This window comes from Temnothorax longispinosus, chromosome 3 (assembly GCF_030848805.1).
Source record: "Temnothorax longispinosus isolate EJ_2023e chromosome 3, Tlon_JGU_v1, whole genome shotgun sequence".
Lineage (NCBI taxonomy): Eukaryota > Metazoa > Arthropoda > Insecta > Hymenoptera > Formicidae > Temnothorax > Temnothorax longispinosus.
In genome coordinates, this window is record NC_092360.1 from 24,716,149 (window position 1) to 24,961,170 (window position 245,022).

General features: G+C 34.2%; 2 protein-coding genes across 19 annotated transcripts; one reads left to right on the forward strand and one right to left on the reverse strand.

The window, feature by feature from the left end:
* The first annotated feature begins 8,945 nt into the window (after nucleotides 1-8,945).
* Nucleotides 8,946-73,967, forward strand: Fkbp14 (peptidyl-prolyl cis-trans isomerase Fkb14). 2 transcript variants are annotated; one of them, XM_071772663.1, is made up of 4 exons: nucleotides 8,946-9,220; nucleotides 68,880-69,043; nucleotides 71,691-71,815; nucleotides 72,208-73,967. In XM_071772663.1, exons 1-4 carry the CDS (start codon nucleotides 8,985-8,987, stop codon nucleotides 72,394-72,396), a joined length of 714 nt encoding a protein of 237 aa, XP_071628764.1. In that variant the 5' UTR covers nucleotides 8,946-8,984; the 3' UTR covers nucleotides 72,397-73,967. The 2 variants fall into 2 exon arrangements, with proteins under 2 accessions (XP_071628764.1, XP_071628765.1); XM_071772664.1 differs by having other exon boundaries at nucleotides 8,950-9,220; nucleotides 71,691-71,803.
* Nucleotides 73,968-74,248: 281 nt separating this feature from the next.
* LOC139809621 (FH1/FH2 domain-containing protein 3-like) lies at nucleotides 74,249-236,819 on the reverse strand. 17 transcript variants are annotated; one of them, XM_071772643.1, is made up of 28 exons: nucleotides 236,448-236,760; nucleotides 222,663-222,885; nucleotides 221,661-222,095; nucleotides 220,071-221,325; nucleotides 218,353-219,668; nucleotides 217,372-217,946; nucleotides 216,600-216,819; nucleotides 216,020-216,119; nucleotides 215,863-215,899; nucleotides 169,787-169,902; nucleotides 116,843-116,901; nucleotides 108,225-108,292; nucleotides 105,911-106,016; nucleotides 102,208-102,718; nucleotides 101,614-101,876; nucleotides 101,149-101,280; nucleotides 100,399-100,735; nucleotides 98,449-99,094; nucleotides 93,481-93,642; nucleotides 92,800-92,982; nucleotides 91,265-91,384; nucleotides 90,635-90,769; nucleotides 89,817-89,959; nucleotides 89,031-89,298; nucleotides 88,535-88,658; nucleotides 84,099-84,269; nucleotides 81,547-81,650; nucleotides 74,249-75,362 (listed from the first exon to the last, which is right to left on the reverse strand). In XM_071772643.1, exons 1-27 carry the CDS (start codon nucleotides 236,466-236,468, stop codon nucleotides 81,595-81,597), a joined length of 7,782 nt encoding a protein of 2,593 aa, XP_071628744.1. In that variant the 5' UTR covers nucleotides 236,469-236,760; the 3' UTR covers nucleotides 74,249-75,362; nucleotides 81,547-81,594. The 17 variants fall into 17 exon arrangements, 16 of the variants coding, with proteins under 16 accessions (XP_071628744.1, XP_071628743.1, XP_071628747.1 ...); XM_071772642.1 differs by having other exon boundaries at nucleotides 81,563-81,650; nucleotides 236,448-236,758; XM_071772646.1 differs by having other exon boundaries at nucleotides 81,563-81,650; nucleotides 84,108-84,269; nucleotides 93,481-93,639; nucleotides 236,448-236,757.
* Between the last annotated feature and the right edge of the window lie 8,203 nt (nucleotides 236,820-245,022).

Here is a 245,022-nt window from a genome sequence, read left to right on the forward strand (position 1 = left end):
GCGTGAGCGAACGTAAAGTCAAGTTCGGCGTTTCGGAGGAAGAGACGCCAGCCACGGTTCGTCTCTTTTCCCTGAAATTTCAAACGTGCTCCCGATACACAAGCAATCTCTCACATCCGGTACACAGCCGCGCCGCCGTCGACATTATCGATAACGGACGAGAAGCTTGTTCCACGCCGCAGACCCCATTACTGCTGGTTGGGCTTCCTAAAATTAACTGTCAAAATTAGCGATCGAAATAGATTAGCACCCAGAGAACCGCGCGAGCGTTTCGCAGGCTCTCCGAGCTCTCAAGATTCGCGATGAACATTGAACGTAATTTCCGTCACATAATTATGCAGTTAATATGGACACCTGAATACCGCCAAGTAAAGGCAATCCGATCAGTACGGTCCGAAATGATACAACTATGCAATTTGATCGGATATATAAGGACAGAGTTTGATAATCGATTTGGTGAGGGCACCTTTCTCAAGTTCGACTAATCCATCGTAGGAATGATATCGATAGCACGTTCGCTCGGTAGCCTGTGACGGCGTGTAGCACAGTCGTATTACAAATTCAATTTCCATGAATACCCAAGCATCTCCGCGGAATTGAAATGAGGGAATAGCAAGATAACGCTTACATGGAAGTTTCCCTTTCATGGTAATTATCTCGATTTACTTCGACGTTAAGTAATTCACATATGATTGCATGGAAAGACATTCCAACTGTATCAATTAAGACATTAATTAATGTAGATAATACTCCAATTTAGGAAAAGCATTTGATAATCTTCTCGATAAAGAAAAGCGACTGAACATTCTTATTAAGTAACTTTAATAGAACAATTTATCTTGAGCTGAAAATAAAATGCGTATATAGAACCACGGGTGTAAAATTATTTAAAAAAATCTATAAATTGATAATTTTTTGCAAGATAAAAGCAGTAACCTACAGAAAAGATTAGATTTTTGTAAAATCTAAAATAAAAACATGCTATGGAATTGAAAATCTATAAGAGTCCTTGGTTGAAAAAATACCTCTAAAGATTGAAATATTTGCATAAATCTATTTGTGCAATAAAAAGTGTTCTTAGGAGCAAGAATCCGGAGAAATGAAAATGTACCGCGCCGAAAATACATAAAAAGAATTTTTGAAAGTTACAATATAAGTGCAGCTGAAAATTATTTGTGGAATCGAAAATTAATTACTTTTGCTATGATGGACTAATGAAGAATTTCCAAGAATAATACCTCGTAAAATCTTGTTATAGATTCATAACGAAATTTTCGAGAGTTTATTTTAAATGTCGTTAAAGTCATAAAAATAAATTGTTCTAAACTAAAGTTTGGCCCGTTTTGAAACTATCGTCGACGCAAATTGCCATCTTTGAGCCGGTGTCGCGACCGCACGACGTGCGAGTTTCAGTCGCACAACGCACATCGAAACTCGTCGTGAAACTATCTCACGGGAATACCACGGTCGGCCGTGTTTCCCTTAACCCGGACCGGCCTGCGAGCCTGGGAAACAGTTTAGTTATCTCCGGCATTCGAACTGGCTGAAGCTCGCGTTACGCGCGCGCTCGCGCTTTCGAGCTTGCCTGTCGAAACTGCACGCGTTCAACCGGCTGCCGGTTTCCCGATGGAAACGAGCTGCTATTAAGCTTCGGCCTGTTTGCCGCTTAAATGCTCTGTGCCGTGAGATCCGAATTCCGCTGCTACTTCTCCGCGTCTCGAAGGCGATCCCTACACTTCTACAGTTGTAGATCAATTGTCGGAAACGTTGATGAAGAAGTCATCAGTAATATGTGAAGTATCAAAAGGAATACATTCTCGTTTCTGAGTATAAGCATTTTACAAATATCTTAATACATTTATGATTTTTTAAAAATTAATTATAAATATCTACACGTACAAAATGTACTTTTTTATTAATATTATACGTAAAGACATTTCGTGTAAACTGATCTAATATTATACTTATAAAAAGAAGAACATTATAAAGAAAGACGCATATTTATTTTTATTTGTATGTTTTTTGAAAATATATATAACTTATTTTTACAAATATTATTATATTTATTCTGAAAAAATTATGTTAAATAAAATGTATAATGGTTAATTTTTAATTTTTAATAATAATAATATTTTTTTAAATATTTACTTAAACGCATTTAATAAAAAGAAGCTAATTGGTTAATTCTAACAGAACAAAATTACGCTTTTACAAAATATTTGCTACAAAAGTACTGCGTGCATGAGAATACCACAATGTTTTATGGTATTGTTCTTTTAAAATATAAAGCGGGGGATGTTTGAGTACATATATATTCTCAAATACTTACAAGGCCAAGCAATTTTAGGAAGTTTGTAAAACAACGTGTATATAAACGATCTCAAAGAATTTTTTAATATACTCGAAGGTGTTCAAAGTAACAAAAATTTCCAAGTGTTTATTTAACAGCTATTTATTATCTATATATATATATAATATATATTCTTTAATAAGTTAAATATTCAATTTAAATGTTTTAATTATTATTTCTTATTGTAATAATATTACATACATTTCTTGTAAGTACTTATATGCATATATGTATATTAAGAATTAGATATTTCTTTATTTTTTAAAATATATATCTTTTTCTAGAATAATTTCTCTGACATGATTATTTTACATATTGCTTTATCATGTTGTTTTGTTAAAATATAAATAACATGAACTTTTTAAATAATAACATATATATGAGCATTTTAAGTAAAAATGTAATGTATGAGACAGATTGTTGAAAGATGCTATCGTGTTTTCTTGAGTATTATTTTGTCACGTTATCTCCATTTTTATATCAAAAAGTATACTTTTCGAAATATTGACGGGGAAAGAAAAAACTATTTTGCAATTCTGTCGAGAGCTTCGACAACCGATTCCAACCGAAGTAAATCGTATCGCAGAGACGCAGACTGTACTATCGCGCGGCAACATAGACGTGACACGAATACGAAGACATTGGACAGCGAATTCGTACCGTGTTACGGGTTGTTTAAACTACGTTTCGGTTCTCAAGTAACTAGGTACGACGACCTGCGAGCAATTACTATTCATCGATGACTGTCGCCGAACATCTCCGCGGAGAATAAACTGCCTAAATAGCCACGCGAGAAATTGTGCACGTACAAAAAGAAAATGCACGCAATAAATTCCGAATTGCTGTATATTAGCCCTGGGTTCCGTAAACCGCATATGAGCGCATTTATCTATAGCATACGTAACGTTTACTATAGAAAATGCGCGCATATGCGCTTTGCGGAACCCAGGGAGTTAACGCAGCATACGAATGGAACGAGATCTCTGTATCTCGACAATTTCGTTAAAGTCAATAACGTGCAACTATCTCACGAGAACATCATAAAACGCCAAAAATGTTTAATATTTAATTTAATTTATATTATTTTGGTTACAATATGTTTTATGTGCATTAGTGCGTATATTATATATTTACAATATTTTGCACGACAAAAATAAAGTTTATATTAATAATTAATTATTGTTAGAAAACTGACATTAATTATTTTCCTAAGATAATTGTTTATTAATTGCATAAATATCATAAATTTATAAATATTTATAGATAATATTTTTTGAATAAACTTTTTTAAATACATCAAAAGAGAAAAATGCGGATATAGTACAATTGTACATAGGATTTAGTAAAAGGAGATTTTTACAATTAAAGTTGATACAATAAATTTTTATTATTATTGTTAAGCACGGGTCGAAAAGAATTGTCGTTTTCTAAAACTATATTCACATTAAAGGGTCAGATTATTTTTACACGTTAAAATATTGAGAGCGTCTTCCAAGCAGCGCGTTCCAGAAGACTTTATTTCTGATTATTTCGGAGGCTAGACAGCTGCTGCGATCGTGGATTAAATGAACCGATTCTGTGTTTGTTCCTCGATCGTTCGTTCAATACGGGTTGGTGGCTGCGCGTTGCTGCATAATCCACATGGAGTTATGTAGATCCTGGGCTTATCGCTCTAGGATTTCCATTCTGTCTCATTATTAATTTCCATGCGTTAAGCAGCCAGAGCGAGGATTAGTTGGAAGCGTCGTTATACGAGCTGTTGGAACTTCCTACCACATTTGCGCTTGGGTCTATTGATTTTGAGAAATAATTGTTCTTTGTCAAGGATGTATATGTATAATATATACAGATTAAACTGAAACAAAATGTTAGGTCAATAAATTTTTAATGAAATTTTGTGAGTTTTGAATTGAGAAACTAGTTTGTTACTTATTCTATTATAAAAAAAAAACTAAATATATTTTATCTTGTTTTATGTAGAAGAATAAAGAAAATATGATTTTTAAGAAATAGGAGGTATTATTTTTAAGTAAAGGTCATATATGAATATTTTAATATAATTAATAAAAAAAATCTTATAAATGTTGAAATACTTTACATTCTAGTACAGAAATAACGATTATGCAATCAGCTTTTTCGAGATCTTATTTTGTACAAAATAAATTTGATTTGCTTTATGTACCTATATAGAGGATATAAAATACATGCATATTTGATGAAATAGAAGATAATAATATCTTTAAACTGGAGATCATATATAAATTTTTTTAAATAATTAATAAGAAAATCTCATAAAATGTTGAGATATTTTACATGCTAGTGTTACAATTGAAATAACGATTATGCAATAAATTTTTTAGATACTTTATCTCGTGCAATGTTCCAAATATCACCAAAATACCCAATAATCGGTTTTTGTACATATCATTATATAATATCATTTTTAATTTAACTTCTTGTCCAGACCGAGAAAATCAATGCTGTTACAAATCTCATAACCTGCATGAAGAGATATAATTCGAACCGTGGCGTCACGGCGAGATCGGAGTCAAAGAGTTCAGTGCGATTTTGTGAACATTCTTTAAGATGCAAACTCGGCCTGACGTGAGTGGTCTGTCGCGCTCGATGTATAACGAGTGTGTATACAGGGCGCTTGACTTTTCGCTTTTCGCTGCACATCACCACATCGTCAACGTCGCGAAATGGGGATACGGGTTTGCCTATCTTCCGTCAAAGCATTAAAAAAGTACAGGCAAATATATTTCTGCAGCTAACGTCGTCTTACCTCCAAAATATGCCGATTTCAAACTCGAGATAGAGAACTCCCGTATTTTGAAAGGCATATTTATACTCTTTATTTCTGTCAGAATTAATTTCACAATATTTTTGATGAAATTGCTATTATTATCAGAGTAAACATTTGGTTTCGCTTCTTTCTAAATTTAAGTTTGACAAAATAAGGTTACGGAGCACGTACGAAAGACGCTTGTACTCTTTCAAGCTTATAAATGTTCGTATAAGAACGTTATCCGTGTATTTTACGTATATGTAACATACCATGTATTACACGTAAGATATACTTCATAGCCACAAGAATAGGGTGAAAGCAGACAAAAGAGAAGATAGGCGTTGAAATTTTACGCTGATATCAGTAACATACAAATCGTGAATCTCATATTACTTTTTAGAAATGTGTAGGGAATGGCCACGGATGATTGAGAATGTCAGGACTGTATTTAATTTTTTGTTCGTATTAAATGTCATTTTATTCCACCGAAATGATTATAATAACGCATGGAACGATTATAATAACGCTCTTCCTCGCGAGTCGACTCCTCGGATCGCTCGGTGCGTTCGGGCGGGCGGATGGTATTCTTCTCAGACGTCCTGATTACTCCACTGACTGAGAGGACTCTGCCTCTGGTCGGCAATTAGCGTCCTTATATAATATTCGCAATGTCTCGGTTCGTTCGTCTTATTTGAATTCGTCAACAGTGACTAACAATAAGTCTAAGACTTGTCACAAACAAACACGACCGAATCAACGGTCAAGGCGTCGCCCGTTTCCGACGTCTCCGCGATATATTATATGTACAATTCTATACTTCTACATGGAATCGCTTACATATGTAATAGTTATGGAAAAACATCTATTAAAATTTTCAAGTTTGGGGACAAAGAATAAATTTTTTTGATTAAAAAATATGTACTCAAAAATCCGCGATATTAAAATATATAAGTTTAGCGAAGATCTCTGAAGAAAGAAAATTTAAAATGACTAAATACCAAATAATAAATCTATATATTTTTCAAATGGAAACAGGATTATATGATTATATCTGATTATTTTTTCTCGGGGAGCTTTAATGAAAGTTATGAAATTATTTTGACATTGTTTGAAGTACAAGACTTTGCAAAACAGAGTTTTACACTGTTTAAAACTTCTGCATGTCGATCAAAGTAGATAGAAAGCAAGTGAAGTTACTTCAATATAATACATGCCCAAATTTGCTATTGATTGATAAGTGGAGTCTTAAAACGCTATTTAATATGCTAATTAAGAGCTTGTTCATAATATCGTGCGCCATCATTTAATTACTAAACGATGCATCGTAAAACATGCATGATATACGATAAACTCAATCCGTCAACGTGGCATTCTTTCCAAGAGAATATTACTCATCTGCAAATAAGCGAATATTATACATATATGTACTATATTAAATATTTACTATATTAAACATTTTTATGACATATAGGATAAAAGTTCACCTGATATTTACTGTTATAAACGACATATGCAAATAATAATTAGAAGTAAAATAACAATTAAAGTCCAATATCTGCGAAATTCTGGTTTGTTTCATAAAAATATTAGATTAAAAATTTATATAATAGTGCGAAATAATTTTCTTAAATATTGTGTATATCCTTTGCCAGTTATACTTTATATCATATATTGTGGCATATCTTTTCACACATCTTTGTGCATAAAAAGCACGTGCTTTTTTAAAATAAATATATACTGTACATATACAATTATAATAAATTTTATAATTAATCGTAAATAACATAATTAAAAATTAATCGATTAAATAGTTTGAGATTTATAGAATACATAATTGATTCAGACTCTTTATTCTAGCTAATACAATAATAGCTTGTATAACTTGATGGTACGACAATTATTCCATCACAATTTTATTTCTATATTTATGTCTGTACCTATGTCATACACATAAATTTTATTTCGTAAAATTCTATTTTAGTCGAAACCGAACCTTAATCGATTGAGTATCGCTATTCAAATGCTATCCGGAAATTCCGCTGTAGCAGTTAGCGAATTCGATGTACATATCTCGGCCAGCCGCATTTACATACCAATACGTATAAAATATCCTATAAATAATTCATCGAGGGGTGAATTCTGTTCGCACGTAAGCGAGTAAGTTTTTCGACCGTAATCGATTAAAAACTTGTAGTTTGATGTTTCAACTTCGAGCGAGACATTTAAGCCAGAACTCGTTAAAAAAAGAAAATATAATGGCCATCCTGTTTGACCAGCCCGACATCCATACGCTTCGCGAAACGACCACGAAATCCTTCTCCGCGTAGGAAGGAAACGCATTGCAACGCTTGGATGCGCCTCGCAGCGGTGGCGCGATGACATCGGTGATAAACGACGAGATCAGGATGACATGTAACACGAGGTGTGGCGGTCGAGAGACGGCGAACGAAATTAAAGAGCGATAGATGGATACGCGGGACGATACGTGAAAGGCAAGGATTGCGTTGAAGAAGCGCAGAGAGAGAACAAACCAAAAGGAAGAGAATTGGAAAATTCGTGGATAACTCCGCTTGACGAAGTGAACAAAATCAAAATAAAATCCCGAGGGATGAAAATCAAATGTGTTTTCACGCATTTGTCCTTTATCGTTGCTGAATTGCATTCCCATTTCCAAGTATTTCTTTCACATTATTGGCATACCGTATTTCTATAAAAATGCTTGAATTTGCTACTTAAATATTGAATTCGGGATTTAATTGCCAGATGAAGTCATTCGATCAATACTATGCGACTAAATATTATATGTGATTGTATGAATAAAAAATTTTTAGTTATTATGTTGCACACTAATTTTAAAGTTTTCGAGTTGGATGTAAAAGAAATTTTTCTTTATTAGAATATCTCACATTGTATTTCGGGAAGATTCGTGAAATGATTTACCAGCGAACTTCAACAAAGTTTCCATCGTATTTCTAATAGGTTCCGTTGTGTCGGCAAAATAACATTTCTTCCTGACGAAGTTTATTCCTTAATTCGATTCACGAGAACGATACATTTTCTCATTGAACTTACATTCGCGCGATGCACCTGCGGAATCTCGTCAAAATCAGAGCGTAAGTCGACTCGTGTTCTTTATATCGGTAACCACGAGGGAAGGACGAAGGAATGAACGAGGGGAAAGAGAGAAGAAGAGAAAAAAAGGGAAAGACGCAACGATGCGAGGAGGTGCGGAAGATGGGACTAAAGGGATGAAAGGGAACACCCGACCTGATAGGCGAGTGAGAAAGGTATACAGCCGAGCGCGGAACAAGCCGCAGAGACCGCGATATGCCACCGGCACGCGGAAGAAGGACGAAGACATTGGGTACGTAAGCGCGCGGAAAGGACAAAGCGGCGCAACGTGGCGGCGAGAGAGAAAGCAGGAAGAGAATCAGGTCGGAGCAAGACGCTCGACTTCGGAATACAACCGTGAAGAAGACGGAGATGTGGAGTAGGCAGCCGAGAAGAGACAGGAGGAGAGCGCGATGCGTGATGAAACGACGAGGACGAGGAGGGACGACCGAGTAGGGCTGAGCGAGAAATCACGAGCGGCACCGAGAGGCAGCAGAGAGAGAAAAGGACTTTCCCGAGGTAGAGACCTACATATTCCGTGCGGGGCCAATGAGACGGCGCAATGTGGCGGCATGGACTCTCCGTCCTCTTCTGATCCCGTTGGCCTGGTCTCCGTTCCGACTACGGCGCCGTCGCTCTGGGACGGCGGGACGTGGGACGCGGCGGGGATCCGAAGGTGGCTCACTGGTGTAGAACGCCGCGAGAACTCAGTTGCTCACGAGCATCCGTCGACTGATGAACATGGTCTCCTATACGTCGAACAGCGCGAGTGCCGTGCTTGCGATGTGCCGTTACGCTCTCTTCCTCGTGGTGGCAGTTGTGGCTCTCAGCAGAGCTGACAATGCTGAGAGCGGTCTCAAGGTGGAGAAGCTGTACATGCCCGAGGTATGCGACGTCAGGTCGAAGAAGGGCGACCAGCTGACCATGCACTATACCGGCACGCTCCAGGACGGCAGCAAGTTCGACTCAAGGTCAGTGACAGCGCGCGAAAGACCGGACAAGCGTCAGAGAATGCGAATAGACTGAATACTGAATACAGATAAATTGGTGAGCGTGTGTAGAGGATGTGCGAGGTCGAAGAACTTTGTCGATTATGAGATTTGCCTATTAACGAAATTGTGCTGCTAGTGAAGGCTGGTACAAGAGCCACAGAATCAGTGGAGAATCGTCTGCGTTCCGAGAATACGATGACGATGATGTCATGCATTAGCAAGAACTAGTTTAACGTCTTCGACAGATATGACAGGTTTTCTCAGTGTCAGTACAGTAATTCTCTGTTGTATAATATTTTGCTTCGAGTAATATTCTCAAGTACAATACTTTGGTAAATTATTTGCATTATTTTTTTAAATAAAATAAACGTGAAACAAATTTCTAGATAAAACAATAACGCGGTACTCGCAAAAGTGAACTAAAGAAAAGATGGAAAGAAGCAACTGATGATGTCATGCGTTACTAAAAAAATGCAGATTAATTTCACTGAGAGTTATGATAAATTTATTTGATACGGTATAATATACTCTCTCCGATATTATGATCGGTATTTTAATTACTGATCTAGTATTTAATTGATGACAGTATTGATGGTCAAAAAAATCGCGAAACTCTCGAATTAAGTTACCTATCTAGCAACTATGAACAAAAATTGTAATTTCTTTATATATGTTAAAATGATTTAAAAAATTAGATTAAACAATTAAAAAATGTTATAAGTTCATTGATAACAAAAATAGTCGAACAATTACGTCAACTCTATTAACCTTGCTTAGCACTTCTAAAATATTCTGTAAAAAGTTTCTTTATTTCTTTGACCTGGTTACTCCGAAAAATTAGTTTGAAATATTTATCATATTTGATTAAAGTAGCGTTCGTGAATAAAAAAATGTTACAAAAAATGTTAGACAGGATTAAATAATAGACAAAAAAAGATTCTTTATTATTTGATTTCTTTTTAAAATATATAACTGTTATATTTTAAACAATTAATACTTATATTAATAATAATAGTTAAAATTATGAATATTTAAATAAACTGACGTAAGTCTTAAAATAGTAACAATAACAGAAATCTATTAAATAATAAGTATTGTTATTAGTTTTTAATGTAATGCGTTTATAAATAAAAAAATAAAGAATAAATTTTGGATTTATTTAAGATTAAAACAAAAAGCTTCTTTAAATTTAATTTATTTATAATATTTTGACTTTAATCGTAATAGTGTGAATAGAAAAGCATGAACACGCAGCGTAGCTTAAGATAGAAATGCGAAAATATTCAAAATTAAGATGAAAGTTTCGATTGTACAAAATAATATAGACGCGGATGACGTCAACAGTTGTACAAAGAGAAGGGAAAAGAGAGATAACGTGACTATCTCCTGTTGAAATTTCCAACGTGGACGTACGTCATTGGAGGACACGAAGATGACGAGCATACATTCCAAGTGAGACTCTCGCCGTTCGAAAGCAACTTTTTAACATATAATGGGAAGAGCGTAAACTCTGTTTTCAGAGTTTCAGCTGCTTTGAAATCCTTGCTTTCACGTAGAACCGTGTAATCGATATAATAATAGTGGCGAAGTGATACTCGCGCGGAATGCAGATGGACCAAAATGCGAAAAATTGAAAATACATCGTGTTTTATTTGCGGATCAAACGATCGATCGTCATATAAACTTATTAGGATTGAATTTCATAAAGCACGCATTTCGCAAGATTTTTATGAGAAGAAGCACATTTCGAGAGGAGGCACGTTTCAAAGAAAAACATGAGTTTAATAAAAATATTTTTGCCTTTGTAAAAGAAATATCTCCCTTTTCTTCTGTCTTGAAGATTTAACAGGCGCGTAAAAACTGGTACGATAATCTGGTTTAAAAGTGATTTGTCAATATCTGGTGCGATTACTCTCGCCGATAACCTACCTCTTGAACTTTCTTTAGCCACGTCGATTGTGCTCCAAATCGGATTTGGCACGAGAGCTGCCTGCATTCGGTACGATATATGCGTCTCGCGATCTCCTCTGCACGATTAACTGCTTGTATATCTCGGAATGACAGTTCACTCTAAACCATCGATCGATCAGAGATCGCGTTTCCGATTCTAAAGTACAATAAAGATCTGTTTTTGACGTAGATAAATAATACAATCGAAGTATGCATGAAGTAGGATTTTATTCTTTTATGAAGTTAAATTTATCTTCTTACATATGGAACGTGCTTTTTATCCAAATGACATTCTTTTAAATGAGTATTTGAGTGCGAAATATCCAATTTGGGATAGTTATTGTAATGAACCAATTATGATTTAACAAATCGATCATGTTTCACATTTTGTGCAATTATGATTCAACAAGTCGAGTATGTTTCACATTTTGTGCAATAGCTGAACGGATGAAGAGTTAATCTTATCACTTCTTATGTAACGATTATATTGTAGACGTAACATTCCTTGTGTAGTTAATTAAAGAATCTTTGATTAAAAGATGTTCGTAAGCAAATGTTTGTTAGTTGATTAGCTTTGTGCAGCATAATTTATCTCTTAAGCTATAACAGGTCATTAATTTGATGGTGTTATCGCACAAACTGATAGGAAAATCTCTAGGAATAATTGGAATAGTAATTAAGTTGGAAAAAATGATTTAAGATCTAATAAAAGATTAGCGCTAGTTTTCAATTTATTCACAATGCACTTTGAAGGAAAGATAATGTGATCGATATATCGTTAGAGACTCGCACCACTGATGTAAAATCTCAATTAAATTAAGTGCATTTTTCCAATATGTTCGGTATATTGCGATGCTTCTTGCTTTATCAACTAACCGTTTCCAAGTTACCTCATGCATATGATAGAACCTCATTCTTCTTCTTTTTTTTCCTCTTATCTTATGACGTACATTAATACTTCACCGCGTGAAACGATATTAACGATGCGCAACGGTGTATAGAACGATAATGAATAATGCACGTAGATTGATGCTTCGTTAATCGCGGTTTGCGGCATATTGTAATCTTTCTATAAACTTGTATAACATTCTCTACACTAAATTTTGTAATTATAATACAATATGTCGTAAAATATTTTCGGATATATATAGGCGATTAATATTTCGACTCATATTCTCACATGGCGTACAACTATGATATTTCGTGCCGAAAGATAATACAATGGGCATATATATACGTGTATGTTATTATAATATTCCAATTCATAATGTTTAATATGGCATAATACCGCTTAGTTCCGAACGATAAACGCAACGTAAATGTAACGTAATATCGATCTACCCGCTGACGGGATTCATTACTGATTTCGCGCAAAGTTCTCGTTAATGAAACTATCGAGTTTGCAACTCAATCAATTTAACAACGCGCAAGACTAAAAAAAACTTCTGTCGAGTATCCGTACCCTTTAATTTCTTAGATAAATGAACTCCGATATTCTTGTGTCGCATCAATATGGACATACCCTATAAAAAAAATTCATCATTTGTAGAGCAGTTCTGTCATATTTATCGCCAATCGAACGATTTGGATAATGTGGCAGACGGACACTAATGGACGTATTCACGTATTGAGCTGACCTCTTTCCAGTGACCAAATTGTTTCGTAGTCCGTTATGGATACCGTTAATCGTATGTCGGACAACTTGCACCTGGAAAACTTACTGTCGTACTGTTAAGTACACAGTACGAAAGAGAGAAAAGCGTAAAGTAAACTTAAATACCCTACTTTCTTTCTTCATATATTTTCCAAGCGTTAACTTTTATTTCCCGTTCAATACCTTGAATATTAAAATTATTATATTAATCAGTAATTATATTACATTAAAGTTGAATAATTATTGAATAATTATTACATATTAATATTATTATTTAATTTTATTGTACACATTTTCTCGGTAAAAATGATAAATCAGACTGATCAATTTATAATCCATGGCAGATTTAATATCTTTATTTAATCGTATTTATAAATCTTTTAATTTTAAATATAATAAATATAATATTGAATTAAATATAATATAAAAAATACATATTATTTTTTATTAAAACTCTAAAGATGAAAAATAGGGCATTTGTTAAACTTGGATGTGTTTTATAATTATAATACTTGCAAATAGCAATAAATTGATATGCATGAAATTACAGAATGTTCATTGATAATTATACTAAAACAAAAAAATAATAATGCAGAAAAAGTTATTGAAATATATTTGTTCAGTGTATATGTATACTGATTATTAAATTTGATTATTAAATACTAAATACTTTTCTATAAAATTATGAATATTATAACTCATTAAAAAATCAATATTTTTATTTAATTTCGATAAAGCGAATTCCCCAGCAACGAAAGATGAGAAAGGTATCGGAGTCGTGTATCAGGCGTGACGTTAATCGGGAGTCTATCGAGAATTACCTCCATTTACCGACTCTGCACGTCGATTCGACTGTTTCTTGTCGAGGAGCATCGCAATCACCTGTTTATCGCCTCGCATTCCGCTCAAGCCCCATTATCCTCTTCCATTCGTGCCGCCTCCGTACCGCGAGAAAGCGAAGCACGTTAGCGAAAACGTTGACTCCATTTGGCACGAGTCTAGAGTTTGCCCCCAAGGCGGATTCAGCGGCGCCAGAGTTTTCCATCGGATCCATCTCGAGCGGACACAAACCGAGTCCTTGCTCGAGTAAGTTTTGCACCCGGAACATCCCGACGAGACTTTAATGCACTTCACGACGTTCCCACACAAATTTTCTCTACTTCGTCTCGTATCGAATCCTTTTTTCTTTGCGATACGTGCGTCACATGGTTCAAAAGAATCTCTGTGTGGATCATTGCTATAACATTATCACACAAAGAACAGAAACATATTTATTATGAATTACATTTGGATTAATTAATTGCAAGTAAAAGATTGAGAAATGTGAAAAGATCAGAATGATAAAATAAATTCACTAATTGTAAGTACTTTATAATTTTAAGAAACTAAAACAAAAAAAACTTGTTTGTGATGATATTCTATTATTGTTTCTTTAAGAGTTAATTTTATTAATGTTATCTAATTTTATTAATTTAGCTAATAATAATAAAACGTGCTTTGCTTTCGAAAAATAAAGATAGTTCAAAATATAATATCAATTATGTATTAATATTATTCATTTAAACCGTTAAAATTGTTCCTAAATTAACAGAAGAAATTTTACAAATTAAAAATAAAACAATTAAATAATTCTGTGTATGTGGAAAAGTTTGCAGTTTTATTAACATAAATATTCAGGACATAAATAATTAGTACGGTTAACATAGTAACCTGATTACGAATCTTTTTCTGAAATATATTTTTGTGCACAGACCCAATAAAATGCTTATTTTTAAGAGATATGGAAATAATGGTAAATACATGAAGAATGCAGGTACTCTAAATCTGAATCGGTGACCATTCACTGATTCAGATTTAGAGAGTAAAAAATGATTTGCAGATATTTCGCAGGTAGAACAGAAATCTTTTTTGTCGTCGTGAATAATGCAAACGGCATGAAACGTATCGATTTTTATTTGCGGCTCGTGCAACTAGATTGACGTTAAAAGTATTGTAGCATTTTAAAAAACACGAATAAGAGGTACTTATAAGCGGGCTTCTGGGGTTACGGAAACTTTTCTTGCAATGCACGCAAATGCGAAAATTGCGCGTGCCCATTATCACAGTTGTTAATCGCTTATTATTTTAGAAAAGACAAATTATAGTTTAAACATCAAAAATTTATCAACAAATAATTTATATGAACAAGCTCTTTATGTTTTTACATTATTATTTTCAATTATTGTTTTAAATATTACAAACATTAAATATAAATATTAGTGTAAATATATATTAAAGTTATAAAAATAACTCATAATAACGATAAATTATAATCTTTGTTATATAATATTACTTTTTAAGTCCTAATTATTCTATCATCCTAATCATCTTTTTATCCTATATTCTATGCATTTTATTATAAGTTATAAAAAATAAACATTCCCTTATAGTTTATCGTTTTCCTTCTAATTTTGATTTTAACATAATGATACATTTATTTGCAGATATGTGTGTATTTCGCAGGTATGATTGCATTATTGAGATTGCAAATTTTACTCAATAAATTGTGCATCTGTGTATGTACGTTATAATAGAGAAAATATTCACTTTAGTTTTTAGTTTAAATAAAATGCTGTTTTAACGTATTTTTCATATTAAATTTTTTGTATTTATTTAAACACAGTTGTACTTAATTCGACACCTATGTTGTGTTACATTTAAGAAAACTTGTGCAAACTTACATATCTCTAAAAATGCGGATTAAACGATTTATGTGTGTCTTGTGTTTTAGTCGTGCAATAAGTACACAATATGATAACGCTATCAAGCATATTTCAGTAATCTTTGCGGTCTTCAGAATAACAACTTTGCTTTTAACATTATATCAGTACTTCATGCAATTATCGTGATAACAAGAACACACGACAAATTTAGCATGTACATACACTAAAGCACACAGTTAAGTATAACTAGCAATGTGTTTTTTAACAATATATGCTCTTATATATTATATATTTTTGCTTATAAAAGCATATAAATTCTTGAGATATATTAACATCGTGTTTGACAATAATTAAAGTGCATTACTGTTATAAGCCATTAATTTACTGTAGCTCTGTATCTGTAGATAATTTGTTAATTAATTCTTCAATGAAATTGTTACGCAAATAATACAAACACAAATTTTACGAAAAACGAGAATAAATCTTTGTTGCCAGTGAAAAATAAATTTTGTCCAGAAAATAATTCGCTTTTATATTCTATAAATGGTTATATAAAGCGTGCATTTTTATTTAACGCTAACTAAAGTCTACCTGCACAAAAACGAATATTGGACGACTGTAAACAACGGCATGGCAAATAATTTATTATTCAATACAACCACTAAAATATAATTCCAAACAAGCTCTGCGCCATTTACCTAGCTACTTGTTGTAACGATGAAATTTTAGTGAGCAATGAACGAACTTTTTGCGAAAACGAGTCCTTTAGTTCCGCAAATCGGTGGTTTCGAGTATCGATCAGTTGTGGGATCGCTGGAACGATGCGTAGGACACGTAGAGCTATGAAATACGGACATTTGCTTGCTTGCGAGTCTCGTGAAGTCAACATCGTGATCAACGTAACTGATGAATGAGGATACTCCAAATTGCCTTTACGTGCCTGACCAGTTAAATCGAAGTTATTACTGGATTTAACTTTAAAATAGAGAACAAAAGAATAAAAACAATTAAATTCTTGATGCTTGTGTTCATTTTTCTCTTTATATTAAAAATACGGAATGATTTTTTTTGCTATGTAAAGTTAAACAGAAATTTAAATTTTTCAGATTTTTAAAATAAAGAAGGCAAAATAATGTTTGCAGTAAAAGCTTTATAAAATATTTTATTATTCTTTATTACTTTAATGGGAATAAAAAAATATGCATTTAATATATTTTTTTATCTTATATGTATAATATGATAACTCTTTTCCTTTTTAAATTATATATTTAAAAATGTGTACGTTGCTACAATGTTGTACGTATTATCTATTTCTTATCTGTAAATATATAAATAAAAATTAAAGCAATTTTATAAAATGATAACACACACAGAGATTATATTTGTTTGTATTATAGTTATGATTTTTGGATTGAATGAGTGATTCATACTTATATTTCCTGATTTGGAATTTATTTATATATTTCACGGAAATTTATTTTGTAATCTTCTGTCATGTAATATTTTGGCTGCGCTTGGTCCGGCATGCTCTTAATATAGCGTACTCTTAGTATGCACATATGTGGTAGGCTGCATTTATATGCAGTTTGCATGTACGGAGTAAATTAAAGTGAGTCTCTTGCAACGCCGATGTCCGCATCCGCGAGCTGCATTTATGCGCTTTCACTAGGGCCAGCATGATTAGAAACCCGTATACGTATTGTTACGATTTCTTCCATTCTTTAACGATCCTTATTGAGAAACAATATGAAAAACATGAACGAATAGTCAGTTATACCTACAAAATTGTAAATTATTATATTGCTTAGCCACATTATTATATTACTACACTGTGCACAGTATTTGCAGTATATATACATATATGTATATTATACAGAGTATTTGGTAATTACTGTGCCGCCTCTCTTGGGTAGAGTACATTAAACTGAATAGAAAAGTCCTTTATCGTTTAGCGAATTTCTCAATATTAATGAGAAATTAATTAATAAAGATCTGCGAATAAACGTGCATCCGCGCGATTCAGTGACAAGAAACAGCCCAGCGTTACGCATTATTTGTTGCTGCTATATGCACGCTCCTCCCAATGCGTCGCCGTCGCGTGACTCCGGGCTGTCTCTTCTCGCCGATTTGCACGGAAGCACACTGATTCGCGAATGTCTATTAATTAATTTTTTATTAATTATCGAAAAATTTGCAAAACGGTAAAAGATTTTTCTATTCAGTTTAATCCGCTTTATGCCCATGAGAAGTGGCACGGTAATTACCAGACTCTGTGGTGTATGTATATATACATATATGTATATATGTATATGTATACATTATTTTATATATTATTAATATAATATTAAAATAAATATGCAAAAATTTATTATGTAAAAAAACTAAAACACAAAATATTAAATTAGAATTATCTCTAGACTTTTTAACGAAGGGTTTGGCGGATTATATAAATCATTCATTATAGATAAGTGTAAACACTGTAATTAGGATAGTCTAATTATACAACGGCGTGAGCACGACAATTCGCAGAGAGATTATCTACTTAAATGAGCAAAGTTGCAATTGCAAAATGACCATTATAATTACTCCGACCATCGGAGCAACGGCTTTCGAAGGGCTGCATAGTAGTTTGCGTGTGGAGCGAAAGCCTGCGAAGGTTGATTGCCTTAGAAGTTAGCTCGCGAGGGCAGCGCCTCCGGGACGCGATAACAACGAAGCAAGGTACGATAACGCTATCGTACCTTAACGTCGCTTACAACGTGGACAGAGCTGGCCGTCAGCCTGTCGCTCGTTATCTTCGTTCACGCGTTTCCCTAGCAAGAACCGATTGCCGAACCGCCGCGCGCCGTGGTATCGTATCATCATACGAAAGATCATTGTTCTACATTTATGTTCTACGCAACACTCTCCGAATTGTCTACAGTCATAAGTATTTGCTTTGAAAAAAATGAACAATGTTAAAGATGATCACATTTTTGTTCCAGACAAATATAAAATGCTAGTTAATTAATAGATATTTATTTGGGAAGGAAATAAAAATTAAGTAAAGTTTCTTGATGATTGTTACTTCAAACTGGGCGGAGGATAGACGACGGCAACGATAATGAAAGTTTTGTAGATTTTTCATGAAAAATATTTTTATTATAAAACTTAATATTGTGTGATCAAATTAATAATTTATTTGAAACGAAAAATTCATGTCAAACGATTCAAATGTAGGTTCTTTAATTGAATTTCAAAGAATCGATACATATTACAGAGTAGAATAAAATTATATTATTGTCTGTTTGTAGACATATATATAAATATTCAATATTACGTATTTGATATAAACATTGTATTGCAGGCGTAGCGCAGAAGATCATATTTTAATCCATGAGGAGTTTATTAAAGTGTCAATCAACTATAGCAGTACAATTATCGAATTTTATTATCAATGTATTTTATCGAGCCTGCTACGTTGAAAGAGTTACAATGATATTCGTTATTGAAACTACAATAATATAATATAATATCAGCTTTAAAAGGCAATTCATGGCCGAAAATGTAGATATGATATCATATATAATAATACATTTTCATCGTTATACGCATTTAACGTGGCGTAAATGTTAATCTACAATCTGCGATACACCTATCTGTTTTATTCTTTCTCGCATTTGACGTATCTTTGTTTCCTGTTTTCTCGTATTGTTAATCGATGTGTCACATTTTAAACTGAAGCGCTTTAATTATACCAATTAATAATTTCTGTTTTCTGTTAATTCTATTAGCTACAATATTCATATAATAGCTCAAATATCAAAAAAGTAATATTTGTGCTCCAATTGTATATGATAAACGGTACTTATTTATTTAAACTATATTATTGAGAATCAAAAATACGATGATCGAGAAATAAAGTGCAATATCTTTGAAGAAATTTTTACTTTGATGGATTAGAGAATACAGTAAAGTAATGCATAATTAATTAAAAATTAAATGTGTAATTATGTCTTATTGTTAGACCCACACAATTACACATACATGCATACAAAAATGCATATACATGTATGTCACGATGCCATTTCGTATTAAAAACGCGTTTAAGAGCATTAAGCTTCAAACTTGATGCTCCATACAATAAGATATGTACGAAATGCAGAAATCGTTTATAAATTCAATACGCGGAAAGATAGATATCTATATAGCTTTCTCTGCGGCACGAGTAACCGGGAGCTGTAAAGTGTAAATAATGCAATTCGCCGATGCCAATGTGGCCGCGGTTGAAGTACTTTTTTGTTATTAACGGTGTCAGGAAATATACCTCGGCGCAGTCTCGATAGTCAGAGTGCAGAGTGTAAACTGCAGAGCTCGTCCCATAAACAGAAAGTATCCTTCCACGATAGCGTATGTATACTTCATGCATGTATTGTACGCAATACGATATTTCACCCGGTAACCGCTATGTACCGCGTTCTTTTGTTCATCCCATTTTTTTTGGCTTTCTTTTATTTTTCTCAAGCTGCTCTGCCATACCTGCTTTCGCATTGCCGAGTCGAATTACTTTACTTCAAAAATATTTGTTATCGTTAGAAAGTTAGAACATTAGTGTCTATTCTTTCGTTTTTTTTGTTTTTCTTTCTTCTGTTAGGTTCCCTATCTTACACTGCACGCAATTATATGTACCTGATGTTCAATTATATCGACTAAACTTTAAAATATAAATTTTGATTTGCACATTATATTTTATAAACTGATTGAAATACTTAGACAGCTAAATTACATAATAAAGAAATAAAAATGTAATTAGATGATAAATAAAACGCTTCTCGTCATAAAAATGTCATTTTGACAATTTTTAGGCTTTAATCCCGCGAAAGAGACTCAGAGTGGAATTTAGATCAAGATAGAGAAACAGCATATTCTTTATTGCAAAAATATTCCACAAAAGGACATGAAGCATATTTTTTTTATGATATCAAATAATATAGAACCCCGAATTTTCTTTTTCATTCGCGAACGCCTTTCCTCTCGTCTATTTACTACGTTTCAGTCGATTTGTAGTATTCGTCGTTGAATCTTTCATTCGGACGTGTGACTCAATTTCGGTCCCGCAGGAATCGACTCGAGGCGGATCGAGATGGCTTCTGAGGCGATTGCCGAGGGGGTGTCTGCTATCCTCTCGACGGAAGCGAACGAATAGCCTTTAATAATTGATATACGCGACGGCGACTGATGTCGCCAGTCAATCGTCGGGTCTTTTGCTCAACGAAAGAAAGATTTATGGTAGGCACGAGAATACTTAAATTGACTTTATTGTATAGCATGAAGAAAAAACGTCTATTCCTTGATAGAATATAGTGAAGGAAAAATACATTGACAAAGGAATTCTACTATTCAGGGAAAACTTTTTTCATCGAATTGAGACGAAGAATTATGTAATTATTATTCTTGTACAGATTTTTAACGTAGGTTTAATTTGGGATTATACTGGAATTAGATTTTAATGTTATAAAGAAACGACAAAAATAAAATAATTATTAGAGAAATCAAAATTTCTCTCAAATATATATGAATGCAAATATTGTCTTTAATGACTGCAGTAGTTAATTTTTTATTAAAACGTAAGGCCTACCGAATAAGTGGAAAACAAGATGGAGGTATTCCGAGTTTCCTTGTGCAAGATTTAATCAATGCCCCAGCATCTTCGTTCCGAAGGACAACTTGAAAAGAGGAGGGGGGCGTAGGGAGATGGATAAGGGAAAACGCAGAAGGACACTGAGGTAATATGGTTGCCGGTAGTAAATGTTTTTCCTTGCGGGAGAACCTACCTAAAGGGGTAGCTACTTCTAGACACCGTAAAATGAGGGTGAATTGGAGCGAATTTTATTCATACTATGTTTTTCTTCTGTATATACAAAGGCCCTTGATGAAAAGCGTATAAAACGTAAATTAGTCGGCCGATTACGAGTCCGTGACGCATTGTAGTTCAGTATGTACCTAATGTCGATTGAACAAGAAAGGAATTGTTTTCTCAACAAAAATTTTCTTGTTTACTACGTTGTCTACATATCTTAAACGGCTAAATATATAGAATTAAAAATTCTTTATAAATATTATATATTTTAAATACTTCAAAAAAATATATTTCCTTATTATAATTTTTAAAATAATCTATATTGTTAATTTTACGCAAGTAAAACATCAAATATTTATGAGATTTATATTTCATTTCTTTTTTCTGCAATTTATAGATACTTATTTTTTTTATTTTGGATTACTTTATATTACAAGCTCTTATTTTTAGAACCTTAATTGACAAAGACATATAGTCCTACAGTAATTATCTTGTGAACGTGTATTGTTTGATTGGCAAGAAATTTTCCTGTTGCGCCAGATGGTTTGACGCTGTTTTCCAACTTGGTGCAGTTTCGAGTTCGATCTCGGGTGTTTGCTTTTGTATATGATAAATTAAACTCAGTCCCCGAATATATATACATAAATTAATTAATATTTGAGTTAATTGAAATTTAACGTGCAGTAGGTATACGGCTTCAAAGTGCAACGTTGATGGTTTGCGGAGTTTAGATTTTATTGTTATAAAATATTTATTTTTTAAATAAATATTAAAAATAATTACTAAATACGAATAATGCATTACAAATGTGATATTTTTTATTTTTATTTTATGTATGTTTAATATATATGTAATATATATGTATCATAGATTTGTACCCAAGAGTACAAAAAAATACAAAGAACAAAATTATCCTTTCTGTATAATATTTTAAAACTTTACCGATTAATTTTTAAAATTCTTTCGAAGGCTAGTATTATAGATATCTAAAGTACACATTATTTTATTAAATGTTTATAGTTATTAAAATACAAATTAATACAAATTAAGCTTTGTATATGTATTTTTTGCAAAGAAGATATTTTTTTTAAAATATTGAAATAACCATTGTTTATATATATCACACGTATATTACAGCAAAAACATAAATACGAAATGCCGCCCGCTTCGAATTTTATATTAAAAATTTGTCAACTTTTGGAATGATCTGTATATATCCTCTTTAGAGAGCGAGACATAATAACATTTTTAATTATTGCGACTTTATTTTCTCACGTAATATTTCTATCGCTTTATGGAATAACCGTTTACACTCTGTGGTACATGTGAGCTTATATATTTTTAGGCCGAATAAACCGTAACTCATTTGTCGCGCAAACCGCAACAGTGACTTTGATTAATTACGCGCGTTCATTAATTAACGTACACTTGACGCCGCGGCGTAAGTCAATTAATTAAGTTAACGGGAACGTAATAAACCGGCTGTACCACGTTTCGAGGGTGTTTTCGATTAGAGTGCCTTGTACTGTACGACGATCGAACGCACGATTAGCATAACGACACATCCGCTTTTGCATAGTGAAATTACAGTGAACTACAAAAAGAAATAAACGTGAGGATGAATTCTAATGAAATTAAGAATTAATTTTATGTCTGTAATTAATTAACATTATTCATATTTATATTTATATAATTTTAACTGACAAAAATTCAAGCATTGAGATTTACATGTTATTTGAAAGATAATCTAAATCCGTGTTTCTGCGTGAATAGAATTTATTAATTAGTTCTTAACAAAAAAGAAACAAAGCGAAGTAAGAAAAGTTTTGAAAAATATAACTCCGTTTAAACAAAATAAATTATTTATAATTTTTATGGAGATATTACTTTCAATAATACACTTTTGATTTATACATTCGCTAACCAACATTACGCGAAAATAAATGTTATATAGTGTGTATTTTTGCATGATAAAATACTGTTTAAAAATTGTTATATATACAGTGTTTATATTCTTATAAATCCCGCAAAATATTGACAGAATTTCTGTCAATTTTTAATGTTTTAAATTATTGACAATTTGACATTTAATACTATCTCGAAGCTGTTTCGATAATTACATTTAACAAAATGTTTTCTTTTTCACATCAGTTTATTTTACGATTAAGCTTAATTTTTTTAGTGTTGCTATTCTGCTACGATGCTTTTCCTTGTTGTTCCAGCCTATCTCGCATAATCTACTTTGATATTAATAATTCCTATGTAAACGCCTATTTTATATCCTATTTTACACACACATAGAGTTAATGCCCGAAACTCTTAACTGCACTGTTCATGCAAAACAACGGAAAAATACAGGGTAGCGCGCGCGAAATTCCTGTGGCGGAGTCGATGTAAATCCTCCAACACGCTTAAGTGACTCGTGCAATTTTAAAACACTTTTCCCGGGCCGGGACAACGGAAATAAGTCTTAATGCCTTCGCGGCGCGGCTACAGAGCTCCGAGGGCGTCTCACAAATCACTTGACCCTTCGCGTGGCCGCGCGTATATCGCACCGGCGGAATCGTATAAATTTTAAACGCTCCAAAAAAGAGATGGCAGGAAGAGATGCCACGGAAGGAACTAGTCGAAGTAGGCTGCAGGGGATACGACTTTCAATTAAGCCGCATTGTTCCCACTTTATTTGTATAAACCGAACTGTAGTTCCTACTCTTCAACAAGTTGGCTACTGTATTTCGAGACAACCGAGCATATTTTCACCCTCGCATATCTTTCGACGCCAATTTACATCCTCCTTCATCTTCTATGCTTGTCCTACAAGAATTTACGAGGATCTAGCTAGTTCGCTTGGACGAAGCGATATATTGATTTGCTAAGAGTCAACGTCTTGATTCCTCGTTCTAAACATAATTTATCCATTATGATATTTTTTGTTGCAAAAAGGTATTGATACTATTTACGCCCTTGAGTCGCGGAAGAAGGGATGATCTGTCTTCATTAGCACGCAAAATGTTCAGACCGCTTCCAAACACAATGTGACAGTAATCAAAGGAAGATCGTCTTTTGCGACGATGATTGTTAATTCGTATATCATGAAACAATTTAGTATATTATACAAAACAAAACACGATAGGTTTGATTTAAAAATATCATTGGACAATGTTTACGTGCTGCCTAAAAAATATATCTATTTCAATCAATAAATTATTTTGCAGTGAATATTAAAAATTTATTCATGATCTGTCTTGATTTATTCTGTGAGCATTGTTTTATATCATTTCGAAATTATTAGTTGTAAAACGATAGTCTTCGATTCAGAAGTACTTGCCTCAGCGATAGTAGGTACATAGTTACGATATGCGAAAGCATGCCTCGAAATTTACACCAGACACATAAAGAAACAGAGGTGTGAAAGACAGCATTTCTGCAACGCAAAGATATAGATGCTCGAGATTCTTGGTATGCAGCACGCGAACGAAACTCGAGGTACAACGTGACCTCATCACCTTGCAACCTCCTCCACTCCGCCTAGGAAGCTTTTTCAGTCACAGGGATGATTACATGAGAGATACAGCTACTCCTCTCCGCACTCTAAAAACAATCTGTTTTCTTTTCGAATTCAATGCCGTCTATTAAACCCACAGGCCTTCGCAGAATGCAGATCTATAATCAAAATTTGTTTTACATGTATTGTACCTATTCTTTACCTGTGTCGATTAATTGACGAAAAATAAAGAAAAAGAATACTTCTAAATTGTCTATGATAATTATACGTATACTAGATAAAAGTTAATAATTTCTTTCTACAAAGAAAGCGAGAAATGAAGGAAACTCTTTGATCTGATTCTATCAACAGCACGAGATAAGAGGATAATTCCTCGTTTGATCAAGTTGTTTCTCAGGACAATCCGTTCTCCTCCGCTTACTTCTCCACTTAAACCGCGGTCGCGTGAGGAATTCTTCGATAATCGATTTGAGATGAGCTGGCTGTAACAATGGAATAACTATTGAGTCGATTAGGTTATTCGGCCGTATCAGAGAAACGAGTCTCCTCCTCGACATTTGGAATATGCATTAAGCGAAGTAATTATAGAAACGGAGAGAAGCAGTCCTCTTCCTCATTGGAAATACTCACGGATTGTTAACAATTAGTTTGAAACATACATATCTATTCAAATTAATTACACTGTGTCGACTTCTCAAATGTAATGCGATTAAACTTGAAGACTTTCGTGGTCAGTTAATTAACTGAAAGAGTCCTTTGTTTCTTGAATGAAGCACTAAAATAACGCATTGCGTCATATCGCGCGAATATATTTAGGTGAATATACGTGAAAATCAAGCTAGAAGAATTGTCTCTATAGAGCGTTTCCGATTCAAAGGAAATGTTGATTAATTATTAATTTATTATATACGTTTTATTAATTTATAAAATTATTAAAGCTATTAGAGAACACTCATATATTTATATTAATCGCTACGGAATAAAATTGCATTTATAATTCATAGTATAATTACTATAATTATATATAATGAGAGATTTTAATAAAGCAAAATAAACAGAAATGCATATATTTGCAGTTTAAAATAAAGTAAAATGTTATTTCAGTGATATTCTTTGAAACAAATATTTTAGTTGTATAATACCTATATATTGCTACAAAACCAACTTAATTTAATGTTTTTTACACATTACTTAATTAATATATTGAAATTATTATTCTATGAGAATTTAAATACAGAGAAATAAATATTCGATTTTTGTGCCATATAACATTTTATTTTCTCTATTTTTATGTACGATACAACGATATCATTGATCATCTCAAATTTAATCTCTATGGATTATTACCTTTTCCTCTTTATTTTTTCCTAAGACTGCTGTTTCACCTAAGCTAAAAATGCAATTTAATCGTAGGCAATTTATTCATTTTAATTAAGATGAATCGGCTCCAACTATCTTGCTCACTATATATATGCGCCGCAAGAAAATTATACGGGCGCGTTATGAAAAACTTGGAATATTCTTTATCTCGCTGAACTTCCGCTGCAATTTTTCACGCTCACGGTGTCGAAGTGAGGAACAATGAGCGGACAAGAGGGAATTAGGAGAAAGGTTCGGGATGCAAGGGCAGCAGGTAGTAAGGGACAGAAAGTGGATATAGATCGATGCGACGGTAGGGGCAAGGAGTCGACGTCAGGATAACGGCAGACTAAGGAAGGAAAAATAGCCCGGACCCGCTGAGTTTGCCCCCATGGGATATCAGCCTTCCCCGACCTGGATAGCCTATAACGCAATTTTCTGCAACTCATCGATCCTTTCGCGTCCTGTCTAAGTATGTCTAATATATGTGTCGATGATATATGCGAAAGCTTGTAGAAAGATTTATTAATCCCCGGTGTGATGGGGTAACATTGTACCGGGTGACGGCTAAAATGAAGAATTATTCTCTCGGTAACGTTAATGTGCGATATAAAGCATTTGAAACCAAAATAGCTTTAAGTTTGTAAAAAGCAAATACAATCTCATCTCGAGCTTATATAAATATACTGATTGAAGAGTAACAACATCAGTTGAAAAGTAATATCTTTTGTAATCTTTTATCACTTTGAAAATAAACTTTTTATTTAACTTGTTGCTTTATGTATAACTTGTTCTTCAATCTTACTTTATTTCTTTTATTTAATATCTCTTTAATTTCTTTACATTACACTAAATATATATAAAAATAAAGGTATATCATGGTATATTAACTTTAAATTAACAAAAAGACTTTGTTAAAAAATTTGTTTACGTTTACTACATATCTTGCTTTAATTTAATCTTAATTTTTCTTTACTTAATGTTTTAAAATATTAATGTTGGCTAATTTAAAATTACATTTCTAACTTGTTATTATTAGGTCGTTAATTCGTTTTCAAATTTTAAAACACGAAATGAATCATTTACAAGCGCACACCGTGCTATCAAAATACTCGCTGAAATCAGCTCACTCGATCGATTTGTACAAAATAACACGAACGCAAGCGAAACGAAACGTGCGCACTAGAACGCAAGGCAGCAGAAAAATCATTGACGAGCTTCTTTGATCGCTGATGTGTCAAAAAAGTGCGCCGCAAAATTCAACTTTCTGATGCATCGCATGCATCGCCGTCGCTGTCGTGATTCGTTTATACGTAACGTGTTGATATTACTAAAATTTTTAACCGAATTTTTTTGTTGCGTCAATCGATTATTTTTGCACGGAAAAAACGATTTTGCTGAAGTATTTAAAAATTTTGACTAGCTAGATACAGATCTGAAAATAATTTTGTTGCACCATTAAAATAATTATAGTAGGTCACTGAAGTATGATGATAATGCTGTAAAAATTTTGACATTTTAGCAATTAGTTCTACATATAATTATTTTAAATCACATTGCGTGAATCTATAATTATTTTAATTATGTAGAACTGATTGCTAAAATGTCAAAATTTTTTACAGCATTATCATCATACTTCAGCGACCTACTATAATTATTTTGATGGTGCAACAAAATTATTTTCAAATCTGTATCTAGCTAAATTTTTAAATACTTCAACAAAACCGTTCTTTCCGTGTGTAGCCATTAATGTATAGCACATAAAAAAATGCATAAACAGTTAAAGTCGTTTAAGTATTTTTATTTATCACATTAACGAAAACATACAAAATTATCGTTAGTATTGCCGTAGCGCAAAATACCTGAAGTAGGAAAAATGTTTATCAAAGAACTAAAATCCATCTCAAAACTGTTGTGTCGCATTTTGTATGACTTGATAAGCATCAATATGTGAGTAGTATCCAATAGTAAATAATTTTTGTAAATTACGCATGCTATATTTTTTGTAACATTAAAATATTTTAAATCATTCCAAATACATAGTTCTTTTACACCTGCAGATGTTCCAGATAATTTTTTAATATCTTGATCATAATTACTTTTGGTCCTTCTTAACGAGGGTTCTGATGTACATAATATTTGACATTGTTCTTTGGTAGCTCGACAAAATCGCAAAAAAAAATGACTCGAGAAACTCTCTGAAAATCCTAAAATACTAGTAACACCTAAATTATCACCTAAAATTAGAGCTAATGTGATATATATTATGTATCTTTTATTATTGGATACTATTTCAATACCGTTTGTTTCCAAAAGTTTTAATTCTTCAATTAAAATATTAAATGTAGTACGATTCCCATGAATCATTCTATCAGACGCATGACAAAAGAGCTAAAAAATATGATTGGACCAGTCATTATTTATACTTAGTTTATGAATAGTGAAACCAAAATATGTTAATTTAAAAGACAAAAAATAAATAAAAATTTTAATCAGGAACAATCTTCATAATATCAATCTTTTTCTATTGAAATTGAATACAAAATAAAGTATTTTATGAAAAATGTCAGTCAGAAAACTATTTATGTAATAACTTAATCAGAGATTTAAATCTCAATTTCAATTAAGAAAAAAACATAATGATGTTAGTCTTTGTTGTGTGTGATGGTCTTTATAGAATTTAAAATAGTCAAAACTGATGAATTTTTACAATCAAACTCAGTTTCAAATCCATATACGGCGCGTTGTAAGAAATACCATATTTTTTCGCATTCTACTAGATACTTTGCATTAAAACCTGAAAACTCTTGAAGCATATATCCACTGCTTTACGCACGGTTGCAATTTCGTACTTTAAATCATCAATGATTACTTATGAAGTAATGTCATTCTCATCAGAAACCAGAAGTACAAATGGCTGAAGTTTAATTCCTTTATGTGCACAAAAATTTCTCCGTTCTTCAATAACCGTTTTGCTTCATTCCATGCGGTTTTTTTTTTCGAGTTTCGCCGACCAGAATCGATCCTAGGACTCTCCGTGCTTCCGCAATAAAATACGCGCTTTACTCACTTCGCGAAATGTACAATATGGAAAAATATTCCGTATATTTAAGTGCAATGCATACGTGCTTTAAAATTTGTTTATTTTAGAGATTATGATATATATTTTTATTATCATATGTATATATTATGTATTATGATTTATTAGTTGTAATAATTTATTTATTTTATACGTTTATCGTATTTTCGCAGTTTACTTCCTTTTAAATCGTATTTTGGGGTGTATACGCGACTTTTCTACTGCCGTCTCTGCAACCCAATCGAGACCCATCCACTGAGCCTGCTACGGAGTAGGCTTCTCTGGGTGACTTCAGAACTCGCACGAAATAATTAACGAGCCTTGCAAAGAAGCAGAGTCCGACCCTTCTCTTTAAGCCGCTCTCGAAGCCCGGCGCAGCAAGCACTTCAAATATTTACCGTCGACGATTTTCGACAGTCTTGTGTGAGCCGTCTGGCGAAGTGAAAACGTAAACGACAAGTTGATTCGGTGGCTGTTTGCAAATGCAGTTCAAATGTAGCTTGAAAGTTCTGGAGAGTTTTACTCGGGTTACGTATGATACCATTTTAGACGTGACACTCGTGTTATTCAATTTAGATTTTACATTTTACGCGCTTGTGTATTTGTTCTAAAACAATTTGCAGATATTCAGTACGAGTCAAAATACAAAATTTTATATGAAATTTAAAGAAATAAAATTCAGAGTTTAGTTATATTTGAGAAAAAAGCGTCCAAGATATTTGTATCAAAAATTCATTAATAAGGCAAGAATGCATCAAAACCAGCTTTATGCATGAAAGAAAGATAAATCAAAATATCAGTCTTATTAGTATTAAAAAGTTTCACTGTCGATATATATTGTTGTCATAAAAAGAAATAAAGATTACTATTTTTAAGAACTCTTTTAAAAAATTGTAATAAATCACGATATCACATCATAGTGATGTAAAATATTATATGTATTGTGAGTTAGTCATAGACGTCGCAGAACTGACATAATTTCCCTGAAGAGAAATTTTCTATATTTTCTCATTTGCCACAGAGACAGACAGTTTTACGTTAGCGAAATAAACATAAAAAACTGTCATGTTAAAATTAACAAAATGTGTACAGAAAAAAAATACGGTCTCCTTTTTTTACTCAAAAATAATAGAAATATTATATGCGGCGACGGTAGAACGTAAATATTATATTTTCTTTATATCATGCGTTTATATCATGCGAATCTGAGCTTTTTAATGCAGCAATGTAGATGAACGTACTACAGTGTGTTCGTTATTTGAGTTTAATATTTTTGCGATCTTCTCTCTGGCTCTAAGGTACAGATGTATATATAATAATAACAATTTTTATTTTTTTATTATATTATCTAAAACAAAAACACTTATGATTATATCGGTATATTTTCTAATTAGAAGAAAAACATTTGAAAAATTAGTAGTTAAAACAATGAAAAGATCTTGATCGTTTTCTAAGTATAAATACGTATTTTTATTATTTATTTAATAAATAAATTTCCGTGCTTTAGAACTAAATTGCAGTATATTGTTTAGTTATTTGAAAATATCACTTTTAGCACAGCGAAATTTTCATAGAATAATCTCTCGTGAAGCGGACGCATCAAAGTTCTCTTGTACATTTATTTCGCGCAGCCTTGCGCCTTCTTGTGCCTCATAATTTACGTTGATTCCATTCTCGTCGTTTCTCGTCGTCGCTCGCCGTTCTCGCACGTGCGTATGAAACGCAAACTCGTCGATGTCTACCTGCAACGCGTTACATCAACGATACCGCTTCACCTGTTATATCGTCGTGTTTACACGGTCGCTTATCCGGAAGTGCCGGAAGTCAGTCGGTTTACAGTCAGTAAACACGACCACCTCGCCTTCACCCCGTTATCTTCACCAAGGCGAGGATTTTCCCCTGGTTAGATGGTCCGGACGTGTCGACGACGACGACGACGACGACGACGACCCTTCCACTTGCAGCTCGAGCTGTAACTCTCGCGATGTTATCTGCGAGGAAACTTTGAGCTTCCGGTGGGATCGGAATTCCTGATGAATCGAGGAAGACGAAAGTGGAAACCGTGGATCGAGCGGGCTCGTTATCGCGCTCGACTGTCGCCCGACGACGTTGTTTAATTAAAAATGTGACGTCTTGGGAATTGGTGCGCGAAACGTCTCTCTTCGGTCGTGTGTCGTTTTACAACCTGAACTTTCTTCCTGAGAAAGCAAGAAAGGAAGAAACTTTCTTTCTTCTCTCGTGATAAAGGCCCCTCGGGAAACAATTAATATAACAATTTTTGTTAGAAATTATTGCACTTACTAGACTAGGTAAGAGTAAATATTCTTTGATTATTATTATTGGTTTTAATTATTTATCAATTCTTTGTATTTCTTATTACTTATTATTAACTTCCGGATGTAATATGTTGTAAGTTCGTTTCTCAAAGGTGTTTCAAAATATTCGTTTTCAAGAGAGAAAGTATATACGTTTATCTATCTGGAACGCTTCAGTAAAGATCTTCCTGATGGCTGGTTAAATGTACAGCTGCTTTCTTTGAGGCTTCACGGCTATCATCTACTTTTACGACGTCGAATTTCTATGATGAGCATATTGGATATTTCGTAGCGAGCATCCGCGTTGTACGTTACACTTTCACATTTCTTGCGTGGTTCCAGAGGTAGTTCCGGATTCGGTAATGCCATGCTATCAAGGCTAAAGTCAAACGAGGTTTGGAGGAAGACATGAACGAACTCTGCTTTCTTCAACCTTAATTTCTCTTTTTCATGTCATAATGCATGTCTCGGATGATTGATACATTCCTTTCGAAGAACACATCTCATGAGTTAATGCAGTTACCTTTCGTGATTCTAATTACAATGAAAGTTTCACTGTAATGTTCCGTTTAATATTAACCCTAGCTAGCCACACTTATTTTCAAGTCCTTAATTCGCCACACTCCGGTTCGTGAGACCGCTCGACTTCGTCGCATTGTCATTTTCATTCTAATTAATAATGTTAAGCTTGTAATGTAGAAATTGGAAATACAGAGTCTGAATAAGATGTTTATGATAATATTAAATCAAGAAAATTAATTGAGTTAAACTAAACTTATTATGCGGAAACTAGAAAATTATATTATTATGTGAAAACTAGAAAAACGTTCAGCGGTCCACCTGACCGGAATATGTGGCGAGTTAGGGTTAACATATGTATTTACAATAACGCGCAATAAATATATATTTATTTTATGACACAAAATTAGAGAGAAAAATGAGAGAGAAAGAAAGTCTTTTGATCATGCCTTTACACCTTTCCAATATATTTTGTAATACAATTTTGGTGCCTTAAATTTTCTTTCGACATAAAAAAACTGTCATAGATCCCGCTGCATGCCGCAGCATCGGTTCATCCGATTGGCGCAGCAGTGGCCATCTCGATTCGTATTCCAGACCGAAATTCGTACGGTCTCGACAGATCTATTGCTGATCGCACTCACACTCGAATACGCCGCATCTCGGCGGGCAAGCCGTGTGTGCTGGGGGCTGCATATTATATTATCTCAGTCCGGTTCGCGCGCCGATTCGCTTACTATAGTATACGACGGTACGTGAACCACCCACATGCGGCTCCATATATCTCGCCTAAGCTGCACCGAATGCACCGGCCGGCGAGCGCAGCTACGCCGCCGCCGCCGCCGCCGCACAACGATGCAGTTGGGCGAGGAGAAATGTTGTTGCCGATAAAAAGAATTGCTCCGGATTAATCTGGATTACTGGCCGTAATTCTTCACGCCAGCTACCTCGTCCATGGTTGCTGTATTATCGCAAGAACACGTCTGTCTGACAGATGCTGCAATGGCAAAATTGCCGCGATAGATTTCGATAGTTTATTCAATTTGTCAATGCTTATATGTTACACAGAAAAAATCAGGCACCAATTTAAATTAGTTTGCGAAGAAATTAACTAGAAAGTATCTTATACATAAGAAGAAATATATAAATATTATATTTGTTCTTATAATAATTAAAAAGTAAAATTGCGATATTGCTTACTTGTAATACCAAATGTTGTTTTATCTTTTCTTTAAAGATGATTTAAGATTCTTCAATTACATATTCAGTATTTTTCAATTTTCACATTTATTAAATTTTTATGAGAATTCATTACGTTATCTACACGATGTAGATATAGAACTCAAGGATACGAGTGACGTGGTTTGTGACGTTAATTATTATTTTCACGTCTCACAGACTTTTAAAATTTTTAAAGTTGAACTCGAAGTATCATTCGCTCTTGATGAATTACGTTTCACGGCGCGTTCTCTCTTCTCTTTTCTCAGCTAGATATTATCCAGAAGCGGAGAAAATAAGAGCGGAGGCGGGGAGGATCTCGCCGCGAAACGTCCCAAATCACGTTGCGAGACGGGTTAAATTGACGGGATAACAGGCGATCGTGTCTGAAAGCTTAAAGTCTGCCACGAAAGTGATTACAGGTTTCCCGTTCGGTACATCCCTACCTCCGTTAATAACTCGATCGAAGTTTAGAGCACGAGGTAAAAGGTCGCGCTAACGAAGCCGTAACACCTAACGAGTATCAGGCCGGCTAATTTAACGAACGAATTTAGGTACCCGAAATCGGAAGATTAGTTCACGATATATTCGTACGTTCAATACTACGTGATGCATCCGCGCTTTTTTTGCTTCACAGGTTTTATTTTCACGTTATCATCAGTGATTGCAATTTGATTGTTGTTCAGGATGCTAGGAGTTAAAAGGAGCTTCAACTTTTTAATGTTACTATCAACTTTATAATGAAAATTATTTCCCCAGTTTTTTAATTAAGAAAACTTTAGGTAGAAGTAGCGTTCGAAGATGTTACTTTGTGAAAAAAATGAAATAGTCTTTAAAACAATATACAATATAGTATGTACATAAACCTACAAAAAATATATAAATACATATGCAATTATATAAAAATTATAAGATTAGAAATTATTGTAATTATTATTGATTAGATCCAGTTTTTTTTAAATAAAATAGTGAAAGTAAAGTGTTGAATCTTCAAGTATTTCTATTTATAATATATGCAAAAATATAGTTATTTTCTGCGAAAACTTTGTATCATTAATTTTCTGTGTAGTTTGCTTAGTAAAATAATTAGTAACAAAACAGGAATGCAGTGGTACACGTAAACGGTTTCTATAGTGTTATCTTTTAATTAAACTGAGAACAGTATAACGTCTTATTAAATAAGAAGTCATAACATTTGTATAAGTTTCTGTGAGACTTTGTGTACGACTCTCTCTCTCTCTCTCTTTTTCTCTCCCTTTTTCTATAATCTCTAAGACTATGCAAAGAAATTTCTGGAAATCTATATTGCTTAATTTCCATAATATAAATAACAAATTGTATTTGTGCCTGAAGTCATTATGCTGACATACGAATTTATCTCCATAACAAAAATAACATTTAATAAGCAGTTATATATTTTGATTATTTTACATATACAACATGTTTTCCTACAAATAAGTTCTGCTTTATTTTAAACAATTTTAATAATGTATAGCTTTTACTCGTAATTAAATAAAGTTAAATACTAAATTAAAACTGTGTAATTACTTTATAACTAAAGTATTAAAAATATATTTTTCTATAAAGAGAAATAGTAGCTCGTCCTTTAATTTTTTTAAAGGTTTCTCATATTATTTCTCATCTTGACGTGAAGGAACTTAAAATATGTAATTGGAAAATACGTAATTACATACATATATGATTTTTACATTTCTTATCATCGACCATCCTTGTCGCATATTCTTATTATTAGCTATTATTTATTTTCTCGCACGCTAATTTACGATGTAAAGAAATACAGTTTACGAAATGGCACACCTCTGCGACCAGCCAGCCATTGCCTCCGAGAAATCCTCATCATCGATACGCTCCGCTGCGAAATGTTCTCTCACGTGTGTAGGATTAAGTGCTCCGTTGTTACCAACAACGTGATACTTCATTCGAATCATCCACCCTTCCTCGCCACGCTATATCGTGCGTATAGTAGACGCGCATGATTTAATATGTGATTTAATGCGCACTAAACTCGCACTAAGTTCGATCGTTGGTGCGGTTATTGCCGTTCGTAATATCCATATTAGGGCGCGCGTATTACGTCGGTATCGATAGCGCACGAAACAGTGGATAACCGCGGCGCCCGCGCCGCCGCCTTTTGTTCCGATCGGCGAACGACCGATTAATATTTCCCATCCGATGCGCGATGAAGAATGGCACATGGCGACTCTCATTATACTGATATTCGATATAGAAGATAATGTAATTGTTATATGCGTAGCAAGATATTATTTAAGCAATAATTCGCCAATTTAAACGCATTTGTATGATATAATTAATCCGTATTAGTTCCTGACATATTTGTAATCATTGTTTGTTTATTGTTTCAATTTACGTTTATTTTTTAATACACGTGTACCGTATATCAGAACTAGCAAAATAGCTTTTGACAGGAAAGATTAAAATTATTTATATAGAATTACGTAAACGAAAGTTTAAACGCGCACAGCCAAGTTTTTTTTATCAATGTAATAAGATTTGATTTATACCAAACAAAATGCACTTCTGACATATTTTGTATAAAAATTTTAATATTAATGAATTAAAAAATATATTTTACTAATTTTTGTTACTTTTATTTGCAGGTAAGCACATTGCAACTTTAATCGCTATTCGAGACGCAACTTCGCTGCGCTGATATATATGTATGTATGTATATATGTATGCTTAAAACGCTTATAATTTGTGTATAATTAGCCAAGTAGAAGAACTAGTGAAATTTGATAACATCGTTGTCAACAGCGGAATGTTTTGTCATTATCATATCGCGTACACTACACGTTACACTATTTTGTGATAGTGTATACTGTTCATATTATGCGCATACACTTCTACTCAGAATTCACTTAATTTAACGACATATATTTCAGCAGTTAATGTTTGCTCTTATTCCACATATTTTTCAATCGTATAAAATATAGAACATGTATTTATTTTATTCTGATTTTATGTTTTTGTTCAAAATCTATTCCCTTCTATCTTAGTCTTCACAAAACAGTTACTCTAAGATACGAGATATCTTTATTCTTTTTATATAATACTGAGAGATATAATTACTCATTTATAATTAACATATAATTATAGCTTTTTATGCAAATATTTATACTTATATAAATATTTTTAAACGTATTATTTCTAAATGTAATATTTTTACGTAAATAATGCATTTTTGACTTTTTTAATTTTGTTAAAAGATTCACATTTTAAAACATTTTACATTGTGTGTGTGTGTGTGTAGTTAATCTTTTTATTTAATCGTATTTTATGTGTCACGCTATTTTCGTACTCAATTCTTTAATTAAGTATTTCTCATGTCTGATCGTAGCGATATTTCTGTCGTGCAGAAGCGTACGCGATACATTTAGTGCTCGATGACGTTCGTATATCAATGATGGCATATACTTCATCCCGGGCTATACATAAATGCGAGATGAAACGGTACGAAGCATCGATCGATTGAAGAGTTATATATTAGACGATAAACTTCCGTAATAGCGTCTGCGCGAACGGTATTAATTCGAACTTGTTGTGTATCCTACACCATAGTCGCATCGAATCTGTAACAATCAATCAGAACGTACAGGAAATAACTCTTCAAATTCCGAAAACCAAGAATTCAGATTTATATATTTAAATCTTTCTCAATAACCATTAATTTCCGTAATCAACAAGAAGGGCTCTTAATAATAGAATATAAAATTTGAACTAAATGAGAATGAGAGCAATGAGAGTGGCACAATTATTCGTGCATAAATTATGGATATACTTTTATCCTTAATTAAGTTTATTAATCACATCTTTAATTAACGTCACATGAATCACAAAAACGAACGTTTTAGCTCAAGTCATTTTCATCGATATAATAGGAATAAAATAAAAAGCTTTATGTTCATTTTTAGACAAAGAGATGAGTACCTACAGATTCCCAATTTTGAATTAAAGGTTGTCTTACTTCACACGGAGATGATGGTCCATGAAACAAAAATTAGCTAATGCAATTAGCTTGTAAATGAATAAAATTCAATTATAAGTGTGGATGAACTATGAACTATGTATACTATAAACTAATAAAAAGAACCAAGAAAGTTATCCCAAAAGCCGAAGAGTATGCAGTCGAAACATTGGATCAAATTCGAATCACAAGTCAAAAGTTGAAACGGTAAAATTGGTCATTAAGATATTAACATAGTCAAGAAACAGTCTTTATAAGGTAGAAAGTAATATTGTCAAAAATAAAAGTAAAACTTAATTAAAGATAAAATTATTATCTATAAGTCAAGCACCAACAATCGCGCCACTCTCATTGCCCTCTCATTTAGTTTAAGTTTTATATTTTTATTTATTTTAACTTAAATTTATTTATTTGTTTAAAAATAATCCAATGGATAAACTGAAAGTTAGGTATTACATTAATTAGTAAACTTCTTCAATCTTCATTTGAAGAATATTCTGCCATCTTTGAAAGCGTTAATTATTTCCGATTATTTCAATATTCATAACAGGGGCAGATAAATTTATAGATAAAGGATAACGGGGGGGATACAGGTTAAAACAAAAATGTTATACGTGAGATAACAAGGGAAAGGACGTTTATGGTCGCAACAAAAGCCGCGATTGTGGATGACTGGAATCGCCTTCGGCAGAATTTTCAAGAGCGGCAAAAGACGTAAAACGGGATTATTATAGGATGGAGAAAAGCTGCGTGGAAAGCGAGTACTGACAAAGGGTGCATAAAAGCTTTCCGTCATAAATTTTCGCGGTGTATTAGGTATAGCATGTTGTTTCGACGGCTGTCAGTTACGAGAGCTTGTATCTGCAATGTTCAACTTTCGAATATGTGGCTTTGCTATCACGATAGTATCGAGCCAAACGATTCGGTCGATTGTGATTGAATGGATTAGCCAACTGTCAAATTGGAATAATTTTTATCTCTGTCCAATAGCGATAAGCAAACTTTTTCGAACATCCGTTTAAAAAATTTCAATTTTTCAACAGCTTTATTTTATAGACTGACGAAACTCAACGATTCGATCAATAATAATTTATAACAACACAGTTCGACGTTTAAATAGATTTTTTTTAACAAAAGCATATATTATGCAATATAGAATTATATTGTATTTTGTTATTAAAATTAAAATAATTACCTGGAAATGCGAGCCACAGAATAAACTGAAAAGTAGAATTAAAAATTGTATTTTGATAAAGACAAATTAAACAATGTCATATGAAGTTATTAGATCGCTTCTCGTAAGAACGAAATTGAATTACATTTAATACATATACTTATTTAAATGTATAACAAATTGCTCCGTGTTCCGTCGAAAAAATTACTTCACAGAAGGAAATAAAACGCTTCGATAATAAAACGTACAACTGTGAGGCGTGCCGTGCATCAGTTTTACGTTTCGCGGCAAGATGGACGACTGTACGGCGGAAGCGGCTCGTTACGCTCAGCTGGTTCCTCAGGTCGGCCTTCGGTCTCAAAGGAGGAAAGACCGATCTTCATCATCCCGCTAGTGGATGAGCTCGACCTCGACCGACGATTAATCTCGCAATGAGAAAATTCTTCTCTCAAAGAATACGCGGATGGGGAATGCGGATCGAGGAGGGTGCTTTGGAGTTTTGAGGGATGCGGGATAAAAGTTACGGGAAAGAAGTTGCGAAAATGGATGCATGCCATAGCGGCGAAAGGGCGCGCGGAAGAAAGTCTAGGGAGGAGTCAACGAGCCGTAGAAAGGCTCGCAAACTGTTTTATGAACGCGTCGACGAGCTTGGATTGCTGCCCTTAGGGTTGCGTCGGTGCAACAGCGTCGGTTATCGGACGTTGATGAGAATAAATAGAGGAAGAAAACGTTTACGTGTTTACAACCGAACTTCGCGATCGCGTGACCGTCGATAACTTTGCTTGATTGCGGCATTTCAATCAAACTTGATGTGTTTAGCATGCCAGGATATGTAGCGGTTTTGATAACGTATATCCGTTGGAAGTTTGCTGTAGCGTTATACGTTTTTCTCTTTTAGGAAATCTGTCTGTTACATATATAACGTGTTTCTCTTTAAAAAAATGTTATATATAAGACATCATGAGAGAGGAAGAATTCTTGACGGTATCTTTCATCCGCGAATTCTTTGAATAATTTGATATTGACATGTTTATAAAAGAAATTTTTCCCTTAGGAAAAATATGATTGTCAGATATAAAAGAGAATTTCTTTCATTATTCTTTAAAATTTCCTGATTTAATTTATTTATAATTTAATTTACAAAAATATCTCCTGTTCTTCTTAAATAAAACTTGTGCCCTAAATAAAATGTAATTAAATGAAAAATTAATATTTTAAAAGTTATTTCTGTATTGTACCTATACATAGAAATCACACCTGAAACGTAGATTAACAAAACAAATATTAAACACTTAGATTACAAAAAATTGTAGAAATATTCCTAATTTATTTATAACAAGCATTTTATGTCGCAAAAAATACTGTCACTTGATTCAATTCCGATCTTTCAATATCGAATATTTGCTAAACTAAACCAAAATATCGCTGCTCGTAATTAAATATTCACACACTATTCCTTGCGGATGAAACATAATTATATTACATTTGCAATTTTATTCATTGTTTATTTAGTGAATACGTCGCTGGTAATTCGTGCACTAAAAAAAGATGAATTTCATGTCAAATTAAAAAGGATCTTTTATTCCTGAGTGAAATGTAGGTTAACAAAAAATTAGCTTACACGCCACTTCTTCTTCTTCTTAACGTATATAATAACATTAATAACTATTATTGTCGTGATTTCTATCTTTTCAAAAATAGTTTAACATCTATAATCATTAGAAACATTTTCTACTAATTTATAAGAATGTGTAAATCATGGTAACTGTGACATAAAAACTGGATTACTTTAAACTATTTAATTAGATAATAATTAATTAATTTTTTATTAGCGATTTAATTACTATTATAATGTCGGCTATACTGTACACAAAAAAGAAAACTTTTAAATAAATAACAAAGGAAATGATGTTTGTATAAAATTAATACCAAAATGTCTGGATTAGACGTTCTTGTAGAGTCTCTTGTGTCATTAAGAGTGGTAGATCGGGCTTTCATGTTAAAGTATCAAAAGGTATTAAGGTTAAAGTATTAAAGGGTATTAATGTTAAAGTGATGAAAAAGTATAGGCTGATCAAGCGTTAAATTAATCTTAAAGAGAGTTTTGTGTGTCAATTTATTGTTATAAAGCAAGTGTTTTAAGTAAATATACATGATTTTAACAAAATAATTAAATAATTTAGAACAGTACTCTTGATGTTAATATTATATTAATTAATATAAATAATTTAACGATTTAGTTATACACTAACAATTGTAATAAATAAGTTTTGCTTAGAGGCAATAAATGTTTCTTTATGTCGTTATTTTAGATAAAATATAGACAAAAGACCTGGAAAAAGACTGTAGCCATAGTATTAACGATATAGTACCTTGATTCTGAGATATAAATTGACTTTAAGATATGAATTAACTCTGACAAAATATAAGATATAAATTTATTTGCTATAAAAAAATTGGCTAAGACATACATATACTATCACGAAACATGAACTCATCTCCGACGTAAAAAGTTTTCTTGCGCGTGTAATGAAAATCTCATAAATATTTTCTTTATTTAAGTTCCAATCTTGTTCTTCCACTTTTATCAATTGTTGATCGATCACAAAGTATTATTGTTAAAGGAAAAACCAATCAATGCTTAATTATAATCTTACAGAAACAGAGAAAAAGAAAACATGATAAATAAATTTATGGAATAAACGTGATAAATTTTGAGAGCTAAAACGAATTGTGCGAATCGAATCGTGTTGATAAGAAAGCGCATGAGAAAGTCATAATCTCGATATCGAAGAGCAAGTTGAATTGGACATCCTGACACTAATATCATCCAAAACATACTAAATATTACTTTGACGAGTAACATATGATATGATCTTGATTTCTATACTTATATAAAATCTAATTAATTTAAACGTCGTCATATTTATTTAAGGGTATAATTTAGTATTACATTTAGTGATTGATAAAAATATCATAATTAATATTATTGATAAAACATAAAAATCTTTCTTTCCAAGATAATGTTTATTCTAGCATATTCTAGAAACATAATAAGTCTTTCAAATATTAAAAAAATGTTAAGATTAGAATAGCGTGATATCATCGTTTAATATCATTAAGTTACATAGACAGAATATATTTTAAAATTAACCAGAAGCTTATTCTAAAATTTGTTTTAAAATGATATTGTTAATATAATATATATTTAATTGTAGAAAGAAGTATATATAAAGTGGACCCCTAAACCTCGACTCCTGTACACCGAATTATATAGTTTATATGTGTGAAGGAAAAAGAGAAGGAAGGGACAAAAAGACATGGTGGGGGCCCCACTGGGGGAGGAGAGGTACTGAAGGATAGAGAGGCGGATATAGGTCAAATAATAGAGCAGAAGGAGAGAGAGAGGGATATAGGTCAAATAATAGAGCAGAAGAGAGAGAGAGAGAGAGAGAGAGAGAGAGAGAGAGAGAGAGAGAGAGACTGGGGCAGTGGATGGATAGTAAGATAAGAAGCACGAGATACAATAGTAGATATAAGAACATAATGGCATAGGAAAGACTGAAATATTTGAGAAAAAAAGAACTCAAAGGGAGCCAAAAGTTAATTGCGAGATGGAGGTGTGGAAATGAAGAGGAAAGAAACAGATTCTGGACGGCAGTGGAAAGAAGAAACTTATCAGATATGTGAAGTAGAAGAAGGAACTATTGAGCATATACTGATACATGTAGACAGAGAGAGAGTAGGATTAGAGTGAGGGATTTTTTAGGAGAGGAAGGAAAATTAGCGAGTGTAAAACGTATAAAAGAAATCGGAGAAATGAGAGAGAATGTGAGAAAGAAAAAAAAAAAAGAATGGATGAAGGAGTGAATGTTAAGATGACGTCAATTGTAAACCAAGTCCCGGTTTTAGGCTGAATGGCCGAACTGAATAAAGTATATTATTATTATTATATTTTGAATTATAATTGTAGAACATGAAAGTATTGATATTCATATTGGTATTTATATCTAACTGATTATATTATGTTATATGTATAAATGAAAGTTCATACAGATCATTTAATATAAAAAATGCAACATTTTTATCTTTATACATATAATAAAAATAAAAATGTTGATTTAATTTTATCATTAAAAGAATGTACGTTCAAATAAAGAACATAAATTTTCAGGACAAATATAATATACCTGTGCATTTTTCATAGTACCAAATATAAAATAATCAATGTGCGCGAACGTTATACGTGACAGTAGAAGAAAGGAAATGGGACGTCTAATAAACGTATAAAATCGTATTTAAAGAAATCTTATATTTCTTTAAATACGATTTTATACGTTTATTAGACGTGCTACAAAATAAATAGGACAGCATTTATTTCTATATTTTTTGCAGTATCGACAGATTTTTATGCCTTTAAACTCATAAAAGCACATCAACGATATAGATATGTACACATATAATTGACAACATACCGGTTATATTGATCTTATCTTCATTGTGATATTTAATCCAAATGTCATTCTTATATCTTCTATACTATTTCTATTAAATTTTCTTTTTTCCATTTTTCCGTTTTACGGAATATACATTTAGTATTAATACAAACGCATTTTGCGCAATGTAACTATGCTTTAAAAATGTTGTTTTATTTATTATATAAATTTTAAACAATAACGCATAAAAGGCAGAAAAGGCTTGTAAAATTTAAACATTTTTTTGAGAAATTTATTTGTAAGTGACTTTTATTTAGTAGTATAGTATTTATAACATTTATAACATTTAAAGGTTTGACGAAGCATAGAGAAAGTTTTGCTTCTTTTGTAACTTTTGAATTTTCATCGTTAACTGTATTGTATTTGACATTTAATTTCAGTTCAGTTCTTTGCTTTGAACTTAACATTACACGTTTAATAAAATGTTTTTAACGTAATAAAGATATAATAATTTTGTAGTAATATATCGTAATTACTTTATTTGTGTATATTGACGATCTTAATATGTCGAATGATTGTTGTATAATGGCTGCCTAGAAATTAGTTCGAGGATAACGATTCTTAGCCGACACGTTTGCAAGCTCCCGGCGATATATACCAATTCCCATCGAACCGAAATTAATTGCGCGAGCAGGCAATCCGATATTCACCAGCAAATATAATCGATCTGTGAGGCCGCAGTTCTGACTTGCAGTTTATCGCACCGCAATGTCTGGGAGTTGGCATGCGGCGGCAGCCAACTATTCTGTTTAATCGCCGGCAACTCGTCGTCTCTTATGCAATTACTATACCGCCATACTGCTACGAGCCGCGCACGCAGATGCTGTTTAATTAAATACTTTAGGTTTAATAAAAGGACATTGCCGCACGGTGAATGAAAGATCGCCGGCTCGTTTGCGTGCGTAACCGCGTTCACGACACAATACGCACAATAAACCGTATCGCCGGCCCGATCTTATCGCGTATGACTATTTATTACGTTTATCGTTTAATTATCTAACGTACGTTCATCAATGACGTCGTTACTGCTACCGGTTCCCGCTGCGCGATCATATTTTGCAATAAGCTATAATGCATGATTCTCTGCAAAATATTCTATCGTGGCGTGTAATTTCTGGTTAGAGTAAAATGATATATCGATAATAATTAGCATTGTTATTTACGTTAAATTAAATATTATAAAGAAAAAAACAAGATATTTACAACAAGTTGACAAAAGAAATGACGAGTATATCTTATATAAAAAATAAGGTCATAAAGTTTTGGACAACATGTTAGATGGAAGATTTAAACTGCGAAATTATTGAAAGGTTGATTAATTAAACCTGTATTTTAACGCAATATATTGTCGATAACATCATGTTTCTGCAGAAAGGTGCATTTGACAGTCGTAAATAGTGTCGTGACGATTGCAGGTGCATAAAAGCAGCTGCAAGGACACTGGCGAACAGCGATTAAGCTACAGAGAATCGCATTAATCCCTCGTCGCAACGTTATTTTTGTTCGGGGAAAAGCTGAATAGAAAAATAATCCTCACGCTTCGGCAAAATATTTTCAATATATTTTCCTATACTCAATGTTTTACTTTGTTTTTAAACTTGAATTTTAACTAGTCACAAGACCGCGCCGGTTAACATCGAATATAAAAAAGAAAATAAAAGAGTGGAATTACTTCGGTATATAACTGCTTGTTCTTTAAAAGATGAATATTTGATGCAATGTATTGCATATATGAATGCAAGTAATCACGAAATGTATTCCTTGAATGCATCAATAGAATTCAGTTATATCCTCTTTTATTCTTTCTCTTTTCAACCTTTCGCAACAGTTATGGAACGCAATTTTCGACGGAGGAAAGAAAAGTAGGCGAAAGGCATGTCGGCCTCAATGCAACTTCTTTCTTAAACTCTTTCGAAATTGCTCGCTCCTGGGATTTGCGAAGTTTAGTCAAATTGACTAAGTAATCGAAGTTAGGTATAGTTTATGCGACGTTCTCGTGAGTACGCTGGAAACGTCTTTATTGCGAAAATTTTACTAAACTGTACTAGCTGATGTGGCAAAACAACTAATGCGAAAGCATATTTTGAAATATGTCTATAAAATTTTACTCAGAAGTGTGTAAAATTAAGTTCCGTCGTGAATTCGTGATATATTCCAGTCTATTTTCTTTGACAGGGTGATAAAATTTTACTGCTTTGCAATAACATGTTTATTATAAGAAATTTTAATTTTTAATAATAAGTTTAATCAAAAATAGTTTATGTTAACTCAATTATATTTCTTACAAATAAATTGCTCGCAGTATGTAGAAAGTTTTTTCGACAAAGTTTGCTAGTATAATTTGACAGCAGATTGGCAGTAGAAATCGAGCTAAATTTGTCAAACGCAGATTTTGCTCTATTTTTGTGGCTACTCTGCGCCAAATCATGTAACAAATATATCAATCTGTTTAATATTTGTCATTATTATGCCATTACATTTTGTTGGTAAATTTTGCTATATTTCTGCCAGCATTGTACATGCTGGATCTATAATTATACATTTGTGGCAGATGTACTTTACAACTAGCTATCTAGATTATTACAAATATTATTTTATACTAATAATTAATAATAAGTATAAGATAGGAGCCTTTTATGATAAATAGTGACAGATAAAATTTTGCTTGGAAAAGAATATGGTCTAACTGAGAAATCTAACTAAAATTTATATATTATTGACAACATGCAATAATTAATGACTTTTGAAATAATTATGAATGTATAATGTTATATTTCGTGTTACTGTAAAATCTTTAGTTTGTATCGATCGCACGTCTTATATTTGTGCATATAAAATATTTAGGTATTTATTAACACATTTAGTGCACAATATAACATTCTTTTCCTGTTTTTATTATTGTTATTAAAATTGAAATAATTTTTCTTCCATTAAATCCAATTGAATATTATTTCTCTTTTCACAATTTTTAGTACTATAAATACTTTAATAAGTAAAGCGCAAATTAAAATTTTTTAAAAATAAAATTTACTTTTAAATAAAAGGATTACTTTTATAATATTTTAGCGATCAAATTGTTTATTATCTGGTTCTTGCATTGTAAATTAATTTAATTTTTGCATTAATTTACAAAATCTTCTTTCTTAATTATGATTAGAGATATTTTTTATTAAGGAAATAATGTTTCGACACGAAGAATATCTCGCTGCTTATTAAATGTCTAATTAATAAGCTAACATGGCATGTAGATGAATTGATACTAAGAGAAATCGATTCACCTTGAGAGATTATCATCATAGATTCTACCGCGCTATATATCAGAGTGAACGATGCGTACCATTGTCTTCTCGTAGACAATCTATCTCTTCGCACCTCCTTTTGCGCGCAGGCAGCAGGTTGGTTTAATGACCGAGAAATTATTTCCTTGCTAATTAACGGAGACTCTCCTTTCTCTGTGCTCTCTCTGTTTCTTCTTCTCCTCCTCTCCTTCTCTTTCCTTCGTACTATCTTATTTCTTAGTAGATAGTAAAGCAGCAGCTATAATTAAGGCACGGTAATGCGATAATTTTCGGCTCGCCAACTTTCAGATATGATGTCGTCGCCAAGACACAAAATCGGTGACGTGGAAGATTAAATTGGATTGCGCATTAAATCGCGATATCATCGCATAATATTTTCTCCTCGATTTTCTCTTTCCTTCTATGCTACCAATTTTAGGAAGATGCAGTGATACATTTTAATTAAGTTAATTATTTTATCAAACGTTTATGTCATAAGTAATCTGTGTGTGAAACATTTCATCTTCTATTTTCTTTTTATAATTCCGTTTTCATTAATACATTGTTCTTTGATCCAAATATTGATTTCTATAAGCAGAATCTTATTCGTTTTATCGACAGAATCTTGTTTATAACTTATTGAACATTCGGGAAAGCTTAAGAGTTCTAGAATATGAAAAATATCTAATTTTATTTTTTGTAAATATTGATTTTATAAATGCATTGCCATCAGTCAACTTTTGCCGAATCCTGTTTTTATGACGTGCCGACATGACAAGTTGACAGACAGAAGAAAAGTTAAATTGAATATAGACTGGGAAGGGTAACCAACCGTTGGGAAAATATCGGGGCATCGTCTTGAAAAATATCAGCTGTGATGGAAGCAACTTCGCAACGGCGAAGTATTGGGAATGTCGCGAATACGGTTGTTGACAGGTTGCAATTCCGGTGTTTGCGGGACTTACTAAGCAAATGCTATTCCCCGGAGTGACTCATTAGCAGGCATTAACATTGTGTTCGTTTAGGAAGTGTTGGAAGCAAACAAAATCCCTCGAATATTGGATTCTCTGTTTAAGCACATGCGTTTACTGTTCACGCAATATTTTCTTCTCAGAAATTATTCCTGGAATTTAATTGTATTGTAAGCTTAGTTTATTATTTAGGTTAATTATTACCACGTTAACAGAAATTTTAAACGTATCTTTATTTTGGCTTAAAATTTACCTGTTTATAACAAAAGAAGAAATGTATTATAGCAGTAGATTTTATACAATAACATTTATATTTATAATAATATAAATAGTATACGTAATTAAATATTATTTATATTGATAATAAAATTATTAGTTATTTTATATTTGTTGATATATTTGCTGCTATATATAATTCGCCAAAGAAATAAGTCTGTTTTGTCTAAACTTATCAAGTTATGCAAAGTAATTACATTAGAAAATCATTTTTCCTCAAGTTGCACAAATTAAGTTAATATTTATAATATTTTCGACTTCTCTCTCGCAATAAAGTTAAAATAGATACCCAATAGATCAAGAAGAGAAGACTGATAATATTACATATGTGTATTCTCTGATTTAATTTAAAATATTTGTCATTTTTTGTATTTTTGAAAACAGACAAATATTTATTGTTTATTGTTTATTGTTTATTGTTCACGGGAACATTTAATTGATATCTAAATATTGCAATAAATATTTCATTTTGTAACATCAAATGTTAGTTTAATAAATATTACATAACGTGCTTGAATTTTTTTATACGTCATGATTTTCTGAAGCATAATAGCCACGCTAAAAAATAATTGAGACAATATTTTAATTACCGATAGAAAAATGTTATTCAGTTAAAAAATTATTCCATGCAAATGCCAATACGGCTCGTAGCTATCGTCGATAATTTACTGAACGTTCTATTGATTGATCTAATTTACATTTAACTTGATTAACAGAATCTCATTTAACTTAATTAACGGAAGCACATCGACTTCGACTTTTTAATTGTGAAAACTGGGACACTTATAGCAGATATTTTCAGCGGTAGAAATGTAAAACATGTTAAAAATGTATAAAAAGTGATAGTATAAAAGTGTTCTTGCGTAAAATATTTTCGATTTTATTTTAGTTTATAATACATTCATGAAAATTAAAAAGAAAGTGATACATAAAATTAAAAAAGAAATATACCTCCCAACATTATTGTCTCAATTACTTAAACTTCAAGTTTTCTTTATTAAAACATAAGTACAAACAAAATTTTAAAATATAAAACTTTAAAATATGTCATCAAATATGTCAATCAAAAGTGCAAAATATATGTTCGCGTATAAAATTTCAGGCTATATCTGTTATGATGGACTAGGAAAAAAGTCAGAATATATTTACATAAATATAGACTATATGTATATCAGCGTCAAATGACTGTTCTTTTCTTGAGTGACAATTACCTGGCACCTTAATGGCTTCGCATCTGCTAGATATGCAACAGCGAACAACTTAGTGTCGCAGAAACCCGGCTAGTAACTTAAGGGTCGTTTCTCAAAGCCTCTCGGTGTCCCAGGGGACGTATGAAATCTTAATATCCCTTATTACCCTGTTCTAATTAACGGTCCTCGCGAGCTCTTGGATAACGTATTTCTCATTTCAGCGGACGAAGATACGGTTACTGTATAATGAGGCTCCAGACCCAAGTACTTGAACTTCCATGAAGATAACCGTGAACGATATTTTGATGTCTAATGATCTGAGATAATATATGCAAGTTGTTACGCGCTTAACGTGCGTAACGCTAACTTCGATTCATTAGCGAGGGGTTAAGGGCTCTCGTTATTATACATTACCATCACACATGTGGGGCATTTTATTTAATAAAATGAGCTTCGTTATATGTTTTTAGCGAATATTGATATAAAGCACGTAGGTTTTTACTTTTTAAAGAAATTATTTGAGTTAATACATACAAAAAAATCGATGCATATATTAATTATCGATTTAATATCTCCCTCATCGCGAAATTGCACAAATTAATTTTTATCTTAATCTATATAAACGTTTGATAATTTAAGAATAAATAAGCTAATATTACTATTAATATTATTAAAATTCTAATGTGATAATACATTGATTGTTGTCTCTAATATTTGCCAGATGTTGATGCAATTAACCCGATGAGAGAAAATCAGCATGTTTGCCTTTATAGAACTAGGTAAATTCCAAAGATACGCCAGACATAGCATGCAAAATTAATCGTTTCCCGACGCACATACGGAGAGAGAGAAAGAGGAATGAATACCAACGATTTCCCTGCGATTATTGCCAACGTGGAGGCAAGCAGATGCAGCTGCGCTACGCGCCCCCGTTGTCTTACATCCACGCGTCTCATGCTCGAGCGAGACACGGGATTTCATAGGGTTGAGTCGCAACCCGCCGCCTCGCCTGCTAGCTCATGCTAGCTTCGCAGGATATTCCGCGCGAATTCACGGGAATTGCAAATGCTTCGCCATCGCTCGCTTTATCCCCTTCGAGAACGAAGCAACGCCACTTTTCCCCGGGCGTGAATATGGAAATTTCATATGCGCCAGCTGCACTGTTCTACAGACTGATGAGCAAGAAACAAGCCTTGTCCTTCTTTGTAGGATAATTCTTTTCTCGGCTGTGATATCTTACGATCGGTATCGCGGTATCCCGCGAAATGATTATTTTATTAACCTGATTCTCACAGGTTTGCGAATGAATTAATCTTCTTGATCATCGACGAATGGTTTTAAAAAGATTACTGGAAAATAACAAATACAATTATAAAACTAAAGAATTGAGCAATCTATTATTACTTTGTATTGCGATAATAATTTGCTGATTACATAAAAATAGATAACATGTACCTATAATTTTACCACGTTTATTTTATTTATATATAATATATTTAGTGCACGTAATTGTTTATTTGAAAGAAAAAATGATAAATATATGTATATATATAGTAATATATGGGTTACGGACTGCCAGTTCCTCTTTCATGATGAATTTATTATTGCTGCATGTCACAGTGAGAATCGACTGCATCGTCCGAGGATTTATATCGAAGCGTCTTTAAGGATGTGGAGATTTCGTGCGCAGATGGGCGGAGTTTCCATAAAGCGATTTACGAGCGTCGCAGATTTACCGCATGAAATTATGCCCCGCGTTCTCCATGGTTTACGTTGACTTATGACGTCTGCGGAATATCATTTTTCCCCGCTTAAATTATGCCTCGCTATTGTTCCAGACATATGTATGTGAAAAGTCATAGAGAAGCGCATTAAGCCATATTATAGAAATATCTTATAAGAGGGAGAGAGAAAGAGGAACTTTCATTTAAATTACCAGAAATGTTAAATTACCAAAAAAGATGTTTATTGATTGAGTTTGGCGATAATCTTAATTATTTTTATTTAGCAAAATAACTAAAATACAAATCACTAATAACACTTTATTTTTGCACGCTTATTATAATATATTCATTTGAGGTGCATATTTGTGATTTCCTTGATGAGTTCAATTGTTACCCCAATTAATCATTTTATTTAATTCTGAAAAAATATTTTTATTTAAATTAACGTCTACAGAATGTGTCGATTTATTCAATAATAAAATGTTATTGTTTTATTTTATAAAATACATCTTTTATAATAAATATTACAACAAACATTATACTCTCTTTTTATTCAACAATAAAAATAACGTGGAAAAAGTTATATATTTATTCATAACAAAATAGTCAGAGGAAATGATGAAAGCAACTTTTAATAAGCCACAAAATTATTATTAACATGACGTATCAATCTTGTAAAGCTCGTAGTACTTTAATATCTTCTCAACGATAAATTTTAATCCAACTATCTTTTATGATCGCCATCGTCGAATGTAATAAAAATCATCGGTTAAAGGTATTCTAAAACAAAACTTGTTTTTTTTTCATGCGACGTTATTACGAGTTATGGAGTATTCGACGTACACGCATGCATAAATTTCACTTTTCATTGGACGCGCGAGGGCGTAACGGCGTCGTTTTCCGGATTATAAATAGCGGTGTCTACTGACGGCTGGATACCGCGAGCCAGAAAAACTGCAAACGGGAAACGTGGACTTTTGTCGAATGTAATAATAATGCGTCTAATGGAAACTTTACGTGCTAGCGTTAAAAAAAAGTACCGGCCAACGATACCGAGGTTTTTTTATCTGACTTTTTCAATGGCATGTCTCGCAACAGTGCACTTTGTAATGAATGCGGTTGTACGATGCAACGTCGAAAGGAAATCCGATAGGGTTTGATGATAGCGCGCTTTCAGCCGTAGGAAACATAAAAGTTAATAGTACGTTATATATATAGATATCTAAAATAATGTACATTACTAAAGATATAATAGGTCTATACAATTAGATGCCACAGATCTAATTAATTTAGAAAACTTATTCCCTTTTCGAAAGAAATATTCCTTTCAAGCTTTTATTGATCAATTGATCATTAAGTTATTTAATATATTTAAAAATTGCAATTAAAATGCTCTCTGATTAATATTATTATTTGTATTTATGCATACACACATACACATATTAGATAATTCGCCTAATCTTTTAATTCCACTTTGCCCCACCAGTAGTCTATTACGCTAAATGCAAAAAGGAATTTAGATTACGAAGGAATTAACTTTTGCAAGCCGCACGATGTAGAAACGTGTCTTATCAAAAATTATATTTTAGTCACGAGATAGTAGAAAGCAGAGACCAAGGCATACGATGCAAATCTCTACAAAAAATTCAAGACTTTTTGTCTACTCTGTTGTATTCACGGTGAATTTTAACCACATTGCATATTTTTAATTACATATTTGAGTATATATACAATATTTTTAACATATATTTTTTAAATGTTACTTTACATATTAATTTATGTCAATTTATGTTATTCACAAGATAATATATGTATAATTTTATAAAATTTAGAATTTTATTGTAAATTGCACGATATACACGTGATAAAAAATCGAAATTAATATAAAACTTTATTTTAACCCTTTAACAACTGACTTTTTTGCAAAACACACTCGATTCATGGTGGATTGAAGTTAGCAGGTATAAAATATGTAAAAAAATTTTTTTCACAATTTTCCTACTCTCTAGACTACCCCTACATGTAAAAGCTACCCTTAAAACGTAAAAACAAATTTTTTTATATTTAAAGCGTACCTTCCTCTTTAAAATGAGACTTTAACAAAGTTGGTGTGATTTTTATGGTTGATTTTTATGGAAGATATGATTTTTTAAAGTAGGTGAGACGTATGTGTCCCACTGGCCGTTAAAGGATTAATAAAAAATTATACTTTTTTATTTTTAATTTTTTAATATAATGTAATTCGTGTAAAAGTATTTATTAACATTTATTACTTAATACTATTTAACTTTTTGCAGTTGAACGTATTTTATACTTTACTTATCCGTAAACAACACAGATTAATTAAAAATAACGATCTCCCTAAGTGTGTTTAACACATCAATGGCACGCGTCTTCCGTTAAAAAAAACCTAGTATTTCCACCGCGAGATAACGGAGGCAAGTGGGACCGCGTGATGCGAATCTCTGCGGTTTTATGCGGTCGCAGAGGGGCCCTCGAGCGAGCGAGGCGGTAATGTCCACCGCGTGAGGCAAACTGATTCCACATCGGATCGCCGTTTTACTCGCGAAAACGGCGGTCGTTTGCCATCCGTTCGTTCTTCGTCCTGGTCAACTCGGGCAAATATAAATTTAATGACGAGGGAGCGGGGAGGAGAAAATCATGGTGACCAGCGGACGTTGAAATTGCGTCGCTCCGTTAGCTTTGTAAAATTGCACCGCTGTGTCGTTGCGCGGAAAAAATCGCCGGAGTCAGCGCGATATTCGCCGAGAGTCGTGAACATTTGAAAACATATACGAATATAACATTTAAATTTGAAATGTGAAGTAGAAATGTGCAGTCATGTGCTTATATTAGTCTTATTGTAGATTTTTTTTTAAATAACGATCAAATAATTTCGAATTTTATTGCAAAAGGCACCACTACAGTAAAACAATATTTTAACGCGTTTTAAAAAGAAATATTTATTTGTTAATTGCAAAATCGGTTTAGCGTATTTCTGTTCAATTTGTAGGTTATTTAAAAGATTCCAGTAAACTGAATTTAATCGAACAGGAATGGCCAAAAGGAAAAAGTGAACTGTAAACTAAATTACACGTACAGGACACAACCGCATGCGGAGGTAATCTTACACAAACGTGCAGTGCGCGCGCCATTGTGTATACAAATTAATTTTCCGCTTCTATACCCGGATGTGTCAGACACAGCGCCGGTGGCTGTATCAATAAAAATACTCATGCTTTCAGTAATTAGTCTGTCACTAGCAGTCGCTAGCTAGAATAGACTTGACCCGTTTACTATCTAGTAAAATACCTTCCGCGACATTGTGAAATAACAATCTAGTCGATTTTTCATCCGGTCGTACAATCGCTGTCATTGTCATCCACGCGGACATTTTTCTCGTTTTACAGCAGACTCGCGTAATTTTTTTTTTTTTTAATAGACACGTGCATTTTCCATCGACAACTTTTCATCTATCTTCTCCACATCGCCCCTTTATATTTTACGAGTAGGAGTGATATATCACGAAACGCATTTATTTATAAATGATGCAATCTAAATTTTTTGCATTTTTAGCATTTTTGGCGAAACTTTTGCATATTTTTCGAAATAAAATTCATTGATATAACATTCATATTTGGAATAGCAATATTATTTACAGATTGAAATTCAAGATACAGTAGGTATGGACTAAAATGTAATTTTATATAATAGAAACTATTATCTTTTTGACAAATCTACACGTTAGTCATTTCTTATATCATAAAGTGTCAAAAAGATTAAATTATTATTTTACTCTTTTCTTTAATTATTATACACACATTTTCTAACGGGATACAAATATGATAATGATAAAGTTAAAGGGCTTTAGCGATAATAAATGGAAGTTAGACCCACAACCACATTTTACCACAATTTTGAATTTTTGTCCCGTCAGCTTGTGGCTCGCGATACGTAAAAACTTTCGGTCGGTTTCGCAAGGAGTCCTTTCCCAGGCTCTTCTTAAGTCTCGGCTGTTCGATCAAGTACAGGAAAGTTCTTTTGTTCATTAGAACAGAAAACTTTCGGTAGCCTTATGCGAGACTTTCAGCGAGACCTATTAGAGACCCGCTAATTCCGCGATTCGAAACTTCATATTCCCTGGCGGACGCAAAGTCCGCCTCGGTCCTTATCCCTAAAGGGATAAAGTTTTCAGAAATCCATTACCTTCTTCTCTTCCAACGCTGATCTGATGCCGCTTATACAACCGAATATCTCTGCTGCTACATCCGGACAATGTTTCCGATCTCGTGAAGTGGGATTGCCTTCCTGTTTTCAGGAAAATTTCACCGGAACTTAGGTTTCATTAGCACGAGAATCTCTCAAGCTAATAAGCATATAAGAACATATTCAGTTAGAAGAATTCCAAGTAAATTCAGTTAGGAGAAAGTTCTAAGACACATGTGTGACATAAATTTTAATCATTTCCTGATCATTCGATATCTATTAATTAAACTTTCAATGATGGGAATAGTAAGAAATGCAGAAATCGGGAATTATATATATTTTCCTTATCTTGAGTCGAATTCAGCAAAGTATAATTATATAGAGCTGCCTTAATTTTTTATATCTACGAAAACTCTGCACGAAAGTGCTAATTAGATTGGTGAAAATGAAAGGATGTAGACCGGAATAAAAATGCGCGGAGACTCACAAAAGCGTTCCAGTCAATTTAACAATAGTGAACTCTTCAGTTCCGCAGCAGCGAAAGAAACTTATTTTACTGTTGCTATCAAAAAGATTGTGTTTTAGATCATTTGTGTAGGAATTTAATAGTTTTTTAATAACTTTATACTCTTTAGTAACTTTATTTGGTTTACGTAGATGAATATAAGATTATTTTTATTAATATTAGATTAAGATTATATGATATAGATTTTGGCATATAAATTAGCACAGACATTTAATGCAATAATGAGATGTGATTGTGACACATGAATCTCGAATTTTTATCCGGTCTTACAAAATTATAGCAAGATGTTATTTAAATCTGGTATTTTTAATAAATTGCGGCTTAAACGATCATAATGTAACAGAATCTGCCCTGTCATCCTGACGCGGAAGAAAATGGATGAACCTAGGGTGCCAACGCACGACGAAATGAATTTGTCTCGGTTCCGTGACACCGTTTTCCATGGACGAGCTTTACTCCAGTTTGCGCGACGTAGAACTCGGACATGCGGCCCCGTTAGGATTTCCCATGCGGGACGTGCATCACGTTACATACTGTGCGGCATGAAATATGCAATGCTATCTACTGTTACCTCTACCGCGGTGCCACGACCTGTCTGCATCCTATTTTCGAGGCCACGATCACCGCCGTCTGACACTTAAATCGGGTTGTGCGATCTTATGTCTGTACTCGAATTCACTTTCATTACGAGAACGTATAATAACGTAACGTAATGAATGCCGGGAAATAATTTATTTCGACGCTATATTCAAATCCGTCGCTGTAGAACCATATGAAATCGTTGCAATCATTGATGTCGAAAATATTACAAATATAATAAAAATTTTCTTACATACAGATTAATGCATGCTTTTATTTTTTAATATTTTTATAATAAATAATGTACATATAAAAATTTTAGTTAAGTATTTTATATACTTAAATAAATTCTCATGAAAATATAAAAATGAACTTTGCGTGAGACATTCATGCTTGAGTCGTTGAAAAATTTCGCATATTCTATTTCTACCTATCGATTTTTCCGTCCCTATACAGACCTACGAGGTATAGACTAAACTCCATGAAAAACATCCGGACACACATTGCCAATTAAAAAGCCAATTTCCAACGGTGACCGTCCGTCGACTTTTCGTCGCTAACTATAATGCATTTTCTGCGACGTATAAAAGCTTTCGTGACCGCCTGCCTGAATACTCAGTTTATTCACAATTCTATTTTGCCACGTCGCCACAAAGATTTCCCGGGGAAATTTGATTGCTTCCTACTATGTACACAGTTTCGCACTCATACAACATTGACGCGCGTTGTCTCGTTTTCGCAGGCCTCGTCTCTAGCTGCGCTAGGCAAGCTGAGCGATAAACTAAATCGGTGCGTGCACGTTCACTGGCGCGATGCAATTAACAGCGTTCACAGGGTGCTCGACTGGTCTAACGAGCTCCACCACCTACGCTTCGCGACACATAGTCGGCGACAGCGTCAGCATTCTTGCACGATGACGCACCGATGCGTCGCGAATCGACGAATGACATTTTTATTATTATTTTTTTTAATTGACGATCGAGATTCGACCGACGCATTGGAGCCTGCAAAAATGTTATAACGCAAGCATAGAAAAGATACCATTTATTTTGATACTTTATATCAATAAAAAAATATTTGTTATATCAATACACGGATATTTATCCATATGTCCGTTTCATTGGCCATAACATTTTATTTTAAATAAAAAATTTTATGTTAGTTTATTTACAGCGTACTGCTACTGATATTTTGATTGCAATTAACATCTTTTAAATTAAATCGATAATTGGGAGAGAAGATATGTAAGGCGATAGATAGAAAAAATTTCTTCTCTTCTCAGCGTTTGAAGGATTATTTCTGTTTCCTGAGTATATAATATAAAGTGCTTTTTTGACGAAGTATTATTAAAATAATAAATAATAAAAATATGCGCGTATATTTCATAGTATATTTACACTTATTCGTACAAGCTTTGTTTGAGAAAAAGACAATTTTTGTCCTCCAGGCGTAGAGTTTATAGCGCGAACATCCTCGGATTGTCTCGGTAAGGATATCTGCAATTTCAAGTAAAGACGAGATGGCTGCTCAAACCGGACCGACCGCATGGAAGTCATTTGCGATTCCCAGACGCGCGAGTCTCGACTCCCTTCTCGTCTAACTTTCAGCCGAAGTCTGGTGGAAGACCGAGTGGGCGAAGAGGGAATAACGCGTTATCGCCGCGGATCTATGGTAACTGGTTTCCTTGCCGGCGCACTTAGGGCAACTCGCTAACGCCCACTAGCCCAGCAGCAGTGGCTGTATGTAGTAGGCGCCAGCAACAGATAAGGGCGCAGTCTATAAATTAATTAGCCTAAGTCTATGGGATGTGAAAGCCGCATGCGCGCGCTAGGAACCTATCTAAATCTGCATTAAGCCACCCCCGCCAGACGAGCGCGCGGAATTTACAGCAAGGTACGACATCGTCCCTGCTGCACTACTGCAGGTGCGACGACTAGAGCGTTAAGAAGACACGCCTCCTATTTAACTTGTTAATATTCCTCCCAGAGCACGCCTTTGAGATCGCGATTAGTGACCAATGGCTCCGAAGTACGCAAAGTTTCCACCGATGATAGACGACATGAGAAAAACTATGGGGAAAATATAATGATAAATTAAAACATTTGAATATTAGGCATTCATGGAGATTATCTTTCCGTAAGATTTGAAAGAAACGAGAAAAAGTAAACAGATAAAATAATATGTAACATTTTTATTTTACACGTTTTATATAGATTAACAGGTATATATAGTCTAAAACAATTTATAAATCTATTAAATTTATTAAAATAATTAAAATTTAAACACACTTAAATAATAGAAAGATTGAGAAAGAGATCGTATCATTAAGAACGCATTAAAATATTAAGATTAGGATTAACATGGACACAGAAATTATAACATAATCACGTGGTCTTAAACTTGATAAATAAATCTAAATCTTGTAAACTAAACGACGTAATAAGTATAATTTTTATATTACTGTAAAAAGAAAAAAATGTCAAGCTTATTACTTTGCAGTTAGTAGACAGTAGACTATAAAAAAGCTTTTGCAGAATTTTCTCTCGTTTCATAAGTTGCTAAGAAGCAGCGGAAGAAGAGCTGGAAGTATAATAGCATAATAAGAAGATTAACTTCGAATAATACCGCAAATCTTAACCCGGTATACGACTTTTACATTGTATGAGATACTATGCGCGCGATAATAACTTCGAGAAAGAAAACTTTGCAACAAGACGTCTCAACCGCCGAGACAATTTTACGCCATCTCGAGGGATGCCGTTGTCGTGTGACAGCGCGTCCCGAAGACACCCCTTAACGAAAACGGGGAAAAATAAATCAATTAAAAAGTCACGGCGAGAAACGAGATGAGGGGATCATCCGATATTTCGATACAAAGATTCTCCCGAAAGAAAGAAAAAAAAGTCTTCTAATGAGTATGAAACTTTATTGATAGCTTACGGAAGGCGTCACTTAATTCGATGTAACTTTGTCGTTACGCGGCCGCGCGAACGGCGAAAATAAGGAGATGGCGACGAGTCGCGATAAAAGTTCAAACGAGGCGGTTTTCCCAGCCGCGCCAACGCGCCACGCGGGGAAACGTGAGAGCGTCGTCGCGTCTTAACAATCGGAACGCTTTTCGAAAAACTTTTTCAATCTGTGCGAAAGTTTATAGTAATTTCCTGTGACGCAATTTGCGGAACTTCGGGCCGTTTTAAGAGAGAGCTTGCGAGACGGGGAACGCGAAAGCGGGAGGATCGTCGCGCCGCCGCCGTCGCCGCGCATCCATTTCTGATCTTTTATCCTCGAGGACCAGGACGGTCGTCGAGCCGCCCTTTGTCGCCCGCGAAAATTGAGGCGCCGGGGGTCTTATGAATATCTTATGAATGCATATAAGCCGCCACCACGGTATTACACGGTGTCGCCGTGTCCCGGATAAGACGCCGCCACTGAAAAATGGCCCTTTCTTACTTATCCCACGAGCCCTTGATGGGGGCCGATCCCGGCGTCGTCTCGCTGCAACGTTTTCACTTTTTCGCGCGTTACGCCCGAGCACGGCGGCTAATCTGCATTTAACATTGCGCCGCGACGGCGACGCTTTATCAGGTTGTTTATGCGAAATTCTCTTGCATTACGCGGACCAACCAGAAGCCACGTGAAAGGCTGAATAAATCTGTTACCTTCCAGTTCCTAATCCTTTAGATTTGTGATGGCTATTCATAAATATCACAAGCAGGATATTCCATCGTCCAATTTAAAAATTGAAATGATCTAATTATCGAGTTTAGACATAACTAAAATATGAGATATATATCTTTTAATTGGTAAAAATTGAAATTTTTCTTAACGCATTTGGCATAAACACAATTTGAAACAGTTAACGCAAAAAAGAAATTTCTTTGTATAAAAAATCTTGCATGCTTTAATTTATTACTAAAATAAAAATTATTACAAATTTTTTAAAGTGCAATGTATCCTTTGGAATATTTCTTGCTAACTTAATAAATTCCAGTTATTGTGGTGTTCTAATATCTCTTAATGTTATCTTTTTAATAAGATAACAATTTAGTTAACACAAAAGTGAAAGAGATTAATTTTTTAGACACGTGCGTATCTCTGCAAATGTCTTCGATAAATAACAACGAAGAAAAATATGGATACGCAAGACTTCGTTTCAGAAATGGAGAGACAGAGAAAGAGAGACAGACAACGTGGATTATCTCGATCTGTATTGTACCCACGTCGTGATAGATCGATATCGCGGATGGTTCAAATTGATAGCGGTACAATAAAAAGTTTTTACAACGTACGGACGTAAAAGAAATGCGCGCTTTGTAATAAATGGACCTGGGTATTATTCCTACGCGGATGTAAAATGCATTCTGTTATTCGCGAGAGAGACATATTTCTGTCACAAGTATCAAATGCACCGAAGCATGTTTTAATAACTTCCTTTAGTCTGCTGACTAAAATTAAAATACAATAAAAATATCGATGACTTTCTGGCTCTAAACAATTTATAAATGAATTTTCTGTGTTTCTTTAGAGGACAAATCAAGTGATAAATTAAATATGTCGTAAAAGATAGGGAGGCGATGAGTAGCAGGTGTGCGAGAACGAATTATTTTAGCTTGGTTATTGAAAGCTTAATTAAGTTGCGCATATTTTACTTACCATCCTCTGCTATGACGAAGTGTAATATGCAAATTTTGGTTTCATCTTGTTCCACTTTTTCATCGTGAAAAATAGTTCTCAACAGGAAGCGAAATTTTACGATCTCTTCTAAAATTTATACATACATGCTACATTTTTCATAAAAAATTCTGTTGTTAAAATTAAAAAAGTTATAGCCATTGTCTTGTAATTTTATTTTATTTCTATCATGCAAGTAGTATTATAAAAATTAAAATTCTCGTAGAAATTTTGTGTAACTATCAAATTCTGCAATGTTTTTTCCTGTGATTTATATCAGATCATATGATAGCAAAATTATAATTATATTTAGAGAGACTGTATATAATAAATATAAATGTGTTTTATAAATAAAACATAGCGGTTTAATGTGTTTTTTCTTTGAATAATAAATGAATAGCTTGAAACTTGATACATATTTACAATCTTTTGTAAATTGCATTTTATGATGTAAACAAGAAGCATAAAGGATGTCCGGATATCCAGGCCAAGACTCAGTCAGGGTCGACACTTAATGGTGTGATGAATTTTTACGTTGTTGCTTGTTTCTTCCAACATAACGACGACACTTTAGGCAAGTCGCATAAGTGATCGCTAAAAGTAATATAATTAATAATGGCTCATAAATAAGACATTGCACGTAATCTCTCAAGCAAAAGTTATCTGCGATTACCTTGTAATGCATCTTCCTTTACAGCTTTTTTATTTAAATGTACAAGAAGAATAAATCTAAAAATTTCTTCATTATTTTTTAAATAAGATTAAATAATAAAATCGTTCTCAGTTATATTTCTGCTCTTTAGTTGAGTATTTTTGTGATATGATACTCGCTACTAAAGCAACTAACGTTGAACATTAAAAAATTGTGAAGAAATATAATACTTTACTACATTTTTATTCAGAAAAGATCAAATTTAGATATATGTATACATATATTATATCAAGATATTTGCAATTTTAGTGTACAGTGCTGCAATTAAATATGTTATTAAGAAATAATAACTAATAAGAAATATATATACTATGGTACGATAGCGGACATATCATCTCTGCAGACGGACTGACATTTCAAAGAACAATCGGGACTCTGGCCGTCTTAAAAAGTAAACCCTCTTGGCGTGCACTTTATCAATTCGACGGACAATGGCGAAGTCGGGTATCGGTGAGAAGCACTTTGCAATTGCGGAGACAGGGATAAGAATGGATTTCACGAGCTTTCGTCCGGGCGGACCTTATGAAAAGCTCAAAGAGGATCCTCTCCTTTTCCATTTTCCGTGAATATACGTGGCCACGCGTCGCGCCAGCATATAGCGTGGTCTCGATACGTAAAACCGCGCAAAAGTGCTGCGCTACCAGGGAGGAATAAATTTAAATATCCCCGCGGCCCTTTGATATGTTAACGAGAACCGTCGCGGGGGCAAGGGGAGCGATATTCTTTGATAGCGATTCTTTTCGCCCCCGGCCCTCTTTTTCCTGAGATCTTCTCTTCCGGCCAGTCTTGTCCCTCAACGTCTATACATTATTTCTGACTTTTTGTGGTCTAGTCTATCCCTGCCTTCATCTCTCTTTTTCCTTTTCCTCTCTGCCTATCTCTATCACTTTCTCTTTCATCCCCCCGTTGGTATCTCCGTGTATAGCACGATTTATGTTTCCAGAGAACGCCTCGCTTCACCTGTGAACAAGTATATGCAAATGCCATCGGAGAAAAGCTAACTAGTTTTTCGCGCCCGCGTCTTTTCCTCTTCTTTTCGTTTCAGACAAAAAAAATTCTGTCTTCTATTTCTGTCACAGCCGTTGCTTGTGTTACCTCGTTCTTTCTCTGCTTTTTTTATTTACACTTTTTCTGTCAGTTCTTCTAGGAATCCAATTTACTTATAGTTCTTGCACCAAAATATTAATAAACAATTAATTAAAATTTAATAAAGGTTTAATAGACATATCATGTATTTTTCACGCGTAATTGTAATCTTTGATAATTACAATTAAATAATTATTTTAACGTTCGCTCGCAAAATTTTTCTGAATCAAAAACAGTCCTAATTTTTAAATTACATTTAATCCCGCTTACTGACATTTACTCTTAGTACAGTTTACATGCCTATTTCACGTAATACTTATTAACGTATGTACAAGCGACTCCCGCGGGAGTATCATTTGAATATTTAAAGATATCTTACCGCGATGCAGAACACAGTGAGAGAGTTCACGAAGCGCGTGCACAAAGATGTTGGAAGAAGGATGACAACGGGATTCGGTCCTTCGAAATTTTTTATCTCTCCGTGGCCAGAAGTCCCAGAGCAATTGTTTCGCCCGCTTCTCTTAGCGTTTTGTTCCTCTTTCCTTCCTGATCTCTTTGTTTCTCTTCTTCGCGCTCGCGAGCGTTATTCCTTGTGCGCTCGTGACATTTCACGAGAATGTCTATTCGCCGTACGTCCGGAACTCAGACGTGCTCGGCCTTTTTTCGGTTTTCTTATCCTCCGTCCTTATCTCTTATGTAATTCGTACCAGCGTAATTTGTAATTTCCTTGGCACACCAATGTGCCGCCTATCGCATCTATTTAACTACTTGTTGAGCACTTAACAGGAAGTATTCGGAAACCTGAAGATGAAATACTAATCGAATAAAAAGGAGCATCGAGCCGTAACAAGGTGTCAGTGTTAAAAATTCTAGTGTATTATAGTAAAAATAAGAAACGTTTCGGTCCTTTATCGGACCATGTGTCGCATAAAACTTAAGTCAAAGTCGGTAAAGTTAATTGAAAAAACGCATGTTTATGCCCGCGTTATCCATATACAAAAAATTATAAAAATGATCAAATTTTTAGTTTTCCAATAATTAACTCACAACTTAGCACCAATAAAGAGTATTTAGTTGTGATCGGTTTGAAGGCTTTGTATTACGAACTATTTTATTTTGTCTACGTTAATAGAATATATTACATCAATCATAAAACACCTTTTACTTCTCGAAGCTTTTTTATGGACCATCATGGAACGTACCAAACTGCATCTCGTATATGTACTCTGAATTATCCTATAAAATGCAAGAAATAGCTAATTGATCGGAAATAGCCATCTCGTCGCTAGATGTATCTATGTTGACAAGTACGATCTTGGTTTAATACTAAAATATATGGTTATAGAAGTCTCGCCAGTCAATTAACTGAGAGACACAAATATCGCGTAAAGCGATAATTTTAACTTTTTGTTAATAAAATTATTATATAAACCCAGGATGACGTGTATATTACGGTACATATTACCTTATTAGAAAATGTATATATATTGAGATGCATCGAGAATTATCACGCCTAAAATTATATATCTTACTTGCAAAATTTAGCTTTAATATTATTTTAAGGAGTTTAAATATAGAGATTTTCTAATAATTTTATATTTGATAGTTTATTAAAGTGTGCTCAAGTAAAAAGGTGCTCTCAATTATAGAAATATTTTTGCTCAAAATTAGATCTTTTATAAATTAATTTTTGAACATATATAGGGATAATTAAATTTCTTTTTTGTCGAGAGAAGTTTCATAAATGCTCGAGACTCTCGAGAGTCATTTATCGAAGAATAACACTTGTTTTTGTCAAATATGTTTTTAATTGCCTTGGCTCATTCAAATATAGTCAATATACGTAACATTCAATTTAATTGGTTGTGAAATGAAAACTGTCTCGATACGGTTAAATAAGCAATATTTCTGCCTGTTGAGAGTTATGTTTGATTTTTATGTCTATATACAATTTCAACGTTTTATCATCAATACATCGTTATATTAACAATCAGTTGGGCAAAAGACATCGAAACGCGCAGTGATCATGTCTCGTATTGGCATTTCAGTTACGCTCAATACTACATATAATATGTATAACGTGAATAATTTGACATTACTTTTAATAATACGGATGCATTAATGGTATGAACAGTAATACAATTATATAGTTATTATTTATTGATGAACTGAAAATATCTATAATTTGTGTTTTCCATGCTTTTCAGAATTTAGCGAAAAGTTTAAGAAAAAAAGGATTCTGCGCGTTAAAACTCTCTCGAGCATTTCTAGCAAAAGTGTTATACATATACTGCCGTATGTAGAAAAAAAATACAATTAGCCATAACATAATTTTATCATCGATTTTAACATGTTAGAATTATTCAGTAGTCATGAATATCGTACAATTTTTTTTTAAATAGCAACTATATAATTTTGCGGCAAATAAAGTCTGGAGCGTTTATACATACATATTGTACATACATAAATCTCAATGTTTTTTAAAGTGAGTTTTAGAATTAAGAAAATTTTACGATGTCCGCATCTTTGCTTTATTAAATATTTTAAGAGTATTTAAACTCTTTATACATTATTTTCCCTCAAAATTGATCTTTGATTATTACATATTATTATATTATAATTTGTAAATTACATCTCTCTCTCTCTCTCTCTCTCTCTCTCTCTCTCTCTCTCTCCCTCTCCCTCTCTCTCTCTCTCTCTCTCTCTCTCTCGCTCGATAAATTATTAGTGTCACAATAAAAAAATAATTAGTATTGTCTTTTCAAGAAAAATGACATTGGCTACTCTCGTGATAAAATATTGATGTTTTCTCTTGAAAATGTCGTATAACCGTCCAACAGCCGATAATGCATCAGACTTGTACCGCTTTTATACATGTTGGAAAAACTATCGTGCTGTTCTGCGATATCGCAAATCCGGGATAGGAGAACCAGAAAATATTTTTTGATACAGTCAATGTGAAACTACGTGAAATAAAAATACTAGTCATGATCGTACCCTCATGTATGTATACGAACCTATATATATATAAATATGCATGAAATATATTAATAAGAGGCTAGATCGGAATGGGATCGAGTGAGATAAATTTTGCTTTTTGTATAAATACGGGATAGCTGGTAAATCTAGATTTGCGTGTTGCAAAATAAGAATATCAATATTATTAATAAAATTATAATAAATCCGTATTACAGTAACAAATGTCATGGAAAAGGCGCGTTATTTATTAATATGGCGAATCACTGGAAAAGTAATCTGCCCTCATGATAGGGACTTCGTAGCAAGGTAGCCGAAAACCAATAACGCTGAAAATTGACTATATCATCTGCACTCAGGACGGCGGGAAAAATGATCGGCCCGATGATATTGCGCCCACGATACTCAATATCGCTTTTCCCACTCGCAGTTAACGTATATCTTGATAAAGTGAAATTGAGCCATACGGAAATCAAGTTTAAGAGTACAAGAATAAGTCTGAATAAAAAAGATCGTTCATAAATATCTCCACAGTAACTCGAGATAATGGAAATCATAATGAATATTAATATTAAAGTAATAAATCAATTGAAAACAAGGAGCATAGAGCCGCAACAAGGTGTTAGCGTTGAAAAACTTGTATTTATGATAAATTAATCTACAGACGTTTCGGTTTGTTGCTAGACCATCCTCAGTGTAGAATTACAAAACCGGTAAAAGAGTAAGATATAATACGCATAATTATAATTACAAAAAGTAAAATGCATAAATATAATTACAATAATTATGCGTATTGCGTCTTAATTACGAATTGTTTTAATTACAAATTTTTTATCTTTGACTGTCTTGTAATTATATTTATGCATATGATGGCTTAACTTCTTTGACTTTTCTGTGTAATTATAATTACGCGTATTATGTCTTAATTTTTTACCGTCTTATGTCTTAATTTTTTTGTAACTCTACACTGAGGACGGTCTATTAGTAACAGACCGAAATGTCTGTAGATTAATTTATCATAAATAAAAGTTTTTCAACGCTAAAATGCTCCTTATTTTTTTTAATTGATTTGTTAATTTTCTGAGCCTTAGACACTTAATTAAAATAATATTAATAAATAATAATAAATATAAATAATAAATATAAATAATAATATATATAAATAACAAATAATAATAAATAATTTATAAATAAATATAAATAAATCTTCTTTATTGGCTTGTCTTTCTGTAGGATTATGTGTGTGACGTATATTTTTAAGTATAATCTGCACTCCTCTTCTTGAATATTTTTAAAACACAAAAAAGAATCACAAGAAGAGAGTTACATTACATTGCAGCTACAGTTTATTCAGAAAATGTAATGCCTTTCTTCCATTCTTCATGTTTATACCGAAGCGAGAATATTACGTATAATGAAAACGAATGAAAGGAATGTTCAGTACACTTTTATTTTTCAATATAATCTCCACGCAGTTACGAGCTTATTTTACCACATGCACAAGTGGACAAAGATTATATTATATAAAAATGTGTGTAGACAGAAAATCTCCTTTAACTAAGTAAAATTTGTATATTTCCTATTAAAAATATTCCATGAAAAATATATTGCATCTCTGATGAGAAAATGAGAAATCATAAAATAATGGGGAAATCCTATCCTTTCTGAATTTCTTTACATATATCGCATTTCTCTATTAAATACTCTAGCCCTCCGAGCACACCTCTTTTTTTAATACGCCCCGGCCACACTGGGACGGTCGCCACTCCAGACGAATTCAAAGTCTCATAATTTCAATTAATGTACGTAAAAATTCATGAAACATTTTAAGGGTGTTATTAAAAAATATGCGTATGGTACAGAACCCGAAATGTGCTCGAGGAACAAAAATATTGTAATTTTTAGTCGCGATAAGAAATATACACCCATACTGGGGTGGTCTCCACCTTCATAATAATTTTCAAATGTTTACCAAACATAACTGACATGGCTTACAGCCTTTCTACTGCGCGGATCTTTGAGAGAAGGATCCAATTAGAGATCCTGGGCATTTTTGGATGGAAAGACACTGATCATAAAGCCTATCTTAAAAATATTGGGCCTTGAACTTTTGTTGGGGTGGCCGCCATCCCATGTGGCCTCGAAAAGCTATAAAATTTGAAATATAATTTATCGTATATAAATATATATATATATATATATTGTAAAAATATGGTGTATTGTATACAAAGATATATAAATAACAGAAACTTTTTATATACGCGTAGATTGTCTATATTGCATATGAAGTCACTTTAACTATCCAACTTTATATTCCTTCTTTACTTCTTGTTTTTTCCTCTGAAGTTTCATAACTTATCTATTCGCATATTTTCAATTCTTAAGTCAAATTTTATCACACTGTATTTTTACATCATTTCATTCGATTTATATTCGTGCACAAAGGCTTTCCATATGACTGCATTTGGTTGTATGTGTCGCATGTTAATTTCAGCTCGTATGTGCGCCGACCTCGTGCCTTAATCATAACCGTCTATGTCAAGATGCCTTGAACGAGACCCAGGGAATGACGCGCAGCGTCGGTTTTGCCTAAATAGTTACCGCGCGCAATATAAATAGATTAGTAAATTAAAGTATGTGAAAAAATTTTCTTTATACAATAGAAATATTTTGTTCTGTGTATGTGTTTGCATGTCATATTATGCATGCTTTAAAAAATACTATGACTTCTTCCTTTTGCAAGTACAACAGAACTACAGAACGTGCTCAGCCTTTACTTGTATTATGCATAATTCTCCTGACATAATAAGAAACCGTCAGTTTTCGCATTAAAAATTATTGCAGAATCTCTCTTTCTCTCTATTTTTTATCTCTTTATTTTTCACTCCTTCTCTCTACGTTTTCCAAACCGACAAATTGACATTTCCAGTAACGATCTAATCCTTTAGACTTAGCGCGAAATATCGAACATAGTCATGCGAACTGCATTCGCGGCGTTAGCACAATAGTGAATTCTTGGCAAAAGTTCGCGGTGCAGCGAAATGGGACTTGATTGTTCCGCGCGTTTTCCAATTAGTCGCTCCTCTCCTTACGCCACCGTGTCGCCTTTAACTCTCGACATGAATAAATCGTCGCGAAACTCGTTACAACAAACGTTTTGGTGCCTCGCTTTGAAACGAGGAAGTTTACTGTAGTTGACGCGATGTAATGCGAATAATTTAAAGACTGAGTATGTTCCGTTGTAATTGAAAAAGAAAGAATTCATAGTATTTTTTAAAGTAGGCATAATAATTTGTAACCACATACATACAGACAAAATATTTCTATTGTAGAACAAAAATTTGCTCACATATTCTATTACTATTCAATTTTCTCAAACTGTACGTTCTATGCCAATGCATCGCGATTTAAGAAAAAGTGTTATGAATAAAAGTAACACTTGTTCAAAGCTTTTCTGAAAACACACACACACAATCAATCATTTAATAAGCAATATATCTTCGTATCTCTTGTATCTTGTATCTTGAGATATAAAAGAATCCATTTAGGTACTTAAAGAAATATGTTTCAATTTGATATTTTATATAATATAATTTTAAATAAAATCGTTCTCTTTTCTTGTTGCAGTTTGGATAGAGATCAACCGTTCACCTTTCAGCTTGGTGTAGGACAAGTTATTAAAGGATGGGATCAAGGTCTTCTGGATATGTGCGTAGGCGAGAGGAGGAGACTGACGATACCACCTGAGCTTGGATACGGCGAAAAGGGTGCTGGAAATGTTATTCCTGGTGGTACGATGACATCTTTTCTCATTATTTCTAAATTTACTTCATGTTTAATATTTATATTAAACATGTTTATATTTAATAATTTGATATTTATATGTAATATATTTGCATTGAGAGGTTTGCGTATCTACAAAATTATATCGCTTAATCTTATATATAATATGCTTATCCTATATATAATTCTACATATATAGGGTATATATAAATTAATAATAGATACTATAATTTTACCACTCTTCTATACGCTCGCGAGCCAGTGTTTCTCTAATTGTTCCCAAGTTCTTCTGTCAATCGAAACACGCCCCAATAGGTGTATATTCGACAATCAACTGGACTTCAATAGTGTACGTCGCGATTAAATGGCGTCACGCTGACGTGAGCATTTTTTAAATTACACGTGAGACCATTTTTACGCGCGCGAAAGGATTAGCGTGGAGCCGGTGGAGAGAAAGGGGAAATGGACAGTACCGACAGGTCGATACAAGGGTAGTCGTTAGTAGCAGAATCGAAGTCAAAAATGCAATTGCACGGAAATCCAATAAAGCATCAACCATTAAATTGAGCATCGTTCCCTGGCTTTCGGCAACGGCGGGATCAACAAATGATAAACGATTTGCCTTTTTCGCAGGGCCCTCGCGCGCGAGTAAATCGCTTGTTACGCTCTAGCCTCTCTGTTTATTTTTTAATTATTTTTTAATTACATGATTTCTCCACGGGTTTATTTAAAATCGATGCGTACTTCAACTGATTAAATTATGATAGTCTCGCGAATCTGTAATTATGACGATTTCATTGAAAATCACTGAATAATCACTTTTTCGACTAATTTTCATCGTAGAAACATTGAAGTATATAATAATATTTAATTGATAACTAAATATATTTATTTATATATAAAAAATGTATTTGCATAAAAAGCAGAAAAAAATCAATGTACATAAGTGCTGTAATTAGCAATACAAATATACAATTGCAATTGTATAATCAATTCTACAATCACATTTGCTATGCCTCACGTTTGTTATGCAGTAGCTCATTATATACATGTATGTCAAGCACGAATTTACGCGCGTTTGGCGAATTATTGCCATCGAAATGTCCTTCCTCATAGAATACGATGATAAAGAAGACTAGAGGGAAACGCGAGGATTGGAATATTCCCATCATCCCTCTCCATTTCTCACGTTCAATTTCCACGGCGACAGTGGCCGGTTACACCGAGCGGCGCATTATTATTCGCCGTATTAATTTCACTCGTTTAAGTAGTGAATAATTAAGCGCCATATTTCATTAGGGCCAGCTTAATCGCGACGGGACCATCCATAATTAATGGCTGGACGTGCCGAGCGCGCGTATGCATTCTCTACCGCGCCGAACACTTCGTTAGCCCCTTCCCCTGCCGAATTTGCTGGTCATTGTTATTTCGGACATCTATAGACACCATTATTGGCGATCGAATTTCTGTGTGTATTATTATTAACGTTTGGCCGTGCCTAGGTGTCTGTGTGTGTAGTGTACGTATGATTAATTATACGTTTGTTCAATTCTAAATTTAACAATGTATTTTAGGTTTTTTTTTGCTACACAATTAGTATTTTTAAATACCGAAAACTTCACAGTGACAAGTTGCATTGTATCATTATTATAATTACCAGAACTTGGTAGAACTTTGGTAGAAAAATTATATAATAGAATGCTGTGTAAAAGGTATGATATACTTTTTATTATAGGCAGGAAGGAGGGGAAAATAATATTTTAAAATAAACGAACTATATTTCCACGAAAAAATTAAGTTGTCCACAATACGACAAGAAAACATTTTAAGCAATGCTAACATTAATTACATTAAAGGGCTACTTCAAAGAGAAATAACAAGATAATGCAGAGGAAGATATTTATAGTATGTAAATTTGTACAATAACCATTTAATTACAATTAAATTTTCTTTTTTATAAATTCTTAGCAATTTTTTAAATTATTTTTTTTCTTTTCTATCTCTATTGTTTTTATAATTAGACTAAACTGTGAATTAAAACTTGTATTATTACGCTTTTTTATTATGTCTTTGTGCATATAGATACACTTGTCGATTTGTCACTTTACTCTGTGTACATATATAGTCTATATATTCTTCACATACATCCGCCAAAACGCGTAAAAAGCTTTGTGCCTGACAGCAGATCGATGAGTTCTAAAAATGATTTACGAGTATTTGCCAAATCGAGATTAATAGTATTTGCAGAAAATGGATAAACCTCTCGAAATGGGAATCTTCTCGCATCCAGATTTATATCAAACATGCTTTTGTCCAGTGCGTTAAATCATCCAAGATATTAAAAAATACCTTTGTTTCACAAAATAATTTTAATTTTAACAAAGCGAATAAATAAGGTTTGAAAAAAGACATTTGAGAAGATAAATTCTTCTTCGAAATCTTGTGCTTATTTAATCTTAAGCCGTACTAAAAATCTTACAACATTTATATTAACAATATAAATTTAATACTTTAATTGATAAGATATAAAATTTAATATCTATTAATTAAAAATTATCTGTTCTAAGAAAACTCTTTATTTTTATTGTATTTACATTTCCATAATTTATGTACATTATGCAGGCTATTAACATGAAAGGTTATTGTTGATTTCAGGCGCTACTCTTACGTTTGAAGTCGAGCTCATGAATATTAGCGATTCGCCCCCAACCGCCAACGTCTTTAAGGAAATCGATGCTGACAAAGACAACCAATTGTCCCGCGAGGAGGTGAGAGCAATGGCAAGATCACTTTAAGTTTTTATTTGGGCCATTTGTGGTGCTGGTCGTAGAGAAATAGTGCTGTAAACATCTCGTTACACAAGCTATTTGTTTTTATAAGCACCGTCCAAATTACGATGTTAACGACATTTATTTTTATTTTAAACGCTTTAGATAGAGTCGTATATTATTAACAAGTCTAAAAACAAGAATAATTTACAGGGTATTAATGTGCATAATAATAATCGTAATCCACTTAAATCTTCTATTAAATTAAAAACTTAACAATAATTTTATTGACCTGTATATATAAATTTATTTATACTGTCCACTCTCTGTGGACACGCTACAGTCACGCTATTTCCTATGCATCTGTTTTAGTTAATCGGTACGGTGAATTTTTTTGTTCGCAGGTAAGCGATTACTTGCGGAAACAGGTGATAGAAGCCGAGCAGGCTAGCGCTAGTGAAAATGAAGACGTGAAAAAAATGCTGGCCGATCACGATAAGCTCGTGGAGGAGATCTTCCAGCACGAGGATAAGGACAAGAACGGCTTCATCTCCCACGACGAGTTCAGTGGGCCGAAGCATGATGAGCTCTGAAGTCTTCGTCCCTCATCATCGCGTCTCCGAGCGCCCGTTGTTGACGTCGTCGTCGCCTCAATCGTCGACGACATCGACGCGCCCCGCGCCACCACGTGTTCACCTCTGTATAAAATCACCTCTTCGAGTCCCCTCTCGGGTATTCCCGCAGGATACACTGATCGATTGTGCCGAGTACACGCGTGCTCCAGCTCGCAAGACCGAGCGAATTTACCAGCAAACTTTTCCGATACAGCACCACTGATAACAGCGTCAGCGGGATACGATCCTCGGGAATCTCCGGCTCGTCGAGTCGTACTCGTGTCCTTGATTTCAGGAAACTTACAGGAGTAGGTGGACATTTTTGATTAACAACGAAGTCTGAAAATTCGTAAAGTGAAAACTGTTTTCTGAAAAATGCGGAAAAGGGTCTCTGGGAATTTTGAGAACTATTTGATGGCCCTAAGTAGCTTCAAGAAATTTCCTAATTTTTTTAATCCGGATTTTCTAAAGGATACGATTTCACTCGTTCGGAATATGAGCCACCCCATCGTAAACGCACAACATTACTCGAGAATCTGCAGGGGGAATCTCAACTGATTTCCGGCGTAATCGCCACCTGAACCTTTCCTATCCTAGCACATCTTGCTAGGAAGATTTATACAATCTTTGTCGCTCAATAATATGTTTGTTTTACGGTATTTATCATACAATCTCTTTTTGAAAATCTTTATAACGCTACAATTATTTCTGCAGTTGTTTAATTTTTATAGTTAGTTTACGTTGAGCAGAATTATGGTTTTTTTACCAAATAAAATTTCCGATAATACACAAATTTCTTGTTGCCTGGTAAATAGTGAAAAATATATATCAAACCAATGGTCTCTATTAAGGTTCCGTTGTTCTATTTTGTCATTTTCAACCACTCTGAAAGTTTGCCGAATTTCAAAGATCCATAGCGAAATTTTCGCGGATATTCCTAAGCAGAAAACATTCCGGCGCAACGACGTCGCTGTACATTTTAATACGATATAAGTAACAAAAAAAGAAAAAGAAATTCACGGATGTCTGCTCGAATGACTGCACTGTAGTGGCATAAAGTGAGAGGCTGTGTATGTTTCGCACTATATATATTATATAAAAATATAAAGAGAGAGAAAGTGAGATTGTGATGATAGAGCGAGATGAAGGTGTGACGGAAAGAATGTTTTTTCTACATGATTATAAATGTTAGCATAACTAAAAGGCATCGACGTACGGTGCCTGAAAATCACACGCATTCTGTCCTACTCTAAAAAAAAGCTTCCACCAACCTGTCCCAGTCATAACGATCCCTTGCTCGAGAGTCTCTCGCGCGCGCGCGATATTCACGTAGGAGACAAGAAGAGGATGACGAAGAAAAGGAGAAAGAGGAAATATCCCGAGGATGCGTAGTGGAGATGAATATGGTCGCTTTTACGCGGGCATCCCCCTATCGTCGCATTATTACATTTTAACTGATACGTTTTTATTACTACATTATATTGTATGTTGTTAAAGTTGGATGATGGTTAATAATAAATCGTGTGTCTCGAGCACAGTTTGTTATATAACTACCTCTTTCAATTTCTGCATCCCTGTCTGAAAGTTTACTTTACTCGCGGCAGTTATACAAATGCAATAAAATATTTCTCTATTTTAATCATCTAATAATTAATTATTTATCCTTTATTATTTTATGTTTGATCATTGTATACAATGTACTTAATCTAAAACTTACCTTTTGTGTTGTAGAGAATGAACTTCTAAAAAATCCGGGAATTATTAAGTTTTGAAATAAGTTGCCTTCCTCTGAAAAGAAAAGATATTCTGAAAGAGGAAAAAAGAATCTATCTATTTTTATAATTGCTTCTCCTTTTATTTAAAGAATTATTTCCACAAAAAGTTACAATAATTGCGCGATTATGCGTTTCTACGAAACGCAATAATAAATGATAATTAAAATAATTAAGTTGCTAGGCAGATTTATGTCGTCCGGTATATATCAGTATATTTGCTATTCGACAGGAATCGTTCTAGGATATATTTATTTCGTATAATGCAAAATGGCTGTTTCTTCGTTGTAAAGATCGACGCGAGCAAAATTATCGATTACTCCGGTAGTCGGTCTTGAAAAATCGATCGATTATAAAAATTCGTCGAGGCACATGCTGTCACATATATGATTGTCGAGTCGACCCTGTCGTCCATGATTCGAATGAATCTTTCGAGAAGTACCGTGCACGATACGTAAAATGTATATAATATATATACGTAAATAACGCACGTAATAACTTTCAAAGAGACAAAAAAAAACGTAAATGTAGTCTTACGTAGTCGCGGCGTCTCGAGACTTTCAGAAACTTCTACATATGGAACAAGGAAAATTTTGTAAAACAAAACTGTTTACAGAAGGACCTACATAAAAAAAATCTCTCTACGAGGAAATTCCTATGTAATAATTCCTAATATGCATGCGAGATATTTTTTCTCGTACGAACATGTTACTTCACTTGATCATTCGCTTAAGCCTAAATCACCGATTAATACTTGTCTAATTCGCGACAAAATTACAGTATTCTTTTCTGTTTATTGCTCATACTTATTATTCCGTCTTAGCAAGTCGGCAGGTGCACGCACGAAGTGCACATGGGGCTTCACGCAAAAATCGAACTCGGCGAACGTCAGCGACGCGTTCCAGAGCCGATTGTCGTGCCGTCTGATCTCGGAAAATTCTGATGGGGAAGGACAGGATCCTATAGTCGAAGATCTACGACGGGGATCGCAATGTTTTCACCGAGCTTTCACCGTTCCGCCCTTTCGCAATATCGACGTCTCGCTCTTTCTTCGTCTCGTTTCGTGAGAGCATGTCGTCGCCTTCGAGTATTATCACAGTCAATAGCCCTTGATGTAGGCGGCGATGTGCTTCTTTTCCTCTTCCGAGAGACCGTTCTTTAGCGTTCGACGCACTGAAAAAGAAGCACAACATAGTAGCTTGCGTCGATAATATTCCTTACTTTGTTGTAAGCAAATGTAAAATGACGTAAGACGTGATACTTTTTAAATCAATCACATTGTCTCACGTCCCTCTCACCTTTCTTTACGCAATTATTTTTTACAATACGTTTCTATATAAAAAAAATTGTTTTGTTAATCTATTAAAACAGACCAAATTTATTTTATATTTCGCCAAGTTTTCCAAAGTAAGTGCAAAAGTTATTTGAGTATTTGAAATTACTATTGTACTTGATACAGGAACTTCTGCCGGAAATTTATTAAATTATTAAAAACTTTTTTCGATTAAAAAAATTAAGATGAGGAAACGATAAGTAAAATAAATTTGACGAGTTAGTAACACATTTATATTGTATTTCAACATAACATTTCTAATACAGTTTACACAAGATTTGTATTTAAAATACAAATTAACAAAAACACACAAAAAAACAAATATTTTCTAAGAGCGTGATTCCTATAGTAAAATATTATTTTGAATGGTATACATACATAAAAAGAAAGAGATAAGTGAGAATATTATAACCCTATTGAGGCATTCTAAGAATTCCCCCGACAGGGGACAGGCCCGGAGGAAGGGAGGCTGGCTCCCCGGCGGGGTTACGGAGAGTCAGCCATACTCCCATAACAACGGAAGGGGAGGCAGGGTGGGTGATGTCCACACTCTGCCTCATACGCGATTCAAGGCTCAAGGCCTCAGAGCTTAGGCTCATAGGTGTGGGAGTAATCCAGATCGGCAATAATCATGTTCCCGGATGCTCCCAGTTTGGCGAGGCAAAGGACATCCGTGAGGTTTTAGTGGGTAGGCTGCGCGTGTCGCCTACGGCACGCGTAGAATCCCACACTCCCCTCGCTCCTCTCCCCGGAGGGCGGGGGGGGGTCTTCTCCCTCCAAGGAGGGGGCCTCTGGGTAAACCGGGAAACCGGGATCCCAGAGGTGGAAGATTTCCTCACGTGGGAAAAAAAAAAAAAAAAAAAAGCATTCCAAGAAACATGCTGTGGAAGTAAAGGAGAAATAACTGACAATGAGTTTATAATTACAATAAAATTTCATCGATGTCGTTTGTATGTTAATCCATCATCTATAAAATGTTGAATTAATATTTTCTATGCTAACAGCTCTCTTTCATTAGTCTGATGTAAAATTGTAATAAACTCAGCAATTTTTAATTAATACACTGCAAGCATCTGTCGGAACTTTACATTTAATCGTGCATTGAAACTTCTAAATTTTAATTAATTTGCCACTAACAATTATAGCGATCGTTGTATGAAGAAAATACATCGCTAAATGGCTCCACGTTCAGCAAACAGATAAAAGAAAATTGACAATTAATAAATTAAAACAAGCCGTTCGTTGTTAGTTTTATTGTTTCATGCGTCGATAGAAATACCGGCAAAATCGGGTGTGATATTAATAGCAGTATCAATGTGCACATATCGGAATTCTGTTACACATGTCGCACTATTTCGATCACGTAAATAATTAACTGGGAGTTAATTTGCCGCTTTGTGTGGAGATTAGTCGACGTGATGGTTTGCCGATATGTCCGATAGTAAACAAACTGTTCGGAATACAGTTAGAAAGCCGACGGCTGTTGGTGGATTCAGGAAATTACTGAAATAGATTCGAAATTTCTCCCCCTTGCCCCCTCAAAATTAATACTGACAATTGCATAAAGATGTGGAGACGCATGCTTGTACAATTTTATTTTTATAAGTCAAAAGTATTAGAAGTTATGTAAAATTAAATACATTTATTTTTAAATTTTATTGATATACCTACACAAACACAAGAGTGCTATTTTATACACTATTCAATTCACATAGTGTCAAATTATATACCTACTAAATTTGAGTCATTTTTAACCATTCCTATAGGTCACTATTATTCTTACTCAGTGTTGTTAATTTAACTAAAATAAAGTTAATTTAATTAAATCAATAGAGTGGAAATAATACTGTATTGTGTTAAAATAATACATTTCAACACACATGGTAATAAAAAATAACAAAATGTTATTTAATTTAAGGTATTGGTTTAAATTTCGTCCTTTAATATTTAACAATGTATGCAATGCAGAAGTTTATTTTGGAAAAAAAACGTTTTTTTAAATATTACCGTTAAAATGAAAAAGAAGTTTAAATAAAAAAGTAGGAAAGCGATATTCCATATATTTTCGGTAAAATTTAAGTTTCTAAACTATTTTTACAAATTTTAAATCATAAGAAAAATATACTTTGTCCCTTTAATTTAATTTAATTCAAGATTAATTATAGTAAGTGATTTATTAGATACTAAAATTTTTTTGTTTAGTTCTGTGTCTTGAAGTACAGAGTACAGTAGTATACGAGAAAGGCCAACATTTTTAATTATTTCGCACTCTATGCTTACTACAATTAGTGCTGCTTATTTAAAGTCAACGAAAAATTAGCGCATTGTCTGGTAATTACAGTTTCATTACGGTTTGCAAACATAGAATCGATAACGCGAGCAACCGCACCGAACGTGCTTCGAAGTACCTACTCCGAGATAATAATGCTATCACCGAGGACCCTCGATATCGATAATATTAGCTTCTTTGATCTAGTATCGTGTAACAAAGGACTCTCAATACTATCGCAAACTACTAACATTGCGCGTGTATTTTTCTTCCTTCGATAATTACCCGCTATTCCTTTGATCCTTCTCGTTATCCTCGCAATAAACGCATTTGCGCTTGCAGAGGCGCAGAGAGCAAATGAGCAAAGGAGTAAATCCATATATAATATAATCCCTTTTCTTACAGCAAGAAATAATGACATTTTAAGTGAAGATATTTATATTCATAATAATAAAGGCTCACAAGATTAGAAATCAATCGAAGAAAAATGGAGCATTGAGCCGTAACAAGGTGTTGGTGTTTATATATTCTATACTTAAGTAAAGAAGTAACGAATTATAATGTACATACTGTACATAGTGTAAGTTTTTTACAGTTTTTTAAACAATTAAATCGCTTCGATTTAATTCCGGGGAGGGAAGGGGAATATTAATGTTCCAAGATAGCTGTGTTTCAAGTCCGACAAATATGCGACGCGCAGTCTATTAAGTTGGAATATATGTATATGTACACTATGTACATCAGTATGTACATTATAATTCGTTACTTCTTTACTTAAGTATAGAATATATGAACACCAACACCTTGTTACGGCTCAATGCTCCATTTTTCTTCGATTGATATTTATATTCGTTTGTCATAATTAGAAATTAATATTCTTATGACAATTTTAATACTAACTAAAATTTAGCAGTTTAAACGTCACGCTTGGCTCTTATTGCCCGTTTCAAGGATTTATTTTTAATACTAACATTTATAAATCATGGATAATTCTTTGCAAGATATTACGTAAAATTATAAACGGAGCGAATGTCATCATGGGAATTTACATATGTATTTATTAGCATTGCGAGCAGCAATCTCAGTATAAATTACTAAAATATTCACAGATATAACAGATTTGCCTTCTATTACGCGTTACTGTAAGTGAGCTGCTAATTTGTCGTGATTTTTTTATTTTTCCATGTATAAACGGGTAATAATTCTCTGTCTCGTATTTTCCTGTTGCTCGTCGATAGAGTTTCGTGCCGTGTGGCGTTTCAATTTAATGTTGTTCAGTTAAATCGCTCGTGCTCGGGCGACTTTACAAACATGAAGTCCGCAGGCCGATTATTTGCTGTTACACGTGGCGGGTAACACACGTGAACACAAGCAACCTACGCGTTGTGCTGTTAACGCGTTGTTAATGGAATGTAAACCGATTTCACTGCAACCAGATATCTTTCCCAGCTTTTACGTAAATTTGTAATGACAGCGAGCTCCCGTTGTACGAATAAATGCGATTATGGTCTAATATGATATTATATATTGTTATTATATTGTAAGAGATTGCCAGATGCTAGATTGTCGCGGCAATTATCATTGAAAATGATATATCGTACAAACAAGAACGAGATTGTGTAAAAATATTACAAACGTATTTAATAATTACATTGTTTTTAAAGTGTTCACAAATAAATATCGCGCGCGTAATAAATTTTCATAACAATATGTTTTATGAAAATGTTATTATTGTGGTATTTGGATTTTCAGCTTCATAGCGATATTATTATAATTTCAATATTTTCTGAATCAGCAAATATTGCCAAATATTAAATTTAATTATAGATTAAATATCGCAATATAATATAACTTTAATTAAACATTAAATGTTAAGTTTTAATAAATATGGAAATATATTTAAATTAAAAGAGAGAATATTATATACATTTTGATAAACGTTAAAAAAATAAATTTTTATAAAAAAATTATTTCAAATGTAATTCTGAAGAATATTACCTAGTTTTTGTTTCCCAATTTTAATGCTCTTTCTGGCGAAACGTCAGGCAATTACCATAATGTACGAAATATCAAGCCATAGATTGGCGGTTTATGTTCGACGTGACGTTAGCATGGCAATCAAAATCATAGTTTATGCTCAAACGATCGCACACCGATAAATCATTCGACGCCAATCCAAGCGTGGCGCATCAATAATTTCGCTACGAAACCACGGTGTCGGACGAATCGATGAGAATATCCTAGTGAAAGCAGGTACCCCTTGTAAGTCAAACGTCAAGTTTCTTTACATAATATCAAAAAGATTCAATACCTTAAAAACATCGAAAAATAAATTCATTTATATCTATCGCTTTCAATAAATTTACATTAAGCACTTTTCAGTGACGCATTCAAGAAGCACCATTTTTCTTTCAATGATTTTATTTACCTGTATTCTATCTTTACTCTTTTTCTACCAACATTCTTTAGAACATTTCAAAAATCAATTTAACTTGCCTTCTTTTCTAAAAACTTTATAATTCTAATTACAAATAACACAAAACTATTTTTTTTTAATTCTTTCCAAGTTTTAGTCTACATTTTTGACTTATTTTTCACGTAGGAACACCCTTTCTTTTGTGCCATTAGTTCTGGAACACCCTGTATAAGGTAGATCAAGATTGCAGGTGACCGATTTCCACAGAAGTTTCCATTTCGATAAGACGTAATGAACATTGCTAAGGATTACATTTATAAATATTCATGCATCCATATATGCATACGAGGGCGGCAAGAACATTCGTATCGAGCTTTAAATGCTAATAGATGCGCTCTGTGGAGTTATACCAGGCGTCAGAAGTTCACATGCGAGAGGGACACTTGCGTTGCGTAAGTCTCTATTAAGTCGAGAAACTTAGACACCCCCGGTCTCCATTTAGAAAGTAAACTTTTTACTTACCCCTCCTCCCCTCTCAAACGCGCAATTTAGCCTCACTTATGCATATTATAGGAGACTAAAATTGCATGAAGTTTAAAGCGCGCGATCCTAACGTATTCGGTTATCCAAAAGCAAAGTCTCAAAGTTTCCGAATAGCTTTTGGCTTTCCGCGAGAAGTCGTAGTATATATTCCGTAATGCTTTCATTGGAGAAACAACTATTATACGAATATCGATTTGATAATAACGTGCAAAATATATTTAAACAGTCAATTGCTTGTTAAAAGTGATAGTAATTCGTTAAAAAGGTAGTAATTCTTTTATAAATATTTTCTTATAATTGCTATTCTTTTAATTAAATCCAAGGCGTGTGATCTAAATATATTTTCATGAAAAGCGAGATATTATTTAAGTTAATATCAAGCTTTTAGTAATGATATCATAATATCATTAGTCCATTCAATTTTGATTATAGAAAAAGTTAAATATCAAATATGCAATTTTAACTGTTTTGCGCGATTTTGACTACGATGTAATTTTAATAAGATAAAAACATATGTTTTTTCAAATTAAATTTATAAATTGGATGAAATCAACTTAAGAGAAGCGAAAGAGTTAAGTACCAATCTCGTCGCGTGTTAATAATTAACAATTTTATTAATAAACGTGCCACAAAATCAATATAGATATTAGTAACTGCATGTCTTCAAATATCTTCGTATTGTCTTCAAATATGTATATTAGTAAACTAAATTAAAAGACAATTACGTGAATCAAGAGAGTTCATGCAGACAGTTCACGTCATGCTGGATAAAAGAAAAGGTCCGTAAAGAAGAAACCTGAAAAGCACCGAACCTTAATCGCAGAGATCACGAAAACCTGGCCCATCAGGGTTGATACCCCTCCGGCGTAGTGTTGTTCTCCCGGGTGCGCGATCGCTTCACTGTCGGACAGAAAGAAAAGAGACGCAAGAAGACGCTAGGCCACCCCGTTAGCAAGCGTTGCCGCTAATCTTAATTGAAATAAAGTTATTGGAGCGTGCCTAAGTCGTGTCAGAGTCTCACTATAGTCTCTGAATCCACTCCGTGGATTCAATGATCATGTTCAATGACATGAAGGTAAAGGAAGATCCCATCACCGCAGATTCCGTGGTTCGATCAGAGAGGGATAATTGAACGAAGAATGGATCGGAATAAGACGGAAGGAAAAAAGCAGGATAGATTCTCCGCTCCCGAGAAGTATTTTTGGAAAATCATTAACAGACCGAACATGCTATCGTAGCGATAAGAGAGTGTTATCCCTTTACAGTTAGTTCTTAATTTGTCTCAAATTTTGCATATGAGCTCTTGGATTTATTACATTTTATTCTGGCAGGCTATATTTTAATTTAACAAAATACAATATCCTCACTAACGTTAGGGCTTCGACCCTTTCAAACAATAATAAAGAATTTTTATTTTAAAAATACTTGTTATAACTTTAAAACTTTAAATCATATAGTAAACGACAATATTGTATAATCGTGCTGAGAAACTTGTAAATTTTAGTACAGGAAATCATTTACAGTTGCCAAAGTATAAATTGCTTGAAGCTGAATATGCCGTTTTTCCTCTCAATAATAGTGAAACAAGGGTACGTGCTAGAAGCGTTCGGACGCGTACTGAATCAGCTTATCATAAGTATCGCGAGAGAAAAGACCAACGGCTCGGCCAACGCACTCGGTGATCGGATTACGGTGAGATTTACGCGCTATCGGTCCAGTGAAGGATTATTTCAACTTCCTACTAAGATCGATCACTGGGGCTGGCAAAACAGAAATGGAAAAACGCCACAATCTACCGGCATTATCCCGCGTTACGTTATCTCGATCAGACTGCTGCATTTTCCGTTATACCAGATTCAATCATGTTCGCGCGTGAATTCTGCACTCACTAATAACTGCAATTTCCAGCAAAATTTCTTTTACGATTGGTAAGAATTACATCAAGATTTTATTCGCGCATTATCTGTATTCTACACTCTGTAGAACGTTTCGTGAGATTCATATTAAATTTTAAAGTATTTTTCTTTGAAAAATTTTTCAACAATAATTCCAGTCTTTCTCGGCAAAATTTTAACAAAACAATCAATATTAAAAATTGTAGAATTTTAGCTAATTAATTTCTAATAGTTAACAAATTTCGCTTTTTAAGTGTCCCAAATAAGATTTATTTTAAGAAGAAAATAAATTAAATTATATATTATATATTATTTGAAACAAAATAAATTATCGAAATATTTAAAGAATATAATAGTCTCATATTATGATATTCTGGACTTTATCATGAGTAAAAAATATTCTTTCAAATATCAAAATTTTTGAAAGAAGAAAGAAAACTTTTAAATAAAAAATTATACGTACCTGAAATTTTTAGATTATGAAACATTAAATATTCATTTCATGTATACATTATGTATGCATATATACATACATGTATATCTCTTCTCATTATATTTTATGTTTTATATTGTCTACAGTTACGCGTTATTATCATTTATAATTTTATGTTACATATTTCCACATTTACTTTGAAAGCACCGTCCGAGTCATCTTATGCCAAAGATTTAAATCGTATATGATACAAGATCTACGTTATTAAACTTCGATAATAACAGTAGCTGAGAGATAGATAAATTAAGCGCGGATATTAAAGTAGAGATTGCGGTGCTAATAAAGTGCATGAAAGTATAAGTAGGCCGAATCGACGACACGCATACGATCACATGTTCGATCTAGGGCGTCGACGCCGACATCTCCAAACTTCTCGTTTATCGATCGACTCTGGTGGCCTCATATAGCTCTATCTGTGGACCAACCGTTATCAATAATGTATATTGCACGCCAAATAATTCAAGGCTCTCGTGGCGTTGGAAGTTATTGGAAAATTCTGTGGTTAACGCTCAGTACCTTCTGTTACCAACAAATCTTTAACGACAAATTTTCTACTTGTCAATTTTTTCTCTCTCTCTCATCTTTTCTGTACTCTATTTCATCTCATCAAAATAATACTGAAGCGCTAAAAATGGAAACTAATGCAATTAACATATGGGAATGAACATATGTGCGCTGACATTATTTCTACAAGTAGTATTACAAGCATCTTATAATTAATGACTTACTTCTTTTAAAATTTTTAATTGTCGCGCTTTGATTTATTCCGTAAGGTATTACCTTTAAGAAATTAATGGATGTTTTGCAATAAATTTTGAAATTAAATCTATGTTGCGTCCATACAGATATGTTGTCATTTTAGAATCAGTTAGCGACTGATACATCAATTTCGCGACCAGAGACCGATCGATAAAGATAGGAGAGGAGAATCTGGGTGCATGGTGCTGGGATCACACTTACAAGACTTACGATCGGCGTGTCTAGTCCTTTTGCGTTCGCGTGGTGTGGTTCTGGTGGCTGGCGTTTTCGTCGCGGTTTTCACCAGCGATTCCAATAGTTCGTCAACACCATCAGCCAAGTTACCGTTAGTGCTTTCATCTCTGAGTACCGGGCCCAGTGGAATTATACGTCCTAAAACATAATAAGATTTCTTGCTACTCTATGAATACACTTCAAAATTTTTTTGAGATTGCTTTGTCTGCAGCATAGCGAAACTACGTATCTCTTCATTATTTCTAAAAAATATACATACGTCGCATATGTTAATAGTTTATCCATAATAAATTTAAATTTATAGTCAATTCGTTACAAGAACAAAATTTTTCTATTTATAAATTTTTTATGCATTTTCAGAAATTTATTTAAAGAAACGAGATTATCTCGATAATGATTATCATGACGATGCAAATTGTTGATTTGTTATATTATCTCTATTATTATTTTCAACTAAGCATACAATTTCGTCGGCTAAGATAGATTTTTCTATTTATTCATGCGGAAATATGCTTAAGAAGGAAAATGTTTGACCAAAGACAATCCTTTGTAGGAAATTGCGTACAAGATTCTTCTTCCACTTCGTCTCACTATTTCATTTCTTACAATCACCACATTCAGTCCGCGGGGCAGAAACTTCGAAACTGTCAAATACACAGAATTTCTTCCAGAGCTTCTTTCAAACTCGTTCCAGAAAAGCTATCGCGGAGGCAGTTCCGTACACTCTCGATACAAGGACTGTGGAAAAAGAGACGAAGTAAGAAGGAGATGAGAGGGTGGTAATAGAATTTTCATGGGCGAAACGAAAAGAGGCAGGAAGAGATCCTTAAATCTCTCTTATTACGCGTTCTTTGACGACCGTAGATCAATCTAGACAATTCATTTTCGTGGTTGCTCTACCATAAGGAATGTTAAACACTTTCAAATGGCTTCCTGCTCGCTGATCCGATCTACAGATCCTGATAATGCTATGTCCTACTTGCATTCGTTGCGTGAGCAATTGGAGTGAATTATACGATAGATTCCTAATTAAGAATAAGTTAAGAAAATGTTATGCAATTCCTTTAATATTAATTATTAAAAAAGTCGGTCAATTATTAAGAAAGTAAGATACATAAAGTTGCATTTAATAACGACTAAATAGCAGTATAAATAAAATATCACTATCTTATATTTATTACTTGTTTATAGCTTCAGTTACATTTAAATTTTAAAATATTACATAACGTGCTCTTATTTTAAAAAATAATGAAAAGTGAAAGTTATATTAGGTACCATTAAATCATTTAAAAAATTTCCTTAGAACTTTATAATTTTCGAAAAACCGAATTTACACTTTTCAATAATTATCAAAATTTTATTTAAGTATTCTATAGTATTCTAATCAGAATACTATAATAGAAATAACATAAAAACAAGACTATATAAAGTTAACAGTTATAATAATTAACGTTGTATCTCTAACGTCAGTTTGTTCATAGTATTATCATTACTATTCAGTAAATTGTGAAATAAATCATTATCCTCCACGATTCTTGTCACACAACTCGCGAGGTTTTTCCAGCTGTTGAACTGGAGAGCCGTCATATCCAGCTGGAAACGCCAACGCGACTTAGACGGGACGTTTAGATACTTTATGTCGGAGCATACACGAGAATAAAGGGGAGAAAAGTTATGACGGCCGCAGCCACGGTAATGCACGTGGTCGGGTTTACGAGCTGGATAGGAACCAACCCCTTGTTCCTTGAGTCGACCCAATCCTCCGCGTACCGCGTACCCCTCCCCCCGCCTTCCTCTGCGAGAGCAGGAATAAAAATTCCACGTTTCCTCAGGGAAGTGGTGATCCGCGGTTACAATGTAATATAGTCTTACGAGATCCAGGATGTGTCAGTCGCGCCTGTTGGATATTCTTCCCAGGATGGCTTTGCCGCGGGTTTTCATCGTACATAACAATGAATCTCCGTTACTCGGAATGGATATTCGAATCATGCTAAATCCAACATCGAATTATATTATTGTAGTATTATAATCATAACGGAACAGAAGCAATATTTCGAATATTCAATCGAAGAAGATGTGCCTAACTGCAGAAAAAGTAGAGCTTTCAGTGATCTACAATTAAAAAATATTATATATTTATAAACATACTAGTTTTTTCAATCACTTTATTTTATAATTAATTGAACGTGATGTATCTCTATCAAATACTAAATTTAATTTTCCGATTATATTATAGGTACTTATTGAATACAATTATAAAAATCTAAATTCCAACAGCAGTTAACTTTAGAAGTGGGCCAATTTGGAATATTCTTCATAAAAGAAATGCTAACTTTCTAATTCATTGAATATCTATTCATAAATAATAAATACAATACAGCAAGTTGGTGGAGACTTATCTGAAAAGAAAATTGGCAAGCGAAGATAGCGCACGGAAGATAACAAGTTCGTGAACAATATTACGATAAAACTTATAACATCGAGTCCAATAGAATTCTTTCCAACAAATTCTAGGAATAAATTTCTTAGAAGCCGTTATTTACGCGATATTTCTTCGCGCCGACTCGAATAATATCCACGTCGCTTCGAATATTCCCCCTGGAAGTTAACTACTTTTACATTCTGCCCTCTTGAGGCAAAGTTACCATATCTTATATAGCGCGCGTAAAGCGCAATAAAGAGTGAGTAAAACAAAAATTCCACTCAAGTTGAAATTTTTCTCTCATGAATACGGAATTTATGAAGCAACACACCGTCGAAGACGCGTCCTACCTTGACGCTTCTTGTAGCTGAATGATAATGCTACTTACCAGCCAAGTTACATTTACGGCTTAACGATACGGCGGCGGGTATACGCAATCTCGAACATCATCGCGAATTTCGGGCGAGAAAATTCCGAGTCGTGTAAAAGAGAAACTTTTGCCGAATAAGTCCCCCGTGCAAAGGCAATAAAGATAACGAACGGGGACTTATGCGCGCCGGTAAGTTTCACGTTCGGCTAAACACGGGGGGAGGGAGCGGGGGGGGGGAGGAGAAAAGAACAGTGTCCGCAAACGCGCGCCGTACAATCACAAAGACGGCGACGCATTTACTTCTCGTTTTCCGGTAATGTCGTCAAATGACCCGACGCTATCCTTAAATCTTGCCTGCAAGAGCCGCTGCTTAAGGGCGACATTTATCTCGCGCGCGTCGCCGCCACCGCCGAGCTGGAACATTACGGAGATGAAGAGAAATTCTCGCACTTTGTTCTTATCCGCGGTACGGAAACAGCCGACGACGCGGCCGTCGTCTTTTAGAGTGCGTTATTTTCGCGCGAGTTAAAAGCGAAGCTAAATAGGGGCTAGAAAACGGCAGTCATGTCGTGATCGTTCACGATATATGTGTGTGTGATAAAATCTCATTCCTATCGCGAAAATGAGAACATTTAACTTGTATTTCTTACTTGATTCATGAATACACATTAATACATATATGTATATTTTGTACATAATATTTGTATTATAATTTTGTACATACATATATATTTATGCATATAATGTTCCAAGAAATCATGCATTTTTTTCTAGTTGTACAGTTATGTGCAAAATAATAGCACCGGCTAAAAAAACGAAGAAAATTCTATATTTAAAATTAATCAACTAAAAATTATTTTATTTTATTTTGTAACATAAATCAATTAATAGAAACATCTCATCTCATTATTACAAAAAGGTAACAATGAAAAAATGAAATTTTGTAAAAAAGAATTTTCTTCATTTTTTTCAGCCGGTGCTATTATTTTGCACATAACTGTATATCATGCGGAATACTTTCATTGAAATATATTGCCAATAAAAATTCAAATTAAATGTACATTACAATAAAATTGGGAAACTAACTGAAAAACTATTTTTAATGGCAAAAAATTTAATAACAATATAAAGACTTTATTAAAAAAGTAAAATTTCTGCAATTTATTCCATGGAAATCAAACAATCTGTAAAGCAGGAAAATGTAATGCGTATAAATGGCACATTATTTAAATCAATTGTTGTTAAGAAAGAAATTGATGTATTATAAATCGTCCAAATTATTTGTATTTGTAATATATAGAAATAAGTCGAAATAATTTTGTCTCTATACTATTGCGTTTATTATATTATGTTGTGTAATGGAGCATAATGGATTGCTAAATATTTCAGAAAACATGAAACATTGTGCAACATTCTGCATTTCAAATAATTTTCAATTTAAATTACTTATCGTTATTAATTGTGTTATTAATTGTGTGAAATATAGAATAAAAGATATTATTTACTGCATATTTATTAGGCAAAATTCTTTACGCGAGAAATAAACTAATATAAAAATATAGTGCGCTAAAATGGGAAGAAGCAAGATCTAGGAAAAAGATTAAAACTTACCGTCTTTCTTCTGTCTTCTCCATGGTAAAGTGCCATGGATACTCTCGACGTCTGAAATGTCACTGCCAAGTAGTTGTCTGAGTTCCGCGTCCGCTCGATCCTCTTTTGTACGAAACTTGCCGACCTGTAATAAGAACAACATCAAGATTTTACAGTAAACTTGCGAAAGTTGCGCGCAAAATCTTATAAGAGTAATATACCATAAAAGCAAAAATAATTTAAATAGCTTTATCCGAATATATATATATATATATATATATATATAAAAACACAATATTAAAAAAATAATTTTTCATAGTACTTATATTTATATCACAAAATTGCAAATATAAAAACCGTAAGAGAAAAAATTTAGTTAACACTTTATTCTAATCTAATTAATATTGATACTGCTATTAATACCAATAAATGGTGACTAATATAATCCGATATAAGTATAGTTCATGAATTTTGTTATGATATTTTCAACGAAAGATACAAAACGAAAATAGTTTACCTCTGTTATCATCTTTCCTCTGGTCTTATTGCGTTCTCGATGATTGGCTTTCTTCTCGAGCTGCTGTATCACTCGTTCCCTGGTGGTCCTGTACTCCAGAGCAAATTCGGACACAATCCTACAAAACTCGTTTGGCTTTGTGTCTTGTACCCTATGCAATGGTATACCGAGCCACAGAATGAATTTGCGGAAACGGTTTATGATACGTCTGTGCACGATGTCTAAGACGATTATCCTTTCGGCGCAATCGGCAAGGAAATCAGACATTCTGCGATATAAAAACAGAACGATGTATTTTTCAAAAAAATATATTTCAGCGAGTAATTGTGGAACATGTAAAACTTTTAATAATTCTAATAAATTCCCTCAATTATAAAATAAAATATAAACTAGAAATGTGTGTGTATATGTGTGATTAAAAGATAAAAATTAATTAAAAATGATACAAAAAATAAAAAGATAGATCTATGGCAGAATGTAAGGTGCAGTGCGAATGATTGTCGGCAGAAAGAACGGATGGAAAAAGAAAGACTCGAGGGAGGAGAAAATGTCCATTCGGTAATTAATGGAAGCTCCACTTGGACGGCAGCCAGTTTCACCGGAAAAAAACTCTATCCCGAATTTATCGAAGCCACTCGGGACTTCTTAAACGCGAACACTCAGGAAGACTCGCAGAAAGGGGCAGAATGAGAGAGAGAGATAGGGGGAAGAGGGGGATAGAGAGAGAGAGAGAGAATCTCGGAAATTGGTTCGGGGGCTGAGAAACTCAGCGGGAATTATACTCACTTGACCTTCATCATCGTAGAACCATCGTGCTTCGCAATGAGCTTGAGATGGTCCCAAGACGCTTTGCACTCGTTCTCGAGTTTCGCGATGTTCGCCGCCAGCTCGTCGAAATCGATTTTCGAGGCTCTCGTTACCGCGCCAATCTGAAAGCAGAACCGCGTTGGCGGTGCCGAGGAAGCTATTCCAATTGTCTTCAAGGAAATGTACGAGGAGTTTAATAATTTATCTGAGAGAGATACAAAAGTAACTTTCTTTCTTTGCTTTATCCTTTTATATTATCTTTTTAAAAACAACTTTATTTACTTATAAAAGGTGTCGTGTGTTTATAGGATTATAATATTCATGTAAATTATGCAAAATATGCAACTGTTTGCAATTGTTTCTATTTTATTTCTATTTTCTATCTTGGAATTTTCTTTAATTAATTTTATATCTTCTGATCTATTTTTTCTTTTCAAAGCTATGTCATTAATCTTTGAGAGTTATTATCTACTAAAAAATTATCATCAATAAGTATGGAGAAAAAAATACTCATTGAAAAAACGCACACAGTACAATCAAAGGTATCATTGTCTGCATTGATAAAATAAATCAAAATCAATAGTAAAAGAATTCCAAAAATAATTTAGTCTACATAGATTCCAAATTATACTGATGTGACGTAGGCGATGGGAAAGAATAAAATTCCAATGAAAAAGTTATGGAGACACAAGCAAATAAATTTAGTTTCAATTTCACAAATACACAATAGTATTACCACGATATCATGACGAAGAGTAAAGTTTTCTCGACTTTTGATCGTATTAACTGACTCTCACCTCGGAATAGAGGTCTGTAGAATCCGGAAACTTTTCCATCACCATGTGGCAAAGATGATGAAGCAGCGAGTGCTTGTGAACCGTATCCTTCACTTCAGGTACTTTGACGAGGTATTCTAGTTGAAAGCCCTTCACCTGAAAAAGGATGAAACCTTCACATCGTGACAATATACGCATCCGTCGTGAAAATCACGCGTCTCATTTTGACGTTTGTAAATATTTAGATTTATTTATGTATTTACATTATACAAACATATATTATATATTACAATAGAAATTTCTATGAAATAACTGCGTCGCTTGGAAATTAATTTGATGCAAGTCTAGCTGCCGGAAAATACATTCGAACTTTTTTAATATAGTGGATATTCCGTCAAAACTTTCAAAAATTCCGGCGCTGTTCCGAGGATAAATAGCGGGCCGTGATTGCAGCAAAACTCCGTATTAAACCGGAGATTGTTTTCGGAAAAGTGTGTCGGCAGCCAGCCAAGTGGCATGAAAAGCATCCTGCTCAACCAGCAGTTAGAACTAAATTATCGTCAAATTTCGGACCGCTATTATACGATCTCTCGCCGTGTTGCGAGACAGACGGATTAAGTGGATATCATTTGGCTGGCATTCAATACCCACCTCATTTCCGTTGAGGAATATCCCGATCGAAAGAAGCGTGCTCAGAATCCCACGGAACGTTTTATTCATTCGCAAGGTCTCCATACCCTGTTTCAAATCCATCAAAGGATCCGCGATTTCCTGGAAATCACAAAAACCGCCCCGCATTTATTTCCTCATCTCGCGATTTCTCGTAATTGTATCGATTTTCATAACCACGCGTCTCATTGTTGCATTGCGGTTTGAAGAGATCGTTATCTCGTGGATTAATTATTATTGTATTTTAACCAGAAACGAAAAAAAAAGAAAATTATTTTTATTCAAATTTTTGCAACACGTATGTTTCATGGAAAAAAATAATAATCTATGTATTTAATCCATATAATTCATACACTGAGAGAAAAACCCAGGTCGTTCAAAAATTAATAAATGGATAATCCGATATTTTTAATCGGAATCATGAAAAGCCGATCAAGATTAGAATAATGTCCAATCAAGATAGCCGGATGTCATTGATAATTGATCGGCTTTTTAAGAAAGTGTCGGATTGTCCGTTTGTTAATTTTCAAACAACTTGGATTTTTCTCTCAGTGTAAGCATAAAAGTGAAATAGCGAAAGTATAGTTTAATTATTTCAATTTTAAATTCAACGTTTGCCATTTTCGTGATTTATCTCTGTAATAATTCTGATCCAAAAATTCTTCTTTCTTTTAACTTTTTATCAATTTTTGTATGCATTTCTGAATTAATTGATTTGATTGAAAAATAGTGTATCTCACATTCCGATCATACAAGTGGATATAAAAAGATTCGGATTTCCCGGCGCGAACTATTTCGCGCTTCAGCTACAGTCGAGCGATGCCAAGGAAGTTAGGTCGTTGGGTGACCTCTCTTAGTTCGGGGACAATATCGGAATTTGCCATTTTGTCGTCGAAGAAATGCGCCGAGAACGCTCTTCTACCTGCTGACTTCCTCTCTTACATTGCTAACATTCCTTTTCGTCGACTTGATACTCGCAATGAAATTCGCGCGCGAAGTCAAAAAGAACGAAACAGAAAAGAAATATAAGGAGCCAATTTAATATTATTATATTAGTAATATCCAACTCGCGAGACGACATTTACTTCAAATCAAAATATGTACAATACAGTTATATGTCTAGGATATTATATTCGCGCAAGTGTGTTTCTTTTAATAAATTAAGTTTTATTTGGAGAGGAAATAAAAAAAAAGAATTTATAGTCTATTCTACTCAATTTTAAAAAAAGTTAAAGTTATAAATGTTACTTCTATTGATAAGTTGATATTTCTTACCGTATTATTGTTAATTAAAATTCGATCAAATGTACGCATTTTTCTTGATCAAATAATCAATAAATAATAACATATTATTTCATTTAAGAGATGCTTGATTATGAAATTATCGACAGTGGAGTATTAAATTCTGTTATCGAAAATAATTTATGTACAAAATTGATTCAAAATTAGGATATAGAAAACTTTACTGTTAAATTGTGTATTTATTGAAAGATACATAATGTAATATTAAGACTTACTTTTTCAGAGTTTTCGAAGTCTAGTTTAAATGCCCACAGCTTCAGCCTTGCTGGTAGTTCTGAGATGGAGGTCAAAGTCAGAAGGAACTGTTCGGCCGATCCTAAAGGAAGGTCAGGATTGGCGGCCTGCGCCTCTTGTATCCTGGACTTTTCTTCTTTAGTGGGTAGCATCGTCAGAAGTTTCTGTTGGGATGATTTCGGGACAAGGAGGGAAACGAACGAAGAAAAGAAGTCAATTCGAAATTAGAGAAATTAGAATAAACTTGGAAACTAGAATATATGAGGGTTTTTCAAATAAACCTCAGGATTGACAGTCAACAGAAATTTAGAAAATTTTTATCAACCAGTAAATTAAAGCGGAATCGATATGATTTATACGAATAAAAGTTAAAAAATTGATTAAAAATATACATTAAGTAGAAAAATTTTCAAATAAACAAATAGTAAAAAATAATAATAATTAATTATTGTAATAATTTTTTATTTCCATTTTATCAAAATGGAATTATATCAAAAGTATCGAAACACACTGTATATGCTCGTATTTTTTCCCAGAATCTATATTGCGTACAAAAATATAAGAAATATTTTTTAATTTTTTATTTTTGAGCATTTTCATAAATTTTATTGAAAAATAGAAATACAAAGGTAAAAAAATGTAAAAATATGCTATATTCTCACCTCGATACCCTCTCTGTTCATAATAGTAGCATCCATTTTTAAAATCGCAGTTTTGATGGATCTCGGAGGCGGCAGTTTCGTCATACCAATGTTGATAGCGTTCGATCTTTTATGATTCAGCACGATAATCTCCTTGTTCTTGTTCATCTCCTGCTGCTTCTGCTTGCCAACAACAAACGAAAAATTTTCAGTTATATCGAAACATTTGCGCGCGATATACAACCTCGACACTCTCATCGTTATTACTTCGTAGCACTTGAAGTTATTACGGTACGATTAGTATTTTTTACCGTGCAACAAATACTCCGCTATAAAAACACACCAAAAGTTACAAAACATTCGACCATATCACACAATTTCGTGAAAACATAGTAGTAGGATATATTGAAAACGTCACTAGAATGGAATAAATGTAGCCATTCTTTTGATTGCAAGTGGAGACATATGCAGTGGATCAAAAAAGTATTTGCACACGTAGTTTTCTTACAATAACTTTATTCAAAAGAATAATACATAATTTATAATTGTGTCCATAAGTAACTTATTACATATACTGTATGTAATAAATTATATACTTATGGACACAATTCATACTTATGTATTATTCCTTCAAATAAAGTTATTGTAAGAAAACTGGGTGTGCAAATACTTTTTTAATCCACTGTACGTATATGGACGACGATTAGACGTTCTCTATCAAAATTATCTGACTGCAGATGACGGTTCACCAAACAATGTCCAATAGATGCAACAGCTATCACGCAATATATAAGATCATAAAACTATCCTTCATAAACTCAACCTACTTTCCACTTCTTTCAAAAATATTACAAAAAATATATATCCGCATAATGTCCAATACAAATCAATTTTTTATGTAAACGTTTATGTAGACTAAATGTAAATAAAAATAGCAAAAAAGTATCATAATATATAGGAGAGAATTTGAAATAATATCTCAAATAAAAGTATGCCAGAAAATAAAATGTTTTATAAAATAATTTTTAGAACATAAATTTATATTGAACGAGATAGATGTTAGACTGAGAACGTGTTACTTTAATATATGGATATTTAACTTTTTAAATTATAAATCAGTTTAATGAAAATCACGTAAGAATTGGAAGATACAGGATAAAAATCTCTTGTGCATAGGGTTTTTGAAACGGAGCAAACAACATAAAACTTGCAAGTCCACAAAATGCTTTATATGCCTTACTAAAAGTCGATATAGGTAATAGTAAAACGATGGCGAAGATTGTAGTTATCAATACGATTACACTATTGTCAGAACGTTAGAAGCAACATCTCTTACTAATAATCCCCAACAAATTAACCAATTACGGTAGAAAATAACAAACATAAATAAGATTTATAACGATTTACAATGTAGCGGTCTTTTAAAAAAAGAAATATCTTCTGCAAAGTATCTATTAATTGTGCATTATCAGCATGAGATTAATCGCACCAGCACTCGTGAGAAAATGCATCGTTCCGAATGCATGCATTCATATTAACGAACAACAAAACCACGCCGAAAGTTAAGGAATTAAGACTCACCTCCTGTAAAATTCCAGCATGCCATTTCGTTCATTTTTTTTTCGTGCGAGCACCAACAACATTGCCAAGAATATAAGAAGAAAATTAGTCGTATTGCAATAAACCATCACTACCACCACCCCTACTATTATCCGCCGCGTCGTCGTAATCGCTATTCATGATCGTTATCATAACCGTTATCCTCACGCGAAACGGTTAGCCACATTATTAAATTAGCCGACGTTATTGTACAGCGCTTATTCGATAATTACATACATTCGTGGCGGAGCACAAAGCTTGAGTGAAAGTCAATACGAATCAAAGTTTGCTTATAAGTTTCTTATTTCACATTTTTCTTTATGAAAATGTAGGGTTGATATAAATATATTTTTGAAAATATGTAATATAATAAGAAATTAATATATCGGTGCATTCATATAGACGCTAGTACAAGCAAAATTGTGGCATCGTTTTTATGCAGAAAGAAAGATAAAAATTTGAAATATTCTTTAATTCTTCTTGCTGTTCATATTTTTAAAATAATATTGGAGGCATAAAGTCATATTAAAAATAAAATTTATCTATAAGTTATGTATGAAATAAGAATTGTAGAATGACTTAATAACAAAAAGAGTCAACACTTATAACATCACTTATTTTCGTTTCTCTAACAATAAGAAAAGGCCAAGAATTAAATCAGGACATCGATTTAATTTTAAAGCAAGAGTAAAAAATAAATAACAAAAAAGCAATAGTAATTAATTCATAAGATTAAATCATAACAAGTTCAACAAAATTTTCAATATTACATCATAATTTCTTAAGTTGATATCTTGTTACTTTTTACGATGATTATTATCTTTTTGGCGCACTTTGTGCACCGATTTTTCCGACTTTTCTTCTTATTAGTTCTGAACATGTGGCATTCATCCTGATTTACGACCTTATGGAACAAGTGCAAGCAACTGTACACAACGTCACTATTTGCGTCGAAGACGAGTTTTCCTTTTATACCTCATGTTCCGTTTACATTTTTATTTCGTCGCCAACGGATTCGCGATTTTCTTGGCACGCGGCCACTTTTTCATTGCTTTTTATGAGCGTAGGTCGACTGTAATTATCGGTGTGCTAAGCGGGTTCAAAGGGCGAGAAAGAGCCGGTGTCGGAAACAACCGGAACGGAGAAATAATGCGGCAGCTTTCAGTAACGCTTGAAAAATACGCGCAACCCAGTCGCAGTCTCTCTGCCATACCTCTTGCTGCGATTTAGTTGTATACACAGACGCGAAATACAGGTGAGAGGAAACCAATATACCCGCGCCGTGTAATTACTGCGGTAATTAACGACGATATTCTCTACTCGATTGCAATGCTTCGGCACAATGCCAGTGAGAAATTTTTGTTATTTTCTAGCGCGCACGCGCGCGTACGTGTATGTGTAAAATCGTTTTGTAAATTATGTATATAATAACGTATATTAATTCTTCTATCACATATAGATATTTTATCGTTTCTCTTAAAATTGCTATAAAATGATTGAATACACTTTAGTTTTAATAAAATCCTATGTATTAAAAAGTAGTTGAAATGAAGCTATAAATTAAAAATATATTGTATAACAAGATTAAATTGCTCATTTTAATAATTATATAAATTTAATCACAAGAGAAGACAGAAAAATCTTGCGAAAATCGATATTATTACTTTATGTTTATATTAGTTTATGTAAATGTTATTATATAACGTTCCAAAAGTTGTTTACATTTCTAAAATATTTGTTCCAATTAATTTCCTTCTTTAATTTCTTACAGTTGAAAAGTATACAAAATAAATCGTGAGTGAATAAGCTAAGATGATCTCGTCTTTTTTAAAGCCCACATGATTGCGATTACTTTTATAGAAATAATAGAATAGAAATAAAACTTCAACAACTGCTGTATAATTAAAATATGTAGAGCATAATTTATAATAACAATACTATGATAAGATAGATGAAAGCTAGTGTATTATATATTCATGTACATCTCAAGCGCTATTTTCTTTGATATCTGTAGCACTTATTTGATTAACGTAATAAGTTTAAGATCCAAATCTTTGGTAATCTGATTAATATAATTATAAGCTTGAGATCCATAGAGTTTCAGTGAAAAAGGAATACTTGAACTACTATCTTTAAAATAACACCTATTTCAAAAATCTATATTTTTCAAATTTAAGACCAAAAATATTGTTTAATGCTGCTTGAACACAACAAAAAATGTAATTTAAAATAAGATCAATTCATAAAAACATTTATATAAAAGAAATAATAATAGAAAAATTGTTTATTAATACTATCAAGTTTCATCCATTATCCGTCATGGAGAAATCATTACTAAATCGTATGTCGAAACGACTATGATCCAGAACTGATCAAATAAATAGCGGTATTTGATTAGTTCGGTCACAGATTTATAAAAATAAATATTAACATATTAGAATATGAGAAATAAGCTTTACCTCTAATATTGTAAAAATAAAATAATATTTATCGTTGATTAATATTAAAAGTAATATCAAATTTTACTTTCCTAAAAAATAATTGTAATTAGAAAGTTATGTAACTAGTCTTTTTAAATCGATACGACCAATACAAAAAATAAAAATAAATTAGATTTTGTTATCACATAACTATATCAATTTACAATTTCACATTATTAATTATAAATAAACGGTAATTTCTTCTTATTTTGAACACTATTAAACCTATAAGCGTCAAACAGACGCGATAGAAAGATGTTATCCCCTTTAAACGTGTAGCAACCCCAACCTACTGGATCAACAGCAGCGTTTATGTACACAAGATTAGACGAGGTATATGCTTTGTGTATATTGGAATTTTAGTTCCGTGAAAAGGTCTTGTAACAATCTTGCATAAATCAAAATCGAATATTTGCTTTTTGTACAAAATTAACGATTTACAAAATGACTAGTACTATACAAACAAATTAATACAAAGCTAAATAAAAAATGGATTGAAAACTACAAATAATAATTTCCTAATATGTCATTAAATGTCATCAGTCTTTCTTTGAGAATTTCTTTTCAAACTAGTCTACCTAGATGGAAACGCCATTATTATCTGGACGCGATCAGTAAAGCTTGTATAAAGAGAACATAGTAAAAATAAACTTATAACGTAGCGAGATATGGCTTCTATTTTCATCTCGTTAAAAATTTTGGAGAATATCGTATTACAGAAAACTGCAAAATGTAGGTATACATTGCGAGAAGCAGCCGAGGATAGATCTCGTTTAAACGAGCATCGCTCTTTATGCCGTTTCCTTCAGCCAGCCATCCGTTCGAAACGGTGAAATTCGCGGTTCGTTGCACTCGTATAACGAAAACGACACGATCTGCGTAAAAGAAGTCGTACGTGAAGACCACTCACCTTGGTGATGAGATCCTTAGCGCGACTCTCGAAAAGATGCTCGAGCTTCTGAGTGTCAACGGCCACGGGCATCAGTTCGTCCCAGATCATCTTGTGTTTGTCGAGTCGCGCAAGAATGTTAGGATCGTCTCGTACCTCCTTCCAGAACAGTTTCACCGTCTTCTTGCTTTTCTTCGCGAGCAACGACGGCGGGCTCTTCGGAGTGTTGCTGGTCTCGTTAGCTAGCGGCAGCGGCCTCGACATCTTCAAGCTGACACCGAACGGCAGCGGCGGACCCTGAGGAAGAGGCGGTGGCAATCTCGCCCCCAGCGGCGGTGGTGGAGGTGCCAAAGCGTCTCCATTTGACGGTGCCATCGGTGGTGCCATCGGCGGTGGCGGTGGTGGCACACCATTCGTCACGTTAGCTGATCCCAACACGTCGATCTCATCCTCGGAATTCAGATCGGTGAAATCCAAGTCGCAAAGCGCCAATGGTCTCTTCAGTTTTTTTACCAGTTCCTCCCAGTGCAGCTCGTTCTCAGACTTTTTCGTTTCTTGCAATTTGGGCAGATTATCGCCGGTTGGCGACTTCAGTACATCCGCCTTTGACTTTGACTTCGCTAAACCTTCCTTTGCCTTTGAGATTAATCCGCTCATATCTCCTATCCTAAAGACATGCGTAAAAATTGCTAAAATTATACATATGCTAATATTATTATAATTGTTAATATTATTATTTTATGTAATCAACGCTGACAGTATATATTACAACATAAAATAGAAAGAAAAAGTTACATTTAGATGAGCTATTAAAATCGAATAACATTGATACATTTACCGATTTAATTGTTGTATTGTTGAGTTACTAAATTACTTTAATTACATTAATTACATGTTATATGTACGAATTAAAGCCAATATAATTATCGTGGCTTTAAATTTTAATGTTAAACAAAAACAATCTCTATATTGAATTCTGACAATTTTGACATTATAAACTTTTATGTATTTGTAAAATCCAAAAATGGAAATTATTTGGACAAATTATCACGGTGAAATTATTGAAGTTAAATGTGTGTGTGTGTGTGTGTGTGTGTGTGTGTGTATGTGTGTGTGTGTATAGTGTAGATATTGTTATATAATTCCATTTTTTCAAAAATATTCTAATTTATTTTGCCTGTAATAAATTTAATTATTAATGTCACATTATAATATGTAAAGTAGTATGCACTATGCACCTTGCAGTAATATGATTTATCAATTATTCATTTTAAGGTATTTTTAAAGACTGTTTTATGACAAAAGTCAAAACGCGTAAAGTTATTTATCAATTTGTTAAAAGTTTCGTATCCAACAAAGAAGTAACTATATTAAACGCTCTATTCTCGCAATATTCCGTATAAAATTAACTCGGTAGAATTTCCGACTAACAATAAAGTACAAAGTTCAGACTTCTTCAGCCTTCGAGTATCATTGCTATTGTCAATATCACACACTATCCTAATATGTTATTTTTCACTTTAACTTGTCATAAAATTTGAACCAATTTTTGTGTTCAAACACATTTATATTTATATAATTTATATTTCACGTTTAATAAAGAAAGTTTTTTTTTAGTAAAATACAGACAATTAAATTGTTAATAACTAAGTGTGCTAACAATTAATTATGTTTGGAATGAATGATATACCCAAATAACGATGAAGGTAATTTATATATTAATAAAAAAAACTTATACTTGTTTATACGCGTTTTATCTTTTATTAATTTCGTTCTTATTTTCTTATTAATAATTTTTTAGAATTTGATTAATTTCGAGACTTTTTTATGTCTTCTTATAATGTCGGTTAATAAAAAGTTTGCATTCTAAAGTTTCGTAAATACAGAAGCGAATATAGAAGCGAGATGCAGAGGATAAATCAATCGAGCAGCATGCATTTTAAATAAAGGCTGCGTCTTTCCCGAAATTACCTGGAAACTTTCTCTTCCACGGGACTGCTAGGTATAAGATTCTGTGCTGCCAACTTCTGAGTGAGATCCTTGACGGTTCCTTCCCTCTTAAGCTGTAGAACCACTCGACGATCTTCGTCTTCGTCGGTGTGATTACTCTCGTTGTACTCGACACCTTCGTTGGGACTTTTGCCGTACCATGGCTTCTTCTCCTCCGAGTCGAGCTTGTTCGCGGCATTCATCAAGGGCGTCAAGTCTTTTCTGCTATTCGTTCTGGACAACTTGTTCGAAGGAGAATCAGCGTTCCTCTCATAAGAGGTACCGTTCGTATATCGCAGACTGTTTGTTGCGAACTGACCTTTAATAGCAGAAGGTTAAAAGTATTTATTCTAACGATAGAATTTCTTTTCAATGCACGTCGTTTTAAAAAGAAATGCGAATAGTAAGGAAGCAAATGATCTATTAAGTCCGTCTATTTCAAGAAAGATTTAACGGCACACACATTTAGTATAACATATTTTTAGCTTATTTATTTGTGAATAGATATATCAAGTGTAAAATTATATGATAACAAGATTTATCTTAGAGAGTGTAAAACGGACTAAATACGAGCCAAGCGCTGTTGGCGGTGCACAAAAGTTAATCCCTTTATTTATCTTGTTAAGAATGTAAGTCATATTATTTTTGATAATCGGAGATTTAATTAGAAATAAAATAAATTATGTTTGTAAATAATAAAAAATATTTTAAATGATCCGTATAAGTACTCACTTTCCTGATCATCGGTGTGACCAAGCGAAGCTCTCATGTTTGCAGTAGCCTCTTGTTGCTCTCTAATGAAACTCCTCTGTCTCTCCGCGCGTTCTCTTCGCCGTCTTAGCGCTGGTGTAACACCAACATCCACTAAAACATGTGAAACCATATTTTCTTCAGTAAGTTAAATTTTGCTTCTATTAATAATCGCGTATAAAAGTCATAAAAAAAATTTTTTGTTAATATAATTTTGTACATTTAATTGATTGAGATTCAAAAAGAACACTGACAAATTAGATATGTACTTTATAACAACGTAATCAATCTATCATGTCATATTCAGTCTATATATGACATTTTTAAAGATTTGATAAAGCATTTATGCTAATCGTGCATTGTATTTTCAATGAAAAACTTAGGATGTATGCTCGTCTAAATTTGCAAGATAAAAATTTTAGATAATAAAGAAAAATAGATAATTACCTTTATTTTCCTTATAACTGCCGTTGAGCTGGACTTCACCCAGATGACCCTGGGAACTTTGAGAACTACTTGATTCGTCGTCATCATCTGGCAGGTTCGAATTTAAGGTGTTATTCAGCGCGCTCACACCCAGAGAATGATTTAGCCGTGGACTCAGCCGTGCATTCAAAGACATTGATAGGGGCGAGTTACCCGTTGAATGCCTCCGAGACTTTCGCCGTTCGTGAGAATCCACCAGAGACTTCCGATTTCGTAAAGTTTTCCTACGCAGTGAATCAGAAATATCGAATCAGAAACATTTTGATCAAATAAAATAGAATGTTTGTAAAAATATATGCATCTAATTGCAAGATCTTTCCTTTTTCTTCTATAGATCATACAACATTTCAGAAAATTATATATTAATTAATTTAAATGCGGATGAAAAAGAAGGAATCTTATTACATCAATGATCGTATTGTCGATTATAAAGATATCCAATTATATCAAATAAAAAATCTTTACTGTTACTTATTCACTGGCAAAGTAAAAATTACTTATTTGGTCTTATTACATAATATTATACGTTCCATGGCAAATTATGATATCACCTACCTTATATTGTCATCCAATTGACGTATAGGCGAACCCCTGTCGCCGTCTTCGTGATGCAACACCGCTTCGTAGATTTGAAACTGTCTGAGCAGGTCAAGATCCGTGCCCTGTTTCGACATGTACCTCTGAATAACGCCCTCCATACCCTGTTCCTCGAGGCAGTCCACTTGATCGTAGTACGTGTCTTGATCGGGGATACCATTCAAACACTTGTTGATCAAAGTCGTTGCGTATATAAGCAACTCCGTGTCAGCGGCGTCATAATCCTTCAGGAGTTTCATCACGTTAATCCACGGTACCACGCCCCTGGCCTGATCGACCGCCCTCACAGCCCTGACCAACAGCAGGCTGTTTGTTTCCACGTATTCCACAAACACGAGCAGTAGTTTCAACGCCGTCTTCACCACCAGCCGAAAACGACTAGCAATTAACGTATACAACCATTCCACCGTCTGCCCATGTTCCATCACCCCGTTCATGCCGTCGACGTACAGCATCACCTGGCCGAGTGCTGCATAAATGCAAACGAGTTGCGAGATTAAAACACGAAGGGCGAAATTGTTCCAGACAATCGGGCATAAAGAGTGAAGCCTTTAACCGTTGTCCGCGTAAATGTACCTCTCTGATAGATTTTATGGCCACACTCAAATAACATAAAGACCCAAGAGATTCTTGAAACATCGCAAAAAGAGAAGTAAAAAATTAAATATTTTTTTAAATGCCGTTTAAACATGCACTCCCTAGGAGATTAGCGGAGAAAGAAATCTATTTTTATACGAACAGCTGCCTTTTAAGATATCGTTGCCAATACTCCAATTACATTAAATATTTTCCGCATTAATCGATATTTTTCGCCTAAATTTTTAAATCTCCCTGTTGATATATAACCATTAATCTTGTCTCTTAATTCGCACCGTGGCATTTCTCGCTATTTTTACCGGAACGTAAAAATATAAGCGGAAACGTCGGAATGATGACCTCTACCGATGCAGATACGCAACGAGAAATACAACCGTCGTTGCACAAACCGATGCGATACCCATCAATCTCGGCTCGATCCAAAACGATGTTACCTATTTTTTTTACCATGCCCCGTTGTTTACGAAACTGATTTCCGTCCCGTCCTCGGGCCACGAACGCAGGCAGGCGCGATTGGAATTTAACGAGCAAATTCCACCGATCGCGGCAGGTTTACTCAAATTTTATCCGACATAATATTATGGTCGAAAATATGCTTGCGCTCACACGCTTATCGCTTGAAACACGCATATCCCGATGAAAAGCCCTCCACCCGCCCTGCCCTAAACAAATTACGGCACGCTTGGCGTGTAAAATGCACGAAAAATATAGAAGGAAGCTGCTGCGAGCATTCATGTACTGCAGGTAAAACCGCTTCAACTGAAATTAATTATAAACAATGAGAAAAAAATCGGAATCTCCCATGCTACACTTTGTCGAGTAATAATTACACGTGGGTTTACATGCAACTTGAAAATGCGCATGAAAATCCAAATCATTTATACGATATGCAAACGAAATAATTGATGTTACACTAATTGTAAGTCGCAAAGCCAATTAGTGAGTGTTTATCAAATGAAATATATGAGTTACCATCGCAACGAACTATTCCAAATCCAACTCGGAAATCGACTTTGTTTGCGAGAATGCTAACGATGTTTAATTTTCGCGAGAATTATGTTGTACACAAAATGTAAGAAATAATATTGATAGAAAATCAGCAATTTTTGAATCCCATTCGCGTGTATGTGTTATAATCAATATTTAACCTATGCAAATTTGGAGCTGGATAGTGCAATCAAGTTAACGAGGCTTTTATCTCGATAAAAATGTAACTGTTTACGTATACTGATTCTCCAATAGAATATCATCAAAATTCTGGCATTCGCGCGATCGTGTGCTTCGTATCAGCAACACAGGCTGGCAATGACAATGATCATGAAGCAATTTCGGCACGTTCCACTAATAAACGTTAATCTAGCCGTTATCGTTAGATAGGCCATAAAGTTAGGATGCAAAATCTAATTAGAATCAAGACGTATATAAATTGCGTCGCGCATAATTAAAACATCTGATATAATTATGTTGCAGTCGAGGGGCATTGTAAGTTACTTTAAATAGACTGCAAAATGTGTAATATACGCGCATGGTACCAACTTCTGTAATAAAAACAGAAAAATTGCATAAGAATTTAATAATAAGTTGCTTCAAATAGATATCAGGTAATAAACAATAGTCAAGAAAGATTGTTAAATTATATTTAAATGTAAATAAAATAAATTCAATTATTCTTATTATCTCTTAAAATATATTATACTTCTCAAAATTGCGTTTGCAATATCAAAATCTTTGCTTCTCGTATCTTTTACTGCTTTATTATGGGTTTCTCGATTCGCTTCAGTCTCCCCTCTAATACAGAGACGGATGCGACGAATGCATTACAAGATTACAACATGAAATTAGCGTGCTCATTCGCGTATAAGCCGGCGGTTTACAAAGTACTTGAACGCGGCTCCGAGATATCGCACTCAAAGGCACGATCAAAGAGCACCATTCATAATTCGCGACGCATCGCGGGTTTGACGAGTAGCTGCGAGCCACCGTGGGGCTCCCACGTGTTGACGCTTTCGTAAATGCGGCGCGTTAACACCTGGTGTCACCTTCTCTCGCTCGCCGTACTTTTAGATGGCAATATCATCGTCGCCACGTCCTTCTTGGAAAGACAAAGACTAGGGACGTTGATGCCTCGCTCGTTAAACGTTAGCTACATTACGCCGGTATTATCTTATCGTTACTTGCGGCAAAGCGGGAGCGCGCGCGCGTAGAGAGCGTCTATGTCTACCACGAAATCTCGGTGCGCATGTTATCTCGGCAAGGTCATATCGTTCTCTTAACTCAATTTGCGAATCCGTTTACGATAGGACTTTCCCGCCATCTAATTGGATGAACCGACTACTGCTGTTATTGCGGAAGTTATAGAATAATCATCTCCTGGTATTGTTATTGAATTGTTGGCGGTACGCCACAACAATAGCTATTTACAAGTTATAAAAATTAATTGGACATTTTTATAGAGATCGTGATTAATAGATAAGATATCTGCACATGAATTTAAAGGCATCAAGATAAAAGTTTTTTTTAGTCTTTATAATATATATCGATGACATAACTTCGTTATTGTATTATAATTGAGACTCATATAATTGGCAATATATCTTGATTAATTATAGAAAGACTAGATATACTATAATCATCTAATATTTATTAGAAACTATCAGAATAACCAACGAATAATTAGTAATAACTAGAAGTTTTTAATTAAGAACATTAAAGAAAAAATAATATAAATTATTTCTGTCACAGAACTGAATAGTACTTCTTAATATTTCTTTTATCTAGGAAAAAATGTACCACATTTTTTAAATGATCGTGTATATGTTTAATATATATCTAATACTTTTAGTCCTAAAAATAAAAATAATTTTTATAAGTAAACCACTTGAAAATATCATTTTGTTCTTACGCGTGTAGGAAAATCTCAATTTGTTTGAAGAAGATGAAAGTTTTATCGATAATAATAAGAGAACGGTTTAAGCGAGAAAAGGTCTAGACTTTATTGAATTGGAGATGAGCATTAGGGACGCAGTTACCCTTCAATTTTATAATAAATGAATAAAGTACTCACCTCGTAAAATGTAATTTTGGTAATTCTGGTCGGCTTCGCTGCTGACTTTGATCAAGCAGGCAAGTCCGTCATTTTGCACAAACTCGTGCACCAGATCCTTGTCCTCCTGGAAAATTCGAATTCGCGATAAGTCAATTTTATTACAACTTAACGAGGCGACAGAATTAATCTACGTTGTTCTAAATAGGAAACAGTTTGCAGAAATGTTTCCTTAAAGGCCTTTATTGCTGCTAGGTACGCTTCTTTATTATATCAGAACGGAAAGCTTTTAATGTATAAAACTTAAAAAAATATCGCATTACGTGTTAAACATTGTATTACGCGTGTAATTACTTTACATCAGAATAAATATAAAATCGATCAAAATAATCAATAGTTCTTAGCTATTACAATTATTAATTAAGTATGTTTTTATATAACAGAAAATTTCATTAAATATTTATTCAGATTTCAGAAGCAATTTTTATGTTGTTACTCGAACAATCGCAAATCTCGATTCATAACATCTTCATATGTGTTTATATATTTTTTGGGATGTACGGGCAAGCTTTCCGAGTTGGAAGAAACTTCAGAGAAAACATAGAAAAACTAACATAGCTGCTGATATCCGATCCTGACAGCGACGTCACGGCAGCGTGATTTACCTCTACATTACCACCTAAGCTCAACCCGCTCTACCGTGCAGCCGGGGTTAAATGGAATTAGTTATGCCGCTTCGGGCGCAAAGTCGCGGGCATAATGGAAAATCTACCAAGTTTGATTAAACCCCCTCGTTTCCAAGGCGCCGCGGCGCCGAGCCGGTGCCACGGCCGTTCGCGAACTAGTCGGACTTCTCTGATTCGCGTATATATACTTGGGTATTCTCCAGTGTTTCCCCTCTCCCACTTCTCCCCCGCCAACCGGGAGACGGTGGAAGTTTACACGGGACTTAGGCGCGACATAGACTCGATTAGCTCGACGGATTAAGAAGCGAAATTGAACTCGTACCGTCGCGTCGCGTCGATGCGTTTCCTCAATTTCTGCGCCGCGAAGGGAAACTTGAAACTAGCCGAAAGGGGAGAGATAAAGGGCAGGTTCGCATATCGGACGCCTCGTGGAAGTAATTATGAAATATATGGTTACACGACGTGTCCCTGCGACAAGATTAGATACGGGGGCGGACGTGCAATTGATTTGCGCCTACGGTAAATTCGATTAGCTGTACGGATTAACAACGAAGGATGTGCAAGAATATGAGGGATACATGTGATGTGAAAGGGTCGTGATGAAGATTGAAACCCGCAGTGGCAATAATCGGAAGGATTGTTAAATGCGGGCAAAGTTTAATTAACTCTCCGTCCTCTGTCGTTCACTGCAAGAACGAAATTAAAATTTAGTATTTCCAATAATCTCAATCTTTTTAAAATTATAGATAACAAAAGAAATACGCAGATAATAGCTTGAACAGAGAAAGAGAGAAAGAAAGGGAAAGTAAATGTGTTGTTCATCTCGTAAATAAATGAAATATCGAAGAAATAATGAATTTAAATACATTTCGGCAAAGAACTGATCAAAATGTGCTTTAATTTACATGCTAGTTTTTATGCCGGAGAGCCATCTTTCTCAACGAAATAAAATCAATGAAAGAAAATCGTTTACGAAGAAAGTAGAATATCGTTGCAAAATTAAAAAAGAAAGAAACTGACAAAAATAATTATTTCAGACATAATGTATTTATATTCTTGAATATTAAACATTTAATAACCGAATTATTTTCAATAGTTTTGTTAGCAAATATAAAATGTAAGATCTAAGATTTCAGGCTCCCTAATGTGATTGTTTTCTCTTTTTACGTTTTCTAGTACACACTATTTTAAGAAAATATCATGTTTTGTAATTTAGACACTGACAAATACGAATGCAATACTAAAACATTTTTTATATACATTGTTATAATTACCACATTATATATAGATTTTAATTCAATATACACATGATCGAACGCCTTGTTATTCATGGATAACTTTAAAAAACAAATATTACGAGTTTAAACCACCAGATACTTAATTAAACTCTTCATTCTTGATCAGGTCAGGTTTCTTGAAGAAAAGAGATAAAACTATGCGTCTTCGACCAAGAGTGGGGAAGATGCACTTGCTCGAATCGCCATGATAAATAATTTACTCGTCAGACAAGTAACTTCGCGCAAAAATATTCGCTCAATTTCGTCGCATACACCGCAACTGCTCATTCGTCCAGTCCCACTATACATCCACACTATACATTCTTCCCGGCCTTCTCGCTCGTTCCATCTCATCGCGAATTGCAAACCCACCTGAAAAATCTGCTTGAGGGAGAAGAGAGCCCGTCGCAGCTCGCGGCCCTCGCTGTTCAGCAATTTTTCTGCAACAGACAAGCAACACGCAACCATTTATTATAATAATACTGCATGCGCGCCGTCGTCGTCGTGGGCGCGTTCGCGCGCATTGTTGCGCGAGTCCGGGGCCCCCTTTTTGCAAAGGACCCCATTTTCAGATCACGGTACTTAAAGCGGCTGTAATGAAGAGGCCGCCGTTTACCATAGCCTCTTCCATCGCGGCAATTCCATGCGACCGCGCACGCGTGCACCGCTAATTTGATATAAATTGCCGTCAGATTATTGAATCCGGCCCTCGGGCGAGACTGGGAACCTTCATCGTCCGAGATTAATTTTAGTATCACCAAACGAAAACAACAGGATTAATGAAGTGCGGTGTCAATGCCAGCTCGGTAAGTGGAGAAATTTATCATGATGGACTAATGAAGTAACTAAGCGGATAAGTAATTGTGACAATTAATATAATTTCACAAAATTAATTTCTTTCCGCAATAGTCTTCAAACATATGTATTTCATTCAAATGTAAATGCTACATAATGAAATGTCAAATCTATATAAAACATGTTTTCAAGAAAGTTTGCTTTATTCAGTAAATTATCTCCAAGATGTTATTCCGCTATTCAGTCGAACTTCAAAATTATTGTATTTTATCTATCGTAATTTTTAATAAATTTAATTTGATATCCAAGCATCGTATCACATAGACGCTATTATTAATCACAAAGTTTCCTCAAATAACGCTTTTGATCAATGATAAACAAGGCGAATGCGCGCATATTCAACATACCGCCGCGCCGCGCCGTATTCAACAACGTATACAACGTATTCTTCGTTCTCGGGAGGATTCATGATCCCATTGAGAAGTTCACCATTTGATTCCGCTCTCCCTCGAATGGATTTATTTATCGGGTAAACAACGGAGCAAGTACCGGGGAGCAATTAAACACAGGTTCGTAATTAAGTCCCATCAATTTTGCATGTTGAATTCCCGGTCGAAAATCTCCATTCCGTCTCCGCGACCATTTTTCTCTCGCCAACCTGTACGCGATCCTCTTCCAATCATGACCCACCGATTCGCCGTATTACTAATAATTGAATTCCATTTCATCGGCGGTGCGGCAGGGCAAATTCAATTTGCCGGCCATACCGGAATTTTCTGATTCTATTGCGGAAGTTCGCGGATAGTTCGTCAGGACAACGAAAAAACGAATGAGTCTAGTGGAACGTGTTATCGTGCAAAAGCGCGGAATATGCCAATATGCTGTGAATATATATGCAATAGAAATTTTACCGGAAACAAGGTGAGAAAAGTTGGACATGTCAGTACTATGTATTATATACGAGAGGTAGTTTCAGTCTACGATCTTTGATAAGCGCAATTCGTCATTGTTCTTTCTCTCTCCCCCTTACTTCGTTCTCTTTTTCCCCTTCTCATATTTCTATACGGCTTGGTCGAAAATAAATACCTATAACCATCTAATAGCATAATATGTAAAATATCGATTATTCTTTGTTGTCTTTACTATCTACTTTTAGATCATTTTTTACCATCGATCCTATTTGTTTAAATTGATGGCAATAAAAATTTTAATTTCTATTTAAGGGCCTAACTTTTTAATATAGAATGTGTTTAATAACGGCAGCATTTAAATATAAAGTTACTTTTCGTTTATTGTGGCCACATCTTGTTTGCGATTTTTTACGTAACCACGCCTTTTCGTCTGCCCAAGTCACGGATTGCGGCATGGCAAACCCAATTCGCGATTTCTTTCGCGGAAACGAAGGCCCGGTGCGACCGCATAATCCACGGCTATCACGCGATCTCCAAATGCATAATGCATGCAGGAGAGAGATGGTCCAAGGAGAAGAGTGACGGGAAAAACGAGCGAGAAAGAGAAAGAGAGGAGATATGCAAGCAAAGGTAATTAGGAGCTCGCTGCAGGGTACGCGAAGGAGTCGGGGAGAAAGGATGACGGCGAGGAAGAGAGAACGAACGACGCGTCTTCTAAGAATAGCGGTCCCAAGGCCCTGGGGCCCTTGGTCCCTCCGTAATCAGTGACCATATAAGCAAAGGTCTCCGTCCCCCCCTTCGACCCTTTTTGCTCCGTCTCTCTGTCTCCGCGTGGTATCTTCTTTTCGCTGCTAAGCAACTTTGCCGTGACTATACACCGTAATGCGCTATTGTCGTTCATAGATCCTCTTTCGCTTAATTTTCACTACAATCAATGTTAGGTTTCAGCGTTAAATGCTTATTATCTTAGGCTACTGTAGATAATCTACCAACTTGTTTCTAGATTAGAGTCCCATTTGCGTTTGGCAGAAGAGAAATTAACATTTTATGCATTTTAAATGTGTATACTTGTACTTGCGCTAAATTTTTTCAAAGGCATGCAAATCTGTTCTTAATTACTTTACTACCTTAAATATATTCAACAACATTATTTTCATGAAAAGACAGAAATTACTAATAAATTTTGAAGCATTTGCATGCATTCTTAAAATAAATAAAAAATTTAATATTAAAAATATAAAAATCCATTTTATTGAGAAAATGTAATTTACATTTATATTAAATAATTGTCTAGAGTAGTTTTATTAAAGTCCAAGTTTTAAGAGAAAAGATCAATGGAATCAATTGGTTCAATTAAAAATAGACAACATCGGTGACATTTAATTTATGAGAAATGTAACATGATAGAGAATCATATCATAGTGTTTTATATGATGTGATTATTATCATATGTTATTTTTATCCATGATTGTTCACTTCATAGATGATGCCAATTGGCACGCAACACTGCTTTAATATGAGAATAACAAGAGGAACCAAAATTAGAGAAGCGTACTGAAAATATAGAAATATCAAGAATATTAAACAAAAAACTATATTTAATCTTTGTAGCGTATCACATTTTTTCTTGTTTTGTATCTTGAATTAAAAAATTATACACATGAAAAAATCCTTCTACATAATGATGATATGAATGTGAGTTAGCCTTCATCAAATCTAACAAAATTATAATTTTAATAAAATGTCATAAACAATAGGGTAAACTCGGGTAAGATGGCCATACAGGAAGGATGGCCAACCTATGTTCTTTCAGTCTAGCTCGCCATGAAACATCGAATGAACATGGGTTGGCCATCTTTCCTGTATGGCCATCTTACCCGAGTTTACCCTATACAACAGTAAAATGTATATTAAAAATTGTAATTTGGTTTTTAATAATTTCTATTCTGAGTTAAACATTCATGATATTTCCAAAGTAAATGCTGTGAAAATTAGAAGTCTTTATTATTTATATAATTTTAATTTAATAAATTATATAAATGGAAAATTTCGGAGAAATAAATATCACTATATTCTTAGAAAAGGGCCGAGATACATTAAAGATCAATTTATTAAAAATTTAAAATTTAAAAAAATTCTATAACATTTTACTAAAATATCTAATCCATTTCGTGAACAACCGAATACTAGTGCCAGATTTCTCGGCGTGAGCGAAATCCGAATCCGTGTGTCGCGTGATACGTGAAAACGTGCTCTCGTGGCACGCATCGCGTGATACGTAATGCGTCCGGTTAACTGGCCAGCCGCAGAATATTTGTATGATCGGTTCGCGGGTGCGCGAAATAGAATAGCGGAATCATTCATCGCGATATTTCGTTGCCGCATGAATGTCAGTGAGTACACTTTGCGCGTATTAATGCAAAAATGAAAAGGATAAATGAAGAATGAGGGGGACGCAATAACAATAATGTTTTTTAACAAAAACCTCAAATAAACAGTGTAATAATTATTATTTTAATATTTAACGCATTAGTAATATAAGTGAAATAAATTTATCACTGCATTTATTGTCTAACAAATTTCATCATTATCCAAGGGATTATATATTATAGTTAATCATATATGTTATTAGTGAATTATTGTATTAATAATGTGTGATAATACTAGTATTCTATCATATCACGTATTTTTAGATCACTAATTTATTCTTGGTTTTTTGTCATAAGTTATACATATTATAAGATATTTATTTATTGCAAAAGTATCTATTTATATTAAATGTACTAAGAAAATTAAATATGAGAAGAAATATTATGTAAAGATTAAAAGATTTTAGTTATGCAAACGTTACAAATATTATATTTCTTATTAATTTTTCTTTGTTTAGAAACTCTATTCTGTAATAGTTTTATTTATTTCCGTTTCTTGATATTTTTGTCACTTCAAATAGCTTGCACGTATTCAGGTATAAATAAAATACGCAAGACATTCTTGCAAGATAGGGTCATTTTTATTACTTTTTTTATTACTTTTCGAAGCTATGTTAAGTCGCACAGGAGGAAGAAGAGACGAAAGATCAAAACAAAGAAAGACATACGAATTTCATGAAGACCGGAGGTACACGGAGAACCGTTAAAATATGTAAAACGGCATGGTCCACTTTGGGGCTTCCGCTCCTCCCTCTGCCCTTTTGAAACTTCTTTTTTTTTCTTGCTTATTCTGTACCTTCGATTATCTCCTCCACCGCCTTCACAGAGTTCAATGAACCAGGACACAGAGCCCGCAGGTGTACTCGACACACATGATCGCAAATTTTGTTCTCTGTGATATTCAACATCTATGGAACATTTCAGCAAGATTACTAATTATTAACAAATTTAATAAATGTACATAAAAAATATTAATTGCTAGCTTTTTGTCTGGAAAAACAAAAGACGCAGAAAAAAACAAAGGTTATTTAAAAGTAATTATTTAATTACAAGAAATAAAAAGAATATGAATAATTATGTTTCAGTATATGTACAAGTAAATAAGTTTTTACATATATCTAATACACATTTTAAATAAATTTGTAAAAATTTCATTAAAGCATCATTATAAATTATCTATTACAAGAAAATTAAAAAGAAATGAGTAAGAAGTATAAGAAAAGAGTAAGAAATATGAAAAGAGAAAGATGTTTTAAAATTTATCAAAAAATTTATAATTGCATAAAAGTGTGTTAGTTTTTGAATACTTTATATAATTTCTGTAAATATTATTACGTTTAAGAATATATAACCAGACTACAATACAACATCTTTTAATTACAATTGATTCAGTTATACAAGGAAGTATAATGTTAATAACAATTATAGAAATGTCTACTGGCAGGAAACAGCGCTGACAGCTGAACCCGTAAGGAATAATTTACATGGCGAAAAGACGCAAGCAATACCTTTGCTTATTTTCAAGAAATTAATGTTAGCAAGTCAAATAAGCTTGTCTGAACATCTTATACAGAATCCTCATTTTAACAGAAATAATGTAACAATGTTAATGGAAATGAATGTAGAAGACAAGATTTTATTCAGACAAACAAAGTTTATTATACGTCGCGTAACATTTCTACGTACCTTATTATGGTTTTCAGAAAACATTGTAATAAAATTAATTAAAAAGTAAATCTTATTCAAATAATTTAAATAATAATAAACTCTAAAAATATATAAATTTTAAAAGCTTCTAAAATGCTTAAACTCTGTTCAAAACATTTCTTAAACTTTTAATGTGTTACTTTTAAAGTGATTTAATAATCTGTACAAAAGAAATAAATACGCAGGTTCGGCATAAAAACAAAAACACTGCAAACTTGTAAGTAAAAAGTAAGCTATTAAAACCCGTTTTAAAAATATAAATGAGCCCATAGACATTATTTCTCTGAGTCATTAAATGTTGGTAATTATAGTAATTCAAGCATAATAAGATTTAATCAGAAGCTTATCGAAATAATACGTTTTTTTTTACAGAAAATTATTTCCAAAACAAAACTGATAAAACAACAAATCACTGCTCATTTACTCAGAAAAGACTCGCTTGCTGATAAAAAGCGCATAAAATTCAAATGCAGTAATTCAGAAAACTGCATCACACGATTCAATTTTTTCGTAATATTCCAGTTCGTTCTATTATGCCAAGAAAAACGTTTAAGAAAATCGCCGACAAAGAGTGCACTTGTTTTTAAGAAGAAAAATCGAAGACTCCGATTGATTCATAACATTATTATAGACATTTTAGCAATATTCGTGCTACATATTTAATGTTATGTATTTACGGTACAATTATATGACTATTACAAATCTAAAAGCATTATGCGCACGCACGAATTTTGAATAACCATGCTAACTTCTTACTTCTTCTACAAGAAGGAGAGAGAGAGAGAGAGAGAGAGAGAGAGAGAGAGAGATTTCAATTAGATTTTCTATTTCAATTAGATAAAACTGTTTTAATTATATTTTTAAGAATTTCAAATTATATATTTTCACAATAAAGTCCTACAAAAAAAAAAGAATTTTTACATATTTTTGTAACATATTAAACAGTTCAGATATAAACACAAATATTTGGATGGTTTTTAATTATTAGATAGAAATCATCTGGCGATGAAAGAATCAAACAGAGATATGTGTTTGCCGCTATTTGTTGTAATTTCAATAATGATTTTTGTAACGCTACGGGTAAAAAAAATATAGAACGAAGGGAGTTTTTATTCGACATTGCGTGATTAAGTACCGTCTGTCATAGTCGGTGATGGATGGTCGCTGAGCCACGATAAAGGATTAGCTTGATTTTCGCAGGTACAGGGTTCCGCACTCAACGGCATAGTCATTACTTTGCTAATTATCAACAGGCAACAAGAGCTCATTGTTTGCGACATTGTATAATTATGGCATGGTGTATATTAAAAAAAAATAATAATATTCTTTTGCTTAAAGATATATTGTAAATTTAATTATGCATTTGTTATTCATTGTTTCTATAATCGCTCGTACAATTTAAATCATAAAAAGCTTTGTAATATTAAAGAGTTGCTAGAATTTATAAAAAAGAGATATTAAATCACATTATTTTAAAACACTAAAAAATTATCATAATAAATGCGACATAAAAATATGAAAATTCATTATTTTAATAAAACGTTATCCTATAAAAATATAGAAATGATTTATTTAAATAAATGTTATTTTTAATTTAGCTAATAAATTTTTATTACTTTTATTTTTATTGTGTAAACATTTATTCTATATGCTCCATTGTAAATTAGAAGTACTTTATGAAATACATCTTACAGTAAAAAATATAAAAATTAAAATGATAAATAATATGTATGCTGGAAGTTTAATTCGTGGATTATCTTTTTAAAAACTTTTATAATGATTTAAAAAAGATATCAATCTTAGGGGCCTATTCTGTAAACGTTAACGACATCATTACGTGCTTTGCGCAAATATAATATGCCATAGAGCATATAACGCTGCGCAAAGCACATAACGATATCGTTAACATTTACAGAAGAGTCCCCTTAGATTAGTTAAAAAATTTGTGTTTAAATTTACGATAATTCTTAGTCACGCTACATATTATTGCAAGTAATTTACATGTAAAATTTCTATTGAAAAAATATCTACGTTCCTACAAACACATTATTATGATTAACTATATACGTGTTTGTCTATCAGACGTCATCGATTGGACGTATGTCAGTATCACAATTAGTACAAGTTATTCATATTAATGATATACGGCCCTTGTACATTTGGACCTCTTGGTGCTATGATGATTAAATGTGTGTGACTATTCACCCACGATCATTGATTGGTCGCATTGTCACTATTACAGTTAGGTCGCTATTATTGGTAAACCGAAACAAGTGACCTCATAACTAGAATATCTACTAATGATTTAACTAAAATATATTTTGTAATAAAATTATTCTATATATAATTAAAAATAATATTAAAAAGTTACAAATTATAACTGCAAAGTTATTCGTATTACTTGTAGTTCACACACACAATAAAAGAAATGTATATGTATTAATTGAACAGCTTTAAAAAATTTTATTTATAGAAATTTATTATTCTGTTTATTTATAGAATTGTATATTAACGAGTCATATAAATAAATTTATTTAATCATTTCATTTATATAGATTTCTTAATTTTAGAAAGTTTATTTTTTAGCAGGAATGTATTTAAGCATAGTTTCTTTATATATCTTTTCATTTTCTAATATTAAATAATATTAAAATTTGATTTCGAAATACATCTCATATTATAAATTTCTATATAAAATTGATTTAAAATAAAATAATTAAAAAGGTATTGATTATTTATTTAATTCCATTAATTTGCAAGAGATTTTTCAATTTTGTTTACTTTTAATACACTTAATTATCAATATATTTTAGTTAAGCAAAATTAGAAATTGATAAAATAAAATTATTTGAAACATAAAACATCATTTGTAATGTCATTTAATCCCATTCTGTATACTTCTACCATTATCTAATTATCATGATCAAAATTCAATGCTTTGCAGCATCAGCGTTACAGTTAGCAGAAGGTCGTCGTTGTCGGTGAACCGAAACAAGTGACCGAGTAACTAGAACGAGGCTCGACCCGACGCTGCCTGTTAAGGGTCGAGGAATCAGCGCGCGCGCGGTCGGCACGGATGATCCATCCAAGTGGATCGTGGGAGCCCGTCGCGAGATTTAAATCAGAAATTCACGATGATGGTACTCACCTATGATGGTGTGAACCCTCACGGACAGCTGGGTCCTGAGAATGATCGCGTTCTTCCGGCTGTAACAAAAAGAATAAACAATACCGACCGATTAGTATGCGCGTCGAAATGCTGATTGCTGCGCCGGGTTACATATTAATATCTAATTAAAGATACGGAGGTGGAGGAGACGAGAAAGGCCCATTGCCCCACTGAAACGCGCTATTATTCATCCCGTCGCGGATGGATGCTAATTAGTTACAGCTGCGAATTAATCGCGTTCGGTAATTACTTAATTAGGGCTTGGCGCGTCCTCCTTAATCCGCGTGCACAATGTGCGAATTCTAAATACGTATCCTACGGTATGCTGCGTGTTTTTAAATCTAGATTTATAAATTTGCAATTATAATGCAGTCTTTGTCCTGACATAACAACACGATAACCTGGTAACGTAATTATGACCATTTGTTTCTTGAGTCAACTAAATAAATAATTAATAGCTTTACGTTATTTCGCCATATACGTATATCAACGTTAATTTCTAATCGCTTTGACGCTCAAAATAGAAATAATCTTTATTGGAATATTATTTTCTCAAAAAGTTTATGTAGGAAACAATAATTGCGTATCAACACTTAACATTATTAATTATTGTAGTGTAGATAAAAAATTGACCTAAATTAATATAACATTATTAACTAATGTGATTAGGAAAGAAAATTACGACACGTTGTAATTACAAACTTTTGCGTAACGTACAGTAGTATCGACTATGCATAAATTTTGTCCTAATTGCCCTACTACTAGACAAGCTAATTAGTTTTAGGATAGGAAACTTCTGGAGTGGGTTATTCCATGAGCGTCCCAGAAATTCCCCATGGAATAGTCAAGTAGCGACGAACTCATCATATGACAACTGTAATGAAGTTCTACGAGCGTACCAATTCGCGAGAGGAAACGCTCATCGATTTTGGTGTAAATGCAGCTTCACAACAACGTGCTCTGATACATAAATTGGGTTAGAGTGGCGCAACTCGACTTCCCCGTGCATATCACCTCACCTTGAACGGCGCGAACTTTAAGGCCCTGCGAACCTTCCCACGCCACGTCCGCGTCGCTGAGAAACCGCGACGACCGTATAGACAATGGCTTTCAGAAAAAGAGGAGGGGGAGAGGAAAAGAGGCGACGAAGAATCGTTGGCATAGCAGCGGTGGTGGCGGTGATGGTGCGCGGAGGTAAAAAAAAAAAAAAGTCGGGTATACGCTCGTTAATAATGTTTCCGCTCGTTAAATGAGGGAGTCAGAATGCGATTACGCGCCCTGAATTTCCCACGAATAATGGCGGCCGTAGCAGTATGTTAGGCGACCCCTCTCGAGTGTCGGCAAAGGGCAAGAATATAGAGTGCAATAGGACAAATTTAAAATGTGGTGTATAAGTGCGGTACTAAATGCTTTCGAAAAATTAAAACTAAAACTAGGATAAATAATTCAATTCTTTAGATTCCTAAGTGTTAGTAACAAAGAAATGAGAAAACAAAAGATTTGTTATGATAAAACATTCAATTTCGTGCATTTAAGTATAAATATATGATAAATAAAAGCAGCAGACTAAAGTATAAAATTATGAAGTATTGCGTGTTAGAAGTCATTACAAAAATAAGTAAAACGAACATAAAGTATAGATAAAAGCGTTGATTAAAACATATATAATTTAATGAATTAACATAGCCAATTTATTTAATGGATTCACTTAGAGTAAGTGTAATATAATTGAAATGTGGTAGAATCTTTTAATGTCTAATTGGAAGTTGATACATTAATAATAAAATATCCTATGTGAAGTTATTATGCTGACTTAATATCGTAAAATATATGTGAGAGGAGCTAACTCAAAATAAAAGGATTTATGTGACAATATTCCGTTATTAGTTCTCTACGGAATTAAATTATAGAAGCAGATAATAGCCATACATGAGGATTCGAGAGTATAACAGTAGCCACGTTCTCTAATAAAATGTACACATATATATATAGGAACTAAAATACTTTATTACTCGATGTTAAAATCATCTGAAATACTGCCCAGGCTAGGTCGCGAATTCTTTTTCTCCCTTTCAACTCTGAAGATTACAAAATGCTCGCTCGAGAACATTCTGCTCGATGCACCACACTGAATGATATATCACCAGGCAGCAAAACAAGCAGCCGCCGCAACGCGACGTTGCTCCAATGGCAACGACCGCAAAGGGTTAACAAACTCCAAAAGCAAAGGTTGTATCGAATAAATTAAAAAGTTTCAGACACGGGGCCAAGTTCAATGCCGTAATATCAGCCGAGTATGCGCGTTCCGTTTCCTTTTATAAACACTCAGCTGCTTTATTTTGCCTCTACCGAGTCGTGATAATTTCTCCTGCGAGAGTGCAATAGCAATTTACAACGATTATCCCACGGTAAACATACAACGAAACGCTTCGGTATCGTAAATGCCGCCTTAATCCTTTCGTGTTCTTACGAGTCAATTGTCATGTCGCAATGATTAAACGTTTGTAATTTAAAAAGAAAATTTAGTTTCGTAATTACCAGCGCAAAATGAAATAAAAAAAAGATGATTTAACAAAAAATAATAGGCAAATGTACAATATTCATGTTTAAGATATTATTTTTTTTTATTTTCTAAAGAAATTAAAATATTTCAAAATTCAAAGACTCGAGAATTTAGAACGTTATTTAATTAATTAAATTTTACATGTTCTTGATTTATTCGCTACAGACGAGGAAGTGCGCTCAGACCGTCGCGTCGATGTTTTCGCATACGAGAGAGCGCACGATTTAAAGTGCCTTCTCGAAATGGACGTCATAACTTTCTCGAGGAAACAACGAACGGTGTCATAGGGCGCGGGAGGTCGTCGAAATCTACCTGAGGAGAGCTGGAGAAACCCTCATGCAAATACGATTTACCTCCAACGTGGCTACCGCTAGTCTGCTAGCGGCAAGTGCACCCTCGGGAGAACGAAAGCGAAGCCGGGGTAACGTTCCCCGGGCAAATGGAATGCAAAATCCTGGACGGCGCAAACGCCTGTGGGAACTTTGTCGTCCGTGCCATTGGGCGACGAAAGTCTCCGGGGTCGAAAGGATTTCCAATCTCTCTTAATGGCGCATTAATCGTGATTCCCCGAACGAGAGGAGGGTGGAGGAGGCGAAATGGCCGCTGTCTTAAATGCGATAACTCTGCCGGCCGACAGTTTTCAATTGGCGAACGACGCACTGATAGCCGGCGAAGTTGTTTCCAATACCTGTTATCGATACTTCGTCTTTTACTCATGCGCTCTTTAATTCAGAAGTTTGTGCATCTAGCGTCACGAAGTTACGAAGCGAACGAGCCGAGGAATCCTGCATCTCGATCGAGTTATTAAATTAAAGACGTTCGCGTTGAGAAGTTTGCGCGAACAGAAAGAAAACGTGAGCTGACTGGTGTTAATTTTCCATTTAATATTCAAGGGATTTAATTAATATATTATACAAGATGAGAACATGCTTCTAAAAGCATAAAATCTATGCCATACAGTTTCTATATACATATATAATTCTAACGAAGATCATCTAAAAATTTTATACAAAATCTAATTTTATAAATTAAGAGAATAAGAATATATATAAAACGTATCTATCAGAGAAATTCGAAAGTGTTTGCCCTCAATAGTGAATTTCGAGAACGGAAATAATCTATTGTTCCATCTTATGAAAACGAAAATCAGGAAATATTGATTAAAAGAAGAGGCGAAGGCGAGGAGAGGGCGAACTGTCGTACCATTTCCAACGTGGAATTCGTCGATGAAGATTAATGATAGAGATCCACCTGGATCCGCCTGAGAGGAGAACGATGTGGCCAATATTAACCCGACGCGACCTCTTCGCTTCGTTACACCTCGAGATGCTCGATCCTGCGGACTAGAGGATCAAGTAACTCCGTCCTCCGTCGTCTTCTGATGACTCGCTCGGGTGATCTCGATTCCGCTCTCGGCTACAGCGATTGCAAAACGATACGATACACATGCGAGACTATCTCCGAGTAAATTTTCAAACACACCAAGTGCCTCCCTCGCTAAATTATGTAAGATGGAATAAAGAAATAAAATCGCAGCTCGCGGAGTTGCCAAGAAAGAGACGACTGTGCGACTTCAAAAACAAAAATACTCTTTAACAGCTGCAAAATGTAATCAAGAGTTGCTTCGCGAGAAAAAAGTTAAATTTCGCGACTACTAGCTGTGAGTTGATTAATGTCATTAGGTAATTCAGCGGAAAAAGATTTACCTTAAGTTTCCAATAATTTATCAAGAATTTATCTAACTTTTGGCAAAATGTCAAGATGAGAAAATAAATATGTACAGGAATATAAATATTGCATTTATATTTACCCATTACCTCACGATGTTTCTTAACTATTAGGTATATATAATTACTATTATATAATATAATATACTCAATTCTAATCATAATAAAAAAAACTATATTTTATATTATATAACTTCGTTTACATACCTATAGCTAATTTAATAAATTCGATTTCTATAATTTCGACAAAAATTAATTTTACGCAATTTCGTTTCCATTACACAATTTATTAATATAAACACAGATTAAAGTACGGTTCAAAATCTACGCTGATATTTTCCCCTCGGTAAAGCACCATCCGCTGTTAACAAGCACCCAAGCAGCTAATATATTCCGGAATATCCTCCGAGGTCATGTACGAAAAGGGTGAGCGTAAAGTGCGAGCGTGTTGGTCGATTAACGGTTGTACAAATAAAGCTCGTCGGCGATTGCGTAACGATACTAGAGACGAAGCTTAAGGTCAGGTCGCTCTCCCCCGTTTGAAGTCATAAATCACTTAGGAATTAACCCCTCTAATTGGTCCGCCAGTATTTAAATCGAACGCACACACGCGACCGCGAACGGTAACACGGATATGGAAACGCGCACACATCGCGACATACGTTCTGCGACTCATCTTACGCGTGTGAATCAAGTTGAAACCGGGCAAAGCAAGTTAAGTACCAAGCATTCGCGAGCGAGCGCGATTTTCGCAGCTTTCTGGGATCACGAAGCTAATTAGCGCCTCTGGCCATTCGAGAAAGAGAGAGAGAGAGAGAGAAAGAGAGAGAGAGAGAGAGAGAGAGAGAGAGAGAGAGAGAGAGAGAATTACCGTGTCTAATGGAAACGACGTCTAAATTAAGGTAATGCATTCCATGACATTCCCCAACACGACAGAAATCGTGAAATGCTCAGCATTTATGACAAAAAATACCGTGCAAAAATTAAATTGCACTCACAATCAGTAAAAACGGTCTTTTACATAACAATAAACGGTTATTAAATTCATTCATTAGAGAGAAGTAAGTATAAATGCAAAACTGAAATATTCTGGAGTTATAACATAAATATTTCAACTATATTCTTTTTTCAAGCAAGAATTCAATATCAATGACAATTAATTTAAGCGCCTGCATTTTTCTATTCTACAAAGTCAAACATTTTATGTTAAATGTTAAACTAAATTTCTGTAAATACAAAGCTCAGTTGAAAATTTTATAAATATTATAGATAATATCTTTATAAGTATTATTAGGACGTATTAAATTATTCGGGAATGTTATACATTTTCTAATCTTTTTTGACAATATAATTTATATATGTAATTGATTGGCAATGCCTCAATGACGATTTATTTCATTTTAAGTGGATACTTATTAAATGACTAATAATATCTATACATGAGGGACTCTTAATCGCTTCAAGTTACAAACGTGACACAATTAATTTTGGATCAGTTTCAAAAAGATATCTTTTTTAATTCACAAAAAGGCAGTTAAAGTTACAATAAAAAAAATATGTTTAATATGTATTACTCTAATTGTAAGTATCAACATTTTGTTAAATAACTATAAAAATAACATATATTTCAAATTATCTCAATACTTATATGGAGTCCGAAGATATCTAAAAAAAAATCTTCAATTCTTAAAGCCACGTAAATTCGTAGGTTTTCAACTTAAAGTTTTGCCAAATAACAAAATATATTTCAAATGCAATAAAAAACACAGATCCGAAATTCAATGCAATCGTAATACGTAGAATATCCAAAAATATATTAAAAGCATTATATTAGGTATAGTTTGATATCAGTATGATATTAAATAATATAGGTATTCCTCATAATCTTAAAAGAATTAGGAGCGAAGGGACTGCGCAACGCCAAGCTCACTCTCGGAGTTCGATCGGGGGTGATCGATGATCGATCGATTCGCGTGACGGCACGTTTCCAGGACGTTGCGCCGCGCAAGTATCGGGCAAGTTGGAGTACTCGAACGGATTCAATGAACTCGGGGGAAACGAGGCACGCTCTTCCTTTCCTGCCCTCACCTTCTATAACGGCCGAGTCACGGCTCGTGATCGTGCCTCGGACACAAACGATCAACGAAACGCGCGGGAGTGAAAGTCAAGGGGCCGACAATCGCCGCGGAATGTCATCGAATCGTGAACGAGATTCATGAGTGCGTTTCAAGGGAATCAACGCGTCACGTCGTACTGCCAACAACTTCGATTACGCCCGGCTTTTGCCGCTTACCGCATGACTCTCCTTTTTTGACAGAAGAACACTTATAATCCACAGAGATATTCTAACAATCGTATACATAGAGAAGAAGATTTAAAAGGACAAGATAATTACATTTTTTAAAAATTAAGTGCGTTGCAAATAATGCTTTATAGAAAGTTTCTACTTCGAGATTAGATAACATAAAATCTTCTATATATAATCATAGTTATAGCTCTGATCAAGTACATTAGACTGTTCACACAATACAAGAAGAATCATTCGTTTTCTGAGATTATATTTATTTTAGGACAAGCGACATTCAAATGAGAGAGAAACAGATTTAACTAATTTATGTAAAATAAAATCAGGTATCTGCTAATTTTGGTTAATGGTGGAATCGAAATTAGAAATGTAATCATGCGAAGAGCCGTTAGGAACATTAACGCGGTATAATGAATTATTAATATCGTACACGTCATAGTGGCCAAAGCGCAAGAAATACAAAGCAAGAGGAATCAAATAGTAATAACAGTCGACATCAAAGTCCGTTTATATCTCAGAGATATTTCTGTGCAAGGAGAACGTGAATTATTCACTTATCTAATGAAATCGAATCGTTTAGAATTCCAACAATTGCAAGAATTAAGGGAAAGAACTAGGGTACCTTATAATCTTACTCATGAATTATAATTTATAATTAATGGATAATCAAAAACCTTTAAACTAGCAAGATTAAATTCCATCAGCTTTCTGAAGATAGTAAACAAATGCAAGAAAAAAGCAAAAATATATTATAAATTTTATCCCATATAAAATAATAAAATTTGATAATGCAATCACAGCTTTACATTCAGATGTTGATATGATTTACAGCCGTTGAATGTATCGTGAAATAAAAAATGTCAATGTATCAAATATACGACCCGCTGCAATATTTTTAAATGATTGATTTATGTGTGAAACTTGACGAGATTATAAACAAGAGGATAAATGTCACGAATACCAAAAATTGTAAATCAATTAAATCGTACATCAAAATTCAGCTGTATCTCAATTAAAAGTTATTTCCGTTATATTCTTGAGATAAGCGGTAACGTGAGGTAATGTTTTTTTTTTAATTACTATACTTTTCGATTCGGATAACGTAATGTATGTATCAAAGCGAGAATGCGAATAAATTTTCGATAATATGTAAATCAAATATTTTAAAAAATTTAAAGATACCGCAGAAAAGTCGTTAAATAAATTTTATCATGTCTAATGAAATTTATTTAACGACCTCTGCGTTATCTTCAAAATTTTAATTAATTGTAATATAATTGTTATGTAAAATATGTCTATATAATACATTAATTGTAATAAAATTTCCATATAACAGTAGAATATATAAAATAGTCACCGACAAATTGAGCAAGTGTAATTCAGTGGTTATTTAGACTTGGGAATCGATAAGAGCATATTACATTAGGTATAAAAGAAAGATAATTTAACAGCTATATCTGTATTATTATAATCTGTAAACTATTCTTTCTTCATTTTAGAAAGATTTAGAATAAATTCTGACACAATAAATCCACTTAAAATTATCAAATTGTACTGCTAAAGTTCGTTTGATCATTCTGTGTGAATACGTAGATATGTTTAATTTAGATGTTTCTTCATAATAGAATTCTTATGATAAATATTTCGTATCCTATCCTACATATATCCCGTATCGTATATCTTTAATATTCCAAAGATTTGTGTTAGTGTGATTATATTGATTATTTATCAATTTAATAATGTGATTGTACTGTGCTAGTTTTAGTTGAAATTGCGTTTCAAGATCGTGAGTGACAACACTTGGTTTGCTAAGACGAAGAATTGTACACAAAATTAACATGAATAATATTAGTAGGCTATCAAGATCCAGTCCTGACCGAAAATAACGTTTTTCCTCTAAAAATTGATCTTATGATGAAGTTTTCATAAATTACGCGAAGAATAGCTATCGAGCTACATCAAGCATCGAGCGCGGGCATAACTAAATTCATCTTGAATCACCATGATCGATCTTGCCGAGACACCCTGACGCAATACGAGGTAGTTCTCGCGCGCTCGTACGTCCCAATTATTCAAATGCATTCCCGAACGCGTTGCACCTGTTGCATCGCGGATGCAGATGCACGTCTGAGGCGTCGAATCGTCTCAAGCATGCTCTTTGCATAACCAGCACTGACGCCCGAAGAAAAATTTCTCCCTTCAGTTATTACCTTCAAGCAATTGCCTTCGCGAGTGTCTCTTTTTTCAACATTAAAGAGAGACGAGAAATGATAGTGCTATACATTTTGAGATTAACTCACACGATTGCAAAAATCAAGTTCTCAATGCGATTATTACTGACAATAACAGCATATATCTATCTTTTTAAAATCCGTATTTGAAAACAAATAACATGTCTATAACAAAAAGAGGAAAAAAGGTACATTTTTCCTTCAAATTTTCTCAGATACTTCAGTTATTTTAAGCCACAATACAGTGAATTCACATCCTATGTCATTTCTGATAAACTTCATTCTCAAGCAATAAATAATACTCCCAATATAACATCACATATAAGTCAAAATTAATCTTATTAGTGTAAAGATGTTTTGCTGACAAAGTTTATATCAATTCTTAAACACGTTTTAATAAAAAGTATCAATAAATAAAAAAAGAGAAAATAAAGAACATGCTAATGCTCGTAATATCTATATTTGCTGTTTACTGTTTACTGTTTGCTTCTTTTGCCAGATCATATATATAAATATATCAGATAAAATAGAAATAATTTTCTGCTAAATAAACGATAAGAAATATTGCTCCTCTGAAACTTATGTTTCTTTTAGTATTTAAGATCTTACGCATGTAAAAAAAATCTGCAGATATCTAATTTAATACTCCTCGTGCATAATTAAAGTAAACTATTTTTATAACAGTTATTAATTTTATCATAAAAAGATCATTACACTGTGTTATTATATATACGATATCAGGATATCTTATTAAATTTGGACAAATGCTTTATATACTTTTTATATAGCTTGACCGAATAAATATATATTAACCGACAAATAAAAATCATTTGTTTAATCGTTATAAAAACGTGTAGAATGGATCGATATTTACCAATTTGGCGGCATCACGTTGTCGCAATGTCATATCACTAAAATAATCTAGAATCGACGATGCACGCAGCCCGATCTCACTTTCGATCTCGCGAACGCGTTAAGAAACTATCAGCTCGTGTCGAAGACGACTCGAGAAGCGCTCTCGGGGTCTAAGCAACGACTGGGATGGTACCAGGATGGCTTCTTGCTGCCTGGTCGCTGCGTTCGCCACAATAGAAACTGGTGGGAGATCAAAACGCTGAGTGGTCGCTGTGCTGGTACACATATTCGCGTATATACGCACATATACGCGTATGTTATATGTAATATTCATTTTCGACAATGCACACGCCTCGCTTGTCACAGACAGTGTAAGTGTACGTTTGTGTAAGCGCATGTGCACGCAGGATTTACCTTACAGTACCGTTCACAAGCACATTCCATGTTCATCGAAATTTCATCTGTAACGGGAATGCGTATCAATAGCTGCGGAACTAAGTGTCTTGCCACTAATCCACCTTTGTACGGATCACTGATCCATTAACGGAAACTTAAGTATTCTTTTCAGAAGAATTTCTAGATTAGTCATTTGGTACATTTTAAAGAAGACTTTTATCGTTGTTATCATTCTCTTTTTTGATTTTTATCATTAGCATTATATTTTATAAAATGCCTTTGATAAAATGCCTGTATCACGTGAGACTCGAAAATCAATGTTAGTTTCCATTTAATTTCATTTTTATTTTTGCTTTAATTTTTAGAAACAGGAATTACGTTATCGCGATATGTTTTAGCATTCATCATTTAACTAAAACTATTTAAAAAGTGCCTCGAGTTTATGAAGACTATTGTACTTCGAGAGCAAAGAATAAAGAATCGCAAAGGTACGGTGGCCGTGTTTCCCATGTAGACATGCGGGGACCGACCGGAGTCGGAGCGATTACAAAGCGCATCGCACGAGCAAACGATTCTTTTTTTTTCGCTTTTTTTGATTGTATTGTGTGTATGCACAATTGCACGCGGGAAGTACATTGCGAGAGTATCGTCTTACCGTGCACGAGAATTTCCCGATGAAGAAAAAGGAAGACAAAGAATGCAATATACGTATAATCTATACAGAATCCGTTTTATATCTCTGGTAACACGAAAATTGAATAATGCAATATTTCTAAATACTCTCAAATATTTTTAAAATATTCAAATAAAACTTCACCTTTAATAAATATAATCATATTAATTTAAATTAAATGATTTAAATTACAGATTTCTCAAGCCAAAATCTAAGGTGTAGATTTTTCGTATTTTCTTTACCCATAAAATCTCTATTTGATTAAAAATAAAAAAGTAAAGTTTTGTTATTTGTTCATATTCCTGAAATTTAGTTTGTAAATTTCATTAAATTTCAAGTTGCTTATCATAAGTGCAAAGATAACAATTTTACCAATGTCAGTTCTAAATTCATCAAAGAATGCATATGTGAAAATTTAAGATAACTTAGTATAATCTTAGTTATTTAATAATTATAATTACGAGTTTTATCTAAAAATAAATTTTATCTAAAAATAAAAATTGAATTCATTATTCAATTTCAAGTAATTTCAGTGACCAATTTGAATTAATCTATCCAGCACCGCATCATCCTTGAACGTTTCATCAATTAACACAGTCACTGAAATAGTTCATTAACATAATTCAGAATTGCGAGAAACAGATCCATTAGATCTGCCGATAGTTATAATGCGTCTGCATGGATATATGTACGAGTATGTATCCGTATGTGCTGCTTAATTCATTTAACACAAGTACATGCAACGCGCATATAATTACGTTCCGATAATTACACAATTTCACTGCACATCAAGAACGAATAATTCACTTCGGCACCTATTTTCGCTTTTTTATTCAAGATTACTGTCAATCGACCATGAAGGACCACGACTAAGACGATTCAAATTCGCGCAAGCATGATGCCGGTGTGAAATCATAGTCGACCGTAACTGCAATCGTTCGTTGGGAAACTTTGATCAGATTTGATTTGGTGCAATTTTCCGAAAATATTATATTATATTCGTAATATATCGCTTAAAGTCACAAAAGAATTTTAATAATAGTATCTATCAATATAAACTAATAAAATGTATTATGTCACAAATTATGTAATTATTCTTTTAATGACATCGGCGATCGCTGAACCTTTTTTAAATTAGAAAATCATATCACTATACGGTCGCGTCACGTAATATAGCGATGTTGCATTTTCCCCGACGAAGCTGTATTATTTTCTCGCAAGTGTGATTAACGCTGTCTGCCCGTCCCAAGAACTCCTTCCCGACTAGATGATACCATCCTCCATTCTTACCCCGCTTCGTACGGCCGCGAAAAGAATTCGTATCTCTACGGCCGCGGCGCGCAGCGGACGGGTGTACGTCGACGGATAAAGCAACTCGTTAATCTCCGGTTGTTAGCCAAGGTGGAGAGATACATATCTCGGGGTTTCTGTTGCAGACGGATGATTCGCTGAGTCTACTGCTATCGCGGTAACCACCTCGGTTACTCGTGAGAGCGAGGAAGCGCGTAGCAGAATCAGGGGCGGGGAAAGACTACGCGCGCCACGAAGTATGCGGGGTTGGAGAAGCATTATTCTAGAACGTATTCTGACTCACTAATTATCTCAACAATTTCGCGTGTAGTCCTCGGGACACCACATTTCGCCGTAGAAAATACAAAACAATTCCGTATCATCGTCGACAGAATAATTCAGATTAAATATATGATTAATTTTAGCGAAGATATTTTCTTTAAAGCAATGTTCGCGGACGCAGCCCAAGAGAGAGAAAAACGATCTCGTGAATGATCGCAGCGCTTAGGTGGAAAAGCCTCGCGGCCGCGCAGATCGCTCATTCATCGGAACTCTTAACGATTATAAATGGCTGTAGTCGTTGCTTCGTTATAGCAATACCGTCCGATTCCCGTAACTCATGCAGGAACGATGGAACACACGAATTTCGTTCGGTTTTTGCCCGTCCGTTACCAGCGATTCTCTTCTTTACGACTGTCTCGAGACCAATTCGGAATACTAAGAACCTGCCAATGCAGGTCGAGGAAATTTCGCTTCCAAAAGGTTTTAGCCAAGTACGAGTGTTTACAAACAATGAAATTCCGCGAGCAAGTTTTGTACGAGTCTGAAAGTGACTGCTTTTTACGCTTCGTGCTCGATGGATGGAAACCGCAAAATAAGGAGTGAAGACAACTGCCAATCTCTTTCGAGCATAAAAATAATTTTAAAAGATCTTATAATTTAACATGTCGAAAATTTACTAAACAGAATAATTGTTATGGAACATAAAAAAATTTATCATACATTGGAAGATTTAATATTTATCAAAAAAAAATATTTTTTAACTCTTATTACTTTAAGCAACAATATAAGACAATTGCATATAATAATTCAAATCCTTAATTTATTATTGTATACCTACAGTAAAAGGAAATAAAATTAAGTCAATATACGAAATATTAACATAATTATTTTCTTCATAATTATATCATTTACTATAATTAATGTCCATTCATATTTTCTTGTTCTACTTGTCTTTAAAATAGGCCATTAAAAGGATGTGGTAAAGACAGAATGAAGAGTCATCATGACATTGATAAGTTTTGATCGCGGATAATTCTGAAGTCATTCAAACTCCCTAAAGATTACAAATGGGTCGAATAAAGCAGAACTTCGCTATGTCCTTATCTGGGTCTCCCGTGTGCTATTCTACCGCGCCGGGAAACTTCAGTATTCCCCAAGTCCGCTCTTGATAACGTACATTAATATCAAACTTATTACTGCGGGTCGTTTACGCTCGTGCCGTTGTGACAGCCGGCGAAAACGTCCGACGTTATCGTTAAACGAATCGAACCGCGGCCACTTTTCGCAACGTCGCCCCGATGTCGATATTCATCGTTAATTAATCCGCGCTCATACGTTACCCTCCGCGGCGCGTAAAAAAGGCGCGCTTACCCGGCAGCTTATAAAGTACGGTGACGCGCGACGGCATGGTAATTAATCGAGTTCGGCCACGTCGTAACGGTAACTAATACGGCGATAATTAATCACACGCCGCCGGTAATCCATGCTCATCGATATCCTCGTTGCGCTATAAATTACTGTCTACTAATCCTCTCCTTTTTCTCCGTCTATGCATTCGTCTAATATGTTTTCAGCATGTGCAGCACACATGTTGCATATTAAAAATCATAAGCTGAACAATTTAATGATTAGAGCTGTTCTTCTCTTTTATATAAAACATTTGCGGTTAACGCAGTAATGCATTTGCTTGTTAATATCCCGATTCTTACAAAATAAATTTAAAATGTCTTACATGCTGTACTGTCACTTTATTATTTGCTGGTTGTGAAACAGAGTTACGAACCTAGCAAAACTGCGTTAGCTTTGCTTCTATTTTCTTTGCTTCTTCCCTGCATGCCTTAGATATTTACCCAGCTACTTATTCTTACATTCTGAACTAGCTATGTTAGTAAGAAACGCACGATTATTCGATAGAAACGTATCGATTCTCGACTGTTTTCCATGAACGAACGAGAGAAACGTGCTTCGCCTGTTGAGTTTCGCGTTCTCCTCGTCACCCGGCCCTCGCTTCCATACCTCCTGTCATAGGCATTGCCTCTGGACTGTCCGTTCATACTCTCACGAACGATTCCAGGCATTCCCGGGCGACACCGCCGCGTCGCGCTATTCTTGGCGGCGTGCTGGCGCATACAGCCGGCGTCTTGCACTTCGATCGCTTGCGCTTCCTTCCGGTGCATACAGACCGCTCAAACATGTGGAGAGTGTCAAAAGAGACATGCGTACGGATGGAAAGTACACATACACACGTGAGCCACGTGCGAATCATTTAATCCCTTGCATTTTAAAATAATTAGTTGCTTAGCCAATTGTTATTATAAATATATTTAATTACTATTATAAATATTATTAGAAAACCGTGTATTAAAAACAAAATGGTTTTACTGCAAAATTGTACGCTGCGAAAGAGCTCTCTGTCAGATTTCAATACATTTCATTTTAGTAACATTTCTTTTTAACAATTGAATTTCAAACAAAGCTAATTAAATTTCATTGTCCAGAACAAATTCCATAATTATATATTCTATCGACATAAAACTCACTGTTTTTAACGTTTAATTAATAATTTATATACGTATCGGCGTCGATGGATTTTACTTTGACAACAATTTTCTCATTTTATAGCTGTGCGCAATTATTTTTCCAACAGAATTTAATTGCTTGATATTATACAAGAAAAATGAAGTAAGTTCTATCAGGACAAATCTAACAAATAGCTAATATAAAGTTTATGATGTATGCTTCACCGCATAATTCTGCGAGAGACAAAATGTCTTTGATCATCCGCTTGATGATCCTTTTTACCAATTTAGTTTTCTCCAATATTAATCGTGTGATGTGGCAACAAAGAATAATTTCGAGAAGCTCATTGTGCGATCGTACGAATAAATGGTCATATACATTAAGGTCATATACAAAAGGACTTTCTATGATGATGGTTCAAGTTCTGAAAAGAAATGTGTTTCTTAAGACAAATGGAACTCCTACATCAACTCAGTCATTAATTTCACGACGAATTTAACACAAAGACCTGTATGTTGCCTAAAAGTAATTTCTTTGAAGATAATTTTCCCTCATTCGCACGATTTGCGTTAATCATTGTACGAAAAGTAGGGAGCTTAAATAAATCTAATTTAAAGTCATAAATACTTTCGTATCGTCGAAAGATTTACTTTCGACGATAAAGATAAAAAACATACTGCATAGTAAAAATATATATGTATTTTTACATATGTTCTTGGTATATATGTTTAAATTATATTTTATATTGTAAATAATAAATTCTTGAGTTTTATATGTATAAGATAAATTTTTTATACTATATAGACAATAAAAAACTAAAGAAAGCTGTTTTCTAATAACCATATATGTAAAAACAAAATTTATAAACATATGGAATAATTAAATATGTGATTTTATATAAATAATTATTAACCAATAGATTCCGAATCATACAATATTATCTCTCATAAAATATTAGAGTTAATTACATGTTACATTTACACATAAGATAATTGTGTAAATTATCATAATTATGCAGCAATACAACCTCAACGCGTGCGTATATGATAATACAGTGAATATTGTTTTTAAAATTTTTGAATTATAGATAATATTCCAAATAATTTACAGACAATATGTATATTTAAGGTAAAATTTTAATGAAATATTTTTTCTCGTGTTTCTTAAATTCAATATTTTGTGAATTAAGTTTAAAATTATAATAAAATTCTACTAATACAAAAACACATTTTCCCTTAAATTGCTAAATAATATGGTTTTATTGAGCTTCTGTATTCTTGACGTTTAATTCGTCAAAATGATTCTAATGTTAAATGCTAAATATCTTAATTGCATCTATATCTACATAACAAAAAAGAAGCTAATTAAATTTATTAACAACCTCGAGAAATTTGCAAATTGTACGAGATGCCCTCGCCGATAAAGCGTAATCGAACTCGATCACGATCAACTAACACAGATAAGCAATTCTATTATATTACATCTCAGGCTATATTATAGATAGAGAAAGGAAATGTAGATAACGGTTCAGCTTGAACTCATGATGTGTGATGCAACTGCGGAAGTATAAGAAATCGTGCCTTGGTGCAGTATAATAGGCAGAAAATCCTTAAGAAACGTTGAAGGTGCTAACAGATTCCGACTTTTCTTGCGGCTGCAACGCGGCGGCTCGTGCGGAAAGGCAGTGTTTATACGACAGTGAGAAACGACGAGCGAGTCTCCATGTAACGCGAAGTACTTTTATGGGCTCGGTGTGTAGTTCGGTTAAGACGTTCCGATGGATGTTAAGAGAGTTTTGGTGTTTCACACTTATGGGAAACGCGCAATCTTCGGCTGCGGAAGATAGAAATAGATAGATAAATAGATGGACAAATAGAAATAAGGAAAAAAAGAAGACAGAGAAAGAAGAACGGACGGTTTGCAAGGTTAATACTCGAATTAAATACTTCGCGTTGGCAAATGGCAACATCACCACCTGAGGAAACAAACATATCTGTTCTACCTCCTTTACATCACAATGGAAGTCCCGTTTTCAGTAAAGGAACATATGTATATCCGGCGGCCCGGCGCGATTCAATTGCACCCCGGTTTCGTAGGAATCGGGTTAAGGACGTGCCATTCCCATTATAGACTTTCGTAATAATGGAGTCGTTTCTTTATTTACGGAAGAAGGTTAATTCTAGTTCGCTCAAAGTTCGAAGCTTGAACTCCAGCTAATTAGTGTCAAAACGTTCCTCGATTTCTTTTTCGCCGCGTAATTTACATTGAATGTGACTGTTTGGCTCGAAGATTACATTACGTTTGAATTAAATATTGCAACACGTTATATCAATTGAACATCATGTGTTAGAAAAGACTTAAGATTTGAAAACAATTTAGATCTAAATTTAAAAATAAAAAGTATTTATATAAATACATACATTGGTGATTAACACATCCTGTGCAGCATGTGTAAATTTCCATGTACTAGTATGATTTGTAACAGTATATTTGAGATAGAAACTATAACGCGAGCCAGTAATAATAAATTTTATAAAACCAGTGTTATCTAAGAAAAATTCTTTGCTTGACTATCATAACATAATTAATTGTGGTATACTCGGTTCTTAGTAAAGTCTCTTAACGCGTATATATTAAATTTAAAAAAAAATAAATATAAATTTAAAAAAAGATATCTATCCACAATTTTTATACCAAATTTATTTCAAAAATGCTTAACGTATAAGGCAATCACGTTGTATTTTACATCGAGGGCAATTCGGAAAAAAAATGCGATTTTCTATATAGAAAACTGTGTAGTGGAAAATAACGGCCGCCCAGAAAATAGCCAACATCCGCCGATAAGTCGACGCTTGCCTCTCTTCGATGTTCAAATATTTACGATACCACGTCGAGCGTGTTTGCGAGGTAACCGTCGATGCGTGGGTGTTTTATTTGCATCGCGTTCACTGTGCGTTTCGTTCCGAAAATTTAAGGCTGCGTATCCATCCTTGCGTAGCATAACATCCATTTTCGCAACAAAAAAAAATACAACGGATTTGTCTGAAAGTCACCTCGTTCATCCTCCGAAACGTCTCGTCGCGGATACCTGCTCGGGTATCATGTTCCAAATCTTCCCCACATTCCTCTCCAACCACTTGACAAAGAAAATTTTTCCGATATTCCCGATCGATGAATCAATCCTGCAGATCATATTACCAGATGCAAAGAACACATGCTTGTTTGAATTCGGAAATAGAAAAAGGTAGGTCATTCCGTTTTCTTCCTTTTAAGAGAAAGAGATATCGAGAAAAATGATATTCGCTTCAAACAGTTCTATACGAAAATATAGCTTTAATAAAAAAAGAATATCGTTCAAAACAACTATTTTGTGAATATCAAACTAAACGGAGTAAACATGATAAGTGTGCAAATAAATATTAGTCGATTTAATAAACTATAGTAGTAACATCAAAAAATTTCCAAGTCCAAAAATTTTATTTTTCAATATAACTGCTTTTTATTTCAATTTTTTTGTTTATTTTTTTTTAGAATAATGAATTAATTTTTTTATACCATAACAAATATTCTCGACTTTTCGTCTTTAAAATAGTTCAACACTGCCGAGATCACTTCTTTGTAATTTATAAATTTTGTTCCACATAAATCGAACTTTAATTTTGAAAATAAAAAAATAATCACTAGGAGTTAAATCGGGGCTGTACGACGGTTGATGAAGAAATAATCTCCGTATAGTGTTAAATTATTTTAAGGATAAAGATTCAGAATATTTTTTTAGTGGCATGGAAAAATTCATTGTTCTGAAAAGTATATTAAAATAAAGTGTAATTATATTGAAAAAATAAAAATGGTTCTTATATTTTATCAAACATTTGGACTTTATTATACATACGAGTACATATATTTCAGGTCTAATTAATTACGAGTCTCGGTTACGATCAGTTTAATTATGTTCGGATAACCGCATTTAGCCCTAGATGTGCGGCATGGCTACGGGAGCTTGTATTTTCCATGCACATTCTTCTTACTCCTCATTACACGTCAACTTTTACTCTCACCCCTTCGACCTAGCTACCAATATACGCCCCGATGCATAGTAGCCGCAACAAGGCGAAATAAAGTGTCTAGCAGCGCGCGGCTAGTATAATTAAGAAACTTTATACGCGTGAGTAATTAATCATCCGACTAGAGCTCCTATGGGCCAAGTGGAAGCGAGGTATCGTCTCGGCTGATACGTTAGCGTGTTAACCTACATCCCTCCGCGTTCGTAGAAAACATGAATTTATTGCTGGAGCCAAGCCACGTAACGCTTATTGGTCTGTCCAATAGCTTACACAGCAAAAAAACGAGTGAGCTTTACACAACGTTATATTGTGTCCTAAAAGGCGGAAACTCAATTTTCGCGAGCTAAATGTGCGATTGTATCCAAAGACTTTATTATTGAAAACAATTTTCAGAAAATAAGGTTTTGTTGAAACACGTTGATTTTTCTTTTTTCCCGTTTAAAACATTAAAATAAGACATTTCAACATATTCATACCTGAAAGTTTCATCCATTTACATTGTCATAAAATTTTTTTTTAGAAAGCTTCAGATGCAACAAACTTTCGCTGTAACTGCTAAAAAGATAACAAAAAAATCATCCATCTCTCAATTATGCCGCGGATTGTTAAACACCTTGTATACGCATCGTCAAAACGAGATGACCGGCACTTGCCATTGAACACGCCTATGTGCGAACCGGCGGTGTATATCTATACGTGGGTCGTTCGCGAAAACCAGTTTAACTTCGTGAAAGTATGGCGGAGGCATCGTGAATGAAAACTGGTGCAGCAACCACAGTGAGCTCGCGATCCTTCAGAAAATGTATTTTCGCGCGTGTACGAGCAGGCAGGCAGGCCGGCGCGTAGACGGCAACGACGAAGAGGAAGACGGAGAGAAGGCGGACGGATGGGTCGGTTTCAGTGTCGTCTCGTTCATGTGACACGTGTATGAATATTTTCGCGAGAGAAACGCGAGAGCAGATGCTGAACGATAGCAGGCGAATTCAAAAGAGATCGTATAAAATCATAGTCCTGTCTCCATACACGTCTATACGCGCGTGCATATCATGTTTGTTCAGGAAGTATCTGGCTTTCTCATACCCTTTTTGCCATTAGTTATTCCTTTGTGTATCTAAGGTTTGAGTTCTTTTGACGTTTATGTATATATCTATTATTGTTCTAATAAAAATCGAAGATTCTCGTAATAAATTATATTTGCTCTCCCTCTCTTTATCTACCTTTTGCTCTCTCTTTCCATCTTTACTTCTATCTATAATTCTCTCGCTCTTCTCTCATCTCTGATATATCTTCTCTGCTATTTCTCTCCAGAGCTCCATGAATGCCACTACCACTAGCAGGCACTTCTTCCTGCTGCCCAGAATAGGAAGGAACAGGAACATTTATGTACTGCTCCCGTTACGTCGACCTAGTATTCGAGCAACAATATACAACGTGTCGGGGTGAACGAAAAAATCAATTCTCTAAATCTTTCACGTTTGTAAATCAATTTGCGTTTTTCTCCGCGTGAATTGGCTGGCCAACATGCCAAGAGTAATTGCCGTTATTGCCGCAAGTTAAAAGCCGCTGGGCACAAAATAGAAGATAATAATTAACATATTAATAATAACTAATAAGAGATATTAATAATGCATGATAAACTAATAAATATAAAAAGTAATCAAATAAAAAAATTAATTAAAGAAAATAGAGAAATCCGATATTTATAAAAAAGAATCGGTATTTAAATCAAGTAATACATTTAATTTAATACAATACATTTAATAATAAAATGTATAAATCAGTATTTGTTCTCAAAATATTTACAATATATATTTGTATGGTATAGTAATGTATGATAAATTTTTTAACAAAATATATCGACATTTTAGTAAGCAACCGAAGAATACGCAAACTGAGAAGACCCTCTACACTATGAAAAAGCGACTGTAAAGAGACGGAAAGTTGTAAAGGCGACTTCGTTAAAACGTTCGAAACGATTTCCGCCGAGCACGCTACAAAAGCAGTCTCGAGCTCGCTGGTTGCAAAAACCGATCGTCGCCACACGATTTATTCATCGACCGTCGCCGACGTTTCTTTCGTGCGGCGATCTGGTTTCTCGGAGACTTTGACGGCCGAAGAAGACAACCGGCAATAGACTGCCGACTAATCCACGAGTGACACGAAAAACGTCGACGATTCCGTGGTGAAGATTGAACGCGCTGTCACGTGAAACATGCCATAAGATAAAAATTCGATAAATAGTAAGTATTTTGAGCTTTGGATTAAATTAGAAAATATAGATGGAAAAAAGAGAAAAAAAGAAAATCTTATTTGAGCATGATTAATATATTATTTGATATTTAATTAACTTCTCGCGAATTAATATTTCTTAGTAAATTCAAAGAGATTTTTTTCTTATTAAGGAAACTGGTAGCGTGATTTCAGAAGGCAACAAACGCGATTACAAAATGCAATTACATGCAACACTTGATTTCAGCTTGTCTCTGCCTGTTTATAATCGAAAGAAACGGCATGAGTCGTGTTTCGATGTAAATATCTTAGCTCCTTACAGATTTACGCATGATCGTCGTCGACAGGCATGAAACGCGCGGTAGCTGGCGAGGTTGATTGATGATGCGAGATCACGGGGATAACGATTGCGGAAGCCACATGAAAACGTATTAAGTACTAATCGGGAGAGAATAATTCTCAGGTTCTCAACGAGATCTTTCCTCGCGCCGTTATTTTACGAGCTGAAACTACCCGATGTAAACCGTGCCGCTTCATGTAATACCTTTCGTCAGTATAAAGTTTTTTTACATAAATCAGATCCACGATTATGCCATCTTTTAAGCTGCGGTAATGAGAATCGGTGAGCCGGCAGAAGATTTCGTGACAGCGACTCTGTGAGTCATATCATTATATTGTCGATTGAATACAGGTTTCGCAAATTTTGCATTTAGTTTGCTTCGTAAGCAACTTCTGTTTAGCAGCTGCATCTTATGTCAGTGCGAAAAGATCGAGCACATTAGATGTTGTAAACTGTTTTATAAATTCTTGAAATTGCACAAGGAAATAAATATGCATGCAACAACAAACTCCTATTATCGAAACACGAGCCAACACATTTCTTTCTGGAAGATTAAATAGTCCTGATTCAGTGAGAGAGGAGCAATATAATTTCCATGAGAATAATTTTAATTCAATCTTATTTCCAATTTGCATAAAGTCACGAGATTTGCATTTGTCACAAGTCGTTTGACACGAGCGTGCCAATTCCAAGTTTTTCTCTTTATAACAAGCGTTTCGTGCTTGTTGGGTGAGAAGAAATAGATTCCCGACAACTGATCAGCTCATGAAAGCAACAGGGTGGCTGGCAAGACGGGCAAGGGCTTTTACCCGACTACAAATCGATCGGGTCGCTGATCCGGCGGATTCCTCCAGTCGCGCAAGCGTACCTGAGCGAGGTCGAAGACGAAGACGAAGTGTGGGAAGCCGCGGGACCTCCGCGCACCACCTCGATAAATCTTTCTCTAATGATGGGCAAACTAATTATTTCTGAGGCGTGCTCTTGACACGGTTTCGTGCGCTTCCCTCCGGACCTTTCCGTGACGCGCACGTATCATGTCCCAGGTTCCCCACTCGTTTATGGTGCACGCCACTTAGCGATCGATCATCCGACTCTTACGTCTTCTTCCCGGTTGAAACGCGCATTAAAGTGTAAGTTTAATAGCCGGTTACGTCAGTCTCGGTTACGCGACGCGCGCCCACCGAAGTTGCGAAATTTATCGGCCTAAAAGATGCCCTAAACACGCGCTGTTAGAATCATGTTACACGCTAGAATGCTAATCGATATCGGTTTGGCCAAGTGATTTTTATCGTTGTATATATTGGCACGCGATTGACAGGAATGAGTGAACCATGACTTGATATAATTTGTAATTATATCTACTAATTAATAACAATAATGAACACATGCAAAATAATGCTATAAATTGTTTAAGTTGGAGCTTGATTATATGTGAAAAGTATTTTCCAACTTAAAAGCTATATTTAAAAAACATTTATTTTAAATTAATACATTCGACAAAACCGTTGCATTAGTTGCAAGTTGCAGTAATAATTATTTTGAAGATAAAAACGAATTCATGACTAAATCTCTAATCCTGAAGAAGACTTATCTGATACAACAATAAACACAAGCACATGGTGGATAAAGAATTATTGTGATGTGAATAATAACTAAATCAATATAATTCTAAGTGTTTCACTATCAAAACACGATGGAGCGTCTAGCCGAAACAGTTACGTAAGTTACCTGCAAACGGGACAAAATTCCCTGCCACAATGCGGAGGACGAAGAGATCCCGGCCTGGTTGCCCTCAGACTAATCATCCTCGAGTAAGCTGAGCCGCGCTGAATCGCGTTGCGATTTCGATCGATCGCGAGAGCAGCCGCGAGGAAGCGCACCGTAAGCACCCTGAAGAACGACTGACCGGTGACGGACAAGGAGCAACGAGTCTTCTCCTTCTCCGTCTTCCTCTCGACTTATCTCCGTTCCTCTTCGTGCTGTCCGGTCGCTCTCCCCGTTCGCCTGCTCCTGTCGCTCCTTCCTCCGCTCTCGCGCTGTCCCATACTTCAAGAGCAAGTCTTGATTGCCACAAAGTATTCAGGTGAGTGGCCCACTTACGGGACAGCCTCTCTCGACAGCGGCGTCGGTGCTGGACACGAAACGACGAAGACGACAACGATGATCGAGAAGATGAGAATCGGTGCGCCAATTTGTATCCATCGGCTTTAAAAGTCCACGGCTATACGCGGCTTTGAAGGTTCGAGACAAAGGGGAGAGAGATAAAATAAATCAACTTACTGAATTCGTGGACCATGTCGACATGCCGCGTTGGGCTCATTGCGAAACAAAGAGCGTTTTCTTTCAGGAAATGCGTAATTTGTATCTTTATATCTTCAGGATTTATAGCGGGGAAAACATCCAATAAATAACAGTCGTTTTAAAATTCGGAGATGTAAAACGTGATATTTTGTTTATATATTATTTATCACTCAAAATTTCTGAATTTTTTAACATTGCTAATATTAACAGACAAAAACACACTTAATTTATCTCTCAGATTTGTAAGAAGTTAAATATATATCTACCACTTCTGGAGACAAGACTTGAGAAAACAGCATGGCTGACGTAATCTTTAATTTACGAAAAAGCTTCGGGAAACCGGAAAAGTTAGTTTCAATATGTAAACTTAAGAATGAGATCGATTGACGGATATACGCGGTGCGTTCCGATGTATTTCAATCTCGTTTATAAAATGTGAATTCATGAATTCCTTCTTATCTTGCTTCAGGAAGAGGTTCGAGTAACACCAGGCCGTTCTGAAAAGGTTCCAGCAACCGCTTCTTTGCAATGAAAGCCTAGATCGCTATCAAATCGAGGAGGAAACAACGCTTCGCACACGTGGGTATTATCGTGTTTAGCGACGATCGCGGGTGGTCGAATGTGCACGCATGCACGTGCAATCGGCACGTACGATTGCAGCAATGCGAAACATCGAAACAACAAAGGATCAAATGGCTAATAATAAGAACATAAAACATCCATATAGATTGTGGTCTCTCCTATTCACGTGACACTTCTTTTAGTTTATCTTAGTGTTAGTGATATCGCGAGAACGCATCTAATATAATAAAAAATGAAGTATACGCATAATCTAAATATATACTTAAAAATTACAAGATTGTTTTGAAATATTTCTAAAATTTGTATGAGTTAATTAACAATTATATCACGCATTAATAATTTTTCAGAGGTTCTTAGAGTATAATATTTATATTATAATATTCCCAAGATGTGTGTACAAAGGAAGATTTTTGCGAAAAAAAGGTTGCAATTAATCAAGATGAGTATGGATACCGCACAGATTGTAGCGACATGGAGTAGAGGAACTCAATAGGTTTACTCTCTGCTTTGACATCGGCAAACATCATACTAAGTTTGTCAAAGGCGATTAGTTGAGGTATCTCCTTTATTACATGCAGAGTTCTCATTAACGTATCCCTCTTGTACTTGAATTTACCTAAACTAGTGAATTTTATGTTTATAAGTACCGTAAATTTTCTCGTGTACATCTTACATCATACATGTTGTATACATGTATAAGCAATGCAAATGTCAATATGCAATTATAGTATTATTTGTAACGGTCAGATTTTTAGAAATATAAATATTAAAATTTATGGCAAATCGCAAGTATGTGTGTGTGTGTTTAAATTTATTCTTTTCAATTATCCTACATTTATTGTCTTGATAACTTGCTATTTTCTATGTACGAAACATCAATGTATACTTGCTATTCTAATTGCAAGAAAGTGCAGCTAAGAGGAATGAATCTTCCATCATGCTTATACAACCGCGATTGAACTGTGATTTTATGATTGCGTTTCGATATCAATAAACAATCGGTTTGTGTCATAGGTTATTGCTCGATCCCCACTGCGGCGTGTTAGTAGAGAACACGTGGCCCCGTGAATGCGTGTCAGCGTGCAAGTGAGACGCTTATGGTACTGACCTAGCCTAGAGAGCTCGGGTGAGAGCGCACGATAGCTCTTCGAGAGCGAGGGCGTAGGTATCGTAATCAACCACGGCGCTGGTGAAGACCCAGAAGACGCTGGTTCGACGTGGGAACACGCCGCGGGGAGTCACGATACGGGAGAATCGTCGACGAGGGAGGAAAAGAGGAGCGAAAAGGGAGAGGAGAGAGAGAGAGAGAGAGAGAGAGAGAGAGAGAGGAAAACACGACCGCGAAGATTCTTCCAAGTGGACTGAGACTTCGTTTCTGTGGATCCGCCACTCGTTCAACTTCAACCAAAGTTCAAGCTAGCTGCCAACATTTGAAAACAGGACGACCTTCCATTTGTTCGATTTATACCGGCGTTATTCTCTTGACTATCGCAAGATACCTCATCCCTCTGACTTTCTAAGGTATATTCTTGAAAACTTCCTGTAAATGCGGCAAGAGTCAATTTAATTAACCAGATCCTTATTTTAAGTAATTCTTCTAAAATAGATATAGATTCTTTCAAACGTCAACAAATTTTCACGAATTTAGAGTTATTTTTTTCTTATTAAAAAGAAAATTGAGTTATCTCAAAAATTTTCCAAATCTCATTAATGAATACGTTAATAACTAGATGTAATTAAGATTTTATTATCTACATTTATTAATGTGCATATAAAAAAATATAATAATTAATGATAACGCAGATTAACAATGTAGACAAACATTGAAATTAACAAATATTGAGTACATCTTTAAAAAAATTGTATACATTCTTAATTTGTGTTATTACTAATTATATGTATATATACACACATACATATATGTTTAGAGCATACACATACACATGTTTAGAACTCGTTCGTTTTAAGAATCAAACGCGTTGTCGATATCGGCATTGGCACTGCCAACTGGTTTCGCCGCAGTAATTAATTTACTCGTTTACTTCATCAAGTAGACTGGCGGGTAAGCAAGATAAGCAAGATACTCTTACACGTAACAAAATCTAAACAGGAATGTGTTCCTATTGGCGTAATTAGATTACGCATTACGATAAGGGTACTTAATAACGGCGTGTGCCTTAGTTTGTACGCCGCGATCCTTAATATCGATCTGGGAAGACCTTTGGCCAACTTTGAGAGAGCTCACTCACTCAGTTCATCTGCTCGAAAGATCTCCCCCGTAGGATAACTTTTTCGAAGAGCAGGTACCGCTGATCGCACCGTTATGTCGATGCGCTTTTCTCCGCGCCAGTATATACGCCGTATAATATAGTTATCCAGATACCGATGGTCGCTCGCGGAGATGCATACGCTCTCCCGTAAAACGCTGCCATTACGGAGTATCGTTGGTGCAGAACAACGGAGTCGATCGGCATCCAGGAAATATTACGACGCCGCCAACAATGGAGTTATTGAACCGGGGGACTGGGGCTCGAGAATTTACACGAAAAAATCTCCGATAACATCTTGATCTTTTAAAACCATTACTGTTCTCTTGCAACGCCTAAATCTATTTTATACAATTGTAGAACTGTTATCGAACTATTTCAAAAGAGTTAGACCGACTAGCCGAGAATAAGTATACATCTAGCGTTTAAGTTTCACCGAACTTGTCTGCATCATCAACCCCGTGCTTATCTTCGAACCAAAAAAATTTCTTTCAAAGTTCGAGATATCCTTTCAAGAAGCAAATGTGATGGAATTTACAGAAATAATAGAGACAGATTCCAGTTTCTAGTTTAGTCTGTGCACAGTCATGAGTTTCAAGCTATCCTCATAACGCTTAATTTGAAGATGTTATATATGATCAAATATAATCGTGTTTAAACCAATTCTATTTATGCTGAAATCCATCAATTTTCTTTTCGTTGCAGATTCCATAGTCGGAGTCGAAAATCGTCAACTTGCTTGCGACATATATCGTACTAGCTCTCGGCTTATCGCAACGTGATACACAGTCTGCACCCCGCTTCCTGTTGCGCTTTCTTACTCAGGTGTCTCCCGTGTCCAGATCCGTGTCTGGTCTCTTACCCTGGTCTCTTGTGCAATTAATCCTACGGGAGAGCCATGCACTACGATGCGGATGCACTACAGACGATACAAACGGCAATAACGTTCGGCGGCCTCGCCAGGAATTCCCGAACGCGATATCGCGGATAATGCATGCGCGTGCCTACGCACGAGGTGTGCTCGCACGCGAGCATGTCACCGTTTGATCGAGGCGCAACCAACCGCTTCGCTCGCGTGAACGCACACGACCCGATGTGAATCCAGAGACGAACTGACGTATCGAGGTGTGTGATTATAGACGGGTAATTATGTAGAAAGCTATACCATAGAGTTTATCGCGCATGGAGCACAAGTCAATGAAACCTCTCGTGACAAACGGCGTATTCAATACAGCTGCAACTTGGAGCTAATACGATTGTAGCTGTTTCGTAGACTGGGAAGTGTCTGGATCGTTGTGGTATATTCAAACATTGAGATAATCTATTTAGTTTCGAGAGATAATGATATCAATAATATTTCATCAATTACACTTTTGAAGCTGCAGGTATTTTACAGCTAAGAATAAACATAATAAGCATAAAAATTGCAATTGGGAGTATAAAATACTTACTAAAAACAGTTATACAGTTATTATGTTCTTATCATAACATAAGAAAATAATTTTCTATTAAAGAAATATACTTATTTAAAAAAAAATCTGATTACATTTCGTATTAGTTCATGATATATAGCATCAGCACTATGTAATCAACGAACTGAGTATCAAAGATAAATCTATATAACGTGATACCACATTGTGGTCAACGTATTCAGTATAATACTCAAGGGAAGAGACATGAACTGCATTATCCCACCGAAACATCTCTAAAATTATTATTAGCAATTCAGGAAACAACGCAATGTTATTGGAATAATCTGGTGAGGATCTTTTGCTAGTATTACCACATTTCCAGTAGTTATGTCCCTAAAAGCGACTCAGCCCTGTCGGCGGTCAGAGTACACTATGGGGATGATGTACCTGAACATACACGCACGTAACATGAACGCGCTTTGGCGAACCGCACGTGGGGGGCAAGAGTAGGAGGAAGTTCTACCTAAGCGAGCGAGCGAGAAAGACAGAGAGAGGGGGCGGGAGAGGGAGGAACAGAGAGAGATAGAGGATGAGTGATACGAGTGGCATTCATGAAAGGCTAATGAAGACGTGTCGTTGGTCCGTGTTCCCAGAATCCCTTGACTGTGCTGGTTAGGTCAGCCTAATGACCCATCGGCGAAGCGTATAGTCCTTTCGCGAGCTTAATTACCAATTATCTCGAAGATCTCCGATATCGATCGCGGAGATCCGGCTTGCCCGTTCGCTTCCGGCACGATCGCCAGCTCCTTTTTCCTCACTCTCTCATGGGAACAACATCGCCCGACCACTTAAATCGCCGTCCGGCAGCATTTACGTGCACGGTACTTGCGCGTAAGTTTATTCGAAGATAAACAAATCGGGTAAGATAGGGAAAGACGAAGTATTTTTTAGCGGAAACCAAACTACCTTCGCTCGGATATATAAACAGTCAAGAATGAAAATTGCGAAATGCACAGGATATTAAATTTTATTACGCGAAATTTTCATCATGTATAAAATCGTAATTTATCAAGCTTTTTCAATTATCTATTTTAAATATCCAATATTCAAGTATGAAAGAAAACTGAAATAAAATGCTCTTGAAATTGCACGGACATGGAACTTCGATTTTACTTCCATTTTATTTCCCAGTAATGTTATGACATTGGTTGATCTGTTTCAAGGTAATGGTATATTGCTGACAGAAAAGAAACAAAGTATCAGCCGGCTGCGAGATTGAGGGGGGTACACAATATAACAGTAAACTACGTCAAAACCAATAGAGTCCACGCTAAACAGGGTAAGAACACGTCAATGCAGACACGAGAATGCCAGGGAGCTGAGAAATTGCGTAGAGGATAATTAAATAAGGAGAGTGGTGAAGGGCTGAAGAGGGGCAGCGGAAAGAGGAGAGAAAAAACTGAATAAAGCATACGACAAACAGTATAAATTGATAAGAGACTAACATACAACAACAGGGAAAAGAAAAACAGGCATCGACGAAAATAGAGAGCATAGAAGGTGTGACCAAAGAACACAATGCTATATAGCCAACGGAAATCTCGACACATGAACAGAGAATGCAAAGTAGCGAGGATTTAACCAGGTATAACACACACGTATAATAAATAGAAAATCACGTAGTCGTAATCAAAAACTAATTCGAGGGTAAAGAAGGACTTACAGACCGCGCGGGGTCAACCCAGGCCAAGACACAAAGAGCGAAACCAAACAATAGACTAAGTTGCCCTGGGTGGCATGCTCGATCCAACAAAACGCAACGGGCATGAATAAACGCAATATACAATAAACAAGATACCGGCGGTAGATATAACTATAGAAAGTATAGGCTGTCATCTTAAAAGGGACTAAACACACCGAACATATAGTAGCGAATAATTATTAGTGTAAAACCAAAAATCACCTTCTTACCCGAATAATGTCGATTCATCCAATGATTACCACAACACCTAAGAAAATCCGAATCAAAAGTAAAAAAAATAAAAAAACCCCTGTGAATTACACCGATGACTGCAAGATTTAACAATAACTAATTTACACAATGGTATTGCAGAGAAACCCAGGGATGCGTATACAGACAAGAGATACCGTTACAAGTCAACATAAGTATGCAGGGAAACCTCCATAACCAAAAAACAGAAAGACGAAAAGAACAGAAAACTTGCAAAATATTGAAACGGACATAGTGTAACAAGTAGCCGAGTCAACTAGAGAGTACTAATTGTGTTTATCAATATCATAGCAAAACAAACACACGATAAAATCGGAGACGTATTTTCCCAGACAAAGAAAAGCGTCGAAGAGGGAAATCTTACTCAATCAATACAGCTATAGAAAATAACCACAAACAGAGACAAACAGATAATTATAACAGTTTCTTTAGTCAATCTGACAAAAGTAAGATCTAAAGGCGAAAATCATCAACAACAGACAAATAGTGAAACACAGAAGTAACAAAAAAAGCAGATACCAGAGACTAGTGTTGCGACAAAATAAGAGGTAAAAGGTAATCGAACAAAATAAGCTACGGTAAGCGTCTGTGTTCTAAAGAGAAAGGTACTTGTATATGCGCAGAATATAATGAGCACAAAAAAACTATGCCAGCGACAGCATTTAACTAGACCCTTCACACGTGTCCCACGAAGAAGACGGGAAGCTAACCAGCATTGCTACGATATTACACGAAAAAATAATAAGAGATGTAATACAAATTAAGATATCAGAACACAAACAGCAAAAAACACTACCCGGAAGGACGATCAAGGCAAGAAAAACTCTAACGAATGATACAGCTCGTGTCTAGAGAAGAAGAATAAGTGTAATCCCAAACAAGAAGAGAAGTAAACAACACGAAACTATTAAATAGGGAATGTATACAACAAGAATAAAATAAAACAATAAAATCACACCTGATGATTCCACAAACAACAACTGCAAAACTAAAACTCACCCAAGAAACAGCAACAAACAGAAGGAACACTAAACCAATGAACAGTAACAACAATAAAGAAGATAAACAATTTTGAAATAAACATAAGAACCAAGGCTAAGCAACAACAAGACCTTATTATAACAATGGGCAATTTGATACACAAAAGAAGGTCGACATCCATACTTGTTCAACATAGAAAAATCAGACTTGACCTTGCAGATATTAAACATGAAAATGTTTACACGAGAATAAGTCTGAAAAATTATTAAATAAAGGTACGCACAAACAAGCGACAGATACTAATGATATAACTATTAAACAAAACATTACAACATAAATAAACATTGCTAAAACATACGCCTCGAACAGAAATACAAGTCATTATAATTAGCATGTCTCAAATATAGTTCGAGAATACCTAAATACAAAAAGAGAAAAATACCAAATTATCAACGCTGAAATTAAGAGAGTAAAAAAAAAGAGTACAAAATACTCTAGAATACAATACCAAAAGATAATATGCAAACAAATAAAGTTCAACCAAAACAGAGATTTTAGATACCAAACTAAGATAGTACCAAAAAGAAAATGCAATATTAAAAGTGTATTATAAAAACAGGCAAGCCAAAAACTAAAGAGACACAAGAATATATATATTATTTGAGGGATAGACATAAATGCTCGTATCACTATACAAGAAAGCAGACAATTCGTCCGAAGAAACAACATTTATTAAGCTTATCACCGTAGAGACAGCGAACAAAAACAAGCGTTGGAATATGGAATACCCTCGCGCACGGAATAAACAAAAAAAAAGCGAGAAAGTATAGAGAAAACGAGGACGTGAGGCAAATACTGGCAGCGGAATGGATGATCAAGAAGAAAGGCCTACTACATATGCTGAATAAAATCCCAACGCTGGAAAAACGACAAATCGACTAGAAACAATGGCAAAGCGTAGGCCAGAGAAAGAGAAAAAAGAAAAAAGAAGTAAAAGAAAAGTCGGCACAAGTCCCCAGCGAACAGGAACCCAAATATTAATAAACTCAGACAACAGGGCGCAAGAAAGATATGCAGCAGATAAAACCAAGTGGCATTAAGTACGACGGGGGATAGCGTTTACAAGATAATACGGGAAGAGCGTGGTGAGCGTATCAAATGACAACTATAAATTAACGAGCAATGGAATTACTTAGCAATCGAAGGAATAATCTATAGAGCATGAGAGAATGGCGGGACAAAGATAAACGGACAGAAGCTGAAAACAGAAGAGGAGACGACACCGAAATAATTCAATAAAACAGTAATATTAACAATAAATCACAACGACAAATGAACCAAGCAAAAGTACGGGTGGACTTTAACTTAAATCTAAGTGATTAGCGGTAAGGTACAACACGGAAGATACACAATATACTATGACAGACGACGGGTGCTACCAGAAGATGCTAAAATGTAAATAATAGTAAAAAAATTGATCAACTCAACAAAAAAGTATAGTAAATGATCACTATGTCTAAACGAATACGGATGTATATGAAGAATGAAGAGGCGCGTGACGGGTTAAGGCATACAGTTTGGTTTATCCAGACGGATATAAATCGGATAACAGGAGCGACTATAAATAATAAGAAGTCTGTATACTAAAAAAAGCTAGACAGTATTAGGGTCAGGCAGAGAGAAAATGATCAGTATGACACCAACGTAATCTAACAATCTGACAACATAACATGTACAAGAAATAAAACCTAGAACAAGAGGGTAGAAATATAAGTAATAGCGTTGGGATATTGATTCATAACAAGGATACACCATTAAGGAATAATTGAGGCAATGAACAAGGGAGCCAGGAGAATTTGAGTCAGACGGCTTGTAAGAAAACAAAATCAAATTGCTAACCGTTAATCCATTGTAAAGCAATAAAGACGCACAAGACTAGCTAAAGTAAAACCATGATTAGTGTATCCAAAGTATACATGTACAGCTAAATACATCAGAGCATAAAAAACATAACCCAGATATCGGAAATGGAAATAAAAATAAGATAGATAAATGTGGCGCGATGCGTAGAATGATAGTTAAGCGTGGACAACAAAAAAAAACGCAAAAATAACAATTCATATGATGAGTGGTAATTAGATCAGAGGCACCGCAAAGAGATGCTGTCGATAAAAATCTACCAGCCAACACAATGATGAAGAGCACATGAAATCATAAATCACGAACACGATATAACAATGACAATTCAAGTCACGACCCTAAAGAGAGCAAAAAAATAACCTAAAATACAAGTATACAAAAATTCATACGTCGAGCTACTAAAGTGTCTGTAATATTGTAATCAAGGTTTGCAAAACCTGTATAGATAGTCCTAACCCTGTAAATGTATAATAATGAAATCGGAATAGCGTGCACCGCTGTTTCTTACTGGAGTGACAAAATATTAAACACCAAAACAAAAACGCAGAGATAAAAAGCGGTTTGTGTGGATATGAAACTTGCAAACGCTGAGCGAATGCTAGCATTGTTTAAGAAAAATGTAAACAAACGCACTTCGAATGCAAACATGATCAGTTTTTTATCACATGGTGACTCAGAAGTATCTAGTTCGATCAAGCACCTGTACAAAACTTTCCAGTGATCGAAGGAAATATGGATAATAGGCATGCTGAGAGGAGGGTTAGGGTGGGGGTGATCATACAAGCCGAAAGAGCCAGGGAAGTCGGTCCCGCCCCTACTTCCCAAACAACCATTTCTCTTCTGGGTGCTATTTCGACCGTTTATATCTTGACTGTATAAGCCAAAGAAGTGCCAAGACGTTAAGGGGGACAGAAAAAACCATTTGTAATTATGGAGACACTCACGAAACAGAAAGATAGACGGACGACAATAAGAGCAACAGACCTCATCTTGACAAAGGGAATTACTAAAACAGCAGTGGTGTAACTAACAGTGAAAATACCGGATTGGCACAGTGTATCTAATGATAGGGCAACCAGATTTATGAGATGTGACACCATGTAATTTAGTGTACGCCAGAATTTAAATAGAAAAAGTTTTACTCGCGAAAATTATATCTCATTAAGTAAATTATATCTTACAAGCACAAATGTGTGATATACCAGTGATGACAGCAGCAAATAGATTGTTAAGCTAAGGATAGTAACAGAAAAGAAGAGAAAGAGAAGTAAGGTACTAGTAACGATGGGTCAATTATGGAATACCAGAAGGGGGAAAGCGAAAACGAGCAGTAAAATTAAATTGCGATGTGAATTCAAGGAAATTAATAATGAAGGACTACATATATGTGTAACAAACAAAGGGAAAGAAGACAGAGAGGGAAGCAGATAATAATGAACATAATGGTAATTGTTAAAAATACACAAGAGGAAAAAGTTTCCATTGTCCCAAATAAATATATTTGTATACACGGGTGTGCAATTGAGGAAAAAACCAGTTAACACTCAGTTAAGTATGAACGCATTAGGTATGGAAACCACAATCTAGACTAAAAGTTTGAATTCCTAAGAAAATGTAGAGATTATCAGGCCACCCTTAGACACCTCTCGTTATAACTTCCAACATATAACAGGCTCTTAATTCATAGGGATAATATTTATCACTCTTCCCATTATAATACCTAAAGACTTATTTTAACTATATCTGTCAGTCACTTGAATCAACATATCTAGAGGAACACTAAGGTGTATTGCGGATGTAGACCGATTAGACGATAAAAAGAATTAAATACTGAATTTAAAAGAATACTGTAAAAGAAGAAAAGCTGAGTACAAAAATTTAACTACAGTAAATCGTCGACCAAGCGCTGACATATCGTAAATCACGGAAATCATTAAAGTAGCATATCTAATTTTAATCACTCCGAGACTAAAAAAGCAAATCCATAATTTGACTGCACACTGGACAGTCGAAAAAGCGGTATAATGAAAGGGAAGAGGAGGGAACCAACGATGTGTGCTCGTAGACTAATACACGAAAGATTTAAGCAAGAGTTAACCAGACGAATACTTCCAATATTCGTAGGGCGGACCAGGCGATTAAATGGAACAGGAGCGCATGACAGAACAAATTTTACTGGGGAAAAAATGGGGAGTGCTTGAAAAGGATAAGATACACAGGAATAACAAAGCGAAACTGTGCAGAAACCAAAGAAAAATACGGGAAAATACTTATAAATTGGAGTAAGCAACGAAATACATATAACCAATAACAAAAACGAAAAAAAATGTAATAACTTGCAGAAGTAACATTAATTGGAATAAAATACCTATACAGTAGATCCAAAATATATTTAAAGTTATACATGTAGGTAATAAATCTTCAAATATTTGGCAAATCAATGTTAATAATACATAATAAAAAATACATTGTATATTCATATACTCATTAATTTAATTCTCATTAATATAAGCGTATAATAGTATTAGCGTGGCAGATATCTTTAACCATATCTTGTACTTGTTTTAAACCGCAGAAAAAATTTATTTCATCACTAGACTGGTGAACAAGGTTCCGCTATTGTAATAGAATTTACGGGAAACCGCAAGTCTTTTAATTCTACTGTAAGATTCCACCTTCGTCCGGCCATAACTCTTTGGCTTTACGTAAATCTTAGGATTAAAGATATGTACCAAAGACTACATAGACCGCTCGTTGTTTTGCACGACCGTTCGTTGCGGTCTCGTCTTTTCGTAGCTATTCTTTTCTAACAAAAAAGAATCACTCTGTTGGATTAGTGAACGACAATGGCGAAAGGAACACACGTGATAATTTTTGCTAATAGAAAAAACGGAAACCAGAGCGTTAGTAATATAGTCATATCCTTTTTTCTCATTAATTACTTTCTTAGTAGATAATTTTTTTTTATATAGATATCCTTCTACCCTTTGTACAATTTATCAAAATATACTTTATTATAAATTGACAAAACATCAATTTAATAAATCGTTTAATAAAGATCTTTTATTATCCTTATGTAAAAAATGCTCGAATCATAAGAATTAATTGCTGCATATCTCGCGCTTTTCTCTTAATTTATATAATTTATATTTTTCAATAAGAGATAAATATGAATAAATATCACTAAATGCATTTTATAAATTGTATTTCATTGTCATAATTTTAACCAATATCGTTCTCACAATCAGTACATCATGTCATAAAGATTCTTCTTTTCTCCCATCAGAGACTCTCGCAATTATTAGCAATATGTTAAGATTCTAGTCGAAGGAAACGCAAATGAACGCGCAAATGCACATGACTTACGATGCGCGTAAGATATCTCAAGCGGATGCATTTCACGGGGTAGTAGTCGCGTTTCCTCTTGGCAAGGAACAAGATTGAGATTGAGATCAAAATGGAAGGTTCTCCACCGCGATCAACAAGATAAAAGTACATTCCCGTTTACAAAATGCAAGGTATCAATGCGATCAAGATTCATTTTATTCCCACCTTCTACGACTTTTTCGTTTTTTTCCTCCGACATACAAAGAAGGATAAAAACTAAAACCGTAAGAAAAATCACGATGGATTTTATATATCACGAACAGATTCGGAAACAGAAAAATGTAATCTGACGAAGAAGAAAAGAAGATCATTATTCTTCCTATATATATAAAATAAACTTATTGCAAATAAACTAAAAAATCATCGTTTTTTTATCCTTTCTCCCGAGCTAAAAAAAAAGAGCAGATAATCTTTGTTGTTTCGTAAAAAACTACAAAATAAGACAGTTGTATTATACAACTTGAGTAATTCTTTGATAAGATAAAAATGGACTTCAACGAAAAAAGAGCTTATTATTGCCAACAAATGTAATATACCTACTTGATGCGAACAATCTGGCAGAGTGTCACTATATGACAACATTCAGAAAAATAATGCTTCAAAACAAAACTTAATATTTTGGATAGAAACATCTTGTTATATACAATTCTCACGCTATTGATTTCCAATATTTCCTACGTTTTCGTCCCAAACTACATTGTTGGATCCCGTTACTGTAAATAACTTTGTTACAATATATTACAAAATTTGTATATTTTTTATTTTTTAAAAAAGAAAAAAATTTTAAATATCTTTATAGAAACAGTATTATAAATGAAGTTAACTAATTGTGAGTTAAATAAATTTGAGATAAGTGTTGCATACTTTTATTATCTGATATTGAATAAATGTGGTATTATTTAAAATTTTATATAAATTATATAAACAAGTTATTTCTAAAAATTTTACAAATTACAAGTTATACAAATATTTTTTTAATTAGATTTGTCTTATTAGAATACTTTAATGCCTTCAAGTCTAATGAAAACCTTATTTTATAATATTATTGAAAAAATATATTTTCCCTCAACTCAATAAGTAGATATGTATTATTGTAATAAAAAAACTTGGATTCACTTCAGTTGTTCTCTTTAGTAACGGACTATTTTTCGTAAAAATTGCTTGAAATCCATTCTCCTTTCATGTTAGAAGATACTTTATTCTGAAGTAGAGAACATAGACGGTAAAATTTCATTGAACGGTCATACAAAGACGAGTGGTTATTTTCCAAAAAACGTCTCAATAAAAGACTCGACGTAAGTCGGATATTGAAGACGGTTAAAAATAAAAAGAGGTAGAATAGGAAAGATCGAAATAGAGTGGCTCTCTTATAATATAACACAAAGAAGTTTGACGTTCACGATAATTTCGGACGGCAGACAGCGAGAAAAAAGAAAACAAATATTATATAATTCGAGAACGCTTTTAAATTTTTTATTCAATTAAATTTTAAAGGAAGAGAGAGCGAAAGAGAGAGAGATAGAAATAGAGGGAAGACAAATGTCTATACATAATTTCGATTAAAAGGTCATTAGTAAATTATTTTACAATAAAAAAACTTTTAAAAAACTACATACAGAATGTTTAAACAATGGGCCATAGATACGCGGTATACTTGAATTTCAATAATGTCTGGGGCTACCCCCCGTTCCCCTATGTGCGAGCGCGTACATGTGTATGCAATTCTGGATAAAATTAAAGATTGTATCTTGTACCACTTATAAGATAAATTTTCTATTAGAAAAGACTAATAATATCACTGTTTCTCAGTTCAGACATTCAATAAAAGTTTTTTAAACTTTATATATAGGTATATATCTTCATAACTGTTATAAAGAAACCATGAAACATATAACGATAATAATCGATAATTCTTTTTTAATAAGTATAATTTCGTAAAATATAGATACTATAAGCTATAGATGGATACCAACGCTAAAATAGGACATTTCTTATTGTTGACTGGAGAAACGTGAATGCGCAACGATATGCGTTGGAGCATTTCCATGAATATGCGCAAACTACCGAATTCGGAGTTATCCTGCCGAATGTATATACCCATCGCACGGAAATACATGTCGGGCGCAGAGACATGTCTGTGCGCTCAACAACGGCGCATAAACAGCTGCGCAAATATAACGATGCACCTACGTGCATTCGCGGTCGCGGTTTGCCTGTAATGCGGGTAAGCTGTATCCTTTCGGCTATCACGAAATTAGTTAATGCTCAGACGAGCGTGAAGACGGGAATACAGGAATAATAATGTATAGCTTCTTGTAATTCTCGCACATGATAAGAAAATAAGCTCTTAATAAAAAGATATATTGTATATGTATATAAAGCTATATAAAGATAAAGCATATAATTTTTACATTTATATAGATTTATATAGGTTAACTTTTTATGCAGTACAGATTTATACATATATACATTCGTTAAAAAATCTATCGCAATTAAATTTTCAATAATAATTGCTATTTTTCTTTAATAAACTGATTTGAAAGAATTTATTTTAAATAAAATAGATTTTAAAATATAATTAAAAAAATGATATATAAATGACATATAAATCAACTGATTAAATTTCATTCATTATATTTCCTGTGTTTCTTTAAGCTCTTTTAAGCTCTCTTATAAAGATTTAAAATATATTTCGATACCATGTGCACATTTACAAAGCTACAGACTTTTGTGTACCAGCTTGTATCTACAAACTATGCAACGTGAACTTCGCGCGTAATTTGATAATGCAATCCGCAACAAAATATACTAACTTTCGAAGAAAGTTCGAAATTGATTGGAAAAACCTGGCAAAATTTGGCGACAGTACGCGACAAAGTTTTCAGAACAGGATATCGCGAATGGAGCGAGTCGCACTTTTCTTCCTACCACTTTTGCTTGCGGCTGCGGCCAGATACGCCTCTGTAAAATGCCGCAGTGCTATATATCGAGTTCTACAGGATTCCCTTCCTGGAAATTCTGGAAAAGTTTCAGAACTTCTTACAGTTTGCGGTGAGACAGTTTCCTTATTTGAGTTAACCGCGCGGAATAGTTAGTCTCAGCGCGCACCGTCACTTTTATTTCCTCTACTGACATTTCTTTATTTTTGCACGTAGTACGACTTGCTCTACGTTTTCTTAATTTATCTGATCCGGTAAATCCTACAGTCATTTTTAAAAAAGTAATAAGAGAAAAAACTGTATAATGTAAGAAATAACTGTAAATGTATACTAAAATTATTATTCAAGATAAATTATTTATTACAATTTAATTTTATAAACACTTTATAATTAAATGTATCTTTAATAATTATAAAAAAATATATACAGTTTTGACACAAAAATGTATACCTACTAAAAATGGCTTTAAATTATAATTAAAATCAAAATGCTAAAATCAAAACTACTACGTTTTATATTGAACATTATATTAAAGTAATTTATTTATTATTGAAACTCATTTTGTTTATTTATAATTGCTATGAAAGAGTTTATTGCAAAATTTGTTTGTAATATATTAATTATATATTATTCTATATAAAATTTTAAAGCTCCTTTCTTCTTTAAAGATAAATGTTAAATTGTTTTCTTTTCTCTTGAAAATCCAGAAAAATGCAATTTGTTTGCATCTTTCTCGTCACGTCCAACAAGGCAGGGTTCCTTGCGCGAAATATACGAGTTCCTGTCGTCGACCTTAATCGACCATCACCAATCGAGTATAACTCAAACCGGCGCTCCGCAATTTATATCCGCCCCTATGCTACCGGCAACGTCCGATCGCGTTCGAGTCGATCGTAAATTTAATTGTGTAACGAGGCAACGCCTGGATCCACGGTCTGCCTTCCCTCCCGTCCCTTGCGTGGTAACAGCTCGTAATTACCGGCCGATGTGGCGAGCCATTGATCCCGGAGACCATTTGTTTCCAACAGTGTACCTAAATCCGAAAGCTCTCGAGCTTACATGGTGCGAGCCGATCACGAATGTAATGTCCAATCCTCGAGCTTCGAGTCTTTGGGCTTACGAGCGATTAAGCTTGTTACAGCTTTCCTTTCTTGTCCGAGGTTACTTGTCCCTTTTGGCTCGGTAAAAAAATGTAATGAAAGGATTGCTACAAACGCGTGTTCATAAATTTTATTACTTTTATATTGTAGATAAAAAATGTAAACGCGTTTATATATTTTCTATATCTTTTTTCAAAAAATACAAATTATTCTATTACTTCATACATATTAAATGCTATTTAATAGAAGATTTTCCCACTAAAAATAACTGAGATATGTATAAAAAAATAAGTATCAGATATACATAAAATTTTAAAAATCAAGAAATGAGCTTATTATATAAACTTTCATGAATATGATTCTGTTTCAATTGCATTGAACGAGTTAGAAAGTGCAGCGCGCTTAATATGAGACAAGTTCAAATTAACAAAGAAGAATCTCAAAACAGATAGTCTATCACGCGGGCATGATCATAAGTTACGACATGTCAGATGACTGGACGATGTAGAGTTTACGAGGTAGTGCTTAGACAGCAGGAGTTAGTTCTACCTGGCAGTAAAAGAAGCAGTTAAAGTGTTCTAAAATATTGCCTAAAGCGCTCCTTGAAGCAAGCTCATGTGCTGACCGCGAGGATTCCTAATCCCGCTTTCATTTTTTTATGCTATCCGTAATCGCACGAAATTCAGAGAGTTTTAAAATAACAGAATATTTTGTCCAAAAAACTTGGCATTGCTAAATAAGTATGCATGCGAATATTTCATGTAGAGATGTGTATTAGTTTGTTGAGATATATAATAATATAAGTGAAAAACACAAGTCTCAGTAGCAATATAACGCAATATTCGTATATTCATCAGATAATAATATTTTTAACGGTTTTAGAACTTGTGATACTATCCGTATTTATTATGATGTTTATTACTAACATCGTCGTCAGTTCTTAGTAATCTCTCAAAACGAAAAGGTCGCGATTCTGTAGTTAGACTTCTGTCATCAGTAATTCGTAATTGGTAAAAATTAATCGCAGTTAATTTCAAATTTACCCATATTATAGTAAGTTCTGATTGTAACAAATCTTTTAAAGATATTTCTAGCATTATGATATATTTCAAATAAATTTGATACGATGATACATATAATACGCAAAATATAAAAGTATAATTCCTTGTCACGGTCCCATTCAGGTATCACTATCACTGATTGTGAGTGCGCGTAACCTTGTAAGAGAGAGAGAGAGAGAGTCTATCCATTTAAAAAAAAAAGGCAATAGATTATAATATTATATATTATAATATACTACTTCACTTGTAATCCATTAACAAATCCATTGCCTCGACATTAAAATAAAAAAAATAACTCACCAACCGATGCGCAACAGCGGAGTTGTGACCCTGCGTCGATCTGTAACGTACAAATATTTTTACATTAAAGCAGTGGCCTAGATAATCAATACTTGTAAATAATTATATCGCGCCCGTTGAATTTTCAAAACATCATTTCAACAAATATCTGATTTTAAAATGCTAACACAAGAAACAATCGCGGCGCAAGCGATTGCATATTTCCGCCTTAATTCGTTCGGATAATTAATCTTGCGCGAAAAATCGTGTAAGTAATAATACAACCGTGCGAATAAGAGAGACACGAGACGTTCGCGACGTAATAATGTCTTGTCGTATATGCCGGAGATCGAACTCCGAAATTGCGAAATCACGCCGGAATTAAACCTAACTTCGAACGAGTAACGAGTATCACGTACTTAATGAGCGAATCAAGTCGTGCTTGAAAAAGTGACGGAATCCGCCACAGGATAGCAAAATAATAAATAGCAGAATAATAATTACTCACCCCACGGTTGCTCCGCTGCCGCCCGATGCCTCCCAGGCCCCCTCCTTCCCTCGATCCTCCGTTGATCCGTTGTCGCATCTCCGTCGGCGCTCTCACTCACTATCGTCGCCTATGACCGCGCGACACTTTGCACGGCACTCCCGGTATTAATCTCGCGACGCGGCGCATACTTAGTTACACAGCGAGCGGAAGAATTACAAACGAAGCTGTACGATAATACTGATAATACGATCCGCTTGACGCCCGTGACGCTTGACGTTCCGCAGGTAGGACGCTAACATGGCGGAGAGAATTTCGTAAATCGCGGCCAACTTCACTCGCTGGGAGCAACTGTTGCGAGGAGCAACAACGTTACACTTGTTGCTAGTGAGGTGATTTTAATTAACGGCAATTAAATCATCGATTTATGAACCACTGTGTCTATCTATCCCACACGATCGCCAAATATAAAAAAAAGATTAAATATGAAGTTAAACATACGACGTTGAGACTGGGTTAATTAAACACGTCGCGGCGTTAATTAATTTAGAGTATCCGCTCGATTCCTCTTTATCCGTGTTCCGAGAACTTCATTCTGAAGCCACGCGACGTGCGACATGGACGCGAGTCAAGTTGACGGTTGAGAAAAGCGAGCCCGTCACCCGAAAGAATGTAATCGAATGCGATGTACCTCAATATCTATATAAATTCCGCGAAGCACATGATGTATCACAGTTTTTTCGCAGTCTAAACACTCTAAACAATCGGATCCGGCCGACGACGATTCGTGTATCTCCGCGATGAACGCGATGTGATCCGAGAGCAATGACGTCACAGCGGGGTCGCGAGCGCCGCGGCCACGGCCGCGGTAGACATAAGTAGCGGGGGGATAGAGCGGAGAGGTAGACCGACCGAGCACGCCGAACGCGTCGTACCTCTACCCCCACTCTATCGTCACTACTCATGTTGCCGCGGCGCCCGGCGCGACTCGCGACCACCTTCTACTATCATTATTCTCGGAATACAACGCTAATTGTAGGAATGTAAGTAACCCCTGGTTTCCATGCACGCGCTACCGCGCGTTGATTTGCGCGTTTGAAAAAAGCACGCATTTGATTGGCGTATAACTTATGGAGACGCATGTTTGTCGCGCGTTACAACGCGTGCATGGAAACCGGGGGTAATACACGAATCGCCGGGTCCGCGGTGCGGCAGGTGAGATGTGAGATTACGGAAAACTCAAAACTGTGATATATCGAACGTTCATTTGATATATGTGCTTCGTGGAATTTATGCGGATACCGAGGTATATCACATTCAGACTTTCAATTACATTCTTTCAAATGATCGCTCTCGCTTTTCTCAACCGTCAACTTGACTCGCGTCGGCTTCGTGTCGCGGGGCTTCAGAATGCCGTCGTTTTCGGAACACGGATATGAAAGATACGGAACGGTTACCCTAAATCGCAGTCTCTGTTCGTCATACGTTTATTAACTCGTATTCTGATATTTGGCGATTGTGGGGGATACGTAGGCAGCGTTTTCATAAATCGATGATTTGATTGCAGTTAACCAAATCAAGTGTAGCTGGTGTAGCAAGTGTAGCATCCTCGCGACAGTTGCTCCTGGCGAGTGGCTAGACTGAAGTTGGCCGCGCGATTTACGAAATTCTCCCCGCCATGGCCGCCATATGTTAGCGTCTACCTGCCTGCGGGACGTCAAGTGTCACGGGCGTCAAAGCGGATCGTATTATCGGTATTATCGTACAGCTCCGTTCGTAATTCTTCCGTCGCTGTGTAACTAAGTATGCATCTCGCGAGATTAATACCGGGAGTGCCGTGCAAAATGTCGCGCGGTCATAGGCAACGATGATCGGGTGCGTTAATTCCACGTAACCCTTGCAACGCTCGTGGAATCATTTCATCCTTGTTGTTTGTCAAAAATGTTAAACAACGAAATGATGCAACGCGAGCGTTGCGAGCGTTAAGTGGAACGCACCTGTCGTCGATTTTCGTGAACGTCGTGAGTGAGTGAGTGCGCCGACGGAGATGCGACAACGGATCAGCGGAGGCTCGAGGAAAGGAGCAGGTGGCCTGGGAGGCATCGGGCGACAGCGGAGCATCCGTGGGGTGAGTAATTCTTATTCTGCTATTTATTATCTTGCTATCGTGTCAATCCTGTGGCGGATTCCCGGGATTCCGTCGTGACACTCGTTGCTCGTTCGAGGTTAGGTTTGACTCCGACGCAATTTCGCAATTTCGGAGTTCGATCTGCTCCGGCATATACGAGAAGACATTACGTCGCGAACGTCGCGTCTCTCTCTCTCTCTCTTATTTGCACGGTCGTAATATTACACGATTTTTCGTTTAAGGATTAATTATGCGAACAAGTTAATGCGGAAATATGCAGCCGCTTGCGCCGCGATTGTTCCTTGCATCAGCATTTTAAAATCAGATATCTGTTAAAATAATGTTTTAAAAATTTAACGAGCGCGAGAATTATTTATTTCAAGTTTGATTATCTCTTGAACCCTGCTGTAATGTAAAAATATTTGTATGTTACAGATCGACGCAGAGTTCCAACTCCGCTGTTGCGCATCGGCCGGTGAGTTATTTTTTTATTTTAATAGATAGGCAATAGATTTGTTAATGGATTACAAGTGAAGTAGTATATTCTATTGTCTTTTGAAACACAAGGTTACGCGCACTCAGTGTTAGTGATACCTGAATGGGACCGTCGCTTCTCCAGTATACTGGTTGATAACTATAAAATCACGATTCGGTATGCCCAGTCAGCCTACCCCTCACTCGATCTCCACTACTCATGTTGCCGAGAAGCTACGGCCGCATTCTGGGCATCACTAATCGCGCGGCAATAAACCGCGAATGTTCATCAATTGTTATTAAACGCTCGGTATTAAGTCCGAACAGACGTACCACTTTGTAGTGTCATAGATAAGCACAACATCCGTCAATCAAGTTTAAAAATAAATAATAAACAGATATTGTTTTGTCATAAATTCACTGTGGAACAATAACTAAATCCATAAAGTTTTAAATATATATTCAAGATATAAATTCAAAACGATTAAATTATTTCTTTAATCCATAAAAGTTTTTACTGTGGTGATGGTTTTCTGTATTTTTTACTGTACAAGCAACATAATATTAAATTTACCTAAGTTAGACGAAAAAGATTTAAGTGTATCAATTAAGTTTACGCTTGTTCTAGAAATCTGTCCATATAGTAGCATAGTGTTTTTTTTTTGTCAGAATCCATTCTAATTAAAGTATGTACAACAAATCTAAACCGGACAGAAAATACTGATACCGTGAGCAACGTCTTCAGCACGCAAACATTCTTTCGATCGAAACTCAAACACTTAATGTATTAGACACGCGCGTTTGCGAATCTGAGAAACTGGGCGTGATTCGTTGGTTCGTGACGTTTGCGTTTATCTATTGCGCAATATTTGCGGGTGGATAATTGAATTAGGTATCCCGGGCAATGCGTTCTCTGGAACGGCAATTAAACATTCACGGTCGAGCTTGGTCGTTGGTATCGTGCGATATTACATAAGATTTAACGGCATTCTTACGAATGCGTTGTATGTCGGAAGATCACGCGCACAACAGCCTGAAACCCTGACCTGGAACGGATTTCTCCCATAAATCTATCGCCTTTCTTCCGGCGAACGCGCCAGTGATCTCGCGTTGCGAAATCGCTGAGTCGCCAGTAGATGTAACAACCAGTTTATATAGGGCCATAAGATAATAAGAAAAATTTAGAAAGTGGTGCTATTTTACGTTTATTAAGACGTTAGGATTTTTGCCTTTATATAAAATTAGTTGTAAATTATAATACAAAATCTACCGGTTACATACAAAATAATAATTTTCGTAAACAATATATAGTTAAATCAGAATTTATATATATAAAACTACAATTTTATAGTACTGCCTTACCTCATCTCAGAGCATCGTTTCTGCAAGTTAACATGTGTATATGTGCTTTTGTAATATTTATTTATAATAATGTGCCGCTCGACTCATTGTCGCTCAGCCGCACTTAAGACTTTACCGCCGGCTCGTGCAAACAGATATTTATAAAACGCGAAAACGGCCGGTCGCGAGGTACGCCCAGCCGAATATCCTGGGAATAGATCTCGAAACCTAGTTATACGATTTATTCCGAGCCGGGTCGCCAACTGTAACTTTGCTTTTTGGGACAATCGCGTACTTTTCTTTGTGATAAAAGATATCTCCAGTATCACGTGTAAAACTGTTAAAAGATAATTTTTTTTGCAAGAGAGAATTGAGTATCATTAACTATATCATAGTAAGTTAAAGTATATAAGATTTGCACAAAAATTTAATTAAATATGTAATCAGGAAGTGATTCTTTGTAAAAAGCATAATTAATACAAGTTTTAATAAGATTTACAAAACATAGACATTTCGACATATTGCAATATGCAAGCTATCTATCCGCAAATGACTTTTCGAACCGTCTTGCGTGCAACGGTGAATTAAACGATCGTGCAATGTGTGCAACACGTAAAGTCTATTCTTAAACGCAGAACACGTGAGTCACCGGTTTTCGAAATCTACGGGTGACATAAGCTCATTAATTTAATCAGCGATGCACGCAATTTTGAGAAAAGCAAATTCTTGCAAAAAAAAAACGCGAATTTCTGAGGAAGCTTTGTTATTTCGCTATTGGACAAAATTACATTTTTAGATCTCACATATTTCTAAGAACAAGAATACAATTTTGAAAAATAATTTTGTATTTATCATTACATAAAAATATATTGCGTAAATATATATTAAACATTAAATGTCAAATTTCTGCATCATACTTAGGGAACATTAAACATTAAACATTAAATTTCTTATACTTATGAAAACTAAGATAATATTTTAAAGAAATAATTTGAACATATGTGGAATTTATATATTTTCAACATATATAATTTTAAAAAATTAGAACTAATTAAATTGTAATTAAAGACAAAATATAATTAGAGAAGTGTATAATTAAAGACTAACACAAAAAATAATTATATAAATATTTAATATAAAATCAAATATGCTTGGTGGCTCGATGAGTAAGGAATCTTAACACAAGTTTTAATAATCACGCTTAATTTACCTAATATTAATTTACATCACAATTCCAGCTGATATACGTTGCTTGACTGTCGCTGTTAGTAACATTAATGTCACTGCTCGCTTGACGCACATTAGCCTGTGACGACATTAATGAGGCGATTTATTAGCATAGTTTGTACTGCATGCAAGTCAGATGAATTGCAGGATTTCAACAAGGCTGATCACTGTTGTTATGCAAAATACCTGTTACCTTAAGCAAAGGTGACAATGCAAATCGTCACATATGACATCATATTATTGCAACATGTCTAGCTGCTTCGGATACAATTATCTTCTTACACGCAAAAACTTTTTACGGTATACAACCAAAAATATAAAATTTTTTTTAGTTCTAGAGACGGGAGGGGTGTAGTATTTATTTCTTTTGTGTCATTACCATATTTATCAAATAATGCTAAAAATATATTTTTTATTTTTCGTGAAATAACTTTCAGTTATTATATTAACGATATTAAACGTCGTTCGAAATTTTAATGGCAATGTACAACATCGATGATGAGCAGGAAGAAGTTGAACCTCTTGCATACGGATTCACGATGCACTAACATTGACAAGCAGGGTACCTCGAATAAATATACATGTGTGTGTATATACCTTAATGATCTCGGAGTCCGATACGTAGGAAGCTGATTACTCATCGCGACGTCTATACCGAGCGTTTAGCGACTTATTGTGCCTGGTTATTGAACCCTTGGGAGAGTATCCATATCCCTCTCCTTGTTACCCACACTCTCCGCTCCACTATCCAGCTCTTCTCACAGCGCACCTCCTGCCTACCTCAGCTGTTGTATTCGCGGATACATGTATACCTTCCATTATAATTATATACACCCGGTATACCGGTATCTACGCGCATTCAAACAGGTTACATAAGATTCTATGGAAGGATAGAGAAATAAACACAGAGAGAGAGAGAGAGGGGGGGAGGAGAGGGAAAGAGACAGGGAGGATGAGAAGACGCGTAAGGGAAACGCGATGACACGAAGTTTATTAGGTAAGGTCCATCGGGACCGCCTTTCAGTTAAGTACGCCGTGCACGGAATGGAGATAAGTTTCGACGTTCCGGTAGTGTACCGTCTACTTTCTCCGGTGGCTGATTAATTTCCTTGGAAAAACAGGCCGGTAGATCAACTTCATTTTCCACAGAATAAACACAAATGGAAACAAATTCTTATTTTATTTTGCCCGTGCGAAGATAAAAATAAAATTGATTAAATTTTTTAAGTAAGTGACCTTTACATAGACGAAATGATTAACATTATACATGGTGGCGCACGTAAAAACCGGCTTCAAACGCAAGATACAGTTATAAAAAAACTGTTAGCGGCTAGTTTTATGTACGCCACTCTATACATCTCTAGTTATTTTGTTTAATGTATTCTTAAAAGCTTACGATATATAGTTACAAAAAATTTTTTATTAATTTAATATCGCTACGATTAAATACTGCGTCAAGCAAGCGATTTTATTGATGTAACATTAGAAAAAGCTGCTTATATCGTTCTTCCGGTGGTCTCTTCCATTTGTTATCGCACGAAACTCTCCCCGCCTCTTTATGCGCGAGACACGGATGACCGCCTAGGATGCAGCTACACGCAAATTAATTTCGCGAGCGCGCAAGGCGCAACAGCCTGCGTGAGAAATATCGCGAATACGCATGCGGCGGTATCTCATGCGCGTGGGCGAACAGTTGCCAGGCATTACCGCAAAGATAAACGATGCGTTACCCACGCGAAAGCTGGCTACCTTCTTCATATCTGTCCCTTTTTCTGCATCTACAAGTTACATAAATTCGATCGAAATATATCTATACCTGACAAGTTCTCTCGACTGCAGCATTATTTTTTTTATCCAACTGCAGATGCCGGATCTGCGCAATTTTATGAAAATCATCTTATTATGTTTATCGTTTCTTCGATTTTCGTACGCGTATCTTATATTAACTATGCGAGATAATTGCTGCAAAAACAGTTCTCGCAGATGATTATCCCGTGATCTAAATCAACCGCCATGGGTGGCACGGAGTTGCTTGTCGTCGCTCGCTATTGTAATGACAGGCGATTCGCCACGGAGACCGCAGCTGGGCACGGCTCTATAATTTAGCACTTTTCGAACGATAATGATCAGCAGAGCCGGAAACAAAGTATGAATTTTTGAAGAAACAAAAAAAATCGTAAAAAGATATTAAATTATTACCATCAGTCTCTCTAAATTTCATATCGTTATCGCTTTATAAATTATCATTGAAAGAATTTCTGGCGATCGAGCTATTTGTTATTGCGTTGATTTAAAAAGCTTCAGAGATAAATTAAGTTCTATATGTGTAGAATAATTTGAAAAGATAAGATCTTTTATTAAAAAGCATCACACAGAGCATATGTATATGTTGCAATCATATCTTACTCTTTTGAATGCTATTAGTATTTTAATTAATCCTATTTTAATTAAAATATCAATCAATGATGCATCTACTTAATTACGCACTTAATTACGCAATCGTGTGAATAAGTAACTTATCTAAAATCTAATAATAAAGGCAATGTGTACATATATAACTAGAAACATAGTAAACAATGCTTATACAATATCACACTTTAAAAGGTTCTGTTCATCATTATTATTATTAGCGTTATTATTTTATCTCGGCACGCAATAAGTGGTTGGAAATATTATGAACTAACGTCCTAAATTGTCTCTATTAAATTCGACCAAAACCAACCATAATTTACACGATAAATTTTTCCGATATGGCCAACGTTATGTTTACAGCCAGGAAAAGCCAGTTTTCGTTTAGTTCCACCCTGCACAAGCGTGTCTGTAACTTATATGAACTTAGGGGCATACGTGTGTACGGCGGAGAGAAAGAAAAATCGAACCACACGTGAGACGGACAAGCGGAGAAAGGGAGGAGAGTGCGGTAAACGTATGATGTCATTTTGCGGTTCGCGGAAATTCCGGAGTTTCAAATATTGGAACGCATATCTCTGCGGGCAAACATTTATTTAACTGCCGTCCCTCCCCTCGGCCTCGTCTCTCCAAATCCTCGTGTCCGAGCGATTCCAATCCTCCTGTCCCCCCTCGCCTTTCCTCTCATTCAGCTGCCCCGCGTTTATTCAACGTTTCGCGCGAATGTGCCTTTGAACGCACAACGACTGGCGAAATGCAATCCGATTGAAGGCGATGCATTGAGTGCATATTGACGTAGTAGCGTCGATTAATGGACTGGAAGCGATCTTGTTTCCAATGTGTGTCTATTATACACGAGACCATTTCAGTCTTGATCGCCATGAAAATGAAGATTGCGATGTATGCGACTACGTCACATAACGCTCTATGCAGCGAGGAAAATTGATTGATTCTGATCGAAAGTTGATTTGAAATTCCAATTTAAACATTCGCCAACGTGTATCTAAATCTATCTTTTTGAGAAGTAAATAATGTGCAATTATATCCTATGTATGTGTAGTACAAAACAGTCTTTTTAATATCTTCTAGCATTTTTTCTGCAGCTAATATTAATATTTGTTTAAAATTAAGAAGCATAAATGAAGAAAAACATCATCAGTTTTGAAATCAATCAATGATTATGTTATAATATACATAATTACATAAAATTTTTCCATATCTAATGTAAAGTTAGAGTTAGAATGTACGCTACCATGTGTGAGTGATAGGATATTAAGAATCTATATATGATGATATAATTCTCTCTCTCTCTCTCTCTCTCTCTCTCTCTCTCTCTCTCAATAATATGGAAAATTATGTGTGAAACCTCTCAAAATAATTACACATTATTGGCACAATTATTTCCTTTTTGATCTTATCTTGTCATTTTCGAGATCAAAACAGAATTAATAAATAAATTTTCAATGGATTGCAAGGTATCTTTTCACGTGGGAAGAAAAAATGACGAAAGTATATAAAAATAACGCGCTTCCGCGTTTCTCGGTGTCATTGTTTGCCATCACATATTTGATGTGGGTGAGCAATTGCGTAGGCTCAAGGAGAATGGAAAGTCACCGAAAAGACACGATCTCGAAGCTCTCAAAGGGAAACTAAATTTAACACCGTACATGCCTCGCCCTCCCTTGGGAGTTTACCTGCGTTAATACACAACGAGCACGGTTAGCCTTCACGGCGTTAACGTGAATTCGATACGCAAACCGCAAATATACTGCTGCAACCGCCGTGCATTCTCAACGACGGAAACCAGCGTCTGGTTCCTCGTATATTGCATAGTGGAATATCTCACCACTAAATATACACAAACAGAATACTTCAAAACGATGCTTCAAAAATGCCCGAAAGCGCATACTTGAGATTTTAATTGCTCATTATCGTGACTGGATGAAAGCAATAAAATTATTTCGCCATCTATCTAAATACAATATTATTTTAGAAAAATAAACTCCAATTTGAAAATTCTGCTTCTAGCGGTTTAAATAATTGAAATCATTAAATTATTGCTCTTGCGTTATATATACGATTGTCTCAACCTACATTAATTAAACCAGTGTATTTAACGAAAAGTGTAAAACGTAACTCTCTTTTAAATTTACTCCATACACTATGCGTATGTGTAGTCAAATAAATTACATTCCGTTGCAGTATTTCAATTAAAAACTTTTCCCCCGCAAGCGAAAACACTTTAACGATCGTTCGCAAAATGGCTCGACGTAAGCTATTCCTCTGTTTTATCGCGACGACTTACATTTAAATTCAGTCTGCGGATTATTCCTTATGTTGAATGCACTATTTAGAAGAAAATTACCCCGTTCAACGCACACTTGGCGGTCACAAACTAGACGCGCTAATTACTCGACTCTGTAGAGACTTTTTGCGCGACTTTTTTCAACGTATTTGCTACATTACTTCGAGGTGAGTTTTCATTTAACAAGAGGCAGTCTGCCCAAAGTGCCATTAGCTTTTCTTTCAAGATGTGTCGCGAATCTCCCCGCTGCCGCGCTGCGATTGTGCGCCACATGCGGGACAAGCACTCTCTCTCTCTCTCTCTCTCTCTCTCTCTCTCTCTCTCTCTCTCTCTCTCTCTCTCTCTTTTTCTTTCTATCTCCTCTTCTCATCTAAATATCCTTTATTATTCGACTCTATATGTTCTACTGCTGTCCACTATGACTCTACCGCTGTCCACTATGTAATTATCCAGGGTCCAACCGCGAGAGGCTCGTAAAGACACAGGTCTATCCCAACAGGACAAACTTCAGGTGGCATGCAAGAAAACAACTGTCCCAGGGTGCAATTAACCAGGCACAAATGGCCTCTATCATTACGTGCAGTTGAAGTAAATTACGCGGAAACTCCTCTCTAGTCGGAAAGTCAAAAATAAGTATCCGCCGTATACCGCAAATCTAAAATACCTCGAAAAGAATCGTAAAACTCTTAAGAGTAAATTCCAAGAACGTAAGCGCGTATTGTAAGCTGAATTTTTTTATTTTGCTTATAGTGGCCCATAATGATGAAGTTACTCATCAGCAATTTTTTTAAAATGCGTCAGTGATTATTCGCAATATAGATTATTGGCGACACTTACCTTTCACCTTCGTGAAAGCCCTCAAACTCTTCCTGTTGCTCGTTGATGGAGGCCTCGAGGTCCAGGTAAGCGCCATAATCGCCGCCCTTGTACAGTTGGAGTGCCGTGTCATCAAGCTGCAACACAGGTAGCAAGATGCGTTGAGAAACGCGTCAGTTTTGCGTGCACGCGGCCGGCCGCGGTGGTAATCGTGCCGCGGAAATTATTACCGCGCCAATGGCGATCGTTAGCCGGTTTTCGCGTAACCACCGTCCATTCAAGAGCCGCATCCACGCCGGAGTAAAGTCGGCAAAACGCAAAACTCTTTGACAAATTTGCAACTTTTATTACGAGCACGCGCGAAAATTGTATCGATAAATGGAGAAAGAATTAACTCTTAAAATTCTTTATGATAAAGAGAATATGTTTTTGGTTTGGTATATTTTATGTTAAAACACGAAGAGATGTTTTTATAAAAAACTTCCTTCTGTTTGATGTAATGTAATTATTTAAGTAGAAGAAAAATGAACAATTTTTTTCAAATTGTGATATACATTGGTGGCTTCTATTTATGCATTTTATGCAATATATAAATTTTATTCCTGCTCATCGTCTAATTTTTATATGTCACAATTTATATTTACACTGAAAATTTATATACAATTGACAAAATATAAGTAAATCTCGGTAAATGCAGAGAAAATATTACATATTTACATAATTCTGTTAATTTTGTAAATTTTTTTTACATTGTATTTTAATTAAGAAATCGAATAGTTTTTGAATAAGTTACGGTTACCATAAAAAATATTTTTATTAGAAAAAAATAAGATTTCTCGAAAAGAAAATGCCCCTCTTAAATCGCATATTCAATTTGATAGTGCGATCAAGTCCACTGCATTGATTCGCTAATCAGAATGAACGGTTTCTTTTATTGAAAGATCAAGGTTTTCGGAGAAGGAGTTCAATGCACATGTAAGAGTATTACGGGTCAACAATCCGGGCTAATGCGGCTAATCTGCTAAATTTATCTGCGGATCAGTTGGTCCACATATACGCTATTCCCATACGCGAGAGATGATAATCGCTTAGTTTAGAATCAGGTAGTTCTCACCAAATATAAGCTCCTCGCCTATATATGTATCATCTTAAAATATTAGAACTATAAATAAAATCAGAAGGAATAAATACGTATCATTCTTTATTACATTACGCGCAAAGAATAAATAGCATAATAGATTTTTTTATTTTTTTATGAAGATAATTATGGAGGTTTTGGTATTTTCTTGTTTGTTGATTTGTTTCCGTGGAGTATTAAAAGAAATGAAACTAAAAATGTGTTTAACTTTTATATAGTGATGGATTCAATTGCTCGATTACTTGGTTCTATCCTTTTGCTAGTCCTCGTATCTTCGGAAGTTTGCCGAATTTCACTATTCACGCGCGTTTATCAAAAAGAAATCACAGTAATGAAAAACGCTGAGCTCGCAGAAGCAACAAGTTGGCGTATCCCTGGTTTTGACGATGCGACGCGTGTCGCGCATGAAGAAACGAAGAATCGCAGGGTCGACAAGAAGCTTCGTGTCAGTGGAAGTTCGCGACCCGATCAAATCAAATTCTTTACGGACCTCGGAATTTCTCAGATCACGATCCGTTGTCGACCTTGTTAAATCTTCCGCCGCGCCGCGCCGCGCCGCTGAGGAGACCCGTAAAAATGTAACAGCCGGACGATCGTAGCGGGCGACATAAATCTCACGCGATCACGTGTCCCCTAATAGCTGAACGAGCCGAATCGACCGGCGATAAATTGCCGGAGGTAAGTAACCCCGATGAGAACGACGACTTTCTTCCGGCGCGTTCTTTTTTTAGGTCGCTTCCTTCTTTCACGAGATTAAGATCCGCCAGGTCCAGCACGGCACGTTGCCAGCGGGGGATAACGGTACGCCAGGGAATAATATGCACGTTTATGTAAAATGAGACGAGAGTGAGAGCAATATAGACAAACAATAGGTGTTCTAAATGTCGGAGCCAAATCTATTTTTTCTGATATGTCTGTGGTATACAGTGTTATTCAAAAATTAACTGCTATATTCATTTATCGCTATGCGAGAAACAATCTAGTTTGGGAAGAAAATGGATTTGTAATTAGTAACTTCTATAACCAATTATTTTAATATTTATAAATATATATAGATTACACTCTATGCATTTCTCATTTACTATTTAGTTCGACAGCTGAGCGAAATTGACGGCCAAGATAAATCTTTCATTCGTAAAGCTTAAAAGAAAATTGTTATATGATCTTTCTTCCAAATCATAAGATAGAATCAATATCATTTTTGCCAATCAGCAAGATGTAACACTCGTTCAGTTATGGACGTTATGGTAGCAAATAAATGTTTTGGGATGCATATTTAACTTGAGATTTATATTTGTAGTACGGTTGAGTCACGATAATGATTCCGTTTTCTTCCACATGCTGCTCCACTACTTAAATCGAATAAAAATAAAGCAAAAATACGAGAAAGGTTGCTTATAGCTTAAATGTAGTCTCAGGTATATTTTGCGAAAAAAACGCAAGTCTCAAGTGTTAGCACACTTATAGTAAATAAAGAACGGAAGAGAGAATGATCGCGTCGTACAACGCACTGTCCAGGACATCGCGACGCCGCGCCGCGCCGCCCGCACCGACGCGAGATTGAAAGCGACCGACGGCGCAAATATACGTTGTGTTGACCTATATTTCTAAAAATCTCAGCTTTAAAATAGTACGCCGTCGGCAAAGCATCTCACTAAACGTGGTGAGATGTCGGCGAGTTGCCGTCTTACGTTGCTGCCCTGGGACGTACCGCATGCGGTGGAAACCACACGCCAATTGCGTAATACGCCCGGTATCAGTTTCGAACGTGATCTTCGCCTTTTCGCAACAGTTTATCGGAAGGACGCGTTATCTCGATACTGCACCGTTTGCGTGTTGAATGTCAATTGAAGGCAATTACAATACTATGAGCAAATTAATCTTTTATTATACTGAACACTTATTTGATAAACTATTGCAGTAAGTGTAATATACTTCTTAGTATTTTCAAAACGAAAACGATAGTATACGCATTGATTTCATAACTATGATAATAAAACTAATTAGCCCATATTTTTTAATACCCTAAGAAATGTTTTGCAAGTATGATCCATCGCATAAATAAAATGGAGAATAGAGAATCTAACAATTTATATAAGCTAATGAAAAGTTATTTCTCGCGATTATTGAGAATTTACGTCACGCTTGTGTAAACGACAGTTAACGATTCGATGAATGGAGGGATGTTATTGAAACCAAAATTAGAATGCCTAATGTGTTGGCAAAAATATATTCTATTGATTAAACTGTTTTTTTTTCGTAAGGTTCCATTCAAACGATACCCGAGAGCTGTATATCAATATAAATTTAGTTTTCTATATATATGTATATTTTTAAAATATTTCAGTATCGTTAAAGAGCTGTAAAATTATATTTTTACGTTTAATAGCTAGATACTTTAAAATACCTAAGATGCATTTCGAATATTATAATAAAATGAAAAATACAAAATTCTTTACAAATAATATTTTTATTTATAATTTGATTTTCTATAGTAAATCGCAATAAATATTGCAAACGACACTTTACACGGAAACGCGATTTTTGATCTCCAGTCGGGAAGCAGTAGTCGAGCAGTACGTGTTGACATAACAGTTCAAGTAGCATGTAAACGTCGTTTCTGCACTACGTCGAATAGAGCTTCCCTTTTCTCCGAATGTATTTTCACGGACATTCTCTCGTTGCGACGTGTTTGTCCCGCAGGGTTTTCCTCCTTTCGCACATGCCTGTAGGTTCACGTTGTTGCCCGAAGCCCATCGAATAAATCGCAAATTCCCTGTTGTCGTTCGTCTTTCTTCTCCAAGTTTCTATCAGTAGCGAATCTCCCTACGTGAATACATAACCGAGAGAGAAACGCTGATTACGAGTCTCGTGAGTCTCGTTGACATTGCCAAGACGAAATTTAAAAGTATCCGTTCGCATTTGTGAACTGGTTACAAGCGGAAAATACCAAACACCAGCATGATTTGGAAAGGTAAAAGCCTTAGTGGTGTAAGTCAAATTTTTTAAAATATTGACTCGTGTGCATACATGCAATCTATACAATATATAAATTGCATTTATGCACGAGTCAATATTTTAAAAAATTTGATTTACACTAAGGCTTTTACCCCTCCATTTAATTACGAAAGCAACATTTTTATATTGATCGATATATTCATTTTTTTAATGACTGCATTTCCAATTAAGAAATTTCTGCTTTGTAACTAGGTTTTAAACGATAGGCTTAAAGTTTCAAAAAATTAGTAAAGCTGCTTATTAAAATAAAGCTTCATTTATCAATAATGGAATTAAATTAAACGCAATAGTTTCAAATTAATATTCTTTACTCAATCATCAATAGTCTCAATTGATTAAGTAAAGAATATAATTATACTGCAGAAGTAATTTAAGTGATTCGGCGATCTATAATTTCTCACAGTTACTGCATAAAGTTGAGTTTCGACGGAGACTATGTCGTAAACAGGAAAGTACTGCCATTTACTGTGGGAGTAATTAAAATATATTAACATAAGAGAGAAAGAGAGAGTACTTGTCCAAAGTGTAAAGAGTACAATCGTGGGAGCTCAGGGCTCAGGTCATTCTTATTAATTAATACAATTAAAGTAAAAATAGATTTTAAGGATATGTCGGAAATATCGCGAGAGGCAAGAATAACGAAACCTGAGAAGCCGCGAGACAATTAACTGCAACGATATTCGTGTTCTGGCGGAGTCGTTCTGCTCGACTGTGCGAAACTTTCACGACTATCTTCCTTTTTTCTCTTTACATTGCACGCCTCGAGAATAAATCCATGCAAATTTATTCGCGTTAAAGACAAGTTAAAGAAGCAGTTCGAAATAAGTTTCAAATTAAATGTTGACGTACGTCAGTATATAGCTTTGAGACGAAACGGACGTCTTACAAAATACTTTAAAGGTGGGCGAATTTTAGTGTTTTATTTGTTAAACTTCAGTAAAAAATTAGGAATATTTTGGTATTCAGTCCGTTTTTATTCTCGTAATATTAAAATGGAATTCGTATAATTCAATGAAAACATTCAATGAAAAAGTACTTAACTATAATACAATATAATGAATATAAAATTAGTATAATTAATTTATATTACAATTATGAGATTTATAATATAAGTAATATAACGCTCAGATGAATCTTTATTCTAGATAATGTAACTCAATATGCTTTTCTCTTCTCATTGCTTCCAGTTCAATATTTGCTCTTCCGAATTTCATCTGCATTTTGTACTTCAAAATAATTAAATCATAATCTTGACGGTATAAAAATTTGTATTTTTCTTTTCTTTAGTTTTAGTCAAATTTACGCGATAAGTAATAACATTCTCAGACATTGTAAATCGTCGTTTATTTAATCGCGCAAGAATGGCGTGAACGAAGCTACATAGACAAGCGTTGTTACACCTTCTAGGAACCTGACAATCGCGGTGTAACCGGTCGTACTAACAGCCGTCCCTATCTTACTCTCTCCTTTCCTTCCGCGATTACAGATGATTATAGGTAACCGCATTTGCGATTTCTTGCGTTAAAACCCGACAAACGCGACCGCCGCGGCGGCTTGCCCTTTCTTCGGTCCATTCGTTCGAGCAGAGACATTGATTATGGCTCAACCGTGTCATTCCGATAAAAACTGTACGACGACGTAAAATATGGAAGATTGCTTCTAGAGAGCAGTAACATAAAATATTGTATGAAAAAAGTTAAGACCAGGAAAAGTCTATCGAGCTATATTCATCTAGCTGGATAAAATTAGCTATAATGTTTACTAGAACAAAACGTTGTAAGACATCTAGAAATAGATCCAGAATAAACGAATATATTGCATAAGTGTCTCTGACGTAAATAATTGAAAGTAGGCATTTTCTCTCTAATGATCTTTCAGTAAAAATTATTTCGATACTAAGTTCCGGAACTAACGCAGATAATAACATGCAAACGCTCTGTGAGTTATTTCGATCGAATTATCAAGATAGAAACTATAACGGCACAAAAAATGGAGAAAGAATCAAAGGGTATATATGCTTCCGTTAAGACTATGAAAGAATCCGAGTGATAATGAGCTTGGCATTAACTTATATTGATGTGGGAACCGTGTAAATTTGTGTAAAGCGCCGTGGGTTATTATACGTGCGTGGAAGATAATGCAAATTACGGAAAGATACAAATACCGCAATATGCATTCTTTTATCCAGATTTACCCCACAGTGCAGAGAATTATTCTTAGCACAAATATGAATATAAATAAAAGATTGTGTTCGAGCTGTACATTACGATTTTTATTATCTAACGAAATCAAATCTATTTCTATAAGAATTTTAAGTATAATAAAGATAAGAATAATTAGGTAGTGTAAAGTGAAATGTAATTTTTACTGGTCGCGGCAATAATCAGAGCAGATGATTAATATCTTAGATATAACACGTTACAATTCATCGTATACCAGTGTTATGATATATTGAACGTTTGCGATAATACTGTAAATTTTGCACGTCAGCTTTTCCTCTATCTAATCCTTTGATGCCAACTTGTCCATAACTATACAACTAGCCACTCTCTCCTAGCAATTAGATACGTATCGCGTGCGTAACGGCCGAATGGTTTAAGTGCGACTGAATGAGAATTCTTCCCTGCAACGTAGCTCGAGCAACAAACGAGAAGTCACTCGTGAGTAGTTAAATGCATTCCATTCGCACTCTACGAAGAATTCACAGCGGGTAGCTTCCTACGCGAAAGGTGAAGTGCGCGTATACGCGTTTCGAGGCAAGTCGAGCATGACAAGCCTCTTATCAACTATATAGCGAAATCGCGTCTCGCGCAACGGGCTAGCCCTTTCGAAGGTGAACAAACTGCCGTCTAATTTTAACCTTCCCCAAGACGATGCAGAAAAATAATCGCAGTCGTTGTAGGATTTATTGACAATGTGGCGAATCGAGTTCTCCGCAACGTTCAATCATTCATGAAGTAAAACAGGTTCCATTGAGACTCTTGTCGAGCGCCTTGCATCAAAATGAAAGTGAATTTATGCGTCTCGACGCACGATTCGATATATTTGCTATTAAAATTTCCATGCACGTGACATGTGATTAAAAAGAAAGTAATAACGATTTGAAACCGATTATTAGTTTGTGCGAATATATATTATCTTTTCACGACGCTAATGGCGATGCTGTCAGAATTAAACTTCAGCGTTTTGACAACCGCGAAATAAGGACTTTACATTTCATTGATATGAAGATTAGAATTGACGATAAAAAATTAAAATGTGCAATATCAAGTGAACATGGTGCGCGAGCGGTTAACAGTTAAGCAAGCAGGTTCCATTAAAACCGTAGTAATCTCTTTCTTGACATTCCCTTGTAATAAGGAAATTAAGGTGTCTCTATCTATGCGAATGCGATTCTGAGCCCTCGAGGGCTCGCTTTTTAATACAGGTGGCACTTGAGACGAGGACGAGGCAGAGAAAGATAAAGAAATATACGAATAATCTCAGTTGGAAGGTCTTTTTCTTTCCCGATAGCAGCTCTCTCTCTTTCTTTCTCTCTCTCATTTTCCGCTCTCGAGTGTTTCGATTTGAAGAACTCGCCGCGAGAGAACTCCTTTGTTCCTATTTCGCAGCTTCTTGCGCGATAAAGAACACGCTCTCGAGGGCTACCGCACCTCGGCCCCGGGCTTCTTTCTACGCCGCGCATCTCTTACTTCATCTCGTATATATTGCGCGACGAGGCTACCCGTTCATCTCTGGTTTCTCCCGCACGCGTTTCAGTTTACTTCAGATTGTAGCCGCTATTTGTAAATCATCGTGCTTACTCGAAGCCCGAAGCATTTGGTTATTCTGTACGCTTTCGTAAGTTCCGTTTTGCATCGGTGGCTACAGTTTCGTAATCCCCTGAATGATAGCGGAAAGTGCACATACATCTGTTGCTATTAATGTAACTGATAATCTTCTATTCAATTTGCGTGAAAAAGATCGAAACGAACGTGTGGTTGATGACAGATGAAAAATTGAATTAATTCTCAGTGAATTCTATCTCATAAGTTAATTAAAAAATTACATATAATAATTTAATAAAAAGCGACTTTATCCAGTCTCTATCAATATAAGTAAAAATCATACTTTACTAATGAAGAATATCGGTTTTTCATAATCTATTAGAACTCTTAAAAAATTAATTATTATTTTGAAATAGTAAAGAAACTTATCAACGGAAGAAAAAAGCGATAAAATAAAAATCACTTCCAGGAAAACTGCTTTTGACGCTCTGCTTTCTGAGCGGATGTTGGCATGTGAGATGTTTATATAGCTGCAACAGACCGACCAACCAAAGCGCCAAGTTTTTCAAGAGTCAGTGTCCTTGAGATCCGGACGATTCTTTATAGACTTTTCAAGGATACCGAGTTCATGGACCCGCGCGATTTCTATTAAATAAATCACAATATCTTTATATCTTTATATGATTATATGTTTTGCGCTAAGTTTATTAATCAACCGAATTGGATATAATACTATTAATTGGAAAAAATGTTAATTAAGAAGAAAGTATCGTTATCGGCGACGATTTAATTACAATAGTGTTGTTATTAAAAAAATCTAAGGAAAATAATAATTGATCCTTTCTCAACATTTTCTATATAGTAATTACATCTATGCAGAAGTTACTGTTTCAATTAATAAAGCAATTAATAGTTGCACTGCTAAAACGTCAAAACCATACAAACCAATCACTGATGAAATTGTTACGAAACGCTACGTTGCGTTAATCACTGTAGTCTGTTAAAGTTTCGTGGGAACAAGGAACAAACGGCTTACCTAAGTTGAAATAATTGAACCATTCTGCAAATCAGAGGAACTACTCCCATGTTGGAATCATGGAGAGAGAGAGAGAGAGAGAGAGGGAGGGAGGGAGAAGGGAGAGAAAGTAAATTGACATATATTGCATTTACATGTGCAGAAGCGAAACAATTTTCCTCCATTTTGATTCTTTTCAATTATAATTATGGATAGTGTACAACAAAAGTTATCACTATGTTATAAGAATTCACAAATTTCGCGAAATAGTCTATCTAATACAAAATGTGCGTATGTTTATACATTACGTTAAAATGAAAAAATTATTTCGCGAAATAGTCTATCTAATACAAAATGTGCGTATGTTTATACATTACGTTAAAATGAAAAAATTATTTGATTCAAAATCTAATTAAAAATATTTAATTTCACCATTTTTAAAAGATATTTTCCAGATTTTTATAGCTATTACTATTAATTATAAATAAATAGAATTTTATTTATAATTTTGCATTATATATACATATATGCATATATATAAAATACAATATGGTACTTATCAGAGAAATTATATTCTAATAGAATAATACCGCAAACCGGAACTTGCGAATAAAACAGTAGGTAGGTATACTCTGTCGTATTAGAGAGCTAACAAGAAAGAGTAACTTTTAATGCGAAAATATGAAGCGATTTTTAAATGCTGTTTTCTAAAATTTGAAATTACTTTCTATTTCTGACATGCTTCATACAGCTTTTCAATCGATGGAAAAAGTAGCTGAGAATTTCCGCATACTTAATGTTACTTAGTCATGTTCCTCAAACACTGAAATTAATTAAACTTCACGAGAATAGCACTCCGTGAAACACGCCGGCTGGCTATTCATCGAGCTCAAAACGATCATCTCGACACTTTCCGCAAAAGTACGAAGTATTTTCCTATCTCATGCTTATAAAGGATCTATTCGCTTTGATAAAACTTAATGAGTTGTATCACAAAAACGCGTTATATGGCGTTTTACTGGAAATAATTTTGCAGTAACGAATTAATTAACTGGTAAATACTCTTCATGTGGCAGTTATTTAAAAAATAGTTACAAATAAGATTATACATGCATTATAATATCTTTTCAATTAATTTTTGCAATTAATGTTATATCCATAATTAAGCATTCTTCTTTAACATTTTAATTATAGTGATTTTTTTTTAGTTTTTATCGACAACGTGTTTAATATGCATGAATAGTAAAAATATATTGATTTTATTTTGTATCGATAACTGTTTTTCTGCCGTACAACAACATCCAATTTTCACAAAGTGAACGCTTTTATGCTTTTTTTTTTGAAACGCAACTACTAGTTTGCGAATTGATGGTTCCATGCATTTCCTCCGACACGATATCTTTGTAGATCACTGTAGCAGACAAATGCACCTCTTCTCGAAGATAAATATTTAGACCTGAATTTCGCGCACATCAGTGACTTGCAATAGGTAAACAAAATACGAAATAATAATGTAACTGCTATTTTACATCAATAATAATCTCGGAGTTTCAAAATTTAATATTTAACTTTAATATTCGAGTTATATTAAATTGCGTTAGTAGAAAGTTAGCGTCCCTTGTGATGGGAATTACTAACACAGTATTGCAATGTATGCAACAAAAATATATCATTGTAGCTTAATTTCTAATTGGCCTACTTTGTTGCTTTATATTTGATAATTCTTGCGCAATCATAATGCATTATAATTTTACTATTCCAAAACTAAATCGTGCTTGTATCGCCGCTAGTTTCGTTTGTAGTTTTAAAGGGGTGCGTGTACGGGAATTTTCAAAATAAGATGAGTCGCATGGAAATATGCAATAAAAATTAGATTTTACGGTAAGAGTTATCTCCGCCGTTCTTAGAGATATTTTAAATCCGCAAACGGGTGCTGTTTCGGAATCGTTTGTACGTCTTTGTATGGCCGCTAGATTCGTTTGTAGTTTTAAAGGGGTTATTGTACGGGAATTTCAAAATAAGATGAGTCGCATGGAAATATGAAATAAAAATTAGATTTTACGGTAAGAGTTATTTCCGCCGTTCTTAGAGATATTTTAAATCCGCAAACGGGTGCTGTTTCGGAATCGTTTGTACGTCTTTGTATGGCCGTTAGTTTCGTTTGTAGTTTTAAGGGGGTGATTGTACGGGAATTTCAAAATAAGATGAGTCGCATGGAAATATGCAATAAAAATTAGATTTTACGGTAAGAGTTATCTCCGCCGTTCTTAGAGATATTTTAAATCCGCAAACGGGTGCTGTTTCGGAATCGTTTGTACGTCTTTGTATGGCCGCTAGATTCGTTTGTAGTTTTAAAGGGGTGATTGTACGGGAATTTCAAAATAAGATGAGTCGCATGGAAATATGCAATAAAAATTAGATTTTACGGTAAGAGTTATCTCCGCCGTTCTTAGAGATATTTTAAATCCGCAAACGGGTGCTGTTTCGGAATCGTTTGTACGTCTTTGTATGGCCGTTAGTTTCGTTTGTAGTTTTAAAGGGGTGATTGTACGGGAATTTCAAAATAAGATGAGTCGCATGGAAATATGCAATAAAAATCAGATTTTACGGTAAGAGTTATCTCCGCCGTTCTTAGAGATATTTTAAATCCGCAAACGGGTGCTGTTTCGGAATCGTTTGTACGTCTTTGTATGGCCGCTAGTTTCGTTTGTAGTTTTAAAGGGGTGATTGTACGGGAATTTTCAAAATAAGATGAGTCGCATAAAAATATGGAATAAAAATCAGATTTTACGCCAAGAGTTATCTTCGCCGTTCTTAGAGATATTTTAAATCGGCAAACGGGTGCTGTTTCGGAATCGTTTGTACGTGTTTGTATTGCCGCTAGTTTCGTTTGTAGTTTTAAAGGGGTGATTGTACGGGAATTTTCAAAATAAGATGAGTCGCATAAAAATATGCACGAATAATCAGCGTTTACGCTAAGAATTATCTTCGCCGTTCTTAGAGATATTTTATATCCGCAAACGGGTGCTGTTTCGGAATCGTTTGTATATAATCAATTTCTTTTTAACGATTAGGTGATTACATGAACAGGACGTAAAACTGCTTCGATACTTTTGAAGCAATTTTTACGGTTGCTCGATTAGCGCATTGAACCGAAAGATTTTTCGACATGACTCATCAATAACTCAATAACGAGATCTTTGTATCATCTATTTTGCTCTCTGAGCAACGTGTCGTTTTATTTATCGCGTGAGAAAATCGTGTTTTTTCCGTCACAAGTAAGATCCTTGAAAAGTAAGATCTCTTACCCATTCCGATGCAAATCCTCCTCTTGCCCTTGTTCTCTCCGATCTAACGTAAAATCGGATCGATCCCTCTTACGTTGTGTCACACGATCTCACGCACCTTCAGATTATGACGTGCTTTTGTACGCGAGCAAATTGGAGACAACGCGTAACGCCGATACGCAAATATGAAAGGCTTCACTTAACTCATGTGAGGGCTTGAGAACTATGCTAAACAGCTGCTGTTTATTATCCTTGAAACTGCACTACTAGGGCTGCGTTAGAGAGAACACCCTTTAGGCTAAACAAAACTTATGTAAAAACTCTTTTAGGCACAGATATCAGAAACAAATTTAGAGAAATATTTTGTTATGGTGTACCAATAATTATTAAATCTAAATATCATATACCTTAAATAATCTAGAAATTGGACTTAATTTCTTGTAAATAAAAGATTGATTAATTATCATTTTTCTTCATATTTCAAATGTCAGCATCAGACATTTTGATAATTAAGCTTTGTAGGTAATCAGATTTTGATGATTTCTAATTTAGGAATTTAGGAGAGAGTTTAATAGTGGTTTAATTGATTTAAAGCAATTTAAAGAAGTTAATTAGGTTTTTGAAGTTGTTGAAAAAGTAAGCTATTAAAGAAAAAGGAAAATTCTAAAAGCTGTCAAATTAATTATCAATGTGGTATCAGCAGAAATGCGAGGACATTGTTAATTAATTTTAAATAATGTAACGCTGTAACACGTTACTATGAATACAATGCTATAGTTTATTAACAGTAAAAGCTACATTCAGTGATATCAAACGCACGAAGTGATGTAACACCTTTTACGCGTTCACGAGTATAAAATAAGTTTGCGATTAAATTACCTGGACAGCTCATTGCCTCGCGTTAACACAAGCCAACCATGCTACTGTGCAAACTATAAGCAAGCCGAAGAAACGGCAAAAAGATGTAATTACACGCGTTCTACACGCATACAAAAGCGTTTTGCACGCGTGGATATGTAGATAGTACCTTAATCGTCTTCAATGGGAAAATAAGTACCCAGAGATCTTGATACGAGACGACATCTCAGTTATATTGCAGATTTAACAATCATTTAATAAAGAGATAATTTCACACCAGTAACGGAAATAATCACGGAAGTAATTTTCTAGTCGTGTATCATATTATTACTGCCAATCTGACGAAAGTATGAAAAGCTATTAAACGTAATGGCAATCCATCATTTAAATACGCATTTATAACCATAATCAAATGTTTATACGCTTGTAATTAAATATTTAGTAATAAATAGACACAAAAATATTTTAATATTCTTCGTTATAATTAAGATACTTAAAATTTTATAAAAATTAAATATTGTACTAATAAGAAAATATAATGTCTGTTTGTCAGTCTTAATATTACTTCTTTTTGCATTACGATAATTATCAAAAATCTGAAATATTTTAGCACATATTATATTATTTAATGTACTATACAAATTTAAAAAATATAATATAATATTAAAACATAATTATTAAAGGAATATTTATAATATTTGTCATATTATTGTGCAACACAATATTTCGATACGTATAGTTATATCTGATAAAAACTGAAGAGGTGAACACGACAAGTATTTTGAATGGACATATGTTCCCTTCACCGTTGCTCTAAAAGTCTAGAATCTCTTCTCAAAGGCGATAGCATCTTGAAACAACGAATTTCCTGCCGTCACCGCAACGCACGTACACCCACACGTAAAAATAAACGCGTGCGTGATAAGGAGTTACGTTATTTTTCGAAATATACCCGTCCGGCCACGGCACACCCAAGCAGCGTTCCAATTTAAAGAAATCAGCATATTATCTTGCCTTATCTGGGTAAAACAATCTTTCCTCTCATCTTCGCAGACGCGATGCCACCTTCTGCATGTTACCTTCCCGCATTTTGCGCGCGCGCGTATATGTGCGCATTAATAAATGGAATCGTGCGCTTTCACTGCGATTTGATTGAATCGCGCGTGATCGCACCCGGGGGACTTCGCGGGAGGAAGTTATTAACCGCCGGGTATATCGAAGTGAAACCTACCTTCGTGTGCTCGCACCCACCGACTCAACGTACGACCCAATTCCGAGAGACAATGCAACGAGACACGTGTACTCGCGTCGCGTGACCCGGCCAGTCGATTTTCTTCGTTTGCATTTCCGTCTCTCCCACGGATAAAAAACTATTACTTAGGTTCGATTCTTTCAGTGTGGGTGACTAATTTACGCCGAAGAACCACTTTCTCGGTTTTTTATCGGCAAACGATTGAATATATTTCGTGTAAGTTATTTCAAATCGAAATGGTTTTTACTTTTATAATATTGTACACAAATTTTTTTCTACGTTGAAATTTTACAGAAGTTCTCTTTCTATTTTAATAGAGGACGGTAAAACGAGAAATGAGATATAATTTTCATACCTTGTGAAAGCATTAGCGAGGAATACTTTGTGTGTAATGACCAATTAACTTCATATCATACGATAATTTATTTTTTAATGTAAAAGAGCTATTAGAGAGTTGAAATGAATCCGGCAAAGAAGAGGGAAGGTAATATTTGCATGTGAAACCTCTCTTATTTGATGATATCATTTTATAACACATAATACGTAGTATATGTATGCCATGAATAGAGTATAATACACGTGTTTTGACAAGCGTTTCTCTACGAAATGCAAATAATGCTCTTGTATATTCGTCGTGACCGAGGCCAAATTCCAAGTCGAGAATAATCACGATGTTACAGCTTTGATATAATTACTGCTATCGCGCTAATTTATCTCTTCGTGCTATTCCATCGAATTTCATTTGATTCTAATGACTATAATATGACAATTATTCTTCCAGACTTTACAGTTGTTTGCTAATTGCTAACAAATTTGCTTATATAACAATCTTTATCTCATTAATTACGAAAATTATAAATATAACTATATCCTGGAATGATTATGGCCAACGCAATTAAAGTAATGTTAAGATTTAGGAAATTATATAGATATTAATATTTATTTATTATCCTTGTATTAAATAATGATACATTATATTAATTTATATCATGAAGTAATAGCTTTTATTAATAAGAGGATTACTTACTTTAAGAAGCTGTAATAATATCATTAATAAATGCAACAAATCCATGATAATATTAATATATATCTAAGGAGTCGAATCATCATGCACATATTCTCATAGGAGCGTTTAACCCTTAAACCCTTAGAAGCGTATACGGCTCAAGGTAAGCCGTGCCTATCTGGATCGTTACAGCCGACCTTACGTAATGTGCGGTTCGACTATTCGCAACGAACCGTGGGTTATGATATGCGGCTAACTATGCGCCTAACTATAGCTACTTTGTGCCGGCACAATAGGGAAATTCTGGAGTGTGAAATGCAGGAGATACATCAAAATGAGAGAACAATGAGAACCTATGACTTTAATAAGGCTTGGTTTTAGTTGGATGAACCGGAAACAAATTTTCAAACAGATGCGATTTTTGTTACAAGTATACGAAGTTAAAGTTCAACGTTAGACGCTAAGGCATTGTTGAATTTACAGATAGTTTCTAACGTAACGTTTCTTTGTAAAATAAAAGAAATTATCTGTATAGTTATAAGAGTTACATCTTCGATAATAAATAGATATAATATTACTCCATCGAGTTTAATAATAAGAGTTTAACTGCACTTCTGGAACAAAGTTCGCTTTTCCTCTTATAATATCCCGGATCTATTATGGCTGCATTCCGATATTTACTGTCAGCAACTGTCAGTACTGAAAATCTATAGTATACGTGACGTAAAATATAGAAAAAAATATATATTTCCAGCCTACTGACAGCGAATATCGGAATGCATTCATTATCACGATTTTTTAGCGATGAATAACAGAATACTATTTTGGAAAACATGATTTTTAAGAAATGTTTTAAAGTTAATACTTAATTATAAAATATAATTAGAAACAATTTTGTACACGCATTAAATACTTCCCAGCTAATTTCAAGTCTTAAATTTTTAAAAAACTTTGCTTGTTGCACGTTAATAGAAGATAATTTTGAATTACAAAAATTAAAAATAATATATAGTTATTCTCTAAGCTAGAAAATGGAGAAACAAATATGTTGTTCTATAAAGAAAAGTGAATTCTTACTGTATCCCACTTTAAATAAATTAGAAGTCATCGTCCCGCAGGTATTTCCCATGCTATTAAAAACGTCGTCTGTAATAAAAAGAAAATGCGTTGCTTTCCTTCCTCTTTCGCCAACTCCAGTCTCTACGGATAATGTATCTTCATATATGATTATAAACGACAACATTGCGAAGCAATCTGCGCTGTTTATAATACGCTTGGTATTTCGCTCATTATATTATATTTGCACGACACACAATGCGGTAATTAGAAGGTGCTCGACACGGTAAAACCGTTATTAGAAATACAATTACGTCGCGCCTGCTTTGTGCTTCCATTTGGCCAAGAAAATAAGATAAAGTGAGAATCAAAAGACTCACATGCGCACAAAGGTGTCTCGTAATGCGGTCGCGCAACGCGCAGTGCGATAATTGTAAGACGGATGGTATATCATAAAACAAAACGACAGAATAATCATTCCGTGATAATAGCTTGAATAACACAGAGTATTATTCGGTATCATACATCGTTGAAGCTCCTGCAAGTCTGCGTTAATTCTTTACTAGTATTAAATAGCATTAACAACTATATTTATGTCAGCTAGTTGGTATGAAGATATCAGTTCGTCACAATAAAGTAGAGAAAAAGTTTATTACGTTCTAAGAGTGAAAACATAGAATTACAATTCGTAATTATAATATTATAATAAAAACGAATGCAACATACCATGTCAACTTGCCTTAATATATATTGCACATGTTTTTTATTTTCTAATTACTCTCAAGTGACTATAATTAAATTAATTATAAATTGGCATAAGAAAGTTAAATAAAACTTTCTCAAACGCTTGGTGAAGATATTTTTTGAAAGATAGAGATATTTTTAAATGGTGAAATCTTGATTATTTGATGAAAATTCAGATTATATGTTTCTGTTGAAATAACATCTACTTGACATTTGACAGCATATGTTAAAGTATTTTTTAATTTTGAGTTACTACAAGATATTTAGTACTTACAGAAAACTTTATTTCATTAAAATTATTTCTTTAAAATGAATTATGTTTCTTATCAGATAGTATCCCATAATTCACTTTAATAGTGTGACAGGGTGTCTAATAAATAGAGAAAGAGCTACCCACATCTCGAATCAAGCGCGTGGGACGTGTGAATACCGCGCTGTTAGTTGAACCTAGCCATTCGTTATCTCTAATTAGCCGGATGTAGCATATCGTCATAGTCGAGGCGGATGGATCGATCTTTCTGGAGATAAAATGTATCGTTGAACACGATCTTCAATCTGCGTAATGTAGGACTTTACCGTTTGCAACGTGAGGCCGTATAAATATTTTAGTGCGGGCAAAGCTGTCGAAGATCGCTCGCAGAAGCCATAAATCGCGGGTGACAAGGCCGCGAAAACAGTTCGCGAGATTGGATTTCACGAATTCCAAGACGGCTTAGTACCGGCGCGAGGAGCTTCTCGGTGAAAGAGGTGGAAATTGTGAAATACGGCTGTTTATGGATTTATGGTAGTAAATATGATTGTACGTAAAGTATTGTGAGAATACAAATGAGAAAAGACGGAAGGTTTTTAGGATACTACGTTATACTCGCTAAGAAACATTTCTAGTTCATTATATTTTAGTATCTCTCTCGTTACGACTATAACATTATCGAAAATAGCAGAAGAATCCAATTTAAAAAGTCAATATTTCAGATTAGATATACGTGTATCAGGTTTACTAATCAAGTCACTGAAAAAAGTACTTTGCGCTTTCTACTTATTCTTTATCCACAGAAATCTTCTTTTTCAGAGATTGCCTATATGATTACCCATTCAATATTTTAGATTTTATTATATCCTCATATCCACGTATGTAAAATGTAAACCCTGAATATTTCGCTTTCACTATTTCATCATGACTTATACTTAACTCTCCAGTTTGCGTTAAATACTTAAAGGAGGAGTGTCCCAGGTTTATGATTAAAGCCGATCCAATCGCAAAAGTTAGCAAGGTCGCATTCGTCGATATCGCTTGTCAACTGCGACGATTATCCATCTCTTATCCGGCGCTCCTCCTTTCTCGCTCGAGTGTTCCGTTTCGAGACGGCAATTACGGTCGAACGAGCGAGCGAGCGTATCAAATTCATCATCTCTGCGAACACGCGTGGCTGGCTCTCGCAATTTCGTCGCGAAAAACACAAGAAGGAACGGGGGGGAAAAAAGGAAAAGCGACTGACACTCCAGAAAAAATAACGATCGAGCGCCTGGAGCGCCGTTTAAGATAATAATTATGAGACTTCTGGCGTGGCGCGAAACGTACGTTCGATCGTGTGTTGATTTAAGGATTAATTGCTTTCCCCACTTCAATCTTTCTATACTTTCCATAGGTCCACATTTCAGCTTGTTCTTTCCTTGATGATTTTGAATTGGAGGAATTTTTAAAAAAAGTCGCACATCTCGTTTAAAAAACAATTTTTTAAATCCAATAATATGGAGTATTATGTAAGATATTATGCCCCGACTTTATACTTTTATGATATACGTTTATCTTTTTATACATCAGTTTACCTATTTATTACTTTTCCATTCAATATTTTTAAATTTAAATAAGTAGATATATGACTGGGATTAAATAGATATATTATCACTCTTTTGTTCTATTTATATTTATTTCGACGAAATTGGCCTCTCTTTTAGCAGTATGCATAAACTCTCTTTATATTTTCTTTGAATTTCTTTTTAATGTAAAATTATACGTTCGTTGTTATAAGTTGTAAAGTATGTCGCTTTCTACGATCTCTGATCACATTCCCGAGGGGTTTAAAGTTGCTCGAAGCACGACAAGGAATTAACACTTTTACCAAGCGCTCGCATTACTAATTACTAAACATAATCCTGTTGCATTACATGCAACATTCCAATTTATTCTGTATCACGATAGCCCGTGTCCTTGGAGTAATTGCATCCTAAGATTATTAATATACTCATCTGTCCACCCATCTAGATCTATCTGTTCCTATTCGGGCCTCGATACCGCGGGCGGTATCAGACGCAGCAAGAAAACAACGAATCGAATCGCGAATTATGCCGGCTGATCGAATCACCCAAGCGCCCATCACGGCTCGAAGGAGACTTTAACGATCGGCCGATCGCGGATTCTCCCGTCGCCGGTTTTGCTCGAGCGAGAGAGCGAAACGGTATCCTCCTTCTTTCTTCCCCCTTTCTTTTTCGCGCTGCTCGCCAGACGGACCTATCGTGTTGGATTATCGATTCGCTCGAGGGTCGTCCTCCAATGAATAAAAGGACGCTCGACGTTCGTCCTTCGCAAGATACTCCAGGCCCTCGTCCTTCGCCATCATTAAACTACGGCTAACGACCCAGTTCCTTTCAGACGCCAGCTGCTACTCGCCCAAGCGGCAATTAGTTCCGGCTCGGTGTATACGGGGTGTGAGAAAGTTATTCACGATCTGACCTGACACCGATGTTACGAAATGATGATCGGATAAGGAGACTAATACGTAATTGCATACTGCATCATATTTGATATGCTTTCTACATGTAGAATATGAATACTGGCGGGTTGTTGTAGTTTATTCCGCGAATACAAATATACATAATAATAAATATCATTCCTTTTTTGCTTAAGTTTTTAAATAAGAACTTCAAGTCTTCGAGACAAGTTATACAGACACTTTATATCATTTTAAAAGTGTGCGACCACATGTAAATAAATAAAATTGTGAATAAAAATAATTTAAAATATTTAAAAGTTGTATTTAAATAGAAATTCTTGAAAATTGATTTAATTGTCGAGTAGGATTCTTATTTCCTTCATATCACCAAGTATAAACATTCTGTAGAGTTCAATGTTCTCTATTCGTCGTTTTCATAACGACTCCTCGACACGCGATCGATGGGATTTAATTAAATCGGGTTGAAATTGAAATTGATTTCAAGTTTTGGCAGCTTGCGTTTAATTCTATCGGCACCCGCAGTATTAAGAACAACTTGCTCTTCACTATCAAGAATTTTGCAAACTGTTGTTAAATAATGTTTATGTTCATAAAAAAGAAATTTAATTCACCAGAATATAACAAAATTATACCAGAATATAACGAAATGTCACATTTTACTCGATCGTTTAACGAGACATTTATGAGATAAAAGATCTTTTGGGGAACAGCCTCATTTTTATTTACATGAAACGGATATTTAATCCTGGAAGATTATATATGTTATAAGAACGATCTCTTTTAAGGATTTCTATCAGGATATTTCTAAGGACCTCTGTGATCATCTTGATACTCTTATCTTAAACACATAATAATATATTTTGAGCAATAAGATTCCCCCAGTACCTATATACATGTATATGTATATTTTTATTTATACTAATGATTACTAAATCATTGCAAGACGTACCTAATGATTTAGCTGCATGTTACTTTTTAACAAAATTTTTTGTTAAAAAGTTTTTAACATTTGCACAAAAGATACACAGATGATCAGTAATAATATTTCGGAAAACAATTTAGATTACGATATGGTTTAGAAAACATTGAAAATAAATAAAGCATTATAAAAATCGAATATTTTTAATTACACAAGTTTCTGTCTAAGCTTTATAATCAGCAAGAATGAGACATTGCTTCATAGCAATGACGTTAATAATTTTTCTTCAACTATAAAAATAAAGTATAAAATAAATACTCCGATTGCAAAAATAAAAAAACGTGGCACATCGCAGTATCATATCTTTGTAAATCTGCTGTGAAAAATCGACAGTCCCTGCAATGTCATCAGATAGTCAACGATAAATACGACGAAGAGGAGCGCAAATGTTGAGCTCTCTTATACGAACGGAAACTGAGGATGATCCATGGAGTCAGTATAGAAGACGCAAAGGAGTATTTCATAGCGACTTTCTATAGGAATACAGATGCCCGTAGGCACGGGGATGTTGTAGCGGCATTCAGATGCGCGCCGTGTGTCGTGCCGCTGAAATAAGGCTTCCTTCACTCGTAGATATCCAACCGTCACGATCTCGCATACATACATACATACATATATGTATGTGTATATATATATATATATATATATATATCGCACGTACATGTATGTAGGTATATGTATTAGATGTTCGAGAAGATCCGCATAAGGATCATGCATAATATATTTATAAAAATAACATTTGTTAGAAATATTTAATTTTGCAATATTGATCAAATATCAATTAACATTGGTTAATATCTTTCTTTAACTACCTTTCTCTCTCTTTCGCTCTCCTCCCTCTCTCACACACATCTAGTTTTATTTGTATTATAACTTATATAATATATATATTGTGTGAAATACGGTGTCTTATGGTATCAAATGCCGTCCCGTGTAATTACGACCGAGGTGATATTCCAGCCGGAAATAGATAAGACAAAAATAGGTCACCTTACAATCAGTCAGTAAGTAACAGAATCCATGCTTCCGCAACTAGAGTTCACCTTTCTACCGATGAGATCGTGGTTATCATATATCTAGGACGATTTATCGAAACCGAAAGAGTCATCTCTTATTCGAGGATCCTTTGTGACACTCTTATATATCCAGCCGGAAACATCGAGACCGACATTAACGCCGCATTCATACATGCACGACGCGACGTGTCGAGCGCAAAAATAAAAGACCATCTCCGGTCGTAGATATCTACTCAGTACTGTCATGAATAAATCTCACGACGAGAGAGAGAGAGAGAGGAGAAAAGAAGAACAAGTGATTGAAACTCCTCTATTCTTTGAGTCATTCAACTATCGTCGAAAAGACACCAACTGAGTGACCCGAATATAATCTAATTCATGTTATTCCAACTGTCTATCTATTTATCGGTCGGTAATCTAAATTAATAGGAAGTATTATAAATAGGAAAAATAAATTATAATATAGAATATATAGATGACATTTTTTTATACAGATCATATTTATCACATTAAATGAAATTTTTAGATAGCAGGAAGTTATTTTGTTTTGTCAAATAAAATGTCTAAAACAAATTATGCAAGTATTTTGTATAATTGAACTATTTAGAAGTAACAGGACATAATAAACTATAATATCTTACGCTTTAACTTTTATGTATACTCTTTATACATAATTCGTTAGACTGATATACGGGGGATGGTTTTTCGCCGGAACCCACGAAAATTTGTCAGCTGATTAGATTTAATGCCTGGCGTGCGCGCTCGGAAAGGAGCAGACGTATATTTCGAGGAACAGGACAAACTCGCTATAGCGAGCAGTAAAGATTCAAGGATCGCTCGTAAACTCCTACGCGAATCCCACGAAGTCCCATCACGTATCCAATTTTCCGGAGATCAGCCGACTTGATCCGGGAAGCTTTGGAAATCAGCAAATTGAAACGCGTACCGTCGGCTCGAGATGCTGGGTGTCGCCATGAAGTAAAAAAGCATTGCGCATCTCTTTGTCAGATCGCGAGATGGGTCACGTTGTCTTTAGAAAGGATATGCATTACCAAGATGATTTTGGTTCAAGCATCAACTCTTTCTCGCATCTGATGAAACGGTATATATTTCATGTTTTTGGCAAGACAATCATATTCAATAAATATATATACATATATGTTATATAAATATCATTAAATACATTTACCATATAACTTTTAATAATTATTTTATGTAAGACAAATACGTTTTATTGGAGTTAACTTTAATGTTTAAAAAGATTGGCATTTATTACTCATGTTTCGTTCATATCTATAATATTTAGATGTAAAAAATTAAGTTTTCATATGCTTGCTTGGCAAGATACGTGCAGAGTACGTTATCGAAGATATTTCGACTAAAATACCCAAACACACCTGTGTAAATCATCGCGCTTAAACCGCCATCGTTTCACGTGTAATATAACACTAGACAACATTCGTCTTGATTCGGCGATGGTCGACGAAAATTTCGTTTCCGTTTCCATCGAAAAAACAAAGCATGCCACTACTCACATCGGACTTTTGTGCTTCAACGGGTAACTGCATATACTGCAGCTGCAAAAATTACATTGTTCCGCCCGCCCGCTATCGATTGTTAAGCCGCGCAAAATCCCGCATCAAAATCGCACACCAAACATCTGACGGCTTTTGTTTCTTTCCACTTCGCCATACTCGCGAGTAGAAATATACTGGAAAATTATTTCGCTTTTTTTTTACTGTTGTTTTCGTCTCTTTGATAGGCAGTCTCATGTATGACGCGACGCGCAAATAAAAAAAAAAGAAATGCATATGATTCATGGAAAGCTGGTATTTCTAGTTTCGCTATCTGTCCTCACTTTATTCAACCTGTCTTGTGAAAACAGATATCAGATTATTATTTCGTACGGAGATCGAACGCACGTTATTAGCTACTTTGTATGTATTACTTCTTCCGTTTCTTATATACTTTTTTTATCATGTCAATATATGATGTGAATATCGATGAATGCAAGCTTACTGCTCGAAATCTCTAATATCCAACTTTTCATAATTATTTTCTGACAGCATTTTTATTTTTGAATCGATATTAGATAAATTAAAGAGAAATATTTAAAAAGTTTCTATTTTTTAATACAAAATTTCTTTTGTTAAATAACAATATTATAATAATATTAATTTTTATTATAAATATACGTGGAAAAGTAGCATAATTTAAAATTGAAGTAATACAAAAAGTAATAGATATAAATTAATTTAACTCAGTAACTATGTTAATAATTTAATTTAACTATGATAATAAAACTTTCAGGAGCCTTCATTTCTGTACAAGTTTATCAAGTTGTATGTATGTATAAAAAGCACGTATTATCAATGTTACTCGAATTTCAAAATTTCCTTTGTATTCTTACTAATTTGAGTTTCATCTTCAAGCACACTCTTATACTTCACAAACATATATATTATTAAACTTAATCTCCGTTGTATTTGCACCATCTAATTATATCAATTTACATTTCTCCCGTCGAATATATTACTAATATGTATTTGACTCACGTGTCTTGTTTGCGATATTCTTGCGCTAGACAAACAGACAAAATCCACTTGTGCGCCTAGACTTATCTCCCATCACGCAGGTTCTCATGGCAGAAGCTATTAACATCGTACTACCTTATTATCCTTTAAGGACTTGTCGTCAACGAGACGTGCGAGTTGCACGAGTTTGCACTTGGCCCAGCGCTTTCTCGCGAAATAAGCCCATGAAGCTTTACGAGATTTAACAGCACTGATGGAGATGGACGGAATCACATACGGAAGGAGAGAAAAATGCAAACGAAAGAAGACGGAATAAGAACAATTTTCCACGACAAAAAAATAAAAATTAATTGCCAATAATAAACGAGAAAAATTCATAAGATTTTTTTTTAGATAAACTATATAAGAGTATTATAATTCCTGCACACAAAGTAATTGGAACCACATTGTGTATGTTACGATACAATTAATTTATGTTAATTACGGAATTAATTGATCTATATGATAAAGTAATCAAGATTAAGATCAAATTTGTAACTATATATATTTACAATAATGATACAGAAAGAAAGAAGAGCGAAGGAGACTATGATAAAGTAAAGCTGTCGTGAAAAGAGAATAGGTATAGATAGATTTAGAAAATTAAAAAGGTGGACGTCAAGCGAGAGAACTCGAAGATGTGACAAAAAGAGATAAACGCGAAGGATATAAGAAGAACAGGAAGGATACAAGAGAGACACAAAAACAAAGAGGAAAAAGAAGGAATCAGAATAGAGTGGACGCGGATGAACACGAGTGTCTCCCTTGAAAAGTCTCCTGGAAGGTTGTAGCACGCGCGTATGCGTTGTAACTATACCCATCGTGCCCTTTTTTCCACAGGCGCCTTCTTCAGCCCTTTCCACGTGCACGTATGTCCGCGTGCAATGCCGCGCCGTATAGTCCATATCGAGCGCGCCTATCAGCCAATTAGCAGAAATGAGATTGCAGTCGCAGATTAACGACTTCGTTCGCGACGTTCAGCGCTATAGCACGTTTCTCCAAAGCCGACCTCATATACGGTGCGTACCTTCGCTAAATATTCACGCGAACAAGACAAACATTACGTTGTACGTGTATCGTCGTATACACGTATCAATGTACATTAATGCATGATAAGGCAGTAATGCGAGCAGATGAATATAATGCAAAATGTTCCTGAAAATTATTGGTTTAATTTAGAACGTCTTGTAATGTATATATCCTCTTTTTTGAAACGCATACTCTTCACAGTTTCTTTAAGCTGGATTTAATTTGATATTTATAGTTTATACTTATAAAAGATGGATTTTATTTTGTTTAATTCTTCGTATTAGGTATTTCAATTTCCAATGTCCCGATCAAGATAAATCAACACAAATTTGCATCGGTAAATAGTGGACGAAACTTTTGCAGGATAGCATATAAGGCATTGGTAATATATAGACATTGTTAAAAAATTAAATAGTAGAGTAAGATGGCTGAAGCTCCATGTAAAAAATATGAGAAAATATATAGGTATCCGTTACTTTTCCTGCAATTCATTGCGCATTGCGGATTTATTACGAACGCCACCACGGACGACTTAACATGCGAGCAAAGAGACGTATTAGATTGTATTCTTCTCCAAAACGTTCGTGCTTTGTTGGACAGGTAACGACTTGGCCAACGTATAAACTGAGAACACGCGATACTATCTAGGTGTCGTTAAAGTTTCTTGAATGATGAGACAGCCAACAGTAATATTATGGCAAAAATAGCATTATGGTTATGAATAGGGCCAATATTTCATTAAGAACCTACTTTCTTTTCGAGAGAAAGACGAATATAAAGTAGTCATGTTAACAATTTATACGTAAAATTAATAATTTTAAGAAATAAAAAGGAAATCGTCTTTTAAATCTGCTATCAAAGTTAATTCGTAAAAGAATTTTAAATTAAACTTTAAAACTATTCAACTTATAAATACATTCTCGAAATTATAAACATATAATTACATCTAAGTAATCGCTTCCATCTAACAGGTTTTCTAAATGTTTTCCAGACTTTACAATTTTGCGACATAGATGTTACTGGGAAACAAGTTGTCTGCGCTTGCAATGTGTTAGTGCAAACCGTTTATAAACATTTACATTTTCAAACGTAGACACATACCTACACTTCGATCATTTTCTTTGAAAAAAGTACTGAAAAAATATTTACATAAAATAATAAAATACCCAAAAGGTCATCAATGGACGCCGTCAAAAATGAATAAAATTTTACTTTTTGAAATAACGATAAAAGAAAATTGCAAATTCGGAGAAGACCGTCTATTCTTTTATGATTTTCTTTTACCGAGGAGAACGCCAGGTGCGGCAAAGTTATATCAATACCTTTGAACCTATACGAGCGTATAACATATACATACACATGCATCGTGCATTGTTCGTATTTCTTCACGGAGAGAAGCACGATCTTGTCCGCGATAGTTGCCCTGTCAAGAACTTTTTTTAGAAACTAGGGATTAAAAAAATAAACTTGCGTCAAGTTTAGAACTCATTTGTCACCTTAGCGACAATGTCCGATAAATCAATACATTCACTTGAAAAAATATATATACAGGCATCGCATTGTTCGCATTTCTTCACGGAGAGAAATACGATCTTGTCCGCGATAGTTGCCCTGGAAGTGAAGAAGAATTCTGCGTTCTTTTTAACAAACGATACGCGTTTTCTCCAATTATAGCGTGAAAGATCTCCGCGTTTACATTTCGATCGAAATCAACTTTCACAAAATGACGAAAATTTTCCAATCTGAACACTTGCATTGTCGCGAAGGTCCATAATAGGATAATTATTTCCGAAAAATAAAATTGTTTTGTTTATAACATTTTTTGAGAATTTTATTCTGCTTGAGCATTACATCTGTTTCGTTGCATAGGCGATGTAAGCTCATCCCTATTCGCTAGTTAGAAACTCGCACGTTTCCAATTGGAATAATAAATAGTTTTGTAACCAGAGCTTAAGACGATATGCAATTACAATACGTTGAGTTAATGAAACTCCGCTCATTAAGGAAGATTCAGTTGCGTTGTTTCGAAATCGAGTTTACTCTCGTTAGGGATGTTCGTCTTCGTTTGAACTTCACTGTTACAAAGAACAATCAACCGAGTCTGGAAGGTTTGTTCTGTTGTAAACCTTTCCTACGTAAAAGACTATAGAAGGTACGACGAACACGGACGACTATTTTGACGTATTAGATTGCCTCGAGCTTTTTCCTTCGTTTCCGCGGCATACCTACTCGGACATCTCTCCGATACAAAATCCAAACCAGTTTTCTTCCGGAGACGGGAAGGATGATACTTTCCGGTCGCCCGACCATTCTCTCGATGTCAGTACTTACGTACGCATGTATTAGATATGTATATCGACGTGTGTCGATTTCCGAATTTGTGTTACACAGGATGTCTCAAAATTATTGCACTTATAGCCACCGGAATACGAGTATCGGTAACTCTTTGGTATTAATAAATAATTAGGAAATTAAATGCTTTTTACAATTCACCAAACGTCAATTCGATCATGATGAATAATAACAAAAACATGCGATAGCAGAAGCCCTTAAAGTAGTATAGCTTCGGGACATTGTCTATACACGAATACAATCTATGTGGCAAAAATATACAACAACGAAATCTATAGTTGAAATCGGTGATGCCGTTTGATCAGCATACAGATGGAAATGATGCGATGTTTGTGCATGAGGAAAAATACAAAAAATGCACAGGATAATATGGAAATGAAATCCTGCGGAGGCCGCATACGCACTCATACGTTTTGACTATATTCTGTCTTTTTTGATAAAGATAATCACCGCTTTCGCTGATAAACTGTGCGCGGAAAAATACCAGAATTCATTGCACAATGTGGAAATGAAACTGCGGGTCGCGTTTTAAATGTGCGTTATATGTTCGTGATTTCGGAAGATATGATTGCATTCTTTATATACAAATCTGCATTTTTGAGAGCGTTTTCTTTTCTTTTTTTATGACATGTGCAAGGAAAAAAAATTATCTCAGAAATTATTAATATAAAAATTTTGCTCCCGACATTTTAGTTCTATATTTTTCTTAATTTCCTAAACATTATTTTATGACTCTCTGAGTCTTAAATTAATAACACTATTTAATTATTGCTCATAATTTATAATATTATCGAAAGAACAGTTTGTTTCTAAAATTTAATTTAAAGAGATATTTTATAACTATCTTGAATCTTCTTATCTCCACAATAGAAATATTATGTTAATATAGGTTTCTTCAGAATATAGATAATTTTTCATAAATTTTATTAAAAAATTAAAAAAAAATTATACTTAAATTCGTACATTATAAATTATAAATTTATATGATTAATAATAGGTATCCATTAATTTTATACATATTTGCTGCGTTTAAAACTAGACATAGTTGATTACTAATTCAACAAAGTAATTATTACGGGCAACATTTATTATGTAAGAAATTAGCGTTCTGTAAAAAATTAAGAATTAATGTCGAACAGAATGTTTATTTTATCAAAGCTTAAGAGAGTTATCTATTATAACGGAATGCAGTTATTCAATTAGTTTAGAAATCATTATCATTAGCAAGAAGAACAAGCGAGACGAAGTGAAGACCGTGCTGTCGATACACATTTAATTATCGCGCTATTATCCGATTAAACTGTTCTACTCGACTGGATCCGTTGAGCTTTTTTTAAGCATCGCCGTCCAATTGGCAGATTAATAAAACGACCTTCGCGTTCAATGTTTCAGAGAATTAAATCGATGAAGACGGAGGCACGGTGCATCTGAAGTCACCGTTTAAGAAGATGGAAATTTTATTAGTCTTGACGTCAATATCGTAACCTTGTTATCAATGTTACACTGTTTACCGTCTCTTGATAATGTCTTGAATGTTATATTTCGGTACGATTTACAATAAAAGTATAGATATACATGTATGGTGACATATAATGATATTGATGATTTAATTTGCCATGTACATCTCAAATATCTTATATACATATATTATATCTATATTTTATATAAATTGTATAAGAATTCTATCTTTTTTTATATTTAATTCTTTTTAAAAGATTTCAGACTTTTAGTCAATAAAATTTTGGACATACAATTTTACATTTATTAAAATATTTAAATTGAATACTAATGTACTTTATGCATGGCATTATTATCTCTATGCATAATTATTACTTTTCATTATTAACGAATCTCAAAAATTCTTTATTCAATGTGAAATTTTTTACTTATTTTAAATAAATGTTATATACACTCCTAAAAAAGTAAACTTTTTTAATAAAATGTAATATCAATTTATCATCAAATCTTTTTGAAGTATACATAATTTATTTATCAAATTCATATTGTTTGGTGCGACAATATACCAGTCACACATTCACAGTTTACTTGCGAATTAACCGGGAATTAATGGGAACAGAAATACCGCGTATATCGAGACAATGAATAACGATGTCATATTTCGTTCTGTAATTGAATTTTGCATTTATAAAGTTACGCTCACGTAGATATATAGGTAATAGGTACGTATGCATACGTGAGAATGTCGCGCTTTTATGTGCGCTTACGTTTACGCTCGCGAAGAGAACTTTGCCCTCGAGACATAAACCAGTTATGAAGTCCATTCGTTCGGGATCTATCTCACTCTATCGTTGTAAACGACGTCTCGAGTATCGTAACACGGCGCGTATAACGAAAAATTGCAACGAGATTCGCCCGCATTGTCGTGGAGTTCCGAGGCGCACGACGGCACGCGAATTTATCGTTCCAGTGCAACTGGCGGACGTGGGAATAGAATGATACAGTATCGATTGTTATCGAAGAAATACCCGATAAAGATATCTCCTCGTTGTCAATTCCGGCACAAGTATTTGTTTCCTGTTTCCTGTGTACTACTATTACATAGCTAATAAATACAAAAATATTCTGGTATAAAATAAATTGTAAAATATTTTCTTACGAATATTGAAATAGAAAACTGCATATATATGACATAGATGTATTATGTTTTATCATTGATTTGGAAGTTAATAGAGGTATATGGAGTAGCATTTAAAATAGATCTTTTTTAAAAGTCCTATTATAATGATCTTAATATACCTATATAGAATTTCATTATTACACTTGTATTTATTATTCCAAGAGCATGTAGAAAATACATAGAAGATTGTCATAAACCACTATATTCTGTTCATCTCGCTCTAAATTAAAAATTAAATAAGGAAAGCTCTTTGCAAAATAAATATGTAATTTATGTTTAAAACACAAGTGGTGAAATTATCCATGGTCATACATAAATTAAATCGGTTTTTAAACTAATAAACACAAGTAAATGCAGAAATAATGCTGCATTAAATTCTCAAGATTCCTAAAGCTATGGAGGTGAAATCAAGATTCTCGTAAACCACGCTTCATGGATTATAATGCGGCGCTCTTCGACGCTATTGCGGGAATAGATTACGCGGCGGCCTTGATTCGCGGAAAATTCGCAGACCATCGAAAATTCCCACGCTGAACTTCGCGCGTGAGTGCGAGAGAAGAGAGAGAGAGAGAGAGAGAGAGAGAGAGAGAGAGAGAGAGAAAGAGAGATATCACGAAAGGAGGTTTCACATAGCCGTCAACTGATGATATTATCCATAGCGCGATCAGATGACGAGGTTTCACAAGTCATTGGAAACTTTTATGCGACCATTACTTTTTTCCTGAACTAATTCGCATATAACACAAGGCGAAGTACCTATGTTATTAAAGATGATGTTTAAAACGTTCACGAATGACAAAACTTTCAACCATAACAGCTGTAAAAAATTTTTACGAGTTTCATCTAGCGATAGGTTTTTTACGCCGAGCAGTTTAAAGCAATCTTACGATTCCTCTGTATTCTTAAATCATATAAGAATTATGATTACGCGGTACTTGAAACGATATACGCGGTATTTCTGTTCCCATTAATTCCCGGTTAATTCACAAGTAAACTGTGAATGTGTGACTGGTATTGTCGCACCAAACAATATAAATTTGATAAATAAATTATGTATACTGTAAAAAGATTTGGTGATAAATTGATATTACATTTTAACAGATTTAACAAACATATATCTTTTAGATGTCACCAAGAAAAAATATAAGTCGAAAGTTCGATAATTTGTATCAATTAATATTTAAATTAATTTTTAACTGCTTAACAGAACAGTTTAAAATGCACGCGTTCTAAATTAATATTCATATAAAAGAACGGAAAATTCAAAAATTGGTTAAATGATAATTCTTCATATTAATAGTTTGTCACGCTTTTATAATATAAAGTTCAATTATAGAATTCTAAATTAACATAAAATATGTGTAAATACAATTTTCATTTGTGTACACGTTTAAGTAAGTCTGACTTTACTTATTTATTAGTAGTGGTAGTTCTAACTACATAGTTCCTTCAGTAAGAGACATAATTAATGCTAACACTATTCTCCCGTAGCGCGGATCGTCTCTCGCGAATGATTCGTGCAGGAATTTCGTTACGTAGCGATTATGTAAATGTTTTTGAGACGCGTTCCTCTCCGAAACGTAAGCGGCGCCTCTCGGAAATGCCTCGCGAAGGAGTACATCAAGAAGAAGTTAGCTCCGCCTCACCACCACGCATAAAACGCTTGCGAAACCGTGAAATTCGGAAATAGCGACTTTATTGCCGGAAAGTATTGTAACGTGAACGCAATACGCAGCTTTTCGATGGAATTGTTGCACAAGCCATGACGTTACGAACGAGTAAAACGTGTGGAAAATATAAGAGGTCAGAATAAACGAAGCGATTATAACCATGTGTGTGTGTGTGTGGGTTTCTACAAAACTATATTTCTTATAGTTATAAGTCTTTTCAAATATGTTGATTAATGTACATGGATTTAAAATTTAGACACAAATATTTTAGGATATATATATGAAATTATATTCTGAACAGATTAACTCAAAACGTGCGCTCTGTAAAGCTTTTAACTTTAAATTGAACTTCTATAGAAAATCGTAGATTAGGAACTTCCAGTTTGCATTACGAATTCTATAGTATTTAACTGTAGATCCTTCGTATTCTCCCTGTAATGAAATAATATTTGAGAGAGTGTACAGATAATATTAAAGCAAATCAAATGGAGATAATTTGCTTGACTTACCGGTTGATCAAATATTAATTAAATTAAATTAACTTTTAATTAAATTTCTAACTGAATTTCCTTATCTCTTAACAAAATATCTTTGTTATACTATTCAAATGGCTATATAGATAACTTAGAAAAAGAAGTCGAAAATAGATTCATGGCAATTAATCGAGTATGTCATAATCGCAAAAGCAAAGATCTTCGTATAAAAGCTATAATAAAATTAAAAAATGTCTAATTGTAATTGTTGCGTTACTTGGCAAAGTTGTGCTCATGATCGAAAGAATTCATCTTTAATTTGTTTGAAGTTGTGAAAAAAGGATAAGCACACTCGGCAGATTAATAGCGCGATTATGCAGATGCGACGATCCGAAATATTACATCGTTTCGGGTAATACCTTCCGGAAGTACTCGCTCGATCTCTCTCGAGAAGGGTCATTGATCTTCAGATACCGTATAGCATCCGCGCGAATAAGGTCGTATAAGCAGCCACGACGATGTGAACACCGCCCGACACGACTGCCTTGCACGAAAATCCGTAATTTGCAATCATTTTCGGAACGGTCCTCCCGACCGCATTTATTTCGATCGTAACCTGTCCGTCATCTCTTCGCATGGCCGTACGTCCGTTCGCGGCGTCCTTGCTGCGCTCGCTCGTTTTGGGGTTCATGAATATTAATTCTCTACTCTCAAAATATAATCCCGCGTAACGCCTTTCTCGCTGAAATGGTCGCGCGGATCGTTGCACTCGAAGAACGAAACTCTTCTCGTCCCAACCCGGCAGTCCTCGCCCGGGTCCTTTGCTTTTTTCTTCTTCTTCTTTTTCATCCTGATCTCGCTTGGACACCATCTTTTTAGCCACTACTGGGGCGAGGATTTTTGGCGATATTTATGAACGTCTAAAGTAAGATCGCCTCGAGGACATTTTTTTGACCGCTTCTGAAGTTTGCCGATGTCAATTTAATTGATCGAATCAACGCAAGGACACGTTAATTATAAGGAAGAAAATTATGCGTTCTTTTTAGCATTAATATAGTTTTATTTTTGAGCAATTCGATAACATTGAAACCTACATGAATGTTTATAATTAAAGATTACGTTAATTAAGAAAATGGAGTTCTGTATTGTAAATCTGAAGGCTGTATTCTTTGAAAAAATAGTGTTAGCGATATATCTAAAGAAGAATATATTAAGTCAAAAGAATTTTTTAAATCGTAAATATCTTACGTTTAAGTTTAAAATGTTAATTACACAATCAATTTGCAAAACTTAGAGAAGAAAGAAGGATGTGGAGTTTAATATCTATAAAACCGGTAATAGTATTACAATACCGCTCTGCTAGTGAGCGCGATAAGTGGTCTTTAACTCCATAGAGTCTATCTAATCCGCGATCTAATCCAAACGCGATATCTTCGCACGAAGAACATTCGGTCTTTAGTTGGCCGTTTGACACAAGCCGGAAGATGGGAATGCGCGCACACAAAGATTTCATCCCGGTCGTGGGTGTACCATCTCATGCGGCGGCGCGTAGAATTATAAATTCGTTCCTTCGCGTGTGTACACGGCGTACCTCTGAAACAAATTCCAGCGCTCCATCGGGAATTACGGCGCCCCTCGTGAATGAAACTGGACACTGCCGGCCGCGGCGTCGTCGTCATGCACGAGCGTTCGTGGCGGAATGCAACAAAGAGGTCCGTACAACTTGCCTATAACTACGTGAGCCGGCTGACTGCAGCTGGAGAGATAGATAGGTAGGTAGGTAGATAGGTAGGTAGGTAGGTAGGTGAGTTGGTATCCAGCGACCGTCTATCAGATGACTCTCGAGTCCCAAGCATGGTAGTGGAATGATTCAGTGTCAAAATTGTAAAAATCGAATCAGACGCTGCGAAATCCGAGGAATAAATAATCGGATAAAAATTTACAATTTAATCTATCCCTTCCTTCTCTTCTGTAATATTATAAATATTAGATACAATAGTTCCTATTAATAATATATATATAATATATTATTATAATTCATATTAGTACACGATCATGTTAGTACACTGCGTAAATGTGAATATATGCTCTGTCGTAAAAGAGAATGATATATTTCCGGCGAGATAGTAGTATTTAAATTATTTAATTTAAAAGAAGTAAAAATATATAATTTAAATACGAAGCGAAAGTGATACTACATTTTCTGCTTTAATAGGACTTTCCAAATGTAATTTGTATGCTATTTCCGAAATAAATCGTTTATTAATTTTTAAAGCGTATACATAAAATATGGTGGAAATCGCACACTTCTTCACAACGCGGGAAAGGCGTGACTCATTCATTATAGGCACGATAGGAGATACCTGCAGATACATAAATTCAAATCGGCAGGAGAGAGTACGCCTTCTTGAATTGATTATATCTTGTGCACTAACGTGTGCAAGTCCATAGAGATAACTTTCCTTAACCTTCCATCGGAATTAATCCTTATGCATTATCCGTATAAAATCTATGTTGGAGAGAGAGAGAGAGAGAGAGAGAGAGAGAGAGAGAGAGAGAGAGAGAGAGAGAGAGAACCTTCGTACGTATGCATACTAGTAAAAATTATTTTCACTTTGTTGTATTACAGTTAAATGTTACGAGGAATGCAATGTATACCATCAAATATTTAGTCATATGATTGAAAATACATAAAATAAATGTTGATAAAATATTCATCTAAAATTTAAATATATGTCAATTAAAAAACCGTAAAAAACATTTTTTTTTACATAAAATAAATTTTTTATTTGTTTATTTCTCTTTTAAAAGCTGATAAAGTTCTCGTTTAAAATTTCAAAATTTCCACGGAGCACATTTGCAAATTACAATTCTTTACTTCATCTGAGAGATCTACAGTTTAGCTTGATGGAATCGAACGAATGGGGAAACACGATTTTACCAAATTACTTTGCTTTCGTTACCTTGGAAACCTTCCTGCCTCGTGGCAAAAGGTAAAAACGTGGCATTTCTGTTCGTTTACTTCTCTATAAACTAACTTCTTGGAATATGTGCAATGCAAGCTTAGACTTCGATGGGAAAACTAGGAAAAGTGCAAACCACTAGAAAAGTTATTCACAGTTCTCTCGCGATCTCACATCCTTATACAATGCAGCTTCATTCCATGATTTGTATATGAATAAAACAGACTTTGGACGTCCCTTTTTGTCGCACACATTGCACTTCCTCGTATATTCTATCTTTATCTCGTTCCATACTAATTTTCAATTTGATATTCCTTTCCTAGTTTACTCTTCTATCTTTATCTTTAGCTATTAGAAGAATATAGTAATATTTTATGTTATCAAGATAATTTAGAAAGAATAATCATTATTTCAAACGCAGACACAAAGAGCTCGTGATAGAACACAATATTTCATAATTTTAAACAAATTATATATTGCGTATTACATGTTGTAAAGTATTGCAGAAATCGTGTTGTATTATAATATAATTTATATAGCGTTTTGACTTTAGCGATCTTCTATCTACATGTCTAGATGTTATCTAGAAGTTGCCAGCTTCGAGCCCGAGCGAGATGATCAATTTTTCTGCAACGTACGTTATAAGATGCGATCCACTAGACGCTTCAAACGCTTCAGAGCATCATTTTGTCCTTGTTTAACATTAGATAAACAACAAAGATAAAATGTTTCCAAGAGCGTTTGGAATGCCAAGTGGATCGCATTCATAGTTACATTAGCCGACGACCTAGAATTGGTTATCGATGATACGTTACGCTGAATTTGGATAATCTCTCGGTAGGCTCGATTGCAACGATGCTGTTCTCAGAGCCCATAGAAAAAACGTATCCCTATTGATTTACGTCTCTTTCTTTGCGGTATTCGATCGCATGACGACGGTAGTGGCGGTGCACTTCGCAGTCCATTGCCGGTGGTGGGCGATAAGCCGCACGGCCATAAAATCGAAATTTCAGAGTCTCCGAAGTGTAACGCCGCCCATAAATCGCAATCGTAACTCTCCATTACCATTCAATAGTGAGGAAGAAAAAAAAATGAAGCGGCTTCGGTTCGCGGTTTTTGTCCGCGCGGACGCTCCGTTTCCCATAAAAACAGAGCACTTCACTGTGCGCTTCCGTGACGTTAAGTGAAATAGCAGAAAGACGATGGCCCGTAAAATTAATCGTATCTCCAAAAGTAGGGCATGGTGAGGGGAAATAATTTCGCATAATTTCGACAGCTGTTACGCGTTAAAGTAAATTATTAAAACTTTCGTTATTATTTCAATTAACGATATAAGAAGTGTCATATTTTCGATGATGTTTAATCTTTTCATTTTTCATGCGAACTTTTGTATTAATAATAATAAAATTAAAAATTTATAAAAAGGAGACAGGGAGTGAGAGAAAGAAAGAGATTAGAATACTTCTTAAAATGTATATCACAATACGATAATTTTAGTGCGTGTCTAAGATGAAGATGTAAAAGTAAATTATAATCACGGAGTAATTCTTGAAAAATTAAATAAATTTTATTAGATATTAAATAAATAATGAAATTATTTAATAAGTAAAAATACATATGTTCAAAAATGTTTTTAACACGTACACGCACCAGAATTTCGAATTTCGAATTTAAATTTTAATTTATTGTTTGCAACGTGACTACAAAATAAATTTGAAATTTTATATAGCTGTCAAATTATTGGAATATGGCTATTCTGCTATTACATTTATCAAAAATTTTAATATACTAATAATATAATGAGAAACGTCATATTACAAACTAATAAATAATAAAACGTAATAAACTTTAGGCACGTTTGAAATTTAAACGACATTAAATATAGTATACGTTTCGTCTCAAATGCGTTAAAATGTTTAGATAAAGTGATCAGATACGTCGTTCAGAAGGATAAAAGGGACGAGTAAAGAAGTTAGAATCCGCCACCGTCGTCGAGATAACCGGTACATCAGCGAAAGATACCTATAGGTACCTATATAATATCCAGGTCGTAAACGAACCTTTTATTTTTTTCTTTGAGAGAGTAATGCTTTGCGATGTACCGTTACGTCTGCCGAAGAAGGGCCCGAAGAGGGCCGGCAAATATTTCATGAGCCGCTTGAACCCTCAGATACAAGGAAGAGGATGAAAGAGAGAATTAAAGTGTTACACGGTCTCTACCTATATCATGTTGGTTCGTTACACGGCTATTATTCAGTTAATCTTCCGTAATGATGACCATCATTACGTAACTTGTCGAAATATCGATAACTGATAGCTGGTAGACATCAGCACATTTGATATTTATATATGAATTTTTTTATGAAAATGATATCCCACCTAATTAAGCTAATTTCAGAATCAAATAAATCTATGTTATTTAACAAAAAATTTATTCCATTTCAATACTATACATATACTATACTATAATACATATTACTGACAATAAGTTATATTTTAATTGTAAAATATTTTTAGTTCTTATTCATATATGTATAAATACCAATATATATATAAATTATTTATATATATATGTATGTATATAATTTGATTTTTGAATGGATAATTTTTCCTTATAAGGAGAAATAAAAATCTGACGAAGAAATAGAAAACAGAACTGTTGTCAACTCGTAAGAATATTTTTGGGAGATTTAATCATCCAAACATATTTCACGAGTGTCTCAAATGCGGAAGGATTGCATTGCCAGAGTTCTTCTGGGAAAACGTTGTGACAGGACAATTGGGTCAGAATGTACAATCCGGAAGATAGCTGGAGCTGAGGTTTAAACAGCGATACAGTAGCATTTAACTGTACTCACGAACAATAGTCGTGAAGGGACCGTCCCAGAAATGGATGACGGAGCCAAACAAAGGAGCCACGTGCCGCGATCTGTGACTGCTACACTCGCTACACTTAGTGTCCTATGAGATTTGCGTCTAATTTCAACACCTTATTAAGCCATGGATATGCAATTTCTCCAGCCAAAATTTAATTGGCTACTATTATATATATCCTCACAATTTCTAAAAATCTCCAATATTAAATTTATCTCATTCACTAACAATAAGTCTCATAATTAAACTTCCATTAAGTTTACTCGGAATTTAGTAAATGATACAATTCTGTTCGCATCAAAAGCTTAATTCGCCAACATATATTATTATTAGTCAAGTCTATTTTATCTTAGTAAGTTTTGACAAGAGAAAGATTAAATTAAAAATTATTTTTAAGATCTCAGAGAACACTCTGTACAATAATACCTGGATAGCGGTAAAATAATAATAGGTCGAAAATAATAACTTACCCTGTGAGGTGCCCGAAGTAGTCGATGCACAGCGGCAAGCTGGTTGATTAGCGGCAAGGTCGCGCTGAAGGTGTGATCGGGAGGGTTAACATCCGGATAGAGGGTTGGATAACTGAATGGATCGACGTCGTTGAGATACTGCACTTGGCAGGTGAAAAACATCTGGCGATACATTTCTTCCCGGCACGGGGACGGCCGGGATTGTTCGTAATTCCTCGTCCCCCGAAAAAGATAAGGTTCACCCCCCGGCCCCCTTTCACGTACACACGACGATTGTGTGCGCACGCCGTGGCGCACTCACGCGATGCGCGAACCGGTTTGTCGTACCGCCGATTTATTTCGATTCGATCTGTCGGCTGAAACGAGAAAACGTCCCTTTACTTTCTGCATGTCTCCTGTTCGCTGCTGATTACGCTTGCTTTTAGTTCTTGCTAAGACTTCGAAACGCATCGTTCTATGAATGACAGTTGCTCGAAGAAAGACATAATCACTTTTTTCGAAATTTATTTGCTTGTTTGTTTGTTTATTTTTTTCCATTAAAATATATAGTATATTGTTAAATATTAAAAATTATAAACTTTTTTTTAACAAGAGTTCAATAATTTACGCATATTGAAAACTAAATTGTTATAAAGAATAATTTTTTCTATATAAAAAATGAACAAAAAACACTTATAAGAGTGTAGGAAAAATTTCTGTATATAAAAAATGTCTTAATTAAAATTTAGATAAAGTATGCTCATTGCACAAATATTTAACCGCCGCTTCTTGACCTTTCTGTGTTGTTATTAATATACTACTTTTCTTAAACAGTAATAGATCATAACGAACTGTCGGGTATCTACCGATCTATGGATATGTGTCCATCTGCCTCCGTTCTTACGCTTGCATTTTCCGAGCAATCTGCTAATTGTAGAAAGGTTTTCAGGCACGTAGGAACCGCGACAGAAAGCGCGCATAAAGTACCGTGAAAGTAGCGACGTTAGGATTATAACGATCTAGGACTGCAGTCATCATCGTTAATGCAACCGGTGTCCACGTCGTTTTCAAACGGTCGTTGACCTTCGAGTTTCCTTTCACTCGCTTATCGATTTGTTAACTCAAAGCAGAAAACCAGTGGGAATGCTCTCGTGCCTCCGTTCAAGGCTCCCGCACGTATTTAAGAAAATAAATTTATCACATGTTATTTATGTATCCTCTTCTCGCGCATGTGCGAATCGTATGTTTGATGAAATCAATTATGTCGGAGATACGGAATATTTTTACTATATCGATAGAGAGCTTTAATTTATAAAGGCAAGGCGGGCACAGAATTAACATGTTAATTTCTGTTTAATTTAGTTTCATAATTTTTCAATTTAGGTTTACATTTTAAATGATGTAAAACAAGTTCTATTATCTTTGGTATCAATATGATAGAATTATTAATTTTTTTTTCGTTTTTCTCTACCTCAACGTTTTCAAATAGAATTTTAGATAAATCTTCTAATGTAATTTACAAATTAAAAATACATTTTTCGTACGATATGAAAATTGGAGCAACTTCAACCGTTAGCATAGGTATAATATCCTCGCGAAATATGTTACAATGGAAATTTATTCAACTAACAAACGATTATCGAAGTATCGATACTACTCGAACATCTGCTAATAGACTTTACATAAAGTTCGTAGCGGAATGTTGTAGCTACTCGATGTAGCAGTAAGTAACTTGCTTGTAGTTAACGAAACTTCAAAAATCTAAATCCCTTAACACTACGATATATATCTCCGCTGCAACGTGTCCACGATTGTACCGGGTGCGCGAGAAGAAATCGCTATAGCTAGCTATGAAAAAGCGCCGCCATACCGGTTTTCGCATGCCATCGCGTTATTATGTATCCTTACCAATAAGAAAATATTAAACGACAATGTCTTTTTTAAATACATATTAATATAAAGAAAATACATATTTCCTCCTGCTACATCGATTGCAGGTTTCGATTAAAAGTCTTATTATTATTTTCGTTCATGAATCAATAAATTTGAGAATAATATACAGATATTATGTGTCTTAATATTTTTTAATAAAAGATTTAATAAAAGGAGAAGTATATATGAAATTAACATATTTGAATATTCAGTATTCTTTCTAATCGAGCAGTGGAAGTTGAAAAATTGTGTAGTCGGCACCTATGCGACATGATCTTTATTCACGCATCATAGACTTCCTTGCGACATCAGACTTGTAAGAGAATCGGCGCCAAGCGCAAAATGAATTCGCGAGCTGTCATTATCAATGTATGCCGACCCGTCTCGTCATCTTTGTTCTCGCATTGTTCTTAGTTGCAAATGGGCCAGCCCTTCTTCGAACCGGCTTGAAGAAAGAAACGGAAAGAGGACAGATAAAGAGAGTGGGCGAGAGAGAGAGAGAGAGAGAGAGAGAAAGAAAGAGAGAGAGAGAGAGAGAGAGAGAGAGAAAAGACAGAGAAAGAAAGAGGAAAAGAAAGAAATCAAAGGAAGGAAAAAGAGGAATAGAGAGATGAACGAAAGGAGAGAAACGGAATGGAGGAAGAAAGAGAGTGAAGGGGATATGTCGAAGAGAAGAGGGAGTTAGAAGGGAAAACGAGTCTGCGCCATGCCACGAATGTAATCGCAGTTGTGGTCGACGAAAGATTCATGATCAAGATGCGATCGCGACGCGAGATCGAACTCGCGAGGATTCCCAAACTCGCTTGAATCAACAATTCCGCCCTTCGGAATGTCGTGTCTTTTGGCGTTTTAACCACGTTTCTCGAGAATCAAATAATCAGAATATCGCGCTTTAGCCTTTATTTATAGCATTTTGGAGCACTCGGTCACGCACATGCAATTGTAATACGATATATTTTCGAACGTTACGTCTTATTGTCTTTTGGAATATCGTATTCTTAGAATGTCTATTTCCATAACGCCGAATTTTTCACAAAATCATACTTCAACCTCCGAATAACGTTTTTGGAGCATTTCACATTCATATTCATAAACGTCTCATTTTCAAACATTGTTAATAATCCGATTCTTTTTTTAACTTTAATATTCTATCACATTAAATCAAAAATATTGAAATGTCGTGGAATTATCGATAAAGATTGCAAATCGCTAAAAGATGATAAAAATGACTTTTCAGGCGAATCTAATAACACGTCTGTTTTTAAATGACTTATATCGCTGGCAAATATACATGAAAATTTCGCATAAGGCAGATCCGAAGGTGAACGACTGAAAAAAAACGTGACGGAGCAGCGAACGTGAACCGGACCTATCATCTGTACGCGCTAACATCCGAAATAAATAACGTCCTTCAGGAGCGGCTGAGCGTCAGAACCAGTCGAGACGTGTGACATTCCAGAAAATTACTGATCCAGGCTCCTATACCAATCGTGCAATATTTACATAAAAATATAAGTTTGATTAGATAGATCGCGTTCATTGATATACATTAATGTCCGTTTCTACCAATATATAGATTAACTTTAATCTCGGTTTAACTTACTTTTTGTCTTTTTATTTTATTTTATTTTAAGAATGAGAAAAATATAAAGTAAGTTAAATTGAGATTAAAGTTAATCCGCATTGGTAAAAATGGACATAAATGCAATAGAATATAAATATATTATATGATAATGACTACTTCAATATTATCGAGAACTGAAAATCAAAATATTAGAATTTATATAATCGGTACTTGTGACTTTTTATTTTGATTGTAAATCCAGAGATAACAATAAAACGAGAGCTTAAGATGCTCAAAAGTATTGTTTAAAGGTTGAAATATTGTTCTCAAAGATTTCAGTTGCTGATTTCAATCGGCTTATATTACAAGATATTATGATTACTGAGAAGTTTCCAAGAGAAATTTATATTTCGGAACATAATATCTCTCTGCTACTGACTATGTATATACTGTATACGTATAGTCGATATGTATATACAAATATTTGTATCGAACAAGTTATCGACACGTATCGTGATAACATGACAAAAAACATATGTAAGTACGTGCTTCGAAATATGAAGCACGCGTTTCATAATGAAAACAAAACATCTTTCATGTCAAACATGAAGTATTCTATTGCGTTAAAGTAAATATCTTTGCTTTCTTCTTTTATTACAAAATTATTTACAATTTCCTTATTTAAATGACCCAATATTTACTTTCACTCATATCCTGCTTAATTCTTTGATTAAGATATCAAATCCTTATCTCCTGGATTACCGATAAAACATGCATCCAGGCTCTAGTTTATATAAAATAGTCTTCGACAATATAAATTAAAATATATAAATATAAACTTATCTGTATATTTGCTAAAAAATCATCACGTATGTCTATAATTATCTTTGGAAAATTTACATTATCTTTTTATGTCTTATAACTTCCCAAAATCAAATAAACGTTTAATTGCTCCGTGATTTGGGAATTTCAAGTATCAAATCGAGTTCCTACGTGCCTGTTATCATTACTCTCACAGGATTATCGAATACAATCAAAGCGAACCTATCAAAAGTATTCGCGAATTCCGTTCGACTTTTGCCCATAACCCGCAGAGAGGTCCTCCTTCAAGGCGAGATCGAGAGGCATAGGCCCTGCGCTGCGCGAGATGAAAGCGCGCGCGCTTCGGAGCACGGAGTCTGCGCGAAGCGAAAGAACTCACCTTTTGGGGTTGACACGCGCACTTCCGCCGCCGACGCGAACAACGGAAACGCGTGCCGGAAGCCGGTGGGAAGCGCGGTACGAGGAGCGGAATTACGAGCACACGCACGGCTGGAGGGAAAGGAGATGTGCGGATGCGGCGCGATGCAGCGCGAGTAGAACACGTAAGTTTACACGCGGCGCGCAACAACGTGCCTTACCTCGAGAGCGGCCGTCGCGACACTGAACGTGCCGCAGACACCTGTCGCCGTCGACCGACAGTGCCGCCGCCGAGCGGTCGAACCCCTCTCTCGTTCACGTGGTATACGCACCCCGAAACACTGATGTTCGAATAACACATGATCTTCACGAACCATAAATCTATATGATTTTTCTGAAATTTATTGCATTTATAAATGGAACTATTAAAAAATTATTCAAAATTCTTTTGGATAATTATTTTATGCACGACTGCTTTATAGGCGTTTCAAAAAGGAGTTATTTTTGTTTCAAACAGCAATCGTAGAGAACAATGTTTAGTAACTTTATCTTACTTTACATAAGGTATGCGTTATTCAAACTTTTATTTTAATTTGTTATCAGTACATTATCAGTACGTAATCAAAAACTTTTATTAGCTCAATTCTATTATTTTGTTTTAAAAGAATTCTTTAGAAATGCAAGTCAGTCTCGTAAAATATAGGCGCCAAGCAATTTGCGCGACAAGTAAGTTAAAAATTTTAGATGGTTTGCTAAAAACGAGTAAAAAATTATAATTTTAAACGTAATTAACATTTAATTGTTATGTCAGATAAATGTCACGTATTTTACAAATTCTAAATTAAAGCTTTCAATTTTTAGGACTTAAAACTGTAAATATATGTAAAAATTACTTAAATAAAATATAATTTTCACATTATTAATTAATTTATGTTTAGCACATATATTGTATAATACATTATTTTATTAATAATCGCTAAACTGAAAAAAGAACTATTTGAAGTATTGTCATACGAGATAATAATCTGAGGATAAAACAAGCTGAGATGATTGTATACTAAAAAAATAATCAGCAATGTGAAAAAATATGGAAATATAAGCGCGGTTGTACATATCTCTGCGTACTGCGACGAGTCCCCGTAGGGATCTCGAGCAGCATAAAAGGGGACGCTGTGAGCCCATAGAAACGTGATGGAGGGGTTCATTGTGCGGGAGAGTGCTAATGCTATCGTGCCACTCACAAGGGTAGTTCACACAATGGCGCAAAAATATAAGTGACTTCTGCATAATTTTGAGCGAAGTGATCAATTAGTCACGAAATCTTCTATATCTCGTATTAAATATTACTCATTAACGTGCAATTGAATCGCAGAATCGCTTTAAAAGCCAAGACTAATTAAGAATACATATATAATTCCAATAAAAAATGACCACCTTTAATAGATTTTGAATATGTGTGTGTGAATGCGTAATTAATTAAATTCTCCATCAAAGCGCAAAGAAATTTTATATCAAATTTTAAGGAATATGATAAAAATAACTTTTAATAGTTTTTAACAAATGCAATAATTATTTTTATTTATGACAAAAATTAATAATATTGGAGGTGAGAAATTATGACAATGTCATAGTGAATAATTGTGAACCGAAACGCAATATGCGAAGGGCGCGGTGTGGAAGCACTCAAGCAAGGTCCCTTTGTTTGCTACCGCTTCGTGCACAATACGAAAAATTGCAAGAGGGTAGCAAGGAGCTCTTCGTGCATCCCTCACTAGAGACAATAATGTCGCGCGCATTTCCACTTCTCTTGATCTCATCTGCTTTCTCGTAGGGCTTTGTTAGGAGAATTTCTCGATAGTCATGCCGAGCTATCCGTTTATGTATGACTACAGAGTATTGCACGCCAAAACGAGAGCATTAGAATAGTAAATACAAATGCACAATTTAAAAAGGAAAATACATTTTTCGTATTTTTCTGTCAGCGAAATTGTCTGTAAATTTATTCCATTTACTTAAGAAAATTCTTATCATTTAAAATTTAAACGGATAAACATTATTTTACCGAGAATTCTTTTACAAAACATTTTTATACGTTTTCCTTAGTGTTTAGTTTTAAATGAACTTAAATGTCAAATGAAAGGATTTAATAAAAATTTCAAAAAATTATGTAAGAAACAGGACAATAGTGCGAATTAAAAAAAGAAAAATATTTAACTCCGCAAAATATTACCATTTTTTTAAATTTTATTATTTGTATTATATTATAATTTATAACAATATGTGTGTACACAACTTAAATAAATTTTTGATTCTTCTTCTTTAATCTAATATTTCGTTTATATAGATATATTTTTAAATTTTATTGTTATATTTACTTTTATATTTGTTTTGTTACGTTTCTTGCTTATATACAGACTGCTTATATACAGAATAATATTAATTATAATAGCAAATATTACAATATACATCTCGCTACTTGAAGAAAAAACTACTGACACGTTAACATGCAATAAAAATGCATAACAAAACTCACCGGAATGTAGCCATCAGGTTGAATCCTTTTATTGTCTCTGAAAAGAGAAAAATATTAAATGATTTGCGCAGCTGCTAAATTATATGTATATGTATAATAGATATACAATATGCAATTTATCCGTTAAACTGTTTTATATTTTTTTAATAAAACATACCGATTTCTTCGTTGAATTACTGGTGTTTTTGGCGTGCTATCATGAATAATGACCTGAGTTGCGTCTATTTCTTCACACTCTGAATTGTCTTCGGAAGAGTCTGCAAAAAAAAAATAATACATATACAATATTTACATTAAAATATTCTAACATACATCTTTCTTAGATAAAACTTTATTTATTTACTTTTATTTACGTTACCACATAACAAACTCAAAAATATAAAAAAATTAATAAAATTTTATTAATAAAACTATAGTTAAACTTTACTACTTATGCATATGGAAATATTATAAATTTAACTTAAGTATTATGAATACATCTTTCCAAATTGCTTTACGCATATTTTTCACAGAGATTTTAATTCTCCATAGATTCTCGTTTTCAAACAATGCGTCGACAATTTATCTTTTTGTCAACCAATTAAAAGAAAGAATATTACACAACAAATTTCAATTGTTTATTTCCGGATTCATTTTGTTGAGCTCCATGCGATACATCGGATAATCCGACTGATATTATGTAAACTAGGTACGATAGTATCGATCGCTAAGTGACGCTAAATTCATTCCCGTCTCACCCTCTTCGACGCGTTCCTGTTTATGAATACGGGAGAGAACAGGGCTGTAGCACAGAACAGCTGTATCACCGAGCACGTGATCGATGTCAGTATCCTCGCCAATAAATAACGGCAACGTAGAAGGTCGTTTCCGGGGTGGCAATCTTCGGGGTGCCGGTTTCACATTGTCGTAAGGAGATTTTCGTCCATAATTGTCCGGCGGATCAGGTGGATTCTCTACCTGCAACAGGGATAACTAACTCAAATACCCTATGGTAATTCTTTTGCTCTCTCATATTATTGATGGTTTCTTTTTTGGAAAATATGCTTGAAAATAGTAGTATAATGTTGGTATAGATAACATTGTTAAATTATTATTATTATTATTAACAAATAATAATAAAGAAAGAAAAAAAAGAGAATAAAGGAATAAGGCAAAATTCAATATAGTTAATGCTATTTTTATTATGCGATTGATTATCCACATTTGTCAACTGTTTTATTTTCGAATATTTTAAATTTTATTACTCAATATTGCTCAATATATTTTAAAGAATTTAATTGTTTAGAAATTGTTTATGAGAAAATAATAAAAAAAATATTAATCTTTTATTTTTCTTATTTTAGTAATTTGCATCGTACGTAACAATATTTTATCAATAGGCTTCGTAAATTTATCCGTCTTTTATTTGGATCATTCTTTCACAATTAAAGAGATTCATTAGATTGTATAAAATCATTATCAGCCTGACGTATGAGACCAAACGTTACGTAATATGATGATCAATCTTACCCCTTCTGGACTAGCGCGATCTCCCAAGGGCTCGGATGGTGGCGGCGGAAATTCGATAGGAAATCTAGAGAGGCTTCTCTTGACACACGTCTCAGGTTCAGGGTTAACGCCGATATCGATCTTCTCGTATGACTCGGAGGAGTCGGAAGTGCTGTTGGGAATTTCCACGGGAATTCTGACGACCCCGTCAGGAACGTTGGAGGAGCTGTCCATCCACCATGCCTTCTCCCCGGATTCGACATGTCGGATTTTCTTAAGCGGCTTCGAAGAGTAAAGGCTCTCGTTATCGACAGGGTTGTCGGTACTTTGACTATCGGCAGACGCCACCGGGATGACCTCGATGCCCTCCGGAACGTTCTCGGGGTCGTCACTCATCCACCACGCTCGTTCGCCGGACTGCTGATGCCTGATGCGATTTCGTCGATCAACTGATCGAATACTGCCTCGACTGGAGCCCCGTCTCGAAATAGGGGATACCGGCGAGGGTGATTTTTTCGCTTCTTCCGCTGCAACGTCGTCCAACCACCAGGCATATTCTTCTGATCCTTGTCGCCAAATTCTGAGTTTATATTTTCCTAGCAACACACGCAAGAAATAAGATAACAGACGCAAGGATTAAATAGCACTTTCTGAATTAAAAAGACTGAAAATTATAAATAATTTATAAAAAATTAATTAATTAATTAATTAAACGTTAGTAATAAAATATAAAATCTGCCGTTAATTAATCACGTTTTTATGTATTTAAATACGTATAAATGTTATTATGTTATAATGATCTGTTCTTCTTGAATTAAAGTAATACATAATAGTTTATATTCTCAAAATAATAATAATAATTTGTACTTTTATTGTACAAGTGACTTCACAAAATGTGAATATAAACTAAGCACACATCATTATATATATTATATAATATTTAAAAATGTATTATACATATGTTTATATTTAATATATATGTATATTAAAAGATTAACTTACCATCATCCGGTAAGGCTGTGCTGATTGTTGTTTCCTGACTAACATCATTATTCCATGGACTAGCTCTTTGAATCCCTTCGGGAATGTTATCGGAATTTGGATCCAACCACCATGGTTTTTCGTCCGAAGACTGACGCTGAATCCTCATATTATTTCCCCTTATTCCGTCGCTTTTCTGAGAATTACTGAAACTAGGACCTTTTGACAGATTCTGACTGACTGATCTCGAAGATGATAGCGGCTGTCCTGACTTGTTACTGGCTTCGTGGTTTTCCTCAAAGGAGTCAACCCAACCATCTGATTTACTTGTATCATCGGAATCTTGATTCTTGTTCTTAAAGAAATTCGTCATTGGCGCCAGCGCTCTCATCAGGAAGGACTTGGCCTCTTCCGTCTTCGCGGAACGATCACTCTTAGATCTTGGACTAGAGGGTGGCCTAGGTGGTTTCTCCGTCATCATTGACATATCATCGGCCGACGACGCCAATACGCTCGTCCTCGACGATCCCGCACTGATTTTACCTTTTACTTCGCGCGCGGGCGATTCTGACGTTCTCTTTCTTCTCCGTCTCGAACCCGTCTTGTCCGTACGATCGTCATCATCCTCGCTGCTGGAGGAATTCGCAGAGGTCGACTGACTATTGCTGGAACTGAATGTCCCAGATGGCCTCTTTTTCGTTCCGCAAGGTGACTTTGACCCGCTTTTCGTTTCTTCCCATTTTGGTGAACTATTCGAGCCGTTCCTCCCAAGCATTGGCTTCGATTCTCCCGACGGAGTCCTGAACCTCGATCGACCGGACTTCGTTGAGGTCAAGGATCCCGAAGAAGCTGCCTGGGGAACATGCCGTTCCGATGCCGTTTCGAAATCCTGAGCGCTGACAGAAATGTTTCTTTGACTTTTCTTTCTTCTCGCGTACTTGGAGCACAAGTCACCGTTCTCCATGTTCAAGGTCGACTTGCGGAAGTCCTTGTTCACGTACTTCGTTGCCACGGTACACTTCGGCGTGGCGGCGGTCGTAGTATCATTTTTCGGCACAGGTGGTTTGCCGCGCGCGTCCGGCGAACCGCCTTGTCGTAGATTCACTGACGGCAGGATCGAACCGGCCGATGATTTCCCGGACGATGGCGGCGTTGTCGTTTTTATTTTTATACCCTGACTCGTCACCGAACTAGCTGACGATGATTTCGATCTGCCAATTGGCATGCTTACAGAAGATCCGTCTGACGAGCCGGTTCGCGTCATTTGACGCGGCGTATTCTTCGTCGATACGTTCCGAGTCTGCGATGTCGATGCCGAGCGACTTTGCGAAGAACCGCTTTCAATGAAAAATATTAATTAACTCAAGAACACATTTAACCTTTCAGTCTTTTTCAGTTAAGTCTTTTTAAAGATTATGGATTTTGTCTATCTTTTACATTAAATATAATAAGTATAATAACAGATATGCTGCACAGTTCTTGCACAATTTAGTATAATTTGTACAAAATTATTTCCGAAAATTTTTATATATTTTATAAAGTATTTTTCGCTAAAAAATTTATCTATTAAATATTAAAAATTAGCCTGAAGTTTATCTTCTAAACTTGAGATATTAGATAATGTAATTTATTAAAATGCAATGCATTCGGATAAGTTGCAATTGATTTTGTTATCTTCTTTATTTGCATTATGTAGGTATATCCAATAAATTACTTTACTAGAAAACAAATTTACGTACCTCGATGTCGAATCTTTTCTTTGCGAAACATCACGCTTTTGAGAAATAATTTCTTCATTTTGGTCTTGACAATGCCCTTCGACAATTCGAAGAGACTCTCCGGTTCTAGAAGAGGAGCTGGCATCCGATTTCGGAGTGGATCCTCTTCTTTCGCTGTATGCATCGGATTTCGATGATGTTATTTCAGTCTTCGAAGAACATTTAGGAATTTTTACATTATTCTTTGAAGAAGTACGTTCCAGTCGCGGAATGGACGGTCTTCTTTGGTTATAATCGTCACATCTCGATGCATTCTGCGAATCCTGCGTTGAATCTTCTCTGCGATAAAATGCAAGATTCTGATTGGAGCTTCTTAAATTACTTAAATTACTGTTTCCGTGTGTTTCAATCTTTCGTGCACCACAGCAACATCGTTCGCTACCGTGAATTCTGTCTTCCTTATTTACGCAATGAATATCTTGACCGCTTGACGATGTCTTCGAGTCATTGGACGCTGTCTCGTCGTTAGTTGTTGTGCAATTCAAACCGAGAAGTTTCTCATTTTGACTTTTAGTATCAGAACCACAAATTTCTCTGGCAGAAGATTCACTTTTCGTAGTTGCTGATGCTTCATTTGTTCTCGTATACGCGAAATTGTTAAGTCTACTAGAAGAGCTCGCATTAGTAAATCCTCTGGACGAATATATAGATGGACTTCCAGCTGATGATGCACCTGAGTATTTATCCAAGTACGTCGACCAGGGTGCACCAGATACTCTATTGCTGCCATACCTCGAGAATCTTGATGTTTCTTCCATTTGATCACACTGTACCTCTTCATCCACAGTATCCGGCAATTTTCGAAATCTAATCACTTCTTTTTGATGAACAACATTGATCTCCGCTCGCCTGTTTCTGACATAAGACGAAGAAGCTGGAGGTGTCGGTGAAGTACTTCTTGTCACCACCGTTAGCGTCACAAACTCGTTGTCCGGAAGTTTATTGTTAGTTTCGTTCTCTTCTACTCGGTTTGTAATTTTTGACAACTCGTGGTGACCATCTTTGTCAGATTTTACAGTAAGCCTTGACTTTTCTTCTTCTTCTTCTTCTTCTTTCTGATTAGTCGATTTACTGTTCAAATTTCGAAATCTTCCTCCTGCGGGATAGTTTACACTTGTGGACACTCGTTCGTTGCCACTTCGCGATGAAAGAAATCGCGAGCCAGCTGTCGAGCCAAATCTCGTCGAGATTGTAGCCGAGCTCGATTCGGACGTGCCTAAAAAGTGTAGAAAGTTCTTATAACATTAGTTGTTTATTTGCACAAGATTTGAAACGTAAGAATACTAATGATTAAGAATTTTAAATAATTGTAGAACAGCACAAAGCACTATTCATTATCAGGATTTGGCGTAATTAAATATGCTTTTAAAGTTTATGTTGAATTATAAAGTTTTGTAAAGATAGTTTTGAAAACATATTTTAATTAAAAAATTCTATATTTTAGATTTATAAATTTATAAGTAATAATAATAATAATAAATATTTAAAGAAAATATATTTTTAATATTTTTTAATTTATTATATAATACATAATAAAATAGTCGCACTTACTAGGCGAAGCAGCTGAACGACCGTAAGACGGCGCTCTTGAATAGACCCTGTAGGAATTCGTTTTTCCGACACTGACTTCCGGACTGGGCTCGCGCGATGTTTTTCCGGAATTGGAACGTAATCCTCTGTAGGAGACTGGCGGATGGTCCTTCTTTTCGATTCTACCATCGTTGCCGTAACTTCGAGCGAAACTCGATCCGGGATATGTGCTGGATCCGTACCTCGATATTCCTTCGGGCTCTCTGCTCTTTTCCCGCGAAGCCGGTCGGTTATATCTGTCCAACACGGAAGACGGCCTCTCCGATGTTTTGCCAGCTGAGAACGAGTACTTCTCAAGGAGAGACGACCTACTATCAGATAGCGGACTTTTCGCCCTCACGTCTTCGGACGACGATCTTCCGGGATGCAATCGACTTTTATCGGTGTCTTTAGTGCCTATATGATAATTTAAGAAAAATTGTGACGTTACTTCTTTTGGAAAAATAATATATGAATATATATGCATTTTTTGTTATTACATTGCTAATTGTAATCACTTATTTATAGAGATAAGTTTATACAATTAGACTGCTGACACTAACACATAATAATATTGGATAATCAAAGTATTGTATAATGCTAATATTGCAAACAAACTTAATTTATTTATTAATTATTGTTTTTATATATGATTTCTAGAACAAGTATGCAGAGGAATTATGCATAACTCGTGATACATACAGCGAAATGAATGTAGAGATTATTATAAGTAAAACTATTTAAAAGAAAATAAACTAAATGTTTTACAAAATATATTTATCATCTTTAATATAATTCATAAATAAACGATTTTATTTATAACACTATGTTAAAACGAATTAAGAAACAATATTGAATATAAATAAGTTTTTAGATATAAGTGTTATAATATACATATACATTTCCTTTAGATTACATCAATAATAAATATATAAATAGTATAGAATATCAATACAAAATATTGCAAACGAACAAACATCTCACATGAATATTTGAATGCCGGTTTTTCCTCGAATTTATCTTTTTTAAGAAAAGTGCCTCCAAAACCAGTAAGCGCCCGTTCCTTGGCAATTGCTCGAGCAGAACTCGATCCGACTCCGGAATAACTGCTTCTACAGCTTGGCAGGTTACTTCCACCGGAAGCATTCCTACCGAATGTGCTAGCGATGCCGACGCCGGTTCTGCTTCTATATGCTCCTACATCACCCTGTAATCAGAAATGAAAAGCATATACTGCACAATTTTTTGATTATTTTGGTTTTATAAATGAAATTATGTAGCTTGTATTATCAGAGTTATAAATAAATCGTTAATTCATATAGCTAAACTGTTAAAATATTACCTTAAAAATATAATTTTATTTAAAAAGTTTCTAAAATGTTATTTAAATAATATTTACGTATTTATTGCAATGTTGTATAAATAAATTGTTTAAGTTATTATTGATATCTCGCGATACATTATTGATCATTACGATGACAAGATTTATCAGTCACTTCTTGCATTTACAGTAACGAGAAGGGGTCGGACGTTAAGCCAATAAGACACTCACAAAAAATAAGGGCTGTGGGTGTTCCAGGATATTAAAGATAATGAGGATAATACGGATAATGCGTAGTTTGCATTACCGAGAAGACGCATCTGATGAATGTCTTCATCAAGAACCTTTTTGCTCGATAAATAAAAATAAATCTAATTTAATGTATCATTACTCGTAAAACGATATAAATATAAATACAACCTGAATGTTATCTCAAGTTTCTCAGTATTATTACCTACTATTATAAAATGCTATAATTCTCATTTGAATTTGGTTCATTCATTTGAAGACCAGAAAGACAATCAAATAAAAAACAATTTATGCAAAGCTTCAATTTCCATAACTACATATTGAAACGATTAAGTTATTATTAATTTATTTTATTCCCTTATCGAAAACTTTTTATATTATTGATTATTTAAATATCTAGCTGGAAATAAAATACAGATAAAAAGGAAGAAATTAGGAGAACAGTAAATTATTTCTGCGATATTTAAAACAGATTATTAAATACATTATTTGAAGATGTGTATGAAAATAAAAAATAATAATTTGTAATTAATATAAGGTTGGCAAAATGCCCTCAATCTCAAAATAGGTAGATCGACCTGGCAGAGAGTAATAACCTTTGCATTCAACGGGTGGCGCAAATAAAGGCCTATTTCGTCAAAAGCTAAAATGAATTGTAAATATATGGAATTCTGTATTTTTTAAATTACATTCGTTATATTTTTATCACGAGCAGTGCAGCAAATAATTGTTTCCGGTTTCAATTTCACTTTAAACTAAGTTGAAAATAGCAAAAACCCGCGATAATGCACTTATAGAGAAACTTCCGACTTGTTTTCCGAACTGGGTCTTCTAAAAAGACTGTTCATTATTATGCTAATGGTATTCGGTGATATAATAGAATTACGACAGTCGTTCCTTAAGACCGCCAAAGCAAGTCCTTCGAGCGGAAGCACTGCACGACGTCGGAAACGATAAGTCCTTTCATCACGTTATATCTAACCCCATTATCACGTTTGCGCGGATTTAAGGTACAAGAGATATAATGACCTGTTCCTTTTCATTTCAAAAATAAATTTAACTCTATTACATAAAGCACAAATACTTTGTAAAGAAATTTACGTTCCAAAAGTGTTTATTATAAATAAAAACACAAAAATGATATAAGAATTATGACAAAAGTTATATAATATTAGCTAGAATATTTAAATATAGAGAAACGATTAATAATGCATATATTTGTTAAAAATTTATTTAAAAATTTATTTTATAAGAATTGAAATTTCGGGACTTACAGATTTTTTATATTTTTTTAAACTTTGGTTATTTATAAATATTAATGCTTAATATTATAACCACAATGTACAGATATCTTTCTATTTCTATTTTAGTTATCAAAATGACTTCTGGCATTTGTCCATGATGCTTTTAGATTTATTTAGAGCTTTGCCAGAAAATTAACTGTTACGATTACCCATTATCAGATTTTATAAATCTAGAAATTACACAAAATGAAAAAATATTTATAATAAAATCTTTTATGATTCTCTCAAAATATTTTAGTTTTTAATTATTTTCAGATTGTTTTATTATTTTTTTATTTATATTATAGTATGATATCTGATCCATTTTTTCTGCATTGTAGAAAGCAGTAATAGAACTTACCCGTTATACTCTCCCTTTATCTCTTTATTGATGAGATTGAGAATTTTCACGAGAAAATGTTGCAAACGTGCATGACTTTTTATCTATTGCGTTTTTGTATTTATTTATAAAAATTTAAACCGAAATAACAATTCGCGGAAGATACAAAATCTATTATTTTTTTTAAATAACTGTTGCACCGTTGAAATAGAACAATACTGTAAAAATATATTCAGTACATCACTATTTTTCGAAATATAAATTACAAAAATAACTTTGTAGTCATTCTTGGCTATTATTAAAGAAATTATTTTTACAAGAAATGCATAATAATTTTATTATTTTTTATATAAATGACATTTTTTAAATACATATATCTAACTTGTCAAAGAGAGTCAATAATAATAATCAAACGGAACCGTTATAATATATAATCAATTAAGGAGAAAAACACCATTTACGGTCCGGACTGGATCTTGGTAGTCTAATAATGATGTGATGTGAATAGTTTTTTTCAAAATTCAACCGATTTTTTATCAGTCTTTAAAATACAACTCTTTTGTTGAAACAATTAATCAATTTAGGTATTTAAATTGATAAATCAATTTAAATGTTAAATAAGCATCCTTATAAAATCATTAATTGTAAAGAATTTATTGCGAGAAATATTATCCCAGCCAGGGTTCGGACCCAGACCTCCTTGGAAAAAGAGTTAATATATTTGTAAGATATAAAATGTGTACTTTTATGCATATATTACATGCTTTAGTCATATATTACACGCTTTAAGGATCGACTGTTTATGGAAGAATTTTAACAGAAATATGAAACGTGCATTAACGCCGGCGTCCGTTTATGCAGAGACTTTTACGCTGTATGCGCGATGGAAACTGTACCGCGTTTGCAAAATCTGCGTTCGACCATTGTGCAGAAATATACGTCACAAAATATCCGTCTACACTCGCGGCTCGAAAATGTCCAAGTTTACGTGAATACAAGCGCAAGAGGAACGGCTGTTCAGCCATCTGGAAGCCCGACGCGATATCGCACCATCGTCGCACACGGAGGAGTACGTACAAATAACGCGCAATTGCATATTACATGAAATATATGAGAGTAACAATGTCGCGATATGTTTTGATATTTGCATTTACTTCTATCCATATGTACAGTATTGATCGTTAAATGTTATCATTCTTGCACGTTATACCTTCTCGTCTCGAGAGTCAAGTCAGAATATATTTTCACGAAAGAGTTAAAAAGGAGATATTTTTCGCATTTTTATTTTCTTACCGTAAAATTGAAATTTAAATCATGTTTGCATATATTTTGTAAAATAAAAGTAAATATAAATAAAATATCAAAGATAGTAAAATAGAAAAACAACCCCAGTGTACTAGAAAAACGTTAGGTAGAGTATTTGTATAAAATAAACAATTAAATCTGCACGTTTAACAAATAAGTAAAATAGATCATATCTAAAGATAGTTAATTACGTTCTTTCATTATTTTTAATTAAATTTAATTGATTTTTTATGTTTCTAAAAATTTTGAAAAAAATGTTTGCGTATGTTTATTTGGAATAACGCTTTATATTTCAAATATTTTTAATATAGAATATAGATTACCATAAAAATATAGCTGTTTTGTCTAATTAATTGCTCAAAGAAACTGAACAAAAAGTCAGATTTTTGAAATATTATATGTTATATAATAATATTAGATATATATATTATTTATTTATTTATTTGAATAAGATGTAAATATAAATGCAATGTAATTAAATTCTAGTAAGATGTTTAAAGCTGGATTCTTACGCTGCTTTGAACGTAAATGGCTCAAATATGTGAGCATGTGAGCTATGAATGTCTTTTCTTCCCGTGACTTAGCACGTTGATGCTTCAAGTGCTGCACTTGTTTAAAAGAAGTATTCAGGCTTACGAAAGACTAAACGTTTTATTCGCGATGATTCGGTACATTCTCGATGACACTGATGAGGATGTGGGCGACCGATGCATCGTGGTATCAGCTTGAGGGGAGACCAGATAATTGAAGAGTGTCAGCCTGATTTAACCTCCGGCGACTCGGTGCATTATTATAATTTATGACGCACGACCAGCTGTCACGAGCTCGATAGGACGAAAATGTTGCTTAATTGTATTCTTAACTTCTATTCTTAAATAGTCGAATTGCCATTGATCTTTCTGGACCACCCGCTATAACTAATTTAAAATTTATTTGATACTCAATCATGGCCATTAAAATAATTTTATTTTTGATAAGATTTATCTTTTATATTGTTCAATTTAATATTTTCATAAAATAAAAAGTTTAACAAAATTGTATTAAATTGTATGTTGTATTTCCGAATACTTGGATGGCAATTTTTATATGTTTCGGATTTAATTAAATTTAATATTGTTCTAACATAATTATATCGATATTAGCTATTTTTACTAATTAATTTGCAGCTTTACAATTATCTTATGAATTATTTAATAGAGAAAGCTAACTTCACCATAAGAGAACATGTAGTTTTCATTAGTTATCGTACGAGAAAGCAAATTAGGTTGCTGTTCACGACGGCGGTCTGTTATTTTACGATTCGCACATTGGGCACACGCCAAGATTTTTGGCACGTCACGATGTGAATCGAGGAAGCGATTTCAGGGAGCCTCGCCACACGTGCAAACACGTGATGCTTTTAGAAACGACATTTTAAAAGTAAATTCTACATGATAGTCATGATACCAACTTTTTCGACGAAAAGATTATTGACTTTTTAACGTTAATTAAATTATATGTTACATTCTGACATTTTAAAATTATACCTATGCCGACCTATGCTTATTATATATTTTACGTTAAATTCGACATTTGACTGTGTTAGTACAAATGGATAAATTTCCATCATTTGTTTCATAATCAGGAAAACAAAATATATTCGTATAATACCGTGACAAAATTATAAACAGATTTTTTTTACAGATAATAAAATTAAATTATGCTATGGGAATAAGAACCACGTTTATGTTATTTAAATAACATAGAGACTATCAAGTTATTAAAATATTAATAAATAAAACATTTCAAACATTTAATACACATACAAATACAAACATAAACAATAAAAACATTAAATTATTAAATTGTGTGCATTTTATTTAAGTAGTTAACATGGAAATGAAAGGACATTACTTTACGCAAAGCTATACAGATATGCTATTACTTTACTATATTGATTTTAAGTAAGCTTGATACAAGAAAGTACATTCAGTTCTATTTTTATTTATATTATTATTTATTATATAACCACAATATGTTTTTCTCAAATATAAGATGAAAACAGTTAATTCTGATATCAACATTTCTGTTAATGTTCACTGACAATTTCCTCAAGTAAATTTCTCAAAAACAAATACAAATTTAAGATTCGAAAAATAATAATTTATATCGCGTTGTGACTTGTCTGTAGAAGCTTGGCTTTAGAGTTTGGCAAATTATTTATACAATAAGATATAATTCTTATGTGAGATAATACCGAAACTTAAATTCCTTGAAATCTTAGCAGCGGTTAGAAAAAATGCCTTATAAAAAGATTTCTTTCGCGGATAGAGTACAGATTGGAAAATGTCAGAGTATGGGGTTCTGACGAGCAAACTGGACGGCTTGCCGTGTAATTGGAAAACTTTTGGCACCGTGTAAACTGCCGGAAGTTTTGTGGCTGAAACTCTTCGATCCGGTCTCAAAGACGGTAAACTTCTCAATGGCGTTACGAGCCGATAAATCGTTCATCATTACGTTGTCGTTGCTGGATTGTGTCGTCGATACTACGAAGTATCGATCGTTCGTCTTGTTTTAACGTTTCGCAAGATCTATGATGTTCGAGCGAATTGCAATTCTACGAAGCAATAATACGTTATCGTATGTCAATAGGTATGTATAACGCTGAATATATATCGTTTTCTTTTCTACGAATACGCTTATTGATTGTAAGCTAATCTTTAGCTTGGCATAAGAGAGTTATAAAATACAATATCTTTGTGAAACATAATTTTTTTATATTAAGAAGATTTTTAAATATAGATTATTAAATATAGAAGATTATTAAATATATAAATATTATTAAGGGCCGGTTGTTCCAACCTGTTGGTAAGCTAACTAATAGTTAAATCATATGTCTATCTTTGTCTAATGTAAAAAGATAAACAAAGACATATATATATGATTTAACCGTTAGTTAGTTTACCAACAGATTGGAACAACCGGCTCTAAAAGATTTATATTACTATATATGTTGTGTCACAGGAGAGCTAACAAATGGATAAATATCCATCATTCGCTCTTTCATCATTCATTCCATCTTCATAATTAGGAGAACAAAACATATTCATATGTTATATACAATACTGTGACAAAATTATAAACAGATTTTTACACAGATAACAAAATTAAATTATGCTACGAAAATAAAGACCATATATATTCTTTAAATTTAAAAGAACTTAATGTTAGTATTATATGAAGTATATATATACATCAATTTTTTTTTTAACATTAAAAACCATTTGGATTTAGTCGCACAAATGTATGAATGACAAAACGGTAGCTGCAATAGATCAGTAAAGTAATAAACATAAAACCTGGAAAATGATTGCAATTTACAATCTCACGCGGAAGTGAACCGGCTGCAATTTCAACGATGTCTTGCAAATTGAATCTAACACCGACGAATAGATCATAAATTTTTCCAGCCACACGCAGACGAGCTAACCTGTTCCATCAAACGGACGTATCATTCCTGGCATGCGTGAAATGCATAATTTTTTATATCTCTCTGTCACCGTACATATAACTGTGGCAAATCGCTTTCGTAAAATGATATCTTATCGTCATTGAAATAATATAGAAAAGTATTATAGATGAGACAGAAAAGCACAAGTATAGGCATGCATTATTATTATTTGCTACTATTTAACAGAATTGAATGTCTTTTGTCAATAGTAATTTATAAAAATATTTTTATTTGTAATTATCTATTATTTTTACGTTTAGTATATTGTTTGTCGTTCAGCAGTTATGCACTTTGCTAAAACTCTTGGAATATTTATTACTTGTAATTTTCCATATTTTCATAAAAGAAGATATGTGAAAAAATTTGTCATTATTCAAGGTTTGAAACCATTATGTGTGACTTTTGTTGAAAATTATAGTGTTAATTCAAAATAATTACTGATCACGCTGAGTTAAGGATTTCTCGCAGAAAATTGCTGATTTTATTCTAGACGCAATGATTCTTCGCGTAACGAACCGTCGAATATTTGCAGATGCGCGCTTATCGATTTGGCTCGTCGACACTATGCAGCGAGTGAACCTGCGCGGGGTGAAATTGGGTTCAATTCCGGCAATTGATCCACGAGATCAGCTGTGTTTGCCAACAACCTTGTTGCCTGACGCGACGCGTCGCTAACAAGGCGACGACGTCAAAACATCAACGACGTGCTAGTTCTGGTCTGGCACGATCCTGAAATATCCATTTTCGTTGGAAATTTGATAACACGGGCAAATATTTCGACAGTTTCGGTTGTCGGCTGTCGGCTTTAATAAAATAGCTATTTGTATTTATAATTGTAATATACGTAAATGGCGTAAAATACTAATCTATAAACACCTTCGCAACAAGATATAGAGTAATATTGAGAATTTTGTGAGCTCTATCTATATGTGCTCGCTTAGATTAGAAGCACCTTTTAATCGTTGACACATTCTTGATTACATATATCATCAAGAAGTAGTAAAAAGTAAATGTTGATGTATTTATTATGCAACAAGAAGTTTATATTGATTTTAATTTATTTGCTGTTTCTCAATTTTTTAATATTAAAAAAACAAGTAAAAAATAAGCTAATACAATATATGCCTTTACTTTATAAAAACTATAATTTTTAATAAGATCTATACCAATAAAATAACAAATATCTAATATAACTCAATTAAGATATATGATAAATAGAAAAAAGAATTAACATTCATGAACATAAAATTGTTCAGAGTTTTTCTTTATAATAAAACTTTTTCTTTATAATAAATATAAATTATAGTATTTTATTATAATTTTGCTCATGATTCTGTTTACAATTTCCATTCGCTTTATTATAAAACTAGAAATTCTTTATATGCTTTTAAATATGATCATTTACACTCCGTTAAGCAATAAGTGGCAAAGCAATTTTCTACTTTAACGATGCCATTATGAATCGGTATATTTATTTACAAGGTATGAATATAATATTTAAATCTCGATCCTCTCTTCGTTTCCTGTATCGTATGAAGTCAGCATCAGAGTAAACACGTGGTAGTTTTGGCACTACCGTTCACCGAGGCTTATGATTAATTCAATGGCATGCTTCAACCAGTTTCTCTCGTGCACGCCCGTCTTTTCTAATGTGTACATCTGACAGTTCCGTATACTCTTTCGAAATTCAGAAGCCGAAGTCCATCTACTTCCGTCGTCGCCTTGGTGAAAAAAGGGCAAAACCGTGTCTACGACGACGTTTAAATATAGCTGCGAGTTCTCAGTTATAACCATCCAAGCTCTCACTTTGCATCAGCATCCGCGTGCATATTTCTCCTTGCTGCGTTTTATCAACGACATGCAAGAAGTTGTAAAAGCTCTCTGGTGTCTTTACGGGAAAATGTTTTAAAGAAGATAGGAAAATATATGAATTTGATTATTAACATTCCATTTCAATTCCAAATTTTTTCATCTTTTTTCTATTAGCTAAAACTATAACTACAGCTTATCTCATGAGTTTGCAACCAACAACATTATAACAATATTAGCTGGTAATTAATAACATTAATGTTATAAAGTAGCATTGTAAAATAATTAATTGCATAATAATTATATATATTAAATTAATTTTTCAGTTCTATTATTGTACATAATTCTCATTATTATTTAGTTGCAATTTGCTCTTTGCTTGTATTGTAGCTCTTCATTGATTTATTTAATTTATAATTTAAAATATATAAAAAAATATCTACAATATATATATATATATTTTATAGAAAACTATTTTATATATTATAATTTTAATAAGATCACTTGTGATTTTAATACAAATGTTTCTCTAAACAATTTTAAAAGATGTCTCGAGTATCTCTATCTATTTCTTTTAAGCTTTTAAAGCAATTGTTTAATTTTCTGTTATACAGACACGCCATCGTTATTTTTAAATATCTCTTAACGAAACGTCATGAAAGCTAAATCCGGTGCGTAGCGAGAATCCATCTCCTTTTTTTTCAAGAGGCTTGAAGTTGCGTAGCAATAAATATCGAGCTCTATTGCGACGCAAAGGCAAAAGGAGCACAAAGCGGATATAAAAGAAAGAGGAATGGTACGCTCGATTAAAAGCATTCACGCCATCGTTTGCAGCCGCTATTGCTCCGCCTGGAATATTCAAAGAAGCCGTTAAATCCCTTTCTCCGTTCAGTCTAGGCAGACTGTTCTGCCCTGCATCTTCGTTCAAACATTTAAATATATACGAGTGTTTTAATCCATGAACGCTCTGCGTGCCCAAGGCAAATTATTAAGATAGATATGTTATTAATAACGAGTTATATATAATCTCAATGAGTTATATTCCCGCACCTTCAGGCAAAGCCTTTTTTGCCATTTTCGCCATGTTTAACAACTGTTTCCGTCTATTATTATTGATAATACAAAAAGCACCAAGTTGCAGACATATTTTCTCATGTTATAAAACTTTCTTATTTAGAAAATATGTAATTCAAAATATTCCAAATAATATTATTATTTTGTAAGAACAAATACAATTAAAAATAATTTTTCGTATCTTCTCTTTAATTACTTCTTTATAATTAGTCATTTAACCGATATATATATATAAGCTCGAAATCTAATATATCTGATGTTTCATCTAAAGCGTAAACATGTTGTAAGTCTAAATTTAGTCATCAAGTGTCATCAAATGTGCCTCGTGTTGTTCACTTAGGTGGACATTATTTTACACTGTTTCCGCGAAAAGATTGAAGAAGTACGTTTGGGATGATGAATCAACAGGGAGAAAGTCTTCATTTATCACGAACGAGCATATTGCTTATGTTTGTAGACAAATGAAAAAAGTACGAAGAAAGTGACGTGAGAGGAATACTAAAAATGATCGCTGAATGCATATAGAGACTTTATTACATGCCAGCATGACGCTACTTACACCGCAAAGAAAAATTCTTAAATATAATGACTTTAGACTCCCCGCTGTACTTAATTGATGTCATATATTAAATTCTATTGTGCATACACGATTTTTTATTGCATTCGGAATGTTTACTTATCTCGTCAGTCTGCTTTAAAAAGAAAATTATCTTTATAAAAGTTCTACATAGAATATACATAAATTGTATATTGTTATAAAAAGTTAAAAATTTAATTTAAAAAATATTAAAATATTTGACGTAAAATAAATAAGAAGATAAGAAAATAAGGATTATAATGCAAGATAATAAGTCGATTTACAAAGAGACTCAATTATATAGAATCAAATTGAGTTTTATTTTCTCAATACACATTATTAAGCAATTTATTTGTTTCTTTATTTAAAATTTTAAGACGTTCGAATTATTTTATTTTTAATCTTTTTTACTGCAAAACATTCTTTTTTTACTTCAAAAAAATTGTAAAGATACAAGTTAATCTACTACAGTACTGCAGATATTAAGCTAATCTACTACAGTACAATATCCGTTTCTGAAAGCAGAAGTAATTCAAACCTGGGAGAAACAGGAATTGTCTACGACAAATTTCCTGTCTCACGTGATACATCGACGTATACTTCCGTTCGCGCGTTGCTCCAAGAGCTCCAGTCACCTGAAAGAACTCGAGAGGAAGACGGCCCTCCGGCCCAAGAGTATGCTCTCGCATCCAGGTCGCGTACAAAGATCCTTATTGGTCGACGACGGCAAACCTCATGAAGGCTCCGGGGATCTCTCAGGAGCTTTCAGGAGGGAGCTGTGCCCGTGCCACGACGTGTCCTGTATCAAACTTGGCGCGAATGGCTCGTAAGACAAATCCCCTACGCAACATGGTACGGCTGAGTCGCGCGAGCCGCTTTGAAATTCGACACCCGATACATCACGTCGCCTTCAGCGTCGATCGCGAGCGTATATTCGAGGTAGAAGAAAGCTTTACACACGAATATGCACGCACGGGGCGCGGCGGGCAGACACCGTCTGGGAAAGACCCGGCTAATTTTGCTAGCCGCGCCACGTCGCCGCGCCGGGCGACCCACGGTGCTCCGATGCACGAAAATGTTTCTCGGAGGCATGCAACCGGGATTCGTATTTGGGCGGCGCTAACGAACGCTTCGACCTCCTTCGATAAATGATCGAGCTACGTCTCAGCTGTGTGCCGCGTTTTCCGCCGCGACGAGCCGTGATCGATCTTTTACGCCTGTGGCGTCTGTAGTCTGACACGAGCCGGACTATATCTACTGAATGCGTTGGATCTTCTTTTTCTAATCACGATGTATTTCTCATTGTAGTGAGGAAACATAAATCGTTTAGTTTCGAAATGTGTAACGTTCAAATATACATATTTCTGAATGATGAATGAAAGTACCTCTAGATAATATTTTAATTTAAATAAACAAAAATTTCTATCTATATATTCTTAATATATTGAGCTTTAAACTACTCTTATTTTTAAATGAAATAAAGAAAACATTCATTTTAGTTTGTATCAAAATTAGAAATAACTATAGTTTTGGAAATATTATGTTATGACTTAAATTATCGCTTTATTTTAAAAATAATATTTATGTACATGACTTTCACAAAAGCTGAATATTAAAGTAGAAATCTAATAATTTAGTCATATTAGATATATCTACAAACGCAAGTTGCTATGTTTCTATTTGGCTGCCGTTTTGTAGAATTTCATTTCCTGCGCGTTGAATTCTCCACTATACAATGCAGCAAAGTCAACCAAGCACAATTCTAACGAACATTCGTGATAAAGGAACGAATTTAATTACAAGCTTGCGAGATCTACGATGTTCACGTTGGAAACATTACGGCATCGCGCCGCTCCGGCTGTAATTTCGAATTAAAAGTGAAAAACTCAACGCGTGGAAATGTAAATCAGTCCAGGCGACGGCCGTCATAATAATAAAAAAATATTCCTATGGCTTGTGGCGATAATTCAAACGTGAATACGCGAAACACGTGCGAATGTGCCGCGGAAAATTATGCGCCGCAATGCACAACCCGACGAGTTATGTCGTTGCTTTAACGACTGAATAGATCAGCATCGTTGCTGTTTAGAAAGCTTTTCGACTTAGCGGTACTTCGCAAACACCCGGTTTGGTCCGCGGGTGGAATAAACGGGCGTGCGACCTGGACCTCTGCACGATAAAGTTAATGGACTTCATTTACATTGCATAATTGCGACGAAAGCGGAGCCAGCACTCAAATTATACGCAAGGACCAACGACCAGAACCAACAGCAAAGGTGCCCTTTGAATATTCGGTATGCTTAATACACTCATTTACACCGTACACGTTTGTCAAGTACGCCACGGATTCGCGACGTTGAAGGTTAATGGACTATAGACATAATGTGTAAATATATTTCTGTCGCATTAAATTATCATAGAACTTTTAATAGTTTAATAAAGCATACGAATTGTAATAAGCAATGTAATAAGCAAATTTATGTTACATGCTTTACTTACCTTTTTCTTATATGCTGGTTTATTATTGTATGTCTTAAGAAACTTATCTCAGAATATAATACATGCATTTTTATCTCTAATCAACATTCAATTAAAAATTTTTAAAAATATACATATAATAATAATAAACCACTAAAGAAGCATTAAACACAGATATTAAAATACAGAAATATCAAAACCCGGCGTATTTTTTTTAATGCAGGCTGCATACGGAATTATGTAGATGTGATATGTCAATGGAGTATATTAAAATTATTATCAATAATAGATTTCTTGCGAGAATGCAAAAGAGATGCTGATACTTGACTAGATCTTATCTCTCAATATTACTTTGCATACGTTCGTACATAGGTAGATCCAATTATCTATTTCAGCCGATATCCTCTCGCAATACGTTTCGACAAAAAGCACGTGATCAAATATCGGCGTAAATTGCACAGATCGTCAAGAAGGATATTGATTTCATCGATCAAACGAAAATGTTTATTCCGATAAGTGCGTCATCGTGCTGTGCCAATATAGGAATCCGCATTTTTCGCACATGGCGAGCGAGCAATAAAGATATCCGAGACAGAAAGTTGCATAGCTTTCAGCACGTTCGCATAGAATATTGCCAACAAATCTGCGGCAAGAATGAGCGAACCGATGCAGGGAATGGGATTCCACATAAAGCGAATATCTTGAGAAAAGATTTCGTTATCGATTCCTCAATTATTTCAACGTTGTTTTTCTCCGTGTCGTTACCGGCGAGTTAAAGATCTTCGGAACGCTAAGTCAAGCCGGTTCCATCGCGAAGTCAACATACGAAGACCGCGAACTTACGTAGCTCCTGTACGATGCCATGATCCTAGATCCCTCAGGACTGCGACGGAACTTCAAGAGAAGAGAACAGGTCCCCTGAAGCGTTTCCTGCAGCTGTCTTCACCAACCACCATCGAGTACAGAAGCATCCGCACCACCGTTACACGATTTACCGGCACCGGTCGTCCGAATGCGACAGGACGTTCGAGAGGAAGAGGGATCACGATATCGATCAAGGCCACGAGTGTAGAACCGATCGATTGTTACGAGAAAACAATCCTCCGCGACCTCGTAGGAGAGGAAAGTGGCGAGCGCTGCGAAGGCGCTTCGTTTCGAACGAAGCTCGGACCCTGAAGAGCCGGCGACCCGCGAGGCACGCCGCGGTCCCACTCGTTCTCTTTCTCTCTCGCTTTCTTTCTCGTTCTCTTCTCACTCCGAGCTCTCGGCGTCTCTTCTTCTTCCTTCTTCTCGACTTCCCTTCTGCTCGACTCGCGGAGTTACAGCTCCTTGTCGCACTCGCGGTGCTCACTCGAGCCCTATTTTAAGAATAGCTTTGTACTTTCTCTGTCTTGCTCTCTATTCGTTTCTGCCTCCTCTTCGTCTTCTGCTTCGCCGGCTGCGAAGGAGACTTCGAGGGGAAAGACCAGGGATAAGGATAAATCTCGTATAATATGTGCGAGTACGTGCTACGTGCGTTTCCGCTCAAGCGGAAATCGTGATGTGGTGATCAATAAAGATATCGATATATAGTTAAGGAATATTGACAGGAAAGAAATAAAAGTAATTGAAATATTAAATGTAATTCAAAACGTTGATAAAACTTAGAAAACTTAGAACTTATAAATATTGTTTTTTATTTAAATTTATTTAAACCTTTAATTTTTGTGAAATCTAATTATTCATTATGTAGTTAGACGTGCTATCGTTATTTTGTATTTAAAAAAATTTAGGCTTAATTGACGAAGAATATTTTTTGTAGATTGCATAGTTATATTACTGATTAATTCTAGTACATATAGGCAGATTAAAGAACTTTTATACTTTATAAAAATCTTACATCTTGTTCAATTTTATTTTTATTTCTTACATAATGACTAATTTTCAAATTGTAACGGGGGAAAAATGAATAACAAGATCTTTTAAACATCTTTTAAAGATCTTCAGGAATGTAACAGTAGGTATGTTATGAACAAAGAGCGTTTTAGAGCCATCGAATTGCCAACCCAAAACTTAGCTTTAATTATTATCAGATCTTGAAGAGATATCGAATTCTCTCAATATTCTGGGAACAAGTGGTCCGGCCGAAGACAGAACAAACCACTCGCGAAACTATAGCCGTCTTTGTCCAGAAAATGAGGACAGCATTGCCACAAGATCGTTTCCACTGGCTGGATTCTCTTTCACGTGACGATGTGGTCGCTTGCGAGAAGTCCACAGAACTTTGCAAAAGCGGAAACTCCTTCTGAGAAATCGGTAGCGGCCCGGAGAGTATCCCCAAACAGGATTTACATTGTTACCGTTGAAGCAACGTGGAAGGGCAAGGACGAGAGACTTGGTTTGATCTGCGAAGAGCTTGAAAAGTTTCACCGAGTTTCCAAGTTGACGTTAAATGTTGACATTCCAGTTTCGAACAGATTAATTGCGAAAATTCTTTTGGGATTCGAAAAATGCTTTCAATCCACGGTTTCTGTCGTATAAACATTTCTTAAATCTTACTTTTCTCATATTATTTTATTTTTCATTAATTTTAAGAGCATGATCAAATAGAGGATGCAAGATTACTGTAAATGCACTTTTATAAAAGTTAAAATTACGTTGTCTTTTTATCGAGTAAAGTGAAACGTAGAAAAAATATATATTTAATAATCTTTTCTTACAATGCAATATTATTCTAATTAAAAGCTATAAACTATATAATTTTACTTAATAAATAAGTCCCATAATACATATATCACATCATTAGTATTTGCAATTATTGAAAATAGCTTGGCACTAAAACTTAGAGAATTAATACAATTACATTTTTTATTAATATTTTATATACAATATTTTAAAATTATCGCTATTTCGTTAATCAGATTCTTTGATTAAACTGGGATTACATTTTTCTTATAAAAACCTCATAATTCAAAGTTTCTTTGAAAACAGTCTCTTCGATATTTCTATAAACAAAAGTAAAGATTCATATTTTTCAAATGTAGACAAAATATTTTTTAATTTTTGTTATATTTCTGTTCTTCTCATCTTCCTCCACGCAAACACTACAATATATAAATAAGTACTATTTGATCTGTTATTATGTAAAAAATGAAAATTAAATTAAAGAAGATATAAGATTTTTGTAAAAAAGTATAAAATTTTAGTTTTTTAATTTATAATATAATTTGGCATGTAATTCGATAGAGTTAATCAGTAATCTATACAATTTAAAATAAGAATTAGGTTAAATTTTTATTGAAATGTAACAATAGCATGTCCAACTACATAATTAATAATCAGAATTTACAAAAATTAAAAATTTAACAAATCTAAAGAAACAATATTTATAGTTTTAAATTCCTTCCCTTAGTTTTGTCAACATTAAGTTTAAACTATATTTAACATTTTAATTTATTCTTGTATCATTATTCTCTTAACTATGCCGATATCTGCGTTGATCACTTCTGTCGTCATATCGCGATTACATATGTACTATTTATAAAATCCAATTAGTATTTAATTACAGTAGCTAACTAGACTTTGTGCTGCCAGCCAACGTGAAGCACTCGAGTGATATCTTGCTAGATATCACGGTAGATATCAAATGATAAATACTTGAAGAAAGATATTATCTAAAGCAAAGTTATCGATGGAGATTGAAGCAAACCGTGTTCAAGTTGAGAGCTTTCTAATTCGGTGGCGCTACAAGAATATTCTCAAAAGCTCTACAACGTTTTAGATTAACGATAATGCTACAGAAATAGTTTGCACTTAAATACACTTTATATTTTCAAATATAGAATTTGTGTTAATTGAACATATAATTATTGTAGATATAGCATGTATAATATTTGGGATTTTTTATATAGGAAAATAAGAAAACTAAGAATAAGATATAGATTAAACTTAAATCGGAAAAATGAAAATTAAATTAAAGGAGAAAAAAGAAAAATATATCTTGGTAAAAATAGCATTATATATATAGATGAACGAAATATTGAATGTGATTTGCATTTGCATTGCAAATTATTTTGATTCAAAGGAAAATCAAATTTCTAATAAAATATTAGGTACTCATGAAAGATTCGAATATATTTGAACCTGGTTCACAAGTCCACTTGGAAGTTTTTCGAGAGGCACTCATAGAGAGTTTGAACCCATTTTGTCCAGGTTCGAGTTTACTTGAAAGTACTGCTTTTATTTTTTAAAGTAATTATAGAGAGTTCGAATCTACTTGTAAAGAAAGTACTTAATTTCATCGCTAATTACGTTATTTGTAACATTGCAAAATACAAAAATTATCAACATTTTATGCTCAGCAAAACAGCTATCATTCTTTTAGAGTTTAATTGGAACATATCTTAAAAACTTGTAAAGAATCTGGTACATTTTATTTATATACATTACGTTAATATCTTCATGTATCACCTGGACATGATTGGACGTGCTGCAGGATAAAACCGAGAGGAATGTAAGACATAAACTCGTTACCTAGATCCGCATTTGCGACGTTGATAGATTCTCCATAATCCTTGTACACGTGCCATGAGTTGGTCGCAATCACACGCTCGATGCTGGTAATTAATTATGATCAGTGCAACATAAGAATCGCGAAAAGAGTCGATCCTTTGCTCTCATGTGTCGTATATTCGAAAATGTTTTGTCCCTAACATAAACGCGCGTATATATACACATAGACATATAATATACGTATACAGTAATAGAAAGATATCAGCGTTTCTTCTTTAGTCTACGATGATTCTAAAATTGATATCATTTAGAAGCTTTTAGTTAGATTATTATTTGTGACAACGTAAAGATACGTTTACAAAAGATTGTAAGATTTACAAAAAAACCTTTTTGCTTTGCACTTCAAATTTAACAACAGATAATTGAAGAAGTTAAATGAAGAAAGTTGTAATCGCTGCGGGATGTATCAAAATAAAAATAGAAAACTATCGTGAAATTAACACGTGATTGACGAGGAGTTTATATTTTTCATATAACCACTTACCCTACTTTCTCAGTAGATATAGAAGAGTATTATTCAGACAAGAATAGAGCGACTTAGTCATCCCGAATGTCTGCGACAATGCCGAAAAACTTGGGCCTGAGTTTTTCGTGACAATTTTGGACGGTGATTCAACGTCGTCGAGAATCATGAACACTTTAATAGATAAATTGATTTTTTATATAAAAAAATGTATACTATATTTTTAATACTAAAAGATAAAGAATTTGTACAATAACATAGATAATGTCTAGTTACCATTATAATGCAAGTATTTTGTATTAAATAGGCATTATTGGAATTTTTAAAAGCGTAAAATTAACATGGAAATTTCACATAAAGGTCATATACCTTTCATGCTGAGTAATATTATATCCAGCGTAGTTACATGCAAATTGCGATGAAGATTGCAGATTATGTATTAGCACGCAGCAGCTCGATTTACATCTTAAAAGAAGAGCAGATTATATTGTTTATGGTTGCGAAACTATTTTCCTTGATGTCATATAAGTGATCATTGGTTATCTAAATGATTTTCGCACGTTATTTTAATGATAATACTAATATATTTATAATTTAAACTTATTTTTAAATTTACGAAATATAACATAACCAATAACGATAGAACAAAATGTAAATCGTATCTAATTTCGATTTTTCGGCCAGATATTAGTTACATGTTTTATAGTAAATTTAGCAACTTCATCATTAGTAAGAAGTTTTCTAACGACCACTTAAAAAGCCACCTGTTGACCTCTTCCTGAATCCTAAGCCGATGTTCTCTATAATTATATGCGAAATGCGTATGACAGGTGCGGAATTGCAAGAAACAGTTAAAGATGTTATAATATATGAAATGGAACACGATATTAATAAATTGCGACAAACTCAAAATTATGTCTTCTACGCATTTTGCATGGCATATAACAGTCACGATTAATATACGTTAATAATCAGATAGCAAACAAAAGATTTACATGTAAATATTTATATATATTTTTTTTATTAGCTTAAATTTGTTAAAAAATAATGTGAATATAATTTTTGAGTTTTTGGAAGTGAGTAAACTTGCTAAAAATTGTTTAGTTCTTATAATAATAATAATAAAAACATTAAATAAGATGCAATTATGTCACGATACAATAATCTGTAAGAGATTATTGCATTGTGATTGTTCAATTGCGTAAAACAGAAAATCAAGATTTTTCGATATAGCTTACAGAAAGTCAATGAAAGAATGGAAAAGAGTTAAATTTAGAAAATTAGGGCAGTACGCTGATTCGACGACTCGAAAATCATTATGTTTTTTAAAGTAGAATAACATATCCAAAATGTTTATATGTTTTTTTATATTGTTCTGTGTCTCTTGCACCTTATATTAATTTATATTACTTAATGTTGAATATAATGCCCGAGATCCATATATCATGTAATTCTAATTAGAAAACCATAATCTATACTTAATACTTTTGTATTAAATAATAAATTTACAATTATATAAAATTTAAATATTTATTTAATATCAAAACATTATAAATACTGTAGTAATAAATTAATTTGCGCTTTTCCACAGATAACTAAATAATATTAAGAAAATAAGAGAATTAAAAATAAAGAGAAAAAAGATAAGAATAGAATATTAAACTAGATTTACTATTTGCTTTAAGAAATTTTTATAAATAATTTTACAAAGAAACATTTTTATAAATACTCACATATAATAGAATTCTTGCAGTTGTGTGGAATAAATAAAAATATATGCCAAGAACTCAAAGCAGTATATGACTTCACATTTTTCAAATATCTTTTGCTTATTTCTAGATTAAAAAAGCAAGATTTTTTATTTATGTATTTTACATAATTAAAAGTTGTTATTTAAACACCTTAATAAAATAATAAGAGAAAAGTGATTAACAAGAAATTATATAAACAAATAGTAGAATTAGAAGAGTATTAAATTTAAAATCAATATATTTATAAGTGTGTAAAAAGGAACATGATAAAAAACATAAACAAAAAAAGCATAATAAATAAACTCTTTTATAAGAAAAAATTGCTTTCGAATATCATAAATCGGGAAAATAATTAAGAGATTTAAGAGAGAGAAAAGAATGAGGGTGCGACTAGCTCGCTTGAAAGAGATAGGTAGGTAAACGAAGCAGAGAAGCACAGATGAGAGAGCTATTTTCGCGTTTGGTCTGACGATGTGCCACCTCTTCGCTGACACCTGGAATTCTCCACTAGAGCGAGCCACGTACTCAAGAAAAGAGGTGACGAAGGGTGAAGAAGGGAATGAACATGCAGAGAAGGGGCCAATCTCAAATTACTGAGCTCTGGGCTAGGCCGACCGTCGCATCTTTGCCCACCATCGCCCGGCGACCTTTTATAGACACTCGCCAGTAGTGGGGCGAAGTGGGAGGAAATTATATGAAAACTGGCAATTCGACGGAAAAAGAAAAAGCATTCGAAACGTGCGATTTTGCTCTGACTGATACCGGAGAATGGAATTTTGATGAAGCGCAGATGTCGAAGCAGCATGGAGTAGTTTTTACTTTTTGCACTCTTTAAATATTAATTACGTTTTTCATAGATAGAAATTATAAGATAGGGAAAATAATATCAATGAAGATAACATTACACTATAGTAAAAAAGATTTCAGAAACATAATATTTATGATGAAGCAAAAAGCAAAACTTGACACCCCAGCTACGAATACACTTGTTTTATGCTTATTTGCTTGCACATCCCTTTCTTTTTCTCTCTTTCTCGCTCTCTTTATCTTTTTAAAGCAGATCGTATATGGAGCAATAAATATGCAATATATGTATAGTGGACTTTCTTATTAATCCATCATATTTTTTTTCATTTTCCATGACACAGTAGCGATATTCTAATACAATAGTTTGCCCATTACACTATATAGCATATTTTGTAAAATTTCCATGTGACAGCAATACATTTCAGATGCAATAGTTTGCTTACATTACATATTGCGTATTTGTAAGATTTTTACGTATTATATCCAGGTATATCGGAATGGGTTTATTTCTAGTGTTGGAATATAATAATTAAATAATAATTATAAAAAAATGTCAAACGAGTAATTTTGATTCTCTTGGTAGTTCTAGTGTTAAAAAATTTTTATTTGTTTATTTAATAATATTATAAATAATATTATAATATTACAATAATATTAGAAATCTTACATTGTATATTGTATTGACGACTAACATTCTAAAATAACTACACATTACCGTAGGATGATTTTAAATTAAACATAAAGATATATATGCTAAAGAAATATATCATTCAGAAGATTTCACTGCCAACTTTCGCCCACTTTCAATCATCAAACGTATCAAAATATCCATATTGGTCATTATGACCAATATGCGCATTATGCTCGTCGTTATAGAATTACTCGCGAATGAATCTGCGATCTAAAAACAACAATACGTTGTTGTGACATATGCCAATGGGTGTGTTAGATATATAGCTTAACTTTTTCTCTCTTTTACCGTACAACGCTTCTACTACTTGTGAGTAGATAGATCGCTGAATGACTCGACAGTTTTATCGATGGTTGAACTAAGAGTATCCTATTCAATATATCTTTCTTTTCAAGTACACTATATTAAATCGAGCGACTGCATGTACACGAATTCGAACAATCTCCTTAGGCGACCAAATGTATACCAACTTATCAAGCTGGAAGACAATTTAAGACTATAGTAATGTAATAAAGTATTTTCATAAAACAACAATAATGGTGCCTGTAATATTAAAATAATATACGTAATAATATACGCTATCACATCTTTTTTTCATATATTAAGTAAAAAATTTAGTTTTAAATTTAATTTTGGAAATATTATGAATAGAAAAATGCGATGAGAGTGGAAAACGGAGAGTTATGTTTGAAGACAGATAAATTATAAAAAAAATTTTCGATTTTTTTAGACTGCAAAGTATAGCTTGAAATATAAATAAATAAATGTTTTTCTTATAATCTTTTTTTATACTGTCACTGTTTTTTATACTGTGTTATAGTGTTTCAAAAGTTATGTGGATTGTTACGATGAACACCCTGTATATTCTTTTGTGAAGAGGGGCAGCAAATGATGCGTGTGACTCAGATCTTTTGTCACGTCCGTTTAAATCTGTATACATCCATGTGAAACTCTAGTTTTGATATATTTTCTACTGATTATTAGATAACTTTTTTTATATTAATTTTAAACGTTCAACTTCCTGTATGTAATCAATTATTATACAATTTAATTAATAAAATATTTACATATACAAAATATCCTTATCTAATACCTACAATAATTTTGGAAATTAGTTGTGATTATTTAAAAAATAATTCAGAGAATACTGGAGAA

Coding starts and splice junctions, on each gene's coding strand:
- Fkbp14 (XM_071772663.1), top strand. CDS start 8,985: ATGAACATGGTCTCCTATACGTCGAACAGCGCGAGTGCCGTGCTTGCG. Junction 9,221..68,879: donor GGCAGCAAGTTCGACTCAAG/GTCAGTGACAGC, acceptor TTCTTGTTGCAG/TTTGGATAGAGATCAACCGT. Junction 71,816..72,207: donor GCGAGGAGGTGAGAGCAATG/GCAAGATCACTT, acceptor TTTTGTTCGCAG/GTAAGCGATTACTTGCGGAA.
- LOC139809621 (XM_071772639.1), bottom strand. CDS start 236,468: ATGGCATCGTACAGGAGCTAC. Junction 222,096..222,662: donor ACCGGCATTCAAATATTCAT/GTGAGATGTTTG, acceptor ATTATCATATAG/GCACTAAAGACACCGATAAA. Junction 93,643..98,448: donor CTAAGGATCTCATCACCAAG/GTGAGTGGTCTT, acceptor GTTGTTGGCAAG/CAGAAGCAGCAGGAGATGAA.